Source organism: Phascolarctos cinereus, unplaced genomic scaffold (assembly GCF_003287225.1).
Source record: "Phascolarctos cinereus isolate Bilbo 61053 unplaced genomic scaffold, phaCin_HiC Scaffold_726;HRSCAF=1367, whole genome shotgun sequence".
Classification (NCBI taxonomy): domain Eukaryota; kingdom Metazoa; phylum Chordata; class Mammalia; order Diprotodontia; family Phascolarctidae; genus Phascolarctos; species Phascolarctos cinereus.
In genome coordinates, this window is record NW_027556098.1 from 387,598,330 (window position 1) to 387,886,687 (window position 288,358).

The window sequence follows — 288,358 nt, forward strand, 5'->3', positions numbered from 1 at the left end:
TTTCCTGCCTGTTGTTATTGTTTGCCCTTCATTCTCAAAGAGGACCCATGACATCATGAGGGTGATGTCTTGACTTGTGAATGAATTGAGTTTCAATGAGGCAGAGCTGGGCAAAGTCATCAGCTTCACTGGAGGGAGCCTAGGAGGGAGTGGACAGAGGGCTGGATGAGGAGGCTGACTTTGGCCTCGACTCCCTTACTAACTCACTGTGTGACTTTAGGTAGGTTGCTTTACCTTTCTCAGTTCCAGTTTTGTCCTCTATAAAGTAGAGGATTAGACTATGATAGTGGTTCCCAACCTTTCTGATTACGAAGACGCCTTTTTATTAGAAAACTTCATAGACCTCTATACAGCAGCAACTGTAGTCATGCAACTGTGTATTTTGTTGGCATAAATACCAATGGATATATCAATGATTGGTACCTAGGTGGATTCATGGATTCTTTGCAATAACTCATAGAATTATAGATTTAGAGCTGGAAGGAACCTTAAAGGCCACAGAATCCAACTCTCCCATTTAAAAGATAAGGAAACTAAGGCACAGAGAAGTTGAGTGATTGCCAGCATTCATACAACTATTAAATGTCTGTCAAAATTTGAATCCAGGTCTTCCTGACTGCAAGCCCAACGTTCTATGTATTTCACCATCCAGAGCCCTACAAAGGTCATACAAACTTATAGTAGGAAGGGACTTTAGAGGCCATCTTCTCGTACAAGATCCCCCTCAACAACCTACAAGTGGTCATCTAGACTTCACCCAAAGATCCCTAATGAGAGGAAACTCACTACTTCTCAAAGAAGCTCATTCAACTTTTGGATAGCATGAATTGATAAGTCCTGTTGACTATGAAAAAGCATGTGACTTGATAAAACAAAATGTCATCTTATAAGCTTTCTTTCAACAAGGTTCTTTTTCACATCTATACATCAAAATCATTAAAGATTCTGTAAAAGATATAACAGAAATAATCCTATTCAATGACCATGAACATCAGGCAAGGCACAACAGTGTACCGGGAGGTGTGTGCCTTCAGAAGGGGTGATCACCACTGTGATAGAGGAAATCCTTAAAAGAGTCCAATCTGAAGATAGATTTCCCATGCATGATGAGGTCTTCCAGATTCCTGTTTCTAGACGACATTGTGCTGGTTGCATCGAGCCCTGAATCATTGCAGAAACTCTTGGAAGAGAACTGTAGGTGCTCAAACGAAGGTGGCCTAACCATTCACAGCAAAGACCAAGTGGATGAAGACTGTCTGCCCAGAATATGATGTGCATTTGCATGAAGAGTCAGGACAGCTTGTCCCACAGTACGTATATCTAGGACAGATATAAAAATGGACTAGTTGAGTCCAGAATTGAAAAGGAGAATGAGAGGTTTGTTCAGGAAACTGCAAAACTCCTTTAATGACAAGCAATGCTTCTCCTGAAAGCAGTGGCCCATCTTTTTAATACCGACATTCCACCAGTGTTGCTGTATGCACCCTTCAAAGAATTAAAAATGAATATCACCACACAGAGGACAATGGAGAAGGACGTGATCAATATGAGAAAGCTACAGCGTATAACCAACAGAAAATGTGGAGAACAAGCATTTATTAAGCACCTACTGTATGACAGGCACTGTGATAATCACTGAAGATACAAATAAAGGCAAAAACAGCCCCCCGTTCTCAAGGAGCACATTAGTAAAAGATGTCATTCAGGAAATGTATGATAGGAAAAGAAGACAGAATGGACATGTAGTGGAGGCAAAATTGCCAGGTAGATAGCCCATATACTCCACTGATTCCTCATAATGTCAGATGAAATCAAAGCAGCTCCAAGCAAATTGGATGGATCTTCTGTGGCAAACTGATGAGGTGACACACAGCTAAGAGTTGCACCGGATAAGTAGGAATGGATGGATGGAGCTCTGTGCCATTGAAAGAAACTATCCAAATTAGTGAAATCATAGCTCCATTTGTATATTTGAAAGTAATAAGCCTAAATTTCCCTGTTTGCAATTTCCACTGGATGCTCCTAGCTCTTCGTTCTGAGGTCAAGCAGAAAAAATTCAACCCCTCTTCCATATGATAGCCCTTCCAATTCTTGCAAATATTTCTTTCCCCATCCAAGTCTTCTCTTCCATAAGCAAAACCTCCTCAGTTCCTTCCAATAATCTTAATAAGTCCTTGAATTTTTTTTTATAATTAACATCATTCCTAAGATGTGGTACCCACTACTGGACATGGTGCCCCAGACGTGATCCAACCAGGGCAGAGGATATCACAACAACAGTTGCATCCCATATACTGGTTGTCATGCCTCTCAATTTAGTATTAAAAAAATAGCTATTATACTCTGATGACTCCCTCTGGAAGGTCCAAGGCTAACAGGTTGAGAACCATTGGGCCAAACGGTTTCTCAAATCCATTTCATCCCTATCATTCTCTGATTTTTATGGCACTTTTGACTTTAGCCAGTGAGATAATAGATAAAGTACACTGCACTAGCTTCATAGCATTATGTGAATGCATGTGATAATTAGTATTATCAATAATAATAATACCTCGTTGTTCCCCTTTTCCCTGTTTGCACTTTCATTATTATTCTCACCACATAGTTCCAGGACAAGTCATTATCTTGATATAATTCATTCATATTTAATGTTCTGTAGAGCATTTTGCCCAAACGAATAAAATAACTGCTTTTTGTAACTGAATTCTATCTAGCATTGCTAGAGTGCTCTATGGTTTGCCAAGCACTTTACATGTGTTTTCGTTTAATCCTCACAACAACCCTGGGATGTAGATGCTATTATTATCCCCAATTTACAGATGAAGCACCAAGAGGTCAAGTGAGTTGCCTTGGGTCATACAACTAGTAAATGTCGGTGGCTAGATTTGAATTCAGGTCTCCCTGTCACCAAATTTAACACTCTATCCATCGTGCCACCCAGCTGCCCGTTGGGATATGTTTCCTTATGTAGGCTCACTGAAGGCATCTTTGGGACAATTCCAATAGCAGACGGGGATAAAAGGATGAAACATACTTTATTTTTTTCCAAAATGATTTTAATTTCTTCTTCTAGGACTCTATATTTTGAAAATTCAGAGATAATGAATATTTGCTATGATGATATCCTAGGGGCAGTTAAGTGGCACAGTGGATAGAGCACTGTCCCTGGAGTCAGGAAGACCCAACTTCTAATCCAGCCTCAAATACTTACTGGCTGTGTGGCCCCGGGCAAGTCACTTAACTTCAACTGCCTCAAAAAAAAAAGCAACCATTCTGAAGCTTTTGCAAATCACTGCTATGTCTGGGTGATTGTGGGCACTAGCTTTGTCTTTCAAAATTCTCTGATTCTAATTCTCTGATAATTTAAGATTCCAACATATAATTCTAGCCACCAGGTCATGTCTTCCTAGGTACTTAGTAGATGCTAAACTTTTGGACTCTTCAGCTATACAGTATATAGTTTCTAGTGTTTCTGTGCATAACATTTTGTACTGTTGTTCTGGGGGCAATTCATTTGCTGAAAGGTGCAGGAAAAAAGTTCATTTGTATGTTGGACACAGATAAAATCAACGTGAGAAGCAACATGACCCAGGAGATAAAAGTGCTTGAGAAGAGACTTGGACCGTTCTTAGAGGACTGGAGACAGAACGGTCTCTCTCAGAGGCAACAGCCTTGACTGAAGGTTGGAATGACTGCAGGGATCGCTGTCCTTCCATTCTTTTACTTATGGCTCTTTTCAGGGCTTTAAAGTTGTAGCTGAGAAACTACAAATCAAATAACTACTTGGTGACTATGAGGCAATAATAGAAGCACTACTGGGGGTCATAGCTAAAGGAAAGTAGATTCTTTTAAGTTTTCCCATCATAAAGCAGAATGAGTCACTAAACGAAAAGAGTCCCTGATTTCAGGCATGAGTAGCTATAAGAGAAGATTAAAGAGAGGCAATGTTATAGTAGATAGACGTTGAAAAGAAGCCAAGTACAGGAGTCAGAAAAAACTGGAGACAATAGATACAGAGAGATAATAGGAGCTTAAAGAAGACAGGATACAGAAATGATAGGTGCTGAGCACAGCTGACAGGCAGGTTTTGCATCTGATGTGGAGAACTGTGGTGTAGAGAGCGCTGTTGCTGCTGGAAACTGATTGGATAAAAGCAGAATCCTCCTCCTACTGAACAGCTCTAGGTCTACTGCCCTTTAGTACTGCTCATCGTCTGAGAGAGAGGACATTTCTCAGGGCCTCATTTATTTATCTAGTTGTCTATCTATCTATTTATTTCTTTAGGGCTTAAGAGAGAAAATAGAGGGGGGAAAGATAGGCTTTTACATGTTTTGTTTTAAGCCATACCTGTGAGAAGAGGTGTTTTGCTGAGAGCTACTGGGGCGGAGTAGGGGAGGAAATAGAATCCTCTGCTACTTGAAGAGCTGGTTAGGGAAAGGCTGCATTGCCTTCCTGTTAACTACAGCACGAGTGGGCAGAGTCTCCATGTGCTTGACTGTCTCTACAACTCTCTCTGGCTTGAGAAAAAGAAGTTCCTCAGAACCTCCAGAGCAGACCTGAAGATCTTCACAGTTTTCTGGCTTAAGACAGCTGCTCATCACAGTAATAGCTTAATATCTTCTCAGTGCCCTGCCAAAGGTGAGTGTGCACTAAAAAGGCTCGACAATGCTGCAGCTTTGCCAGGGTAGCAGATAAGTCTTTTGTTCAGCAGAAGAGCTGCGAGAACAAGAAAAGAAACAGGTACCGACTGACACAAAAATGTGTTTGGTCCTGTAAGGTATTCTTAAAATCTGGTCCTTCACATTTTAAATGGCCTCCCTAACAGGTGCCACATTTTATATCAAATGTTCCTGACATTGTGACATTGGTCACAACATAGAGACCAATTTTCTGTGTGGACACTGGACATTCTAACATTCTATTGTTACATGTATTTCTTATATTTATAATCTTTGAAGAAGTTTTAACAGAAGAACTGAGTCAGAGGCTGCACTAAGCTGTAAAGGTGTAACATAAACGTTACAGAGCCTTGGGACAGCTTGTTATGTAATTAATGATTAGTTGCTCTTTATATCTTTGGAATTTTTTGGCAAACCCTTTTTTGTTCCTTGGCCAATAGGATTTTTTCTCATCAGTATATAAGTACACACACACACACACACACACACACACACACATGTTCATATGTAGACACACACACTTAACTCTAACTCTACATGCACCAAATCTCCTCCTCATACATATGAATATATATTTACATATTTGTGCACATATGTCATATATGTACATTATTTATGTAAGTTGTGAATGCTTTGAATAAAACATAAACACATAATTGGCCTATATTTGGAAGAGTCACTGTGTTTGGCAATAAATACAAGATGTCTTCTGTTAAGAAAGGTGCATCTGTGGCTCAGGCTTGTATCTGAGAGGGAGCTGGTAAAGTGTTTTGCTACTAATTATGTACTGTGAAGTAATCGAGTCAATAATTATGGGTTTTATCCATCCTCCATTCTTTCTCGGTTTGTAGAGAATTTAGAGTTTGAGGAACTTCCCCTCAATAACATAACTTCTGTTGCTCATTATGTTAACAATCTGCAAACTCTGTTTCACATTTGTGTTTTCATTGCATTGGACTTCTTGCAACCATATAGATGACCAGAATTTTCCACATCTTCCTTCATCAGAGGTTCTCTCTTTCCTCTGATTCTTTGTTTTCACGCCTCTGTAAAAAGATTTTGGATAATGTTGAATTGTCTATTTTGGTTTTTTAAGTAGCATGTACCAGCTAGACATTGATGCAATCTTCCATCTGTTATTATCAATGTATGGCGATTCACTGAAATTCATATACAGAGGAAGCTTTTTCTATCACGAGCCATAAGTTTGTGGTAGAAAACCCTACTCATTTGGAGGCACCAAAGCCAGCTATTTTTACAATGCAGCATTACCACCTAGGGCCATAGAAGTGGAAGGACCTTTGAAGAAATATGTCACCCTGAGGGATCATCTTCTCAGAAGATGTGCACATAGCACAGAAGGTTGTATGGGAAGTGCGGTAAAGTCATTAGAAGCTAAAGGATAGAACAAGGCAAAAATAACCAGGTCTCCATTATGAGATATTATTATCCCAGCTCCCAAGAGACTGTCTACTGGACTGTGAGACCCCTAATGATCTGGAGGTTGTCTAATTTAAACTTTTACCTTCCGCAATGAGAGGCAGCATGGTGTAATGGATGGAACATCAGCCTCAGAGTCAAGAAGATCTGAGTTCAAGCTCTGCCTCTTCTGATACCAGTTGTGTGACCTTGGACAAGTCACTGAATCGCTCATTTCTCCTAGCAACTCTCTGAGAGCAAAAGTTCATTCAGTCAATTCAACAAACATTTATTAAGTATTCACTATATGCCAGGCACAAGGGATACAAAGATAAAAAACAAATAGTTCCTGACCTCAAAGAGTTTACATTCTATGGGGGAGAAGGACATAAAAGCATGTACATAAAAGAGTAAATAAAAAGGGTAGAGTGGTATGGGGACATGGAAAGGATGGGGTTGACATGGAAGTACAACTGAGCTGAAATGGGGAAAGCCATTTCCACACCAGGATTCCTCTACACAAATGAAATCACAAATTTGGACCTCTCAGAAAATTTTCCCCCATACTGAGAAAGTTTTCTATACACAGTAAGTACATTTTAAAAATGCAGTTGGGTACATTCAATTTATTCAGTTGTTACAGATGCTTTTTATGACCTTCCCCCTTAGAGCTAAGGTCATATTAATCAAACCAAACAGCCCAGGCTATAGTATCTTCTCTCCAACAGCAAAAATTCATTGGCTAAGCTCCTTAAAATTATTTGCTCCTCTCCCCTTTCCAATCCATCCTGTATATAGCTACCAGATTAATCATTCTAAAATGTCACATTTATCATCTCACTTCCTTGTTGGCTCTTGATATCAGCAACAAATTTCTTAGTCAGGCATTTATGGCATAATGCATATCCATAATGCAGTCCTCATCCTGACTATCCAAAGCCAACTACTTCCTTGGATATTAGACCTTCAGCTCTATCCAGACCATTCTACTCACGTGTCCTCAAAGTGAAGGTGCATGGAAAGAGCATAAGACCTAGAGTCAGAAGACCCAAGTATTATGACTGGGCACTGCCATCTAGGATTGGAGAGCTAGAGCCAGAAGGGACCTCAGAGGCTAACTTGTTCAGCTCCAGCATTTTACAGATGAGGAAACTGAGGCATGGAGAGGTTGTGACTTATCCAAAGTCATGTATGTAGGAGTATCAGAGATGGGGCACATACTACCCATGTGACCTTGAGCAACTCACTTAGTGATTCTAGACCTCGGCTGCAAGATGAAGGTATTGAAAAGGATGGCCTCTAAGGTCCCTTCCAGCTCTCAATCCCAAAATCCAAATGAGTGATGCTCATTGAGAAATAGAAGCTTTCTTCATCACTTCAAATTCAACTCACAGGCGACGGTTCTGCTGTCTTCTGCTATAGTCAGATAACATCTGGTGTACTATGGTTACTTCTGGACCCTATCATTTAGGAAGGTCACCTAATAAGTTGGAGGGTTATCAGGATGGTGATGGGACTTAAAATTATCCTATCCAAGAACCAGCTAAAGGAAACAGGAGTGAGTAGCCTGAAGAAGAGAACACTTAGTGGGGAGTGAGATGGGGGAGGGGGTCATGAAAGCGGTCTTCAAATATTTGCACGGTTACTGTATGGAAGAGAGATAAAATCTATCATGTGGTACATGGTACAAGATGTGACGAGGGTAGAAGCCCAAAATGGGGAAATTAAGACTTGAAGTAAGAAAAAGCACTTCCTACAAGAAGATTTATCCAGAAATGAAATGGACCATCTCTAAAAGCAGTGTTTGTCCTCTTGGAAAGTCTTCAAGTGAAAGCTGGATGGCCACTTGTTGGGTATACCAAAAAGGGGGTCCTTTTATGGATATTAATTGGATTAGACTCTGAGGTTTCAACTAGGAGGCTCTGATTCTGCAATCCTCCAGAGTCTTCCCTGCCTGAAGACAGCACTGGCTCACATACAGCCTTCTATTATGCTTTTTTGTTTTTCAGATGGTCAGTTGTGTCCAACTCTTCATGACCCCATGGACTCGGCATGCCCAGCCCTTCTATCCTGCACTATCTCCCAAAGTCAGTCCAAGCTCATGTTCATTGTCTCCTATTTGCATATCTTCTCCTCTACAAAACTATAAATTCCTGAAGAGTACAAAATGTTTGCTAGTTCTCTATCTCCCACAGCACCTAGCACAGTGCTAAGCACATAAGAGGTGATTCATAAATACTTGTTCATTGATTGAGTGAATCAGTTCCGAGAGTTTGGCAAATCAGGTAGTAAAAAGGGCTTGAAGTGCAAACAGTATAAACCATCATGGGGGGTGGGAGTGGGGAGCCTGGTAGGTATAGACGATTAGAGCAAGAATGAGATAACAGAAACGCAACAGCTAAGAAGAGGGGTAGGGTCTGAGTCTGGCTCTAAGTGGGCCAAAAGGGCTGGCTAAACTGATGTTCGTTGTTTGTTCTTCGTTCACAAAGAGGACCATGACATCAGGAAGATGATGCCATGACTTGCAAGTGAATTGAATTTAAGTGAGAGAGAGCAATACCAAGTCTCCAGGCCTGTCATCTGGGTCCAGGGGCAAGATATAGATCAGGACGACTAGAGTTGGCCCCTTTGGCCAAGCTGAGGCCTTCTTCAAAGGTCCAAAATCCAAGATGCTGTTGAGATGGAGCTGGGAAATGGTTGTAGGAGTTCGTGATACAGTGGGGTCAGAGGATCTGCATTCAAATCCTACCTGTGACACTTCATTAACCCCTGGGACCTTGGGCAATTCATGTAACTTTTTTGAGCTTCAGTTTCCTTTTCTATAAAATGAGTCGGTCTAGATAGCCTCTGAGGTCTCTTTCAGCTCTAAATCCATGACTCAGGCCAGCACCAGAAAATGAGTCAGGGTATCAATACGGTGACTGTTAGTTCTGACACAACCTGTTTTCTCACAATTTCAAATTTTCACCACAGTTTTGCGTATTCCCTATCCCTGACCTCACCTGTTGACTTGGTCACATTATGCCTGTTCCTACACGAGTCCTCCCTGGAAGTAAGTAGAGCAGTCAGCCAACTTGGACCCAAACCATATCACAAGATAAAGAGCTAGTAGTTCAGGAACTGAAAAAATAATTATTTTTTTTTTGTGGTACATACACTTCCTTTTGAAGCCAAAGAGAAAGTCTATCCTCATTCAGAGGATGACAGATTTAAAGCTTGAAGAAACCTTGGGGATCATCTATTCTAACCTCATTTTATGGAGAAGGAAATTGAGAACCAGAGAGGAAAAGTGACTCTCCAAGGTCACTCAGGTCGTAAGTGATAATTATCTAGTTTGAACTTTCTTAAATATGTATTTTTTCTTCTGACAGCCTTCTCTCTGGCTGTTTCCTACAGGCTCCACTTACTGATCTCCCTGCCTTCCTTTAAATCCCAACTAAAATCCCTTCTTTTTCTGGAAGCCATCCCCAACCCTTCTGATATCCAATGCCTTTCCTCTGTTAATTATTTCCTATTTATACTATATCTAGCTTGCTCTATATATATTTGTTTGCTTCTCGTCTCCCCCGTTAGACTGTAAGCTCTCTGAGGTCAGGGAGTGCCTTCTGCCTTTTTCCTCAGCAATTAGCACAGGACCTGGCACACAGTAGGCACTAAACAATAAATGTATGTTGAATGGTTGCTTGATTATAGGAAGCTCCCAGATTAAGACATTCCTCCAGGAAGGCAGAATCAGCTTAAAGCTGTAGGGTGTTGCTTGGGGAACCTGAGAGATGAAAAGAGACACACACAGTCAGGATGTGTTGGAGGCAGGTTTCTGCCTTCAAATTCAATTCTCTAGTTGTGAGCACATGCTGTCTCTCTGGGTGAAAAACATTTAACAGTAACACTGGGATATTATATACTTGCTTCCTGGGGAAAGGGACTTTGTCTTCTAATTCTTTTGTATCCTCTATACTGACCTGAACACAGTAGGAACTCTGTGAAAATGGGCAGAGGACTCCCATGGAAACATCCTTAGAGATCACCTAATTCAGCTCCCTAATTTTAAAGAGGAGGAGACTGAGGTTCAGAGAAGGGTAGAGACTAGCCCAAAGTCATTTAGCTAATGATTGGCAGAGCTGAGACTCAAATTAGTCTCCATACCTCCTGTCTTCCATCTCCAATCTATATACTACTACTACTGCTACTACTAATATTACTACTACTACTGATGATGATAGTGATGATAACAACAACGACGACTAGCATTTATATAATACCTGCTATGTACCAGGCACACATTTACACATAAGCTCTCCTTTGATCCTCACAAAAACCCTATTTTTCGGGTTTTTACTGTTGGGAAAACAGAGGCAGACAGAGGATGAGTGATTTGCCCAAGGGCACCCAGCTGGTCTCGGGTCTTTCTGACTCCAGATCCAGCACTCTATCCACTTCACCACCTAGCTGTTATCTTGTCTGTTTGCTTCAGTTTCCCCATCTATGATATGGGAATAATAATACCTACCTCTCAGCGTAGTTGTGGAGATCAAATGACTTAATATCTGTAAAGTGCTCCACAAACCTTAAACATAAATGCTCGCTATTATTACTACAACAGATCTGACCATGTTACACCCTTGCTTTAAAAAGTTTTCAATGGTTCCATATTGCCTGCAGAATAAAATACAAATCTCTTTAGCATTTAAAACTCTTGAATATCTGGCTATAGACTTTCCCAGTATTACTGCACGCCACCATCTTCATGCATTCTATAGTTCAGTCCAAACGACTTGTTCTTGGCTGCCCGTGTGACAGTCCATCTCCTAACTCCAGGACTTTGCATAGGCTGTATCTCCTTTTCTGGACTGCTCTCCCTCTGGTACCTTTACTTCTTGGAACCCCCAGCTCCCTTCAAGGCTCAGTAACAGCACATCCCCTATAAGAACCCTTACCTGATGGTCTCTACCATCACCACCACCACACCCCTTCACAGGTTATGCATGCATGCATGCATGTATAAGCACACATATATTTACACATATGTGTATTGTGTACATATATGTATGTGTGTGAAAAACATGTCTCGTATATTTATATAACTGTACGTGTGTATATGCACAAGTATATACATAAAGACACTCATCTCTGATTATTAGACAGTCCCTGCCCTCAAGAAGCTTACATTACATTGAGGTAGACCACTCACAAAGGGGAGGAGTGGTGAGGGAGGGAAAGGGAACAAGCATTTATTAAGTGCCTACTGTGCGCCAGGCACTGTGCTGAGTGCTTCACAAATATTAGCTCATTTAAGGGCATAAGGACATCTCATATGGGAACAATGGCAGAGTCGCTATGATCATGGTTGATGACCCCAGAACAAGGAAAGAGGATAGAGAAGAAAAGAATGTCCATGAAGTCAAGCATGGCTGGGGCTTTCGGGCAGGAAGGTGCCCAGCTAGGAGACAGAGATTCCCTCTCCCAAGCAGCATACAATAAGTTCCAGAAGCTGTTTCCTTTTTGCCTTTTTTTTATCCCCAGCACCTGCCACAGTGCCCAACACATAGTAAATATTTAATAAATGCATATTGACTGGTTAATTGAAATCCAGGATTTCTGTCCTATATATTTCCCCCTACAACACACTGTCTTCAACTCTCATGATGACCTCAGAAAAGGATACTCCCAGGACTCATTGGCTACAATGGACCAGTAGGTGAACTTCAAGTTTGGCCAAATCAGGAAGATACAGAACACGACAGAGGTATAACTAGAGTAGGGAAACTGAGATTTGTGTCCCAGGGCACCTCAGTCCTCAGCAGCATAAACAACTAAGCTTAGCAACTAATTAGCAAGAAAATAGGAAGCTAGCAGATGACACCATTTCTTCCCACCATGGCTGTATTTCTCCGGTCTGGCCCTGCCCTCATCCCAACCATCCCCAGATGAATTTGTCTTAAAAAGTTAATTTGGGGACATGTTTGTACCACTTGGCCAGGGCACAAAAGTTACTATTTTCAGCTCTGGAATAGTGTTCAGTGTTTAGCCCATGTGTCAACCCCACGCACATCTAGGGCCAGGCTCATGTGTATACCTGGTTAAAAGGGGACAGACCTCCTGAATTAGCAGCAGATCATTTCTGATCAAAAGATGACCAGATTTAGATTTTACTCCATAAGGAAATAGCCCCTCCCCTGGTGAGCACTAGGACCTTTTTCTCCAATAAATGGATGGATTATCTACCCAGCATGGACATGGCTTCGTTTGGGAAAGTCAAAGCCCAGGGGAATCTTGTTACAAAAATGTAAGTTTTTCTAAAAAATAAACAGTCACTACTCAACTAGTCTACAAATTTCAAGTTAGGGCTACCCCAAGAAGAATGCTTCTTTTTCTGCTACTCCAAAAGTATGGCAAAGACCATGAGTTTATGACATAGGATTTTACAGACAGAGCTGAAATGGACCTCAGAGGCCCCAAACCCTTCACTTTTCAAATAAGGACACTGAGACAGACAGAGGTTAATTTGCCCAAGATCTCACAAGTTGTAAGCATCAGAGACAGAATTTGAACCCGGGTCCCCAGTGCTCTTTCTACTGTAACACAACTTATGAAGACCTGCTTTTGAAAAAGCAACTGGGGTGATTAGCTTAGAGAAGCCTGGGGAAAGGTGGAGGGGAGGGATGAAATCTAGGCTTGCTGTCAGGAAACACTTCCTACTAATTTGAGAAACTGAAATAAAAGACTGCAACTGGAGATGGTTAATTGGCACTTACTATGTGCCCAGAACTGTACTAATGCAGTTATTGAAGTGGATAGAGTGCCAGACCTGGAGGCATGATGACCTGAGTTCAAATCTGTCTTCAGGGATTTACTAGCTGTGTGACCCTGGACAAGTCATTTAACCTCTGTCTGCCTCAGTTTCTTCAACCGTAAAACGTAAGTCATAATAGCACTCACTTCCCAGAGTTTTTGTGAGGATCAAATGAGATACTTTTTGTAAAGTGCTTAGCATAGTGCCTGGCACAAAGTAGACACAGGATAAATGCTTGTTTACGTCTTTCTTTCCTTCATACAAAGAGTGGAGGCCCACTCACTGGGTGTTTTTCTGGAGGTTGTTAGGTTTTGGATTTGGAGTCAGTAAGATCTGAGCTTGAATCCCGCCTCAGATACTATAGGTGTGTGACCCTGAACAAGTCACTTAATCTCTCAATCTCAGTTTCTTTATTTGTAAAATCAGGATAATAGCAGCACCTAACTCAGAGGGTCGTTGGACATAGCATAAAGTAAAACACTTGGAAACCTGAGAGTGCTGTGGAAGTATTAGCTATCAAAGATTTGTTTTCAGGTATTGATTGGACTAGATGGCTTCTGAGATTCTGCGAGAATCCTGAACTAGCTCTATTTTGTGGAGACAGCACTAGATCAAGGGTCAGAAGACCTGGGTTCAACCCCAAGCTCTAAGTACTATCTATGCAATTTTGGAGCCTCAGTCCCCTCATCAGTGAAATGGGCACAACAGCACATACACAATCTCCCTCACAACCAACTTCTCTCTCTCTCTCATATAAAATTATAGATATATAATGTATAAACATATAAAAATATATTTCTATACACACATATAGACATATATACACATACATATACAGACTATACAAACATTTATATGTCTGTGTAGAGAGACAAAGTGAGCTAGTGTCATTAATCCTTCATTGTAGCCATTGTCAAAAGGAAATCTGACCAGTTAACTTTAAGTGACAGGAGCCTGTCATGTGATTTGCTGTAATGACTGCATTTCTCACTTGCCAATTCCTCTACATGGGATCCTTTGCCCCCTTCAACTCTCCCTTCCCCTGGGGACAAGGAGTCAGAGCTGGTTTCTGGAGTTCATTAACATGGCATGGACACTGCCTGAAAACAGATGAGTGTCCTTTACTTTTTGGGGATGGAGACAGCGCATCTTTGGAGGACCTCAAGAGGCTGGCAGCCTGGAGAGGGGCACTGTTTGCCAGACCCTCTCAGACAGGCTCTCCAGCTGTCTCCTCACAAGCAGGTTTTCCCTCTCGCTTCTAACTCATGAGGCTTTGGGCTCATGAGCAGAACTGAATGTCAAGGGGAGGGAAAAGCAAAGGAAAAAAACAAACCTCTCTGGCCCAGAGTTTCTGGCTGATCTGAAGCCCTTAGCTCAGCCAGAGGAGGAGCTAAGTGGTCTCAGAATGTCTCTCAAGCCCTTCCCTGTTCTTTCCCTTCCTACCCTCTTCTCTAGTATTTCTCTAGGCAGGGCATGTCTAGAGAAAAGAACTAACCATTCTACTGCTCTGGCCTGTCCCTTTTGCCTCTGTTCCCTCTGTTCTGAAGTAAAATGTGCATATTTCTAATGAATTTTTGGGGGGAGGCAAAGTAGATGGGGATGGAAGATGACATATATTAACCCATTTAAAGTACAGAAGTGGTTAGTGGGGAAACAGAAATTTGGACTTTCATTTGTGCCATTAGCTAGCTCTCAAGGAAGTAGCAAAATCCTTTGTTATCTTCCCCTCTTCTCTTACAACCTACCATTATGCCAATTCTGGACCCCTCCCCAAGACCCACATCAATGTTCCCTTCCTAACTTTCCCCTTTACCTCCTCCATTGATAACTACCCTAACCTGCCTGTTAATGCCCCAACTTCCCACCAGTGACTCAATTTCCTGTCGACGCCCCTTTCTCAATTTCCCAATAATGCCTGCTACTCACCTCCTATCAAAAGCTTTGCCCAACCAACCTGTTAACGCCTCCTTCCTCAGCCAATGTCCTCATTTCCTATTAATGATTCCCTTAAATTTCCCTGGCAATGTCCCCTTTTCAACCTCTCATCAACGTCTACTCACCACCTTCCCCGTCAACGCCTCCATTGACTTCCTCTTCCTTCCCAACCTCCCATCAATGAATGCTTCTCCAATGCCCGTCAACAGATGTCTCTAATGTCACCTACCAATGCTTCTTTCCCAGCCTTCTCTCACAATGTCCCCCCCTTTCCATCAATGTCTCCCTCAATTTCCCATACGAATACCGCACATCCACCACTTCTGTCAGTTTCCCAACCCTACCTTACAGGTGTGGCCTTCTGCCCCAGACAGGCTTGGTGGTTCCCTGGATAGCCCTGGATAGCCCTGTAAGGCTGAGAACGTATAGAAAGATGTGACTTCTGATGGGGAAGGAGAGGAGAAAAGATACAGAGACAGTCAGAGAGGGAGAGAAAGGGGAAGAGAAAGGAAGAGAGAGGAGAAAGAGATGAGGGAAGGGAAGGGGGGGGAGAGAGAGAGAGATACGGACAGAGCACTAGTGAGCAACAGGGGAGAGGGAAATAGAGTAAGAAGAAGCAAGCTTTGGATGTTGAATAGCAAAGGGGAGATCAAGGCAATGGCTCAGCCCCAGACCTTCTCTCTTCCCCTCCTGGAGTCAGAAGCTCTCTTTCAGTGGCCAGCTAGCCCAACCTCCCACCCAAGTCCAGAATTCCTACTGTGAGAAACCAAGGCTAAGAGAAAAGGACTCTTCTTCACAAGTGCTTCCCCCACAGGTGCATTTCATTTTTGTTTGTTTTTATTGTTAATTTTCTTCACATGGCAGACAAACAACAGAGTCTTCGGCAATCTCACTCAACGTTCAGAAGACCAGCACTGACCAGGAAACACCACTTTAAAAAAAATAAATTTTTTTTTTCATTTTTTTCTTTTTCATTATTGGGACACTCAGATCAGGAATCACATGAGGAGAGTGCTCAAAGATGACCAGTAAAATTTCACATGCAAAAAATGATTTCCCCTCAGTAAGCCCTACCCCCAACAATATTCATTATTACAGGGTAGTAGGAGAGACTCATGGGCTTTCAGCCACAGAACTCTTTCCCAGGCATCAGAAATACCTTGGGAATTTGAGGAGGGAAGAGGGAAAATTTTGTGAATTTGAACAATGATTGGGACAAAATTTTACCATTAGGATAAGAAAAACCCACAATTTCCATGCTTAGAGGGTTAATTTGGGGAGGAGAGTGAGGCTTCCATTTTATTAACCACTTAGAAAACTTTTCCATTGGGTGGGAAATGTGCAAATTCTGACATTCAACTGTGATTCCAATTTTTTTTTCCTGCCCATGTGAGGATTTATCTCCATGAGACCGTTCTCATGGACCCATCTCCATCACCTTACCGCAGGTGTTGATTAATTAAATACCACGAGTTATAAAACTTTAAAAATGGAGCATTTACAGTCAGGGACATAAATACATGCTCTTAAAATCATCTTCATACATATTTACACAATTGGGAGATTCAACCGTGGCAGCCCTGAAGGAAAAAGGAAAAACAAAACAAAACAAAACAAAACCCAATGGCCCCCAATCACGTCATGTCAAGATTCTTGTACTTTGATAAATGTCCTTCAACTTTGGGTTTGATATATCAAGCCAAGAATATTTAACGGCACCAAAATGGTCCCAAGAGAGTCTTTCCACATGGCCTGCCTTCAAAGGCACAATGCCTGGGAACTTCATTGGACCGATTCAAAATCCCAGCCTTAGTTCATCTATTTTTCCTAGGTGTGGAGGGATCTCCCACTTCCACCCCTACCCCATCAGGCTGTTCCTGACTTTGAAAGTTCTCCTCTTTTTCTGTACTTCTAAATCTGTTTTTTTTTTCAAGTTAATATGGTACTTGAAACTGAGAGCCTAAGGACTCCAGATGCCCATGACAGCATCAGAGTGGGGACAGCAGCAGAGGTGAAAGCATCCCAGCCCACCTTCTCTGCCTTCCCTGGAGAGGCCAGGCCTGAAGGGAAGGACCAGCTTCCTTCCAAGATTCACCCAGGCCTGGAGGACTCCTCTACCCAGAATCAACAATACAGGCACTAATGGGAGTTTGAAATCTAGAGGGGTCTTATCCACTCAGCCAGGAGGAACTGAATGAAGACCCACCAAATCATTTTTTTTTTTTAGGCAAGAAGGCTTTCTTCCTCCTCTCCCCTCCCAGGGGGTGGGGGGAGCCTCAGGTCACCAGGAGAATTTCGCCAAGACTCCTTAAGCATCTCTGCCCTCTGTGGATTTCTGCAGAACTTGGAGAAAGAGTAGCTGGGACTGGGGAGATGGAGGGTGGGAAGCATCGAATCCAGGAACCTTCTCCTGAAGATCCCCTTGGATGGGATGGAAGTTGGCCACAAGACTGAAGCCCATCCAGGTAATAGCAATGGATGACTTTAGATGCAAAGACAGGGTCAGGGACTCTTGAAAAAAAATTGCATAGAAAGAGAGACCCAAACCTGGCCATGACCTTCTGCCATAGAACATGTCATGGGGTCACGATGTCCTTCCCCTTCAGCCCACCCTGGAAAGGAGACATTCCAACATCACCCTCGAAGGGACCCAGTGGAGTTAGTGACTATCACGTCCCTTTGGGCTCAGGTCTCCTTTCTGAAGACAGAAATTCACACACAGAGACTCGTCTTTTTCTCTCTCTCTCAGGACCAAAGGACAGGAATAGCGCGTCATGCATGGCAGCCTTGGGGCCCCGTGGGCCTTGCTCATGCAGATGTCATCTCAGGAGCTGTGGAGGAGCAAAAAGGCACAACTGGGTTAGGATTCGTTTGCCTAGACCGGGCTCTCACACCAGGGCGATTCTGCCTCTCTTCCAATCACACAAGCCCTTTTTAAGCACTCAACATCTAACACCCTTTGAAGCTTAGCTCAAACTCCACCTCCTAGAGAAGGCCCTTCCTCGTCTTCCCAGGTGTCAGTGCTCTCCACCCCAGTGAAATTACTTTACACATATTTCTTATTTACTTATTGGCTTATACGTTATTTTCCCTTATAGAATGTAAACTCCTCAAGGGCAGGGAAAGGTTTATTTTTGTTTGTGCATTCCTTGGCAGCTAGCTGGTTCAATGGATAGGGTCAAGAAGATGGGAATTCAAATCCGGCCTCAGACACTTAGAAACTGTGTGACCCTGGGCAAGTCATATAGCCTGTCTGCCTCGGTTTCCTCAACTATAAAATGGGGTTCACAACAGCAACTACCTGCCCAGATTGTTATGAGGATCAAATAAGATGATAAAGCACTTTGCAGTTCTTAAAGCACTACATAACTGCTCATCGTTATTGTAACTAGGACCTAGTTGTTGTCTGTCCTTCACTTTCAAAGAGGACCAATGGCCTCATGGGGTGACGTCTTGACTCCGGTGCGAAGTGGATTGAAGTGAGGCAGCGCTGCACAAGTCCTCAGCCTCACCCTCGCTTCCAGAGTCTTCGAGGTCCAGCGGCAGGACAAAAATCAGGACGACCGGCGATGGCCAGGCTGCAGCGGATGACACTGGCGTCTTTGATGTCCAACCAAGCTCTGAGCACTCCACAGTGCCTGCTTCAGCCTTCTTCACAGCCACTGGAACAAAACTGTTCTCATCTGTTCATTCCTTAGGGGTAAGTCTTCACAAACTTGGGGTAGACATCCCCTAACTCACCAAAAGGTTTGTGGACCACTACCCCAAACCTGGTTTGGCCCGTCTGCCATGAAGGTTTACCAGGGTATGGCCGCTGCGTATGCTACTAGGAGACACAGGTGAGAGAGGAATGCTAGGTGGACACCAAAGGTGGGTGAGTAGCCCTGAAAAGAGCTTGGCAGCCCTCACACAAGAGGTGCCAGTTCTCCCTGAGCATCCACACCCCACCAGTACCTGGTAGAGTGCCCACAAACAGTGGGCATTTAATATATGCTTGTTCAATGGATTGAATCCCTATCTCCGGCTGTACTCAAAGGTTTTCTCCGTGTCAGGCTGCTGGGTTTTTTGTTTTGGTTCCCGGGGTATTCCCAATTCTCCCTGCAGAAGTTCCTGCAAGATTCAAGGCTCAATCCCTCCCCTCCCCCTAGCAACCACCCAGAATGGATGAAGTTTAACTACTGTGCCACAGGAAATGGTGAATATGAGGAATTCAGAGACCCACGGGAAGATGTGATGAAATGACAGGGAGCCAAGTCGGCAGACTCTGAAGACCAGTATCGTCACGATGACTCCAACAAAGCTAACAGGACAATGAACTGGGACACACTGCAGGGGACTGCGGGTGAGGGTGAGGAGGCGGTGGATGCAGAACAAGGTTTGTTCTGTCAAATGGAGTCAAGGGGCTGCAAGGAAGGGTTCCACGGCAAAGACTGGGAAACCACTGGGAAAGAGGAGAGGTATAAGGATGGGACCCAGGAATTCACTGGCACAAGGAGCCCCCCAGAAAGGGAGCTGTCCCTACCAGTGCACGCCAGCACACTTTCTCCCACTCTTAGGGAGCTGCTGAGAGCACAGAGCGAGTAAAGGGATTTGCCCAGGATCACAGAGCCAATACGGGTCAGAGGCAGGATTTGAACCCAGGTCTTCCTAGTTTCAAGGTCGGCACTCCATCCATGTGCTGCCTTCTGAACTGGGAAATGACTGGAATGTAAAAACAAATGCATCAATGACACAAAATAAAATGTGATTCTGCCCCCATCGAGCCCTGTACCTGTTTCCCGGCAAAGAGACATTTATTCCTTTAGGAACGCTCCTTGAAGGTGGGCTCCTGGGGCTTGGGCTTGGGCCTGGGCCTGGGCCTTCTTACACTGCCTGGTGAGAGGCGTAGCTGAGAGAGGGCATCGAGAGGTCAAGCGGAGACTGTAACTGTATGGAGAGGGAGGGAGAAACACAACAGCTCACTTGCTTACAGAGGGGGGGTTGTGGGTATCTCACCAGCACTTGGAGTCCCAGGGCCCCACCAGCCTCCAAGAGCAGGCCTCCACCAGCACAGGAGCCAGGAAGCTCAGAACTCGGCACCGCCCTGGCACGAGCTTGTCCTTCTTCAGCCGGGCTCATCTTTGGGGGGCAAGAGACATCACTAGGATCTCGCCCACAGCCCAAAGGGGTCACGAGAGCAACATGGCAGCCCAGGATGAGTTGGACAAAAGATGCCCAGGGCAAATGATAGGAAACATCCCCTCAAAGCCATTCACTTTGTAAGACAAATGCAGTTATGAAGGGAGGGAGAGAGACGTCTGGGCACAGGATATACTAAGGGAGGCAAGAGGGAGAAGATGGACCATCTGGTGGCTTTTTATTTTATCTAACTTGTCCTGAGAAGCAGTGCAGTGGAGTAGAGAGAGCCATCCTTGGAGTCAGGACAACCTGAGTTCAAGCCTTGCCTCTAAAACATGCTGGCTAAGTGACCCTGGACAAGCCTCTTCACTTCTCAGGTGGGACAGGCAACTCTCCAAGTCTATAAATGGCAGAGAAGGTGCCAATGTGAATGGGTAGAAAGAAATAAACATTTATTAAGCACCTACTATATATCACATATGTATATGTGTATACACATACACGTGCACACAATCATATGCACACTTACATATCTACACAAATACAGATATGCATCTATTATCTATAATATATTATGTATGTGTGTGCATACACGTATATGTATATGTGTGCATGTGTACAGATACACATATATCTACATATACACACACACACACACACACACACACACACACACACACACACTGGGCACTGTGCCCTTTAACAAACATTATCTCATTTGATCCTCACAATAACCCTGGGAGGTAGGTGCTATTATCACCCCCATTTTGTAGTTAGAGAACCTGAGGGAAAGAGAAGGTAAGTAGGCCAGATTTGAACTCGGGTCTTCCTGTCTCCAGGTCTGGCACTCTGCACTATGGCGCCACCTAGCTACCTCCAATTGCTGAGCTCTCTAAACCAATGAAATCACAGGCCCCCTTTTTTCATCCCTAGTCTGACTAACCAGGTACTAAGCTCAGCTGTTTCCATGCTGCTAAATGAGTATTAGTGCTAGTGACAACCTGCTGAATTTTAATGCCCTGCAACAAAGTCCTGACAACCCCACCCTAGTTATAGCTCAGCCAGCTTATGTTCCAGTCTGACGATCCAGGATCATATTCACGTATGCCACACACACACCAAATTTGGGGCCAGCCTGGTACTCTGAGCTTCCTGACACTGATAGTTCCTACCAAATCTAAGAAATTTTCTAGACACTCTGGCCCAGATCTCTGGGGGCTTCCTGGAAAATACATTACTCTCTGAAGTAGGACAGTAGTCAGGCTGCCTTGAGTTCAAATCTGGCCTTCCTTAAGTGCTTTGTGTCTCAGTTTCCTCATCTGTAAAATGGGGATAATAACACACCTACCTCCCAGGGCTGTTTTGAGGATCAAGTGAAATAATATTTATAAAGCATTTTGCAAACCTTAAAGTGCTTTTTAAATGCTAGCTATTATTATTAATATTATGATTAACACCCTTTCCTTTGTCTAGCTTCTAGCCTAACACCAAGTGCCATTCTCTCTGTGCTCTGGGAGTTCTACACAAGAAGCTGTGGGTAGTGAAGTGCCCCGCATCAGCAAAAGAAAAAAAAGTAAAAGAATGAGTGGGGACACTGGAGGCCCTTTCAGCTTTGAGATCTGGTAATTTATGAAAGATGTGGAGCATGGGTTCCTGGGAAGGACAAGCTTGGGAGGATAGCATTGATGGGATGGGGCGGTGCCTGGGAGTCAGAAGGGGGAAGGCATCCTTGCTTTGCCATCATGCCAGGGGCAAACCCTGTGGGTGGCAGGAAGCAGAGTTTAAAATTTGCATTCCGTCCCAAATATAGGACATACATCTGTGGGCTGGTAATGGCTCAGTGTGGACCTGCTCTCCAAAGAGAACATCAATCTTAAACAGCATCCAGAACATGGTGTTCCCTGGGCTTTTTGGAACCACCTCTTTATAAGTCCGAGCAACACTCAAGATCTGCTACTAGTTAAAAGTCAAGGTCAGCCTGGGGCAAATTTCATTTTGCTTGAGTGAGACTCAAATTAGATCCCCATATGGAAGTAGAAAGCCTGATCCATGCTCTCAGCACTGAGTCTGAACCCGGCAGTGGGCATGCTGAGTTGCCTGCCATCTTGATTCCCTGGGAAGTGTGAATATTATGAAGTGAGATGGGGCTCCTCAGTACCAGCTCTTTGGGGCGCCTGGATCAACATGCCAGTGATAGCTGTCACTGTGGATGGAGCACGAGGAATGATTTAGCCGAGTGATGCTTATACAACAGTCCTTGATTCTGCACCCATGATTCCTCATCCACTCCTCAACTCTGCCTCTTCAAACCCTATCACCTCTACATAGGAACTATCACCTCTGTATAGTCCTAGCCACCATGCCTTTTTCTCCATCCCTTACCTGATGATGCCCATGCCTGGAATGCTCTCTCTTCTCACCTCTGACTCCTGGCTTCCTTGACAACTCAGCTAAAATTTCCCCTTCCTTCTGAGATGACCTTCTACATACACCACACCTATCTTATATACACGTCATTTTTTCTGTGTTCTCTCCCCCTATTAGAATCTAAACTCCTTCACAGCAGGTAACCTGTTTTTGCCCTTCTTTGTATGCCTCGCACTTAGCACCGTGCCTGGCACACAGAAAACATTTAATAAATGTTTATTGCTCCCTAACTCAGTCTAAATGGCCATTAGGGTCTGTTTTTCCCCCACTCAAGAAGGCTCTCAGATAAGCATAGGGATGGAGTTCAGGTAAGACCTAACTTTCCCCCTAGTTCTCCTAAGGCACCCAAACTGAAAAATCCATCAGAATACTGACCTATAACCCTAGCTGGATGTTTCCATTACACCACCAAAGGAATATTTTTTCAGAAGGGTCAACACAGCTGTGTCCCACAAGATGGTACCCTTGCTTCTCAGCCCTTCAAGAAAGGTATAGTCAGGAAGTTAAAGGCACCTACAGGCACAGTCCATGGGAGAAAACGACAGATGCCACAGGCAGCCTAAGTTCCTAAGATCTCTACTGTTAATATGGAGGCAATTCAGTTTCCTCTGGCCACTAACTAACCTACAAACAGAAGACTCAAAGGGAAAGAGATGAGAAGCCCTAGGAGGGAACATGATCACTGTCTTCAAGGGTTTGAAGGGCTGAGATACGGAAGAGGTGTTTACCTTGTTCTGATCATTCAGCTTAGCCTCAGAGGGTACAACTAGGGATGGGGAGAAGGAATGGATCTTGCAAAGAGGCAAGTACAGTAATTGTCAAGTAAGGAAATACTTCCTAACTGAAGTGAAGATGTCCAAGACGTAGTGGGGTCCTCTCATGACCCTATGTATTAATACAATGTGAAGTAATCATAACTGGGAAAATAACATCTGCAATGTCTCCAAAAGTGTAAATGGTGAAGGGGGGATGAAAGGAAGGAAGGAAGGAAGGAAGGAAGGAAGGAAGGAAGGAAGGAAGGAAGGAAGGAAGGAAGGAAGGAAGGAAGGAAGGAAGGAAGGAGGAAGAGAAGGAAGGAAGGAGGAGGGAGGGAGGGAAGAAAGAAAGGAAGGAAGGAAGGAAGGAAGAAAGAGAGAGAGAGAGAGAGAGAGAGAGAGAGAGAGAGAGAGAGAGAGAAGAAAGAAAGAAAGAAAGAAAGAAAGAAAGAAAGAAAGAAAGATTGAACACAATATGCACTTACAATAACCGAGTTTGGACCCAGGGAAGAAAGAAGAGAAAGCACCTCCCTCCCCCCTTTTTTTTAAGAGATGAGGGACTCTGTGTGTGAAGTGTTGTGCATGCCATCAGACAACTCGACAAGGTTGAGTTGCTTTGCTAAACTTTCTCTATTTTTAATCGTTGTAACAAGGGAGGGCTCACTGAGGGAAGTGGTTCACTGGATGGGGGAAGGGATGGGAATGGTATATTTGGAAATCAATACGATATAAAAGCAAAAATACATCAGTAAAACTGACAAGGGGGTGGGGATAAGTAGAAGGGTTCAACAGGATCATTTTAGTAGGAGCTCTTCTAGGATACAAAGATCTCAGGTGGAAGGGACCTCAGAGTTCTGACTGCATCTAAGTCAGGATACTTCTTTCCAGCATCCCCATGACATAGGCATCCGACTTTCACTCACAGATCTCCAGAGATGAGAAACTCATGACCTCTCAAGGCAGAGTGTTCCAGGTTTGAAATTGTGAACCCAATAGGAAGTTTTTCATTCTATGGAATCTGCTTGGGCCAAGGTGAACATGCCTGATTCCACTTCCACATGACAGCTCTTCAGAATTTGTTCACTTTAACTTGACAGAAAAGTCGAAGTGAAGGGATGGGGGAACAGAAAGAAGGGTAGACATATATAGAATCAATTAGATGCCACTGTTCACTGAGGATGAATCAGGGGTGGCATGGACATTGCTCTGAGGAGACAGAGTAAGTCAATCAGAAAATCAAATTTAATTTTCAAAATCTTCATCATGATGTTCAACTTTTCAGGCAGCATGGTGTGGTGGAAAGAGCGCTGGATTCAGCATCAGAAGACAGCTTCAGGTACTGGCTCTACAGCATGCTGAGTGGCCCTGGGTAAGTCATGATCTCTTTGTGCCTCAGTCTCACCACCTGCCACCCCCCTCTCTAACACCTGTTCCCACTCTTCGGCCCGTGATCTTTCCTATTACCCCAGCCTGCCTCTCACATCTGGGAAAGGACAGAGCTGGAACTCAAACTCATTTAGATGTGACTGACCTTTCCCCTTTTCCATACTTCTCTTAGAGAAGTATAAGAGAGGCCCCTGACCTTCCAGCAACGTACCTTAACCCATGACTTTATAGACATATTTCCCTACCCTGGAATGCCTATGTGTATGTATGTATGTATATATACACACGTATGTGTGTATGTGTATATATATATATGTATACATATATATATATATACATACACATCTACATCTACATCCTTCTCTCTCTCTGTATTTAATTTATTTGTTTGTTTGTATATAGTATCCTCTCAAGCATCCCAGGGATCTTCTTGAGGGCATGCACCTGCCCCAGTCCCTCATATCTCCTTTGAGCACAGCCATGCACTCCAGTCAATCTTTGATTTGAGACTTCACTGCCTCACTTCTCATTGGAGGGTTATCAGACCACTTGTAATTGAGTTAGACACGTGTGTGTGTGTGTGTGCACGCGTGTGTGTGCATGTGCGCTGCACAAAAGAGGTGGCTACCTACTTAATGAAGATTAGGAGGCTCCACAAAGTTCCCTGGACCCAAATCTGCCCCACCATCACCTCTCCACAATTTAACTTTTTTCCAGTCATGTCATTTTCTCTGCTTCCTTTATCCTATATACATACACACATATACACACATATACATTGTATACATATATACATATATAATGTGTGCATATATATACAAACACACATACATATATGTATAATTTTTTTTAAACACATAAACATCATTACCACTACTGGAAAAAAAAGAAAAAGAAAAAATTCTTATCACAAATATGTATAGTCAAGGAAAACAAATTCGCATATTGGCCACTTCAAAACTTCTCTGTCTCCTTCTGGCCTGAGAGGGAAGATGAGGAGGGAGGTGACTTACTTCATCACGGCTCCTCTGGAACCATGGTTGGTCACTGAATTAATTAGGGCTTTTAGGTCTTTTAAAGTTGTTTGTTTTTCCAGGGTTGTCACTGTTTCAATTGCTCCAGGGTTTTACATCCTAGCGGAGGAGATAACATGAATAAATAACTAAACTCCCATAAGATGCGTACAGAGTAGACATAACTCATCTCCAGGGGAAGGCACTGGCATCCGTCCTTAATGTTGATGCCAGGCTAATCTTACTGATGCATGGATCACAGATAGTGCCTCTTCTGCTTAAAATATGTTAGTGGCTCTACACTAACCCCTGGAGTAGCTAGGAGACGCCAAAGCACATAAAGCGCCAGGCCTGGAGTCAGAAAGACTCATCTTCCTGAGTTCAAATCTAACCTCAGACACTTACTGGCTGTGTGACCCTAGGCAAGTCACTTCACCCTGTTTGCCTCAGTTTTCTCATCTGTAAAATGAGCTGGAGAAGAAAATGGCAAACCACTCCAGTATCTCTGCCAAGAAAACCCCAAATGGGGTCACGAAGAGTCAGACACAAAAACAACTGAACAACAAAAACTGACCCCTAAGAAAATTCAAACTTTTCTGCCTGGCATTCAAGACCCTCCACAAATTGTAATCTATGCTCCAGTTAAATTAAACTACCTTCTTTCCCTCTGAACACCCCCTCTGCATTCCTGCCTCCATGCTTTTTCTCATACAGCTCCCTATCCTTAGTGCCCATTCTCTCCTTTTTTGACTGTTTAATTCCTACCCAATCTCAAAAACTCAACGTAAATGCCACTTCTTCCATGAAGTCCTGCTCCTTGCTGCCAGTGATGACCTTATCCCTCTGAACTGCACACCTCCTTCCCCCTAGCATTACATTCTGCAACTCTCTGATGCATTTGACCTGAAACTCTACCATATAGTTATCTATGCCCTAGCCTCCTACTAAACTTCAAACATTTATTTAAACATTTCATGGAGGAAGGGTTCATGTGTCTTATTTAAAATTTGTATTTCATTTGGGTACCTAGTACTGTGCTCAGTATAGAAAAGGCGCTATGTAAATATTTGTTGCATTAAACTCGTACCCCAAATTCCCAGCATTACAGCCATTCTTTTGGGTTTGTTTTTAGTACAAAATGTCTGTTGGGAGGCCATCAAGTCAGGAGCCATCAAGTCCAACTGATACATGAGAAGGAATCTCCTCTATGACATCCCTAACATGTCAGCCAGCCTCTGTCTGAAGACCTCCAAGGATGGGGAGCTCACTACTTTCTGGGGAAGCCCATCCCACTTTTGGATAGCTGTAGTTGTGTGGAAGTTTTCCCTTATATGGAACTCAAACCTAACTTCCTGTCACTGCTCCTAGATCTGTCTTCTAAGACCACGAAGGACAAGGCTAATCCCTCTTTCTTCCTCTAAAGAACAGTAGAAGGCTTCTCAAAATACAAATGTTGCCTGAAAAGAGTAATACATTAATCTATCACTACCTGTCCCTACAAATTTAAGTTATCAGAATATGGGTTATAGACTATCAAGGGTTAAAAGAACCTTAGAACACCAAATATCAGAGCTGGGAATAGGATAGGGATGGAAGATGAACCTGGAATTCCATTAAAATAGGGAACTGCTATAAAGAAATACACACACACACACACACACACACACACACACACAGCGCTACTTTGAGTCCTGGCTCATGCTAAGTACCAGGGGCAAAAAAGTGTGTGGGGCGGGGAATGAGTGAGAAAACTATCCCCCTCCTCTAATTCTCTGATGCCTAAGGGAAGAGGAGGAACCTGTGAGGGGACCTTTGCAGACTGTCCTGGCCTGCCAGCTGGATGAGATTTATTGCATCAGCCCGACACGCCCCTCACTGAGCAGGCAGGACGCGCTGTCCTGGGCATATACGGGAAGGGTGACAGAGAAAGTGAGAGATGGACCCAAGACAAAAGAAACACAGCAACTCCAATTACTGGCTGGGCTGGGGAGTGGAACATCGTGCTCGATCAGCTGAGAGAGATGAGTTGATTTCAGGGTACTTGGGAAATGAGAACAATTGTGAAATGCTGAAATTGGGAACGATTAATACACTGTGACGCCTCATTTAGCCAGAGGCTATGTGCCCTACCACTGTAAGAAGCACAAGGAAGCAAAGGGTAATGGGAAGAGCACGAGAGCCTGAATAAAACGATAGGGGTTTGAAAGGCTGCCCTGCTCCCTGCTGCTGTTGTGAACTCAGACGAGCCCCGCCCGGCCCCAGTGTCCTCCCCTAGAAGAAATGAGAAATCTGGACTAACTAACACAGAGAATTGCCAAACTGCAGAGAAGGGTCCTCTGAAGCCATCTCGCCCAACCAGTTCTTGAAAAAGAATTCCCTTCTACAGCACAGCCAACAAGTGGTCACCCATTCTCTGCTCAAAGACATCCAAAGAGGAGAAGATGGCCTCTGAGCTGAGTCTGGAAGGAAGCCAGGGATTCTAAGAGGCAGCACTGGGGAGCAAGCTCATCACCGGCTCGGGAGAGAGCTAACGGAAAATGGAGCAGCGCGCAGCAGCGTCAGAGAGCAGGACAGCATGGCAGAACCAGAGTGCGTGCCGGGGAATAAAGCAGAAGTCAGGAAAGGGAGGAAGAGTCAGCTGGCGAAGTGCTTCATATGCCAGAAGAGGTTGTGTTTGATCCTCGAATTAAAAGAGAGCCCATGGAATATAGCAAGTAGGGGGTGTAGGTCCGACCTGAGCTTGGGCAGATCCCTTTGGTGACTCTGGTATAAAATGGAGCACAGTGGGGACATAACTGAAGGACTAGAAGAAACCTTAGGGACCATCTAATCCAACCCATCCAAAATCATGCTGAGTGTTAGTGGAGGGATTAGTAACAGAACCTAGCTTTCTTAGCTCTCAGTCTTACACTCTTCTTGACATTATCATTTCCCAAAAATGCAAAGTTCAATTCACCAAGTGTTTATTTATTGCTAAACAGCATTTTATTTTTTTCCAGTTACACATAGTTTCCAACATTCATTTTTTATAAGATTTTGATTTTCAAATTTTTTCTCCCACCTTCCCTCCCAATTCCTCCTCCCCAAGATGGCAAGCAATCTGATATAGTTATATATGTGCAATCATGTAAACAAATCTGCACACTAGTTGTGTTGTAAACGAAGAGAACAAAAGGAAAGTCACAAAAAAGAGTGAAAATAGTATGCTTCTATCTGTATTCAGACTCCACAGTTCTTTCTCTGGATATGGATAACATTTTCCACCACAAGCCTTGGAACTGTCTTGGATCACTGTATTGCTGAGAAGAGCTAAGTCAATCATAGTTGATCATCACACAATATTGCTGTTACTGTGTACTATGTTCTCCTAGTTCTGCTCATTTCACTCAGCATCAGTTCATGTAAGTTTTTCCAGGTTTTTCCAAAACCTGCCTACTTATCACTTCTGATAGCACAATGGTATTCCATTACATTCATATACCACAATTTGTCCAGTCATTCCCCAATTGATAAGCATTCCCTCAATTTCCAATTCTTTGACACCACAAAAAGAGATGCTATAAATATTTTTGTACACAAAGGTCCTTTTCCCTTTTTTATGATCTCTTTGGGATACAGACTTAGAAGTGGTATTGCTGGGTCAAAGAAGTATGCACAGTTTTATAGCCCTTTAGGCATAGTCCCAAATGGCTCTCCAGAATGGCTGGATCAGTTCACAACTCCACCAGCAATGCATTAGTGTTCCAATGTCCCCACATCTTCTCCAACATTTATCATTTTCCTTTTCTGTCATATTAGCCAATCTGATAGCTGTGAGGTGGTATCTCAGAGTTGTTTTAATTTGCATTTCTCTAATCAATAGTGATTTAGGCCATTTTTTCATACAACTATAGATAGCTTTAATTTCTTCTGAAAACTGTCTGTTCATATCCTTTGCCCATTTAGCTTATCCCCATTACAGCTAATGCTTGCTGATGGTTTTAAATAGATACTACTTACCATTTAAAGGAAAGCTCCATTTATTCCTATACTCAGGGTTTTTAATAGGAATGGGTGCCGTATTTTGTCAAAAGCTTTTCCTGTAGCTATTGAGATAATCATATGATTTCTGTTGGTTTTGCTATTGATATGGTCAATTATGCTAATAGTTTTCCCCACTTTTGAACTAGCCCAATATTCCTGGTATAAATCCTACCTGGTCATAAATTGCTATAATTTTGCTAATACTTTATTAAAAATTTTTCCATCACTATTCATTAAGGAAATTGGTCTATAATTTTCTTTCTCTGTTTCAGTTCTTCCTGATTTAGGTATCAGCACCATATTTGTGTCATAAAAGGAACTTGGTAGAACTCCTTCACCTATTTTTCCAAATAGTTTATATAGTATTGGAATTCATCGTTCTTTAAATGTTTGGTAGAAATCACTTGCAAACCCATCTGGCCCTGGAGATTTTTCTTTCTTACGGAGTTCATTGATGGTTCTAATTTTCTTTTTCTAAAATGGGGTTATTTAACTATTTTATTTCATCTTCTGTTAACCCGGGAAATTTACATTTTTGTAAATATTCATCCATTTCACTTAGATTGTCAGATTTATTGGCATACAGTTGGGCAAAATAGCTCCTATTTATTGCTTTAATTTCTCCTTCATTAGTGGTGAATGTTACCCTTTCCATTTTTGATACTGGTAATTTGGTTTTCTTTCTTTTTTTTTTAATCAAATTAACCACAGATTTATTTGTTTTATTGATTTTTTTTTCACAAACCAGCTCTTAGTTTTATTTATTAGTTCAACAGTTTTCTTACTTTCAATTTTACTAATCTTTCCCTTTGATTTTTAGAATTTCTAATTTGGTATTTAATTAGGGATTTTTAATTTGTTCTTTTTCTAGCTTTTTAAATTGCATGCCCAATTCATTAATCTGCTCTTTCTCTATTTTATTCATGTAAGTATTTAGAGATATAAAATTTCCCCTAAGTACTGCTTTGGTTGTATCCTATAAATTTTGGTCTCACTGTCATTCTCTTTGATGAAATTATTGTTTCTATGATTTGTTGTTTGACCCACTCATTCTTTAGGATTAGATTATTTAATTTCCAATTAATTTTTAATCTAGTTTTCCATGGCCCTTTATTACATGTAATTTTTTATTGCATCATGATCTGAAAAGGATGCATTTAATATTTCTGCATTTGATTGTGAAGTTTTTATGTCCTAATACGTGGTCATTTTTTGTGTAAGTGCCATATACCACTGAAGAAAAGGTATATTCCTTTCTATCCTCATCCAATTTTCTTCAGATATCTATCACATCTAACTTTTATAAAATCCTATTCACCTCCTTAACTTCTTTCTTATTTTGTGGTTAGATTTATCTGGCTCTGAGAGGGGGAGGTTGAGGTCCCCCACTAATATAGTTTTGCTGTCTATTTCTTTCTGTAATTTAGGAATTTGGATGCTATACCACTCGGTGCATATACACTTAGTATTGATATTACATCACTGTCTATGGTACCTTTTAGTAAGCTGTAGTTTCTTTCCTTATCTCTTTTAATTAGAACTATTTTTGCTTTTGCTTTGTCCAAGATCAGGATTGCCACCCCTGTTTTTTTTTTTACTTCAGCTGAAGCATAATATATTCTGTTCCAGACTTTTACCTTTACTCTGTGTGTGTCTCTCTGCTTCAAATGTGTGTTGTTTTTTTTTAAAACAACATATTGTAGGATTCTGATTTTTAATCTACTTTGCTATTTGCTTTCATTTTATGGGAGAATTCATCCCATTCACATTCACAGTTATGATTACTGTGTATTTCACTTCATCCTATTCCCTTTTTTATACTTTTCTTTCTTCTTTCACCCTGTCCCTCCTCACCAGTGTTTTGCTTCACCACCTTTCTCTTCTGCACCACCTACCCCAATCTGCCCTCCCTGCTCTCAGTCCCCCTTCCCTTTTCTTTTCCTTTCCTACTTCCCTATAGGGTAAGATAAATCTCTCTACCCAAATGAGTGTGTATGTTATTCCCTCTTTGAGCCAAATCCAAGAAAAGCAAAGTTTAAACAATGCTCACTGCCTCCCTTCTTTCCCTCTACTATAACAGGTCTTTTATACTTCTTCATGCTCACTGCCTCCCCCTTTCCTCTTCTCCCAGTACAATACTTTTTTTCACCCCTTAATTTTTTTGATCATCACATCAAAGTCAACTTATCCTCACATCCTCTGTCTAAGTACCCTCCTTCTAACTGCCCTAATAGAGATACAGTTAAAAGTTACAAGTATCATCTTCCCATATAGGGATGTAAACAGTTTGACCTTATTGACTTCCGTGTTTTTATTTTTTTCCTGTTTACCTTTTTATGCTTGAGCCTTGTATTTTAAGATTGAATTTCTGTTCAGCTCTGATGATTTCATCAGGAAAGTTTGAAAGTCCCCTATTTCATTGAATATTCATCTTTTCTCCTGAAAGATTATGCTCAATTTTGCTGGGCAGTTGATTCTTGGTTGTAATCCAAGCACTTTTGCCTTCCAGAGTATCACATTCCAAACCTTATGATCCTTTAATGTAGAAGCTGATAAGTTCTGTGTAATCTTAACCGTGGCTCCTTGATATTTGAATTGTTTTTTCTGGGTGCTTACACTATTTTCTCCTTGACCTGATAGTTTTGAAATTTGGCTACAATATTCCTTGGAATTTTCATTTGGAGATGTCTTTCAGGAGGTGATTGGTGGATTCTTTCAATGACTATTTTACCTTCAGATTCTAAGCTATCAAGGCAGTTTTCCTTGATAATATCTTGAAAGATGCTGTCCAGGCTCTTTTTTTTTTATCATGGTTTTCAGGTAGTCCAATAATTCTTAAATTATCTCTCCTGGATCTATTTTCCAGGTCAGTTGTTTTTCCAACATTTTTCCAAAAATTTTACATTTTCTTCTATTGTTTCATTCTTTTGACTTTGTTTGCTTCTTGATGTCTCAGAGAGTCATTAGCTTCTACTTGCTCGATTCTAATTTTTAAGAAATTATTTGCTTCAGTTAGCTTTTGTTTTTTCCTTTTCCATTTGGCCAATCCCACTTTTAAAGGAGTTTTTTTTCTTCGGTGGATTTTTGGCCACTTCTATTTTTTCAGGAATTGTTTGCTTCAGTCAACTTTTGTGCTCCCTTTTCCAAGCTGTTGACTCTTTCTCCCACAATTCTCTTGTACAACCTCTCGTTTCTTTTCCCAATTTTTCTTCTACCTCTCTTACTTGATTTTTAAAATCTTTTTTGAGCTCTTCCAAGAAGATTTTTTGGGTTTGGGATCAATTCACATTCCCCTTTGAGGCTTCACACGTAGGCAGTCTGACATTGTTGTCCTCTTCTAAGTTTGTTTTGACCTTCCCTGTTGCCCTAATGGCTTTCCATGGTCACGGATATTTTTTTGGTTTTGCTCATTTTTTAAAGCTGAACTCTCTTCCTGGGATACAAGGGGGCACTGTTCCAAGCTTGCTGCACTGGGGGCCAGGGGCCTGGTCACTGGCTTTCCGTGCTGGGGCCCCCCAGAGCTGATGGCTTGCTCACTCTGCTAAAGTGGCCCAGCTTAGTCACACCTTTTGTGCCCTGGGTTCCAGGGCTGGCAGTTAGCCTGCTGCACTGGAGCTGGAGGCTTCACAGTTGGCCTGCTAAGCCAGAACCATGGGACCTCTAGTTGCTGATCCATGCTGTGGCTAAGAGCCTCCCACTTGCTTGCCTGGATACTGCCTGTGCTGTGCTGTGCCCTGCTCACCTTTTACCCAAGTGATACAGACTTTTCCTGAAGTCCTTCTAAGTTACCTTGGGTTGGAAAATTGTTTCATTCCATCTTTTTTGTGGATTCTGTCATCCCAGCATTCTTTAAGAGGCTTGATTTAATGTTTTCTCTTGTATTTTCCCCCTGAGGGAAACCTGAGCACAGCTCAAGCACATCTCCACCATCTTGGCTCAGCCCCCTCATCAAATATTTATTAAGGGCTTATTATATCCTAGGCACCAGGGATACAAAGATAAACAAAGTCCTTGCCCCCAAAGGGTTGATATTCTGCTAAATGGTAGAATGGAAAGATCAATGAATTAAACAAAAGACCTGGGTTCCTATCCTGTCTGTTCACTAGTCAAATGATCCTGGGCAAGTCACTTTGTCTTCTGGCTTCAGTTTCCCCATCTATACAATGAAGAGATGAAAATATATGGGCTTCAAGCCCTCTTTCACCTCTAATTCTTAGGATCCTATAATAATAAGTGTCTTTCTTTTTCTTATTTTTATTCCCAGCACTTACACAGTGCTAGGCACATAGCACTAATTTTTTATAATAATATCTTAAAAAACATTTTTGACTAAGTAAGACACTTATGTGTTGTACATTGAAATAGACTCAAGAAGTTGGGAAGAGGAAAGTGGGTTTTTTGGGAGGGGAGGGGAGGAAGGGAAGGACTAATCAGGTTCAAGGGAAGGAGTTAATAGGTCATTGAAAACAATTCCATAGGGAGATAAGACAACCCGAGTGAGAAGTCTTACTGGGCACAGAGCCAGACCCCAAGGATTTTGCCATGTCCCTTTAAGGATTTAATTGGGGGTTTGTTTAGTTTGCTGAAGATTTTGCCATTGGCTTTTAATTAACCTCAAGGGAGCTTTGGAGCACAACACTACAGATAGGTTATCCTGGTCACTGAAGCATAGAATGTCAGAGCTTGGAGATTCCTTAGAACAGAATGTCAGAGCTCTGACGGCCCTTAAAAGAGAGAATGTTAGAGCTAGGAGGGAGGGACCTCAGAACTCAGGTTGTCAGAGCCAGAAGGGATGGTGGGATATGGAATGTCAGGGCTGGGAGGGGCCTTAGAACACACAACATCAGAGCTGGATGGGGTTTCGAAACAGACTGTCAGAAGTGGGGGGAAGGGATCTCAGAACAAAGGCTTACAAAGTGCTTTTCTCCCTGCAGTCCTGTGAATACAGATGTAAGGCAGATAGCATAAGCATTATTATTTCTATTTTACAAAGGATAAAACCCAGCCTTCAAAGTTAAATGAATTGTCCAAGGTCAGAGTCAGTATTTAAACCTGGGTTCCCTGACTCCAAGTTTGATGGTCTTTCCAGTGCATGCTTGGAATGGGCTGCCCCCTATCCCTAGAATGCCCTCCCTCCTTGCCTCTGTTTCTTTAAAGCTCTAAATTCCTTGAAAGCTTAGTTCAAATACTACCTCCTACATGAGGCCCTTCCTATTTTTCTAGGTGCTGTCTCCTCCCTAAATTACCTCATCTTTAATTTGCATAAATCTTGGCTATATTTATACATATGCATAGGATTATAGAACCACAAAAATAGAGCTTTGAAGGAATCTCATCTAGTCCAACATTAAATAAGCACTGAGAGCTTACTAGGTGCCAGTGAAATAGGCCCTGTCCTCAAGGAGCTTACGTTCCTATGCAAGACACAGTATGTACACATAAGAACAGACAGGACGTTGACAAAATGAATACAGTACAAGGTAGTTTGGAGAGTGTTGAGGATGACAGGAAAGGCTTCCTGAAGAAGGTGGTACTTGAACTGAAGGAAACCAGGGATAGAAGTGAAAACCAGAAGAAGTAAGGAGGAAGTGCATTCTCAGAATGGGGGGCAACCAGGGCAAAAACGTGGAAGCGTGCCATGGAGAATTTCACAATGGAGAGACAAGAAGGTCAGTGTAATTGTACCATAGAGTTCATGGAAGGGAATCAAGTGTAAAAAGACTGGAAAGGTAGAAAGGGGCCAAGTTGCAAAGAGACTTAACTGAGAACTTATATTGCATCCTAGAGGCAATAGGCAGCCAGTGATGAGAAAAGGAATGCTTTAGGAAAATCACTTTGGCAGCTGTATGGAAGATGGGTTGGGGTAGAAAAAGACGAGGCAGGGCAACCAATTAGGAGACTACTACTGCAAGAGCTGATGAACTGGGATGGTGGCTGTGTGAGTGGACAAGAAAGGATGTATATGGGAGAGGGAGAAATGACAAGTTTTGGCAACTGACTGGATATGTGGGGGGAGTGACAGTGAGTTGAAGGTGGTGATGAGGTCACAAACCTGGGTGACTGAGGAAAGTGAGGCCCAGAGAAGTAAAGTCACAAAGGTACTAAGTATCAGAGGTGGGCTTCAAATCTAGGTCCTCTGAATCCACAGTCATTATACTATACTGCCTTCCAAATATATGGTCCCTTCCTACAGAATAAAAGCTCTTCAGAGCACTTCATTTTTGTCTTTGCAAAATCACTTTTCAGAGGACCTACCACAGTGCCTGGCACACAGTGGGTGTTTAATAAAGGCTGATTAATTGAGTGATTTCCATTTTTTCATATCACATAGAATGAATCCTTTCCATGGACCTGGAGGGGACCTTAATATTCACCTGATTTGACCAACTTTACTTAGGCATGTCACTTAACCTTAGGGCCTCAGTCTTACTTTCTATAAAATAATACTTGTACCGTCTGTTTTGCCTATAGTCACAGAATTGTTCTAAGACTATCAGTTGCAGAATTATTGCTGATCTGTTCCTGATATAATGAGCTGTGGGTGTGAGGGAAGGGTGCCTGGAAGAGGTTGATTCCTCTAAATACCCTATTGGGCTGTGCTTCAGACCCTCAGCTAAGCTCCTCCCAATCTCAAGCCTCCATCCTTTCCATTCTGGGAAGATCCTGCAACAATAATTCTCAGCTCTAGCTTTGCAACATCAATTTTCTCCAAAGGGATTGCACAAATCTTGGAGGGTGGGGGGTGTGATTTAATTTTAATTCTATATATGTTCTTCTGGGCTCTTTAGGGAAGGGGAAGAAGATATAAAGGCAGGGGTGGGGTATGGGCCAGTGAAAAAGAATGTGTCAAAACTCCTGAGAGTGCCAAATAAGGTAATGCATTCTCCTATCTTGCCACTAGAGGGCCTACTGATCAGTGACAAGCCATTTCTGAGCAGGGGAGGATGAACAAGGGAATGAAACTCTCAAACATAAACAAGCCTGAGCAGCCTCCCCAGGAGACTGAACAGAAAAAAGCCTTAGTGATCACTGAATCCACTCCCACCTTCTACAGAGGAGGAAAGTGGGACCCTGGGAGGGGAGGGAACTTGCCCAAGGTTGGACAGCTAACTAGTGGACACCAGAGCCAGGACCCTTTCTTTCCATCGGCTCCATCTAGTCTAAGCCATACCCCTACAGGAGTCCACTCTACCACAGCCCCCAAAGGTATTCTCCAGACTGCGTGACCACCTCCAGTGAGGGAAAACCCACTGCCTCCCAACACAGCCTGTTTTCCTCTGGGACGGCTCTAACTCTGAAGGTATTTTTCCTAATATCTAACAAAATTCTTGCTTCTCTGCTACTTACTCCTATCGCTCCTAGTTCTGACCTCTGGGGCCAGCCACAACAAAGCTAGTCTCTTCCCAAGGACTAGTTCAAGTGTTCGAAGACATCAGTTGCATTCCCCCGAGTCCTCCCTTCTCCAGGCTAACACTGATTAAACAAAGCTGAACGCTGACTTGTTACTGTCTTTGAGTATCTGTAGGGTTATCACAAAAATGCTAAACAGAAGAAGTCTAATCCCTCCTCTGATACTTAAAGATTTCATCTGGATAAATATCCTGAGTCTGATTCTTTTGGGACACAGGATAGCAATCGTTAGTGATTCAATTAATCTCCTCTAGAAGCTCTCTGGTTTGTTCAGTGCTCCTAAGTTGCCTGGCCCACAAATATCATGTTCCAGGTGAGGTCTGAGTAGGGCCGAGATCAGTGAGTCTATCACCTCCTGAATTCTGAAAAACCCTGCTGCCTATAGCTGTTATAGCTTCCACCTGACGCCATTGACTTGTAGTGAGTTGTCAGTCCACTAAGATGCCAGGATCTTCTTCTCACACCCTATTATCTAACTGTGACTTCTCAAAGCTAAACTCATTTTTAAACCCAATTGTAAGACTGTACATGGATCTCTATTCAATTTTTGGTAGAGTACAGAGAACATTCACAGTCAGGTAGGTGGCACAGTGGATAAAGTGTCAGGCCTGGAGTCAGGAAGACCTGAGTTAAAATCTGGCCTCAGAAACTTACTAGCTGTGTGACCCTGGGCAAGTCACTTCACCCTATTGGTCTCAGTTTCCTCCTCCGTAAAATGAACTGGAGAAGGAAATGGCAAACCACTCCAGTACCTTTGCCAAGAAAACCCCAAATGGCGTCACAAAGAGTCAGACATGACTGAAACACCTGAACAAAGAACACTGAATTTGAAGTCAGAGTGCCTAGGTTCAAATCCTAGATCTGTTACTGAATAGCTGCAAGGTCACTTCTCTTTGGTCCTGTGTTCTCATTTGTAAAAAGAGAGTCTTCAACCACAACAGGGTTTCTGAAACTTTTCTGTTCTTTGGGACCCCTTGGACACTCCCCATGTATGGGGAAACTTAGAGACCTCTTCTCAGAAGGGTATTTTTAAATGCATAAAATAAAACACAAAGGAGTACAAGGGAAATCAATAACGTTGAAATAAAGATGTCATTTTTCCCAGTCTAGTTTCCTACACTCTCTGAAATCTATGCAGTTTCCTCCAGTCTCTAAGATCCCTTCCGGCTCTAAGTCTCATCCACTGGTTCAGTCCATTGTTTAATGTATCGTAATCTTTTTGGGCCTTGATTGTAATATTCGACACGTTACCAACTATGCAACAAAATGTAGGGGTTTGGAGGGAGTAAAAGAATGAGGGGAAGGATCCAATAATGTAAATGAAGATCACAGCATAAAGCAGCAGTGAACAACACTGGCTCTGAAGAAATAAGGAGGGAGCGTACCTTCCCCTCTTCTCAGGAAAAAGGTGGAAGACCAAGGGTGCTGACTGCTTTTCCTTAACTATTCTGTGCTTCAACGGAGGGTACACATACGCTCATTTGCAGCAGCGGGTATTGGGAAACTATTGTGATGTTTACCCAAAAAGGGCATTTTTGGTTTTTTTGTTTGTCTTTTAAAGAATGAAGGGGAAAGACAGTATCCAGAGGCCACATACAAGAAGTCTCCGCTGGTCCCACTGTGACCATGTCCTCCTCCAAGGTATACAAACTTGGTGATCCTGCCTCCATGGCTAAAAAGCTGGTGGCTTCCATAAGCTTTTGAGTTTAAAATTTTTCTCCCCCTTCCTTCCCACCACCAAGACAGCACACGATCTGATATAAGCTATACATATACATCGCTGTTAAACATATTTTCACATTAGTGTTGTTGTAAATAGGAATTAGAACCACTAGGTGGAACCACCAGAAAGAGGAAACAAAACTCAGCAGAAGAGGAAAAAAAATAGCAAATAGTATGCTTCGATCTGCATGCAAACTCCATAGTTCTTTCTTTGGTCGTGGATAGCATTCTCCATCACGAGGCCTTTGGAGATGTCTTAGATCCTTGAATTGCTGGGAAGGGTTAAGTTTATCAGTATTAGTCATCTGCACAACGTGGTTGTTATTGTGTACAACGTTCTCTTGGTTCTGCTCACCTCACTCAGCATCAGACCATACAAGTCTTTCCAGGTTTTTCTGAAGTCAGCCTGTTCATCATTTCTTACAGCACAATAGTATTCCATTACATTCATATACCACAACTTGCTCAGCCATTCCCCAAGTGATGGGCATCCTCTCAATTTCCAATTCTTTGCCACCACAAAAAGAGCTGCTATGAATATTTTTGTACATGTGGATCCTTTTCCCATTTGTATGAGCTCTTTGGGATATAGCCCTAGAAGTGCTATTGCTGGGTCAAAGGTTATGTACATTTTTATAGCCCTTTGGGCATAGTTCCAAATTGTTCTCCAAAACGGTTGGATCATTTCACAACTCCACCAACAATGCATTAGTGTTCCAATTTTCCCACATCTTCTCCAACATTTATCATTTCCTTCTTTTGTCATCTTGGTCAATCTGATAGATGTTGTGTGTTACCTCAGAGTTGTTTTAATTTGCATTTTTCTAATCAATAGTGATTTAGAGCATTTTTTCATATTACTATAGATGGCTTTAATTTCTTCATCTGAGAACTGCCTGTTCATATCCTTTGACCATTTATCAACTGGGGAATGACTTGTATTCTTACAAATTTAACTTAATTCTCTACATATTTTCGAAATGAGGCCCTTATCAAAGACACTGGTTGTAAATTTTTTTCCCCAGTTTTCTACCTTCCTTCTAATCTTAGTTGCATTGGCTTTGTTTGTGCAAAAACTTTTCAATTTAATGTAATCAAAGTTATCCATTTTACTTTTCATAATGTTCTCTATCTCCTGAATTCTTCTGTTCTCCATAAATCTGATAGGTAAACTATTCCTTGCTCTCCCAGTTTGCTTATAGTATCAGCCTTGATATCTAAATCATGAACCCATTTTGACTTTATTTTGGTATATGGTGTGAGATTTTGATCAATGCCCACTTTCTGCCATATTCTGATTGCTGATAAATCAAAATAATTTTTTTAAAAAAATCTGGTGGTTTCTAATGCAATGTGAATCCAGCCCAATGAGTTATGTCAAGGCAGCCTCTTCTTAGGAGTGAACCCTCCAAGAGAACCAAACAATGGGCCCCTTCTCAGGTCGCCCAAGCCTGCTCCCACTCGCAGGTGAGATATGTGGCCTCCTGATGTTGCATCACCTCTCCACTGATGGACCATATTACAAGAGCCATTGTTCACCCATACCTGTTTTGCTTAATTGTAAGGTCCCAGAGCACAATAAGCTTGCAAAATGCCAGCCTTGGAGAAAGTGGAGGAGCTCGGGGAAAGGTAGGCCTGGCGTGTGGTTACCCCAGTAAACTCCATAAGGTGCAGAGGGAGACAGACAGCTCAACTAAGAACAGCTAAATAACAAAAGAAGTTCGAAGCAGGCTTGTCTCTCCCACAGGAGGCAGAACAGGGGAGAGGGATGGGACCAGTGCTTTCATCTGCATAGAGAACTCCCAGATGAAGAAAGTTCCTCTCTCAATGGTGGTCGGTGCCTTCTCTGCTTCTTGTAAGCTGAGAGAGCTGTCTAGAACACGAAGCCACACAGTCACTGTGTCAGAGGCGGCACCTGTTGTCTCTAAGGCCACAGCGATCTCCCACAGGCAGGAGAATCATATATGATTGTAGAAATATCAGCTAGAAAGGATAACTAGGGCCAGCCCAGCCTTTTACATGAGAATATACTGAGGCCCAGGGAAGGGAAGGGACTTGTTACAAAGAGAGAATGTGGCTCTGTGTGTGTGTGTGTGTGTGTGTAGGAGTTAGGGCAGTGCAGTAGACAGAGTAAGCCTTGAAGTCATGAAGACCTGGATTCAAATCCTGCCTCTGACATGTAGGATGACAGGCTTAGAGGCCACCTAGTCTAACCCCCTTGTTTTACAGTTGAGGAAACTAAGACCCAGAGAGGTTTAGTGACTCGCCTAGGGTCACATAACCAGAAAGCACACAGGCTCAAAATTCAAAGCTCCTTGTTTCAAGCTCTGCCTCTGGCTCTTCATACCTACATGAACCTGGGAAAGTCACTTAACTTTCCTTTCACTGTGCCAGGCAATTCCAGATCCCTCTATATTCCAAATAATCATATATCTCATTATAATCATAATCAGAGCTTAGAACACAGAATGTCAGAGCTGGAAGGGCCTCAGAACACAGAATGTCAGAGCTGGGAGGGCCCTTTAGAACACAGCGTGTCAGAGCTGGGAGGGCCCTTAGAACACAGGATGTCAGAGCTGGGAGAAGCCTTAGAACACAGAATGTCACAGCTGTAAGTATCTTAGGATACAGAATATCAGGGCTGGGAGAAGCTTAAGAACAGAGAGTCCCTGTATATTCCAAGCAGTCATAGGGTCATAGATTTCACTCTGGAAGGGACCTTATTGACCATCAATTCCAACTCCTCCATTTAACAGAGGAGGAAGCTGAGGCCCAGAGAAGTCAAGTTTCTTGTCCAGGGTCACCCGGCCAGTAAGTGCCTAATGCCAGATTAGAAGCTGGTTCCTGCCTCCAAGTCCAGCCCCGCCCCCTCCACTACACAACCTAGCAAAAGAAGAGCTATCGGTCCATATTAATGGAAGGAGTTTCCACACTAGAGTTCCTAGATTAAAAAACATAAAACACACAAAAAATGTCATATAGACAGTCAGGGTCCAAACCAAGTCTACTGGCTCCCAATACGGAATCCTTTTCATTTATTCCACTGCTTCTTGATATGACCCCAACCCTTCTGAACCATATGGTGCCCTCTCCAACCTTCTTTCACAAAGCTCCATTAAAGGCCTATGGCTCAATCAATGTTGTTTATCTCCCAGGCCCAAGGAAGACAACATCCTATCTTAACTCCCAATACCAAGAGGGAGACTTTAGGGAGAAGGTTACCAGGACCCTTAAACAAGGATTGCATCTTTTTAAGCAGAGAACTCTTGTACAACATTCCATGGTTTCCTAGTTGACCTGTCACATCCAGTCCATTGGCATTTTCAGATGGCCTCGTCATCTCTGAGGTATAAGCCCTGTCACAGAAAAGGCATGCTTGCTATGCATGGTTGTGTAAGACTGCAGTGTAGAAAAGAAAGGGGGGAGGGACAAACTTTATACAGGGAGCTGAGACTCCCTAAACAGAGGCCATGGATCTACTGGAACCTGGAAGGAAAGGAACTATTGTCTCCTCCTATAGAATGTAAGCCCCTGAGGGCAGGGAATGTTTCACAAGATCAGAGATCCTATAGGATCTAGCACTAGAAGGGAACTTAGAGGCCACTGAGTCCAATCCCTTTATTTTACAGATGAGGAAACTGAGGCACAAAGTCGTTAAATGATTTGCTTAGGGCCACACAGCTAGTGCCTGAATCAGGATTTGAACTCACATCTTACTGACCCCAAGCCCAGTGTTTTATCCACTTCAGCATCTAATTGACTTGTTGATTGATTAAGCTTGAGCAAGAAGTTATTGTGAATAGAATTCTGGAAAACCTGAGCTCAGATCCCTCCTCTTACACTTACTAGCAGCAGCACGAGCGAGTCACTTACCCCTCTGAGACTCAGCTGCCTCAACTGTAAAAAGAGCATGGCGAGGCTGTGGTGAGGGCTCAAGAAGATCACGTGCTTAAAAAAGTGCCTTACAAACCTCAAAGCATTGCATGTCGGCTATTACATAATCTGACCCCTGCATCCTACAAAGGAAGAAACTGAGGCATAACAAGAAGAATGATTGGCTCAAGGGCAAACTTGAACCCAGATGTCTTGATTGCTTCCTAATCTAGCATCCTTTTGTAATAAAGGCTGCTGAGAAGTAAAACAACTCTGAGGTACCACGTCACACCTATCACATTGGCTAATATGCCAGAAAAGGAAAATGACAAATGCTGGAGATGATGTGGGAAAACTGGAACACTAATGCATTGTTGGTGGAGTTGTGAAATGACCCAACCATTCTGGAGGGCAATTTGGAACTATGCCCAAAGGGCTATAAAACTGCATACCTCTTGATCCAGCAGTACCACTACTAGGTCTATATCTCAAAGAGATCATAAAAAAAGTAGGGGGAGGACCTATTTGTACAAAAATATTTACAACAGTTCCTTCAGTAGTGTTAAAAATTGGAAACTGACATGCCCATCAATTGGAGAATAGGTAAAACAAGTTGTGGTATATGATTGTAATGAAATATTACTGTGCTATAAGAAATGATGAACAGGATGGTTTCACAAAAACCTGGAAAGACTCATATGAACTGATGCGAAGCGAAGTGAATCGAGCCAAGAGAGCAGCGTACAGAGTAACAGCAACTCTGTGCAATGGTCAGCTGTGAATGACTTCGCTCTTCTCAGCAACACAATGACCCAAGACAATTCCAAAGGACTTATGACAAAAAATGCTATTCGCCTCCAGGGAAAGAACTGATGCTATTTGGATGTGTAGATGGAAGACTGCTATTTTTCACTTTCTGTATGTTTTTCATGTTTTTTCCCCTTTGAGTCTGTGTTTTTTTTTTTTAAGGCAATTGCCCAGGGTCACACAGCTAGTAAGTGTCAAGTGTTTGGTCTGAGGCCAGATTTGAACTCAGGTCCTCCTGACTTCAGGGCTGGTGCTCTAACCGCTGCGCCACCTAGCTGCGCCCCCCTTCCCCCCCGCCATGTCTTCTTTCACAACATGACTAATATGGTAATATATTTTATGTGATTGAACACGTATAACCTATATCAAATTGCTTCCTGTCTCAGGGAGGGGGGAGGTGAGAGAGGGAGAGAGAAAATTTGGAACTCAAAATTTTTTTAAATGAACGCTATGAAAAAGGGAAAAGCACCCATACGTACAAAAATATTGATAGCAGCTCTTATTGTGGTGGCCAAGAATTGGAAATTGAGGGGATGCCCATCAACTGGGGAATGACTAAACAAATTGTGGTATATGAATGTAATGGAATACTATTGTGCTATCAGACATGATAAGCAGGTGGATTTCAGAAAAACTTACATGGACTGATATTGAGTAAAGTAAGCAGAACCAGGAGAACACTGTACACAGTCACAACAATACTAGGCAATGACCAACTCTGATAGACTTTGCTCTTCTCAGCAATGCAATCATCTAAGACAATTCCAAAACACTCAAGATGGAAAATGCTATCCACATCCAGAGAAAGAACTATGGAGTCTGAATGGAGATCGAAGCATGCTATTTTCTCTATTTTTTTCTTTCTTGTGGTTTTTCCCTTCTGTTCTGATTCTTCTTTCACAACATGACTAATGGGGAAATATGTTTAATATGATTGTACATGTACAGCCTATACCAGAGAAAAAAGTTTGGAACTCAAAATCTTATAAAAGTAAATGCTGAAAACTAAAAATAAATGAATGAATAAATGCTAAAACTTATCTTTCCACATAACTGGGGGAAAATATTATCTCAAACAAACAAAAAAGAAGGTTGGGGATAGCATTAGTCATCTACCTGAGTGACAAAGGGACATCTTACATGGTATACCAAGATAAGGTCAAAATGGGCAAACAATTTAGACATAAAGGATGTTACTATAAGCAAATTAGGAAAGCAACGAATAGTTTACCTGTAAAATTTATGGAGAATGGAAGAATTTATGACCAAACAAGAGATAAGAGAATATTATGAAATACAAAATGGATAATTTTGATTACATTAAATTAAAAAGGTTTTGTACAAACAAAGCCAATGCAACCAAGATTGGAAGGGAAGCAGAAAGCTGGAAAACAATTTTTACAGCCAGTGTCTCTGATAAAGGCCTCATTTCTAAAATATATAGAGAACGGAGTCAAATTTGTAAGAATAAAAGTCATTCCCCAATTGATAAATGGTCAAAGGATATGAGCAGGCAGTTTTCAGATGAAGAAATTAAAGCTATGTATAGTCATATAAAAAAAATGCTCTAAATCACTATTGATTAGAGAAATGCAAATTAAAACAACTCTGAGGTACCACATCATCTCTATCAGATTGGCTAACATGACAAAACAGGATATGATAAATACTGGAGAAGATGTGGGAAAACTGGAATACTAATGCATTGTTGCTGGAGCTGTGAAATGATCCAACCATTTTGGAGAGCAATTTGGAACTATGCCCAAAGGGCTATAAAAATGCGCATAACCTCTGACCCAGCAACAGAACTTCTAGGTCTGTACTCCAAAGAGATCATACAAATGGGAAAAGGACCCACAGGTACAAAAATATTCATAGCAGCTCTTTTTGTGGTGGCAAAGAATTGGAAATTTAGGGGATGCTCATCAATTGGGGAATGGCTAAACAAGTTGTAATATGTGAATGTAATGGAATACTATTGTGCTATAAGAAATAATGAGCAGGCAGATTTCAGAAAAACCTGGAAAGATTTACATGAACTGATGCTGAGTGAAGTGAGAACCAGGAGAACATTGTCCATAGTAATGGAAACATCGTATGACAACAAACTTTGATAGACTTAGCTCTTCTCAGCAATGCAATCATCTAAGACAATTCCAAACACTCATGATGGAAAATGTTACCCACATCCAGAGAAAGAACTATGGAATCTGAATGCAGATAGAAGCACACTATTTTCTCTCTTTTTTTTCTTTCTTGTAGTTTTTCCCTTTTATACTGATTCTTCTTTCACAACATGACTAATGTGGAAATATGTTTAATATGATTGTACATGTATAGCCTATATCAGATTGCATGTTGTCTTGGGGAGGGGAGGGACAGGGGAAAGTTTAGAACTCAAACTCTTATAAAAGTGAATGTTGAAAACTAAGAATTAATTTATTAAATTAAATGTTAAAGTAAAATAAATTAATTTATTAAAAAAAACACAGAATATCAGAGCTGGGAGGGGCCTTGGAACATAGGATGGCTGAGTTGAAGGTTGGAGGAACTTAAAAAAAAATAACTAGAATGTGAGAAAAAAAAATAACTAGAATGTGAGAATTGGCAAGGATGTTAGAGATCAGCTAGTCCATTCTCACCATTTCAAAGCTGGGGAGATTAAGTTTGCCGGGTTAAGTGACTTTCCAAAGTTCACAAAACTAGTTGAGGATGGAGCCAGGTCTAACTGCTGACAGAAAAGATCAGTCCTCTTTTTCTTTTTCTTCTTCTTTTTTTGCTCCCTCTAATTTTGACTAACTATGGGCACTACCCAGCCTAGGATATATATCACAGTTAGAAGCCCAAGTCATCAAATGACTCTAAACCTTTAATGCTGAGCTCCTAACGAGCCCATAAATTATCACTATCTCATATGAGCTGCATATCATTTATGCAGCTCATCTGTGGAGCGGCTCAAAACCCTTTGGTGTAACAACAACAACAAGAGCTAACATTTATAAAGAGCTTTAACCTTTGCAAAGTCCTTTACAGGGGACTCACAACAAACCTGTGAGATAGATGCTATCATTATCCTCAGGAAATAGGATAAAAGAGGTTCGATGTTCAAAGTCACACAAAATAGATGTGAGGCTGCATCTGAATTCGGGTCTTCCTGCCTAAATCTGACATTCCATTCACCGGGCCACCTCTTTGTCTCTGTGAAGCAGGGAACAGACTGAGTCTATTCTACAGATGGGGAGTTTGAGGCAGCCAGAGAAAAGTGACTTCTTCCAAGGTCACACAGGTAACCCGAGAGCTCAGACGACCTACAAGGTCCTCATTTGTCCTCATTTCTCTTTTCTGCCGTTACCCCAGACAAGGCTGTGTAGAGTTTGATTGACTGATACGAAGCAGCATAGGGCGACCACAAACACCCCCACCACACTCCTGTCATCGAATGCTTCCAAGTCCTCATACTTGTCTTCACTTTGAAGTGACAAAAAAAGCACTAACAGCAACCCCTAGGGCTCAAGTTTCTGCTCCCCTCCCCCACATACTCCCAATATTAAAAGTAATCCCTTAGCGTTGCTAGAGGGCTGAAGACTGAAACACCTCTTCCGTTAGCTGGGATCTCCACAACAAGGCATTCAGGTGCCTTACCAGCTACAATCGGGGCTTCACCCAGATAAGGGAAGGAAACTCTACAGAGGCTGCTTGCTGCCCTACCTAAAAGGATCAGGTTCTCCAGGGTTAGAAAGTTAGGCAGCTAAGACGCTGCCCCACATTCAGAGCCTCTCCTGGCCCCAGCAGCCTTCCTAAGTAAAAGGGGAGGGTGAAACAAGGGCAGCCTGCAAAGGGTCTCCTGCCGCCTGTGAGCCTGCACCTGAAGCTGCAATGGAGCACACGGCTCACGCCTCTCTTTGCTTTATGGGAGTATGCCATTTTTGATCTGGAAGAGATCATCTGGCCCCACTCCCTCATTTTACAGAGGAGGAAACTGATGTCCCCCTAAAATGAAGTGAGTTGCCTATGATCACACAGGAGGTAAGCAATAGAATCAGGATTTGAACCCAAATCCTCTGAAAGAGTCCCAGTCCAGGATTATTATTATTATATTTTTAAAAGGCCTCGGAGTAGTTAGGTGGCGTAATGGATAGAGTACTGGCCCTGGAGTCAGGAGGACCTCAGCTCAAATCCAACCGCAGACGCTTCCTAGCTGTGTGACCCCGCGTAAGTCATTTAACCCAGATTGCCTTAAAAAAAAAAGCCTCTTTACTGCGGGTTTTAAAACAAGGGAGGGAAGAAGGAAGAGGGAGCGTTGATTGAATATTAAAATATTAATAAAAATTGCTTCAAGACCACAGGGAGAATGAGGTACTACTACAAGAAAGGCTATGGCCATTTGCAGTTCCTAAATCACTGCCTCTCTCTGTCTCCCTCTCTTCTCTTTGCTGACCCACCTGGGCTTCAGCAGCCCCCATGGGTATTTGTTGATCTTCACAGGGAACCTCAGGGTGCACAAGATGCCCAGTTATTCTAAATCATCAGTTTCACAGGGACGGCAACATGGTAGCTGTAAAGCTGCCCAGTATCTTAAAAGATCACTTGGTCTGACCCCTTCATTTTACAGACAAGAAAACTGAATACCAGAGGAATGACCTTGCACAAGGTCACATAAGCAGTGCCACAGGCAATCTGTAAGACCAGGTCCTTCGATTCCAGATCCAGCATCACACCAAACCAGAATCTAGTTTCTCACCAACTGGAGCAAAGCTGGAGAAAAACAAAAGACTGGTTTCAAGTCTTTTCTACTTTGTGAAAGCCAGATACTATTGTAAAAGATATTTTCTTGCTTTTGTTATTGTATTTTTCTTCTGCATTTGAGAACAGGGACAGGCAGGGCCGTAAAGTCTTACAAGTTCATGTGCGGTTTACTCCACAAATGGCTTTTCAGAAGGAAGCTACCCCACCCCACCCTATCAGCTGGAAAAATGGTTGGACAGCTATAGGTCATTACGCATGTCCCTCATTTGATGAGGCAAAAGGGCATCCTGACCCACCATGCAGAGCTAATGAAGGGTTAGACTTACACAGAAGCACATAAAAAATTCCACTTGTCAAATAAGACTGCAGGGGCCCCTGTTCTTTGGTCTCAGGACAGGCTGCCCCAGACTTCTCAATAGCTCCCATCATCCACCCACCACCAAGACATTATATTCTTAACCACAGAACATGCTTTCACATTCCTACCTCTTATCATAATCTAATCAGAAATGTAGAGTTAGAATGAGCCTTAAGGTCAAAGAGTCCAACTCCCCCATTCTACTGGAGAATTAGACCTCAGCAGGTGTCCAAGTAGTGATCTGAATCCAAGTCTTCAGACTCCAGGTGCAGCACTCTGTGCATATGGCACCAACCCACTGCTGCTCTGCCTTATGAATCCAGAGAGAAAGAGAGAGGCAGAACAGCGTGGAGGGAAGAGCACTGAACAAACAAACAGACACTTAACTATGGACATGATGTGATTAGATCATCACAGAAGTTCCTCTGAGTAGGAGCTCTCTGGTTTTAATTCTTGGCGTGGTCAGATTAATAGGACCGCAACTATTTAAAAGTTCTTTTTAGTTCTTTTTGTAGCTATCACGGCTTTTTAAAATACAACTTACGCAACTCGTTCAGGGTACCATAATTTCTAAAAGTAAATCATAATGGAGATTTCTGCAGTAGAATTATTATGATGATGATTATCAATCAGGGACAATACTGACTCTTCGTTCACCATTTTAATACTTCAATGATTCTGGAGAAATCTAAGTTTGAATCCTGCCCTGTTGATTATGAATTACATCACCCTAATCAAGCCTCAGTTTTCTCATCATAAAATAGGCACTGTGGTTCATCATAAAAGAGGCCATGTGAGTTCAGATCACATGGCCATTGTGAGAATTAAATAAAGCTTTAAGACATTCTATGAATAATCTTGAATTATGCAAGTGAGATACATATATATATACACACATTATATATATATACATATACATATATATACACATATATATATATATATATATATATATACACGTAACATAAACCAGTATGTAACTCTGCATATTAATTGGGAAGCAATAGGGTCCATCACTGGACCCACTGAGGAGGACACGCTGAAGGAGTCCTTTCTCCCTCACAGAGTAAAGAAGTAGGAGAACAATTAATAATAAGACCACAAGAATATCAAGGAGCACAACACTGAAAGACTCCAGAACTGATCAGCTGATGGTGAAGCATGTCTCCTGCCTCTCAGCTGAAGAGGTGGTAAACCACAGGTATGGAATGAGGCATATATTTCCAGACGTGGCCAATGCGTTTATTTATTTTCCTTAACATAGATGCACTTATTATTACAAGAGAAGTCTCCATGAGGATTTGGGGGAGGGATGAAGTCATTAGGAGATGATGATGTACCAAAAAAAGAGAATAAATAAAACATTGGATTTTAAGTCAAAGGTTCAGTTTTAAAACCAGGTTCTGCCATTTACTACCTATGCAATATTGGACAAATGACTTAATGCAGGGCCTGTTTTGTTTTTTTGTTTTTTAATTTATAAAAAGTGGGAATTGGACTAGATGACTGCTAAGATATCTTCCAACTTGATATCTATTATTTTTCCAAGCCAACCAAGATCTCGGACCTGATCCAATTTCCTCATTTTATAGAAAAGGAAACATGGTCCAGGGAGATAAAGAGACTACCTTTTGATCCTTGTCAGGCACACAGTCTTCTAATGAGGCAGTATGATACAGTGGGTGGAATGCTGTATGTGGAATCAGAAAGACCTAAGTTTATGCCCTGGATAAGCTCTACCACTACGGGTCACTTTGACTCTGTGGGTTTCCTCATCTGTAAGAATTTAAAAGTGAGAAAGGACCTCAGTGGCCATCTCATTGAAACCATACACAAGAGGAATCTCCGTTACAACACAATCCACCAAGGGGTCATCCAGGTCAAGACCACCTCTGAATCCTGTTACAAGTTCAGACACGTCCTACCAGCTGGAACAACTTTGAATAAGGGCACAATACTGGGTTTGGAGTCTTCCATCCAAAGACTGGCCCTGCTAAGCTTCTGAAGGAGGCTCGCCACGGAATGGAATGCCAGATGACTTTTCCCCCCCAAGCTACAGTAACTCACTAAGGCCATAAGACTGGGAAATATCCCAACTGAAGAAATCACAGATTCTTGACATATGCAAGCCACTAGGGCCTCTGAGAAGATCTCAGGAATTTACTGGTAGTTGAGGCAGGGTCTGCTGGTGTTTTTCTTTGTGGCTTGTCCATTGAACAAATATTTATGAGTACCAATTAAGCACGTCTTCATACTGACGTCCTGCTCAGAGTTAGGGGATTTTTGAGCCAATGACTCATAAACATGCTCTGTTCCAAGTACTGGAAGCACATGGAATACTGGGATGCAACTTTGTGACCAAACTAATTGGTGTAGATTTTCTGAAGAATAAATATAAGTGACAGCTATTGTTAACATGTTCACAGAAGAGAAAGCAGAGATTCAAAGAGTGACTTGAGATTAAACATCAAGGGCAAGATTTAAACCCATGTCTTCTGGATTCCATGCTAAGCTGCCTCCTCGAAGTGGAACTGTTGGAGTTACTATGTACTTAAAGAGATTCCCCACATGTAAGAAAAAGTTAAAGAATTAAATCTGTCTCTTAGAGAGTTAAAATATTCGACTTCAGCATTTTAATACCCTAAGGAACCTTTTTTCCCCTCCCAACATAGGTGCTCCCCATCCCTACCACTGCTATCGTCTCTGTGTCTTAGTAGATAGTCCTCATGAGTTTCCGTGTCCAAAATAATTCATCATCTTCTGAGTAACCTGTAATGAGGGCCTCAAAATATGGAAGTACAGCCCCAAACCTGGACTGCTACTCAGAATCTTTCTAGCCTAGCAAGGCCTGCAAAAGCTTAGGCTCTTCTGCCTAGTGTTTGAGAACAAAGGGTCACAACCATGGCGTTAGAGACCTTCCTGAACGTGGCAGACTTTACTGGGTAATAAGCTTTCATATTATTTAAGAAGGGAGACAGAAGCATAATCTTTTGCCTGGTCTTTCGTTTACTAACACTTATAAGCTATATTCAGCTTCCTGGGGAGGGGAAAGATGCTTCGATTAGTCATTAATAAGCATAATGTAGCATTACGTATAGAGAGCTGCCCTCCATTCCAAGAAGACCCGAGTTCAGGTCTGGCATATACTAGCTGTGGGACTACAGCCAAGACATCTAATCTCTCAGTGCTCTGGATAGCTTTCTAAACCTGTAAATTGCAGGGAAGGTGCCAGCCTGAATCAGTATAGGCAGTTTTCTCTCCTGGGGAGTTCCGAACACACCAAAGAAATTCCAGGTCCAGTTGCTATTAACAACTCAAAGAAAACAAAACTCACATTTTGTGCTGGGCCCTATGGTAGATCCTGGAGAGAAACAAAAATAAAAATCAAATGCTTGTAATCAGATTGAATTTGGGCAAATGATTTAGCCTCCCCGAGCCTCAGTTTCTGTATATGTAAAATGAGGTTGGGCTAGATGGTCTCTGAGTTCCCTTCCAGCTCTGGAGTTATGACATTAAGGACACCAGACCTACCCTCGTGGAGTTTACACTAATCACCCATAATACTAATGCTTCCCACATTGATTTGGTCATAGGACACCATACCAATACGGTAATAAACCAGTACACACTAATCACCTTTTGTTGAGGCTAAATTTTTGCTGGGTATCCTTGGGTTTGTAATATTTATTTTTTACTAGCACAAGGATAGCTTCCCTGGCCACTGAGAGACTGCAGAGAGCTCCTCTTCTTGCCCCATAAATGTGTCTCTTAAGGTTCATTCCAGAGCCTTCTACTATGCCCTTTCTACTATGTCCTTTGGAAAGTCTTTCCACTCCTGCCACTTTGACTAACACACCTCTATGTGAATGACCCTCAGATCTGTACCTACCTCCTCCCTTGACCTCTCCCTGGAGCTCAAGTGTGCATTTGTACTTACCAGCTGGACATTTCCATTTGGACATATTGCTGTCACCTCAAAGGTAACAGGTCTAAAACCAAAAAATCACCTTTCCTCATGAAAGCAACTCCTCCTCTTCCTCCTCTTTCTCCACTTCCTCCTTCTCCTGATTACCCATTCCTGCTAGAAGCAGCACCATTTCCCCATTCAGCCAGGTTAAAAATCCCCAGGAACAAGAACGAGGAGCACTGGGTAGAATTCACAAAGAGGGAGATTTAGTCTGGTTGTAAGAAAAACTTCCTAACATTTGGAACTCCAAGAGAGGAATGAGCTAGTTAGGATGCCTTGAGTCCCCCCACCCTTCATTGGAAATCTTTAAGCAAAGGCTAGCTAAATAATGGCTTGTTGGGTACGCTGTAGAAAGAACTCTTGTACACATGCCAGCTGGACTATAGATAGCTTCAATGGACCCTTACAACTCTGAAACTCTCTAACTGTAATTACCTCTTTGGTTCAGAAAAATGTTAGCCTGTTGTGCTATTTTACCCAAACAAAAAACTCCACAGGGCCTTGGTCTAGTACCATCTCAGTTACTTCATCCCTTATCTAGCAACCTCATCTACCCAGATGAGAAACAGGTGGCCAAAACAGATGCTATAAAATCCATGTGGTAGAAAACAGAGGATTGTGATAGACCCTCACAGTCTATTTTATACTCAGTCCCAACATGTTCAATCATCTGGTTTCTCCAATAGTAGTAGTTTAGAAGCAAAGGTGAAAGGCGTGGCTAGAGGCAGCAACAACTTAATTTGGCAAAGACACTTAACGACCACCTAGTGAGGGAGGAGGGGAAAAGACTATAAAAAGCAGATCCTAGCTGTGGCTATTTATTTAGCACAGGGAGGAAACAGCCTTAACAAGCCCCTGGAGGTCTAGATCAGAATAGAAAATTAAGGGGCAGCTAAGTGTCGCAGTAGATAGAGCACTGGCCCTAAAGTCAGGAGGACCTGAGTTCAAATCCGACCTCAGACCAAACAGGACACTTACTAGCTGTGTGACCCTGGGTAAGTCACTTAACGGCAATTGCCTAAAAAAACAAAAACAAAACAGAACAGAAAATTAGTGATGATTCCTGGCCACCACGAAAGGTTTAAAAAATACAGTCAGTCAGTGCCTCTGTCTGAGAGGCAGCTTCAGGCAACGCCTCTGGTGCTTGGCTTGGAGTCAGGAAGACTTTGATCCAAATGCTGCATCTGACACTTAAGAGCTATGTGACCCTAGACAAAGTAGGTTACCACCCTGGGCCTCAATTTCCTCATGTGTAAAATGACGGGGATTGGATTAGATGGACTCTAAAGGCCCTTCCTGCACATGGGTTGTGAACTGCCTCTGTGAAAGAAGTACAACGCACAAGGAATTCTTCACACTGACAGAAATCACAAATCTTTCAGGGTATTCCCCTACCCTCTTTGAAGAGGAAAGAAAGTGAAAAATACTTATTTAGGGTTGGGTTATATACTGAACATGGCTAAAGTAAAAAAAAAACAAAAACCAAGTTTTTTGACTTAAACAGGGAAGGTCCTGGAAAATTCAGTTAAGTGAAAGAATCCATTTCCCAATAATGAGTTAATCATCTTTGACTCATCGCTTTCCCCACACATCCAAGTACATAGCAAGTCCTGTCAATTTCAGCTCTTGCACAGCAAGCTCCTCTCTGTGTGCTTGGCTACCACTTTTGTGGAGGGCCAGGCCAAGACCACAGGAGAAGCCTCTTAATTGATCCTCCTGCTTCCCGTCTCTTCCCATCCAGTCCACCCTCCACTCAGACCCTGTCACTTCCTACTCATGCACTATCTCTGCCTCCCTATCTCCGGTGGGGTAAAAGATAGATGACTCCTCCTCAGGCACAAGAACCCTCTACAGTCTGGTCCTAACTTACCTCTCCAGTCTTATTGCAAATCAGTCCATTTCACATTCTTGGTATTCCGGGCCAAATATAAACACCATATCCCACCCCCATTCAAATGCTTGGAATGCAGTTATTCATCTCCACCTGTCAAATTCCTTCTCTTTTCTTCAAGGCTCAGCTGCCACCCCCTCCCCAGGAAGCTTCCCTTCATATCCAGCCCCTCAGCTGCCAAAATGCAAGTGTTCCCTCCCTCCTTCTTCAAATTCTGCGAGTGTCGGTGTCTTTTATTTGCCCCCATTACATCTACTCTTGTATTTAGGGTTATCTGTCTATGCTGTTCTCTCTCCTCCCAAACTGTAAGCCCTTTGAGAGCAGAGAGAGATGCATTTTTTTCACTTCTATATCCCTAATTGGCCCAGTGCTTTCCACGTCTTAAGTACCTGCTGAATTGTCTGTTGGCTAATCGGGCACACTCAGATACAATACGAGTGACAATCTATCAATCACTGATTCATTGTTCCAGATCTGGAAGGGACCTCAGAAGTCATCTACTCCAACCCTCCCATTTTGCAAAGGAGGGAACTAAGAACCAGAGTGGTTAAAGTGACTTGCCCAAAGACTCACAGGTCAGGGAATGGCAAATCTGAACCCATGTCTTCTGATTCCAGTTCCTGACGCTTCTCACTGAGCCTTCCTACCTTCCATTAAGTCCTGGTGCCCTCATTATATTCCATGTCCAAGACAAAAGAATATGCTCTGCTTACAACGTCAGGCTAGTCAGGGGTGGGGAACCTGCAGCCTCAAGGCCACAGGTGGCCTTGAGTTGGCCCTTTGAATCTAAACTTCACAGAACAAACCCCCTTAATCTAAAGGCCACACCCAAAAAAACGATAAGGCCACGTGTGACCCTCAAGGCTACAGGTTCCTCCTAGGCTAGGTTGTGCTAGTGATTAGAGAGAGGTTGGGCACTTTGAGTAGGTGCTTAGACTTGAGATCACCTGGGTACTTCTCACTTGAAGTCATTATCATCTGGGCAAATCCAGGCTGCCCTCTGTACAGCAATGCAATCTGAAGTAGTGGGTAGAATGCAGGATTTTGGCTCAGAATACCTGGATTCAAAACTTTCCTCTAACATTTGTAAGCTATGTGAGACCATGGTAAGTCACAAACTCTCTGGGCCTCAGTTTCCTCATCTTTAAAATGGGGATAATAATTTCTACAATACGTTCCTCATGAGGTTATTGTGAGGTTCCAAGAAGACATTAATAAAGTGTCTTACTAACCTGACGGCAACCGTGTAAATGTTAGCTGTTGTTATTATTACCTCCAGTCCTGATTTCAACAGGTTCAGGCAAGTCAAGGGAAGGGGAGGAGAATGAGAATTTGTGCCAGACATTCCGCTAAGCACTTTACCAAGAATATCTCATTTGAAGAGAGAAGCCCTATGGAGAATCACGAGAGAAGAAGGCACATGGATCCAGTTTAGGGCCTCCATTTTATTTCATCATTCACAACATAATGGAATCAGAATCCTTTAGTCTCACTGTCAAAATTCCTCTCAAAGTGTTATAAGAGAAATCTTTTCTTTGGATCCTACCCAGTTTCCCTTCTCTGTTCTTAACCCCCACCCCACAGCCTCTTGGCACTTTGAAATTCAATACCAGAGGAATAAAACACTATACAAGGGGAAAACAGAAAAAGATGTAATCATTATATTTCTTCATTTTCCTTCTCACCCCAGATTGAAAAACTCTGTCCTGTTTTACAAAGGGCCTATTACTTCTGAGTTCTGAATAGTTGGAAGAACAGGACATAAGAAAAAGGAGCATGTATAGTCCTTTTTATAGATAGCTCTAGCCCACGGCATAACAAAGCCCCTTTGTGCCACTGAATTCAAGGTCAATAAATGATTTACAGGCAAATGAATGAAAATTTTGCTTTCGCTTTCAGGACCGTGCAAAAGATAACCAGCGGCAGTTTTGGTTACTACAACTGAGGGAGCCACAGAGTCCTGAACAAGGCAAGCCCACCCTACCATTGATGGTAACATGCCATCCATCTTATGAGGTCCTCAAGGAGTTCCATCTCCCTCAGATGAAGCTTGGATCAACTCAATGTTCAATAGTGCATATGAGTACGGACACTGGAGCCTTACCTTCTGTGTTTCCCAACGGTTTGGTTTGGGCTTTTGTTTCCACTGAATAATAAGAAGGACAAAGGACACACATCTGAGATGTAGGCTACACAAGCACAACAAAGACACTCCGAGTGCTGACTAAGCACTGTGTGAGGCATGAAGTTACAAAGGGAAATCAAAATCAGTTCTTACTCTCAAGGAGCTCACAGTCTAATGGCAGAAACAGCATGTAAATTATGTGCAAATGAGATAAAGGAAATTGAACCGGAGACAATGAACAGAGGGAAAGCAATATAAAAAAGGCTCTTTGTAGAAGAGAGTATTTTTCTGGGACTTGAAGGAAGCCAGAGAGGCCAGGAGATAAAAATGAGGACAGAGAGAATTCCAGGCATGGGGGACAGCCAGTGAAAATGCACAGTCAGGAGATCCGAGGTGTGCTGAAGAAACACCAAGGAGGCCAGTGTCAATGGACTGCAGAATCCTGAAAAGGCACGGGGCAAGTGGTAATGTATTTGTTTAAAAACTGCCAAGTTCTCCGCAACGCTACTTCTGCCTGCGTTTTGTCTTTCTCTTGGCATGGCAAACAAGCCGAAGATGTTTGGGATAAATAAACACAAAAATCAGTAAAATCATTTTATGAAAAGTGAAGAAAGAAGTGGTTACTGATAAAAACCTATAAACCAAATAGACCAAAAAAGAAGATAATTAAAATGACCACTGAAATTAAAAAGCAATATGAGAAAATGGACAATATTCACTACATTAAAAATGTTCTCATGCGAAGAATACTACCCTACGATGGAAATCCTATCCTTGGGAAAAGAGACATTCTAATGCAGTGTTAGAAGAGCTGTAAACTAGGCTGGTTGTTCCAGGTCATTCCTCATTCTCCTCATTTCTCCCACAAGGGGATGGGATTGGCCCTGGTAGTCTCTAAGGTCCTTTCCAGCTCTAAATCTATAATCCTATGAATAGAATTTGGAATTCTAGGATAAAAGTCACTATATTCTCCATACCCTTTGTCTCAATACTACTACTACTACTACTACTAGGCATATACCCCAACCAAGGAGGCAAATGGGTAAAAGTCTCATTGAATAAAAATACTTATAATAGCACTTTTGATAGCAACAAAGAACTGGAAACAAAGTGGATGTCCTTTGATTACGGAATTGCTGAGCAACCTGTGTTGTATTTATGTAATGGAATATTATGACATCATGAGAAATAACAAACATGAAGAATTAAGAGTCATCTGGGAAGACTTGTATGGATCAACGTGGAAAGAATTAAGTAGAACCTGAAGAACAATTTACACAATTACCACCGTACGTAACAGAACCCTGAAAAACTTCAGAATTCTGATCCATTCAATGTACGATCATTTCAGAGGACTGATGAAGCATGCCTCCTCTTCTGTGCAGGAGGAGGAGAAGTACATTTTTCAGATCTGGCTACCCCGTTGATTGGTTTTCTTTATCTGTTTGTAACAAAGAAATATTCTGTGGTGGGTCAGGGTGGCTTGGGGGAAGCGTCAATGACATTTTTAAAAAGACACCAATGAAACATCAAGACGAACCAAAAAAGGAAACCTATCCTATAAGGCCCATCTCAAATATCTCCTCCAAGAAGCTTTTCAAGATGTTTCCCCACAGCCAGGCAGACACATTCTCATTCTTCTTACAACACATGAAGCACTTTTTCTTTACTTTTGATGGCACATAAGATCTTGTTCCTTTCTCATGGCATAGAGTGAAAGGGGCCATGCAGTACAATGCAGGACCGACTGAATGTTACTTTGGGAGGTCTCCCTCCACTGAAGTGCCCCAGGGAACTATGCTTGGCCCTGTGCTAACACTTAAAAATAAGGAACTCGGGATAAAGGTGTAAGTCGCTGTTTGTCAAACTTGTAATAATAACAATGATAAAAACAGCTAATATTTATATAGTGCTTACTGTGTGCTGAGAGCTTTACAATTATCTCATTTGATGACATCTCATTATAGATGACATAGATCTGTCATGAATGACACAGACCTTAATGAGGATCTTAAAAGATAATGACAGGCTAGAACACTGAGTCAAATCTAGTAAGATGAAAACTAAAAGGAATACAGTCTTCATTTAGGTTTAAAAATGAACTGCACAACTTCAAGATAAAGATGAAGATGATGATGATGACAGTAGCTAGCATTTATACATCACTTTAGTGTTTATAAAGTGGTGGGTTTTTTTAAAATTTCATTTGATTCTGCCAACAACTCCATGAAGCAGGTGCTATTATTATCTGTTTTATTGGTGAAGAATATCAGGCTAAGAGCAATTAAGTGATTTGCCCAGGATAACACAACTAGTAAGTGGCTGAGACAGATTTCTAACTCAGGTCTACCTGACTCCAAGTCTAGCATTCTTATCAACTTATGCCATCTAGGTTGAGGAATTGTGGCTGCACAGCCGGCCATGCGAAAAAGACTTAAGGAGTCTGGTAGGGTACAAGCTCAAACTCAGTCAACAGTGTGACTTGGCAACCAAAAAAAGCCAGCGTAATTTTTGCTTCATTGAGGGGCACTGTGACCAGGATTATAGAAATTGTAGTCCTATTGTACTCTGCCCTTGCACTTCTGAAGTATTGTGTTCAGCTCTGAATGCTGCAGTCCCACAAGTTCACTGGCAAACTGGTCTGTGCCCAAGGGAAGACATCCATGAAGGGGTAGGGGAAGGGCCTCAACTTCATACCTTATGAAAGAACTGGGGACATTTAGCATACAGAAGAGGGGAGGAGGGATAGATATTTTAGTATGCTTCAAAGTATCCGAAGGGACATCAAATGGAGTGAGGATTAGAATTATCATCCTTGGCTCCAGAGATCTGAACTAGGGGCAAGAATCAAAGACGTAGAGACAAATTTAGGTCTGATGAGAGAACAAGCTTCTATCCAAAAGAGGAACAAGGTTCTCACTCAGCTGAGGTCTTCAAGAAAAAGATGGACTGACCGATGTACTAAGGATTCTCATTCAGGCTAGCTGGATTCTGAGGTCCCTTCCAACTCAGACTGTGCACAAGAGTACTGGACTGGTGGTGGGAAGACCTAGGCTTAAATCCTATCTCTGGTGCTCATTACCCGAATGGCTTAGCCAAGTCACTTAGCTTGTTTTCTCATCTATCAAATGATCGGGTTCCATTATGCTAGTCTCTAAAGTAACTTCAAGTTCTAAGTTTATGATTTTATGATTCTGTGCTTTCATTGTGGGTAGGAATCACATTATTCATGCTTGGATATATCATAGCAAGTGCTCAGTAAATACTTGTTTGATAAACAAATCTAGTAAACAATCTGCATTGACAAAAAGGCCCTTGTAACCAATGTGACAGAGAGAGCCATGCTGTGTGCTGAACCAATAAATACAAAATGGCATTCATTGGTACTTATTACTTCCCCACTCCCTATACACTCCTTCAGGATCATTGAAAAATAAGACTTCTCTCACACATTCTGTAGCAACAGAACTGTTCTTCTGGGCCATGTGCTGCCATGAATAATTCAGAGGACAAGAATATGTAAACTGAAAAGCTTCGCTAAGACAAGAAACTTTTTAAAGCACTGCAGGGAACAACTGGGGGAAAAAGCTAAACTTAATTGTTACAAAGAATTAAAAAAGTCAACATTTTAAAAACTAAGTCAAGAACTACCTACAATGTAGACCTGTATATCTCTGGGCACAGAATAAAAAAATAACAATTCACTGGATCCACTTCCCTGACAACTTTACAATCAACAAACATTTACAGAACACCGACTAATGTGTCAGATGTTTTGCTAGGAGCAAGTGACATGAAGACAAAAATGGCAGCCTCTGCCCTCAAGTAGCTTAAATTTTATCAGGGTATAAAATGTACATATATAAGTATGTATGAAATAAGTACAAGACAGCTTTGAGAGGGAAAACACTTAGCACTGAGGAGACAGGAATTAGGGAAGGATTCATGTATAAGATGGAGTTTGGGCTGAGTTTTGATCGAATTAAGGGATTCTATAGGAGGGAGGAGTAGGGAGGACACTACAGACGTTGGGAACAGCCAGTGGCAACGATGGGTTTGGGAGATGGAGTGCCATAGTTGGGGAGCACCATATACATTTTGGCTAGGATAAAGAGTGCCAATATGGAATGCAATTTAAAGCTGTGCTCCAAAAGCTGCTAAACAGCACATAACTTTTGACCCAGTTCTACTACTGCTAGGCCTATAATCCAAAGACATCAAAGAAAGAGAAAAAAGACTTATATGTACAAAAATATTTATAGCACCTTTGTGGTGATGGCAAAGAACTGGAAACTAAGGGGGTGCCCATCAGCTGGAGAAATGCCTGAACAAAGTGTACTATATGAATGTGATGGAATACTACTGTGCTGCATGAAAAGATGAAATAGTTTCAGAAAAATCTGGAAAGATTTATATGAACTGATGCAGAATGAAGTCAGCAGAATACAGAAAACAATGAATATTATGATAATGTTGCAAAAAACAAACAATTTTGAAAGATTTAAGAGCTATGATTAACCATGATTCCAAGGGACTGGTGATAAAGAGCTACCTACCACCTGAAGAGAAGTGATGGACCAATAGACAGAATGATACACACATTTTTGGATATGACTAATGGGAGAATTTGTCTTTTTTAAAAAACTATGCATACTTATTTATTTACTTATTTTTTTTTCTTTTCCCTGGGGGGCAGAAAGGTAAGAGGGGAAAACAATAAATGCTTGATAATTTTTTAAATTTTCATCTGAGAAGATACATGTGTGTAATCATGTATTTTATATATGTCAAATACATGTCACATGTATATTTTCTGTGTGGCATACGACAGTTTTCATATTATATACATACATATAAATTATGTAGCTGAAAAGATAGGCTGTAAATGGTTTCAACAGATAAACTGAGAAATTTTTATTTTATTCTAGAGGCAATAAGAAGCTATTCAGGCTAAAAAAGAGGGTGTTTTACTGACAGGGTCAGATTAGCACATAAGGAAAATCACTTCCGAAGCTGTGGAGATAGAGTGGAGTGGGAAGAGCCTAGTGGCAGGGAGATTTATCCATCTGCATAGTCATGAATCTCACTCGTATCTTTGTTCTGAATCACTATAGTAAAGTGGGGCTGAATTTACATATTTTGCAATAGCTTCTATGCATGCACCATTTGTGAGAGCTGAGAGGCAGTAGCTGTTGTTACCATTATTTGGGGTTTTCTTGGCAGAGATACTGGGATGGCTTTGCAATTTCCTTCTTTAGCTCATTTTACAGATGAGGAAACAGAGGCAAATAGGCCTAAATGTCTTGCTAGTATCTGAGGGCAGATATGAACTCAAAGATGAGTCTTCCTGACTTCAAGCCTGGTGCTCTATCCACTGCTGGAAAGAACAATGAACTTGAGTGGCAGAAGGCTTAGGTTCAAATCATGGCTGTCACTTATGGCCATGTGATTGACAGAAAGTCACTGCAACGGTTTGGTTTCCTTATATATTATGGGGACAATAAGTCTTACTACCTGCTTCACAAGGATGTTGCAAAGATCAAATCAGTTAAGGCATGCACAGGTTTTGTAAGCCTGAAACATTTTAAAAATCTGTGATGTCATCCACATAAGTATTCCTACCCATGCAGAACATGTCGGAGTCTTACAGCTTGGAAGATGACAGTGTTGCTGGGGCTAAAAAATTCTCCACTACTGTAACCTTAAAGCAATATATAAATACAAGCTATTACTAACATTTGTTAAAAAAAAAAAAAAGCATCAGTGAGACATCCTTTGAGACACAGGAAGCAGCATCTGTTAGGTAGGTCAAAGCGCCTGGACTGCCACCTCCCCTCAGTCCCACAGGCCTCAAGAATGTATATGTCCCCCAGACCATAAGCCTTGTATCTGCCCCTCCTTCTCCAGCTGTCATCAAGGGGACCAGTCTTTATGGAGTCTCAGGAACAGCAGCACACTCCTCAATCCATCAGCCTGCTTCCAGCCTGGCCCCTGCAGCCATAGTCCAAGGAAGTAACTTATATGAAATACATCTTGGCAATTTCCCTAGTAGGTGCTACATTCTCTGCCGCCCTGGCAGCCACAGCTACATAAGACCTGGAAAAGAAAGTTCTCTCCACCAAAATCCTTGGTATTGTCAATTGACTCACTATAAGAAATCAATGTTTTAATAAGGAAAATAACATTAAAGGTACATCATTATCTGCCTACTGTTGTACCCTAGACCACTGGGCCTTCCCATCTGCCCTGCAAATGAAACTTCATATGTATTTGCACCCCCCCAACACACACACATTAGAATGTGGGCTCCTTTAAGCAGACTGCCTTGTTTTTCTATTTATATACCAAATGGGCAGGATGGTGCTTTGCACATGTGTTTAATAAATGCCAATGTATTATTATTACTTTTGTAATTCGTTTTTCTATAGCATATCCATCTCCACGGCATGCTGACTGCTCTCCAGCCACCACTTTCTTATAGAATTGAAGGGGCCCTGCCCCCATAACTCAAGGGTCTGATGGGTGAGCTATTTACCTTACCTTGCCCAGTTTCTGGCCCACTAGGCCCCTTCCCTGCCATCTGCAGGCCATTATGTAATGCCGTTACAGGAACCCTCTTCCTCTCCAGCTTCTAACTCTCTAGCAACACTATCGTACTTGGCAAGGACATCTCAATCCACTGCCCTGTTACTCTAATCACTGTTCTGACATATCTCCCCAAAACACTTCTTCACTGGTGGCCAATCCCCGATATGTGTTGTCTACCCCTACTGAAATTTACTCTTTTGTTTTTGTATCCTCAGCACTTAGCACATTACCTGACAGAGTAGGTGCTCAACAATTTTTTAAAAATTCATCCATTCAAAAACTTTTAAAAATTACTCTATCCCTGGGGCAGCTAGGTGGCGCAATGGATAGAGCACTGGCCCTATCAGGAGGACCTGAGTTCAAAACCAGCCTCAGATCAAACACTTGAAACTTACTAGCTGTGTGACCCTGGGCAAGTCACTTAACCCCAATTGCCCTAAAAAAAAAATTACTCTATCCCATATAAAGCACATCAATGTTTATGTTTATAACTCTTTATTTACCTAAATTCCTTCCCTACAGTACTTTTTAAAAATCATGGTAACCCATCTTATGGGGACTGACTTACCCTTACAATGCTTAAATGTAGCTAAATCAACAAAGAGGGGGCAGTTACTGATTCCTTGCTGAAGGGTAAGAAGTTAAATAGTTATTGCCCTGATGTCTTCTAGAGTATGTACCCAAGACATAACGAGAGAGCTACACAAAATGTGTCTAACTGGAACATACTGGTATGATTTCAAGTGATTCACATAGGCAAAGATAGTACTGCCCAAAGAAGCTTAGAAGTAATGCTAAGGATCCTGTAGCCTTGGACAATGAACTGAAGACCTAGTTCCATCTCTGCCGCCCTTTGAAAGCAGGAATTAGAAAAGAAAGCAAGATTCTTGGAAAAGGTGTGGAAAATGGGAGATGGATTACTGGGAGGCAAGGCAGTGTCAGATGACAGAGTAATGGCCTTGCAGTCCTTTAAGATCTGGGTTTACATCATGCTCTGGATACTTAATAACAATGTCACTGTGACAAAGTCACCCTTTGAGCCTCAGTTTCATTTCAAGGTTATTATAAGGCTCAAGTTGGTATGCATAAAGGACTTTCTTAAAGTGCTATGTAACTGTCAGTTATTCCTGAACTTAAATGACAGGAATGATGGGCTCATGATCACGAATCATGGCTCATGGCTGGAGTGCACCTAGCAATAGCTAGGAAAAAAAGATTTGCCAATAGCCTTGCAAATCTCTTCATGTGGGCTTTTAGCCAAACAAGACAGGTGAGAAAACTATGACTATGTAAGGAAAAAACAGAAGAAAATAAAACCAGGTGATATACTTGGTTCTCTGGAGATAAAATAAAAAATCTAAGGAGTCAGAAAACTTCAACGTTCCATCGATAAATGCACAGAAGGATGGTTAATAAAGAGGAACCGGTGATCATCTTGACTGACCACTCCTACTCAGTCTACTTTGCATCTTCAGCCTCCTCATCACATCTAGATTATTGTAACAGCTTCCCAATTGGCCTATCTGCCCGAAGTCTCTCCTCATCTCCGCTCTATTCTTCACAGAGCTGCAAAGGTGACTTTAAGTGCTGATCTGACCATGTCACTACCTTACTTAAACCCCAGTGGTTTCCCTTTCAGGACAAAATGCAAATTTCAATGTGTGGCTTTTAAAGCTTCTTTATCTGGCACCAACCATACAAATATTTATTTCCCACCCTTGCCAGTCTAGCCAAAGTGGGTTTCTTGTTATTCCTCACACGACCTATCACCCCAGAGCCTTAATGCAACCCCAACCGTTACCTCCACCTCAGACAATGTCCTCTTTGCTCCTGGTACTTAGCACCAAAGTTCCACGCCTGAAAAAGTGCCCATTCTAATGGGGGAGGGGGAACAATAGGTAAAAAACTGCACAGACCTGATATATGCACAGTAAGCGGACAGCATAGGGCACTAGTCTCTGAGTGGATCAGGAGCGGCTTCCTGAAGAAGGGTGGGTAAGTATAGGAACAAAACAAGCAAAGTAGTAGAGGTGAGGGAATGAATGCATTCCAGGTGTGAAGAGTTAGTGAAATGGCAGATGGAGTGTCATTTGTGAGAACTCTCAGTAGTCAAGTGTGGCTGGATTGTGGAGTATATCGAGGGGAATAAAGTGTAAGAAGACTGAAAATTAGGAAAGGGTCAGTGGATAGAGCACCGGCCCTGGAGTCAGGAGAACCTGAGTTCAAATCCGGCCTTAGACATTTGATACTGTGTGACCCTGGGCGAGTCACTTAACCCCAACTGCCTCACCAAAAATAAAAACACCACCACAAAAAAGTTAGGAAAGGATCAGGATAAAAAGAGCATTAAGTGCCAAAGTATTCTTTTTTTTTTTTTTTTGCTAGGCAATGCGGTTAAGTGGCTTGCCCAGGGTCACACAGCTATTAAGTAGCAAGTGTCTGATGCCTGATTTGAACTCAGGTCCTCCTGATTACAGGGCCAGTGCTCTATCGACTGTGCCACCTAGCTGCCCCTCAAAGTATTCTTTTAATCCAAGAAGTCAAAGAGAATCATTGGAGTTTACTGAATTGGGGCAATGACATAGTCAGACCAGCGCATAAGGGAATCACTTCAACATCTGAATGAAGGATGGATTAGAACGGGTAAGAGACTTTAGACAGGGAGAGTAATTAGAAGGCTATTTCAACAGTCCAGTCAAAAGGTAAGGAAGAGACTACACTTGATATTAGAAGTTGGAAGTCTCAAGATCTGGCAACAGACTGGATATGTAGAGTAAGAAGACGGTGGTCCCTGTGACACTTCTTGAGAAGAGGGAAGGGTGTGGGAGAAAAGAGAACGAGTTGTTCTGATAATGCATATAGCATTATACAATGTATATATACTCAGAACTCATGAGTTCTGGAAATCATCTGCATAGAGAGAACTGAATCCATGGAAGCTGAAGAGATCCAGTAAGTGTGAAAATAGAAGAGGACCATGGATAGAGCACTTGGGGGGAGTGGGGAGAGACCAGACTGCACAAGAGTTTAAAGGAGAGTGAGAGGAAACAGAGGCACTGAATAAAGATATGTTTCTCAAGTTCCACTAAGAAGGGGAGAAGAGTGGGTAGGACTACATATAGTTGGCAGGAATGGTAGGATCAAGTGAGGACTTTTTTTTTTAAAGGATGGAGAAGACATGGGCATATTTGTGGATAGCAGGGAAGGAGCTAGTAGATAGGGAAAGAGAGAAAATAAGTGAGAAAGTAGGGATAATAATGGGTACAAGATGCTGGAGAGAAAAAAAGGGAATGGGTTTAAGAGTACATGAACAGGGGTTGGCATTGGCAAGAAAGGCCACTGATCATCTGAGACCATAGGGAAGATAGTGGGTGAACATATCTGAATGTGAGATGAAGAAGGGAGAAAGGGGAACTGAATTCCTTTGAGTTCCCTCATTTTTTGACCTCATTTTTTTTTCAGGGAAGAACAAGGGGAGGTATAGTAGAGGAATGAACTGGAGCACACTATATGGGCTATGAATCACGGTCCACAGGATTTGCTCCTTGGCCAGCATCTACTCTGTGGAATGTGCACTAATCCAATTCTCCATTATACTTCTTTTACAAAATCAAGGCAAGTACCACCTTTCTATAGAATCCTTCCCTTAACTTCCTAACTATTAGACAGACGGATACAAAGACACACACCCAGAGACATGCTGATGGTCTCCCTTGAAGAAGTTCCTGGAAGGCAAAGCTATCACTTTTCTCTGTGCGTCCCCAACACCAGGAACATAACAGGTACTAAATACGTGCCTGTTGAATCTGTGTAGGCAAAGTTGGCCTCACAGGTAACAGACTGTGGCTCAGTGGAATGAAACATGACTAGGGAAGATCCTTGCTTAATACTAACAGGAAAGGCAAGGAAATCTAGCACTATATAGCATGAAGATGGATCAAAAGAGGAAGAACGGATTATAGTTTACAATATAGGGTTGACAAATTCCTGGCTAGAGGTGGAGTACATCTCACAAAGGCTGATAGTTCAGCTAAATATCTTGCAAACCTAACCAAATGGGTTTGAACTAAAAAAGCCGGGGGGAGAATAATATGTAACCTAACTACATAACTTATAATTAAACCAAAAAGAATGGGGAAGAGAGAAAGACCGTATACGTGGAAATTTAGATACTAAAGTTTTTAAGCCACAAAGAATAACAGCTAAGACACCCAAAAACCCACAGGATAAAATATGGTTTGCAAAGTATTTTACATATGGTGTCTGATATGATCCTCACAACTGTATAAGGGGCTATTATTATCCTCATTTTACAGATGAGGATACGGAAACAGAGAGGTTCCTACCTGCTATTACAGGTCACATACAGCAATTAAGTGTCTGAAGCAGTATCCAAAGTTATCTTCCTGACTCTGAGGCAGCTGGTGGTGCAGTGGATAAAGCATCGGACCTGGAGTCGGGTCAGGAAGACCTTAGTTCAAATCTGATCTCAGACATCCAGTAGCTGTGGGACCTTTAGTAAGTCACTTAACCTGTTCGCTTCAAGTTTTCTCAACTGTAAGATGAGGATGACAACACCAACTGCCTTGCAGAGTAGCTGTTATCAAATGAGGTATTTGTAAAGCACTCAGCACAATGCCTGGCACATAGTACATACTATACAAATGTTCATTCCTTTCCCTTGACTGAGTCCAGAACTCTATTTACCAAGCCACCCTGTCCTCAAATGTCTACACACAAATGTCCAGAGTTTAAGTATCAGTGAGATTTGGCTGGATGAAAACCGTTAACTGGGACTCTGAATGACAGATCACATTCAGGCAGTCAGTCAGCAAACATTTATTTATGAAGTACTCACTGTGCTCCAAGCACTGTGCTGTGTTGGGGATACAAAGAAATGCAAAAACAACCCCTGCCCTCAAGGAGCTCACGCTCAAATGGGGAAAATAACATACAACTATGTATATACAAGACACATTGTTCACTGTTTTTCTTCTTACTCAAAAGAGGATCAAAATGACATCATTATGTTGGGGTCAATGTACAAGCTCAGAAGGCTCCATCACACATCAGACCCAAACACTCCATATGAACACAGGGATGGAGATGGCTCAAATCTATGCATCTCAAGTTTCTTTTGAACTACTGCAATTCTGCTTTGCATAGGGGGAGGGATACATACATGGTAGACAGAACATAATCTTAGAGGGAAGACAATAGCATTAAGGAAAACCTCAGGAAAGTTTCCTGAAGGTAAGATTTTAGCTGGGACTTGAAGGAAGCCTGAAAAACGAAGGCCAGAGGTGAGGAGAGCATTCTAGACACGGGGGACAGTCAGTGAAAATGAAACCAGGACATGGAATATCTCGTGTGAAGAACAAGCTAAGAAACCAGTGTCATGGGATCCCAAGTAAATGGAGGAGAATGAAGTACGGGATCAGAAAGGTAGGAAGGGCTAGGTTATAAAGAGTTTTCAAATCCAGGGGATTTTATATCTGACTCTAGGTGTAATGTTCAAAGAAACAAGATGGGCAGAAGGGGGGCGGGGTAGGAAGAAGAGAAGGAGGGGAGAAGAGGAAGAGAGAAAGGGCAAAGGGAGGGTGGAGGGGGGGAGAGAGGGAGAGAGAGAGAGGAAGAGAGAGAGAGAGAGAGAGAGAGAGAGAGAGAGAGAGAGAGAGAGAGAGAGAGAGAGAGAGAGAGAGAGAGAGAGAGAGAATATCATTGTATATTAAAAATATACACTCAACTTTTGGGAATCCATAAACCAGAGACAGGAAATATTGCAGGGTAGAGGGGAAAAGACCAATGGAGAAACAGAAGCGATTTTTATCGGAGTACATTACCTATAAACAATCTGGCCAAAAAGAGGAAGCATGTGAAATTTGGAAAACAGATCACAAGCCTGGTACAGAGGCATGATATAGTGGTGATAAGGGACTTCAATTAATTAACTAGATATCCACTAGAGTTCTCTTTGCCAAAATCAGTAAAGCTAATGCAGTTATCCTTTCCACATCAAAAGGGTTAGGGGTGCGGCACCCCCATAATCTGGAAAATCTGCGGAAAATTTTTTGGCCCTCCCTTCGTACCAGAGAAGAAGTACGAATCTTTTTTTCTCTTATGGTATTTACAATGCTTTACTGTAAACTTTGAGTTATTTGGTCACAGGTTCTGTGTTGTCTGTGGTTTCTGCAAAACTCCCATTTAATTTTTTATGCTGACCTGAGATATATCAAAACCCCGAGGGGAAAAGTTATGATGTAGAAAGGAAAACTGTAATTTCTTGACTTGGTTTGACAATTCCTTCAAAAGGTGGAGGAACTAAGAAATTAAATTCTATTCTGCATCTCAATAACAGGATGATTGCTGGGATGGAAATGATGGGAACCCTGACAAAAATCACTCCATACTTGTTTGTGACAGAGGAAGTCTGAGAAATGGGTGACATTGGCCCTACATTTTAGGAAAGCAGATTTGAAAGGGTTCAGAGGAAAGACAGGTAGGATTCTTGGACTTAAAAATATTTCAGGGGAAGTCAGCCAAGAAAGCACAGGAGATACTCAAGAATGAAATTTTAAAGAGAAATACAATGAGGACTAAAAATGAGATTTGTCTGAAAGGATCAATGTGCATGCAACCATACTTAAAATACATACATACATACATACATACATATATATACACACACACATACATATATACACACACATACATATATACACACACATATATACTCATATATACATATATATACTCTATATACACATACATATATACACACATATATACTCATATATACATACATACATATATACATATATGTGTGTATATATATATACACATACATACACACACAGAGAGAAAACAGAAGTAAAGCCACGTACAGAGAATTAATTTCCAAAGTGCTGCACAGTCCTACAAACATGTCAAGAATGTTAAAGCTGAAGCTAAAGGGAACAAAAAAGTTTGTGGTTTTTTTTTTAAAGTCATATTGGGAGAAAAGGATTAAAAAAAAATAGAACCTGTTTGGGGTAGGGAGAAAAATAACTGACTAGAGGACAAGCAGAGCTGCTGCTCAATTCCCTTTTTTTTTTCTACGCAAAAGAATACACTAGGAATGATGGAACAATAACTAAGTCAATCACTAAGTATTAAACACCTATGTGCCAGTCACTCTACTAAGTGCAGATAGACAGAAGGATAAAGGTTCTCAAGGAGCGCACATTTTAATGGAGACATAAAAAGAACTATATACAAACAAGATGGGTGTGTGCATGCATGCGTCCATGCATGAGTACACTGTCTGTGTTAACAGTTTCAGAGGGAAAGAAAAGGCTTCTTGCAGAAGGTAGGATTTTTGCTGACACTTGAAGAAAACCATGAGGCAGAGATGAGAACAGAAAGACTCGCAGGCAAGGGGCACAAGCCAACGAAAATGCCCAGTCAGGAGGATGGAATGTGAAGAACAGTAAGGAGGTCAACGTCACTGGATCAAAAAGAATGTGAACGCCCTTAAGGCATAGGATGACTGGAAAGGTAGGAAGTGACCAGGTTATGAAAGGCTTTTAGAAGTCAGTGAATTTTGTTTGATCGTGAAAGTAATGAGCTGTCACTCGAGTACTGAAACTGGGGAGGGGGGGCTGTAGGGCCACAGTCAGACCTGTCCTTTAGGAAGAGCAGTCTGACAGCTGGGAGAGACTTGAGGCACAGAGACCAACCAGAAGGCTCCTTCAATAGTACAGAAGTGAAGTAATAAGGGCCTGTACCAAGCTGGAAGCAGTGTCAAAGGGAGACCACAGGAGAGATGTTATAAAGATAGAAACAACAATCCTTGACAACTGATTGAATGTTACAGAGAGGGGTGGTCAGTTGAGGATGACATTTACATTCTGAGCTTAGGTGACTGAAAGGCCAGTGGTACCCTCAATAGTAATAGCAAAGTTAGGAAAAGGTGAGCACTTGGTGGGGAGACAGAAGAGAATGCATCCCAAGGTAAGTAAAGAGACAGTGATAAAACGTAGCTGCCCTTGATGAATGAATCTTTGGCCCTGATGAACCTAGGTTCCTGAAAGAATTGGGAAAAGTGACTGCTGAGCCATCATCAGGGATACTTGAAGCATCGTGGAACATGGAAGAGGTGCCACAGATTAGGGAACACTTTTAAAACGGGGGGAAAGAGTCTGCAAATCACAGCCTACAACACTGACTTTAATTTCTTAGAAAAAAAATTCTGTAACGGATCACTGAAGAAAAGGTAAGCAAACATCTATAAAGGGAAGCCGTGATTTACAAAGAGCCAGCATGGATTCAAGAATGAGGCATGCCAAAGAATATTTTTTTAAAGACAAGACCACTCAACTAGTAGAAGGAAATATTATTGGTTTTATACCTTAATCTAACCAAAACTTTTGATAAAGGATTACATGCCTTCTGTGAAAATAGCTAACCAAACTAAATTCAGAATTGGTTGAATGACCAAACACAAGGAGCAGTTAGCTTTTAATTAAGTTCAATGTCAATATAGCAGGTCTCCAGTAGAGACACGCTTTGCCCTATGCTATTTAACCTTTTAATCAAAGACCTAATGGATAATCCAAAGCTATGATATCTAATATCAACAGGTAACAGAATCAAGACCTAAAAGGATTCTGACAAAGGGCACTGAGCTGAATCTAGGAAGATGAAATTCAATAGGGTTAAGCCCTACACTTAGGTACAAAAAGAAAAAAAAATCACCTTCACAAACATGGATAAAAAGTACTTTTATGGGCAGAAAAATCAGCTTTAGTGGCCTGCAAGCTCAATGTGAGCTAGCAATGATACATAAGGGGGGAAGGGGGAAACACTAATGCAATTTTGAACCTGCACGAAGGTTAGAATTAGCTTCTAGAAAGACAACAGACAGTTCCACTGTACTCTGCTCTGATCAGACCTTACTGGAGTACTGTTTGGTACCAGACACCATAGCTAAAGAAGGGCACTGATAACATGAAAAGGTCCTTAAGTCCATGACATAACAATCAGTTGAAGGGACTGGATATCCTTAACCGAGGAGAAGACTCAGAGGAAGACAGAACAGCTGTCTTTAAACTTTTGAAGAGCTATCAAGTAGAAGAGTAGAATTAAACTTACATTTGGCTCCAGAGGTCAGAACCAAAAGCCATGAGTGGGAGTTTTAAAAGTGAAAAATTTGGGCTTTATGTCAGGAAGAAAACAAAACAAAACAAAAAATACTTCATAACAATTAGATATTCAAAAGTGGATTACTACTTAGGTGGAGGGCTCCCCCTCCCTAACATACTCCAAGCAGAAGCTGAATGACCACTCTGTGAGGCATGTTAAAGTAGGGCTTCTTTTGACATGTGGGCTAGATTACATAGCCAATGAGGTCCCTCCCACCTCTTAAATTCTATGATATCTTTGGACAGAATTGACTAAATATTTCTTGTACTGGCTAAGGTTTAGATGTCACCTGACTGGAAGCTTTGTGGGACCTAGTTTTTTTGTTCCACTCTAGACAACCCAGAGCCAGGGCTGATCTTATTGCACAGGGGTATTTTGTGTGTGTGCTTGGGAGTTCAGGGAGGAATTTTCTTACAAATTAAGTAATTTCAAGATAAATTTTTGTATATTCAAGAAATCACTTTAAAATGCTGCAAGGTAGATGTCCCTTAATAATCAATAACTAGGAGAGGTCTGTAGACAGCCAGCACAAGGCAAGGGTGAACATGTATCTAAAAAGTGATAGTGCCAAAGAGAAAAGGGAACACAAGCAGCTGACTCTTCACAATCTGACAGGATAAATATGGCCTAAAGAGGGAAAAGGAAACTAACATCTAACAGCATCATCTTTAAATCACTCTCATGTCATCCTCTGCTTTCCTGACCATATCTGAGTTACTCCGCTTCCCTATTGTTCCTATTCTACTTTCAAGGTGGCCCGTCTTTAATAGTCTGTATTCTGATTATTTAAAAAAGTAAACTTTGTAAAAAAAAGATTCCATAAACAATGGAATAAAATTTAGATACAATGAACAAAATAGCAAAGCCATTAAGTATGCTGTTATTTTAGCAAAACAATTTAATGCATGTATGACATCTACAATTTATTATTAATAACTGGCATTTTAATAGTGCTTTAAAGTTCCCCAAACATTTTACACACATTAACTCATTTGATCCTCACAACAACCCTGTGAGGTAGGTATTATCCCTATTTTACACATCAAAGAACTGAGTCTGAGAATTAAAGTTACTTGTCCAAGGTCATACAGCTAGGAAGTATCAAGAAGTGAGATTCAAATCCCAGCCTCTCATTTCCAAGTCGAATTCTCTTTCCACTATGCTGCAAAAACCAATCTTCTGAAGGTTTGAAACCCTCACCTGTTCTTTTTTAAAGTTACAAAAACAAAACCACCAAACTTAGATTAAAAAAAAAAGTTAACCACTGGTTTGGAAAAAATAACAACCAAACATTTGATTGAATCCATAGCTCATTTTGCTTGAAAGCAAATTTTTAACATTCAAATGAGAACAGAATAAAGATGAATATCTAATGAGAAACACAAACTGACACTTTAAATTAGCAACAGGGACAAGCTCCTTCCATGAATAGTTTTTAATTCTTCTAATTTTTAAGCCTAAAGAGATTCAAACCTGCCTCCCCAGTTAATGAGCCTCACTGTCAAAAAGGCACCCCAACTTATCTCAACTCTTGGTAGGCTTTCCCTTTACAGCAAAGAATCAGTTTCAGAACCTTAAAAGAATTTCAGTGACAGATTTAACTTGGATGGAGCTAAAAACCAATGAGATGCACTGGCACAATAACTTATTCACTTTGGCTCCAGGTAAAGTACGTAATGAACATTAGAAAACCAGGTAGAGGTCCACGTGGGACACGCTTAAAATGAGTAAGGAGAAGACAATCCTGACATACACTACATTGTCATCGTCATGAATGTAAGGAGTCTGAAGATCTACATTGAATGGTATTCCAGGACAATCTCATAGTGGGCAAGGTAACTCCAAAGTTGATCAAAGTAAAAATATTTGTCCCCCAACAATTAGCCAAATCCAGAGGCATGTAATATATTAAAAGTATATCAAGGATCATAGAAGTTATTCACATGAACTGTAATGGATGTTAGCCAATTCTATGGAATGGGTAGACAAGCATATGAAAGAGTAAACTATGTCACTAGTGTATGCTAAGTAAATCATCTCCACTAGGCAGAAACCTGGCTATACAGCACAGAATGGTTAGGCCACTATTTTTTCATTTCTCTTTCTGCCTAAGTAGTGATGAGCTTTTAAAGCAGATATGAATACAGCCGTTTGAAATATTAAACATATTACAACTGTTTCTTGCTTCCTGGTATGAGATTTATATAATTTAAAATCATATCAACTTTTTTTAAAGGTAAGTTTACTTCAACAAGACAAAACACAAAGCAAAGTTTAAAACAAGTGCCATGGGTATGAAATTCACGTCACTCTTGCAGACATGTATATTTCACCGAGTCCTCAGTAGCACCAGTGCTATTATACTGCAGTGTCTCAGTTAATACAGCTTTAGCTCAATGCCACAGAGAGACAACAAAACTGTGATTTTAAAAATTATTTTTGGTTTGCTTTATTGCACTGTTCTTACTGAATGAACAACAAAGGCTTTCAAAAGTTCTCTTCCACATACCTTGATTTTTTTTTGGGGGGGGGGCAAGGTCTGGATTTCTGTACAAAATGAAAGCCTTTCACAAGTGTTGAGAAAGTTTACTTTATTGGTTACAATTATATAAAATGTATCATCATAATCCATCTAGCTGGTCATTAAGTGTTTGCAACAGCATAAAAAGATCTTTTTTTAATCAATATGACAGGTTCACAAAATTTATTTCAAACTGGGGGGTGGGAGGGATAGCAAACACCACTCTTTAGTCTTCTACCTGTACTTAAGATTTCTGTCAATGGTACACTGGTTAAAAGCAAAGGGACAACCCCATTTGTACATCAAATTGTAAATTTTAATGTTTGCATTAGAATAGTCTTTAGATCACTCTTCAACAAGAAACAGTAATGCAACTAACAGCAAACTTCAAATACAGGAACACTCTCCAGATTAACAACTCAAAATAAAACAAAAAATTGATGTAAAATGTAAATCACATATAATACAATTGAAGTGTCCAAAACAATTTAAATAATTTTAAATATTTTATTTTTTAAACTGCTACAAATGTTTTATACAATATTTCAACATAAAGTCCCCATAACAGAAATGTAACAAAATGGGAATGATAGTGAAAGAGTTAAAGTGGCACAAATTCACCAAACAAGTATTAAACTACAAATTTTAAGAGGTAGATTACTTTTAAAAGTCAAAAACAAATTGGGTATGTGAATGAAACTAGCCATTTCCACCAACTCAGTCATTGACCCTTTTTGAAAAGGGCATAGAAATGCATGGCAAAATATTTCCCAACAGTAATATCATACTTAAGGAGACCAATTTGTTACTTTTAATCTCAATAAGAGAGTGAAGTGTAAGACCTGGTACAGTAAACTCATTTAATATTTATGTGTAGAGGCATACATTTTATACAGACCTGCTTTCTTTATCCTGTGCATTAATAAAATGCTACACAGCATCCAATAATATTATAGTTATAAATTAGTGCCAGGTAATAATCTGTAGAGGATAGTTTCCATTTGGATATATAAACAGGAAATTAGAAAATGCATAAAAGAGTCCAAATCCAACCTGGTTTCCTCAAAATTATGCTGGCAATCCACACTTGATAAGAAAAGAAAGAAAGAAAGAAAGAAAGAAAGAAAGAAAGAAAGAAAGAAAGAAAGAAAGAAAGAAAGAAAGAAAGAAAGAAAGAAAGAAAGAAAGAAAGAAAGAAAGAAAGAAAGAAAGAAAGAAAGAAAAGAAATGGGGTAGGGAGAATCCTGACAATTTAAATTCCTTTCCTTCTACTAATTCATTTAAAAGAAGGCATCGAGACAATGTGACCAAAATACTTTAAAATGAGTGCATAAAAATTTGTCATCCCTGAATCTACAAGAAGCTATTGATAAAACAGGGAACTTGCTTTGCAAGAATAAATTCAAATTGTCTTTCTCTATGCCATTCACCATAAGCAGGGCAACACTAAAATCTGAGTTATCAGTCCAGTGATGACAGATTCGGTTCACCTCAGCCCATTTTTACAGTACCCTTCTCTTTGCATTTGAATCATCCTGTAGCCCAGCATGCATCACGCGCCACGGAAGAAACATATGCCTGACACTAACAACATTAGCACAAAGCCTGCAGGCAATCACGGTTGGATTTAAAATTTTTTGAGTCAGCTTCAACCGGTCTTGAAAGCTTGGTGGATTTCACATCCATTGTCGTAGTGCTTATCCTAAGTTGAGCATGCAATAGCTTTACTTTGTCAATTAAGATTTGTTTTGTTTTGTTTTTACAGGAGGTTCCTAGAAAATAAGAAAACTGAAGATAAATGACAAAATAACATAACCTGTTTATGAACTGAACATGCTTAAAAAGAAAAGGGTGAGCAGACTATAAGACAAACAGTATTAAGACAGTGATGTAAATGAGACTGAAGGAATGCTTAGGAATTAAAACTTCTGAACATAAGACAAACTAAAAGAAGTCAGCAAAGAATTGCTTGTTATATCAGCAGACTTTCAGGGAGAAATCTATTTCTCTTTGCATCAAGTTAACATTAACTGGAAACCTAACGTTTAAATTCTGTTCAAGTACAAGATCTATTAGTTAAGCAATCAACAGGATTTCTTATGTAAGTCTACGCACAAAAGAACATGGAAGTTATTCTAAACTATGCCCAGACCCATTTATTTCACAAAGACTTTATAATCTTTACTGAAATGAAGATGAAAAGAGGAGATGGAAAATGTACTTCTTTCTCTATAAGCCTTCGTTTGGCTATCCTGGATGTATCAGAAATTAATCGTGGACTGCAGGCCCAGCTATTCAGCATGCCAAAGAACGGTCCTAACACCTAGCTATGGAAATGGCATTAAAACAAAGAGCTCATTCTATTAAGCGAGAAGTGTGATAGGTAAAGGGGAAGCCAAAGATTGGTGATACATAGTTTCCTTTGCTCCTTCCTGCTATGAAATTTCCTTAGCCCATTTTTTTCTTCACACTTTGATTGATCTATTGGCTTGTGTGCGAGGTAACAATGTTAAGTAACAAGCAGATTCTGCTCAGCCACTCACTTATCATGCTGCATGGAAAAGTTATGTATGACTAATTAAAATGGTCAGCTTCAAACAAGAAGGTTGAAAAAATGGGGGGATGTCACTATAAACTGGTCTTTAAAGTGAAAAGCAAGTGTAAGAACAATGCAAAATCTCTTGTCAATATACTTTTAAAAAAAAAAGGAAAGGAATATGCTGTTTTTGTGATGGTGTTTGGAGTATGAACCTCAGATAAGCAAAATGAATATTACTAAAAAATTATGATAAAGATGACTTTATATGCCATACAATGGCTGCCTTTCATCAATTCAAAGTTTTCATTAGAAAGAACTCTGGAAGCTGAGTATTTGAAAGTAAAGAGAATTTTTCTTTGTTTCTAAAAGAGAAAATTCTTTTAGTTTCCAATTCAATTCAAACAAATATTTATCTGGGCTACAGAATCAAAAGTAGCTGCCATACTTTAAGAAACTGACTCAGGAAACCAATGTTTGGAGTTGCCACATTCAGCAGACAGAGCTTAGAAAGAGAATGGTGACCTTTGCCCAAGAAGCACTCTCTCTCTCTTTCTTGCACACTTTTAACAATCAAGTCTCCATTTCCTTGTAAACATTTTGTCTTTCTGAGAACACTTCACAACATTTATGGGCAGCTACATGGTAAGCCCCCAACACTGAAAGGGAAACTGTTTAGGAGTCACTCATTTTGCAGTCAGGCGACACAATTATATACACGACCCAGGAATAGAAAATGCTAAGCAGAAAACTATATCCAGTATTTTAATTTCACTATCTAAATTTTTAAGTCTTTCTGCATGCCAAATTTTAATCCAACAATATAATATTCCCTCAATTAATTACTGAAAATAAAGAAAAGTACCACTAAACCACAGCAAAGGAAGTAATGCTGTATTCTGATAGACCCTTTTGAACTATTCAATAAATATCCTATGAAATTATTCAAAATAGTTTTTACGTAACTTCCAATGAAGGCTGTACTTTTTAATACCGTCATTATGTGTTATTCAAACAATTATTTTTTGCTTTTTAAAATTCACTTTTTCAGATCAATTTTCCATTGAAAACTACATAAATCGGGGATTCCAGCACAAAAGAAGCAATTCCCTTTAGAAAACATTCAAAGAAGGGGCCCTCCCCAAAGAGCCATGTGAGGCTCATACTGGAGGGGTTTTAAAGAATTAATTACATGCGAGTGCTTGGACTCTTAACAAATTCATGAGCTTGTTCCCCTTCCCAACCATAAATGCATTCAGAAGAAAACACACAACAGAATCTGTGCCCAACAAACCCAAGAAAGAGGCGGCTTCCCTCAAAGTGTGGGTTGCTGACCTCGACAAAGATGCATCCTTCATGTGCCCTTTTGTAGCTACCAGTTGGATTACTGATAAAATGTGTAATTTCTGCGAATTTATAAGATTACATGTACATATATGTGCATGTGTTTTTATATTTATGTAATACACATTATGTAGGTCATGGCTCAAGAAAAATGTAGGTTTAATATTTACAATGAAGAAACAGTGCATTCATAAATGGGATTTTTAACTGTTGAAGCTAATTATTTAAATAATATCTCTCCTAATGGCTCTTCTCCTGTTAGCCATGGTATAGCATAAACCCTACCAAGGCACAAATACTTTGTTTGAACAAACTTTACAATGATACATAATAGAACTTTTTTTAAATTCCAAAATTGATTATGTCATTCAACTACAATCCCTAATTCACTTAATACTCCAAGGTAATTTTCTTCCAGACACAGTAAGAACAAATAAGCAGTTAGAATGAAATTCTGGAACCACAGGTTAGGCAGCACCATTTCAAAAGGCAAGACTTAAAAACACTCTGCAGAAGTTTGGGCATTATATATGGTACTGAGCGTATGATCAATAATCTCTCCTGGGATTGCTTCACACACAGGAATCTCAAGAATGTGTTTGTCAACTCCAGATTTTCCCCCCCTAGTTGATTAAGAACATCATAAAGCTGGGAAATCGAATGTGGGAAAATTAAGTACCACAATCATTTTGGCTTTCATCAAAACTCTTTACTATAAAACATAAAACTATGGTACTAAAATAAGTTCAAACATTCCAGTTTTAGAGACAGGGAAACAAGGATCCTGATTCATTAAGGTGACTTGTCTATTGTTTAAAAAAAAAGTTTGAAAAGTTCTCAGGGTAACTTTGTTGCTGTCCCATTTCAAGATCTGTCTATCTTATCCTCATCTTGCCTCCCTGCCCAAAAAAGGGCATTACTGATCATTCTCGTTACAGAAATGCAAGGGAAATGTATAGCATATTCAAAGGAAAATGTTGACATTTTACCAATATGGTAAATATTTTAAATGATAAGCAATAAGAATACCCTGATGAATGGCAGCAGAGAAACAAATTACTGTCACCAAAACAAGCAGCCGGTATGCTCAACACTGTCAGGAATCTTGTACAAGGAGAAATAACTCTAAGTCACAAGTTATGAAGGACATTTTCACTCAGTTTCATGTCTTCTTTTATTACACCGATAGTATTTTTCTTGATTTCCAACTCTACTCACAACCAGCTACTTTTGGTAAATGATGCTATTTCATAATTCCTCAGGGATGAAATAAAACTTGGTCATTCAAACACCCAAAGCACCAATACTCGCCTTCAAGTTTTGCAGTAATTATTGTCTCAAGTTATAGGATTTAAAAATACTGACAGAAATGGGGGCTTTTCCTCCACTACAAGAGAATGGCTTACCTGAAATCCTTGAGCTCCTGCTTTGTACTGCCTTCTTCCTTCTTGCTTTCACTGAGGTCTACAGAGGCTGCCAGCTGCAAGCTTCGAGTGATGGGCCCTCCACTCCTTTCTCTACATTTGACACTGAACCTATCTGATTTTTTCTTGCTCGATAAAGCAGGCTTGCTTTGTAAAACAGCTTTGCTTTTCTGGACCCTCACATGCAGGCTCCGGGATGCTTTGCTGGAGAGATGAGCAGAATGGTTCTTGGCTACTGCTTTTGATCTCTTCCCCTCCATATGAGACATTCTGGCCATTCTTACAGGACTGGAGTTCCTTAGAGAAGAAGGGCTTGATTTTTTGGACTTCACGGAAGGTACAAATTTCACCTTCTGTTTTGCTCTAAAGGATGGAGAGGGCGATGCATTTGCGCTGGGCCCTGAACTCCGCGCTCTTGTCTTGCCCAAGTGGGTTTGCATGCTCTGCATTTTAATCTCAGCATCAGCTGTCCGTCTTCGTAGGTTGCTACTTTTCTCACTGCTTGCAGGTGATGAGATCCCACTTTTCTTAGATGAATGAGAAGCACTTCTTTTGGTGGAAGGAGAAATTGGCTTTTTAGGACAGCTGTAAGCTGCGTGTTTATTCAGGCTTCCAATATAAGTAAACTCACGCTCACAGTAAGGGCAAATGTGTGAGTGAGAATCTGAATCATTATTTCTTAAGTCTGCTTTTTGCTTGGCAGATTTATTTTTTTGCAGGATTGCTTTATGGACTAACTGATTTTTCTTCTTCAGTGCACTCATTTTGAGCTTGTTAGAGGACATTTTGCTGAGTTCAACACTAAAATTTAGCCTTTTGGGTTGCCCCATGCGTCTAAAGGCATTTTTCCCCGAGTCATCTATGACCACCACGCCATTTTTGGGTTGCACAGTCTGTTTCAGCGGTACTGGATTCTTCTTAGGTGTGTACCTCTTTTTGTCACTAGCTGAAGCACACGCCAAGATATGCTTGTGTAATTCAGGCATGTTGTCAACGCCTTTCCCACATTTGGTGCAGCGGATAGCAGTAGTAAAAGTCTGTGGGATATTATGAGTGGTAAAATTTGTGGCTGTAACCCCAATGCCCGTAGGGTTTCGGTGATGATACTGAAACGGGGGTGGCTTAAAGCTTGGGTAATGCTGATTGAGGCCCAGTCGAACATCTGGATCTTTTGACTTTACTCCAGAAGCCATTATTTTTATGGTAGTATACAGCTCCTCTGAAGAATCATTTACCTCTTCTTCTTCCTCCTCCTCTTTAGAAGCTTCTAAAGGATGTTCTGGTAGACTATTAACATGGTCTGCCTTGGCCTTAGTGGGGTCTGTAAAATTCTGGGGCCTGAGGGTGCCACTTTCAAACTCATGGTGTGTACATTCCCTATCTGGATGGAGATCTCGTTGGTGCTGCTGTAAATTGCACAAAAAGGCAAACTCTTTTTTACAGACTGAACACACAAATATATTCCCAACTCCATGAAGCAAAAAACGATGTTCTGACAAGCCTGTTTTGTCCCTAAACAGTTGCACACAGAATTCACATTTGAAGGGCCATTCTTCGGCATGAATAGTTAAATGTTTGGTTAGATCTTTAATAGAAAGAAAAGGTGATTCACAAACATTACAAATAAAGTTTTTACTGAATGTTTCCTGAACAATAGCCTGTTCACCTGATGTCTGTGGATCATCACTTGGTTTTTGATCCTCATTCTCTGTGTCTTCTTGTTTGAAAGATGTAGGGAGAGGCGCTTCCAAGTTATCACCAGATGAAACAACAGATGAAACCACTGAGAGGGGTGGCGGTGATGGGGAAGAGGAAGAAGAGGAAGATGAGAATGATGAAGAGGAAGACGAGGAGGAGGAGGAAGAGGAGGAGGAGGAGGAGGAGGAAGAGGAAGAGGAGGAGGAGGAGGAGGAGGAGGAGGAGGAAGAGGAAAGTATAGGTGGCCCAGGTGAAGCCACAGAGTTTAGAGGCTCAACAGATGGGACAGGAGATGCAGATGGAGACACTGTAGGTGAAAGAATGGGAAGTGGTGATTGTGTAGTGGTATTAGAAAGTGGTGAGGGACACGAAGGAGGAGAAACACTGGAAGATGGAGCTGGAAGTGGCAAAGGAAGAGTAGGAAGAAGAGGTGGGGGAGGTGTAGCAACAGTTAACACAGGTGGGCAAGGTGGAGGAGAAGATGGATTTGTTGGGATCAGGAGAGGAGGCAGCTGACCAGAGGACACAGAAGTCTGTGGTAGAGGTGATGGAGAAGTGCAAGGAGAGGAATGAGCAACTGGGGCAGATAAACTAGAATCTGGGTCAAGATCAGGTTCTGGCTGGGGATCTAGTGATTTATAAGGACTTGGGCTCCTATTTTCATCTGGAGCCTTTTCCAAGGCTAAATCTATGCCATTATATTCATTGAGAAGAACCTTCTGCAACATGCAGGTCGTTGGCTTCTTCTTTTTTATGCTGCTACAGGTAGGCTGCACTGAGTTGTTCTCTTTATATTCCTTGATATCCATGTCACCACAGGGTTTCTTATTCACACTAAGATCTAACACAGATTCCCAAGGAACCTGAGACTTTCCTGTAAGCTCCGACTTCTGCTTTACACCACTGGATAAATCCAAGGGCTGTTGGTTGCACACATTACCAAAAGTGGTGCTAGTTGCCCAGTCTTTTGACATTTTGTAATCATCAAAGCATGAGGGGCTCACAGTGTCTCTCTCTTCCCTCCCAGATAAACTCCAGGCAGGTGAACTGCTGTGGCTTTCTAATTTGGGTATTTTAGAACTAATAGCTGGATCATTCCATGTTGCTTTGCCCTCACTCTGTTTTCCAAAATCTCGAAGAGCTGGACTATGCTGTGGAGAACTAGGAGGAGAGCTGGTTCTTCGCTTAAACCTACTCGATGATACAGGCAAAACAGAAGAAGATGATGATACAGATGAACCTAATTTAGGGATGTCTGTCGCAGATATAACTGCTGTTATCTTGTTACTATCTTGTGTTTGAAGAAGTTGTTTGAGCTTTGAAGACAAAAAGACACTTTTCTCTTTGTGATAAGGAACAGTCTCTGTAGCGGATACACTGAGAGGTAAGTTTAAGGAACAGGATGGTGTGATAGGTTCCGAATCAGTTTCTGCCTTTATTTTAGGCAAAAAAGGTGGACTAGTGGTTCTCCGCTTCTTTGAATCACTATTTGTGTTACTAGAGGAGTCCTTGGGAAGTTCCTCTGCTACATGCACTTGAGAAGTCTTTATACTCTGGGTAATTTCCACTGTAACAGGAGTAAGCAAACAATTTAGGCCATACAAGTCTGCAGAATTAGACTCCATTTCAATCACATCACAATTACTAGTGCTGCTATTGGACTGAATCTTCCCATCAATATAATAATTTAAATTCTCAGAGATATTGCTGGAAATATCCATAATGTAGACATCATCTGATTCTCCTTCTTCTTCTAGCTCTGTGCTTGCTATATATACATTCTGGGTCTGCTGGGTCTGCTCTGCTGGAAGCTGTGGTTCTTCAAGTAAGAATCCTTTTCTCCTTACTCCTTTGGGAATAAGATGACGTTCATGAACCCTACGCTGATGCCTCCGCATGTTTGTATGCGTTCCAAAAACCTTTTTACAGTATTTGCATGGATGCAGTTCCTTGAGGTCTCCATTCTCTTCTGCAACAGAAGAAACTGCAATTTCTTGGGAAACTCTCTCTGAATCCAAAATCATGCAATCTTGCAAAAGACTGGAAGTATTTGATTCGTCTTTAAGATTTATATCATCTCCAAACCCTGGGCCATCTACAAGATCATCAGGCTGTTGTAGTGTTAAGATTGGTTTCCTTTTTGGCCCTGCTTCGTGACGTCTCTCATGCCTTCTCCTGTTAATCTGGGTACCAAAAGCTTTTCCACAGTACCTGCATTTGAAAGCATGATTGACGGTAGATATATGGATATGCATGTGACGTTCAAGTCCTTGTTTGGTTGTAAACTTTCTTTCACAATGCTGACAAGGAAACATGAATGTTTCAAAAACATCACCATTGGAATCTCCCTTTGTTTTAGGAATTTTAACAACTGGCATCACTTCAACCGAGCCATCTAGATTTTCTTCAGTTGTATTTCGTGGTTCTTCTGATGTTCCTTGCTTTTCTTCACACTCTATTTCTGGCTCTCTCTCAGAACTTTCATTTGGCATATTAGCATCTTCGCCTTCCTCTTCTTCTTCCTCTTCTTCATCCTCCTCCTCCTCCTCCAAGTCATCTGATCCACAATGTACTACTTCAGGTGTCCCTTCTGGCAGTGTCTGAGGCTCAGAGACAGGAGGAGGGATTATTAATTTGGGAAGTGCATCCTGATTTACCATCTCCTGAATAACAGCTGTCTGTTCTAGGGAGAGCACTGCTGAAGCTGAAGGCTTCTCTTCTTCCTCTTTAGGCCCTAGAAGAATAAAGAAAAGTAGAAGTAAAAGAGAAATAAGAAGTTAGCCACTTCATAAGGTACGAAATCATTTCATATTATTCTAAATATTCTTGCTGCCACTAAGACACTTAAAAGTCATGGCCAATAATATATAACTTTATTCTACCCTATTGTTGCATACAATTACTTCACACTAATGACTCACTTAAAGTTTACAAAACGTTTTCTTCACAATAATCCATTACAAAGATGAGAAAACTTAAGTCCAGAGAAGTTCAGTGATTTTTTTCCCAGTCATACAGCTATTAGAGCCCTCAAGCTCAGAGTTTTTTCCCACTACTCTTCAGTGAATATCTATATCAAAGCTTAGTAGATAAGAGGCATACAATAGCACAACAACGGAATGTGGAAAGAAACAGTCAGACGCATAGAAGCAGTAGAAACCAGTGCCACAAACGTCAAGAGAAGAAAGACTATCTAGAAAGATGGTCACTGGTGTCAAAAGCTGCAAATAAAAATACTGTGAATAATGATGATTTGAAGGAAAAGTCATTAAATTTAACAACTGCAAAATCATTTGTGGAAATTGGTGAGAAGTAGAAGGGAGGTTACGAACTGTATATAAAAAGCACAGGGGTTTTTTTTGGTCTTTTGGTTTTGTTTTTTGGTTTTTAAGAAGAGAGAAAAATATAAGAGCTTAAGGAGATGGTAGGGTCAAGTAATGAGTGATTTTTAAAGAGGAAGGACAGCAGGGCACATTAGTAGGGCAGTGGAGGAAAAAGGCAATTGAAATAGGGAGAAGGGATAATCAAAGGGACAAGCTCACCTGGAGCACAAATAGGAGTCTGGCCTTGTCAAGAAGGAATACCTCATTTTGAGAATGGAGTAAAGAAGAACAGGACTGGGGGAGGAGGGAAGGGAAGTAATGTTAAAGTATGAATCTTAAGGTATGAAGCAAGAAAGAAAAAAGCCAAGTTACTAACAGATGGCATCGATTTATTCAATAAAGTAGGAGGAAAGGAGCTCTGCTGGAAAAGAGGGAGGAGGCAACTTGCAGAGAAAAGTTGTATTTTTCTTCCCTGTATTTCATTTTCTTTTGAGAAGAGTTGGTACGGTTTTTGTGTAAAATCTTTTGTCTAGTGTTTTCTTAGCAACACTATTATGACCAGAACTTTTGTCCTACCCTTTTAATTAAGAGAACCTGTAAATGAGCAAGATTCAAAGTATGACAAGAATCAATGCAGTTGTCTGTATCTCCTTGCTGTAAAGCAGCTACACACACCCTAAATACTGGCAGTTCATATTTTATGAATTTTTTTGGTTCTTTTGTATTTATGTAATCTCAAGTTGGCAGAAAATTATTTTTGTGATGATGGAATCTACCTTTTTCTCCAAGTGCCTCCTAAAACCCTGGTCAGGAACCAGATGGCAGAATTGCCACTGTTGGTCTGTATAATAAACTATTTTGTTCCAGGAATGTTTTTCTGGGCTTGCTTTGCAAAGGGAATCCCTGAACTCCAAATGGAAAACCCCAGGACTTCAAACAAAAATGCCAACAACATTACTCACTGAAGGAAATGTAAACTATATACAACCATTCAGGCAGCATTTTATCAGAAGTCCAGGAACAAATACTTCTGATAAATCCATTTTAAAATATCTATTTCTCCCCAAATGGTCGTTCATAACGGAGGGAAAATGCAAATTGGATTTAAATAAGCTACAGAAGAGGTTATCAAACACACAACCGAAGGACCACATGCAGCCCACAAAACTGAGGTCCAAATCAGACTAAAATATAATTGGAAATATTTAACAACAACAAAAACAAAGCAATAAAATATAGATAATACTACAATTTAAAACTAAGTCAATATGCAGGGCAATGACCCCCAACCCCATTTCTATTTGAATCTGACACCACTGAGCCACACAGCATGTTACCAACAATGACTTCTGATTAAGAATATAACATTAAAGATGTATACAAACAGAAAGACTGGTAGCCAGCTATGTTATTAAGGTGAATAATGATGGACAGCCCATCTTCACAATATAATATCCATGAAAAATAGAATTAGGATCCAATGAGAAGGTATGGATCATAAACTTAGTACTGGAAGGTTCTACTGATCTCATTCCCCAGATTAGAAAACTAACGTCCAGTTATCCAAAGTCTCACAGGGAATAAGTGGCAGAACCAGGATTCAAATATTGGATGTTTTGCAATCTATACCAAGAAAAGGGTACTCATAGGAATAAGACAAGAGATCTATTAAATTACTGCATTTGAGTATCCAGAACCAGAAGATCAGTATTTGTTACTACAGAAAAATAAGACACTATAAAATACTGAATTAGAAGTCAATTCCATGATCTATTTGGGCCCTTTGTTTTTCATAACACTTAAACCTTTACTGAACAAACTGGGAAAACTAACGTCTTCCTTGTGTAGAAATGTTATTTTGTTACTAAAATGGAAGAAATGCCACAAAATAGAAACATTTTAAATCATCTAATGGAAATCATGATTAGATAATCCAAATATGCATAGATATACAAGTATAGTAACACATAGACAGAATTCTCATAATTTTTCAATGTTTGGATATTTTTGGTTTTTATGATCTCCAAGAAAATGTAAAGGACTCCCTCAAATCTAAAACCACACAGCATGAGTATGCACAGAAAATGGAAGCGACAGGTAGTCTAAAATTAAGATTTGGGGGAAAGGCAACATGGAGTATTCAAAAAGACTGAGTTTCAAGCCCCAGTTGCCATTTAATACTTGTGTTACCTTTGGACAACTTGTCTCTGTTTCCAAATCTACGAAAAGAATAAAATATCCTTGCATCTCATCTAAGATTGTCAATATTAATCCAGTCACGTCAGGGTGATAATGTTGGGTCCTCATAGGCAATGCCAGCAGAGAACAGCAACTTTATAGGAGTTCCTTCTCAAACTAGAAAGGCTTTGCAAACAAACCTGGCAACAGACACTTTCTATCAACCAAGAACAAGTCGAACTCAACTCAGAGAAGCCAATCACCAGACAGCAGGCCACCCCAACTAGTGAAATTTTTTAGGCCCAGAAATTTGTGAAGTACCCATCACTGATGAAATGGCAAAGTATTATGATGCCACAACAGGGAATAACAGGAGCCATGGAAAATACGTGAGCCATCTGATAGAAATTCAGATAGAAAGGTACCTCTACATCAATGATTCAGGAAGAATTCAAGACAGTTCTGATTGGCAGGGTGAAGGGAGGCAGGAATGGTGGCTCAGAAAAGGTCAGAGGAGAAAGAAAAGCAAGTTGGCAAGAACTAGGCCTTTCATGAAACTCACTAAATATATTTCCAATATATTCTAAAAACTGTCATTTTGATCTAAGCAGGGAGGCCCTCTGGGGTTTATTTCAATGATTTCAAAATGAGGTTTGATTTATGTTTTTCATCCCTGTCTGAGCCCAATTTCATTAGCAAGGACTTTCCAATTACTCAAATAATCTGTAAAATACCTACAATTTCAAGTCATCCCCCCACCCTTTTTACCCACACAGGACAAGATTTGTTTTCTTTTCATATCTGGACTTTTGTTCTTCAGTCATTCCATCAGTCAAAAAGGCATGTGAAATAACTAGATTCGAATCTGTATCAGATATCTCTCAAAGTACATTGCTAAGTCTGAAACACCAACTTCTGTACTCATCCTGCTTGGTAAAGAATTGTTCTCAGCTTTTACTAGGTAAATTTGAAGAAAGGACACTCTAAACTCAATTTCTTCTTCATGTCTTCTCTAAGTTATTATTTTAACATAAGCAATGAACAAATATATGGCCGCCTTATTGAGGTATCAGCACATATTATTAGTCAAAAGACTGGCTAAAAAATAATTAATTTCTTCTATCACAGTAATTAAAAAACAGTTTAACAAAGGCAACTAGGGGTTACCATCTGTATCCATGCAGGGAGTATCCACATCAATAATAGATCCCTGAACAATTACTGAGTAGTAGTATTCCTTTATGAAGCAACAAGATGCAACAAATACAGACAAGGCTTCAAAGCCCCTAACACGTGGGTTCAGCCCCTGTCTCTGATTCATATGGCCTCTGTAACCCTGGCCAAGTTACTTAATCTCGAGGCACTAGGCAAATCGTGAAGACTACAAGCTGCAGAGAAGTCGCACTGTTTTAAGTTTTTTCACCAAAAAGTTCACTATAGCAATGAAACCACGTGTCCAACCCTTGTAACTTTCCCCATCCCTACTCATTTATGTCAATCTCTCCTTTTTCCTAGGTATATCAGCCTTGCTTTCCCTCCTGCTCTAATATATCCGTATTAAAATCTAATGCAAAGTGTACTGATGAATGAAAACTAGTTCTGTATGTCCAGAGAATACAGAGAGAGTGGGGCTGCAGGACACAGTCACCAGGAGGGAAAGGGAAGAAAGTGCTAGGCACATCAGATAATAGGAGAGCAGAGTTGTAACTGAAGAGTTTATGTAGTCAATGTACATGCTAGCAGTGTGGTTTTCACCTTTAAGTAAAAAGACAGCTTTTTTTCCTCCCCAAAGCAAGTTTCATGAATTCTATTTCCATGAATTTTCCACAAAATGAGGAAAACAATAGTCCAATGGTGCTAATTCCAAAGAGAAGTTATTTGTGACCTCTCTCAATCAAAGTTTCCACACAGGATGCTGCTAAAAAGAGACAAAAGAAAATAAAAATATCTCTCCACGTTTGGGGGTTCTATCAATAGCTCAGTTACACAACAATAACTTGGTTTTTACATGGGCAAGACAAATACATTCAGGAGGAAATAAAGTGCTGTTTAAGTAAACAATCCTAGACCTGGCACTTAAAACACTTTGAGATACAGAAGTGTACAAAGTAATAAAACTCAAAAACTGTTCAACTCTACCAACTACCAAGGAGGGAAAAAAAAAAGGCTCCATGCATTGGAAGCAGGTGCTTTAGTTTCTATTCCTAGAAAGAACACCAAGTACAAACATGCAGCAAGTAAAACAAAAATGAACAAAATGAACAAAAAGACATGGCAGAATTATTTACTCATCACACCCATCATTTGTCAAATAGAATATAGCACATCTAGGAAAGTACTAAATTCTTTACACAGTTGCAAAAATGTCCTAAATATTAACTGAATCTCTCATTTCAGACATGTAAATATTTTAGAAATCTAATGCTACATCAGAAAAACCAGTACTTTTGAATTCAATCTTTTAAAACTTAGTATTTTTCAGCTGAAAATACTGTCACAAAATTGAACAGAGTAATGTTCTCTCTCCTGTTCAGACAGTTTTCTTAGCAAAATCCATGGTTCCTACTCTGATTAGTCTCCTAATCTCCTGACATGAGGTTGCCTGTGTGCATGCATTTTGTAACTCATCATGCAGATTTACAATCCGATATAAATGTCACCACCAGTGATAATATTGAGGAAATGACTGTAAAAGGAGACTGGGCTTCCAGAGTTTTCTTTGCAAATGAATCTGAAAATCATTCAGACGACTCCATTTTAGAGCCCATATAAACAAAGGGGAGTTGAGCAAGCTACTCCTTTTGCCTTCATTTACTACATAACAAATGCAGATACCTTACAACATATTCCCACTATTTTCTAGTTCAATAAATCTAACTATAAACCAGCAGTACCACCTTCCTATGGAATTCTGCAATCATGCCTCATCTGGGAAACTAGAATTCTAGTGTACCCAGAATAGTAACCTTTAGAGTACTTTCGTAACATGACAAGAAGTACAGTGTGGGAAAGCAGAACGAGTACCAGGTACGGAGTCATAAGGGCCAGGTTCAAATCTCATGTGTGTGTGTGTGTGTGTGTGTGTGTGTGTGTGTGAGAGAGAGAGAGAGACAGAGACAGAGACAGACTGATTGCAGGCAAACTCCTTGACCTCATTTACCTCTGTCAAATATAGGGAATTAGAATCTATCAGGTCCCTTGAAAGTCTAAATCCTAGAACCTCAGATATTGGTGACCAATTAACGGAGAGCTATAGAAAAAATTTAGTTGACAAGACTACTTTCACAGTGGACAAATTACTGGATTTTCAATCAAGAGTTCAAATCTCTGCTATTTAATCTGTGAGAAAAGCAAGCACTTACTCTCCCCTGGGCCTTAGTTACTTCATTTATAAAGAAAAGGAGTGTTCTAAAAGAACACTAAGATCTCTCCATTCTAAGGTCTAACTCCTACAATCTTATGAAATGTGAAGCAAAAAACACTTCCACCACTTCTATTAGCATGTTATCTGAAAAAGCCAAAGCACTAAAAATATCTAGGGCTACAATAGCAGAGTTTTCAATAAGAAATATTCAGGTCTCAGAGTGGCTTCACAGATGGTAAAAATGAAAAAAATACATAACACTATTAATCCACTGAATAATTTCATTCCCACAGGCCTTTTATTTCTTCAAAGGTAGTTAAGTAGTCTAGTGGACAGAGAGCATTGGGCCTAGAGTCAGAAGATCTGAATTTAAATCAGGCCTCTCACACCAGCTGTGTGATCCCGGGCAAGTTACTTAACCTCTATCTGCCTTATTAAATGGGGATGATAATCATGCCTACATTCCAGGATCGTTGTGAAGACAAAATGAAATATTTCTGAAGCACTTAGCACAGTGCCTGATACATAGTAGGCACTTAATAAATGCTCATTCCCCTCCCTTCTTCCTCCACAATTGTTTGTTTTAGGGAAGAAAGACCTTCATTCTATATACATTTATAGCTAAGCTTCTAGTTGTTGTTACTATTACAACAGTGATTTCATCAGTGTGGAACTTCCCTAAATAGCAGCAACTCTTCTGTAACTAACAGTCTTAGCTATTGCCTAGTGCATTGAGAAGTTACAGGATCTACATGTGGTCAGTCACATCAATTGTATGTGTCAGAGGCAGGCCCTAAATTTGGTGGTTCTGGATTCCAAGAGTACTTTTCCATACTACCTCTTATTATCTAGGCACAATCAAAATTAGATCACCAGAAGTAATTAAAATTACTCCTTAAACATCTAAAACTAGACTTCCTCATTATTGTTCTTTGAAAATTTCCTGGAGGGGCAGCTAGATGGCACAACAGATACAGCACCAGTCCTGGACTCAGGAGGACCTGAGTTCAAATTCGGCCTCAGACCGACACTTGACACTTACTAGGTGTGTGACCCTGGCAAGTCACTTAACCCCCAATTGCCTCGAAAAAGAGGGAAGGGGAAAGGGAAGGGGAAGGGAAAAGGAAAAGGAAAAGCAAAAGGAAAGGAAAAGAGAAAAGTTCCCAGGAGTGCACAACATCAACAGTACATATAATAACAATTAACAAGTCAGACATGGTCAAGCCTTATTTTCTTTTTTTTTTTAAAGGTAAATTTTCAAGTCCAGTTTCAAAAGACTTACCTTCTTCAGAATCCCTCATGCTTGCAGAGGCTGAGTCAGGTTCACCTTTTTTTAGTTTTGCTTTGTCTCCCGTCTTGCTTGCCTTATTTTTACCCTCTTGGGATTTTTTCTTCCCTGAAAAAAAAAAGATATACATGTTCCACTGCTATTCTTGACATTAATCAGTGGCATAGAACAGGGAAAAGAAGGCAACAATCATTAATCCAATCCTAGGAAAGTGCTTATCTCCAGACAGTAACTACTTTAGTTTCTTAAAGAAAATAATAAATTGGGGCAGCTAGATGGCGCAGTGAATACAGCACTGGCCCTGGATTCAGGAGGACCCAAGTTCAAATCCAGCCTCAGACACATATAACTCTTACTAGCTGTGTGACCCTGGGCAAGTCACTTAACCCCACTGCCAAGCCAAAAAAAAAAAAACAAAACAAAACAAAGAAAATAATAAATTACTAACATAAAAGGGAAAGTGGGAAAAGTTAATGGCAACATTTTATAAAATAAATACTAATGGAAACTTCTTGTACTTGCTTTAATAATGGACACAGAGGTAATTAACTCCCTTTGTACTTATGCCCACCTTGAAAAATACATAAAAGTAATGGTGTTGATTTCAAATCACTGGAAACACAGTAACAGCAACACCTAATGCAGCACTATATAACACTGATAATTCATAAATAGCAGTCAAGCAGTGAATACTGGTAAATTTAGGGGGTTTTAATTATTTTTACTTATTTTGTTAAATATTTCCAAATTACAGGTAAAAATTTTTTTAACAATTTATTTAAAATTTTGAGTTCCAAATTCTCTCCCCCTCCCATCTTCCCCTCCCCTCTCCTTGAGAAAGCAAGCACTTTGATTTCAATTATACATTTAACAACAAGCAAAGGATATTTCCATATAAGCCATGTTGCAAAAGAAAAACAAAACTATAAAAATAAATTTTTAAAAAAGTATGCTTAATCTGCAATAACAGTTCATCAATTCTCTCTAGAGATGGACAGCATTTTTCACCATGGGTCCTTTGGAATTATGTTGGCTCACTGTCCTGACCGAAGTAGCTAAGTCACTCACAGCCCATCATCAATATAATAATGCTTTTATTGTGTACAATGTGATGGTTCTGCTCCTTTCACTTTGCATGAGATCATATAAGTTTTCCGAGGTTTTTCTGAAACTATCCTGCTTGTCATTTTTTACAGCACAATAATATTGCATCAGAACCATATACCACAATTTGTTCAGCCGTTCCAAATGATGAGCATGCCCTCAATTTCCAGTTCTTTGACACCACAAAAAGAGTTGCTATAAATATTTTTGTACAAATAGGTCCTTTTCCCTCTTTGTTCTTTGGGAAAGACCTAGTAGTGGTATTGCAGGATCAAAGGGTATGCACAGTTCCATAACCCTTCCAAATTGCTCTCCATAATGGATGGATCAGTTCACAACTCCACCAGCAGTGCCTTAGAATCTTAATTCTTCCATATCCCCACAGACATTTGGCATTTTCCTCTTCAGTCACGTTAGCCAATAGATAGGCATGAAGTGGCATCTCAGAGCTGTTTCAATGAGCACTTCTCAAATCTATAGTGATTTAGAACATTTTTTCGTATGACTATTGATAACTTTGATATCTTCTGAAAACTGTCTATTCCTATCCTTTGACCATTTATCAACTGGGAAATGGTTCTTATTTTTATAAATTTGGCTCAGCTGCCTATGTATTTATCAAAGAAACATGGTATAAATTTTTTTTCCATAGATATGACAGGGATATTTTTCCATGTTCTCTTAATTTACTTATGATTATCAGTTTTTATATCTAAATCATTTATCATTTATCCATTTTGATCTTATCTTGATATACAGTGTGAGAAGTTGGTCTATGGCTAATTTCTGCCAAACCGTTTTCCAGTTTTCCCAGCAATTTTTGTCAAATGGTGAGTTCTTGCTCCCAAAGCTTGGATATTTGGGTTTATCAAACACTAGATTACTATGGTCATTTACTACTATGTACTGTATACCTAATCTATTTTACTGTCCCACAACTCTATTTATTGAAATCTGAAACTGCTAGGCTGCCTCCCTTCACACATTATTTTTCATTGATTCCCTTGATGTTCTTTGATCTTTTTTTCTTCCAGATAAATTCCACGACTGTTTTTGTAGCTCTATAAAATAATTGTTTGGTATGGTGCTGAATAAGTAAATTAGCTCAGGTAGAATTGTCATTTTTATTATACTAGCTCAGCCTACCCAGGAGCAAGTAATATTTCTCCAATTACTTAGATCAATCTGTTTCTGTGAATTTTTTTTTTGGTAATTGCTTTTGTTTTGTAATTGTCTTAATATAATCCCTAGGTTTGTCTTGGCAGGAAGACTTAAGTATTTTATATTATCTGTTGTTATTTTTAATGGAATTTCTTTATAACTTGCTGCTGTATTTTGTTGGTAGCACATAGAAATGCTGATGATTTATGTTGATTTATTTTATATCTCACAACTTCACTAAAGTTGTTAATTGTTTCAACTAGTTTTTTAGTTGATTCTCTAGGGTTGGTTCTCGAAGCACACCATCATATCATCTGCAAAGAGCAATAGTTTTATTTCTTCATTGCCCGTTTTTTTCTTCATTTTTTTCTTGTTTTATTACTATAGCTAGCATTTCTAGTATAACATTAAATAACAGTGGTGATAATGAGTATCCCTGTTTCACTCCTGACCTTATTGAGAAGGCTTTCAAGTTCATCCCAATTATAGATAATGCTTTCTTATGATTTTTTTTATGATTCTTGTTGTTTTTGTTACAGTTATTGTCAATTATGCTGACAGTTTTCCTATCTGAATGAGCTCTGTATTCTCATATAAATCTCACCTGGTCACAGTGTATGATCTTTGCAATATATCGCTGCAATCTCTTTGCTGGTATTTTATGTAAAATTTGTGCATCTCTTCTCAGCACTACAATGATCCAAGACAATTCCAAGAGACTCATGATGGAAAATGCTATTCACCTCCAGAGAAAGAACCATGGAGTCTGAATGCAGACTGAAGCAGACTATTGTCATTTTTTTAAATTGTTTTTTGTGGTTTTTCCCTTTTGTTTTGTTTCTTCTTTCACAACATGACTAACATGGAAATATGTTTAATATGATTGCACATGTATAGCCTGTATCAGATTGTTTACCACCTTGGGGAGGAGGAACAGGAGGGAGAGAGAAAAAATTTGGAACTCAAAATCTTATAAAAAATGATTGCTGAAAATTATCTTTACATGTAACTGGAAAAAAAATTCTACTAAAAAAATAAAAATTTTGCATTGATAATCATTAAGGATATTGGTCTGTAGTTTTCTTTGTTTTTGCTCTCCCTGGTTTAGGTTTTAAAATCATATTTGTGTCCCAAAAGGTATTTGATAGGACCCCTTATTTTTTTTTCTTCAAATAGTTTATATGGTATTAGGATTGTTATCTAAATGTCTGGTAGAACTAACTTATAAATCCATCTGGTCCAGGGATTTTTTCTTACAGAATTCATTGATGGTTTGTTCAATTTCTTTTACTAAGATTGAGTTATTAAGTATTCTATTTCCTATTCTGCTAAGCTGGGCAGTTTATATTTTTGTAAATATTCATCCATTTCACTTTCGTTGTCAGTTTTACTGGCATATCATTGGTGGTACATTCACCCTTTTCATTTTTGATACTGGTAATTTGGGGTTTTTTCCTTTATTTTTTCTTAACATGCTTTTACTTCATAGGATACCAATTTAGTTACTCAGAAAATAAAGTAAATTCGAGCACCTTTTGGTTAAAGTACAGTTACTTGTAATTGTCAAAGTGAAACTACAGAAATATGGATTCAGTTAAGCTAAAAAGAGCACAGTGGGCTCCAAGATCAAATGCAGAGTAATTATGACTAATTCACTATCAAATTATTAGGCATTCAAAGGGTCCTACAGGTGGGAGTCCACTTTGAGTTCACAGCAATTCAGTATTTCATTAACAAAAATAAAGACCGTATTCTGAGATTGCTAATTGCATTTTTTAGTGTTACCATATCATTTTGGGATAGAAAGCTTCAAACACTTTAGAAAACAGAATTAAATTACAATGTTTCTGGTAAATCAAAAGAATAAACTAAAAGCATTAAGAGAAATATTCAATAAGCAAAATATAACGTGCTCACACTGGAAAGACAATATGAAATACTCCTCAACTAAGTCTAATGAACAAGACTTGATATGTTGTGGCTTTTACCCCTCTTCTATTTCATATCCTATTTATTTTTCTTTAGGGTTTTGTTTTCATCACAGGTACTACATTTAATGAAATTTACTTAATGTTGCCTTCCTAAATCTTCCCTGCCAGATTTCAAGGAATCACCTGATCTTTTCTCTTCCCAGCACTGCTTCAGTAGCAGTTTACAATTTACAAAGTGTTTTCTTCTTCATCTGGGTAAATAAAGCAGTTACACAGTTAATGAAAAGAGCTACATTAGAACCCAGATCTCCTGACTCCAAGTTCAGAGTTCTCTCCACAACATTACACTTTCTGTAACAAATGACAGAACACATAGAAGTCCACAGGCAACATGTTAGGAACTAGTGCTAGGAAACACAGGCTAGCCAGCTACAGAGCAATATAAATAGCCAAGGTATGAATTAATTATTCTATCACATAAAAAAAAAACACCACACTAGTTTACTAGTAGAATAATAAGCCTAGAAAAACATATGCTTCTGGGCCCCTAATTTTGCAGAGATACAAAGAACATGGGAAGTCAAAAAACATTTAACACTACTTAGAATTAAAACTAATCTTTAAAAGATCCACAAAAGATTATGAATATTTTGCTTCAAAGGAAAAAAAAGGGATAATATTGTAATAATAATGGGAGGATAATATTGTATAAACATATGACGATTTTTTCAGATAACTGATAAATTCTTTGGATTCTCTCAAAAATGAAGTATTATTTCTTAAAGTACTATGTGAAATGTTACATACACATTCAAAATTAAACAAGTTCAGTTTCATACACAATCTTTTCTTCTGTTCCTTATACTATATAATAAAAAGCTCATAAAAAATAAAAAATTTTTGAATAATTAAAATGAAGTGTAATACTTTTTACAATCTACTCCAGTCCTCTCTTGAAGATCTGCTGATGGATTTAACAATTTTTTCTCTTCAGGAGAACAAACTCAAGCAATTTCTAATTTATTAACAACCCATTCTTTGGTCTCCCCTCTAGCACCTTTTCTCTTTCCAAATGAACAACTATATAACCCATGACTTTCTCTCAACTCAGTTTAACTCTGACTTATTTAAACTGATACTGAGTGAAGTGAGCAGAAGCAGGAGAACACTGTTCATGGTAACAACAACACTGTGCGATGACTAACTTTGACAGGCTCAGCTCTTCTCAGCAATGCAAGCACATACGAACTCCAAAAGACTCATGATGGAAAATGCTGTCCACATCCAGAAAAAGAACCATGGAGTCTGAATGCAGATGGAAGCGTACTATGTTTTGCTGTTGTTGTTGTTTTGTTTCTTCTTTCTTGTGGTTCCTGCCATTTGTTCTAATTCTTCTTTACAACATGACTAATGTGAAAATATGTTTAACATGAATGTACAGGTAGAGCCTATTTCAGACTGCATACCGTCTTGGGGAGAGGAAAGAGGAAGGAAGGGAAGAAAATTTAAAACTCAAAAGTTTATGGAAGCAAATGTTGAGAACTAAAAACAAATTAATTTTTAAAGTTTACCTCTTTGGCTCTTCTTGGATTTGGTTATTTGGCAAGTGGGGGCAGGAGGGAGGAAGGGAGCAAGGGGAAATATGAGAAAAGGAATATTGCTTACGGGAAATAGGATTCTACATTTTATTTCAATTCTATGCATTTAATCATTCCCCTATGTCTCCATTCTGCACATAAAGTCTGTTGTTTTTCAGAGTTTTACAACATTTTTTCTGATTAAAAAGGCCCTCTCAACCATGGGCAAACCTAAACCATATATATGATTATTTTGACATTATGATCTACTATTGATCAAAATATCTCACCAAAACAAGAGAATGTGCCCACATAATTATTTTTGACAAATGACACACTTAACACCAATTGTTTCATTTTAACTAATAACTGCATAAAGCTCAAATGCTTCTTTGTCTGCTGTGAGAATCAAAATCCTGCTCCTTTGCCAAAAATCTAAAAAACTTATAGCTCATTGCCGTGTTTCCTAATATGTGAATATATATTAGTGTCCTTTACCTCCTCCACAATCTGGATTTAATTAGCTATTGTGCTCTATCATATCACCCAAGCAGAATGAAATCCAAGGACCTGGTTTTCATCTTGGCTTCTTGTCTCGGGCCACACCAGACCCTGCACAGAGTGGGCACTTGGAAGAAATGTTATGTTGAAGAATATTCTTTACAAATATCATAATAAGAAAACTGTAGACTGTTCATTTCTCAGAAGACAAGGAGAGTCAAATATCATGACCCATGATGCTTCAATGCACAGATTACCTGATTTGAACCACACTGAATCCACTCATATATCAATGCCGAGAATCACACTTTTCCATCCCCTACTGCACATACCCAGGAAACGAGTCTTGACTTAAGCACTCAGGTCTACAATGCCAAGATTCTTTAGTTGCAGCTGCAGCCAGGTCATAAACATCTATGAGAGCTTGGCATTCACCAACTATCAAAGCAACACTGGGAGTTTGCTAATCCCATTATACAAACCAGGAACAAAAGATTGTACTCTCTCTAAATGTGGGTCATTTCTGAATATGTCAAATATTTAAGATAATGAAAACACTTATTTCAAAATGAAGAAGAAAAAAATTTAGACACAAAGGCTAAGACCAGACCCACAAGTCACAACTGAACACTGATGAAAAACATGGTAAGTCATATTCAAACTTTTATTAGGTGAAAATCAGTCTCCCTCAACTCATCATAGAAGTATCAAAAGTGAGGAAAAGGAAAAGACTTTAAATTTTAAAAGACTCAGCATGATGATTTATTAACCACAAAGCATACTTCAATACTATAATCTGTATTAACCAAAAATAAAGTATACTTCAGTACTACATCTCATATTAACCCAGATCAAAGTATACCAGAAATTAAGAAATGGAAATAAAAATAATCCTTATACAAAAAGCTGAAACCATTAGTTTTAAGGAGAAAATAAATAGTCACTTCAAAAATACCACTGAGGGGAATACTCTGGGAGGAAAACATAACTATCTCAAGTACAAAATATGTTCCATACGTTGTCTCATTAAATATTTGAAAGAATTAGAAATCTAGCAGCTATGGAACTCCAAATATACACTTTTTTTTTCTACTCCAAAATAGTTAGAATAGCGTGCCATCTTCCCCCCACGAATGGCTTGCCCAGCAGTTAGCTGTACAGTGGATAGAGTGCCAGGCCTGGAGTCAGTCAGCCCTCAGTTCAAATCCAGCCATAGACACTTATAAGCTGTGGGACACTGGGCAAATCACTTAACCTCTATTCACCTCAGTTACCTTATCACCTCACCTGTTAAACGAGGATTAAGAATGGCATGTACCTACCAGGACTGTTCTGAAGACTGAATGAGATTAAAAAAACTGTGAAGTGTTTAGCATAGCAGCACCTAGTACATAGTAAACACTCTATATATGTTAGAATACACATAATATACAAAAATGTTATTATTACTTTAAAAGATAAATATTTGGAGTGTCACGCATATCACTTTGGAAGCATAAAGAGATGAAGCCTATATCTAACAGGTTTATCAAACCTTTCTTAAAATAACCAAAAGAACCAATCCACAGGCTTCACCAATTTATTTCACTGAAAAAATGTTTCTGATGTGTATGTATGTATGTATGTATGTGTATGTATGTATGTGTGTATGTATGTGTGTATGTGTGTGTATGTATGTGTATGTATGTGTGTGTATGTATGTATGTGTGTGTGTGTATGTATGTGTGTGTATGTATGTGTGTATGTATGTATGTGTGTTATGTATGTGTGTATGTGTGTATATGTATGTATGTGTGTATGTATGTATGTGTGTGCATGTATGTGTGTATGTATGTGTATGTATGTGTGTGTATGTGTATGTATGTATGTATGTGTGTGTATGTGTGTGTATATGTGTGTGTGTGTACACAATCAAACAAGACACTAATTCCAAAGTCCAGAGAAATCCCTGAATACTTAAAAAGCCAATTTCAGTAGTTACAGGATAACCTTCTCACTTCAACTCTAAGAGAACGCGACTACCACCAGAATGAACTACTAGTAGGGCCCTGATCCTAACTCTGGATATAAATGCAAATTACTCAATTAAAGAAGATCACTGATTTCACCAATACGAATATTCCTACCAGCAATGCAGAATGCAACCAATGTTCCAGGACTTATACATACCTTCCCAAGAAAATTCACTCAAACTGGAGCTTTCCTTGGTTTTTACAGATGTTAAGCGGATATTAATGGAACCTATAAAGCTGTCTTCCTTCTTACCATATTCTTCTTTAATCAACTATTTCTTTGATAACATCCTTTACTCCAATTCTCCTATAAAATTTCTTGTTTGTAACGTATGATAGTCTGCACCTGTCCCTCCATCCAACTCTCCATTTTCTTTTGGGTAGAAATAATTTCTCTTCTGAGAAACAGTAACCTTTCATGACTTGCAGCCACATAACAATGTAAAAATGTTAGTATTAATAAAATGGGCTTCAGGTCATTGAAAGAACTTCAAGCTCATTCTCCTCTTTTTCAATTCAGAGTACTCATTACCCAAATAACTGTACCTACCCCACATGCACAGACTGATAGGTGAGAAGTTCTACAGGTTGTCCATCCAACCACACACAGTCTGGACAATAAGCATATTTCATCCATTTTGCCTTTTCCCATGTGACTGTTGTTAAGTCGAATGCAACTCTTAGTGACCCCCTTTGAAGTTTTCTTGGCAAAGATACAAGAGTGGCTTGCCACTTTCTTTTCCACCTCATTTGACAGATGAGGAAACTGAGGCAAAAAGGGTGAAGTGACTTGCCCAGGGCCACACAGTCTGTACAATGTCTCAGGAGGATGAATCTTCCCGATTTCAGGCCCAGGGTTCTATCCACTGTGCCACCTTTCTGACAGGCACAATTCTTACAAGATTATGGCTCTCATATAGGAGCATCTTCAAAGTCCCATGATGTTACTCACAAAGAAGATTAGCTAAAGAACCTCACCTTATATAAGGAATCTATTTTCAACTTGGATCGTATGTTGGATCTTCTCCAAGACACTGGAAAATACTTTTGGAAAGTGTACACCTACCTCCTAATTTTATGTGATCACTGAGTTGTCAAAAAAAGGTCATCTTTGCTATTACAATTTTCAAGGAATCTTGTAGAATTTTGAACTGTATGGGAGGCATATTGGGAGGCACCTTGTTGAAGAGACAGTTTCTTTAAGTCAGTGATTTGCCCTACTAAATCAAATGCTTTCTATAATCAATAAACATACAAAGTGAAATCTTATATTTCTCAATATCCTTAAGTAAATTATGTTATAATAACAAAAGCTTTCCTTTTACCCTAACATCCTTATAACAAATATATGCATAGAATAATTTCAATAACATTTCAGTACGACAGGAAAATAGGTATATGGGTTGTCAGTTAGCATTCACTGATCACTCTTTTATTCACAGTAAGATTTGAGATTTTCTTCCAAGTCTGGTACCTTTCTCTCCTTTAGGTACTCTGCAAATTGATTCCTCAACACCCTCAAAATTATGTTCCTCTCATCAGGGATTCCCCTGTGTATAGTTGGTCTAGGTCCAGCTGCTTCTTCCACATTTGTTACATGCAGTGCAATTTCTATTTCATCTATAAGCACATTCAAATCTGCATGTTAAGAGCACAGTTGTCCTTGATGGTCAAAAGGATTCATGTTAAAAATCTTTACACAAAATATTTATAGCAGAACATTTGTAGTAGCAAAGAACTGCAAACAAAGCAGATGCCCATCAATTAGAGAACAGCTAATCAAATTGTGGTCCAGCTTGGGATAATGGAATGTTACTGCACCATTAAGAAATAGCAAATATGAAGAATTCAGAAAAAACACACAATTATATGAATGAATGCAAAATGAAATGAACAGAACCAAGAAACACTAAGCATACTGACTACAACCAACCTGAATGCTATATAGATGAATGCTAAGTAAGCTTGGCCCTGAAGAAGAGATACAAAAGCGTACCTCTCTTCCTTCTTTGCAAAGGTAGGGGACTATGAAATATGGAACACTCCTCTGTGTGTGTGCTTACATCTATATCTATATGTGTGTTTGCATATCCATTTATGTATGCATTTATATATGCATGTGTGTTTACATGCATATACACTATACATGCATATGTACCACACACATATACACATACACATATATACACACAAATAAGTGCAGGCAATATAAAGTACTTGGGAGTCTACCTGCCAAGCCAAACCCAGAGAATATATGAACATAATTACAAAATACTTCACACAAAGAAATGAACAATAAGAGAAATATTAACTGCTCATGGGTAAGCCAAACCAAAATAATAAAAATGACAATTTTATCTAAGTTAATTTATTTACTTAGTGCCATACCAATCAACCTATCAAATAATTATTAGAACTAGAAAAAATAACAAAATTCACCTGGAAGAACAAAAGGTCAAGAATATCAAGGAATCAATTTAAAAAATGTTAAGGAAGGTGGCCTAGCAGTTCAAGATTTCAAAGTGTATTACAAAAAGGTAAACATTGAAACAATTTGGTACTGGCTAATAAATAGAGTGGTTGGACAGTGGAATAGATCAGGTATATAGTACATAGTAGTAAGTTACCACAGTAATCTAGTATTTGATAAACCCAAGTATCTAAAGCTTTGGGGCAAATACTTGACATCTGACAAAAAATGCTGAGAACATCGGAAAACAGTTTGGCAGAAACTATGCACAGACCAACATCTCAAACTGTACACAAAAAATAAAGTCAAAATGGAGAAATGATTTATATATAAAGGGTGATATCATAAGTAAATTAGGGTAACGTGGAAAAATATACCTGTCAAATAGTTTATGGCCAAACAAGAGATGGAGAGGATGATGGGAAGTAAAAGAATTTTGATTACATGAAATAGGGTTTTTGAACAAAGAAAACTAATGCAAACAAAATTTGAAGAAACAGGAAACCTGGGGGGTTTCTCTTTAAAAGGCCCCATTTCTCAAATCTATAGGGACTTAAGCTAAATTTATAAAAATAAGAGCCATTTTCCAACTGATAAATGGTCAAATATGAACAGGCAGTTTTCAGAGGAAAAAAAATCAAAAGCTACCTACAGTCACATGAAAAATGCTCTAAATCACTATTGGTTAGAGAAATGCAAATAAATTCAAACAACTCTGAGATACCACCTCATGTCTATCAGATTGGCCAACATGATAGAAAAGGAAAATGACAAATGCTGGAGGACACGTGGAAACATTTAGACACTAATGGATTGTCAACAGAGTTGTGAACTGGTCCAACCATTCTGGAGAACAAATTGGAACTATGCCTAAAGGGCTATAAAACTGTGCATACCCTTTGATCCATCAATACCACTATGAGGTTTATATTCCGAAGAGATCAAAGAAAAGGGAAAAGGACCTATTTGTACAAAAATATTTATAGCAGCTCTTTTTGTGGTGGCAAAGAATGGGAAACTGAGTAGATGCCCATCAACTGGAAAATGGCTGAAATATGATTGTGATGAAGTAGTATTATGCTATAAGAAATGACAAGCAAGAAGGTTTCAAAAAAACTTGGCAAGTCTTATATGAACTGATTCAAAATGAAGTGAGCAGAACTAGGAAAATATTGTACACAGTAACAGTAATACTGTAATGATGACCAACTGTGAAAGATTTAGCTACTTTGCTCAAAACAATGATTCAAAACAATTCTACAAGACATATATATTTTCTTTTGCAACACGGCTAATATGGAAACATGTTTTGCATGTCTTCGCATATATAATCAATATATTGCTTGCCTTCTCAAGAGGTGTGTATAGGGGGTGGAGAAACGTGAGATAAAGAAAGAATCTGGAACCCAAAAACATTTTTAATGTTAATTTTTAAAAATCTAATTGGAAAATATTTAACAAAAAATATTTTTAAAATATATACACACAGAGTCAGGCTGAGCTGATGTGTTGGTTAGTTTAAACGAACTGCATTTTGGGTGTTCTTTTTTATTCTTTGTATATAAGATGGCTACCTGAGGTAAGGACAAGTAGGGATATTTGAAAATGAAGGTGATATAAGAAAAAGATAACAATAAAAAAATTTTAGGGGGTGGCTAGGTGGCACAGTGGATAGAGCACTGGCCCTGGAGTCAGGAGGACCCGACTTCAAATCTGGCCTCAGATACATAACTGTGTGACCATGGCCAAGTCACTTAACCCCAACTGCCTCACCCAAAAAAAATTTTTTTTAGAGTATTTGTAGATTTGTTTTCATCTTTTGTCCTTCCAGTTTTATCCTTAAATTCATTAACAAACACTTATTAAGTGCTTACTATGTACCAAGATGCCTTTGTTTCACTGGATCCCTTGACAAGCTTTCATCAGACTGAGTTTTCCCTTCATGGGTTTGGTCTGATGAGGTACTCCATCTTCCATCATCCTCCATAACATTTTTTAAAAAACAAGTTCATATTCTAAATCAGTGCTTCTCTTGGCTGCAACATCTCTCCTCTTGGCAAATCATGTTTGCTGGCTGAAAAAGCAGTTTTTAATCTCTTTTTTGTCTTTTTATGGCAACTGATTTATATCAGTTAAACTTTTGCATGAAATTATCATAATCAATACTAATATCCTTTCCTTTATCCATTCCCCATCTTTCACTAACATGCCTGAATAGGTCAAGTTGGAACTGTTTTAATTTCATGCAACTTTTTTTTTTCATTTTTACTTTTTCTTATAGCTATTAATTTTTATGTTTGCTCTAAAGAACTTTTGGACTGACTTTAAACAGCTTATTCAAGAATGACTCTCATATCAGTAATTTGTCAAAATTAAATCAATTTTATTTCTGAGTGATGTATTTGGTATTCACAACATCTACCACGTACACTAGATGGTATAATGGATAGAATTCCAGTCAGTGGCTGACTACAATAAGCGTCTCCTCTTTCCCTCCTCTCACTCTTAACTCCTTATACTCTGGCTTCCCGTTTTGTCCCACCAAAATGCTCTCTCCAAAGTTCAGGATGATCTCTTATTCACTAAAAAGAATGACAACTCTCTCAATCCTCACTCTCCAACCTCTGTAGGTTGCTGATCCCCCTTCTTCTCCTTGATATTCTCTTCTCTCTATTCTACAAACAAAATACTCCATGTCTCAGCTCCAGAATTTTCTCTGTCCCCCAGGCCTGTAATGTGCTCCCTTCTCATCTCTGCCTCCTGGCTTCCTGGCTTCCTTTCAGTCCCAACCAAAATTCCATCTTCTACAGGCCATTCCCAATGGCTCTTAATTTTAGGGCCTTCCCTCTCTTAATTATTTCCTACTTTTCAGATATAGAAACTACTGCCCAGAAAAGTTGTAACTCAGGTCAGGTTGCCCAACTAATTAGGAGCAAAGTCAAATTAGGATAATGGGAGTCAATTTCTTGACTTAAAATCCAATGCTACTTTCTAGCATGCCATCCTACATTCTCCATAGGAAGAAGTTCCCCACATAAACTGAGGAGTAAATAGTATTTGGCTTTATTACTATGTTTTTCACAAGTAAAGTTGGAATTTATTCTGTACTTTTGTTTAAAACTAGGTGATTTTGTAAAACAGACCAGTTAAAGTTTCAGACTTGAAGGCTATATAGGTGCCTCCAGATCAGCACAGAACCCAGTGGAAGCCTGATAAGTACACATGTGCACTTACCATCAGGTTCCTGTAGGGTCCTAGATGGTGGCTACTGCCAGCTGGATCCTCCACATGGTCTAAACAAGAAAGACAGAGGAATGAAACATAAGGAAAGTGAAATGGAAACAATAACAAAGAATATAATGAAAAACAGAACAAAGTTATGTAGATATAGAGAAAAGAGTGACACACAGAAGGGTGAAAAAGAAATCTGAATAAAAACAGCAACAAAATTGCCATGTAATCTATGACACAGTGGATAGTGCCACACCTAGAGGCAGGAAGAACTGAGTTCAAATCTAGCCTCAGATAGTTACTAGCTATGTGACCCTAGGCAAGTCGCCTGACCCTGTTTGCCTCAGTTTCCTCATCAGTAAAACGAATTGGAAAAGGAAATCGCAAACCACTCCAGTATCTCTGCCAAGAAAACCCCAAAAGGTATCAAGAAGAGTTGGACACAACTGAAAGACAAAACAATAAAATCTATACCAACAAGAGCTGACATTAGGAAAAATTGCTTAAATTTGTATTTTGGGTTATTAAGATCAATTTGGTTCTCACTATCCTTCAACTTACTTAGGCTGTCTATATCATGATACATCAAAATGGATTCATTTTCATCACCTAAAGGAAAAGAGATTAGAGATCTCCTCGTCCCATTCTCTCATTTTACAAATGAAAAAAGTGACTGAGGTCTTGAGAGGGTAAACAACTTACCTGAAGTCTGATAGCTAATAAGTGGCATGGCAGAGCTGGGTGTCAAATTCCAACTACAATTCATTCCACTCAATCTTGCTGCTTCTTGTAGAACTACACACTACAATTCCTATACTCAGAGCAGAGAGCTCCTATCTAGCCTTCTTATTTTATAGATGTGGAATCTGGGGGTCATAGCAAACCTGAAGACCAAACAACTTGCCTAATGCTACATATACTTTCCAGAGTGCTTTTATATCTACTGAATCATTTGGTTTAAAATACAGTATGAGAAAACTGAACAAAAAGGAGCACCAACAATTAATTCTTCAGATTGCAGAAAAACATTTCTAATAGTTTATGGACCGAAAACTTCCAAGCATTCCCTTTAAATCAAGGAAGAGGAAAAAACTTAAGACAAAGTCTCTAGTTCTTTGACAAATGGTCAGGTCAAAATCACCCTATCAAATGCAACTAGCAAATGCAAAGACCGACGTGGAAGATGGTGATGACTCATTTTTCAAAAAACAGTGTAGCAATATATCTCCAAACAACTGGACAAGGAGGTGCACAGCTAAAAGTAGGTAACACAACACAAATGGTTTAACCCAGGTCTAAAACATCAATTGCTAGTCTTATAGTCAAACCATAAGAAGACTTTGCTAAGAAAGTAACTTTGCCAAAAACTATAGGTAAAATGTTCCAGAAGAAACAAAATCCTGGGAGTACTCAAGTATCAACAAAAATAGCTCACAGTGTATAAGATAATTTGTATTTAGTTCAGTTTCCCTACTGGTTGGCTTCCCAAAATAAATTTCTAAATTTCTAAATTTCATTTAGTAACTCTGAAAGCTCAACTCTTTTTTAATTTGGGGTGTTTGCAACTATAAAGTATAAAATACATACTCAAGCACCAGTGCATGAGACTTACAGGAAAGATAAATCCCTTGTACTCTTAATCATATTAATTAGTTAACAAAATGTGTAAGTGAGCAGAATATGCCCAAAACAAGTTGCACTATTACTCACCAAAAAAAAAAAAAAGCTTGGCAAGGAAATCAAAGAATGGATATAAATAAAGGAGTAAAAGATGGCAGGCCAAAGATATCAATGAAAAAATGAACAAGATAGTCTTCTACAGTTTAAAAAAATCTCATTTTGACTCTTTTCAATCTCACTCCCATCCTTACCATTGTACCAGAATGGAACTTTAAGGATATCGATAACCTCTAAACTGCCAATGACTTGTCTTCAAGTCTTCATTCAACTTGAACTGTTATATACAACTCTGTTTGAGAAACCCTTCTTAAAATTGTTTCCTCCCTTTGGCCTCTGTAATATAGATTCTGAGTTGGAAAAGACCTTAGAAAACCCTTAGGTCCAATACACACATGAGAATCCAAGTGGAAAATCGTTAATCTCTACTAAACTTCATCTTACTAGACTCTGACATGTCAAAACATTTTGGGATCTTGATTCTGCCATTCAATGTTACCTACCCCTCCCAGCTTTTGTCATCTGTGAATCTGTTAATCATGACAACTATGGCTTCACACACATCATTAACAATGATCTTTCAGTATCTTCATCAAAATAACAAGTCTTAGGAGGTTATAACTATATCACCAACACTTGGTATTGGTGCACAAGGACAAGTACTAATTGAGTAAATTCATATTTATATAGATAGCACTTTGAGGCTTATAAATCATGAGACTACATAACTAGAGAAAGAATAATATACTCAAAAAATATCATGAAGCAGCTATACAATAAGGATTCTAATTCAGGTTCAGTACCCCTATCACCAAACAAGGAGTGCTTAGTAGCTCTGCAAAGACAGCATTTTTCAAGAACCTGGCAACTCCCTTTAAAGACAGAAGAACAGAAAAACCCCGAGAGAATTAGTGAATCATTTATTCTCTGTCAAAAGGAAAGTCCTTTCTCTTCATAGGTGACCTGGTAAATATCTTATGCCCAAATAACAAAAATATACACACAAACAAGGATAGATTTACTACTACTTAATTTCAAATTAATGTTTTTATAGTAAACTTATTAGGATCTTCTGATAATCTGAATTTAAGGCAAGAAATAAAGTAAATACTCAGAATAAAAGTTAAGCAGTCATCTTTTTTTATATGTTAGTCTAAAGTTTTGCCTACAAAGTCAAGGGCATAGCTAAATAATTATCTACTGAATTTGATCAATACACTACTATACTACTTCATGTAGCCTTTGAGGCACTCTCCTTGACTAATTACTGCCATGACTCTCCCATTCAATCCTTAAAATTATAGTAGTGTCAGTTTCCACTATGCAACAGAAAATGTATTGATCTAAACCTTAATTACCAACTCTGACAGACTTGGCCCAGGTCTCATCCTCCTGGATCTTTCAGTAGTGTTTTACTGTTAGACAACTCCACCATTCTGAAAACTCTCTCCCTACTTTTTTTTCCTTCCTACTTTTAATAAAGAAGCAAGGTTCCATTTGTTTTCTGCACTGTTATTTTTCTCAAACTGACACACACATAATAGGCAGCCAAACTTTGGGGAAAATGGAGAACAATCTGCAGGAATGATATACTATCATGGCTTGGATTCAAGTTTCTGATAAACAATTTCATTACTGCTCATGCCTACAATAAGGAAATACGTAGTAATAACATTTTTGATTCTGTTCCTACTTCCTCCTGGCCCTGTTTCTGACTTTCTAGACTTCAAAATCATGTCTCTACTTACATATCATCCTAGAACTTTCCTCAGTGTCTAGGGCTCTCCTCATCCTGGAAAATCCTACCAGTAGTTTGCTTACCCTGAAATATTCCTCTGCATGGCTCTATACCACCCCATTTCTCCCCCTTTGTTGAGTTTCTACTAAACCCTCCATTTTATAGAAGGGTCAAAGCCGTCCCCCTTCATTCCCCTCCCAGCTTCCTTACTTACCTTGATGGACTTCAATAACATTCCTGGACCAGATACTTCATTCCCTCTACTCTCTTCTGTGTTGTGTTGTCATCCCATTTTTAAGCTCCATGAGGGCAGGGAAAAAATTTTTTTTATGCTTATATTTGTATCCCTATCATTTAGTACTGTTCCTGACACCTAGTAAATGCTTAAACTCAGGTCTTCCTGATTCTAGGCCCACCCACTATAGCACCCACATCCTTTCTCCATCTCTTGAAGAATGAAACTATCATAAAGTTAAGTCAGATGTTCATTAGATGCTTTGATTTTGCCTAAGAGAGCATTAGCAGATATTCAAATGAAGAACCCCATCATTACAGCATCATGTATCTATAAAGCATTTAAAGTATTATATAAATGCCTGCTATTATCATGTCAAGTTTGTAACTTCTTTCTCCAACACCTCAATTAATTCTCCTTCTTACCTATGTGATTTGTAGCACATTTGCATGAAAGCATTGCTTCTGTTTTACTCTCTACTGATCTTCACCAAAAAACTATCCCCTATGCTTCCTGCCCTCCTTCCTTCCCTTTTTGGTTCCCAAACATCAGATCTGGGATGCACTGAGAAGCTCTGCGGCATGTTGCAGATACATACTCTCCAGCGTTTATTAAGCTAACAAAATGCTATATCAGTGTCTACCCAGGAACTTCGGGGAGCCAGCAGCCATTAACTCTCCTCTGTCCTTCCTTTGACCATGAGGAGATGGCTGGTACCTGTGGCTCCCTATCTAGAATCTTTGAACAGAGGAAGGTACTTCTTCTAGTAATGGTTTAGCTCCTCCCCTTGGACAGGAAAAGTATCATTCCTACTCAGAAACTTAAATGGTGCAGCAGTCTTTTCTACTTCCTTCTCTACGTCATTCTATGTTCTTCCACTCTCCAATCTCATTTCCCTCTGCCTCCTTTTTTAAAATCTGTTTCTTCAGTGGAACACTTCCAAGGAACATGTCATTCTTCATGAAAACTTGGAGCAGAAATGCATTCCCCCAGCTTATTCATTTCCTCCTCCAGTGTGGTGCCCAATGTGTACTTTTTACCTAAGGAAGAGGTGTTATACAATAGCATTATCATTATCATCTCTATGGGTATGACTTTCAAATCTAACTCCAACCTTGTTCTCTCTTCTAAGCAAAAGATCTTTATATTTATGACAATTTGCTAATGATCTCCACCTGAATAACCCCACTAGAAGTTCAAACTGAACAAATCAAAAACTATTCCAATTCTACCACTCCTCCATTACCCAAAGCCCAGTACATCTCACAGAATTATGAATTCCATCATTCAAACAGAGTTGAAAGAGACTTAATAAATCATCTAATCTCTCATTTTTATAGATGACAAAAATGAGGCCCAGGGAGCTCAAGTTTTCCCAAGGTCTCAAGGACAGTAAAGCAGGAGAGCTGGAATTCAAAGATAATCAAATAAACTTTTACTAAGTGCCTGACAACGTATGTGCATTTGAGCTAGGTGCTAGAGGTAATGGAGAAAACATTTCTGCTCAAGCAGCCTTCTCACCCCTCCCAAGAATCTCTCTTCTTGCAAACAACACTAGCCAGTCCTGTGGGAAGAAAAGCAACCTATCTGTGCTTCTACCCATTCTTTCACACAAGACGATCCGGCAGAGATTGAGTTACAGTATGCACTGAAGACCTTTGTAAATTAATATCTTACTTCCCAAACCTGACCCACTTCCAACATTCCCTTTTATTTTAGAAGATATTGCTACCTTTCTAGTCACCCCGATTTGCAACTTCACTGTCATCTATGACTCTTCCCACATTTCTAATTAGATGCCAAGTTTTGTCATTCCACTCTCCACAACATTTCTTGCACCTATCCCTCTTTCTCTACTCTCACAATCACCAAGCTAGTTCATGCCTCATCACCACTCATCTGGATTGCTGCAACAGGCTTTTAATTGATTTCCTTTCCTCAAGTGTTTCCTCACTTCAATCCATGTAAAGTATAGGTCTATTGTGCAACTCCCCTACTCAAAAAGTTCCAGGGGCTCCCAATTGACTCTAGGATCAAATATTTCATCATTATCTCATCCTTTAAATTTTCCTATTGGGTAAGTTTTATAATGTGTATAAATAGTAGTAAGGTATTGCATATATAAAATTTACAAAAAGTAAACATACACATACAAGGGGGGTAGTTGTTGAGGTTTGGTTTTGTTTTGTTTTTTACTGATGGGGTACACAATCAAAAAAGAGTTTTCAGACCATTAATTTAAGAGACTGGCTTAACCATACATATAGGAGAAGGGAAAAAAAATGCTTGAAGTATACATATTGCTTAGGTTACATAACATGCAGATGACTGTGCAACTGTGCAACTCATTATGTCAATACATACTGTCTTGGACTGACAAGGCAGATAGTCAATAAACTGAACCCAGGAGGATGTAACTAATAATAGCTAGGATTTAAATAGCATTTCAAGGTTTGCAAAGCACCTTATAAGTATTATCTCATTTTACAAGTATTATCATTTTACCATTACATTTATTTAGAAAGCTATTGAGCTATATTTTATTGGGCGAAATTGAGAAGCACCATCAGTGCTCTCAAGATGCACAAAAGCTCATCTTTTTAATACCAAGATTCACCTGTTGAGAGTCAGAGAATACAAACATCTTAGAAAAAATCAAAATCAGTGGTGAATAAAAGGGCAATGAAAAGTGGGTACAACAAGGCAGCTAGGTGGAGCAGTGGATAGAGCACCGGCCCTGGAGTCAAGAGGACCTGAGTTCAAATCTGGCCTCAGACCGAACACTTGACACTTACTAGCTGTGTGACCCTAGGCAAGTCACTTAACCCCAATTGCAAGATGACCCTAAAAAAATCATAAAATACATCATCAGGGAAATGTTGTCAGAAAAGGAAGTTGCCCATTAAGAGTGGGGGGTTATAGATGAATAGCTCAAACGTTGCAGTTATAACTACACGAAAGTCTCCAGTGAACGTAGCACACCTTTTATGGGGGAATTATGGAAGGACATGACAAGAAAAAGAAAGGATGGGAAGATATGGATTGTGACCTGCACTGGTGGAGCAAAATATCCATTCCAATAAGATAATGAATCAAATGAAAGAATAACCATGCCAATACAGTTCTAGATGACAAGAGACTGATTTAAAATAAATTTCTAAAAATGCAATATGTGGTATTATGTACTTTTTAAAAACTTCCACATTAATACAAATGGGTTCCCCCCTCCCCAATTTTCTTTAACAAATCAATGGTGTAGTATATACAGTAAATGAAATTCACTTATTGCTCCACTGACTGAACTTATTTTATCTAAACAGCAAGGCCTTTGAATCAGAAATTTTCTGTTCTTTTAACTTCAGGTGATATAGTTGTTTCTCTTGTTTGGAGTATATAGTATGAAATGTTTTCATTCTGAGAATTTTTAAATGAAATCTTCCCAAACTGGACCTCCCTGTTTTACAGAGGGAAATAGACTCTTGATTCTTACAGGGGGGCCATATTAAATGCTGAAAGAATGATTAACTGATACCTATGCTACATAAGTTAGTACAACCAATAACATTCCTTCATGGGACAAATATGATCCCAACACATAAACCAGAGAAAAATAAGTACAGATCAGTATCACTAATAAATATTAATAGAAATGTACTAAATTACCATTCTAGCAAAACCACAGAACTTTGTTTCAAAAAGTATTCACTATGACCAGACTGGATTTATACCAGTGGTGAAAGGAGAGCTCAACGTAAGACAATTATAGTTAACTATATTTAAAATAATTGACACCACATGATTATGGCTAAGAGGTATAGGAAAGGTCTCTAGAAAAACATTTACAATGCTAAAACCCCTAAGAAGTATAGGCATTAAAAGGCCATTTTTAATATTAAACAGTGTATATCTAAAACCAAAAGCTAACTTTTTTTTTTTTGCAGAGGAGGTATCCTGGAATATTTCCCAGTTTTAAAAAAACAGGGGTACAGTCCCACTATTTGACAATTCTAAAATTGCTAATGACAGCAATTAAAGAAAAGAGAAATTCATGGCATAATAAACACTGGCAGAAGAGAGACAAAATAATCCCTATTTGCAGAGGGCATAAGGGTTTAATCAGAAAACCCCAAGAGACTCAAAGAAATTAAATGAGACTTTAGAAAAGTAGCAATACAAAATAAATCTACAAAAATCAAAATTTCTATTTAGCAGTTAAAAAAAATTCAGGAGAAAATAGAAAAAGAAATCTCACTAAAAACTTCTATAAAACAAAACATCTTATCAATCTGAGTGTACCTAGGCACACTCATGACTAGTATAAATGAATTACAAAAATCTAAGATTTGGGGCACTTAGGTGGCACAGAGGATAGAACACTGGCCCTGCAGTCAGGAGGACCTGAGTTCAAGTCCCAGCCTCAGATACATAACACTCACTAGCTGTGTGACTCTGGGCAAGTCACTTAAGTCCAACTGCCCTCAACAACAACAAAAAAATATAAGACTTGAATAATTGGAGAGAGATTCACTATTCATGTTTGGGCCTGTACCAATAAGTTTAAAATAATATTACCTAAATTATAGATTTAACTACCAAACTACTAAGGTTTTACTTTGTGGAGAAAAATTACAAAATTCATTATCAAATTAGATAATACCTGTAAAACACTTTGCAAACCATAAGAAGACATATAAATACTTTGTTATCATTACTTAGAGAAACAAAAGATTATTAGAACCACCAGGGAAACAATGGGGGAAAAAATGAAGGATGGCAGCTAGGTTGCACAGTGGACAAAGCACCAGCCCTGGAGCCAGAAGGAGTTGAGTTCAAATTCAGGCTTAGACACTTGACATTCACTAGCTGTGTGACCCTGGGCAAGTCACTTACCCCCCAACTGCCTCACCAAAAAGCAAAACATGAAGGAAAAGCACTTCCTTACCTCAAGCTATTGTTATAAAGCAATAATCATAAAACTATTTTACCTTGATTAAAAAAATAGAAAGATAAGCAAAATAGTAGATAAGTAAAAATAAAAATACAAAATTTTCATAAATCCAACATAATAAACTACTCGGGGATAAGATGCCCTCTTTCACAAGAACTACTAGGAAAAGTAGAAAGCAATTGGGGTAAAAATGATTTGGAAAAAATACATATTATGATAAGTTTCAAATAGATATCAATTTTAAAATAAAAAATCATATCACAAAACAGTTAGTGGAAAATCAATATGAATATCTTTTCACAACTATGGTAAGGGAATAGAAGAGATTACAAAAAAGTAAACCGATATCAATTATATGAATAGGGAAGGTTTAGAAGTATAGAATCAATGCAGGTAAGAAAAGAAGGGAAGCTATCAGCTAGGGGAGAGAAGGGGAATCCTTGAATAAAATATCTCAAATATCCATGTTATATACGAAATTAATGTGTAAGGCCAAAAGCCATTTCCAAATAAAGTAGTGAAAGAATATGAATAGTTCTCAAAAGAATTACAAACGACAAGTATATGAAAAAATATTCTAAAAATAATAGAAATGCAAGTTGAAACAATTCAAGTTTTACCTGGAATGCAGAAAAACAATAACAATGATAAAATATGTAAAAACGATATAAATAGTCAATGATAAAGGTGCTGGGTAAGATAGACCACTTGTATACTGTTAGAGCTGTGAAATTGTCCAAAAATTCTTGAAAACAACCTAGAATTGTGTGGAGGAGAAATCACTTAATCACTTTTAACCCAGACATCCCACTGTTGGGCATACAGCCCAAGGAGGTCACAGACAGAAAGGTCCTATTCATGCAATAATATTCATTTCAGCACGTTTATGGCAGCAAATAACTAGAAATAAGATGAGTGTCCACTGAATGAGGAATGGCTGAACAAACTGTGGTATGTAAAGTTTTCAAAAAGAAGTAAAACTATTCATTGGGTATATTATGATGGGTATTCTTTTGAGGTACAAATTAGACTAGAAGTCTGCTGAGGTCCTTCAAACTGTAAAATTCTGTCATTCTGTAAATGTAATGGAATATTATTGCACTATAATAACAAACAGGAAGAATACAAAATGATGCAGTGAAAAAAGCAGAACTAGGAAAATATATATAACACAATGTAAATGAAAGAACAGTAAAGAAGCTGCACATAGTGTTGGAGCCCCCATGCTTAGCCCCAGAGAAAAGAAAATGAACCTCCTCTTTTTTTCCACTGGAGAAATGGGGGCCTGTGGATGTAATGCTATAAATCAGGGCCAGCGTCAATTGGTTTGGCTGAAATGGGTTTTTTTTTTAATCTTTGGCACAAAGTAATGTTTATTGGATACAGTAGGGGGAAAGAGATATATTCAGAAACAAATGTGATATAAAAACAAAAGGCATCAATAAAAACTTTTTTTTTTTACGGTAACCAAATGCACCTACAGATGTACCAATCCTTCAGCTACTGGGTCATCCCCATCAAGTGACACTGTACACAGCACAGAAGAAATTCACAAATTGACAACTTCACATTTTCTGAGGGCAGGAAAAACTATCAAGATATTGTATATTATAAATTCATCAAAAATTTTTTTTCTTAAACCCGGAAAGACTTACATGCACTGATGCTGAGTGAACTGAGCACAACCAAGAGAACACTGTACACAGTAACAGCAACACTGTGCACAATCAACTTAGATAGACTTAGCTCTTCTCAGCAATGCAAGGATCTAAGACAATTCCAAAAGACTCACAATGGAAAATGCTGTCCACATCCAGAGAAAGAACTATGGAGTCTGAATGCAGATCAAAGCAAACTATTTTCTCTTTTTTTTTCCCTTTCTCATGGTTTTTCCCTTTTGTTCTGATTCTTCCTTCACAAGAAGACTAATGTGGAAATATGTTTAATAGGACTGCACATCTATAGCCTCTAGGGGAGAGGAGAGGGGGAAAAAAATCCAAACTCCAAATCTCATAAAAATGATTATCTCTACTATTAAGTGGGAAATTGTTTTTCTTCCTAAGTTTTAAAGTTAAAATTTCAAAACCGTATTAAAACTATTGGTTTTAACACCATGATTTTCTTTTTAGTTAATTAAAAATAACTTGAATACCTAAAAAATACACTGAAGCTTTTATGTCATTAAGCTAACATTTAGTATTTTGGGTGCCATTTTTTATCAGTTTGGATTGAGTTCTTTTAAAAAAAGTTTCGATACTTTCTGCTCTTTACACAACTATATTCCCCACACACCACATATTCCCCAAACTCAACCAAACCATATTTTGCAATAAAGAAAAACAAAACGGACAGTTGAACCATGGAAGACCACATACGAAACGTTTTCTAGCAGAAACTCTGCCCCACTGCTTAAAAGAGAAGGGAAGTTTGTTTCATCATCTGTACTTTACAATCAAGGCTTCGGTTAATGTTTTCCTGGGTTTGTAGTGCTATTTTCATTTCTGCTATTGTAGTCACTATAAATATCCAAAGACTTATAAGATCAAAGGATGGTGGACTTTGAGCTGAAAGGACCCTTATAGGTCAACCTAAACCCAATTCCTTCATTTTACAGATGAGGAAAGACACATTAGGTGACTTGACCAGGTTATACAACTAGTAAGCAAGCAAGATTCGAAGGTCTCAGGTCTTCTGGACTCCAAGGCTAGTATTCATTTCCAGCACTATTATGTCATCTCCACCGTTCTCTTGAAGCTAGTTTGCTTTATTCTGCATCCATTCACATTCATCCTCCACGTTTCTTTAGACTCTTCATTTTCTTAACAATTAATATTTGGACAACTACTCCAATTGTTAATTTACTAGTTTTTACTTTGTTTCTATAAGTGCAGAAGTGGCAATGGCATCATGTATGCTTCAAAGGAGGTTAAAAAAAATTGTAACTTCAAGACAAATTTTGTTTACCACCAAGAGAATTTAGGATATTTAAAGATATAAGTCATAAAAGTCAGTAAGTCATAGTCATTCCTGCCCATAGTTGATCACCTGAAATGCCATCAGTAGAAATGCTTTTTCACATCCAGTTTAACTCCTCCATTCATCGCAGCTGCAAAAGCATGCTGAATTTCCCAGAACAAAAACAGCTTAAAGTTCCCAACCACAGGCACAATTCTGAACACAGAACAAATTTCTTATGCGAAGCTTCTGGGCAGAATTGCTGACGCCTTCTGCAAATACAAACAGTACTGTGGCCCACTGAAGACACCTCTTCCACACTCAGACACATGATCACTGATACAACCTCCTGAGCTGTTCATGCCTAGGGGTCCCATATATGGGCTCACCACTAACCCTTGCTGCCCAACCCCCCCCCCCAGCCGAAGCCCAATCAGGTAATACACACCAGACGATGTTCTGGCAAAAAGTAAACTGTTCACAAAGACAACCCGCTCCCCCTTCAGAAATAGAGAGCAATCAACTCAACCGGTGGTGACAGTGGGGGTGGGGGCACGGGTCTTTTACCTTGGAAACATTCCTCACTAAGGGCTGACGCCTCCTGTGACTTTAGTGTCTACCTACGAGGCCATACAAAGAGGTAGGTGGGAAAAAAGATGTATGAAACGTGTCTTTTATTTAGCAAGCAAAGTTCCAATACAATTCATATGATATCTCTGTTCCAAATTTCCAAACATTTCCTGTGGCTTGAGAATTAAGAGTGCTGAATGAAACATATTCTTGCTATAGAATCCTTATTATCTCTAAAAATCAATAATTAAGCTTAAATTTAATTCTACAATTTTACTAAATAAAATGGTAAACTACGCATATCTTGATTAACCTCTTCATAAACCACTTCTACTAGAATAATAATAATCACATCTATGCATTAGTACAAAGTGTATTTCTCACAAACCTGTGAAGTCATGTAACTATTACTATACTTGTTTTCCAAATCAAGAAACTGAAACTTGAAGTTATATGACTTGCCCACAGTCACCCAAACAATAATGTTAGAGTCAGAACAAGGACACTGGTTTGCCAGGATACGGTAACAAAGTCATATCTTATTCATCAGCATACTAATAAGTGGAGCTGTGAACCTCCATAACCAAAGTCTCTTTGACCCAAAGATTATACTGCTTATAAGCACATACCCCAAGTAGGTCACTGGCAAAAAGAAAAGTTACAAATATACTAAAATATTTACAGTAGTACTTTCTATAGAAGCAAAGAACTGGAAACCAAGTAGATGCCCACCGATTAGGAAACGGCCAATTAATTGTTAATGTAATAGAATATTACTGGGCTGTAAAGAATGATAAAAAGAAAGACATGGAAAGACATATGAACTGACGTAAAGCAAAGTAATCAGAACAAAAAAAAAACCACGCATAACTAAAATAACATAAATTGAAAGAACTACCACAAAACAAAACTGATTACTGTAAAAATCATAAAAACCAAGTTTGATCCAAAAGATTAAATATGAGAAGACACTTTCCCACATTCCTTTGGAAAGATGGGAGGATGCATGAGTGTGGAACACTGAAGATCATATCAGATTATTTTAACGTGTTGGTTGCTTTTGCTTAATGTATTTCTCTTATTACTTTTTTTAAAAACTTTGTTAAAAGGACTGCTCTCTAGGAACAAAATGGGAGGGAAATACAAGGAGAAATGTAGTCAATGTAAAGCAAAAAGATGTCTATAAAATCAATTTTTAAAAAGATAGTGTCAGATTATGGTCCAGGTTCAGCCAGGATAACTTTGCTAGCACTTTTTTTAAAAACCCAGACTAAACTCAATCTGTAGAGTTTCTATAATGGGGCCATACCAAAAAAGCACTTTTGTGGTTGATGATACGCACCTAGAACAATGTCTTTTGAACTTTTTCTGCAGTGGCATTTAAAATAAAAAAGTCCTTGATATTTTAGAATCAATTTCAGTAGGAAAAAAAATGTATTAAGCATTTACTATGTATGAGGTACTATACCAAAAATTAGGAGAAATACAAACTGATACAGAACAACATTTGGGCTATCAGGGAACAAGTAATAAAGAAACAATAACTCAAAAAATGGCAAGAAATATATGGTTACATGCCTGCAAAATTCTCCTAATGAGATTATAGACAGATCGGCTGAAGATACCCTTAAACAGCACAATTACATACAATCAACTATTTACTCTAGTGACAAGTTGTCACTCATTCATTCAATAGTCAAGGAATATTTGAGAAAGACCATGAACTGTGCAGTGATTCTAAAGGGAATAAGCATTACTATATATGCCCTAACAAAGTTTATAGTCTAATAATAATGGTAGAGAGGACAGTTATTACACCATGGGAAGGAGTATATAAAAGCAGCTAAGAAGTGCATTTGGTAGATGGCTGGATTTAGAGTCAGGAAGACCTGAATTCAAAATCTGCTGAAGATACTTAATACTTGTGTGACTCTGGGCAAATCACTTAATCTCTCCTAACTACAGTTTGCTTCTCTACAAAATGAAGGGACTGGATTGATGGTATCCAAGACTCCTTCCACTTCAAAATCTATGATCCTACAATAATAACAGCAGAGAGTCTAAGATAGAACCACAAATAAAAGTACAGTTAAAGTATGCAATAGAATGGTTAGTCAGCAAAGGTTCCATACTCCGTATCCTCAAATCTCCTCAGGCTGACTTACTGTTTCTCAATTTGAGAAGCAAGTCACTGCACTGCAGGAAACAGATGATATTTTGCTTGAAACTGCAATAGAATTAGGACATGTAACACTACAGCATTTTAAGATACGTTTTCAGGGCAGCCAGGTGGCGCAATGGATAGAGCACCAGCCCTGGAGTCAGGAGGACCTGAGTTCAAATACACCTCAGACACATGATACTCACTAGCTGTGTAACCCTGGGCAAGTCATTTAACCCCCACTGCCTCGCAAATGAGTGAATAAAAATTAGATGCTTTTTCTAGCATTGCTACAATTGATTTAGGTACACTAAAAACTACTGGTGGACAAAATAGATGCCCATTGATTGGGGAATGGCTAAATAAATAAAGGCACGTGAATGCAATGGAACCTGACTGTGCTGTGAGAACGCACGTGACGAACAGACGCAGGGAAAGATTTATATGAATTAATGAAGGCTGAAGTAAGCAGAGCCAAGAAAACAATATACGTGATAACAACAACACTGCAAACGGAAAGAAGAATGACACCAACAAATCATGACCGTAATGAAGAGATATGAAAGGACACCCCAACCAAACACTTTGGGTAGGCAGGAGGTGTTACACAATGCATGTGCTTTCAAGTATTTTCAGTGTATCCTTCAGTTGCGCTAATATATTTTTTTCTTCTCTAAAAAATGCTATTTATTATATGAGAGGGTTGTCTTGGAGGGAGAGGGATATTTAGGATAACTATGATGATATTAGAAACAGAAGACAATTAAAAGCTCATTTAATTTAAAAAAAAAACTACTGGTAGAACTATAAACTGGTCTAACCACTCCAGAAAGAAAGTATGAGTTATACGTTTATTCAAGAGTGACTAAAGAATCCAAAGCCTTTAAAAAGACTCCCACCTCCAGGAATACACACACTGAAATATTCTAATTTTATTGTTTTTTCAAGTACCATGCTTTTCCCCCCTCACGCTGCCACCATTAAAAAAAAAATAATAAGTACAGTTAATCAAAAATTCCCACAGTGACCACGTCCAAAAACGCATGTCTCATTTTGCATACTGAGTCGATTCCCTTTCTGACAGGAATTGGGTAACATTCTTTACCACTGGTATTCTGACATCATGGTTGATCACTATACTGATCAAAGTTCTAAAGTCTTTCAAAACTTCATTTCTACAATGTTGGTGTTAACGGTATAAATTTTTCTCCTGGCTCCTGCTCACTTCACTATGTAACAGAAGTCTTCTCAGGTTTCTCCATACAGTCTCCTCTCTTCATTTCTTACAGCACCATGGTGCACCACTACATGCACACAGCATAATTTGTTCAGTCATTCCCCAACTGATAGGCAGCCTTCTTAGTTTCCAGTTCCTTGCCACTGCAGGATGAGCTCCTATAGATATTTTTTCTCCATATACAACATTTTCCTCTCTTTAATCTTTTCCAAGTATAAGCCTAGTAGTGGAATCTCTGGGTCAAAAGGTCTGCACAGTTTAGGTACTTTTTGGGCCATAGTTCCATACTGTTGTTCATAATGGCTAACCCAATTTCCAGTTACAGTACTTCCAAAAGTACATTAATGTTTCTGTTTTCTCACAGCTTTAATTTGCCCCTCTCTAATTATTAATTTGGCCTTTTTTTTTCACATGTCTATAGACAGTTTGGATTTCTTCCCTTGAGAATTGCCAGTTCATACCTCTGCCCACTTATTAACTGCCAGATGTCTTTCATAAATTTCTATCAATTCCTTATATATCTTGAAAATGAGACCTTTTTCAGAGAAGTTTGATGCAAATATTTTTCCCCACCTGTTTACCTTCAAATCTTAGCTGCAATGGATTTGTTTACATAAAAACTTCTTAATTTTATGTAATCAGAATTGTGCTTTTTATTTTACCAAGATCTTCCATCTCTGTTTGGGATATGAACTCTTCTTGTCCTAGTCATAGATCTGAAATTTCTTATTGTTTTTCTAATTTCTTTATGATGTGATCTTTTATATCTAGGTTATGTACCCATTTGGAACTTTTATATGGCATGAGGTGTTAGTATAAATCTACTTTCTACCAGACTGTCTAGTTTTCTAAGCAGTTTGTTATTTTGGGTTTTTTTTAAATAGTGACTCCTTTCCACAGGAGGTAGGGTGTTTGAGTTTATCAAACACTAGGTTACAAGGTCCGTTTCCTTCAGTACCAAACTATTTTGATGACCGCTGCTTTTTTAATACAGTTTGAGATCTGGTATTGTTGGGCCTTCCTCCTTCCCACATTTTTTTCCCTATACCAAAATATTCCCAACACTTTTTGAGGTAGAAAATGAGTAGAAAACAAAATATATGCTCATTATATTGGGAAGGATGAAACTAACAATGGTACATGAATGTAATGGAACATTACTGGCCATAAGAAATAACAAAGCACTAAGGGAAATACAGAGAAAAAAAATCACATAAACTGATACAAAGCTAAATAAATAGAACCAGAAAAACAATACACATAATGACTACAATGTAAACAGAAACACAAATACCACCAAATACTTGAAACTGCAAATCGTATGATTATAATAACCAAGGTTAGGCAGTCCACAAACATTTACTGAGCACCTACGATGTGGCAGGCACTGTGCTAAGAACTGAGGATACAAAGTAAAAGACAATCCATGCCCTTGAGGAGCTCACAGTCTAATGGGAAGACAACATACAAATGTTTAGTTCCAAGGAAGCACTTCCTCTTCTTTGCAGAGGTAAGAGACTACAAACGTGGAACACAACATATATTGAGGGACATTACTGATATGTTGGTTGATGCAGCTGAACATTTCCCCCCCTTTTAAAATTTGTTGTGAGAGATGGATCACTGGACAGTGGAAAGGTAAAAAGAGTATTACTCAGAAATGAAGGTGGTTAAGAAGCATAGTGCATATGGAGTGGTCTTGGAATCATGAAGACCTAAGTTCAACTCCTAACCTGGCCCTTGGCTATGTAACTCTGGGGCAGTCCCTTAACTTCTTAGTGCCCCAGACAATTCTCTAATACTATAAGTTGCAAGGTACCTACTATTCTGCATTAATACAAGAAGCTCCTCTTCTCACCAATTAAATCATAGGAAGGAAAGGAGGGAGGAAAGAAAAGGTGATGTCAGAACAAAAGGTATTAACAAAAATAATATTCTTAAAAACTTAAAGACTGTAGAAAAGTTGTTGGAAGAGTCCAGCAACATTTAACATGTTTCATAAATCTCAATGCAGTCATAGAAAAGTTCTAACAACTTCCGGGGCTGTATATTACCTTTCTTACACAGCCATGTCAATTGCTTCCAAGGAGAAGAGCAGAAGAACTAGGCTGAAGGGGTTCCTCCCAAACCATAGAAGGCAGGAGGCGAATTCTTAATCAGGCAGGACTATAGAAACAATTTAGTTTAGTTAGTTCAAATCCTAAAACTTGATTAGCATTCATTTCTAGCACCTCTTCTTCAGAGAGCCCTTTCTTAAACAATGCTGTATTTATACTGCTGAAATGAGTGGCTCAGTGAAAAACAACACTCAACAAGGCAGAAAAGTCCAATGGTTATAACAATCAGAACAATGAATATAATAAAACAATTAGATTACAAAGGCTGATTGTTCTAAAGGTGTATCTGTGGTTTTACCTCATTTATTAACTAGGCTTTGTTACTGCCAAGAGTCACAGAACAGTCTGTAGTGGAAGGGATTTTGGAGTTCAATCTAGTCAAAACCTCTCTGTTTAATGATGAGACAAGCAAGGCTCCAAAGGGTGAAATAACTGGCTTATGGCCACACAGGAATTAAATGGCAAGGCTAGGACTTTATATCTCCTTGACTCAAAGGCCAGTCTTCTTTCCACTCCTTCTCAGCCTGCTTTAATAACAATTAATCTCTTCTGCTTAGCCATTTACTTTAACTATAAAACTCAATTCACAGAATCAGAGACTTAGAAGACAGCTCTGAGGCCATCTAGTCCAAACTGTACCTAAAAAAGAATTCCTTCTACAATAAAGCCAATAGGAAGTTATTCAGTCATCGCTTGAAGAGTTCTAGTAGGAGAGAATCCAATACCTAAGGTAACCATCCCATTTTCGGATCACTTCTAATAATTAGGAAGTTTTCTTTACATAAACCTAAACTTATTTCTTTGTCAGTTCTGCCTTTTGGGACCAAGTACACGTTTAATCTTTCATTTGTATAAAAACCTTTCAAATATCAAAACATATTTCCCCTAAGTTTTTTCTTCTTCACATTAAGAAATCTCATTACTTTTAACCAGGGATACAGAGATTAAAAAACAGTCCCTATTCTCGAGGAACTTATAATCTAATATAGAAGATGATGTGTATATAAAATAGAATGTCATTAAGTAAAAAGAGAGGTATGCTATATTACATTTAGTGGGGTAGAAATCACTTTTTGATGGAAAATACGAAAGGGAAGAGATCACTTACTAGGTAGTACATGAGCCATGCCTTGAAGGGATGGCTTTGGACAAAAGGACTGAGGTAAAAAAGAGTAGGATGAGGTCAGGGAACAGCTGGGAAGTCTATCTTGTTTGTAGTAAGAGTGTTAGTGAAGTATAGTGAAATGAGGCTGGAGCTTTGGTCCAGTCAAGTATAAGCTCTTTGAAAAAAAGGACTGTTTCATTTTTTTACTTTATCTCCCCAGCATATAGTAAACAAGTGATAAATGCTTGTTAAATTTTAATATTGTGGAAGGCCTTACAATATTCCAATTAAAAATTTGTATTTTACCCTTTAAGTGATGAGAATTAACTACAGGGACTTTAAGTTTTTTAAAACAAGGGAGTGATATAGTCAGATCTGTATATCCAATCAATCAATAACCATAAAGGCTTAAGGAAGCAGCAGGCAGAACAATTTCGCTGAAGGCATAAATGACAGTATGCATGAAAGACAGTAATATGCAAGCAACCTGGAAAAACAGCAGGAATTTGAAGTCAGATGGTGAAGACTTTTAAATGCCAATGAGGAAGAGTTTATATTTTTTAATCCTAGAGGCAACAAGGAGACAACAAAGTTTCGGAGCACAGAGGAATAAAAATGCGGCAGCTGTATGGAAGATGGATTGGGGAGGGAAGAGAGTGGAGAAAAAAAGACAAATCAGCAGGCCGCTCAACCTCTGTCTGCCTCAGTTTCCTCAATGTTAAGCTGGAAGACATAATAGTGCCTACCTCCCAGGGCTGCTATAAGAATCAAAGGAGATAATACTTATAAAGTGCTTAGCAAAGGGCTTGGCAGATGGTAGGTGCTTAATAAATGCTTATTTTCTTCCTTCTTTTCCTTCTACAGTTAAGGAACATAATAACCATTACATTTTGAAAACAAAGTTCACTTTCTCTTCAGTACTCTTTGACAATGGCCTATGGAATTTAGTGTATACATTTCTCTCTCTCTCTCTCTCTCTCTCTCTCTCTCTCTCTCTCTCATCAAAAACTGGAGACAAAACAGTTACAGAGTAACAGAGGTGGAAGCGCAGAAATCATCTAGTTCAATCTATAATGGTTAGTTAGGCATAACCTGTTCTTGGTTTAATATCCAACTCCCCTATTGTAACTATTTTCATACTGTCATTTATTTACATTTTTTAATTATGAACACAGAACTTATTAAAAAAAACTTTAATCTCTGAATTTTTAAAAATTAACATTTATAAATGTCAATGTGCTAACACTAAAGCTTTGCAACAATACCTTACCCACTCCCTCCCCTAAGGGAGAAATGCTTGGTAGGAGTAAGCAATAAAAGGAAATGACGACCTGTGATAAACTTTAGAAGGGGCAAGCTGTATGTACCAATGCTTTTGAAAGCCCTAGTTTAATTCCAACAAAGGCTTAGTGATGACTGTAAGTAATTACTACCTGTTTGATGGCCTATGTGAAGCTGTAGTCTCAATTTCAGGCATTAATAGGATAACTACAAATAACTCAAAACCACATCACAAATGACTGTTTTGTGTCAAGTCTTTGACTAAATAGACATAGATAATGTAAAGTTAATGGATCACAATTGCAAAGTATGAGTATCTGAGAAGTTTCACGGGACTATCTGTAGTTCAAGACAGACATGGATTAATAGAAAACTTTACCCTTTGATGATTAAAAGGCCCCATTTAAATCTTTATAATAATGCTAAGCTACAAAGTGGGAGATAAGAACAGGTGTATTAACCCCAAATGCCTCAGCAGGGGCTTGAATATATCTCCAGGAGCAGCTGTTAAAATATTTCAAAGAAAATGTTACAAAAACACAAAAATTAAAAGTATAATCAACACAAGACCACAAACAAATGTTCCTAAATTCAAAGAATAAAGCTAACAAAGGCCTAAAATGTTAAAATGTGAAAGAACCAGAAAAAAAAAAAGCCAAGGAATTAGAGTTCTGCATACCCTGTTTAAACAAATATTCACTGTCAAACATTAAGCATACAAAAGCTACTATTCAGTTTAGGGGTTCTAGGCATCAGTGAACAAACCAGTTTGCCTTCATTTTTTGTGGCATGCAGTGGCTCATGAAATCTTCAGTACAAGACAACTCTGTTAGGGTTATAAGTACAAAAGAAAAAGTTATCAGTATATCTATCTTTAGTAAAAAACACTTAGTATCAGTCTAAACAACAAAACAATGCCTTTGATTTGAATCATTGTAAAGTCAATCCTTTACAATTAATATGAATTTTTTAAAAACTTACTTGATATAAATTCATTTTTTGCTAAATCATAAATAAAACCTATTATCTAACTAAAATATTACAATGTAATTGAAATGCTTTGGAAAGTGATGCAACAAAAGGTATTTTTTATTTTAAAAATATCTGAAATAAAATGAATGTCATTTGTTGGTATTATGATAAACAGCAAGCTCTTAGAACTATTTATCTTGTCTTCTGTTGAACTTAAAATAACTGGGAAACATTTACCATTCTACTGCTAAAATACTTCTTGAAAAACATGTTTTAAGAAGTCAACAAATGATAAGAACTAATATGGGAAACATGACATCAAACTCTTTAGAATGCAAAGAATTTGTCAACACAAGGCTTTTTCTTAAATTTTTCTAATCAATTTTACTTTTACAATGCAGCTTTTCACCATCACTCAGGATTTGTTCTGCTTAACATGTCTGCTTCCCATTCAGAATCAAATCTTTTTAAAATAAAAGCTACCCTCTTCTGAGCTTGGGGGAGGAAAGGTTAAAAGGAGAAAAAATACTGCTTAGAATATTTTTTTAAAGGAAAGGGCACACAACTGAAAAGCAGGTTGGTCTTGCCTATATATTAAAAAGCAGCTGTTAAAAAAAATTTCATTGGACACAATGAACAGCTGAGTTGGAAGGTAACCCTACTAAAACACTTTGAAAATGAAAAGTCCTTATTCTCCATTTTAGCAATTAAAGGTTGTAAACATACTGTTCAAAACGTACACACACATCCATACATGAATCCCCTTTTTTCTATACCAAAAGTTAGATAAATAAAAACATCTATTAAATAAAATTTTACATCTCATTAGGAAATTCCAAAGATCTGACAAGACAGGTTAGGACAGGTCCCTTCTTCATGTTCCGTCTAATTCTTCTCTGTACAGATAAAATAGCTTTCCAGGGAGGAAAAAAAAAGTTGTTATCCTAAAGAGATGCTGCTACACTAACAAATTCAAAATTATTTATTTCGTTGGGAAAATTAAATAGTAAAAAAGATAATGGCTCTGCCTCTTCTTACTCCTAACAAAACCAAAATCTATTTTATGGGGAAGAATAGTCCTTACTGACACAAGGTAACAATGAAGTTTATGTAGGTAAGACTAGAAGCACTGGATCTGAAGTTTACAAAGATACGTTGGGCTAGAATTCACTTGCCTACTCTGGGCCTCAGATTCCTTATGTGTATAATGGTATTGGGGGGACAGGGTGCTGTTTAGATTACAGAGCTAGCTGAAAAGAACCTCAGATGCCATCTAGTTCAGCCTTCTCACTTCACAAATGACAAAGGTGAGGGCTAGAGAGATTAAGTTATTTTTCCAAGGTCACACAAATAATAACTGATCTTTAAGGTCCTTTCTAGCTCTAAATCCAATGATCTTATGAATTTAATAAAATTACAACCACTAGCCAACTTCCCTCTCCCCAACCAAGATCTGGCTGAACAACTGTTTTCATTTTTAGCCTGGGAAGATCTTCAAAATAATTTCTGAAATCTGACTTTAAGTGTCTGTTGTTGTTTAACATATTTTACATTAAAATATGTCTGGGATGCACAGTGTTCAACTAACATAAAAGAACTTGATTCTTCCACTCACTGCCATTCTGCCCCACAAGGGGAGTAGCAATCTTCTGCAGATAAAACTGAGCATAACAATGATTTACCACTAGTTGGAGAAACTAAGTGAAACAAGGACTGCACAATTTCCAATTTTTCTCTGCAACCTGCATTGCAGCGGGGTATACACACATCCATGCAAAGGCATAAAGGGCAAATTTTTCATGAGCCTCCAGAACAAGAAAGTACTAAATCAAGTAAAATGTTTACAAAAGCCAATAGCAGTAGGACACTACTAGACTACTTTAGAAAGACAAGAAGCTGCAAAGAAACGAAACTATGTATCAGTTTACCTTTGAATGTAAGTAGGGCCAAAGTATTAGCTACACTGTCATCTTCAAAGCACCAGTCAGAAGAGATTTCTCTACTGTCAGTTAAGAGAACATCTACTTTTAAATCCAAAAAACCCATGACTAATTGAAGCCCTGAGATTTGTGAAGGTATTTTTTAGAGTGTGTTAAGTTTTTCTGTTTCTTCAGCACTTCAGAAGGGACAGGTAGAGAAAGCAATGAGAACTTAATGTGGGCAACAGGGATCAAATAATAAGATTTAAAGTACTATCATTTCTAACATGAGGTATTACCACATAGTATAAAATACAGACCAACCACGGAAAATTTGAGAATTTACTTTGAGCATGCACACACACATACACGCACATACACACGTTTCACGTAAAGGCAGAAAACATAGTTTCACATTCACCAAGCGAAGGAGGGTAGGTGGGTAGGCAGGTAGGAGTTGGTGAGGAAAGCCTTTTTTTTTCTCCGCACACGCTGTCCTCAAACTGTAAAAAGAGGGTTTCAATTCAATAGAATATCTGATCAGAACCTATGTAACCTTGTCAACATCGAGGCCATGACTGTAGACTAGCCCTCTGTAACAGCTGTCTCTGTTACTTCCTACCTGTGGGACCCTGGGTCAGTTACTTCCTCTTTCTGGGTATTTCCTCCTCTCTAAAAGAGGCCAAGGCAGAAACTTCTATAAGCTTTCTTCTAGCTCTGAGCACAAATGAAATGTGTAAACTGAAAAGGCTGGCTGGTCCAAAAGAAAAGCCTATAAACCACCTCTCAAAAGCAAACTGAGATACAAGACTTGAATGACATTCAAAGGCATCAGTTCAGCCAAGATTATGTCAATGAAGTGTTGGGTAGGAAGGAACCTGCTCACTAAGAATGACACTTAATGTGATTCCAACTAGAGGAATTGCAAGGATGAGGTGGGGGTAGAGAATTGAGAATATAGACATGATGGAGATATTCCACATAAGCAGTTATTAATTAAACTATGAGATATACTAATTGTGGCTAAGATTATAAAGATTATATAACAGTAATTAGTCCTCCCACATGGGTTGATAAAGAAATTACACTATACTCTAAATATGATCACAGGATTTAGAATTGGAAACGACTTTAATGATCATCTAATCCAACCACTCCCTCCCCACCTTAAAAACTGAAGACCAGAGAGAAATGCCTGAACAGCTAAGGCAAAATTAAAACCCAGAGAATCTGAATCCAAATAAAGATTTCTTTCTACTACATTTATGCTTGCATGTCTCAGAATCTTTGGGAAACTAACTGCTACAAGATGTATTGGGATACAGTCAAATAGAACAACAAACCCAGGCCAAGAGACCATACAGTTGGCTAATTTGATGAAGCTAATAAAACATAGGAAATTTATTGTTTCAGCTAGTTCACTCTAACCTATGAAAGGTTAGAGAATATAACTTCATCACAAAATTGAAGCAAATAGATAGTAGAAAATAATTAATGTAAACACCACTATTTTCAGCAGGATGGTTTTACATATGTTATTAGGGCACCTTGAGGAATCAGAGCATCTTATGGGAATAGAAAATTCATTTTCACACTTTGATTTAAAAGGGCTGAACTAGTAATGTATCATACATCACCAGAAGATCACTATATCTCAATAATTTAGATATTTGGCTAAGCAGCCCTGAATTATTATAAAGCATTAAAAATGCTAATTTGCACAACAGAAAAATCATATTTTCTGTATTATTAACATTTGACCATGGGATAACCACAGTATCATATATTTTCTTTACATTGTATAGAAACTCCTTAACTGATATATATAAAGCTCAAACTACAGAACATTTGAAAAAAACAAAAGCTATTCTGGACCCCAAAACCAAGATTCCAAAGCATTCTATTTGAAATTCCAAATCCTAAGTATATATGTGAATGCAAATAGAAACAAAAACGAGGGACCCACACGTATTTAAATGAATGTAAATTCCCCAGGTATCCAAACTTGAACCTAAAGATGCAGAAAAAATGGTGCATTTGTGATTTTCATTAATTTTAACAATAAAATTATAGTGGCTTTCATCCGTAAAATTACAGAATTTCAGAGTTGGAATGATTCATCCTACAGATGGCCCAAAGAGCCCAAAGCCCTCAAGTGACTCTCATGAAGTGGCACAGTTAGCAGGCAGGGCCAAGGAGTGAAACAAGATCTCCTGACTCTGATGCCAGGGGTTTCTGGGATCTCTCCATATCTCAACACCTATCTTTCTCACAATAACTTAAAACTTTAAAACTGTATGCAAACTGCCAAGTGGAACCTCACTCACCTAGAGACCAGGAAGGCCTGATTGACAGCTTTAAAAAAAAAAACACATACATGAAATCATATTAGAAAAAGAACCTTTTGAATTAAAAAGCAATTAAGTTAATTTCTAAAAGCTACTAAAAACAGTCCATTTCATGGATCGATGCAGATTGCTGAAGTAGTTTTAAAAAAACTTAAATGAAGCACACTATCCACCTGCTGAGAGAGAGTTGACAGATTCAAAATGCAGAATATACACATACATTTGTGGACATGGACACTGTGGGAATTGTTTTACATGACTATGCATAATTGTTGAGGGTTTTCTTTTTTGCTGTCATTTAATGGAGAACAGGTAGAGAAAAATGCTTTGCTAAATGGAAAAAATAAAACTAATCATTTAAAAAAAATTAACTTCAGAGATCCTAGGGCATGTGAAGAAAACAAGTAAATCATGAATGACAAAAGATGAGATGAATGGCTATGTTGGTACCCACAAAACAGTAAAAGAACCCCACAACCGTGGTGAATCCTTTAAAGACCCAGCACCTAACCAGGAAGAGAAAAGAATCACTAAGGATGAGAAGGTAGGGATTCACTATGGTCAATATTAATAAAGGTGAGTGGAAACACCCATTCTAATGAAATGACAGACTTATAAATAGTCAAAAGTAATTATCAAGAGCAGCTTGGTGGTACAGTGGATAAGAGTACCCAGCCTAAGGTAAGGAAAACTCATCTTCGTGAGCTCAAATCCAGTCTCGGACACTCAGTAGCTATGTAATCCTGGGCAAATCACTTAACCCTGTTTGCTTTAGTTTTCTTATATGTGAAATGAACTGGAGAAGGAAATGGCAAACCACTCCAGTATCTTTACCAAGAAAATCCCAAATGAAAGTGAATGAATGATCCAAATGAAAATGACCCAAAAGAGTCAGATATGACTGAAAATGACTCAACAATAGTTATCATGAGTTAAACATTTTAAAACTCTTGTTAAATTTAAGACTTTTTATTAACTAAGACATACTGACTTCACTGCAGTTGTGAATGGTGGCAAGTCTTTATTTACTTTCTAAAAACTCAATTTCCCCTTTTTGGAAAGAAAGCCCTGAAATAAGTTGCTCTCCATACTTGGGCACATCTTACTGTTAGTTTGGAGGGATTTGGTAAATCTTCATTGTAGACTTTAATTTATAAGCACACAGTTCTTCAATGCTACATAACAAAATAATCAGGTCAACCACTACATGTTAAAATGTTTCAAGTGACAGCAAAACCCAGGGTTTTCATTAAACAATTTCAATCACTGAAAGATAATGTAAGTATCTGCAAATCACCTTACTATTTTAAATTAATTCAAACAGCACTTCTGTGAAGCAGGATACCAAGCACTGTTTTGACTTAAAGAGTCCACTAAGATGAGATGCAAAGACATTAAGTATTTTGTCCTTGCAGAGCAGAACAAGTTAGTAACGGAGCTAGAATTAAAGATCAATAATAGTCCTTGATTCATACTGCTGAGAATGAGCAAAAAGGGATTATTTTAATAAAAATTATATTGAGTTCTAAAATCCAGACTCCCACAACAGGAGCAAATAGATAAACCAGGCATGACAGACAATGTGCTGAATTTTTACTAAAGATGTCACAGAGACAGTGGTCCAGGAGGCAAAAATGAAGATAGAGATTGGAAGAATGAACAAGCCAGAATAAATTCTACTCATACCTAACTTGTAAAGGATTTCAGGCCAGTCATACTCTGGCAGTGATAGCCCTAGCTAGCATGTTCACATAAAGATATATGAACATATATTATCTACATTAATTTTACACTTATAACAACTATAATATATCTGCATTGGTTGCTAGAGTCAATACCAAGCAGGTTTGGGGGACTGTGGCTTCCAAGGGTGGGGTTTCTTATGGTGCCAGAGTGGCTAGTCTGGTCACTACATAGAACTCCTTCTAGCCCCATCTCCTGGCATTTGGCCAATCTGCCATTCTGCATGGGCCATGTGGCCTGAAATAGTCAGGAAAGGTCAGCAGGAGCCAGCTCCACTACAGCTCAGCTGTTCTCTCCATCTATTAAATGTGTTATTTAACTTTAAATAGAACTACGCTTGCCACCTTCATCACTGCTGTTTGTAGCAGAGGGAAACTGCCTTCTTTACTTTGAATAGATAGGTAAGGTAAATGGGGGGGGGGGTTGGTTGCAAATATAGTAGGAAAGAGGATGGTAAAATGATGAGAAGACATAACAAGTCATGAAGGGAAAGAAATTTAAATGACAGGCAATTAAAATCTTCAATGGGTGACAAGATTCTCATATGAAATTATTTCTAATCCAGTATAACAGGAAAATCTAGCTTAACAATTTAAATTATCTCAATCAAGATCAAAAGATTTAAAAATGAAAGGGACCTAGGAATAATCTAATCCAACTCCCAAATTTTACAGATAAAGAAATCAAGGTGAATTGACTTGCCAACCATCACACAACTAGTGAGGAACAGAAAATTAGAATACAGAATCACAAATTGTTAATCATAGCACAATTTCAAATTAATACAAGAAACTTTTCTGGGTGAAAGATGACAAGTCTCCCCTCAAGGTTCTAAATCTAAAACTTCATTATCAAAAGAGAATTAATACAACTAAGAGTTCTTCCAACATATTTTCTGTAGGGTACAATCAGTCCAATGCATATTAAGTTACAACTTACAGTTACATAGTACTTTAAGGTTTGCAAAGTGCTTCTCTCAAAAAAAATCCTGGAAGGTAGATTATGTAAGTATCACTATCCCCATTTTACAAGTGAGAAAACTGAGGCTCTGAGAGATTAAGTGACATAGCTGGCTGATGAGAAACTGGCTTTGAACACTGGCATTCTAACTCCAAATTCATTACTCTTTCCCCATACAAAATGCTAAAACGCCTCCCTAGGGGCAGCTAGGTGGCACAGGGAATAGAGCACTGGCCCTGGAGTCAGAAGGACCTGAGTTCAGACAAGACCTCAGACACTTGATACTTACTAGTTGTGTGACCTTGGGCAAGTCACTTAACCCCAACTGCCTAGCCAAAAACTATAAAATGCCTCCCTAGGAAGAAAAACAATTTAAAAAAACAAAGTCATTTTTATAGTCACATGTAGGTTTTTGCCCAGTGCTAAGCACTAAGACACTAAAAATAGCAAGAAATAGATTTCATTCTATATGGCATCAGGCTCCAACCTACAGAGCAAATGATAGCTTCCAAGGAGGTGCTAGATACTGGCTCTAGTTACTACCTTTTTAGAACTCAAGTACTAGTTCTCAAATAAATATTTCTTTTTCTTAAAAACAATGAAACATACAAGTGGCCTTATGAAGATATTTTAAAGATCAAAAAGCTAGACATAAAAGCCAATAGTCTGTTAAGGTCAAAAGAACATTAAACTGACTTCTCGATAGATACACATGTGTGTACATATATATGTATATATGTACACATACACACATGTGTGTATATACCTACACATATATACGTGTGTTATACGAATTAATTGCACTCAATCAAAAATTCCTTAATTATGTAAATGACTTAACATAAGGGTGACCTATCTGACCTATCTATGGGCAAGAATCTGAACAGAGTCAAATGTTACTCCAAACACAGTTGCAGGTATGAAAGAAATGTCTTGGTTTTCTGACTTTAAAAGTGGTTAACCATTCACCCCTCAGTGCAGTGCAATGTTCTGCTTCAGATCTTTACTAAAGGTCCTTACACTTGCTAAATTCTTACCAATCCTTCTAAGCCCAATTCCAATACCACTTCCAAAAAGAATGCCCTGGTCTGCCCTGTCAATAAAGACTGTGTTCCACATAGGAAATGTAGCACTTTGCAAATTTCTAGTGAACTTTAGCACTATTTTCTGTACAAATAATTAAGTACAAGTCATTTCCTCCACTCTAGTATACAAAATATACTTATACTTATAGTAGACTCTAAGTTCCAAGAGGTCAAGACTGTGGGACAAATCCCTTTATTAAGAGGATTTGTTCTGTGAAGTTTGGATTCAGTCAAAGGGCCACACTTGAGGACTGAGAGAGCCACGCTTGCTATAGGTTATCCAAATTTAATCTCCCCAAATGCCCAGAATAGTACTAAGCACACAAAACTTGTGTGTTTATTAAAATTACTGCATTCAACAGACATTTATTAAGTGTCTATTTTATAGATAAAGTAAATACAAATACTTTGTAAATAAAAGGGGGGCAGGGGTGCTGGGAGAGGAAAGGAAACGAGTGTCTTAATAACTGTTGTTGAATTGTTCCCTATACTTAGAATAACCTCTCCTCTACTTAATAAAATCCTACACACCCTTCAAAAATCAAAATCAAAATCCATCTCCTACATGAAGCTTTCCCTGAACACTCAGGCCCAAAGTAATCTCTCCCTCCCTCCTCTTTAAGTCGATAAATGTCATGTTCATACCACATTTATCCACTTACTTCCAGGTATTGTTAATTATTTTTCACACTAATTCTTAACTCCCTAATTAAAGGGCAAGAACCATGTTTTCTACATTTTTTTTTTACTGTTAACATCACATTCTGACAGCTTGGAGAATCAGGTGTTTCCCTGAAGTTTTCTACTTATGTGACGAAGCTTTTTTCAAAAAATGTTAATGGATTTTTTCTACAATATATTACATACTCTCTTTCCTCTTTAGACTGTGAACAGTATTTAATTTTTTCCTAGAGGGCCCCGGGTCATCATTCTGAAGGAAATCACTGATGAGAAGACCTCCTCAGGACATCTATGGAGGGAATGATGATTGATGATGGTAACTACTCACATCTCCTGAGTTCTTTAAACTTGATTCAGTACTCTCTTCACAATTCTGGAATCAGTGCTACAAGTCTTATTGGTCCATCTGTCAGCTGAGGTCCAGTTCAGAGGGACTGAGAAGACTTGCCCATGTCCTAGAGCTAGCAAGTGGCATTCATTCACCTCTAGGTCAGCTTTAAGTCCCTGGCTCTTTGCATTCCTCCATGCTATTGTTATTCAATTGTGTCCAGCTCTTTGTGACTCTGTGGACCATACTGTCCATGAGGTTTTCTAGGCAAAGATACTGGAGTGGTTTGCCATTTCCTGCTCCAATGGATCAAGGCTAACAGAGGTTAACTGACTGGCCCAGGGTTACAGAGCTAATAAGTGTCTGAGGCCGAATTTGAAATCAAGTCCTCCTGATTCCAGGCACAGAGCTCAATCCTCTGAGTCACCTAGCTGTCTCCTCCATGCTAACATTCACCAAAGAAAGCAAGCTATTTTCCTATGTATTATAATATTCCAGACAACTACACTTTTAGAATTCTAGATTTGGAGGTATGTATGCATATCTCTTCCCTGTCAGCTGCCACTTAATACTAGAGTGATGTCACTGTAATAATATCTGATTATTCTGGAATACCCTCCTTTGGCAAGCCATGCCCATTATATATATATTATATATGTATTATATATGTATGTATGTATGTATGTATGTATGTATGTATGTATATATTCCTAATGACATGATTCATCACTCAAATTACCAAAGACCTAATAGATTTAGAGCACAAGCCTGAGATTCCCCTGTGAGTAAAGTACAAAAATTTTAGGACGAAGACTTTGTAACATCATTTTTGATTGTTATGAAGTCTTTTTTTTTTGCTTATTTCCTGCTTCTCAGGCCATGTTCTAGCTAAGTAAGGTTAGTAGCTAACTGAATGAAATGTTACTGTATGCAATATTTTGTAACCCCTATATAACTGAATGGGTTCCAGAGTGAAAATATTAGGATAACTTCATTCTGTATTTACTGCCCTGCTAGATTTCAACTCCACAGAACAAGATGCCCCTCCCAGAATTAGCTCACCCCTTCTCAACTCCCACCACTCTGCTAACTCAAGCTGTATTTGACACCACCCTCCCTTAGCCTCCTCTCCTCTCTGACTGGAGGGCACAATATCAAGCTCCTCCCAAAACCTTCCTTTATAGAGGGCAGAAACTGGACTCTAGGCTCACTCCACTTTGCACCTGCTGCTCTGCTTGCTTTCAGCTCCACAGAACAAGATGCCCCCGTGCTGGGTGCCTCTTGGTGTCTCTTTTGAATTTTAAGCTTTTTGAGGGCAGGGATTGTCTATTCATTGTATCCCCAGAGCTTGGAACAGTGCCTGGCACACAGTAGGTGCTAAACAAATGTTGACTGGACTGGATCACTTGATCATAGATCCAGAGCTAGAAGGAATCTCAAAGGCAATCTAGGTGCCTCCCTTGTTTCAATGATGAAGAAAATGAGACCCGGGGGAGTTTAACTTGCTCAAGGTCACACAGGGAGGTGTTCTAAGGAGGATACCAGACATTTCTTTAGAGGTTTGCATTGCTGTTTTGTTCCTGGACAACCAAGCTAAGATGAACATCACCATAAACCATTCAATAGACCATAGTCCTCCTGCATTTCAAACCAAAGTTAATGGTCTATGTCACCAAACACTAAGGAATCAATTTGTGAATTGAGGGGATGAAACCTCTACCACTCAATAAATCCATCATAATCAGTCCAATTTAAGGGACTCCTTTACACTTAATTATATTTTAAATACCATCATCCAAAAGATAAGATTCAAAGTTAAGATTCTAAAGAACATCTGATATATACTTATACCATCTCTTTGGACCAAAGCAAAATTGTACTCTTCACAATCACTGGTCAGAAGAATGAAGTATGAATTGTCCACTTTGGATCTGCATCACTCAGAATATCCATTCTAGCCTAGCCTACAAGGCTGATGAATTCTTAAAGGTATCATATTCAGTGCACAGCTGTGCATACAGTAGCTGCCACAAAAAGAAACCTTAACAAGTGACATGTGTGAATATATGTATTATATATGTACATATTGTCACATGTCACACACAAATGTCATGTGTGTACATGTACACACACACCTATTTAAGGTTTACATTACCCTATTTGAGCCTTGCAATAACCCTAAGAGGTAAGCAGTACAAGTGTTAACTTCAGTTTACAGCTGGAGTGAGACCCAGGGAAGTTTCAACACTGGACTATAGACACAGATCTACTAAGTGTCAAAGGTAGGATTTACACTCAGGTCTTCTTGACTCCTACTCCAGCACTACACTCACTACACCATGCTGTCTCAAAGATTAAGAGTTAGATTAATTTTCACTATCCACCAGGATACTGGGGCTTAACCAACATGGCAATCTGCCAGATGCCTTGCTACAGCATGCATACTACTTCTCTCCCTCTTGTCACCTTTTTCTCTGGGAACAATAATCAATACTACCTCTGTTACTGGAAAGAGCACGACAATTCACTGCTCTATGGGATCTACACAGAAAGCCCCTAACTGCCTAGACTAAAATTCCTTTGCCATATTGCCCTAGTAGAATGTAGGTTCCTGAATGGAAGGGCTGTTTCACTTCTGTACTTTTATTTTCAGGGCCCAACACAGTGCCAGGTATACAGCAAGTGCTCAATAGAGGACTGCTAACTGACTACCCAGGAGTGAAATTTAAGCTGCTTCATTTAGCTGGCATCACTGTGGGACAGGTTTTACCTAGACAGCAACTTACTTAGAAAAACTAGTAACAGTGCTATCTAGGTAATGGCCATTTCACATATGAATAAGGTAAACTTAAATCATTATGAATTTATAAAAAAGTAAGCATTATTTCAGGAAATGCAAAGCAAACCCCAATACTTTTAAAAGAACAAGAATTTGGGTAATATTTTAGTCCTTGATTAACAAGTCCTTCCAATTAAAAAACAAAATATGCAAAATTACTCCCAGAGATCATATCCCTGGTTTTAATGAATGACATGAACATCGAATTTTATTGGGCAAAAAATGATACTTAGAAATAGGCTGGCCTTTTCATTTTCTTTTGGATAAAACATCTGTACCTTCTTTATCCTATGGGGGAAAATGGCAAAAATTATGCAATTAAAAATTAAGATGGATTCGTAGTCGAAAATATTTAATGTGCACTCAATATGACATCCCCCAAAAATTCATATTTAGGGATCTGATGCCTGAGATGTTATTATTAAAGGCTGTAATTACCGCCTAATAGCTGAAGCTGGCCAACAGATAAGAAAATTTATTTTTACATAAAATGGTCAAGCTTATATGACACAGGAATCATGTAGGTACGTGTGTATGTATATTCAACCTCTGTGAAGGTTCTCCAAATTCACATTAATACTCCAAATAAACGCTTCAGCAATATCTCAAGTGGGTCATCATATGAAACATCCAATGGAAAAATTGTCCTAAGCAGAAATGAAACGGCACCCCCCCCCAAGGTGGAACAGAGAGGGGTAAAGAGGGCGTGCCCCATAACCTTAAACTCCTATTTCAAAATGTCATGTCCAATAATTCTATTCTGTGACATTTTTTAAAAAACCATGAGGGAAATTTCCACCGTCAGTGATATTAAGTGACATTGTTTTTGTTTTCCAAGAATATTACTGCTGCAGTGAGGTCCTCAAAGCCTACCTTAGAGCTTGTTACTAATTTTATGTGTATTTTTCTCTCTACCCCCCTGAAAGGAAATAAATAAACAAATACAGGCTCAACCATATGTGCACTGGAAAAGCACTGCTACACCTACCAAGTTCATTTTTTAAAACTACAACTAATGGAACTCTTTTAAAAGGTTCAATTATTCATAGTTTTAACACTATTTACGAAAAAATTAAATCATAAGTTGTGTTTTACCAACAGTAGAATTATGTCTGACACTCTCAGCTGGCTTGTCGTCTTTCACCTTAGGACCAAAAAGAAACTCCTTGAGAATCTTGCACTGAAGTAATACTTCTAAAACCATTAAAATCTGCAAAACTGAAAATGTCGCTCTTTACCACATTTTATTTCGTGTGTGCTGATGATAGGAATTCTAAAAATACACTTTAAAAACATTCTTTTCCCTTCCAAGTTCAAACTGTCTTTTTAAATGGGATGGTACCACAATCAACCCACGGCCTGTTTTCTTCTCACCTAGCAGCAGCTGATTTCTCCACCACCTATTTTCGGAGTAACAAGTTAGAAAAGCCACAGAATGAGTGCAGAACCCCAGCCGACTCGGAGAGGCAGGCGGGCGTCCGGGCGGCGCTGGCTCGGCCGCCTATGATTCAGCACAGGCGCCGCGGTCCCTTTAAGTCAGAAGTGCTGAGCCCGCCGGGCGAGCAGGCGGACCGACGAGCCCGGAAAGGTCACCCGGCCTGGGGAGGGCGGCCGGGCCGCGGGGGCCCCGCCGGCGCCGGGGAAAAGTTTCTAAGTCGGGCGACCCCCCTCCCGCCCAGTGCGGGCCGGCCCGCAGGGTGCGCGGCCGTTCCCCGGGGCCGGGGCCGGCGGGACAAGGCTCGGGACTTGGATCGGGACGAGGCCCCGGGGGGTGAGGGGAGGAGGCCCCGAGAGGAGGAGAAGGAGGGAGGAGGCGGCGGCGGCGGCGGCGGACGGCCCCTACCTTTCTTGGCTTTCGGCGAGCTCCGCTTGCTCCGGGTATTGGCTCTCTCTTCCTCTATAGCAGCTGCTATCTCCGGGTTGTCTTCCCCATTGTACCACACTAGCAGCTCCTCGCCCGGCTCAATTGGCTGCAGGGAGAACAGAGAGCCAGGCCACACCAATCAGGACGAGGGTTGTTAGCGAGGGGGGGCCAGCCCGGGCTCCGGGCCAGAGGGCGTGGAGCTGGCGCTGGCGATTACAAACAGCTGGACGCGGGTCTCGCCACAGACTTCCCAACTCACTCACTCACTCACTCACTCACTCACTCACTCACTCACTGACTAACCAAACAGGAAGAACCCTTTAACCCGCGGCGGTGGCGGCAGTGGCGGCAGTGGCGGCGGCGCGGCAGCCGAGCCCGGGAGGCTAGAGCGGCCGTGCCTCCGCCCCTGTAGCTCAGAGCAGCGCGCCCCTCTGCGGGAAGGAGGACCGACGCCTGGGCTCTGCTCCAAGAGAGAGGCCCGCCCCTCGGAGAGCCGGACGAGATCCACGGGCCTTGCCTACCTGGGCTGGCCCAGGGAGCTGGGAGATCCAGCACTTTAGAAAAAGCACAGGAACTCATGGCTCCAAGTCCATGGCAAAACAGACACCGGACAACGTATAGCAGGAGACTATCTGCCATTGAGAGAGATTACACAGCTCAACCGAGAGGGGGTCCGGGATATCACTCAAAAAGAAACCAGGCCCATCTTTTTTTTTTTTAATTTTTGTTATTTATGGTAGGTATTGGGAGCTGTTTGGAGCTGGGCAGCTGTTAATTCCTGAAGGGCTGTCAGATTTCAAAAAGGCTCAACATTTCTTCCCATATTTTATTGTAAAGTCCCATTGATTAAAAATGGGGTTCAACCTGACAGACCACAAAGGAGACTGAAAATTAAATAAACTTAAAAGGCAACAACATATTGCTTATTTTATATACACACAAATGGACACATATAACTTAAAAGCAATAATACACATGCTTAAAAATCAAAATTATCATATTACAAAATCATGTTTACTATTCCAAAAAGTTCAAAAAGCAAACTTGGGAAATTCAGCTTAATAATACTGCATATTTTTAAAAAGATTAAAAGGAAGAGAGCACAGATGAAAGCACAGAAGCATGTTTAAGAGAAATGCCAATTAATAATAATGACAAAAGTATATGTGCCATTCCATTTATAAATGCACTACTATTTATAACACACAGCCATACTAAAAAGAGACAGAGACATCACAAGTACATAAGTTGTAGTTTTATTAATATGACATTTTAATACTGCTAGTGAAACACTCAATAACAGGACAATTATTTTAATGTTTTGTTCCTATGTACCATATCAAAATTATAACTTAATTCAAGGTGGAAAGTGTAAATAGCTAGCATGTACCTATTAAAATAGTAATTACACATAGACATTTTAATACTTAAATGTCAGTATAAAAAGTATGAGAGAAAAATTTTGAACTTTGAAAAAATATCACATACAAACTCATTACATGGAGAATCTGATCCTTTTAAGACGGAAAAAAAAATACCAGTTTTGACTGAAATTCCTTTATTCTCTACTGCATCCCCCTCACAAAAAAAAAAATGCCACCCAACCCCAAAAGATAGGTAAAACCAAAAAGATTTTATTTCGAAGTCTTTGGACCAATGTAAAATTTCTCCTGTGTGGTAATATATTGATCTGTTTTTTCTTGTTTGGAACCAATTAAATTTAGACCAAGAAACTCAAATGAATCTTTAGACTTCATCAATAGTTAAAGTTGGTATTTAAAAAGTTACTTTTTAACATTCCCATAACTAATACATTCCAGACACAAGCACTTCTTACCCATAAACTAAGCTGTTCCATGGCAATGTAACTTCAAAATATTTGTCTTCTTGTTTGTTGGCATGTTTAACGAATACGGTACACTAATAGGGGATATGGGGGAAAAAAACTAAAAAATATATACAAGGTTAAATAAACATCTGCAAGGCCTAGGTGAAAAATGGGAAGTAAAGAAGGTTAAGGAAGTTATTTTCCTTTCTCAAAACTCAAAAACAATCTCTAACTTATCAGAGGTGGCACAAATGGCAAGCAATTTCTACACCCCTAGGATTCTATTCCAAAAGAAGATAAACTACTTGAGGGTTGAGATTATCTGCTTTTGTCTTTAGATTCCCAGCACCTAGCATTTAGGGAGCACCTAAGAAATGCTTATGGGCTGAATACTGAATAGAGTGATAATAGGATGAACACATTTGGAATCAATCAGAAGACTTGGAGGCAGCCTGGTATAAAGAAAGAAGTCTGAATTTGGGAGCCAAGAAACTTCGGTTTAAATCCCTGGTAGTCACTAGCTGGTGGCCATAAGTAACTGCCTGAATTCTTTAGGACTTTAACTTTCTTGCCAATAGATTACTAGGTCACAGAATCTGAGCTGAAGGGAATCTAAAAGGTCATCACTTCCAATCTGTGCCAAAGCAAGAATTCATTCAAAAACGTAAGTGACATACCCAGCCTTGGTGCTTGAAGACCTTTAGTAAGGGAAGCCCACTTCAGGCCAACTTAGTCCATTCCACTCTGACCCAAGTCTAAGTGTTAGATATGTTTTTTTCATTCTGCCAAGCCTAGGTCTGGCTCTCTGAAGCTTTTGGAACAAATGTAAATCCCTCTTCTACATTACAGCACCTCAAAAACTGAGGCAGCCAACTATCCCCTACCCTCCCAACCTTGCCATTTTCCTCTTCTCCACATTCAACATTTCCACTTCCTTCCCCTGATTCTGCTATGGCATTATATTAAGGCCCTTCACCAACAGAAATGCCCTCCTCTGGAAATTATTCATTTTATCATCATCCTTCCTGAAATGTAATACCCAGAAATGAATGAAATACTTCAGAAGTGGTCTGACTTCAGAATTATCATTTCCCTCATTCTAGACACAACGCATCTCTTAATGTAGTCTGGTATCACACTGGTGTTATTGCTTAGGCTATCATATCACACTTTTGACTCATACTGACATTGTAGGTGAATAAAACTCCCATATTTTGCATATGAACTATGGCCCTTCAGTGTCATGCAGTAGTAAGAGCAACAGATTTCTACTTAGAGGACCTTAGCTGGACCTGGGTTCAAATTTCACTTCTTTCACTTACTGCCTCTGAGAACTCGGGCAAATCACTTAATTTCTTTGGGCCTGTTTCCTCACCTATAAAATGAAGGAACTGGGCCAGAAGCCTCCATGATCTCTTTTAATACATATAGCATTTATATAGTTTGCAAAGTGCTCTATCAATTTTATCTCATTTAATCTTCAATAACCCTAGATGGAAGGTGCTATCCTCATCCCCATCTTACAGATGAGGAAACTGAGGTAGATGGGTTAACTGAGTTGCCCAAGCTTACTGACAGCTATTAAGTATCTGAGACTTCATGGAACATCTTCTTGACTCAAGGTCCTGTGCTCTATCCTGAGGTATCAAACTCAATGCCTACAGAACTCCCCACTGAGGCCTAATCAGACTAAAATGTAATTGGGAAATGTTTAACAAAATAACGAAAAATAGAACATGGTTAATTTGTACTTTTCCAAGTCAATATACGCCCAAAGAGATGTTTCTATTTGTGTCTGACACCACTGCTTGAATCCACCATGATACCTAGCGGCTTCCAGTCTCTAAGGTTATGAAAATCAAATGAAATAACTTGTATAAAGTGTTCTGAAAACTTTAAGATGCTAGCTATTATTAGCATTTTTATTCCCCCAAGACCCTGTATCCTGTGCCATCCTCTTCTCTAATCCAGCCTCCACTCATCGGTCAAACTGATCTTCCTAAGGTGCAGATCTGATCATGTCACACACGTTCAATAAACTCCAGTGGCTCCCTATTACCTCCAGGATCAAACAGAAAATCCTGTGTTTGGCTTTTAAAGCCCTTCATGACCTCCCCCCACCCCTGCCTACGTTTCTAGTCTACATTCTTAGTGTTCCAGCAGTGACTCTGGTCTCCTTACTGTTCCTTACAAAAACCACTCCATCTCTAGACTCTGGGAATTTTCACTGGCTGTCCCCCATGCCTGGCTCTTTCTCCCTTCCTCCTCATCAATTCCTGGTTTCCCTGACTTAAAGTTAACTTTGTCTAAGCAGCCTCTCCAGATCCTCCTTAATTGTATTTTCCCTCTGTTGATCATTTTCAGCTTATCAAGTCTATCCTGTGTGTACACGGTTCTTTGCATGTTCTCTTCCCCCTGAGAGCAAGGGCTGGTTTTTGCCTTTTCTCTGTATGTTCAGTGTCTGGCATGCAGCAGGTGTTATTAATTTTGCTAACATGAAATTTCCCCTAACTATTGCATGTAAGACTAGATTTCTGAACCCGAGTAAGACTGCCTTTATCCCTATTCAATTTCACCTTAGTAGACTCAACCCAAATTAAGACTTTTAGATCCTGTCATTCATTGTGTTAGCTACCCACCCCACCCCCCAATTCTATGTTATCTGCAAATATGATGAATAATAAAATCTATGTCTTCATACAAATCACTGATAAACAGGTTAAAGAGCAATAAACCAGGCACAGATCCCTGAGGCACTCCAATACAGATCTTCTTTATATCTGCTCATACCACTAGTTCTAAATCCATGGCTGTGCCGGTTTAAGGACTACTTCCCCATCCTATCCACAAGCATATGATGTGACTTTGTCAATGGCTTTGTTAAAAATCTAAAGAAAGTTCGTATTCAACAGCCTCCTTACCCCTAAAAAAAGGGTCCAAAAAGTAAGGCTAGCCTGGCAAAATCTGTCCCTGAGGAAGACAACCTGGCCTTTGTGATCATTCCTTCCTTTTCTAGGTATCCATCAATCCCTTTTATAATACATTTTACAGTTTTGCCAAGATTAAGCTCAAGCTCATTATCCTATCATTGGCAGGATCCACTCTTCTTTCTACCTACTTCAGTTCTACCCCCTGCCTCATTTTTGGAAAAGGGGCATCTTCCCCTTCTCCCATCCTGTGGCATGTCTTCAATTTCCAAAAATTTTCAGAAATAAAAGCAACTTGCCAATTACATGTAATAGTCCTGCACTTTGAATATCCTAGGATGAAGCTTATCTGAACCAAATGACTTATCAAGGACAGCTAGAAACTACCTGTGTCATTTGTGTTCTGTCCAAATTAGTATAAAGATAGATCATTCATTCTCTATGATAAAGAACACAAAAGCAAAACAACAGTTGAGTAGTTCTGCTTCTCAAAACCAGTCATCAACCTTGTTCCAGCAACCCAAGTCCTCTACTTTCTTTGATCTCTCACTTAACAGATAAGGAAGGAACCTAAAAGGGTAATTGACTTGTCCAAGATCACAAAGGTAACAAACACATTTTCAGGGTTCATATCCATATCCATAAGCTACAAATCCATTAGTTTTTCCAAGGTTCTTTTCAGCTCTAATGTTTATTGACTGTAGGTTCAACACCTACAAGCCATACATGGGTAAGTCATTTAAGCCGAGTTTCTTCATCTGTAAAATGAAGACAATACTGCTTATATTATTTCTTTCAAAGAGTTATTTCAATACAAGTACTTTGTAAATTAAAATATTACTTATTAGTGTACTCACAGAACAAATAGTTTATTTTAGGGCTCTATTCTGCTATAAACTTCTAGAAAGTGCTACACTGTGATTACAGTTTTGGTAACACAGAATAATATAGTTTCTATACTTTAGATTGAGAGCTCTTATTTTCCAAAATACCACCCTCATACTAAAACTTTATGTAAAAAAGTACAAGAGTTGTTTTTTATCTGAAAGCACCTAATGTAAAATTTCAAGATGTATAAGGTAAAGATGTACAATGGCCAACCTGATTAATTCAGAACACTGTACAACTTCTTCCTATATAATGGACAGCTACTCTAGAATGAAGTGTGGATGGCCTATCTAACCAGTAGAGGGGTGGAAGCACACACACACACACACACACACACACACACACACACTTTAAGGCAGACTGGAAAATAATAATAATATATGTGAAAGCAATATTACTGTGTCTTCTATTCCTAAATCCAAGGGGTTATCTGTATCTCCTTAGCATTTAAGCAAATAATTCCTATAACAAATCTGAAAAATAGGAAAGCAGAACCATTTCTGGTCTTATTTGAGAACAAATAATAAAAAAAAACCCCAGCAAATACAATGCACACACAAAGCCAAAGTTTTTAAAAGGCAAAGGACCACAAAAACACCTAATGATGGCTCACGCTATTTATATTAGCTGATGTTTTCCTACAGCAACACAGTTTCACAAATATAAGCAATACTTCTTCCATTTATCACAACTCTTTCACTCCTTTTTTTTATCCTACCTAAACGAAAGGCAACATTATTTGCTCTCTGAAGTTCAGAGCTGTACATAACATAGCCTTCTAATAGTCTCCTGGGGGATATAATACTTCCAATTTTGTAAATACTAAGATATTTCTGATTAAAAAAAAAACTAGGCTAATACATTCTTTTTCTCTAATAAAAGTAAAGGTTAGATACCTATACTATTACTAGTATGGCCTCCCTCAGTTCAAACAACTACTATATTGCATCAAATAGCAACACCAAGAAAAAAAGCTCATCTGAGTCAACCTATTTACTATATCATCTAAACCAGAGGTGTCAAACACAGGGCCAGCAGACTGTAGGTGGCCCATAGCACTCCAGAGTACAGCTGGAACCAGATTCAAATGTAATTTGGGAAATATTTAATAAAGGAAATGAAAATCTAATGAAACATTAAACAATGTCACATTTTAAAACTAAGTCAATAAATATGCAGCTTTAGAGATCCTTATGTACAGATTAGTTGCCCCTTTCTGTTTGATACCAAAGATCTAAATGGGTAGATGGGAGTAGATGGGGGTTCATGGGAGAGAGAACTGAGCATAAAGCCAGTCTCCTTCTTTCAAAGTCAGAAACTTGGCTTATACCATGAAAAATATATCTAGAAGAAAAATATGAGATAAAAAAGGCATGCTATATATTATATATTGAGAGGGAAGAAGGAAGACAGGGAGAGAGAATGTGACTTATCACATTTAGCTAACAGCAGCTAGGTGTATCTTACAACATTCTCGAACCTTAAAATCTTTATGATATACTACTGTTAACTTGTAAAGTGGTTCACACAATTGGGATTACAGTTTGGAATTATGCAAGAAAAATGAATGAGCTCTTTGACCCATAATCCCACTATGGGGCATAAACCCCAAGGAAGACAAATGAAAACAAAGGCTTTATAGAAATAATGATAGAGACAGAGAAAAATATACAGAAACACAGGTGTATGTAAATATCTTGTATGTTTACATATACATGTCTTGCTATATAATTTTCCATTATATCCATTATGCCTTAATTTTTTTAAGCTATTGCTTATTTTTATACCTACTGATATAGTATGACAAGAACATACTATTTTTTGAGTTCTTGGCTGTAACAACAAGCCAAAATTCTATGAATGGGGTTGGAGGGCAAGGAGAAGTCTTCGGAGGGGAGGTGTATACAACAATGTAAATGGAAAAATACCTAAAATGAAACTGAACTCTAACTGAAAAACCAATAAAGTCCTGGAGAAGAGATAAAACATATTTAGACCTTCCATGACAAGAAATGAAAAACTTCCAAGAGAAAATGTTATATACTGAGGCAGAGACAGTAACTATATTGGATGCTTTTGTTTTTCTGAAAAAGAGAGAGACAGATCTAGAAGGCACTGGAGGTGTGAAATGACCAATATGACAACAAAAGGCATCAATAAGACAGAATTTTAAAAATAAAATTAAAAACAAGAGAAAACAAAATAAAACAGGCTAAAAATAGGTTAGGGGACGCCAAAAAATAAAATAAAATCAAGAATCAATATTAACAGGGAAGCAGGGAAATAAGCAGTCATAATATTTGGCACAGATTAGTGATACCTTCTTACAGAATAATCTGACAATATAGTGTAAGAGTGAAAAATGGATCATACCCTTTGACACAATGATCTCATCACAGCGACTCTAGCTTAAATATAACATGAAAAGGGGGCATTTTTTGTCTATTTATAAATGGTTACTTTGTGTGAGCAAAAAACTAGTAGCAACCAAAACAGTCAATACTTGAAAATGTCTGAAGAAAATAACCTGTTTGTGGATATTATGGGATGTTAAAAGCTCCAGGCGCTGAGATCACGAACACCCAGTCAGTGAGGCACAGCTTTGGTAGCTTCTACCAGGCTGGAAATTCAACTTTTACGCATGCTTCCTCCTAAGGATTGGCACAGCCACAAAATATTTGTAGAAGCACTTTTCAGGTGGCAAAAAAAGGGGGGAAACAAGTGGTAGCAGATCAAATGAAAAAATGATTAATAAGCATGTGGCTTTTGACTTTAACGGAATATGATTACACCATCGGAAGCTACAAACATCAGGAGTTCATACCCATGCAATGATTTCTATGAACTGACACAGCACCAACGAAGCAGAACCAGAACATACACAAACACAACAATAACAAAAACAACACTGAAAGGCAGTGCCACATTGAAGAACCCTAATAAACAACTGGCCTAGAGAGCTGATGATGAAACACACTTCCTCCTTTCAGTAGAGAGGTGGGACACAATGGATGTGGAATGTGGCCCAGTCAGAGAAGGCTACCCTTGGCTGATCTTCCTGTAATGTTTTGTGTTATAAAGAAAGGTTTCCACGGGGCAATCAAAAAGGGACTAGAGGAATGAAATAAGAGGAAAGGGGGATGGGTCAAGGAAGAAAGGACTCATTTAAAGGAAAATACTGGTGTGAAAACAAAAGGGAATAAAAAGGTTTTTTTTATTTTAATTATATACCTTTTAAAGTGTATGGATCTTTATATACTTTTGTTTATATCCTCTGCGAAGATGTACTGCATCATTTTTTTTCAGATATTTCATTTAAAAAAACCCATAATTCCAGAAGGTAGAGACTTTGTCTTTTGCTTTGTTCAGCATTCTTTTGAAAATGTCCTATAGTCAACATTTAATACTGAGGATGAAAAATGTAAATGACAGTGATATATAAGATAAGAATTATCACTAAACCAACCAGAAGGATGAAATGAAACAAATACATGGTGTGTTATTATGCTTTTGTTCTCTCCTTAGCAAGATAAACATGACATAAATTTTGGGGTTCAGGCCCAAGATTACTCTCACATGTGATTCTCTTGGAAATGGTGGTTCTTTTTAGTGTTGTAAATATCATGTTTATAACTTTAAAATATTTTAAAGTGGCACAAATACTTATCAGCACACACAGATAACACGGCTTATAACTTATTTATAAAACATGCATGTGGCAAGGACATAATGGCATGAAGAGGTAGTGAAATGTTCTAAGCATTCTGTAACAAGCATCTACAATCCTATGATCCTTTTCCAATGAAAAGGCTTGCTTCTGTTGTTGTTGTTTTTAATGCATGAAATAAATGTGCTTTCTGGTTATAAGCAAAGATCAAAACCCCTAAGAAACTTGTAGACAGGCAAAGAGAAGATGCCCTGTCACAAGGCACATCCCTGTGTACGGCAGCTTCTAACACTTCCCTACAGCTCCCCCTGGTGTTACTCCTTAGACCTTCTACTTTCATCACCTCTTCTTCCAAAGGCACATCAAACAGCAGATGCTACTCTTAATAATCGAGGAAGCCCATCCCGCCAAAGAAAAACGAACCCCCTTGGGACGTAAACCACCAGACTGAAGCTAGTTCTCATCCAACATTTTCAACTGATGTGACCGGGTAACTTTCACATGGAGCATAGCTATGACTTTGTAAGGCAATGTAAGTAAATGAATGATATTCTCTTTATGACTAATACTGCTAAATAAAGAAATGTCTATATTTAATGGCCCCAGAAGGTGAAGAGGCTTAAAGAAGTATTGAAAACTATTATGCTACTTGGGCTTTTTTGGCAGGCGTTTTGATACTGCTTTAAAAATGTTCTATAACTTCCTCTCTCCAGGTAAGAAAAGGTTAGTTTCATCATGAGGCCTCACGGACCTGGATTCTGATGAAATCCTGTAGTGATGCTCTCTTGGTTTAAGTTACACAGTACTGCAGCAATTCACAGAGGCTTCAGTAGCATCTCTGAATGTATTCCTCATTTCTTAAGTCATAATAACATTCTATTACATTCAGATGCCACAATTTGTTCAGCCATACCCCAGATGAGGGACATTTGCTTTACTTCAAGTTTTTGCTACCCCAGAGTGCTGCTAAGAATGTTCTGTTATATACTAATCAATCAACAAGCATTTACTAAGCATGTAGTACATTCCTGGCACTAGGGATTCAAAGATAAAAAATGAAATCATCCCTATTCTCTAGAAGCTTATACTGTCAAGGGAAATAGCACATATCTATATAATTTTATATAGGGATAGGATCTATGATTTCATTGGCATGTGGGTTAGGAAGCTACCTCTCCCAAAGCAGGTAGGTCATCACTTCTACAACTTATATTCTTGAACCCTAAGAATTTAAGTGCCTTGCCCAGAGTCACACAGTCAATATATGTTAGAGAATGGAACTTGAACCCAGCCACGTCTTGCTGGTTTCAAAACCAGCTCCCTATTATGTCATATTGTCTTCTCAGCATATACAAAATATTCAGAATGTAATATATGTTTATAATAAAGAAAATAAATGCAAAATTGTTATTATTATTATTATTATTATTAATACAGTAGTTAGGGAGGGCACTAGCACTTGTAGGAATAAAAAAAAACTTTCAGGTAAAAGGAGTTACTTAAGCTGAGTCTTGAAGAAAGTGAGTTCTATGAAGCAGAGTTGAAATGGGAGTGTTTCCAGGTGTGAAATACAGAGGCATTGGGGGGAAGAGGGGAGAGAGAACGGAGTTCATAGTTTGTCCTATCAAGTCCTATCAAATTCACCAATTTGAGATCTTGCAATAATCTAGGTCATGAGAGTGTGTGAACTAAAGGTGTAGCTATGTGAGTAAAGAGAGGGGGGGGGTTTAAAATGAGAAAGTTTGTAGAAACAACACCATTTAGCAACTGACTGAATATGTGAAATGAGGGAGTCATTTCAAACCAAAGAAACTGAGAAGAATGGTCAGTGCCTTTGACAGAAATGGGGAAGTTCAGAAGAGGCATGAATTGGTGGACAGAAAGATACTAAGTCATGCTACGTGGAACTTCTCTCTGTCACTGACCTCTTTGGGTACATGTCTGTTACTTTGCTTTTTGATCCAGTCCAGTTAAGAATCTGAGACAAAAAAAAATAACCTGTCTTTTCCCATCACAAAGAGAATAATGCTTAATGTGAGACCTGTAGAATTGTCCTGAACAAGTATGACACTGAGCAAGTTACTTAGCTTCCTGGTCCTTCAGTTTCCTCGGGTTTATTAGGGGTTAGGGGTTGGGGGATGGGAGGATAGGAGGTGTGTGAACTAGATTGGTCTATGAGGTCTCTATGATCCTTTCATTACAATGGCTTGTGGATTGAACACAATATTAAGTGTCACTATCACAAAATGTTTATTAAGCTTCCGTAAAAATTTCTATATACTATTCTTTCCTTGACTAATGATAATTCTTATATCTAATCAACAAAAAATCAGAGTTGTATATTCACAAGTTAATAATATAGAGAAAAAGTAAAACTGAAGTTAAGACCTGAGTTCCCATCTCCCTTCTGACATATTCTAGCTGTGTAAGCTTGACCAAGTCAATTACTAGCTCCTCAATACCCCCAGACAACCCTCTATGATTAGATGAGTTACAGGACAGTTGCCTATTTGCACTGGTAAATAAAACTTTCTCACCAAAAGTTCCCCTCTCTCATGAAATCACATAGGTTCAGACCAATAATTTTTTTCTTTCCTCCTGAAAAATCCTTTATTTGAGGCAAAAAGAGTGAGAAAGGCAAAGGCAGCTTTGGAAACTGCATTGAATGTGGGCCAGAAGGACTGAGAACTTAGCCCAGCTCTGCTATTCTACCATGCTGGTGACCTTGGAGCAAGTCATCACCCCACTGTGAGACCTTAGTTTTCTCATTTGTGAGAGGAAGTAATTGGATTTAAGTGATAACAATGGTCCCTTCTAGATGCAAACTGATTATCCTACAGAAAAATTCAGAAAACCATTTTGTCATTTGTTTGTCACATGAATAAATGAGGGTAAAGACAATGGCAGCAGACCAACATTAGAAGGCTATTTTAATACTCCAGCAAAGGGCATTAAAGGCCTGAACTAAAGTAGTAGCCATTTGAATAGGAAGGTGACAAATGAAAAAGACATTATATAGATAGGGTCAGCAAGATTTGGCAATATAGAAGTAAGAAACACTAAAAGCTGGTTATTTGAAAAGGCCAAAAAACAAAAAAAAAAAAAAGAAAAGGCCAACAAAATGTATAAATCTTTAGCCAACCCGATTAAGAGGAAGAAAATCAAATTAAACAAAATGAACAATTAAATGAAAATGAACAAGGCTAAATTGTAACAGAGAGGAAATAAAAATTATCACAATCAACCTTGCAATTAGTTGTATGCCAAAAAAATAGAGAGTTCAAAAGAAAGAATACTGTCTACAAAAATATAAAATACCCAAATTAACAGATCAAATAGAAAATAAAACTGAACTAATTTCAAATGAACCACTAAAGGGAAAAAAAAAACCTGATAGAGTTACAGAAGAATACTATAAACTTTAATACCTATACTACAGATATTCTTTTTTTTATTTTATTTTTTAGTTCCAGATTCTCTCCCTGCCCACACCCACTGAGAAGGCAAGAAATACAAAACTCATTACAATTATGAAGTCATGCAAAAGAAAACATTATTCTCAAAAACTGAGAAAGAAGGCAATCTACAAAACTCACAAAGGAAATTATACTTCTAATACCTAAACTAAGGAGGGATAAAACAAAGATGGAAAATGTAGAATATGCGAATGAATATTGATTCAAAAACTTTTTAAAGATCTTATCCAAAAATGATTATAAAAATTTATTCCAAAAAATCATTCATTATGATCAGGGTAGATTTATACCAGGGAATCAAGAGTTTACAAAAACAATTATAATAATAGCAGAAACAATGAAAACTGCATGATTATATCAGTAACTCATTTATAGGTAAAAAAAAACCCTACAGAATATAGGTGCAAGAGGATTTTTTTTTTACATGTGAAAAGGGATCTAAGACCAAAGGCAATGAAAAAAAAAATGCTAGAATCTTTCCCAAAGAAATCAGAATTAAAAGATGTCTTCTTTCATGCTGTTATCTGACCTATTTCTAAAACCACAAGCAACTGTAATAAGACAAGAGAAGTAAATTAAATGCATAAAGACAGGCAAAGAGGAGATAATTCTTATTTGATGAGAATATGAAGATTTACTTGGAAAAGTTCAAAGAAATCAGCAAAGAAACTAATTAAGATAATTAACAGATTCAGCAAAATTACAGGCTACAAAATCCTCAAAACACAACAGAAATTCTATATAGTAGCTAGGTGGCTCCGTGGATAGAGCATCGAACTTGGAATAAGGAAGTCTTGGGCTCAAATCCTGCCTTACACACATTCTAACTGTGACCCAGAGCAAGCCACAGAACTTTCTGTGCCTCTCAATGCTCTCCTCTGTAAAATGAGGATAAGAAAAGCACCTACTTCCCAGGGTTGCTGTGAAGACAAAAAGGAGATCATTTTTGTAAAGCACTTTGCAAACCTTAAAGCAATCGATATAAATGGTAGCCATATAGCAATAACAAAATCCAAGAGACCATAAAAGAGGCTGTATTCAAAATAAGTATAAAATATTGGAGTCAATTAATCAAAGCTCACTCAACACCTGTGCAAAGAACAGTTTAACTAACTGAAAGGATAGTCAATATTCATGGCTGGGCCGTTCTAAAAGAACAAAAAGTTATGACAATAATGCCTAAATTTATTTACAGAATGAGTGCTATAACAATCAAAATACCAAGAGGATATACTTTTCAAAGCTAGACATATAAATAACAAAACATATTTGGAAGAAAGAATGGTATACAGCATCAACGTAAATGATGAAAACCAAAAGAGATGATTACAAAAGAAAAAGTAGATAATTTTAATTATATGAAATTGAAAAGGTTTTGTATGAATAAATGCAACTATGGCACCAAGAAAGTCATTGATTGGGGGGAAAAAAACTATGTATAAAATATCTCTGACAAGGATCTAATAAGCAAGAAATATAGACAACTAACAGAAACATATACAACTAAAAACTATACCCTAATAGTAAATGGGCAAAAGATATGAACAAACAGTTCTCAAAAGAATTGCAAACCACCACATGAAAGAATACCTTAATACACTACTAGGAGAAATGTAAATCAAAACAACCCTGAAGTTTCATCTCACACCCAGAAAACTGGCAAAGATGGAATATTAAATGCTGGAGGAGCTGTGAAAAGACAAATATACTAATGCAGTGCTTGTAGAGAAATGACTTGGTCTTACAATTCTGCAAATCAATTTGGAATTATGCAAAAAAAAAAAGCGACTAAAATGTTTGCATTATGTGAACCTGAATTTCTACTGCCCAAGCACATATCCCAAAAGAGGTCAGTGACAAAAAGAAAGAGCCCATATACACCAAAATACTTCATAAGTATTATAATACTTTTCCCAGTAGCAACAAACTAAAAGCAAAGTAGATATGCAGTGGCTAAATAATGGCTGAACAAAATGTGGTGTACACATGTAAATGGAATATTACTGTGATATAAGAAACGATGACTATGATGAATGTGGAGAGACATAAAAAGGCTTACATGAATTAAGGCAAAGCTAGGTAAAGAAAATCAGGAAAACATACATAATGGCTACAGCAATGGAAAAAAAATCAAAACCGAATATAGTGAAATTACAATCACCAAGCTTGAACACAGGGAAGAGACAAGAAAAAGTACTTCTACCTCTTTGCAAAGATGGGGAACTACAGTTGTGGAAAATTGTGTATAATATCAGACTTTTCAGTATGCTCATTGGTTTTGCATAACTATTTTTGGCCTTTCAAAGAAATTCTTATAAATGGTGGCCTTTGGGGGGTGGGGGGAGAAGAGGGAGGAAAGTAAGTAACGTAAAAACAGAAAACAGGGACCTGTGGTTTCACTGGTATAGGGAGGTAGAGAAGGAAGAAAAGAGAAGGAAGTTCTACCAATGCAGACAGCAATACAGTTGCAAGTTGTCAATTTCTCTGCAATTTTATGGTCTTAGAGAGCTGCCTATAGTACTGCCAGCTTAAGTGACTTCCCCACAGGAACACAGCCAGTGTGTTAGAGGTAAAACAAAGGGTATCCATCTTTTGCTTATCAAAAACAAAAGATAGTTAATAAATATTTTATACACACACATACGCATATATACACACAGAATTTTCATTATAAAAATGGCAAACTCAAATGATACCTTCAAAGTTTTATAGTAAATGGTCCTGTTGATTTCCAGTGGAAAAAGATTTTGTTCCTTTCCTGATCGGGCCCAGTTCACATACCGAAGCCAATTCCCCTTCTCTGGATCAGTGGCATCAACACACATCCATCCCAAGTTTGGATAATATACCTTAAAAAAAATTATTATTATTATTGTTAGTGCTGTTGTTATTGTTATTGTATATGTAGCACTTCACAACTTACACACATAATTCTTTATGGTACACAGAGCACTTCCCTCACAGTTCTGTGAGGCAGGTAATATAAACCACCACCCAAGTCAACAGGAATTGCTTCTGTCATCTAGAACAGTGGTTCCTAATGTGAGGACCAACACAGTTACTTCAAAGTAGGTCTAAATCCAGGTGCACAATAAGCCCTGTTATTTTGAGTTTTACTCACCTCCAACAAAATGAGCTATATATTTATATATTTATATATATATATACACACACACACACACACACACATACATATACATATATACATACATATATGTATATATATACAAATAAAAACAAGTTTATTACTGTTTCTCAAAAGTTTATTACTATTTCTCAAAAGGACCTAAACTCCATGACTGATACAGATTACATGATTTAAAGTCATATTTCTCAATTAATAGATGCTGAGAATACAAATACTATCACATATGGGTTTCTGAAATATCAAAACTTCACTGAAGGACCAAAAAATACAGAATCAAAGAAAATAATGGGAAAATAAAGGAAAAGGGAACAACACTTCTAGAATGCAAACAATAGTATAAAGAAGCAGTCATCAAAATAATTTAATATTAAAAAAAATGCATCAATAAAATGGCCCTGACAAAGGGAGAATCAGAAATAATGGCACTCAATACCCCAGTGTTTGATAAACCTGAAAACATAAATTACTTGGGGAAAAATTCTCTATTTGATGAGAACTGCTGGAAAAACTGGAAAGCAGCCTAGCAGAAATCAGGTTTAGAAGTCTACTCTACAAATTTTAAATAATAAATTCAAACTGATAAGCAACCTGAACCTCATACCATTAAAAATCACAAGAGAAGCAAATCATATACCTTTCATAACTTTACAAAAATGTACCCCTAAACAATAAGAGAAGCAATTTCAAATGATAACAGATAATTTTATAACATGAAATAAAAATACTTCAACAAATGCTAACGCATCTAATTAAGAAGCGGTAAAATGGGCAAGAATAGCAGCCATATTTAATACTACAAGTCATTCTTCAACAGATAAGTGAGCAGAGGATATAAACAAATTTCTTCAAAAAAAAAAAGAATTGTAAACTATTAATAACTATATGAAAGAATGATCCAAATCACAAATACTAAGAAAAATGCAAACCAAAAGAATTCAGAGGTTTCAGCTCATCTAGCAAATAGACAAAGATTACAACAGATGAAAAAGTCAGTGTTGGGAGAAGGACAGAAAAAGGGTTGTGGAGATAAGACTAATGCATTGTTGACAGATATGAATTAGTACAATAATTTTGGAAAGCAATTTGGAATTATATCAATGTGACTAAAATGCCCGAAGATTCCACTTCTAGGCATATATCACATGGAGGCCATTGAAAAAGTTCCCATATATACCAAAATTTTCACAGCAGCATATGTGGGTACAAAGAACTGGCAAAGTAAATGCCCACTGATTGGGTAACAGCTAGATATATTGTGCACTGGAATATACTGGAATATCACTGTGCTATACGAAACAATGAAAATTATGAATTATGAATATGAACACAGAGAAGCATGAAAAGACTTATGTAATTTGCTACAGTAAAGTAGATAAACCAAAGAAGAGCTTGAGAAGACACATTCCCCATTTCCTCTGCAGAGCTGGGTATTTCCATGGATGTGAAACCTTTTGAATATAATCAGATTTTTTCTATGTATTGATCAGCGATTATTTTTCCTCTCTTCTTCCCCTTTTACTTTAAAACAATTCTTGGTTATATTATGGATATCTATTCAATAGGGGTAACAGAGAGGGATAGGGGGAAATTTTGGCAATGTAAAAACAATTGAAATTTTTAAAGGAGTTTCTTATATTCAAAAATGTTGGGGATCACTAGTCTTAGACCCATTTTTTTTAGTTACGTTATCTTACAGGTGTCTATCTTCTCAACTAAGCTGTAAAATCCTTGAGGACAAAATATTCTTTATAGAGTGCTCATAAAAGTCCTTTTTTTTTTTTTGCTTCTTGGTGAGGCAATAGAGGTTAAGGACTTGCCCAGGGTCACACAGCTAGTGAGTGTCAAGATGTTTGAGGCCAAATTTGAACTCATGTCCTCTGGACTCCAAGGCCAGAGCTCTATTCACTGCGCCATCTTAAGTGCTTACTTTTGCCTGACACTATTCTAGGCACTGGCAATACAAACAAAGGGAAAAACAATTCCTGCTCTCAACATGTAAATAATTAGGTATATAAAAGATACATACAGAGCAGATGGAAGGTAAACTCAAAAGGAGAAGGCACTAGAAGCTGGGGGATCAGCAAACAAATATCTATTAACTGATTCATTGATAAATCTAACAACAGGACATTAGAAATGGCGATTTAGCTTCCTGTTCTCAATTACAGGAAGCAATACAGACAATTTCAGAGCATCCTCTTTTTGCCTTACTAATTAAGAAAATCCAAAGATACCAAAAGCTAATACACAGACTAAACATGCAGGGGTTTTTTCTCCTTCATTTCTCAGCCTACTTAATTCTTAAATTTTGGTGGTAAGCACAAACAAATGTATCTTTGACTCGTGATTTTCATTATCTAAGAAAAACTCCAATTCATATTGTGTTGACAGATCTGAGTGGGAGATTTCTCCCTAATTGAGAGAGAATAATGTGTTTCGTACAGCACCGTGACCTACAATGATTCTTTAAAAAAAAATTGGGGGGGGGAGAAAATGAAGAGCTTTTTCTGTCAGCTGAAGAGATTACACTTTTCAGTTTGAACAGCAAAAGAGAAGCAGATACAGGTATATCAATATCAATATGGCAGAGATAATCCTAAAAAAATCTTGTGCGTAGATATTTTATAAATTAAATATTTTTAATGACTTGGGTTACTTTGTGATTTACAGGAATCCTTCTGCACAGCTGTATTTTTAATGATGTCATGAGTTACCACGTCCAAGGAATTCATTCAAATAAGCCAGCATGCTAAACAAGCCTGAGATCTGAATATAAAAAATCCAGTAAAGAAAAAAAAATTACACCACTGAGTATCAAAATATAATTCTAATTGCTCTTATAACGAGTTTGTTAAAAGCAAGGTACAGCTTTAATTGCAGAATTTGCCTAGTTTCCCTTTTTTCCACATCTCTAAATATGCCACCTGTATATAAGAAGGAAACAACACAAGTAAAATATCTATTTTTACATAAAAAAAGAAATCCCAAACTCAGAGATTGAACTGAATTGAGGCAGTGGAGTATTATGAAACAGTACTGGGGGCAGCTAGGTGGCACAGTGCATAGAGCACTGACCCTGCAGTCAGGAAGACCTCAGTTCAAATCCAGCCTCAGACACATGATACTCACTAGCTATGTGACCCTGGGCAAGTCACTTAACCCTAATTGCAAAAGTACTGCACTAAGAGACAAGAGAGACCTAGATTTGAATTCTACTTCTTATTTACAAGCGTTAGGACCATGAACAAGTCCCTTAATATTTCTCAGTATTAGTTACCTACAAATGTTGTTTCTGTGGGAGACAGCAATGGAGTCAGGGACGCATGATGCTCAATACCACTGTGACCCTGGGCAATTCACTTCATCTTTTCCAGTCTGGATTCTCCTCAACTGCAGAATGAGATTAGATGACCTCTGACATCTTTCTTTTCCCCTCAACTTAAACATGAAATCTTTTATATCCCACATTCTCTCACATGACACTCCCCAATGCCATCATTACTTCACAGGATCGGCCACCAATCATCAACAAGCATTTATGCCTATGACAAGCACAATTCAAGATGACAGAACTCACTACAGATAATGAAGTATCCCAGTAGTTACCTTCAAGAAGCTTCCAACACACTGGCAAGATAGAACGTGTACACAGCTAAATGCAAGATACAGACAAAATGAATACAAATTACTGGGGAAGAGGGAAAGCAGGGAGTATGGAAGAATTATTAGAGCAATCAGGAAAAGCTCCTTGAAGGTGGTGACAATAAAGCTGAGTCTTGAAATGAACTAGAAGTTGCAAAAGGCCAAGGTGTGCAGGAAGAGTATTACAGCAGATGGGATGCGACGCACACGGAACAGCAAGTTGACCCATTGGCCAGAGCACAGACTGTGTGAGAGCAAATGACATATAATCAACAAAAAAAGGCAGGAGAGAGCCAGATTATAAAGAGTGACAAAAGCCAGATAGACACACGATTTGTTGCTCAAAAAAAATTTATTTTGCTAAAATCTTTAATATTTGGGTCACATATCCATTTGGAATTTATTATGGAATATGGTATAGAATGTTGGCCTAAACCTAATTTCTGCCAAACTTTTCCAACTTTCCCAGGTGTGCTCATCAAATAGGTCATTTATGTTTTCAGGTTTAATGAACACTGGATTATTGACAGGCAGGAAGTAGGAAACGCATTTTGTTTTTAAAACCTAACAGGGTTGTTTGTATATTATCCTAGCAAAAATAAGGAGCCAGGGCAGCTAGATGGCACAGCGGATAGAGCACCGGCCCCAGATTCAGGAGGACCTGAGTTCAAATCCGGCCTCAGATACATAATACTTCCTAGCTGTGTGACTATGGGCAGGTCACTTACCCCCAACTGCCTCACTTAAAAAAAAAAAATAAGGAGCCAGTGACACTTCTTGAACAGGGAAGCAACACAGACAAACCGGCGCTTTGAGAAAATCCATTTAGCAGCTAGGTAGAGAACAGAATGAAGAGAGAGACTGAAAACAGGAAGCTTCAATCCCAAACTTTGAATTTAACTATTTTGTACATATTTGCATTTGTATTTATTCACTTAATATTTCTATCTCCCTCATTAGAATGCAAGTTCCTAGTACGTACATAAGGATTGTTTCATTCTTTATACACGTATCTCCAGTGCCTGCAGGGCACATCATGAGCACTTAAACAGTTATTAAAGCATGTAGATTTGGGAGTCTTCTACATATATATGATAGGTGAATCCCACATAGAATCAGAGTGTAGACTAAAAGTCCGGGCAGCTAGGTTATGGAGTAGATAAAGCACTGGACTTAGCATTAGGAAGATCTGAGTCCAAATCTTGCCTCAGATATTTAGTATGTAACCCTGAGCAAGTCACTTAACTTCTCTTTGCCTCAATTTCTTCATCTGTAATACCAAAGGGTTGGACTTGATGTCCTCTAAGGTCTCTTCCTGTTTTAAGTCTACGATCCAGTGTTTCCCATTTGGGGTTCACAACAACAGTCCAAGTGGTTTGAGCTAAAAATTCTACAAAGATCCCTTGAACAGTAAATGACTGCCTAATTATTTTACAAATATATTTTTACCATGACAAGTATGTACATGTTTGAAACATTATAGCAGCTAAATAAAACCATGATGATCACTTGTAAAACAATTCTGGTGTTCATGCAATGATTCCATTAAACTCAGACCACTTCTGACTAAGCACAACGTATTTCTGCAGTTTCTCAACCTGTCATCAAATTGTTTCCAAACCATCCTAAGGGTTCCACATTCTAGTGGCAATCCCAGAAGACGGCCAGACACATGAATATGCCCTCATTTTCATTCTGTATGCTACACCAGAGTAATTCCCTCATTCCCATTACCCCATAATCATATCTCATCCCGCGTGTAATCACATAATCAAGATGTTTGCAAACATCTGCATTTTTGCAGCCCAAATACCAGGCTGTTTGAAAACCATGATCACTGGGTATTCATATGATAAGCCATCTAGAAATCATCACAGAGCCTCACAAGTGTTCTGCAAAAACAAACCTTCTTCTTGAAGTATTAAGGTTGTTTTCCAATTTAAACTTATCCTCAATTTATGTTACTATTCGTCCATCTGTCAGATTTTGAAACTGATTGGCCAATTTTCAAATGATTGGCAAAACTTTCAAATGATTGGCAAAACTTGTCAGTCATTCAGTAGAGTCTCTGTCAGAGTGTTACAGGGTATGCCACTGGTAGAAAAGAACAAAGTCTGAAGAGATTCTTTCCCTACACAGGTTAGTCCATATGTAAACACTGTTAAAGGAAGCAGTTTATGAAATTGAACTTCAAGCATATTTATCATTTAATACAGTGTTTGTCACTAGCAAATAGAAAAATAAATATTTTATATCATGAACAGTTGTTCTTTTTCATGAATGTGTTAGATGGCTAAAAAATAAATCAATTTCCATTGCCCAGCAAAAGACATTGTAAAATTCTAACATTTCCCAATATATATTTCTGTGAACAAGCATTTTTACTTTGTTCTTGTTTCAAATCAAAATGTAGAAACATATTTTACATGGAACTAAATTTCAGTCTGTATTTATCTGGTGTTGAGCCAAATATTGCAAACTTTTGACCAAAAAAAAGCCCCAATACTGAATTAAGTTTATAGGTGGTTACAGTCCGTTAAACATGTTCCAAATTACAACTTATTTATTCAAAAACTCCCAAAATGAGTGATACCACCTCCCAGTGGGCACTGGAACAATCCTGGGGATGGTAGTAGCCTCAGGTACAATTTGGGAGGAGTGCACTAAATAAAAATAAGGGGGCAGCGAAAGCATAAGGAAAGAAAAGAAAATTTTAAAAAACTGTTTGTACATGTCTCATCTGTTGTGTAACAGAGTTAAAGTTGTAGTGATTACATTATTTCCCAAATGAACACACAAAATGCAAGTTACAACTAATCGGTAGTCAAGACCACTGACAGGTCTTAACAAGCAAGTGTTGGTAGGTGAGCAAGCTGCACATTGTCAGAAAGTCCAACATGCATCAGCAGGAATATGTGCATGTAATGATTTGTTTACAATATACTACACAGTTACATGACGCAATATTGCATCATCAAAATTTCAATGCACAAAAAACCAAATTTATATTTAAGATGCATCATTTTTTAAAAAATTATATTTTTTGCCACGATGCAAATTTTATAAAAGAGTTAAAGATTTTCAGGGGGACACTGAGTAATTATTTTTTTAAAAGGGGACAGTAGGCCAAATAAGTTTGGGAATGTCTGATTTAAAATGTTATTTCTAGTTAACAATGGATTTTGAGATTATCTTGGATGTAGGAAACACTGCAAAATGTTGTTGAATTTAATTGAAGGTATTTTTTTTCTGAATTATCTCCCCATCCCTCACCAGAATTTTCAATAATTTGGTTGTCCATTGGTATGTAGTTTTAACATTATAAAATTTCTTTGCTAATAAAACTGCCATTTCTACTTTTAAGTTCTCTCACATGATTACCCTTTTAAAAGCAATAATAGGGGCAGCTAGGTGGTGCAGAAGATAGAGCTCTGGCCTTGAAGTCAGGAGGATATGAGTTCAAATCCAGTCTGAGACACATGACACTAGCTCTGTGACCCTGGGCAAGTCACTTAACCCCAATTGCCTCACCAAAAAACAAAAACATAAAAGTAATAATACCTCACTTTAACCCCAATTGCCTAAAAAAAATTAAAATAAGATAAAAGTAATAATTCCCATTACTAAGGACACAGATATGAACACAGGAAAAAATAATTAAACTGTTGCTACAAAATGAATAAAAGGTTTCCAACATATCAAGTAGATTCCATATAGAAAATGTATGGAAAACCTGAGCCAGAGTCACACAGGATATGAAAAGGGCAATGGAAGTGTGTATGGGGGGAGATTTATGCTCACATTCTGCACCTGTACAAAGAATAGGTACCCAAATGGAAAATGACTACTAATTATATAACATTTTAAGGTTTGTAAACTGAATTACAAATATCTCATTTGATCAGTGAAATCACAGATCCTTCAAAGTATTAAAGTGTTCAGCATGTTATCATATCTTAAACACTTAAAACCTTAACCTCAGAATAATCGAGAATGAAGAATATAACCACCACATTCACTGGGAAAGGAAGTGAAACAATACGCCTTCACAATATAAAAATATTTTACAGGTACAAAATATTTCAAAAATTTTTAAACCAATTCTTTTTAATTCAACACTGGCACAATGCACTGATTTACATTTTGAAATTACAAAAAAAAAAAAACCAGAAAACTGCACATTTCAGATTTATGTAAGTTACAACACTCAAATCCTGAAGCTTGGATCCATAAATTGAGCTCTGAGTTAAAAATTTTAAATTAATAAGCTGCTACACAGTAATTTCCTTTGTCCTGTTCCCACCCTGGCTCCTGCAGTGAGGGAAGATGGAGTAGAACTGGATAACACCTGTGATGTTGTAATTGTCTGGAAATCCTAGTGAGTAATCTATTCTGATTGTTTTCTATACCTAGATCTCTCTTTCCTTGTCAATGTCTGCTGGCTTCCCTCAAATTACAGCTAAAATCCCATTTTCTACATTGGGAAAGACATCATTTCCTATCCCCTTTAATGCTAGTGCCTTCTCTCTGAGTTTATCCTATTTAGAGAGGCAGCTAGGTGACACAGTGGATAGAGTGTTGAACTTGGGAGTGGGGAATCCTGAGTTCAAATCTCTCCTCAGATCCCTACCAGTTGGATGACCCCAGTCAAGTCACTTAACCTCTCTCAGCCTCAGTTTCCTCATCTGCAAAATGGAGATAACAGCACCTACCTCCCAGAGTTGCTGTGAAGATAATAAGGAGGTAATATTTATAAAGCATTTTGCAAATCTTAAAGTGCTAAATAAATCCTAGCTATTATCATCAACATCATCTTAGGACATAGTCGTTCATATCTTATCTCCTCCACTGACCTGTGAGTTCCTTGAAAACAGGGACTAGTTTTTTGTTTGTCATTCCATCTTAAGTACTTAGGACAGTGCCAGGCGCAGAGTAGGCAATTAGTAGATGCTTAACTAACAATACCAATGTGGACCAGGGCATGCTTTACAACTTGAGTCAAAGAGAGAGGCCTGAGGCAGTAGCAGGTTGAGTGACATCCTCAGGGAAACAAAGCCAGTACATGTCAAAGAGACAAGACTTGAGCCTTGGTATTCTGACCAAAGCACCATGTCATGCTGCAACACAGTAAAGTTTTAATTTTTTCCATAATACAATATGATATTTAAAATTCATTCAATGTTAATCATAATTGTTTTCTATATAATATTTTAAATACAAAATAAAATTTTTAACCATTACTGTGGAATCTACAATAAAATTACAGAGTATTTCGTTACAAATACTTAATCAAGTGTACTGACCTTTATACAAATTATATCTACATGATTGTTGTGAACTATTAAACAAGTGTTAATTCTAACCAAATTATAAAAAAGATTTCCAAGAATTTCAAAAGCCCTTATTTGAAGCATAAAAGAGACATTTTCCCCAAACTACCATTTAATGTGTCTTAGGAAATGATAACGATGATGCAAATGTTATTCATTTAAAGGATGAATGCAAAATATTTGAAATTAGCATAAAGTATAATTATAACCTGGGTGAGTCTGATAAGATTTTTAAAGTTATTCAAAAAATCATTTTTTAATGCCTAATGGAGATATTCCTCAATTATTAAGTGAAACAGGGAATATACTTTTATCCCCAAGTGTAAAGCTAATAAAGAATAAACCTAGAAAGCTTTCTAAATTACATCAGTCTGAAGTCTACTGATATACAGAAAACAAACTGGAAGAGTTAATGAAATCACCATCAATACAGAGATGGAGACATGAAAGCTCACTCAACAAAACACCTATAGGGGCACTGAGAGCTTCACACTGAGGCTCAGAGTGAGTGCAGTCCTTGTGAGCTGCTGCCATTGAAGAAATTCAACATTCTGCAATCAATCTGGCAATGAGCTTCTTCCTGTTTTAATAAGGCTGCTTCTTGAAATGCAGACACAAAATCCACCACCAGCCCCATAGACAAAACTTCTCCAACCTGGTAAAATGTGCTGAAAAAAGAGTGAGTGCATTCCACTGCAAGAACCTTCTGGAGAATTTAGGGAAGCCAGGGATGTTGAGTCTAAGAAAACACTGACCCTACCACACCTTCAAAACCCCTGTCTCCTCCACACTGGGAGGAAACCTAATAGGAGAATTTAATGTTGGACTGACATTGACAACTAAGACAAGGTAAATGTGGCAAACACTACAGGACAACAGAGGGGAAAGAAAACATCACACTTCAGATTTCTATAGCACCTAATACCTTATAGAGTTCTTTCCCCACAAAAACTTTTTTTTCTTTTCTTTTTTTCCTTTTTTATTTTTTTCACAAAAACTCTTGAATGGAAGAGTACTAATAGTATTGTGTATGTCATAATAGGAGTTCCTTTTCATGTGTAGATTGGACAAGACAGTCTCTTCCAACTCTCAAATTCTATGATACCATGATAAAATATAATAAATTCCTAGTCTCCAACCAGTTGAAAAAAGCAGTCTCTTCCCAATGTACAAAACTGTGCATAACTTGCTATTTCATTTTCACTGATTCATCTGAACAAGTCACATAAACCTCTCTAAAGGCCAGATTCCTCAAAGTAAGAGGTTGGGAGAGGTAATAGCTAACATTTCTAGAGCATTTTAAGGTTTGGAAGCATTTAACATATATGGTCAATCCTCAACATTCAAACTTTTAGTTTTTGCAACTTCAAGCATTTGTGTTATTTTATTACTAACCTCATTTTCACTTTCGCACTGGTAATCCCGCACATTTGCAGCTAGGCACAATAGAGAAAAAAATGAGGTGTCATGTGTACAAGGTTGTGCAGTAGCTGGTATCCTAGTAGGCTCTGCTGTGTTCCCATACTCTGAGACCCTTAAGGAGCTGAAATAGCGCACAAAGCAGACATCACTGACAGATTTATTTCTATCCAGTGTATCCTTCACTGTCTCCGACACCAAACACCAGCCGTGAAGGAGAGAGTATCAGAGGTGATGTCTCATCAGTCTCAGCATGTTTCAACAGCAATAGTTTAAATCCCAGGACCCTCTCTTTCTTGGTTTTCAGAGGGCAGCCAAGGTAGAGAGGTTTATAGCAGTACAATACCCTTACAGAGGTTTACAGCAGTACAATGCCCTTATAGGCATTTGACACCGTGGGAGGTAAAATTCAGGCTAAAAATGTTTTTGTTTTAAGAATCTTATCTGCTGTGGAGTATTTTTGATACTGTAGATACGTTATAAAAAACGAATATTGTCTAAAATCCATGTTTTTATGTTTATTTTTTTAGTTGAGATGCTAGCACAAAAGGTCACGGAATTACTAGCAAAAAAAAAATAGCACCAATTTTATTTTGTGTATTTATTTCATGGGTTATTTCGTGGTTATTGTGGTAGAAAAAGCATATGTTATCAGAATTAATGCTTTATTATAAAGAATTGCATGCAGAAAAGTGCATTTTTAGCAATCTCTAGCAAAAGATTACAGTTTATGGTGGTCACAGAAACCTAGCCCCCTATTTCTCATAGGTTCAACGTATCAACATTTACATTTTTTTCTTTTGTGCCATTTTCTAGGAACATTGAGAACTGACTGTATTATTGGATCTGATTCTCATATCACTCCTGAGAGGTAGGTGTTGTTATTATTCCAATTTTATAGATGAAGAAACTAAGGCAAACAGAGGTTAAGTAACTTGCCCAGGTTCACACAGCTAGGAAGTATCAGAAGCAGGATCTTTCTGACTCCAAAGTCAGCACTCTCTCCTATTATAGCATGGAACTGTTTTAACATTCTCCCATTCCCCTCTCCCCCGCCCAAGCTGAGCTTTACAACCACTATATGAGGTACCACACGTATTTCATCCCCCTTTTACAGATTTTTTAAAAACAGCTTCAAAGAGGATGATCTCTAAGGTCTATTCCAAAATTTTAAAATTCAAATTTTATTTTCCAGGTGAAAACTGAAGGCTGAGAAGGAAGAAAAGAGAACTAAGCTATTCCATTTCCTTTTATCATCCTAGCCCTCTCCTCCTCTTGAAGGCTCCAAGCTACTAATCAAGAGAAAGCACACATACATGAGCATCCAGGCGCCCACATATGCAAAGAGAAGAGAGCAGGGAAAATAAGCTTCCTTCACTGCAGCACTGACAAGGTAGGGAAAAAAAAATGTTTTTTTTCTTTTCTCAGTATTCTAACTACTTCCACTTACTTCATTTTCTCCCTTATCAATGTGCACAGAGCAAACAGACAGCAACTCTTTTGGATCACTGTCTAGCAAATGCACCAGACATTTATTACCACCAACTTCCAATTAATTGAAATATTTTAGATGGAGTAATTCTGAATTTGTTGTAATGGAATTTTAGCTGTACATAACTGAGATAAAATCCTCATTCAATAAAAACAAACTTCACTGCTATTTATATTTCTACTACCCATTAAAAACCCTATCCTAAAGGTCTGAGTTCTCACAACTTTCAGGAATAATCTTATCTTGCAAAAGAACAAGAGAGAAAAAGGAAGATGACAATACAATTTGGAGCTGAAAGGAACCTGAAGATTACTTAAACCAAATCGCTTATTTTACAAGTTCCTCTATCAATCAATAAGTCCTTGTTAAGTGTCTATTATGTGCCAGGTACTGTGAAGCACTGGAGATATAAGTACAAAGAAGGAAGCAATTCCTGCCATCAGTGAACTTACATTCTAACAGTGATACAAGTACACATAAAAATATACGCCACATAAATAAAAGTTAGTACATACATATATATGTACATACATTTACACATACACACAAAACAGTAAAACATAACGGCAGAGAGGGACTGGTAACTGAGAGATCAGGAAAGGCTTCTCTATGTACACTTCCAAGGGAGAGAGGATAGGTAAAACAAGTGGCCTGAGGATCTGTGACCCAGGAAAAGTAAAAAAATTTATATGGAAAAAAACAGAGTCAAACAGACAGAGACAGTAAGAGGGAAAGAGAGACAGTCACAACAGATCAGAATTCAGGTTTTCTAATACCACATTTACTGCTCTTTCAGTCACATTGCAGCCAACCCTCGCAGGTATGATTTCTCTACTATTTTAGCTGTTCTCTAATTCAGAGAATTCTTCGGCTAAATCTGAGGGGCTAGCATATGGATTTATTACTACTGAACATGTTCTCGGTTTCTCTTATGTGCCCTCTCCACTCCACATCTCAACTTAACAAACAGCAAAGAACCTAGAAACCTTAGTCATTATACGTATGGGAAGATATTATCCATAAATTTCCACATGATTAGGATTTTAAGCATCTTTTCTATTTAGGAACCTATGTCTCAGGTTTCTTTGCTGTTTTTATTCTGCCTCAACTATTAAAACAGACTGCTAACTGGTTTTCCTACTCCCATTCTCTCCCACCAAATCCTTCCTCCATACCAGAACCAGTTTAATGTTTCTTCTACAAAGATCTGATATAACCCCCTGCTTAAAAATATTCAATGGCTCACTACTATCTACACATTCCTTGGCCAGCATTTAAGGCCCTATATTTAACTCACAATTTTCTTTCCATGTGTGCTAAGCTTCATGAAACCATGTTTTCTCCATCACTTGTAATTAAAAAACAAACAAACAAACAAACAAATAAATAAATAAATAAAGAGACTGGCAATTCCCTGACTCTGTCCTTTTCCTTCTTTTTTTGGAAGGGAAGGGGGAGAAATAAATAATAGAGGGTATTTCTCCCAAAATTAAATATTTAATATCCAATACAAATCAATAAACCCAAAATGAGGACATTATTTTAAATTGCTAGGTCAAAATATTACCTAACTACTATGACAAATTAGTTCCAAAATATTGTTTAATCATTCATCCTTAACCTCACAATGACATATGACATAGATACTTCTTGCTGTTCTTTCCTCTCCTGGTTACGTGGCCTGCACTGGCCTGTTGTTCCCTCCTTCTTCCCACCTTTCTCACAGCTCCCTTTCTACCTCTTTCACCCACTCATCTTTGTTCCACTCCTAGCCCCTAAAAGTGGGTCTTCTCTCCAGTTCAGTCTCCAGTCCTCTTTTCTCATAATTTCTCTAAACTCTCCCCTGGAGAGCTCATCCACTCCCAACATCTTCTGTGAAAAGATGCTGCCTCAGCACATTGTAAAAGACAGAGCATTTCACATGGGAGCCAGAAGGATCACCCTCCTTGCATATCTGTTTCCTCATCATAACAAGGGGGTAAGAATACTTGTACCACCTATCCCAAAGTGGTGGTGCAAAGAAGGTACTCTGTAATCTTCAAAGTACTATATAAGTGCAGGTCACTATTTTTGATATTATAGTCAGTCAGTCAATCTATCGACAAGCAAGCATTTATTTAGTACTTACTATATGCCGGTATTGTGTTAAGGGCTGGGAATACAACCTACTAGACTCACTATAACAATAATAATATTTTTATGTATATATATATATATATATATATATATGTGTGTGTGTGTGTGTGTGTGTGTGTGTGTATGTATGTGTACATACTTACATACACAAATGCACTTTGAAAAAGTACAGTGAGTATATAATTTTGGTTTTGTTCAGCTGTTTCAGTCGGGTCCAACTCTGTGACCCAATTTGGGGTTTTCTGGGCAAAGATCCTGGAGAGGTTTGCCATTTCCTTTTCCACCTCATTTGACATATGAGGAAATTGAGGAAACAAGGTTAAGTGACTTGCCCAGGGTCACACAGCTAGCTAGTAATTATCTAAGGCCAGATTTGAACTCAGGAATCTCCCCAGTTCCATGTCTGGCACTCTGTATTGTTGGCGCAGGGGATAAAGTATATAAATCCAAACAACTAACCAAATATTTTGTGCAATCTAAGTCAATCAATATTTTAAATTAAATCAATTTCCCTGTAAAAACAAATTTATAAAGGGAGTGGGAAAAGGAGAACAAGAGCGAATACTCTTTTTGAAAAGTATCTGTACTTTTTTTTAAAAGTCTGTAGTGCAAATGAAAAGAAAAATACCAAAACATCCTTTCCTTTGAAATTAAGGAAAGTGTTACATCTTAATTTCTCATAATTTTAGAAATCCTAAAAACTTTTAAATTTGTATCAAATGTTTTTCACAGCACATACATATAGCCCTACAAAGTGACAGAGCATTTCACAGGAGGTCAAGATCTTATTGCAAAGCCTAACACTATGATTAGGGCTAAGCATAAAACCACAGTTGACACTTAATGCAGAATATAGCTAAGTTTCAGCCTCATGAAGCAAAATAATTGTACCATCTCTTATTTGTGCTCCAAGGAAGAACATCTGACTTAATGTAAGCATTCCTAAGTAGATTAGGAAATATCAAATCTTCAGGGAAAAAAATCAAATGTTAAAAAAGAATCTCCAGAACCCTTGTCCACAGTTTGGCTCAGAACCATGTGTATACTCACCTCCCACATGTACACATTGTTCTTCACTTGAGATCTTTTCTTCTTGTCACCAATAAATGGGCCAAACTTTTTCCCTTTTAAAATTGATTTTGCAGCCCAGACACCTATTAGGTAAAATCAGCAACAACATGGTTGAGTTACTGAGTTTTTTAAAGAGTAAAAACAAAAGCAAGTTTCATAAAGTAAACAAGGGTAGAGCACAAAAGGCTAGCTTAGCATAAAAGTAATATTTCATTAACAAAATGGCTCAACAAAAAAATGTGTAACAATAAAGAAAAAAGTACAAATATCTTAACACATCAAAAGAACACAAAACTATATATATCACAAAACTAAATATTATATTTTAGATGAATTTGTATTATATTTAAGGGCAAATGTTTAGACAAAATTATTTACTTTAAAATTATTTTAATCCATTACGGATATATAAAAGATCCAAATTATTGTTAATTTAAAAGAAATATTTTATAGGACAACTTAGTATACACAAATCACCACATCAACTGGAAGCTTTTCACTACAATAAATTAATCACATTTCATCTTAATGGTCATGATTATATCATATCTTTAATTAGGAATGAGTCACATATAAAAGCTAACCAAACTGGAACCAGCCACATAAGGGAGCTTTTCATAGCTGTGTAACTCACTGGCCAATGCTGACCCATTCATAAGTTTAGTTTGATCAAAAACTGTGAAAACAAAATTAAAATCACAAGACAGTATTTTCATAACACAAAGTAACACTTTACTTATCCAGTCCCATCTATCCAAAGCAAAGCAGGAAGGAAGCTTCCCCAAAAGAGCCTCCCACGGGAATGTCAAAGTCCACATTGCCCTAGAGAACATGTATTTTCCTCCTCTGGGAGGGCCCTTAAGTCCTCCATCTTCCATGTTGTAATTTCATACAAAGTCCTAACTAGCAAATAGAGTTCATTTCAAACCTCCAGCACACTAAGAGAAGTTTTATTAGTTTTTATTAAATTTACTAGAGATTGGGAGATAACCATAGGAATATACGCTAACAGATGCCAGCCTGACTACATAGGAAAGGAAGCAATGGAAATACCAGAGACAGAACTCAAAATGCATAGCCATATAGAGCCATTTTGTATAGAGGCAAATAGCCTTATATACCTCAATAAGCCCTGCGAACATCACTAGACTCCAGTACAGTAGTGAAAGTAAGTGATGGGGACCCTGAATCATTAAGAGAAAACTAAATTATTTTCAGAATATTCTATGTAAGGATCTAGCACAAAAACACATTTTGCAAGATTTCCATGAAAAACAGTTTAGATATAAAAAGTCTTAGTATTTAAGGAATAAACCCTCAATCAAAATTTGAAGTCAAATGAGTCAAATTCAGGCTCCAGTTCTGCTGCTACTATGTGAACTCGGTTTACTTCTACTCTTTGGATCTATATTTTCTCCATAACACAAGAGCATTACAGTAGATAAGGTCCCTTCACAACTTTAAAGCCTATACAATGATAATGAAAAATCTTCTATCCAGGATGCTTTATTACTTGGCTGACTGAGTACAATTCAAAATTTTCCTATAATCTCATGGTTTTATTTGCTAAGTATTAATTATAAACAAAATTTAAGGTGAGTGGACTCATTCTGCCACAAATTTGCTATATTTTACAGCTAAAACTTCATTATTAAACTATAAATTAACTCTTTGCCTTTTCTTAGAAATCAGATAATGCCAGACTTAAAAAGAATCTTATACACCACTCAGGACAACTGGTATCAAAATCAAACCACCACGATATCCAGCCAACCTTTTCTTAAAGACCTTCAATAAAAGAGGACCCAAGATACTTTGCGATAGTTGTGTTAGTAAAGTTTTGTCTTATCTCAAGCTTAAATTTGCCTCTTTGTAGTATCAACCCATGGTTCCTAGCTCTGCTGTCTCAAGTCAAGCAGAATAAATCTGATATCTCTAGCATACTAATTTCTTTCACATATTTTATCAATTAATGAAAAACTGATCTAACATCTACAAAATGTTAGGCACTCTAGACAGATAGCTATGCCCTCCCTCCAAGACTTACCTCCTCTAGATCAAACACTTTGATTCTTTCAAAGAATCTTCAGACCTCATAAACTGTAGGTCCTACACCTTCCTGATTCCAGCATTTCCTAGGATATGCTCCAACTTAATATCCTTAATATCAATATCCTTCTTAAAATTTAACATCTCCCCCCCAAAAAAATACTCTCAATGTGGTCTGACTAGGGTAGACTATACCAGGTCTATAATCTTTTTTGGTTTCCATACCACACTGTTGACTCACATTAAGCTTTCAGTCTACTGAAGATCTCCTAAATAGCCATGAGAAGTTTCTTTGGCTTAGTTTGGTTTTTGACCCAAGAGGTAAGACTTTACATTTATCACCCGAGTTTATGAGTTTATCTCCTCGGATCAAGGCCTTTTGAGACCTCTTTGGTTCCTGTCTGTATTCATTCAAAAAGCATTAAGTGTCCACTGACTTTATCCTAAGCAATGGAAATACGTCGATATAAACAAAACAGAAAAAGACTACGCTCTATTGGGGGAAACAAGAAGCACACACATATAAATTTAAAACATATACAAAGGCATTCAGGGGAAGGAAACCGCAACTGGAGGAAAAGTTCTATGTAGGAGGTGGTACCTCAGTTGAGCTCTGAAAGGAGCCAGAAATGTATTCTCAGTGTCAGAGGTGAGGCAAGAGAGCACTTCAGTCATGGCGGACAGCCTGTGCAAAAGCCTAGAGACAAGTGATGAGATGTGCTTTAGGTAGGGGCTTCAGAAAAAATGCTCTGAACTCTCTTCTCTCTCTATTGTTTGAGGGTTCTTTGACTTGGCCAAGGTCATAGGGCAAAGCCAGGATAGAGAGGGAGGGTCTAGGACCCTGTCTTGGTTCATGCTATGTAAGCTGTACACAGAAACTTCCCAATTTGTGTGCATAATAACGGATTTATGTATGCATAATGATCTGTTATATTACACTCAGATAAAAAGTGAAAGAGAACACATTTTCAATATCATTTGTGGCAAGTTGGAATACATCCTCTTCTTAAGGTCCCTCCTTCCCATTCTGCTTTCTGATGTTTGTCTAAATTTTATATGTCAACTCCATAGTCCCAACTCAAACATATTTCAATGTGATCTGCTCTTGCTAATATTTAGTGACACCTAGGCTAAATGTAAATTTCAAAGAATATAGATAAAGGATTATTGGGATTTTGTAGGCTATCTTTATAGAAAGTCAGATCTGGGGGGATAGGAAGTTCTCAAGAACGAAATTCTGAAGTCACAAAGAGGAATAACTACAATGGCAAGGAAAGAGGATGTTGCCTGAAGAGTCAGAAATGGATGTGAAGGAAGCTCACCAACCAACTCGGATTTTAAAAAGAAGATGGAAACAGCAAGTAATTGAGTAGAGATAGCAAACTGTGATGTTGTGTGAGACAAGACTAGTGTCAGGAGTGTGTAAGCTCAAGGCATGCTGAGACTAGTGAGGAAGGCAAAGGAAAATAAGAGCGGTGTCGTTTTTTAGCTTTGTTGGGGATAAGGATCAAAGAAGAGATGAAAGTGGGGTCCACGGAAGGTGGCCCGCTGGGCCCTTATGAATTACTTTCTTGAGTGTTTCAAGAAACAGAAGACACACTTGCTGAGCTACTTGCACTCTGATTTTAGAAAGACTACAGATAACATGAGAAGTACTGCAGATCTGAGAAGGGCAGGTCTCCCATTTTGAGAAAGGGGAAGCAAAAGGAACCTATAAAACAGTGGCCAAGAGATCTGACTTTGGTTTCTGGGAAACTTCTAGAACACATTATACAAATTTTACAGTTTTATAGATATCTTTTTTATATAACCAATTTCCTTCTTCACCCTATCTCACACAAAAAGAGCCTTACTCCTGGTTACCAGGGCCAACCCCTCGACATGCATAAGTGATCTCATTCTATACCATCTCCTCCAGCAGACTGCCCCCCTCTCATCTCCACTTACCTTCAATGTCTCCCTGTCTGCTGGCCCATCCCCTACTGCCTACAAACATGTCTATGTCTCCCCCATCTTTAAAAAACCCTCACTTGATCTGTCCATCCCCACAGCTCTAGGACAGAACAGAACTCAGACAGAACCCTTGGAGACAACACTAGAAACTACTTCTAACACCAACCAAGACCACTAACTCTTTTTGCTAGCTGAAGTCATCTAATTGTAATACCAACCCACTTTCCTCCCTTTCTTATCAGGAGATTCAGTTCAGGAATTCTGGATCTGCTGAATTCCTAATAAGCTTCTAATTAAACCAGTTTTCTTATCTGTTCAGAAATACCTGCCCTTGGGGCAGCTAGGTGGCACAGTGGATAGAGCACCAGCCCTGAAGTCAGAAGGACCTGAGTTCAAATCCAGCCTCAGACCAAACACTTGACACTTACTAACTGTGTGACCCTGGGCAAGTCACTTAACCCCAACTGCCTAAAAGCAAAAAAATAAAATAAAATAAAATAAAATAAAATAAAATAAAATAAAAAAATAAGAAATACCTGCCCTGCCTAAATTACAAGAATATTATAAGGATAGTTTTGATATTTATGAGTAATATTTGGTAATACTGTGAAAACTGTAAAGGGCTATAAAGGAAATGGGCTATCATTACTATTTTATATTCAAACAAACTTTTTTTCTTTCCTTTCTTTAAGGCAATTAGGGTTAAGTGACTTGCCCAGGGTCACACTGCTAGTAAGTAGAAAGTGTTTGGTCTGAGGCTGCATTTGAACTCAGATCCTCCTGACTTCAGGGCTGGTGCTCTATCCACTGCGCCACCTGGCTGCCCCTCAAAGAAACTTTTGAAGTACTTTGACATAATCTTATTTGGACAACAAGAAGTCCCTGCCCAAGCACCACTTAATGATTACTTTTTGGGTCTGCCTGGCTCAGAGTGAATGTAAATAGTAACTGTTTCTCTTTTGGTCAGCAACCCTGAGAATCTTTCCTCCCCCCCCTCCCGTTTGATTTTTTTTTTTTTTAATTAAAGAAGCCAAGCCATCCCTTGACTCACTTCTTAAAGAAGCCTACTCCATTAATGGGCGTTGCCTCACTTGAGTGAGAACTTGAAAAGACCTTAACTTAAAAGGGCCAGGGTCTCCTACTGCATCCTGAGCCACCTCCAGTCCTCCTGACCGATATCTGGCCACTGGACCCAGATGGCTCGGGAGGAGAAAGTGAGGCTGGTGACCTTGCACACAGCCCTCCCTCACTCAAACCAAAGTCAACTGCAAGTCGGGTCGTCATCTCCCTGATGTCATGGTCCTCTTTGAGAACGAAGGACAAACCACAACCACACAATTTTTAGGCAGCAACTACTCTTGTTTATTTTCTTTTTACATAACTTTTTAAAGTCCCTTGCCTGATTTTAATTCATTTTTAACCTGAGATATAGGTTGCAAAACTCATAACTACTGTTCCACCTATTCAAGTCAAAGAATAAACATGTAGATAGCTCCCTTACCTTAAAATCTGAAAAATTACATAGCTTTCCAAGGTTACTTTTTTTTTCCGCTAAACTCTTTGTCTAATGTTTCTTCCTAACTGTGGCACTCACCAATCCGTGTCTTGTCAACGGCAGATGGAAAAAGCCTCACTTCCTCAGGAAGCCCTCGAAACACATGTTCAGGTACATCAGCCAGGGTTTCCGGGGCTTCCAAAGACGCAAGAGTGCTCTACAAATCAAAAAAACAGAAAGATCATATCAGAAGAAAAAAACCAAACACTTTAACCTATTCTTCGAGTCTAATTAAGTAGAAAGTCAAAAAAATAAGAGAAATCTGAAGCAGGCCCCCCAAGTAAAAAATACTGTAAGGCACTCCAATAATAGTTTTGCCGTTTACTGCTATCTGTTTATGAGTCTCCAAATAGTCAACAAAAGAGTTTTAATAGTTCAATCATGGCTTTTTACAACTCTATTTCATTCTGTAGCATAGTGCTTAATAAATGCTAGTTGTTTAAATAAATAGACTACTTCATCAAACTGCCTTTAATGTACACTTAACCAGATGTCAAATATTAGAAAAGTTCACTTTCAATCACATTACACAGTAGCAGATGTCACACTTTAAAAAAGGAAAGAAAAAAAAATTTTAGTCTAACATATACCTCAAATACATTATGATATAAGTAACTAAAGGCTTATGATTTAGCCACTACAATACCCAATCACATTAAATTTTTCCATAATATAGAGAGGTAACCCTGGCATCAAGGAAAGAAACCAATCCTCTAAACCAGGAAGACCTGGATTATGTCTCATCTCTGACTTCTACTGGCTGTCACCACAGGCAAGTGACTACTTCTCAGTGCCCCCCCCCGTCAAAAAAGCATTTATTAAGTACTTACTATGTACCAGATACTACGCTCATCACTATGTGGCAGACACTAAGAAAGGCGGTCATTCTTGTCTTCAAGCTCACCTTCTAGTGGTGAAGAAAACCAAAAGTCACAAGATCCACATAAAATATATACAGAAGAGATGGAAAGGAATCTCAGAGGGGGAGACAACAGCTGCCAAGGGGAAAGGAGAGGGCAAGGCTTCCTGAAGAAGGTAGGATTTGGTTTTTTTGGTTGGTTTTTTTTTTCCCTTTTGGCTAGGCAATGGGATTAAGTGACTTGCCCAGGGTCACACAGCTAGTCTGTGTTATGTGTCTGAGTCCAGATTTGAACTCAGGTCCTCTTGAATCCAGGGTCAGTGCCCTATCCACTGCGCCACCTAGCTGCCCTAAGAAGGTAGGATTTGGGCCAAGTCTTAAAGGAAGCCAAGGGAAGTGAAGAGAGAGAGATGAGAGGCCTTGTATTCCAGACACTGGAGCCAGTCAATGCACAGGCATACAAACGTGATGCAGATCATGTGTGTGTGGTAAAGCAAAGGGCACGGCAGCTGGATCAGAGTATGTGGATGCGAGTAAAGAACAGAGGTAAAGTATAAAGGAGGAGACGACTAGTTTACGACAAGCATGAAAGCCAAACCAAGCACTTTCTATCTGATCTTGGAGGTAACAGGGAATCCCCAAGTGAGTAAGAGAGTATGACATGGGCAGACCTGTACTTTGGGAAAATCACTTTGGCAACTGAGTGCAAGACAGATTAGTGTTGGGAGAAATGAGACCAGAAGACCATGGCAATGGTCCAGCTAAGAAGCAGTAAGGGCCTGAATTAAGCTGGTAGCTATGTGAGCAGAGAAAGGGAAGCACACAAGGGATGGTGTTGAAAGTTGAAATGAAATATTTAGAAAACGGATTGTGCATGTGGGATGGATGAGAAGACAAGGATGACTCCGACCCTGCAAGCCTAGGTGACTGGGAGGATGATGACACCTCAACAGTAACAGGGAAGTTCAAAAGGGAGTAGGGTGGAGATAATAAAGAACACTATTTTAGACACGCTGCATTTGAAATGTCTACAAGTCATTCCAGTTAAAGATGAACAGGACAGTTGGTGATTGAGGACTGGAACTTAGGAGAATAACTAGGCATTGATATTATATATATATATATCTGGGAACCATTTGAATAGCTATGACAAAGTTGCTGATCTGCATTAATGGAGGAATTAATGAGGAATACAAAAATGAAATAATGGATTGAGTCAAAATAAAGTAAAAGGCACACTAAAATACATCCACAACTACACTCCCCACTGTCCCTGTCCACCACCACTACGGCCCCCAACACACACACATATACAGATCACAGATTTACATCTAAAAAGGTAACCTGGTGTAACACCCTTATTTTACAAATAAGGAAACTAAGGCCTACAGGGCTTCATTGACAAGATTACAAAAGTAGAAGATCAAGATTCAAACCTAGGTCTTCTGACCACAAATCTATAAATTTCTACTGTACAACAATGTTCCCTCAAGTATAAGATTGGATACATTTAAGTTAATAGTAATTTACTGCCTTGTATAAAATCATTTGTATGTAAAGTCACCACAAATGAGAAATTACTATTATAAAACTACCAACCAAATTGTGGGAGGCATTAAATTCAGAGTATTAAAAACAAGGATGGCACAAAAGCTAAAGAAGAATAATTTCAATTCACTACCAGAAAATTATAAGGAGGAAAAAGCATTACTCTAGCTCCTCCTGTAAGTTGGGAAACAATGTGATGCTTTTTCATTTGGTCATTTCATAACAAAATAACTTTTTATTTAAAGGAAAAAATCAAACACTGCAGATATCTCAACACTACTAAGAAGACATTTTGTATGTCTGCCGCCATAGCACTGAAAAGGAAAACCATCAGTCAAGGATTTCCAAAGAAACCACTTGAGACAAGGTGTAAATTTAGTACTAATTAGACAAATTGGCTCCCATGTCACAATAAACCACCGAGTATCCCACTTGAATGTTTCTTCTTGGCCTGGAGGGGATATTGTCTAAGCTAAGGCTAGCCATGTCTAGCTAGAAAGCTAAGAAGTGGCCCAGCAAGAAACTATCATAAAGTGTCACCCAAAGATCATCCCATCTCAGCTTGGAGATACTTAACACCACAAACTTGGCAACCAGGTAATTAACTTTTTGAACCACAGCAACTCAAAAACTGAGGTATGGAGAAGTTGAAATCATTATTAATGGAAGAAATAACCTCACTTTATTAAATCACTGGTACTTGAAATAAACATATGTCAAGAATAGGAAATTCTCTCAATCTGGAAAATCTGACCAATCAAATTTCTATCTACCAAGGGGTCATTTCAAAGGAAAAAAAACTCAAAATAAAAGCCAAATCCTTAGACAAATGTCTCATCAGCAGCATCCTACCTAGCTGGAGAAACATGAGATGGTTTCTAGGTAGGGATCAAATAATGGTACTTCACACTGGAATGCAATTCTTTCACTACCTATATCAGCCACACAAACTCAGCTAGGTAGAAATCTATTAATAGTAGCTACATGGCACAGTGGATAGAGTACCAGGCCTGGAGTCAGGAAGACTCATCTTTGTGAGTTCAAATTTGGTCTCAGACACTTACTAGCTGTGTGACCCTCGGCAAGTCACTTAACCCTATTTGCCTCAGTCTCCTCATCTATGAAAAAAGCGCTGAAGGAGGAAATGGCAAACCATTCCAATATCTTTACCAAGAAAACCCCAAATGAGGTCACAAAGAGTCAAGATGTAACTGAAACACCTCAACAACAATAAAAATCTGTTAAGTCATGGAATTTTTGAGCTGGAAGTGATTTCAGAAATTGCCTGGTTCACCCCATACCCCTTCCTTTTACAGATGAGAAGAAAACTAAGTTCCACAGATTAAATGATCACTTACCCTATGCACAGAAAGGTAAACTGAGCAGAACCCAGCTCCCCTAACTTGCCTTATATCATGTTAAACTCCCTTCTCTATTGAGAAGGGCATGTTCAATGCTTAAACTAGGAGTTATCCACCTTTGTCCCAATTTCAGAGAACTGAAGTTATACACTCTCCAGAATGAGAGCAATAAGATAAAAAAGGAAGAGATCCCTGGCTAGTTCCCATGACTGGAAACGAGAATTAGGGGAGCAGCTCACATTTTATGTAGCACTTTCGAGTTTGCAAAGTGCTTTATACAAATTATTTCATCTGAGAAGCTCAATATTAAAATAACCAGGAGAAGGGCAAGTTCAAACAACTAAAGTTACTCTCCCACACCCACTAAGTTGGCCAAGCTGACCCAAAAAGAAAACAGTCACTACTGAAGAGTCTATGTGAGGACACGTGCACCTATACACTGCTGGTAGATCTGCGAACTGTATCAGTCTTTCTGGGAAATACCCAATTATGCAAGAAGAATGATTCAGTTGTTCTTGCTCTTCCACACAGCAATCTCATTACTAGATATATAGCCCAAGGAGATCAAATGCCTAAAGAAAAGGTCAATACATAACCCAAAATATTCATAGCAGCACTTTTTGCAGGAAAAAAGTGGGTACCTACCAATTAGGGAAGGCTGCATGTATTTCAGTATATAAGCCACCATAAATTAAAAATATGTGGAATTCTTCAAAACACAGAAGACTTGTATTAAATAATGCAAAGCGAAAATAAAACAGAACCAAGAAAACAAACATACACCAAAATAACCTAAGTGAATAAAATAAGATATAAAGAAATCAAATTGTGAGTACCTTTTTTTCTTTAATTATGACCTTAACACCAAAAAACAAAAACAAAAAACCCTGACATTTCTGTATAACTGTGCATGGTGTGTCTTTCCTTCCAAATACATAACAAATTCAACATGTAACTTTCAAAGCTATCTTGCCTGTATATAATTCCTTCTGACTTTCCCTCATTGTCTTCTGTGCATTTTCCGAAATAAACCATTTCAGTGACCCTCCTCTCTTCCTCTTCTTTCCTTTTTTACGGAGAAGTTTGGGAGGGATAGGGGACACTACTATATACTAACCTTCTCTTCCCACCTTCAAACTTGGGGGAGAGCGGACAGCATTTATTTTTAATTCCTCTTTCACACACCCCCAATTCAAAAAAAAAAAAAGAAAAAAAATCCTTGTAACATAAATAGGCAGTGTCAAGCAAAACAAATTTCTATATTGGCCATGTCAGAAAATACGTGCCTTGATCTATACGATGAATCCATTACTTGTGTCAGGAGCTGGGCAGCATTTTTCATCACTATTTCTCTGGAATCATGTGTTGGTTACTGTGTGGAAATGAGTTCTGAAGTCTTTCAAATTTGTTTTTTTAAAAATGCTGTTATATAAATTGTTCTGCTAACTTCATTCTATATCAGCTTATACAAATCTTCCCAGGTTTCTCTGAAACCTTCCATTCCCCCTCTCTCCCAAACTTACTCTTCCCAGCTTCCCTATTACTATCAAGACTACCACTATCCTCCCGGGAACCCAGACCACATGCGGCCTCATGGCCAAAGACGCCTCACCCCTGACCCAGGTGCTAAACCTCCATTCCGTAAGAAGCCTTTCCCAGGCATCCTAGCACCTTCCCTAAGAGACTACCTCCAAATCATCCTATATATATTTTTTTGTTTCTGCTCTGGACAGAAACTCTGAGGGTTCCACACTCATACTGGAGATCTGACCCTCATCAGAGGCATGTTATTAACAAAGTTGTGTTTCTTCCTCCAATCACCATCTTAAAGAAAATATTTTTAAAGAAAAAAATGAGGGAGAATGTAAGAAGAGGAGGAGAAATAAATACAGCATACTGCTTGAACTTGTAAAGTTCTGGGGCAACTCATAGGCTGGAGGCGCCTATCTACAACCAAGTAAGTCACCAACAATAACCATAATTATCCAGTATATAAGATGACTTTGGCATCTTATTGGGCAATGGATGTGACTTGTATAGCAAAAAACCTATTAAGTATTAAATAGCCACACCTTCTCCAACAGCTCATTAACCCTTCCATATACAAAGTAGTTCTATTTTGAAAACTAACCAAAAACCACTTCTCATCAAATATTTTGACAAGCTAATTGTGCTGCTCATCCCAAACTCAGTAGGCCTGAGTAAGCAGTGAGCAAGAACTAGTCATGAGATTTCATTTAAAAGTCAAAATTTGGGGGGCAGTTAGGTGGCGCAGTGGACAGAGCACTGGCCCTGGATTCAGGAGGACCTGAGTTCAAATCCGGCCTCAGACACATAACACTTACTAGCTTGTGACCCTGGGAAAGTCACTTAACTCCCACTGCCCAACCAAAAAATAAATAAATGTCAAAATTTGGGCTAATGACACTTCAAGGTACATAGGAGCTCAAGTCTAGAGTTAACATTAGCCCTATCCTCCATAATTCAAAATGTAAAAAAAAAAAAAACCACCAATAAGTAACAACTCCACTGAAAATACTAACAGACTGACCTCTCAGTCTGTTGTTTCCACATATCAAATTAAACCATTTGGAACCATACCCCAAAAGTTACTAACCTTTGATCCAGCATACCCTTTGATCCAGCTACACAAGTACTAAGCCAATATCCACAAAGAGATTAAAAAAAAAAACAAAGGAAAAGGACCTCTATGTTCAAAAATGTTTACAGTAGCCCCTTCTGTGGTGGCAAAAAATTGGAAACTAAGGGGTTTCCCATTAACTGGGGAATAGCTACAGATATTGTGGCAGATGAATATTATTGAAACATAAGAAAGGAAAAGGTGGATTCGGAGAAACCTGGGAAGATCAGTATGAACTGACGCAGAATGAAGTGAACAGAACCAGGAAAATATATACGACTACAATATTTTAAAGAAAAACTTACAGAACTCTGTGCATCTCCCGACAAAGAGGCGGATACAGGAATCAGAGGTGCAGAATAAGACACTTTCACACACGGTCAATCTGTGGATTTGTTTTGCCTTATGATTCTTGATACGAGGGAAGAGGTTTTATTTTGTTTTAATACTGTTTGTTGACTAGTGAAAGTGATGTGCAAAAAAAGGGAAAGTGACCTTAAAACAATTTTTAAATGCACAGAAAAGGACAGAAAGATATTCAAAAAGGAAACAAAGACAAGGATAATTTTGAAATATATTAGTGAATTTATACTTTTTTTAAAAAGTATGTAAGCAATTTGCAGTTCCATATACCAGCCTCTTTTTCTGTTCTTTATATACAGAAATGTTTATATTTTTGTTGTTTGTCAAGTTCAGAATAATAAAAAATATATAAATGCAAAAAAAACCTCTGCCTTAAAATCATTCTCCAGTTGCTTACTTTATGTGTATCTGTATCTTTAACAAAACTGGAAACTCAAGTACAGATACTGAGGCTTCTAATTATTTTATCCTCTACCACATAAACAAACACACAGAAGCCCTAAATAAAGGTTTGTAAAATGTAAATGTAAAATGCTTGTAAAAATTAATTTTGAATTGAATATATTTTATGTTCACTGTTCGACATTCTTCTAGTGATGGTTTCTAAAACATTACTAGAATATTCACCATTCTAAGAAATAAAATTTTTCTACACAGAAAAGTCAAAGTCAGAAAAGCCCCTACAAACATCAAAAAAAATTCAAGAAATTTTACCATAAACAGCTATCAAAAATGTTTAAACTTTACTTGGTATTATTTTGCTTAAGGACAGTCTAAATATAATCACGAAAGGTAGTGAGACAGTTTAGTGGACAGAGAACTAGACACGGAGTTAGGAAACCTCCAAATCATGCCCCCGATTCATACATATTTAGCTGTGCAATCCTGGGCAAATCACTTATCCTCTGTTTGCCTCAGTTTCCTCATCTGTAAAATAGGGATTCTAATAGAACCTGCTGTCAGGTTGTGAGGATCAAATGAGGTAGCATATTTATCTAATGACTACCTCCTCTTTCTTCCTTTAGCTGGATCAAAGAGTATGCACAATTCAGTAGCTTTGGGGACATAGTTCTAAATGGTTTAATTTGGTATGTGGTAATTACAAGTCAGTGCATTTCAAATCTCAAAGCACTACAGAAATGCCAGCTGCTAGCAATACCACTCTAATTCATAGTCTTGTTCCAGTGCCTTGAAAATCAGGGGGTGGAAAGGACTTTGAATGTTCAAAGGCTCAGCAGTACTAGCAAGTCCTATAAAGTGGAAGGGAGTTCCCATACAGACCCCATGATAGCTAAGACGTTTTGTTTCGTTTTGTTTTGTTTTGTTTTATCACAAAAATTTACTAAGGGACTATGAAATACAGGAAGTAGCCACATGGATACAGAATCACATGTCTAAGAAATACTGAAATAAATAAGTAATAAAGGTAGGAATAGCCTTACTTGATTCCTTTAAGTGTTTTATATAACCTGATTGACCTTTATAAAAAAAATGTCAACTGGAAAATCAGATTCTTCAAGCAGTAAGCTAGCCTCAAGCCAAGTTTATCACTAAACATTGTGTTCAAACTTTTATTTTTAAAAATTGTATACATGTGTCTATACACACATAGATGCATGTGGATATATAGACAATATTCTGGGTTTGGGCTCATGTTCTGCATTCTATGTTCTGTGCAATATATATATACATATATATTCCTAAGTACAGTAAACTGAGAATGGCTTACCTACTTTAAAAAAAAAGCCAGTACAACTAAATCAAATATTTTTTAAAAATTATTATCATAAATAAGGTTGCTTCAGTATAATTTAACTTAGATACAATGCAAAGAACTGGATGGCCTAACACTAAGCAATGTAAGTATAAAATGTGAGAGGGCATGAGGAAATTTGGTTTTAAAAAGAAATCCCATGACCCTTTCTCTCTGCGGTGGGTTTGTTTTTTCTGTTTGTTTGTTTCTTGGTTTTGGGGTGTTTTGGGGGAAGGGGTTAAGCCTCTAGCTTCATTAAATGATAAGCTGACACTTCCTGTAGTGTCAATTATTCACAGTCATAAGTAGTTCATATTTCTTCAATTATTTAGGTCTATATTTCTCTAACATGGATATTTTATAGTTCCATTTATATAGTAGTTTCCATGTGTCTTGCTTGGTAGGTAGATTCCCAAGTACTTTATACATTCTATAACTATTTTGACTGGAATTTCAAAGGAGGAGTGGAAAAAAGAGAGTGGAAAAAAAGAGTTGGGAAGAATTATATTATCTACTACTTAACCTAGGAAAAATGTAGACCTTGCTATAAAAACTAGTGCAAGAAAACCAAAATTGGACTATACTGGGTGTCCCAAAAGTCAGTGCTTTTTAAAGCCATTAAAGCTGCATCAGAGACAGCTAGCTGGTACAAACAGATAGAGTACTGGAGCTGGAATCTAGAAGACCTAAGCACAAATCTCACTTCAGACCCTGAGCTAGTCACATAACATGTTTGCCTCAGTTTCCTCAAATGTAAAATGGTGATAATAATAATACCTATATCCCACGGTTTTTATGAGGATCAAATGTGCTAATATTTGTAAAGTGCTTAACACAGTGCCTGACACATAGTAGGTACTATATAAATGCTTATTCCCTTCCCTTTTCCTTTACCATAAATACATATCAGCATTATTTTGAGTCAATTTCAAGAGAAAAAGATGGAAAATTTTAGAATAAACTGATTTTGATCAGCCAAAATACACACATTCATAAGCACCAGCTATGTGCTGGGTGACTCAACTTGTTGAGTCAGAAACACTCAAGTTTGAAACCTGCCTCAGACACTCATCAGCTGCTGGTGACACTGACCAAGTCACTTAATCTCTCTCAGTAGCAGTTTACTCATCAGTAAAATGGGGATAATAATAGCTCCTCTCTGTCGTTAGGACCAAACAGGGTGACACCTGTAAAATGCTTTGCAAACATTCAAGCGCTAAATAAATGCTAGCTGCGACGAGGAAGAGAAAGAAGAGCATGTACCAGGCCCTATGTTCCATGCTGCATAAAAAGAAATGCAACAGTGCCTGCCTATCTTTTAGGGGAGTAAATGCACATATCTTCAAGTATATATAAAAGAAACACAAGGCATGCTAGGGCATTAGAAGCTGGAAGCATTGGACAAGGTGTATGATGAAGAATGAGATCGGTCTTAAAGAAGTCAGGACCTCAGTACAGCAGAAGAGAGAAGAGAACGCGTTCCAGGGTCAGCCAAGGCACAGTCACAGAGACTGGAATGAACTTTACGAGTCACAACAAGGCCAGTCACTGGAGTTTACTGAGCAGAGGAACCAGGCTTTAGGAATGTCACTTGGGCAGCTGAACTGAAGACAAGCTGGAGAAGAGAAAGACCTAAGGAACAAGAAACCAATTAGGAGGCTTTTGCAACAGTCCAGGTGAGAAGGGATGAGGACTGAGCTCAGTGACGGTTGTGTCAGAGGAAAGAAGGTGCATACAAGAGATACTGCAGAAAAGAATCAAGACTTGCCAACTGATGGGATAAGTGGTTTGTGAGAGAGGGAATTCAGTGTGCTACCAAAGTTGTGAAGTTAGGTGGCCAGAAAGACGACAATAACAGGGAAGTAACGAACAACTTGTTCTGAACATGCTGAATCTGAGGTCTGTGAGAAGGAGACGGTTTTTATATAAGCAGTCTATGATTCAAAGGGCAAGAAGTGGGAGTTAGCCAACCAGAGAGGATGCAGTACCTTTTAACCAGGGCTCACCCTAGCAAGAATCTTATGGAGGGCAAAGGCTAAATCATTTCTCCAAAGGAGACGGACTCAGAGGCTCTTCCTGTACATAAGGTCCTAGCAGCAGGAGTGTCATTGGCCCTGATCTGATTCACTGGTTCACTCTGGTCTTGCGGGTAAACATAAGCATATACTCCAATATTCCAAGGGGTTTGTGATCTCATTAATGAGGGTCTCCCTGAAATGTGGCAAACCACAACCAATCCATAACTACTTATTCCTATCCATGCCTGCCCATAAATTCACCATGGGGGAAGAGGCAGAGGTGGGGTCTTCTCTTGATATAAAGAGCTGCCCAAGCCCTCACTCTCACCCTGTGGTGAGGCTGTCTTTTTGGATAATGTTTTTCATACCAACCTTCATATCAATTCTACTTCAGAAATCCTCGTTTATAATATGTTGTCCCCTGTTCATATATACCATGCACTTCTTTTCTGTCCCAGGAGTGACACTCGACCTCTAGTATTCTACAACTTGCAGCTATGAATCTCCAGAAAAATAGTGGTATTAAAAATGGATCTTTTGGGGCAGCTAGGTGGTGCAGTAGATAGAGCTCTGGCCTTGCAGTCAGGAGGACCTGAGTTCAAATCCAGTCTCAGACACATGATACTAACTAGCTGTGTGACTCTGGGCAAGCCAGTTAACCCCAACTGCCTCACGAAAAAGCAAAAAAAAAAAAAAGGACCTTTGATTCTGGAAGAAGCCTGGGGTCACTAAAAGAACTGCAGTTTCCCCAAATGCAGCATAACCTACTCCTTTCCTGTTCCATTATGGGTCCAACCCTCTGTGCTACTTTTTATTGGCCATAAAAACAAAAATGAGTAGATAAAAATGGCTTCTTTGCAGGCTCTCCTCCAACAAAAGGTCTCCCACACAAATGTCAAATTCTACAAGACTTTCCAGAAGAAACAACAAATGATGTTCAATACCCTCTGACTATTAATGCAAAGGCATAAAACAAGGAGACAGAAATCTGCCAGTCCTCCACCCCTGAAGAGTGGTTCTAGGCCCAAGGGTGCCACCAGATGCTCGTTAGTGCATGACACTGTCTTGATTGCTATAAGCCCTAAAATACTGTAGCCCCTCCTGATGAAACCTGTAATTACTCAAAAAATTTGGCCTAACTCTCCATCCAGGAAAAACCAAGTAGACTTAGGATGCCAATTGTCTAGCCTACAACAACCAGAGTCAGTCCGTTAGTATATATGGACAGATAGTAAAATGGACAATGAATTAAGATGATTTTTTTAAATCTAGATCTGTAACTTTATCATTATAAAGAACATCCAGGGAAGAAACCCCTTCAAACAATGCAGATCAGCACCTGATGTGAAACTTAAAGCACTAATTAGTTAAGGGACTTATTCAGGACACAGAGCCAACATCAGGGACATGATACCAGGTCTTTCTGACCGCACAGCAGGCTCTCTATCCCCACTACGCTTCTCAATTAAACAGAAAACTAGTTTTAATACAAAATAAAATAAAAGTCACATGATACATGGAAAATATGCTCCAATTTTAAGAGAAACAGTATGAAATTGGACTTTCCTTCTTACAGGTTCTGATATATACGTACAAACATATAAACTCTCTTTAACTATGAGAAAATTTTTGCCAAATTTTTGACATTATAATGCATTTTACATTTTGTCCACTAAATTCATAATTTTATGAATGGCTTTTGCCAAGCCAGAGGAGCTGCTCAGCAATAGAGAGACACACGCAAACTTTGACCTAGCATCTCTCTTCCTCATACAACCCACCTACAGTATTACTTGATTTCCCTCCCGTAACTGGTCTAGCCATGACATTACTGATGCTACAAGATTAGATCATTCCTCACTGCTGTGAGGAACTAGTATGTTTGAGAGGTAGCCTTGTAGGGTACACAGAGGACTGCACATGGAATCAAGAAAAACTGAATTTGAATTCTGCCTCAGATTTACTAACTGGGCAAATTACTTAAACTCTCTTAGTCTCACTTTCCTCATCCACAAAATAGAGATAATAAGAGCATCTACTTTGCAGAGAAGTGAGGATTATGTAACGTAATATATATGAAAATGATGTTAAAAAAACTTAAAACACTACAGATGTTAGCTATTATAATTATCTGTGCAGAATTGTTCGGCACATTATATTTAAAAATCCTCAAACTGCCCCAACCTAGGGTCCAGGCCATGGGTCCATCTATTCTAGGCAATACCCAGTTGGTGGAAACCAATACCTATACATACACCAGAATTCAGTAGTTCTGGTATCCAGAAGTGACTTTTGCCTAATATACAACACACCACCTGGGTATGTCAGTTAAATCAATAAAAACACATTATGAGCCTTCTACGTGCCACACGCTGTGCCAAGTGCTAGGGATACAAATAAGAGACACCATCCTGGCCCTCCAGGGGCTTTCAATCTAAGGAGGAAAGGCAATATGCAAAAGAAAGCTAAAAGGGGTGGGTACCTGGGGGTACCTGGAGTAGACACAGGATATTCCGGTGGGGTCGATCTGAGCCCTCTAAAAAGCAAGGCTTTGGGGAGGAGTGTAGCAGCATTTGTCTCAACCCAATACCTGAAAAAGCCAATCAGCACGGCTACCACAGTTGACATCCAAAAGGAATCAGACTACTACATTGTGGGATGAAAGTGATCCTGAGTTCTCAAAAACTTGAAGCATGTCTGGTGGCTTGGGTCTTTTCACTTCCACACTCTCCTAGCCCTCTCCCCCAGCTCCACAACCCCTGACTCCTGCCATAAAAATCTTTCTTCCATATACATCTGATGTCATTGTTCTGCTCTAAAGTCAGTGGTCCCCGATTCCTTAAGAAGTAAAGTTCAAGGTTCACCACAATGCTAAGGCATGCTTACCCTGCTATTTGTTAGACTACAATAATCTTGATAGAAGAGAATCTTTCCATCTGCCTCAGCTGAACTTAATATCTACCCCAGTGCACAACACGGCAGCCTAATCTCCACAAATACATAAAAATGTGTGCTCAAAATGATGACGAACTGTCCATCTGTCATTCAAGGACCAGCCCAGGAGACTGAGTCAGGTTCATCATCAGAAGGCTGGACACAGGATGGTGGGATTGTTTTGGGCCCTATTAACTCATAATTTGTATGGCGGATTATGATACTCATAAGAAGTAGTATTTGCTATCACTTGAAGTATTAAAGATGTTTGTTAGAATTATTGCTGTCTACCAAAAGGTAGTATAAAAAGAATGACACAATAGTCCAGTTGTCCACTGAACAAAATGGTGGGCTTATTTTTTAGTACAGAGGAAAGATCTGCCATCTGTAATTAACACTCGTTATGTGCCAAAACCAAGCTTAATTGCATATCCTGAAGAGAACTGTTATCATGACACCCTAAAAGAAATTAGAGAGCTCCTTACTCTAACCCCTGTGGATTATACTGCCCTGTTCCCACAAGAATTCCATAACTACCTTGTTCCATCCACTTTCCAAGCCAGCGATCATAAAAGTGGGCTCAATATTTATCATATGACTGAGTTATGAAAATAAGTGAAAAGGATTCTTCCCTTTTACTTGAAGAATTTCACTACCAGAGGCTCTTATCTTATTATGCTCCTCTTTCGGAGATAATCATTTAGCTATTGAACAAGGCTGCAGATCCAGAATGCAATAATTACTAACTCCAAAGACAAATTTTAGGTTATTTTATTAATGAATTTGAAGAAAAGATTAAGTTGTACTGCTACTTCAGTTTAAATTTACAAATTTCTAAGAATTAGCCTGCCACAGATAAGCTGCCATTTCCACTTTTCACCAAGTTTATACATGTCTCAATCTCCTTACTTAGTACATCACCTAATTCTTTAAATATTAATTTGCTGTGCATACCCTTTGACCCAGCAATAGAACTTCTAGGGCTGTATCCCAAAGAGATCATAAAAATGGGAAAAGGACCCACATGTACAAAAATATTTATAGCAGCTCCTTTTGTGGTGGCAAAGAATTGGAAACTGAGAGGATGCCCATCGATGGCTGAAAAAGTTGTGGTATATGGATGTAATGAAATACTATTGTGCTATAAGAAATGATGAGCAGGCAGACTTCAGAAAAACCTGGAAAGACTTGTATGGTCTGATGCTGAGTGAAGTGAGCAGAACCAGGAGAACGTTGCACATAGTAACAGTCACATTGTGCTATGACTAACATTGATAAGACTTAGCCCTTCTCAGCAATGCGAGGATCTAAGACATCTCCAAAGGTCTAATGATGGAAAATGTTATCAATATCCAAAGAAAGAACTATGGAGTTTGAGTGCAGATCAAAGCATACTATTTGCTATTTTTTTCTTCTGTTTTGTTTTGTTTCCTCTTTCTGATGGCCCCTCCTACTGGTTCTAATTCTTCCTTACAACATCACTAATGTGAAAATATGTTTAATTGGAATGTATATGTATTGCCTGTATCAGACTGCGAGCTGTCTTGGAGAGGGAGGTGGGGGGGGGCGGGGAATTTAAAACTCCAAAGCTTATGGAAGTGATTATTGATAAATCAAAATAAATTAATAAATCAGAAAAAATAGTACCCTCATAAGAATGAGTTATAAAGTAAAATATCACTATAAAAAATAAATATTTATTTGATTAAAATGAAAGGGAACAAGCATTTGTTAAGTGTCTACTATGTAACAAGCACTGTGCTAAGCTCTTTACAAATATCTCATTTGATTAGGACTAAACCTCTAGATAGGCTATTTGAGACAGGAATGGGTGAAAAGAGAAGGCTAAATTTAATACTATTCATCATGAAATGTGTATTTCATGTTTCATGGCACTCCTGTAATAAACTTAGGACAATCATCATAATCAGACTTACCGGGAGCAGGTAGACAAAAAAAATCATTAAAATAATCTTAAATTATATGAGCAACACTGTATTTGCCAAGGTTTGGCAAAAGTCTTTTAGCTGCTATTCTGAGGCCAAAATTTTAATATATTATGAATTAAACAAAGATCTTATAATGAACAAAGCATTAATTCTAAATAATTAATTCTAGACAAGATCTACAACTACGGATAACTTTATATAAAGAGTTCAAGGGAACAGGAAAAATTACATAGCATATCTGTGTACACCTCTCCTCCAAAAGTAAGAGATACAATTTATATACTCTCAAAGCTTAACAGGTCTATTAATTTGCCAGTGTGAAGAAGGATCCCTCAAATACTGTGCTACTAAATTCTGAATAATTAGGGATTTTTGTTGTTGTTGAGTTGTTTTTAAGTCATGTCTGACTCTTTGTGACCCCATTTGGGGTTTTCTAGGCAGAGATATTGGAGTGGTTTGCCATTTCCTCCTCTAGCTTATTTTACAGATGAGGAAACGAGGCAAACAGGGTAAAGTGACTTGCCCAGGGTCACACAAGCTAGTAAATGTCTGAGGCCAGATTTGAACTCAGGAAGATGAGTCTTCCTGACTCCAAGCCCAGTGCTCTATCCCCTGTGTGCCACCTAGATGCCCCAAATTAGGGACAGCTAAGATGAAACAATGATCATTAACTCCTCAACACAAGGTCTCAGATTCAAACGCAACCCAGATTTAAAGCATCAAGTGAACGAGAGATGCCTTCTATCAAAGACCTAAGAAAACACAAAATTAGCCTGTGGCTTCTTTTTAGATCTTATTGGATATATTGGACAACATGATAGGGCAAGCACCAGAAAACTGGTCAGGATAAGAGGATTCTCTTCACCCACTAGGACTTGTTTCCCCAAAGAAAGGAGAAGCATTTTAATTGAAATTTTAAGTTGTCAACAAGCATGATTAAGTGCCTGCTATGTGCCAGGCACTGTGCTAAGTCCTGGGGATACAAAGAAAGTCAAAAGACAGTTCCTGCCCTCAAGGAGGTCACAATCAAATGGGGGAGACCACAAGCAAACAGCTAAGTACAAAAAAAAAAGACAGGATAAAATGGGGGGGAGGTAGTCTCAAAGGGAAGCAATAAAGATGAAACGCTTTTTGCAGAAGGTGAGACATTAGCTGAGACTTGAAGGAAGCTAGGAGGCAGAGAGGAGGAAGTAGAGTATTCTAAGCATGAGGGACAGCCAACGGATGCCTAGAGTCAGGAGATGGGGAGTCCTGTGTGACAAAAAAGGAGACTCTAGAGGGTGGAATAAATGTAAAGAAATAAGGTGCAAGAATACTAGAAAGAGGGGCAGCTAGGTGGCACAGTGGATAGAGCACCAGCCCTGGAGTCAGGAGGACCTGAGTTCAAATCCAGTCTCAGACACATAACACTCGCTAGCTGTGTGATTCTGGTCTGGGACAAGTCACTTTAACCCCAACTGCCTCACTGAAAAAAAAAAACACTAGAAAAGCAGAAAGGGGCCAGGTTAGGGAGGGCTTTAAAAGCCAAACAGATGATTATATATCTGATATTGGAGTCTGTAAAAGGGAGGCACTGGAGCTTACTGGGGGAAAGGATAGGTAATATGGTCAGACCTGCCCTTTACGAAGATCACTTTAACAGCTCAATAGAGGACAGACTACAGCAGGGAGAAAAGAGGAAGGAAGATCAACCAACAGCAGGCTATTGCAATAGTCCAGGCATGATGTGATGAGGGCCTAGACCTAGAGGATGGCAGTGTCAGAGGAGTAAGACATTGAGAGATGCCAATCAAGGTAACAGTGACAAGACTTTGCAAAAGACTATATGGGAGTTAAGAGTGGTGAATGAGTTGAGGATGATACCTAGGTTGTAATTCTTGGTGACTGGGAAGATGGTGGTACCCCGAACAGTCATAGGGACATTAGAAAGAGGAAAGGTTTGTGAGGGATTGGGAGGCTGGGGAATAATTAATTCAGTTTTGGACATGTTGAATTTAAGATGTCTGTGTGACATCCAATTTGAGATAGATCAAGCCCCTTAATAAAGAGATCCCAATGGAGCTACAGGTCAGGGTAGGAACTCAGCTCAAGATCAAGGAGGAATCCTTCGGGCATCATCTTACTCAAAAGTGCAGCATGGGGCAGAGCCTTGCCCTGGCACAAAGTCCCAAATCAGAAACACAATGGAGATATGAGTAAAAAGAAGACATCAACTACTATTTTTTTTAGATTATAAATCTAGAGATAACCAAAATTCCAACCCACAGAAAAAGATTAATTCCACAAGTACAAAGCAGAACACAAAGGGAAAAAATATGAATTCTCCTCAAGAATGAAATGAATGCCACCAAGAGATTAAGCAAGAGACTTTTTAAAATTAAATAAAAGCTCTGGAGGAAAGAACTGGAAGAATAAACAGCTTAGAATGGAAAGTGGTAAACCTTACCCAAGTAACAGAATCCCTAAAAACTAAAATAGCTTAGAAAGGAACCAATGACTCCATGAAACAAAAAATATTAAAACAAAATTAAAACAAAATCAAAGATTGAAAAAGAGAAAATATATTGCCTATCATGAAACAACTGACCAGAAAGACCCTAAATACATCAAAATAATTATAGTAGCACTTTTGTATGGTAGCAAAGCCTATCAACTGGGAGATGGCTTAAAAATATGACGAATATTAATGTTGAAAAAATGGCAAATAACACGAATAGAGAGGCATGCAAAGACTTACACGAACTCATGAAATGAGAAGTAAGGTTAGCCAGGAAACCAATATACACAATGAATGTCACAATATAAATGGAAAGAACTACAAAACAATCAAAGATGCATGTTTCAAAAACACAAGAATGGCCCCAAAGAAGAAACATAAAAAGATACACAATACATAAAACACACACACACACACACACACACACACACACACACACACACACACACACTCCTTTGCCAAGGCAGGACGTTCTAATGCACATGGAACAATGTATATATTGCCAGACTTTTTCCAACATACTAACTGATTTTGCTGGGGTTGTTTTCTCTCTTTCTTCCTTTTAGTTTTTTTTCTTTTAAAAAGTTCTTTATTATATGGGATGAGTCTCAAGGAGAGGGAAAAAGAAAGGAGAAGGATACAGAAGAAAATTTAAGAAATGTGAAATCAAAGGATGATAAAAGTTTATTTTAAAAATCAGCCTGGAAATCAGGTCAAGGAGAGCTAATTTTAGAACTATCTGACTCTCTGAAAACCATGATCCAAAAAAAAAAAAAAGAGCTCACAGTCTAACCATAAATGAAAACTGCCAAGATTTTTTATATTCATTTATAATTTGTGACTCCCAATGCTCAACAACAACAAAAAAAAGCCCAACTCCAAGACAAGGAAAAATATAACCCTCATCATAAATGTGCATAGTCCAACGAAACAAATTCCCACACTGTCAATGCCTGGAAAATTATGTCTCTCTGCATTTTAGGTTCATCACTTCTCTGGCAGGTGAATCAAACTATTAGAACCAGAGGGCAAAGTGAAAACCTCCTGAAAGAAAGCCAAAAAGCAAAAGTACCAAGAATACCGACCAAAAACCAGAGCTTCCAGATCAATTAAAAAATACTCCAAGTAGCCAAAAAGAAAGGGCTCAAATACCAAAAAACCACCAACAGGATCACAGGACACCTGGAAGCTGCTGCTAAAAACAAAAGAGATCTCAGAATACAGTATTCCCAAATATCTAGGCTCAACTCCTGGAGAAAACCTTCTACTAAGGGGTGCCTGCAATTCCTCTCCTCCAATTATAAATTCTCTTCAATCTGGCTTCTCACCTCATCATTCAGCTGGAAAAAAAAAAACAGCTCTCTCCAAAGTCACCAATTCACCGTTTCATTGCAAACTCTAATAGACCCTTTCTCAATCTTCATTCTTCGATACTAATGTTCACCACATACTCCTTTATACTTTCTCTTCTTTAGGTTTCCATTAGACTGTTCTCTCCTGGTTTTTTACCTGTCTTATCACCACCTTCAAAGTCTCCTTTACTGGATCTTCATAGAAGTCATCACCACTGACCAAGGATTCCTGTCCTTGACCTTCTCTTCTTTTCTCCCTCTATAGCATCTCACCATATCATAATCAACTCACATGTGTGCACTACCATCTCTATGCAAATGATTCCCACATCTAAATATCCAGCTGTAATCTCTTTACTGAGCTCCAGATCATATCACCTTTGAATATCTCATACTTTATGTCCTTTTGACATTTCAAAGTCAACACTCCAAAGCAGAACTCATTTTCTTTCCCCAAAAAAGCCTCCTTTCCTTCAAACTTTCCAATTAATGCCCAGGGCACCATGATCCTCCAGAAGTCACCCAAACTTGCAGTTACCATGGCTTGCAAACTGAGTGTCATCCTGAACTCCTCCCTCTACTCAATGCACACGCACAGTCTGTAGTCAAATCCTGTCATTTCTGCCTTCACATTATCTCATATGTACTCCTCTCTTTCCACTCACACAGCCACCATTCTTGGATAGAATTCAGTACTTCTCTTAAACAAATGAAATAGCCTTCTGACTGGTCTTCCTGTCTCAAGTCTCTCCCCATTCCAATTCATCCCCCTTGATTTCCCTAGAGCACAGGTCTGACCCCCTCTCTTAATCTACTCGGTAAATTCCAATAGCTGTCTCTTTCCTAAAGGATTAAATAAAAAGTCTTCAGACTGTAATTTAAAATCCTTCACAATGTGGCACCTTCCTAACTTTTCAGTTGTCTTCTACTTTGCCTCACTCCCCTCTACATACTCGATGATCCAGCTAGACTGGCTACAGCTATTTTTCACACACATTTTTTTTAAAAGGTCACAATGTATATTCATTCCCCATGCTTGCCTTCTTCACCACAGTTAAAACTGAAGTTAAAAACATAGATTATAGGTGATCACTTTGTTTCCTGCTAGTCATCTAGAACACTCAAAGCTTACTTTATCTCCCCAGGAGGCTTCCTGAAAGCAACAGGGAGAGCTGCCCTTTCTAACTACAGAGCCTTCATTATGTGATACAAGATTGAGACACTGTCAACTTGCCCCGATCATAAATTTCATGACTCGCATAGCTAGCTCTCCTTTCTGTCTTCTCTTCTCCCCCTTCACACCTTTACCAAACTATCTGATCATGATGAGTGGTTTTCAATGAGATATCCAAACCACTGCAAGCATGGTAGCTAATTCCATTGCTACATGGGCAACTGCAGCCTCATCTCCCTGCAAGTTCCCATAAAGTGCTGCTGTTTGCCACCTTCATGAGTCCAGCAGCTGACCAATGAAGGCTGCTGGCTCTGTTGTCCCTCATCGGTCTCGGCCTCCTTGCACAATAAAGGAGACATGGTGCAGACATTCCTCTCCAGTAGAAACCTAGGTGCCCATGGTCACCTACGTGCAAAGGGACAGTGATATAGGTAATGGATGGGTGATAAGGCTGATGCATGAAGTTCAAGTCTCTCCATTTGGTGAATGAGAAACAAGAGTCACACACAACATTCTTTTTTATTTATCTTTAGCCTCTTTGCTTTTGTACTGCCCCCCATTCCTGGAATGCCCTGGAGGGGAAAGAGGAAATAAGTATTTATACAGTACCTATTATGTATACCAAATACTGAGCTAAGCACTTTATAAATATTATCTCATTTGATCCTCACAACAACCCTAGGAGATGGATGCTGTTATTATCCTCATTTTACAGCTGAAGAAACTGAGGCAAACACAGGTAAAGTGACTTGCCCACGGTCACAAAGCTGGGAAGCGTCTGATGCCAAATTTGAAGTCAGGTCTTCCTGACTCTGTATCCACTGCACAACCTAGCTACCTCCACTACACCCTTCACCTCCATCTCTTAGATTCCAGACTCAGTTTCTGTAGGATTTTCCAGGTGGGAGGAGGTAAAGCTTACTATTTCTTATAACTGGCTTGCAGTTGCCAGTTTTAAAAACTGCAGGCCCAATTTCTTCTCTCTCTGTTGATCAAAATGATGTTTTGAATGCATTAGCTGCATCCCTTAAATTTTGATATGCTGTCCCATTATCATTTTCAGTGGTGAAATTTTCTATTGCTTCTATAATTTGTTCTTTGAACCAGCAAGTCTTTAAAATTATGTTATTTAGTCTCCAAATACTTTTTAATTCTTTCTTTAAAGGTCCTTACCGAATATGTTTTTTATTGCATTATACAATCAGTATATGATGTTGCATTAAGTATTTCTTCTTTTTTTTTTACATTTTTGGTAAGGTCTTTATGCCCCAATACATGGTCAGTTTTTCTTAAGTTTCCATGTTCAGCTGAAATTCTTTTCTATTACCATTCAGTAATCATCAGAGATCTATAATCATCTCTAGTTTTTCTAAAGTTCTATTCAAGTCCTTAACTTCTTTCTTGTTTATCTTCTAGCTAGATTTATCTAGATCTGAAAGGGGTACATTAAAGTTGCACACTATTAATTTCCCATTTTATCTCTTTATCTTATCTAGATTTATCATAACCTTATTTGAATTCATGACTGCTACTTCTACTTTTTCCAAGTTCAGATGAAGCATAATACATTTTGCTCTAGACCATTTTAACTCTATGCAAATCTTTGTGTTTCAAGTGGATTTCTTGTAAACATATTGTCAGACTCTAAGCTTTCTTATATATTCTGCCACCTCCCTCTGTTTAATGAGGGAGCACATCATATTTATATTCACAGTTACGATTTGTTAATTGTGGATTTCCCTCCATCCTGTCCACCTGTAATTTTTCTTCTCTTTGTACAAATAAGATGGTGATGAAAGAAAGAGCGCTTGCCCGACACTTGTGTTTCCCCTGTTACAGCTGCTTCTTCTTAACCTGCCCCTGATCCAGGTTTTTTACTCTTTCTTTCTTTTTAATCTTCCCTTCACATTCCTCCCTCCAACATTTAAGTTTGTTTTGCTTACAACTATTCCCTTATCAATCCTGCCCTCCTTCTTAGACTCTTCTCTAACTCCTCTTTTGTCCCTGTACCCTCTTGATTCCCTTTTGAATTTAATATATTTTCTAAAGTGATATCTCTATGTGGGTAGGGGTGTGGGAATGGGAAGGGGAGAAGGAAGAGGAGGAGAGGGAGCAATGGTGTTCAACCTATCTTTATCTGATTCAGACAAAAGTAAAAGGGGACACTGAAAAGGAAATGGCAGAAAAAGAATGACTGATCTTAGCTAACAAGCAGGCAGCTCAGTTATAACCTAAAAACGTATCCACACCCAAGTCAAGCAAAATTCTCATTTAGGAAGATCAAGGGTTAAGTATTGCTGGTGAGGTGCCAGAGCTAAATATCTACAGAGGAAATCTGCCTAGCTACCAAAAGGTAACACTGATGACACATCTAAGCAAACTGATAAATAAAGATAGTTTAGAGGTTCTATTGTTTCCTTTGAGGGAATCATTATAGGAACAAAATGATAATACTTCCTTTCTTTTCTAGCTCCTTAAAAATGAACTATAAGAATTAACATACTATTTCATCAAGTACTACACTTGCCATAACCAACCTAGAAGAACGATCTTTTAAATAGCTTTTTAGGTCCTTTGAAATCACAACATCTGGAAATTGAAGTTCCTCAAAGCATGCTTTATTAAGTATGAAAGAATATAATACAAAAAATAATTCAACCCCAAAGTCATAACTCAGTTGTTACCTGTACTCACAACCAATCCCAATTTAATTCGTTTTCTTAAATATCCAAATTATTTCATATAGTTATCTGTAAAATCTTTAAGCATTGACCTCGAATTTTTAATGTATGAAAATTAGTAAGAAGCAAACAAATATATAATTTATCCAAAAATAAAATGGTGAAAACCCTTTGAAAAGGAAAAAAAAACTTTTCTCCTCATCAAATCAAACAGGTTTGGTATGACAGCCAAGACCAAATATGCAACTAACGCTCTTCAAATAATGGGAATATAAGTAAAGTTGGTATAAATTCAATGAAAGAAAAGTGAACCACTTCATTTTATCCAAACAAATGTTTATTTCATCACATAAAATGGACATTTAAATTATACCCAATTCAGAAATGTGCTAACCATTAGTCAAGTAAGATAACACTTTTCAGTTATATTACCATGTGACATCAAAGGCTGTTCTCCTGCAGTTCTGATGTTAAAACTTGTCAGAAGCAAAATAAAATTGCAAAAGCAATAGAGAAAAAAAGATCCATCCAAAAGCACTTTCGAACGTTGTAAAAACTATATAAAGCAAATCTAACATAATTAAAATGCCAAACTGAAAATGGGAAAGTGTCACAAAAGTTTTCCTATTAGAAATAAGGTATTATTCTTGCCTAATATTACAAGCAGCCTGATGCTGAAACTGCACCTACATCTGGAAATAAATCATGACTTAACAGCCGTGCAGCACTATAGCACCCCCAAGATCTGGTCTCTTCTAAAGCATTCAGAGTCAGTCTGAATCCAAGACTAAAAGACTGACCTGAGTGCCCAGGCTAGGAGAAAAGTAAGCTCCCTTGGGCTAATACTCAGTGCACATGAAAAAAAAAACCTAACAAAAATAAATAAAAATCTATGACTTATGAATATAATTTTAATGGGATAATATTCCAGAATTCATCAAAATCTCTTTCCCCTCCCTACTCCCATTTGCAAAAAAAAAAAAACTGCCTTCAAAGAATGTCAATAAATCTGCTAGTCTCAAAATAATAAAAACCACCTGCTCCATGTGTTGGCCAGAACCCTTTCTTTAGATGTATGGTATTCTGAATTACCATAAACAAACATTTTGATTTTTAAGACATAATTAAAAGGAAAAAAGATTCTATTTCCAAAAATTAAAAAAATAAGAGCTAACTATATCAAATTTGCTTCACTAATTAAATTATGATGATCAGAACTGTGTGAAAATATGAAAAACAAAAAGTTATCCCAAAATGGCAGAAGACTGGGGAGAAGGAAGAAGGCCAAAAGAGATATGCTTGCGAGGTGCATGATATCACACTAATTTGTGAAAATGATATGCTTCATTCTTCACAACAAAATGTTTTTGATTTTGTTCTGCATAAAATGGCATTTGATTTGAAAACATGATTCCTAATATTCTAAACACTTTCCATTACGCATGATAGGCACTTCCTATAATAACACCTTCCATGCTACTGACATGTTTGTGCCACGATGGCTTTAACCTCCAAATAATCCCATACCCTCGTTAAGGAAAAGCAGATTACATTTAAATATCTGTCCCTTGGTTTTTATTGCAATAGTAGGACCTTCAGGACTTTGAACACTGAAATTCTCTCACTGGACCACTTCTGACCCTACAACAACTTTCAAGTCCCCATTTTAAAACAATTAAGAGTGACCAAAAATGAAGGTGTTAAAATAGAAGTCGACAGCTTGTGTAGTGTAAGAAAACCATCACCGGGGAGGGGAGGTCTGAATTGGGTTCTCAGAAAGCAATGTGGAGCCAGTATTTTATAGGTGGTACCATGGCTCTTCTGGATAAGAGCACTAGCTAAATGTCAACACAGTCAACTAAAGACAACAACAAGAACAACAAAAGAGAGACACTAAACTTCACAAACAATGCACACTGTGAAAGACAATGGATTGATTAAAGATATTAAGAAACACAACCACACAGTCTCACAGTCTATGGGGAGGGGTGTTGTGTTATTATGTCTGTTAAGAAGTAACTGGACTAACATCTAGGTAACGCACTTTTATGAATTCTTATTGTCAAACTCACCTGATTCATTTTGAATTCCTGTTGTGTTCTGTAAAGATACACACAACAAAGAAACTCCTTTGATTACATGAGTCCTAAAAAGAAAAACAGACAATTGTAATATGGACCTACCTACAAATTTACAGTGATTCAAACCCACACACAGAACACTGCAGAGCTGCTCAAAGAAATATTCATAAAGCAACTCCACACCGAACCAACTTCAATCTAAAACGAGCTCTCCCCATCAGTCAACCTTGCTGTCACCAGCCATAAATACGGATCTCACTAATCCTTCCTCTTTCTACATCACATTCTAAAGCTAAAAGTGGACTTATTAGAAAGGATGCCATCAAGCTTCTGATTGGGGATTTGCATCATTCTTAATAACAATGAGAGAGCAATAACAGCTTTTTTAATATCTAGAAACAAAATTTTAAAACGCTCCTCTTTTTTTTCAATTAACATTAAATTTAATGGAAAGTACTCTGACATTATTTTTGTTTTTCAAGTTCCTAGAGTAAAGCAAGAGGGCATTAGGGCTTTATGGCACCTTATAAGTTTATAAAGCATTTTCACATATGTAGGACCATTGGTTTCAGAGTTGGAAGAGGTCTATAAGATCATCTGGTCCAATATTCATTTTCTAGATGAGGAAACTAAGGCCATGAAAAGCTAAGACTTGTCCACAGTCATGCAGTAGAATGGGCTAGGAAGCAGGCAACCACAAGCCAAGTCTTTCGCCCACTTGTCTAGCATTTTTCATTAGTTTCCCAAAGCAATACTAGATGTTTAGAAACAAGTCAATCTTGCAGTAAATGCAGATGTTTTGATGGAATATACTCTCTAAATTCAACCTCTGATGCAATATTATTTTCTTTTAATTAAATGAAGCTAAATTATCCGCAATAAAAGCATAATTATGTTGATAGTATAATTAATCACAAGCCACAGAATAACATTGCTCACAAAATACATATGGTATATTTCACAATACAAATTAAAATGGCCTATTTTACCACGAGGATTCTTTTCTTCATTTAGTTTGGAAACAATGTTTTCATTTGAAAAATACGACATTTCAAATACAACTTTCATTCTAATATATTAAAAGTTTTGGGCTCATTTGTGTATATGTGTTTACACACACACACATACACACACACATAAAGTATACATACTTATATACACACACAGTGTCTCTGAAGTTTTAGGCAGGGTACATATTTTACTGATACTAATTATTCTATCTCTAAGAAATTGATTGAGAGGGCCTAAAAGAACACCTAAACCAACTTCTTCCTTTTACAAAGGGAAGAACTCAGACCCACAGACAAAATGGCCTGTTAAGTAGCAGTCAGGAATCTAGACCAAATCCTAACTCCAAATCCAGTTTCTTTCACACATTTTCTTTTCTACCCAAGTATGCTTGGGCAAGTCATGCAACCTCTCTGACTTTCAGTTTCCTCACCTATAAAATGAGATGTTTGGCCTAATGTCCTTTAAAGTCCTTTCCAGCTCTAAATCTTCCCTTAACTTAAAGTAGACGGCTGCATAACTTTTGTTTATTTCCCCTACTCGATGTTTCAAATTAAATTAAAATTTAATTATACTATCCTTTGAGAAAGATATTGCGTAGCACACGTCTTCCCAATCCTTTGAGGATAATGGATTTGAACTGATCTACCAACCTGACTTCCCTGGTAACCAACAAACGGCAAGATGGTTGTTGGTCATTTGAACTACAGCCTCCAGTTGTGATAAAGAACAAGGCTAACTGTCACAAAGACTGGAAACTGCGGCCTTGGTCTCATTCATTAGCACTGCGCTCTTAACTAATATGGATATAAAAATGAAGCATGATTTAGATTTTATTTTATAAGTTCGTAGAGTTTATATTTTACTAACACAGAGTTCAAGAATCCCACAGTCATCTCCATGCCACCACAATGCATGTAAAGAAAACGTTAGTGAAGGAAGACAGCATGTAATTTAACAAAAATGAACGTAACCTCTTCAAGACTCAAGTCATTATCATGAACATCAATTAGAATAACATACAGTAACATAGTTACGGTATTCTATGCTACTACAATATATTCAGTTCCTTGCCTTTACATTGAATCCTCTCCCCTACCCCCACACAGGTGCGTAGTTGGGGAGAGTGACCCCCAGCCTACACTCCACACAGGACTCTCCTGTCCCTGCAGAATGCTGAGCGTACATCCTTTCCCCTGTCTCCTGGACATGTCTATTCTTCTGTTATTCTCATCAATCTGCTCTAGGCTCTCTTTATTCCTCTGTTTCTGTCTACTTCACCTCCGCTGCAAAAAGCCAAACAATTGTGTCTTTTTCTTGCCAATGCTGAAGTACTTCTTGGCTTTGGCACTGGCAGAGCTTGGCTTGGGAAACCATCATCATTCTCTGAGAATGTCCGTTTCCTCAGGTTGGCAAACCAGCCAAAAATGACCACCTTCCAGATTCTTTAAGCTCTGCATCATCCTCAGATCTTCTAGAGCAGGGGGTTGGTCATTAAACTTTATGTCACAGACCCCTCTGACTTTCATATATTTATGTACATGTAAGTCGCATCCTAGCCAAAAGTTCTAGATGTGTGATTCTCACTAACAAGGCTACTAACAAGTAGCCTTGACTTCCATTACCCTCCCTCTCTTCAAAATGTTTTCGATACGCAGTTTGCTAAAGGTCTGACACTGCATAAGGTATCATAACACTAGCACTAAAGCGTCTAATGTTCAATTCCTGACAAGCAATATGGAAGACGGACCAGGAGACTGACCTCCTACACATATTGATTATGTGACTCGAGGCAAGTTACTTAATTCTAAGTTGCAAAATAGCTATGCTCTGCACTGGCAGAGAGAGTTTTCCCACTGGGAGTTCCATTTACATAAAGGAAATCACTGGTACAGGTCCCATCCTCAAAGTCAACTTGAAATAACTCGCTGTCAAAATAAATTAAAACCAAGAAAAAGAGGTGGGGTGAGGGAGGATTGTCTAATTAAGACGGGTAGATATATCAGTTGTTTCAGGACAGCTACACAATCAGATTATATCCTTAATCTTGACAAAAGGTAAAGTACAAGTTACAATGCCATACACTTTTCAGGTGGAGCACTTAGATCTTAGATCTATATTCTCATTACTATACACGTGCTTTAAGAGATGCTATTTTAGCAAACACGAGAATTTCACCTATAAATCTTAGGATGTGAGAAACTTTTCATACATACTGAAATCCTAGTAATAGGTATCAAATTTTAATTTTAAAAATGGTAATAAACAAAATTGTAAAGAACCAAGTAGTTTCTACTCTTAATATGGTAGGATGTTGAAAAGCTGTGCTCTCTAGAACCAAGCAGATTAATATTACATTTTTTGTTAAACCAAATTCTGGGCTAAAAACTGTGGATTACACAACATTGTGTCCATGCAGCTCTGGGACATCCAAGTCCACACATCTCTTCAGAAAGGTCTTAGGCCTTTCTCTGATTTACTCCCTCATCAGTCTTTTCAGATACCATTTTTAATTAAGGACAGGCTCTCAAAGAATGACTCTTAATATAACAAAATCCTTGGTTTGCATGTATCACTGACAGACTTTTTTAACACTTTCAGAATTTAAAATTAAATTCAAAATTAAATTTATTAAAAACCTACAAGTACAAGGCAAGAAGCCACTCATGTCACAGTGGAAGAAGTTGGAGTCAGTCAGTAAGCATGTATTAAATGTCTACTATGTGCCAGGCACTGTGCTATGGGTTGGGAATATAAAGTAAGGTAAAAAAGACAGTCCCTGCTGTCAAGGGGCTCCCAGTTTTCCTCTATCTTACTTCCCTTCAACCCCGACCAAGCACTCTTTGATCCAGTGACGCTGGCCTCCCTGCTGTTCCTCCCTCAAGATACTCCGTCACAGACTAATGTGAATTTTCACTGGCTCTCCCCCATGGTTCCAAAGTTCTCCCTCATCTCTTCACTCTGGCTCCCTGGCTTCCTTCAAGTCCCAGCTTAGATCTCATCTTCTAGGAGATGTCCCACCTAATTCCCCATATGCTAGTGCCTTCCCTCTACAAATTATCTCCAATTTATCGCGCATATATTGTTTGTACATAGTTTTTTGTATAATGTGTCCTCCATTTGACTATGAGCTCACGAGAGCCAGGGACAGTCTTTTGCCTTTTTTGTATCCCCAACATCTGGCACAGTGCCTAGAACGCTACAGGCATCTAATAAATGCTTACTGACTGTCTGACTGACTAATGAGGATATCAAGAAAGGCCTGGCAGTGCAGCTATGCTTTGAAGGAAGCCAGATGCACGGAATTCTATTTTTCCCATGAGAACAGCATGAGATACTTTTGTCAAATGTTTTCCAAAGTCTAGGGACTAGACACTGCCACCATTAGTCCCCATATAGTTATCAGGGCATCTTCAGAAATACTACTGCCTGCTTCAACACTAACTGTAATGACCAATTTTGGCCCAGAGAAAGGCTGATGACGTATCATTCTCTCCTCTCTACAGAAAGGTAAAGGACTACAGATGGTGAATGATACGTGCACGCGTGCGTGTGTGTGCGTGTGTGTGTGTGTGTGTGTGTGTGTGTAAATGAATGTGTATATATACATATATATCTGTGTGTTATCAAATGTAGTCACTTGTGTTGGTCAGTTTTGATTATTTTTTTCCTCCAATTTGCAAGGAAGGTTCATTTAACAGAAAGCTGGGAAAGGATTTAAGTAAAAACAAAAAGAAGGCATTAATAAAACTTGTCTTTAAAAAATTACTAGCTAATAGCATGACAGTTGATGATGAAGGCAGAGAACAGAGAACTACCTATACGCTCCAGGTAAATATTCCAATGTCTGAGTCAGCCAAGTGTCAGAGAGCCATCATAAATAACAAACTAGATGGAATAACCTCTGGTGGTCATTCACTGATGGCCAACAGATGAGCAATTGTTTCTACTGTACAGATGCAGAAACTGAAATACATATAAATTATGTGGAAATTCCAGCAGTCTGCAGAGATATGGGGCGAATTACAACCTGAGTTTCAGTTTCCTCTTCTGTAAAGTGAGGCTGTTTTGCTAAAGTCTTCTAGGTCCTAGTTCTAGGTAAACCAGGGATTTGCTAGGTAAAATAGAAAACTTAAGATTTCTAGCCATTTCTGCAGCATAAAAACCCAATTTACCTATGTATCTGTATTTGAAATTACTGTTGTTATCACAAGGGAAATGAAAGAAATTAAAGAAATTAGAGAAATAAATTTCTTAAGCCACTCTAAATTGAGTGTTTTGTAGTTCTATTTCCATCTATTTTCCTTTCTGAAGTGTTTCAGTGATTTTCATTAAAAATTACAATGGTTTGAAAAACGTCCATAGGTACCGACTCACATCTTTTGTAAAATACTTAGCAATCTTTCTTAACCCCTAGTGTTTCTTCACACCTACAATGAAAAAAAGATCACTGCTCCACTTGGAATATTTTCAGATTTCTTACTACATGGCAATGTTCAAATAGAAAGAGAATTCCTAAGTTCCACAAAGATCCATCCCACTTTTTGAGATATCTGTGCCTTCTCAGAGGAGTGAAAACATAGTAACATCTGGCGCTTCTCATAACCTCCATTCTCATTCACCTGACAACTACCTATTCTGACACAACAAACCATTAACAGTCATGTCAAGTGAAATCAACAAGCATTTACTAACTATGTATCAGGCACTGAAGTATTAGAGATACATTACAGTCCCTGCTTTCAATAAGCTCATATTCCAATGGAGGAGACAACATGCAAATAAATAGCTAGGTATCAACAGGTACTATTCAGAATAGATGGAAGTTATCTCAGAAGGCTAGCAGCTAGGGGGCTCAGGAAAGGCCTCCTGCAGAAGGTGGGATCTGAACCGCTGTAAATCAAGAAACCAACAAGCACTTAATCGTTTACTATACACCAGGTGCTGTGCTAAGTGCTAGGATTACAAAGGCAAAAATGAAAACAATCCCTGTCCTCAAAGAGTTTGCTTTCTAAAATGGGAAACAACACGAACACACAAACAAGCAGGTACATGGTGTCTACAAAATGAATACAAGATAGGAAGGATCAGGAAAGGTTTCATGGAGAAGGTGAATCTGGAAGGAAACTAGGGATGATGGGGAAAAGGGTATATTCCAAGCTTGGGGGACACAAAGCCCAGTGACAGAAGATGGATGTTAAAGGATGAGAGTTATGTGTAAGAAGACTGGAATGGCATGATGAGCCTAAGGTGCGATGAGATTTCAAGTGTTTATTCCATTCAACATAAAAACCCTTCACAAACAAAAGTCTAGACCTCCAATAACATCATTTCAAATGTACATAATTTAAATGTTAGGAAAAAGGTAAAATCCAGTCACATGATGAGAATGAATGCTCTCTCAATCTAAACTTTTTAAGAGCTAATATTTAAATATATAGTCCTTACTTTCCTACTTTATCAATATTCCAATGGCTACACAGATTTCCTCCATATGGGTATTCCCCCCACCACTAAAGATCACAACCGCTCCAGTCGTCATAGAGAGTCTTGGCCATGGTTTGGCACAACACTTCGAGAAGATCTACTCAATGAACTAGAGACCATCATCTACTTCTTTCAATATCAGCGAAGGGAAGTACCAGCACAGCAGCTCAGCTGTCTACTTGTTATCCCTCAAACTCAGAAAATTCCAGGCCTCCCTCCTTTCTGTCGTACATGTCTTTAATGATGACTGTAAAGCCATTTATGACACAGAAATTACTGTTGGGAATATGCTGCAGTTTGCGTACTCGAACCATCCCATCCCATCCAATCCAAACTAATGAGCCTTCATTTATAAGTTCCTACTATGTGCAAGCTATTGTCCTAAACACAGAAGATATAAATTCAAAACTGTCCTTGCCCAAAAGGAATTTTCATCCGAAGGGAGGAGGAAAGATACAATAGTTGAGCAAGTACATAGATTTCTCAGGAAGGAATCTAAAGTAATAGTGAAAGGCTTCCTGAAGTTGGTTGTTTCACTTCACTGTCCCCTGGGTCACTTGAAATTCTGATCCTTCTGAGTTTAAGAAGCTCGATGATTCAAACATCTGAAAGAACGCTGGGCAGCTTGGTATCATTCAAAGTTTTGTACAACTTCTCAAAAGAGATCTTGACCAATCTCCTATTCAACTGGGTCCAAACCACTTTCCATCTGTAATGCATGTCCAAGCTACACATAGATATTCAACTAATTCAAGGGTCTGCCCATTCAACGCTGCATCATAATCTGGGCAATCTGCTTTTCCTCCACTTTCTGTTTCCACTGTGAAGAGCTCAGCCACTTTCACGTGGCAATCACTTAACTTCTTCTAGGTTTTGTCAGATTCCAACTCACAAAGCAATTAGCAGAATGTTATCTGAATAGGAGAATTGAGACAACTTCACTATTGATATAGAATCTCTTTTCTATTTACATTGCCAGTATCCCTAAGAATTCCCTGCACAAACTGAGAAGTTTATTCTTAATGTCTTGCTTGACCATGAAAGTCAGTGGACAGCTGAACCAAGTTGCTTCTGGAAGTTTTATCTTCCAAAAAACCTTGTCTTTATTAACAACTACAAAGACATCTTATTCACTGAGAGCCTTTAACATCACATTTTGTTCTGCTCCTTCACAGAACATTAGAACTGTAAGGGTCCTCTTAGAGACCAATCCACTGATTTTTTTCAGACAAGGAAATTGAGAACAAGAGGGGAAGAGGTTTGTTCCAGGTCACCCACCATGTCCCATGTCCAGGCTGCCTTCCTAATGTCAGCCTTAACTTTTCAGAGCTACAAAAAGTGGAGATATCAGCTAATGTGGCAAGATTTAAATCTGATTGAAACAGCCTAATTTTCAAACCCCAAACAGAGCACAGTGGCACAAGCCCACATGAAGCCGCCCTTAGCAAGTTCACACTGGGAAGAATTTTATAATATCCCTATCATACCCAACAGAAAACGAAAAGCTCTTCTAGAAAACCTAGCAAAGAGAGTAAACTATTTTAACTTTGCAGAACTAGAAGGGAAAATGAGGCTGATTAGAACTTTTCTTTTGTTAAAAATGTGAAGGCCATAAACCTATGAAGGCAACAGTCTTCCGATCATATTTATCCTTGCAAATTTTTACAATATATAATTAAAAGACCCAGTCAATTAATATCTAAAGACAATGACCCTTCACCCCCAAAACAAATTAATAAATCAGCATTCAGACTCATCTACTTTATGTTAAAAAAATAAATATAACCTTTTCTTAAATCAAACAGATAGGAAAATTCCATGTGGCTCAAAGCAATTCTAAAAATTATGCTATAAAGAACCAGCTTCAAAATAAAAATAATATAAATTGCTTTGTATCTGTATGTAATATTTCAAATGGCTGCTATTGGAGAACTCCCCTTTAGAAATTTAACCATATTGCCTTTGTGCTTATTTAAAAAAAAAAAGACAGGATGTTATTCACAATTTTGTTATAAACAAAGAACTCACCACTGGCTTTTCCCAGGTGGTCCAACCAAAACACTTGTATTCAAAATTCATTTAAGTAACTGTCATAAAGCAATAAATATAGAATTACTTTGCAAATACTCACTTAACCGAGTGGAACTAGGAACTAACAGAAGTATTGAGCAAAGCTAATATTCTAAAAATGAAGACTATTGAAAAAGTTAAATATCAGCTTCAAAGCATTTTTCATGATTGAAAAATCCAAGGTATCTTTCCTGCCAAAAGCTCAAACTACTTTCAGACAACCTTCAATATCCTAGTAAAACTGAAAGGAGGTATGTATAATCTCTTCAATTTGGGGAGATCAAGGCAGAGGGAAAGAACAGGTTCACAAGTCCTTCATTCTGCTAGTTCTCAGTCAGTGCCTGGGTCACTTGAATTACTGTCATTCTGCAGACTGTAGCACAAAACCACTTTAAAATGCAAGGGTTCACAGTCTGGCTAGTGCATAGAGGGCCAGCCCTAGAGTCAAAGTTCCCAGTCCTGTCTCTGTCCCTACTGGCGGCTGGTAAGCAAGTCTCTCGCCCTCTCAGCATTCAAGAAAAGAGATAATCTCTAAGGAAGATCAGAACTTAGAGAAGCCACTGCTAGGCTTTGGTAAGGGAGCTTCCACACTGAGAGTTCCCTACATATTTAATAAAATTATGGGTGCAGAAAATTTAAAAAAACACTTTAAATTTGCCAAACTATGGGAACTGAGCAAAAGGCAGGTTAATGTCCTCCAACAAGAGATGAATAAGTGTATCTAGTCTAGAGTGTGACCAGCTAAGCAACTTCACTGTCACAAAAGACCTCTCTATACACCATGCAAAAGGTATTCACTATATTTGAAACAAGAACCTATACAACTAACTATAGTCAAATCTCAGCAAACTTAAACATAATTTCCCCGTATTTCACATTACAATTAAGCATACAGACATCATCGGTTGCAATATATATAATTTCATACGTTAAAGCAAATTTTGTCATGATTTTTTTGTAGACTAGCTTTTAGCTACTTAATGTTTATGAAAATATCGGGGACTGTCACCATCAAAAAAGCTTAAGGCAGTCTTATCATAGAGAAGTTCACGCAAACTGTATTTTACTGACTTTCAAACAAGAATCTCACTGAGAACACCGCATATTTCAAGTACGCAGTGCTGAGAAGTGTGTGTATATGTAGATACACACACAAACACACTGCTAAAATGAAAACAAAAACAAAACCCTCAAAGCAACCACACTGAGCATGTGCTGAGATGCTTAGGTATTTGGAATTTTCCACATAAGGGTAATCAGAAATACACTGCTAGAGACACATACACACACAATACTTTCTTTGCTGGAGATACACATGTATCTCCAGCAAAGTATTTTAGTTTCTAAGGAAAGGAACATTTGTTTTTCTGCTGCCTTGTATAAGGACCACAAGTATATTATTCACTAAGCATCTTTTTCAATCAAATCAATTTATTAAACACCTATTATGTGCCAGGCACAGCGCTGAAGAGTGGGAGTTGGGGCAATACAAAGAAAAAGAAATGAAATACTACTTGTCCTCAGGAAGATTACATTCTAATGGGAGGTGGTAGGGGGTGTCCACATATAAGTAAGTGGAAAGTATGGACAACATAAATAAGGTAATTTTTGCTGAGAGTTGTCAGGAAATACCTTACATAGGAAGTGGAGCTTGTGCTGTGCTTTGAAGAAAGAACAAAGATTCTACAAGACAGAAGTGCATATCCTAGGCATGAGGGACAGACTGCATGAAGTCACAGAAGCTGAAGATGGAAATGGCTGGATCAAAGACTACTAAGAGGGGTCATGTGTAATTAAGCCTGGAAAGATAATCAAATTTGATGGTCATGTGGTAATAAGTCAATCAACACTGAGGATACTGATAGGCAAACTTACTTTCCTAAAAATTCTCTGGCTCCAAAATGAAAAAGGGTGGCTCCCAGGGCAAAAATGCCCCCAAAAAGAACAATTTACAAAGTCATAAAATCAAAGAGCATAAAGAGACTTCAAGGGAACATGTAGTTCATGCCCCATCTTCAGAAAGGACTGCATAAACCATAAGTCAGGTAAGAAAATCCTAAAAGGTCTTCAGAAAAAGAACCCTATACAGCTCCCTCACCAATCCAGCCTTAGAGTCAAAACTTCAATCTAACACAAGCAAAATCATAGTGTCATTTTAAAGCTGGAAAAATTCTTGGAGATCCATCCAATCCCCTCTCTTGACAGATGAGGAAACCGAGGACGATAAAAACTTTTTTAAAGAATGTATTCCACAGCTATCAGACTCAGACATAAATATTTTGGGTAATACATGGCATTTGACCATACAATTCTAATTTCTACAAGAGAATGACAGAATGTTACCTCAGATCTTTATATCAAAGCTATAAAAAATGCTTAAGTGGAAAATTCCAAATAGCTAAGCACCTCAGCTCATGCTCAGTTACTTGGAAGGCTCTGTTTTGTTTCCACTTTAGCAGCGTGATGCGCTGTAACAACTGGGTTGAATGTGAAGTCCAGCACCTCAGTCCCAATCTTAGCTGTGCTAATGACTATCTGACCTTGGGCAAGTCACTTCATCCCCACATGCCTGATTTACAAGAGCTCTCCAAGGCCTCCTGTAACTCTAAACTTTCTGATCTTATGGATGCAAAAAAATGACAGCATGCAATTTTCTTTGATAAGAATTAAAAATAGTTTGAATGCAACCCTTACAAACATACACAAACAAGAAGGCAGCAAGTCACAACCTAAATGAGTCAATAACTATAAAGGCTTAAAATAGACTAATATTAGAAAAAAAAACTAACTCAGGAATAAGGCACTTCACCCAACAAAACCATTACTAATCACTGCTATCTGTGTGGTTCTTGTACATGCCTAAAGAAGAATGGTTAACAGCACAACTTGAAACTGAAGGCTATTTATTCCAACTACAATGGCAGAAAATATATGCTTAAATTCTAGAAAACCATCTAAATCTTGTGTATATTAAGGTGTAAAGGAATGCTTTATTTTAAAATTCATAAAGAAACCTGTTTAATCAAACCTTTCATCCCGAGGATCTCTCTCCGCAAGAAGTTCTGAAAAAGCCCTGAAACAGTGGCACATGGTTTAAAAAAACCAAAAAACTAAGCATCTTAGTAAAGCCAACATCAAGTAAAAGCTATACACCAAGAAAAACTGAAACATGGAAGGAAAGAATTTTATGGATCATAATCCAAAATCTTAATTTCCTGAATGTGAAGTTTTAAGAGAAAAAAAGAACTTTACCAAATAAAATATATCAACATATACACAGGCAATTTTCTCAAAAAGAAAACTTTTTCAAAACCTAAGATTTACTTGTAACAGGACTGAGCAAAAAGAGGGATACAAGTACTTCCCCAAAAACTTTGAGGAACTACAGACTTTTTTCAAAACTCAAGGCTTTAGTTAACATGGCTCTCAATTCCTCTTCCTTAACTTCTGAACACTTTCACAAAGAGAATAGATATTTCCCTGTGACTAGAACTCAAATACAACAGCTCAAGTTAAAATTAATTACAAACTCTAAGGAAAATAGAAATTAACAACTAATTGCTTAACTTTTTTTATTTGTCTTTTAAACAAGTAATCTGCAGAAAAGGCATTTCAAAGGAAGTGGCTCATCAACCTCCCTTTCTCCCATAAAATCACCTTAGAGTTTAGGCTGTTTCTGAGTACAACCGGTATGCATGGTGCAGACACTTATGTCCTAAAGTCTCAAAGATCCAAAACAACAGGTGGAAATGGAGAAACCAACAACATCCATCTTATGCCTTGGAAAAAGATCCTGAGTAATCTGCAGAAACTATTACTAATTTATCTTTTAATATTAATAACGATCACTAGCACTTATAAATGCTGGCAAAGCTCTTTACAAATGCTCCAAACTAGGCCAGAAGGTAGGTCCTATTATAAGCCCCATTTTCTAAATGAGAAAACTGAAGCCAGTGCCTTGCCCAGGGTCCCCTTGCTCTGAGTGTCTAAGGCAAGAATCTGATTTCCTGACTACACGTCGCTCGCCACATCCCTTACCCGCCCGTTCTCCATTGGATATGTCATCCATCACCACCATCCTGAGGCTGGGAGCCACAAGAAGGTAGAGTGTGTCTTACCTCTAGACGTTTCTAACCAGGGCTCTGCACACACTAGATACGTTCTAACAAACGTCTGTCAAGTTTAATTACTGTGGAACTGCTTAATCTAAAGCAGCCTACTTTCACAAAGCTGTTTATATGAAGCTGTATGGGAAGCAAAATGATCTTATTCAACTGTCATGAACTAGTTTATTTAACAACAATGTATTTAGGCATAATAACGAGCTGTTGCAATGTTACCGTATGTTAGGGGACCATCAAAATTACTGTCTTGGAAACACTGAATGTGCAGGACACCAACTTCCAGGAACAGGATAACAGACTTTAGAACTTGAAGGAGGACCACAGAGAGATCCACCTCCTCATTTTACAGGTGAGGAAAACTGAGGCCCAGAAAGGTTATACGGTTTGTGCACGATCACAGAAGCGTAGCATCAGAGCAAGAATTCCAAACTAGGTCCTCTGACCCAAAATCCAAAATTCTTTCCACTACATCGTGCTGCCTCTCGTATCAAACTTGGACAATAAAAAACTGCAACACAGAACAGTAAATGCAAACTCAAAATAAAAATTTAAAAACAAGGAGGGGGAACCCTAATGGTATTAAAACAAACAAAAATCCCTATTCAACACGAACCTGCAAGAAAGGAAATCCGTGATTGTAAGAGCGTGTACCTGAGTTTGGGTCCATGGGTCTGTGCTCGTGTGCGTGCCCGCCCGCGCGCAGGGCCGGGGAGGGGGGCGGGGGTCTTATTTAGGGCGCTCAGGGAGCCCGGGGCTGGGAGCGCGCTCAGCGCTTGCGGCTGCGGCGGCCGGGCAGGTGCACGCGGGGGCCCGGCAGGCGGGCAGGCTGGCGCTCGCGCTAAGTTGGCTGGCGAGAGAGAGGTCCCCGAGCGGGCGCGCGCCCCCGCCCCCGGCGCTCCCCCTCCCCTCCTTCTCCCCGCCTCACCGCCCCCCCCCCCGGCCGCAGTCACCTGCCTCCCTCCCCGCTCCGTCCTCACGCGGCCCCTCCCCCGCGCCCTCCGCTCCCCACCCAGACGAGCTGACGGATAAACGGACGGACGGCCGGAGGGGGCGGCGGCGCCGTCGTCGTCGCTCCCCGGCCCGGCTTCCCCTCGCACGCACGCCCCATCCCTCCGCCAGTCCCAGCCGCCGCTGCCCTCGGCAGGCCCGGGCCGAGCCGCTTACCTGTGCCAGCCGCCTTCGCCGCCACCCGCGGCTCTAAGGATCCCAGAGCAGGCGCAGCCGCCCCTGCCGCTCCACACGCCTCAGGGCCCGGGACTCTCGGGACGCCATTTTGTCTCCCCGCCGGAAGTGACGTCGAGGGCCGAGCCGGCGGGAGGGGCCGGGCGGGGAGAGACCCGGAGTTTAGGGACCGTTGGCTGTTTCTCGATTTCGGGCTCCGCGATGGAGCTAGCCAGCATTTACGAGGCGCTTTCCCGATTGCAGCTGGGAGGCGGAAAGGAAACAGGTCCTGACACTTACGGTCCTCAGTTTCCTCATCTGTAAAGTGATGGCGTTGAATTCCACGGCCTCAATACTATGGTGCTACAAAGATTCACAAAATAGTGAATGCAAGCTCAAAATAAAAATTAAAGCAAGGCGGGACGGGAGGTTAATGTTAGGCTCGAAATCTGTGATCCTATGAAGTGACTTTCTCAAGTCGGGATTCGAACCCGTCTTCTGGCTTCAAATCTTAACCTCCATCCTTTCTCTACTTTTCCAACCTTCTTCACTCCTGAAGCACTGTCTTATCTTCATTACCCCGTCCTTGAAGTCACAAGAGTTAGGGACCTTAGAAGTCATCTGGTCCAACCCTCTCTTTACTGAGGGAGAAACTGAGACTCAAAGGGGTTAAAGCGAGCTCTTACCCAAGGTCAGGATTAGTAAGCAGCACCTCTGATTCGAACCCGAGTCATAGAATTATAGCTGGCCAAATCTAGAGCATCCCCGAAGTCCTCTCCCACTCCTAAGCTATGTTTTGAACGTCCCTTAGACATCTTAAACTCAACATCTCCAAAATAATTCATTATCTTCCCCAAAAAAACCTCACCCCTCTTTCTAACATCTCTTCATCTGTAGAAGGAACGACCATCCTTCCCACTGATCTTTGTAGAAACTCTCTATCTGTAGTGGTATCCCTTTAAACCTCCATCTCCTGCAATTCCTAATTACACTCAAAAGTCCAACTCAAGAGCCATGGATGACATCTTTCCTGATTCTCTTCCTCCTCCTTTGTTGTTCCTTCATCAAATACCAAAATTCTTTGTTTTGTATAAATTTTTGTATTAACTTATCTATGTACAAATTGTTTGCTCCCAAGAGAACATGAGCTGTTAAGGGCAAAGCTTGTTTTTATTTTTGTCTTCTTCCTAGCACCTAGCACTGTGCCTTGCACAGTGAGTGCTTATTCAGTTGAATTGGAGAGGACCTCAGTGAATTTTACTGGTTAGGAAACTGAGGCACAGAGCCCTGAGGTGATCTATTAGTTCAAATTCACAAGGATAGTCAGTAAGGAAAGAGACTGAAACTCAGATCCTCTGCTCCCAAACACAATACTCTTTCCTGTTGACCATGCTGCCTTTGTTTTCACCTCTCCCGTCTTCATTCCTTCCAAAACAATAGTTTCCTAAAGTCTCCCAAGCTTTAAAGTTTACAGTTGAGAGTCCCTCAAGCAGGATGCATGTGGGACACAAAGGAAAGATTTAGCAGAAGCAGACTTTTTCCATGAACAAACTATGCCTATTATTATCCCACCGCATCTCAGAAAGGACATTGATAAGTTGAAGAAAGGCCAGAGGAGGGCAACCAGAGGGTAAATGGTCTCAAGGCTGTGCAATAGGAGGATAGGCTGAAGGAACTAGTGATGGTTAGACTAGAGAAGATAGCTGCCTTCAAGCCTCTGAAAGGCTGTTATGTTGAAGAGGCTTGCCTGTTTGGTCCCAGAGGCAGAAGCCTACCTTTCTGTAGGGTTAGCTTGCCCAGTGGTTAGAGCACTGGACGGGAAGTCAAGACAACCTCCTTAGATACTTATTAGCTGTGTGACCCTGGATAAGTCGTTTCATCTCTGCCTCCATTTCCTCATCTGTAAAATAATTGTTAGGAAGATCAGTGACACAGTATTTGTAAAGTATGTTACAAACCTTAAAACACTATATAAATGCTAACTGTTACTATTAGGGTAGAAGTTACAAATGGGGTAAATTTGGACTTAGTGTGCTATCAATGAGAACTATCCAGAAATGGAATGGAGTGCCTGGGGAAGGAATAGGTCTCCAAGCGAAGGTTCAGTGACCACTTGTCAGGTGTGGGGTAATGGGGACTCTTGTTCAGCCAAGAGCTGGACTGAATGGCCACTGAGGTGCTCCCAATTCTGAAATTCTGTGAAAATAGCATCATTCACTACTGGAAGGGCTCTGGATTTTAAGTCATAGGACGTGTTCAAATCCCAACTCTGCCACTTACTGTGTGACTTACTGATACTGCCATTAGCCTGGTACAGGCCCTCACCACCTCTCACCTGGACAGAAAGCCATAGTTTCTGGTGGTCTTCCTGCCTCAAGTCCCTTCCCACTTCAGGCCATCTAGCCTCCACTCAGTTGTCTGATTGTTCTCCCTAAAGTTCACATCTGGCCCTGTCACCACCACCTTTGTTTAATAAACTCCAGTGCCAGGATCAAATATGAACTCCTTATTTGGTTTCAAAAGTCCTTTATAACCCAGCCCTTAATCTGCAATCCAATGACACTGGCCTCCTTGGGTCCCTCCCATAAGGCATTCCGTTTCCATAGTCCAGGCATTTTCATTAAACGTCCCCACGCTCTGGACTTCTCTCCCTCCTCATCTCTTTCTCTGGACTTTCCTGACTTCCCTTTCGAATCTCAGCCAAAGTCCCAACTTCTGCAAGGAGACTTTTCTCATTCCCCTTCACGCTAATGGCTTCCCTCTGAACTCGGATCCAACTTATCCTGCACAGATCTTGTTGGTAACAAATTCTTTGCATGTTGGCTCCCCGGTTAGAATGTGAGGTCCTTGAGGGCAGAGACTATTTTTGCCTTTCTTTGTATCTCCATTGTTTACTATCACTTAGTAGGTGCTTTATAAATGTCCATCAACGCGTACGCCATCTCCTCCTCTGGGCCTCAGTTTCCTCATCTGTAAAATGAAGGAATTCAACAACATGATCTCCAAGATCCCTTCTAGGGCCAAATCTTCCATCTATAGTATGAAGAACTTAAAATACCAAGGAGAGACTAAATCAACACAAACCAGATGCAAATCACAACGGACTAGTACTTCTCCGCCCCCCCCAACACACTGAGAAGGAAAGACTTCAGATGCTTTGGGCATAGACACAGTACAGGAAGGTTTCGGTGCTCATAAGGGGATTTCAAACAGTCCACTATACCTGGGACAGGAGCTGGCCTCTGTGCTTTTTATTTTGGTCAATGTAACATTCACACTGGATTTTAGTTTGTTTTTTAATCACAATTTCAGCACAATTTCAGCAAGATAAACACATGCCATTGAGAGGCAGCTGAGTGGTGCAATGGAGAGAACATAGCACCTGTAGTCACTTCACCTCTCAGCCTCAGTTTCCTTATCTGTAACTGAGATAATAATGTGTGGAACCTACCTCATAGTGTTGTCATGAGAACCAGATGAGGTAATTGATGCAAATCATACATTCACCTATTATTGTTGTTCACAGTGATACTTGTTTATATCTTTCTATATAAGACATAGAATATATCATATACATAATACATATTATATACATAATATCTTTCTAAATAGAGACAACAAGGTATAGTGAAAAGAACCTTAGACGTGAACTCGGAGGATCTGGATTTGAATCCAAATTCTGCTCCTTACTGGCAATAATCTTGGGCTGTTGTTTCATCTCTTTGGGACTCAGCTTCAGAGCCATGACTGGGAGAGGGAGGCAAGGCTTCTACCCCAGGATACTGACACTTACATGTGCCAATGACTCAGGACAGGGAGTGGTACCATAGTGAACAGAGAGCCAGCCTCTAAGCTAAGAGAATCTGGGTTCAACAATTGCCTTTGACAAGACTGCCACAAACACTGTAAGTTGGAGAGAAGGTGCTGACCAGCACTGGTAGGAGTTGGCTCACTCTGGTAGTTCCTTAAACTTAGATCTGCTCCAGGGGTGGGAGACCTGCAGCCTCCAGGTTAATTAAGGGGATTTGTTCTGTGAAGTTTGGATTCAATCAAAGGACGGAACTTGAGGACCTAGCCGGCCATATGTGGCCTCGAGGCCACAGGTTCCCCACCCCTGTTGGTCCTTACCTCCTATCTTAGCGTATGAATGAAAAAAATATAAAGTATTTATTATGTGCCAGGCACTGTGCTAAGTGCTGAAGAGAAAATACCAAATACAGTTCCTGCCCTCAAAGAGATTATAGTTTAATTGGATAATAGTGTGGGCCAGGAAGAACATTTTGGTCTGGGAAGTTTCACCAAGTGACACATACTATAAACATGTTAGTACTCTTTCCAAGAGACACCTAATTAGCAATAATAGTTAAACCAGAAAGGTTCTAGAAGATGTACTTCCTCTCCCTTTAACTTCTATCTCCTCAGATCCATTGTCCCCAGCGTTCAAGAGTCTCTGGCACCTTAGGACCTTGTGTCCTCATAGGAGGCTTTTCTCTTTCTTCCCCACCCCCTACTCCCAATCTGCTGAATTTTACTTCAAAAGCTGATTGAAGGTACCTTTCGTACTACTTGCCCCAGGTACCCTTTTTGCTATTTTCTTTTGGCATCAGAATTACTGTTTACAATGCTGATCAGTTCCCCTATCTGTAGACTGGGGGTGTTGGATTAGACGGGCCCAGGCCCAGCTGGACGAAGCAAAGCCAGATTCTATGATCCTAAAATCTTCCAAAGCCCCTAACTAGCCATGAGAAAGGGAAGAATCAGGGATAACAAAGTAGAGGAAAAAGCAATGTCATAAAGGGTCTCCTGAGGTGGGGATAAGAAGTCAGCTCTCTAATCAGCAGCTGCCTTTCCCCAGAGCCCAGAGCACTGGACCTTCACCACCTTGGAGCTCCATGGGGTAGTAGGAGGGGAATTCTATCAAAGTTCTAACTTAAAAACACATGATGGCTTCCATGTATATAATTTATTTATGACCCTTCTCCTTTGAAACCATAGGAGGTGTGGCTAGGTCTTACAGAATAAAATTATGAAAGTCTTCATGACCTTAAAAAAAAATAACTACTTAGAATCATAGTGTGAGAACTAGAAGGGTCCTTAGAGATTGTGTGTGGTTGTGGTTTGTCCTTCGTTCTTGAAGAGGACCATGACATCAGGGATATGATGACTTGTCTTGAAATTGACTTTGATTTGAGGGAGGGAGGGCTGTGCAAAGTCACCAGCCTCACTTTCTCCTCCACAGCCATCTGGGTCCAGTGGCCAGATATCGATCAGGACGACTGGAGATGACCCAGGATGCAGTGGATGAACGTGACCCTTTTAAGGTAAGGTCTTTTCAGGTTCTCACTTTGAGTGAGACAACAACCATTCTTTGAATAGGCCTCTTTAAGAAGTGAGTCTAGGGATGGCCCCTTTAATGTAAAAAAAAAAAATCACACTGGGAAGGAAAGACCCTTCAGGTTGCTGGCCAAAAGAGAAATAGTTACTATTTACATTCACTCTGAGCCAGGAGGGCCCAAAAAATAACCATTAAGTGGTGCTTGGGCAAGGACCCATTATTGTCCAATGCATGAGATCCAGAGTGAATTGGGTTGAAGACTTGGTCTTTGAGAAAGAAATCTAGCCAGTAAACCCTAAGTTAACCAGGTAGCTTTCAGCCATCAAAATGTACCTTCCTTTGGGCAGAACACTACCACTTAGAGACAGAAGGTTGATGAAGTGAGAGGTAGGCAAATGCAGAGAGATAAAATTGTAAATCAGGAAACTTCTGTCACAAATCAGTAAAGAATCTATTAATGGACAGCTATGTGGTACAATATAAAGCACAGGGCCTGAGTTCAAATCTGGCCTCATACACTTACTAGCTGTTTGACCCTGAGCAAGTCACTTAATCCAATTGCCTCCAAAAAGAAACGAAAAGAAAGAAAAAAAAAGAACTTATGGAATGGATGGTGAATAGAACAAGGGATAGGGAACCACTGGAGTTTATTGAGTAGAGCAGGTAACGATCAAATCCGCACTTTAGGGAGATCACTGACTGCTTAATGGGAGGATAGACTGAAGTGGGAAGAGAGGCAGGGAGACCAACTAATCAATGCATAGAAAATTTCTGCCATCAAATCCAGTGCTCCACGCCCACAGCCCTTACCTCTGCAGAGGAGTAGGGGAACTGCCTTCTCTTGTCTCTCCTGCTCTCCTGCCTCGTCTCTGCCTCCTGACTGCGTTCAAGTCCCTGTTAAAATCCCAGCTTCTAGAAGAAGGCTTTCCTGATCCCCCTTAATCCTAACGCCTTTCCTTCACTGATTATCTCCAATTTATCCCGTACATATTATTGGTACAGAGCCATTTTCATGTTGTCTCCCTGAATTAAACTGTGAGCTCCTAGAGAGCAAGAACTGGGCTTTGTCCTTTCTTTGTTTTGCCAGTGCTTAGCCCAGAATCTGGCACACAGTGGACTGGACTTAACTGGCCTTACAGAACATACTGTTCTCCTGCTTCTCCTTACTGCATTTTGCATACATTTCCTATGTCTTCCCATGTGTCTCTGTATTTATCATTACATAATTTTTAAAAATTTATTTTAACATTCTTTTTTTACATTTTGAGTTCCAAATTCTCTCCTCCCTTTCCCATCCACTGAGAAGGCAAACTGTTGTTTTATTATTATTATTATCATCATCATCATCAATTATATGTGTGAAATTATACAAAACGTATTTCTGTATTGGCCATGTTGCAAAAAAAAAGTCAAGAAAAATTAAATGAGAAAATTATACTTCTGTCTGCACTCAGAATTCATCAGTTCTGTCTCTGGAAGTGGATGGCATTTTTCATCATAAGTCATTTGGAATTGTCTCAGATCCTTGTATTGATCAGAGTAGTTAAGTATTTCACCGTTGATCATCTTTACAATACTGATTGTTGTTCCTATGTACAATGATCTCTGGTTCTGCTCACTTCACTATGCATCAGTTCATGTCTTTCCAAGTTTTTTCTGAAACCATCCTGCTTGTCACTTCTTATACCACGATAGCATTTGTCTCAATCACATACCACAACTTGTTTAGCCATTCCCCAACTGATAGGCGTCCCCTCAATTCTTTACCACCACAAAAAGAGCAGCTATAAATATGTTTGTACATATAGGTCCTTTTCCCTTTTCTTTTATCTCTTGTGGATATAGACCTAGTACTGGTATTTTGGGGTCAAAAAGTATGCAGTTTTATAACCCTTTGGGCATGGTTCCAAATTGTTCTCCAGAGTGCTTGGACCAGTTGATAGCTCCACCAAGAGTATAGCATCATTTCTGGCAACATAGCAATGTTCCATTATATTCATACATATACATTTTTTTATTTGATGCCACTAATAACCCTGTGAGGAAAGTAATGCAAGTATTAATATCCTCATTTTTCAGCTGAAGGAACTTAGTTTCTTGGAAAAGTGAAATGACTTTCCCAAAGTCACAAACCAAGTATTTAGAGTGGTCAGGACTTGAACCCAAACCTCCTAACTCCAAGACCAGAATTCTCTCTCTTATTCTTCACTTCCTCTAAAAAGTGGTGAAATCTAAGGTGCTATTAGTTTTAACTAATTTGTCATCTTCACATACTGAGTTTATGCTTCATGATTATAATTTTCCCCCAAATACTTTTATTTCATATTACCATAAAACAAAGAAAGCATTGTCAAATGAATGCTGCATTTAAAGATTTGTCCTAGTCTCTTTTTTATGTCACAAACATAGAACTGAACAAGTTTATGTGATAGAAAAGCCCCAAAACTTTTTCTACTATATTCCTCTAAGGGGCATGATCATATTTCAGAAATGTGAGCGCTCTAGGTTCAAAGATTGTTGAAATCTTTTTCCAAGTCATATAAAAGGAAGTTTATGTCTTCATGATTAGGTAAAGAAATGATTAATTCACTAATATGCCACTGTAAGAACCTGAAAAAATATTTAAATTGAGAGCCAAGTAGCAAAGCTAAGATATTTTATTGCAGGACAACAAGTAACATATGGAAAAAGAGAAAAAAGTCAGATACTTGGATGAGGCAAAATCGCATTAAGGGGATAAGAAAACCAGATTGAAAACCTGGAAATTTTGATAGTTCCCTATTGTCTGTTGAAGCAAGATTGGCAGGATAATGGCAGCAGAAAGAGCATTGCCCTTAAAGAGAGTACTCTAATACCAGCTCTGCTGTTGACAAGATGTTGGACTGCAGGCAGTTCACAGTCTCAAACCTGTAATTTGCTTATCCTCACGCTGGGCCTCATGGGCTTTAGAGCAGAAGTGACTTCAAGAGCTTCCATCTAGTCCAAACCCATTATTTTACAGAGGAGGACACTGAGGTTCACAGAGGTGTAGTAAGGCAGATGAAAACATTTTGTCTGTATATCTGGCTTTGAAGCATGGCTCTTCTGCTTACTACCTGTGTGCCTTTGAGTGCCATGTAATCTCTCTGGGACTTAGATTCCTTACTATAAAATAAAACTGGTTTTTGCTTTTTTGTGTCCCCAGCTCTTCGCGCAGTACCTGGCACATCATAGGTACCTAATAAATACTTAACGGCTAATTGACTGATTGACTAGATAACATCTGAGTTAGCTTCCAGATCTAAATCTATGATTTCTGTCATCCATACTTATAAATGATAAGAGAGGCAGTGTGTTACAATAAGTGAGAGCCAAATCTGGAATCAGAGAACCTGTGCTTTATCAGTTATTACTTATGTGACCATGGGCATGTTACTTCCATATCTGTAAAATGAAGGGATTGGTTGAATTCCTTGACAGCTAAGCTCCCTTCTAGCTTGAAATCTATGATTCAAATAGCAGAATCCGGATTTGAACCCAGAGCCTCTGACTCCAAATCCAACCCCCCTGCACTGCTGTACTCAAAGCATTGTTCTGATGATCAAATATTGACATATTTGTGAATGTGATCTGAAACTGTAAAGTAAGGAAAATATAAGAGAATAGGATGAAATACACAATTAATAGTCATAGCTGTGAATATAAAAGGATCGAATTCACCAATGAAACAGAAGAGGTCATATTAAAAAAAAAAACCCTATGAAATGGTATAGAGTTGTAAATAAGGTGTTAACCACTTTGATGCTAACTAGCCCTGAGGTTACAGAGAAGTACTAGCTAGTGACCCTGAATGTGACTTCCCCTACTCTCACTATCCGTCAAGTATGGAACCTACCATACCTCTTCTGAAACCTCACCCCCCCAATCAACTACATTTGTCTTTAAAAGCTGATTGAGTTGAGCTATCAATAAAACAGCCTGAGTATTCTTAGCTATGTCTGTATTGAACAGGGACAAGGCTATTCCATAGCAATGGCAAACTTGGCATCATTAGAGACATTTGGAGGCAATATTTTTTCAATCAGTGCTTCTTCTATTGGCTGCTATGCATGGGAGCCAATGAGGTATTTCATTGATCTTCACATTATTAGGGGGAAAATCGTAGTGGGTGCCTGCTGTTGAGACTCTGGCATATGGTTTTCACTTGGTTATTTTCCTGTGCATTTGCACTTCTGAGAAAAAAATCATTTTGACCAAAAAAAAAAAAGAAAGAAAAAATAGCAAGGAGTATCAAAGCTCAGAAGAGGCAAGCTGACTCACGTTTCTGAGTTGTTTGGAATTTCCATGTGTTTCTCTGAAGCTCATATTGTGGCAGTCAAGCAGCAAGTCTTGACATGTGGGCTGAAAGGATGTCTCTATGCTCCAGACCTTGTTTTAGAATAGAAAAGTTTGTTTATTTTAATATCTGTGTTTATATATGTTATATGGAGGTCTTTAAAATATTAACAACCAATTGATACCCTTCTAAATGTTTCCTTTGAAGCCATTTGAAATCCCTGGAGGGAAATACATAGTTCTTTCAGCATTAAAGAGTCATTTCTGGAGAGGACTTACTTTGAAGGCAAAATAAAGATCACAAACTTAAAAACTCCCTGCTATAAAAATCACCTAGCCCTTCCCCCTCCAGCTCCCCTACTAATGTATCTCTCTTGGGCTCCTAGTTTACAATGAATTTCCTTGGCTTTTATATCAACATTACTCACCTAGTAAGAATGGTTAAAATTTATCTAATGAATATTTACATGACATTTTAGAGGCATTATTTCATTTGATTCTCACAACAAACCTATGATATAGTTGTCATTCTCATTTACTGTTAAGGAAACTGAGGCCAGAGAGGGAAGGTACTTTGTTCATTTTTACCCAGATATTAAGAGTAAGGGGTAGGATTCAAGACCTAAATCTTTATTTTCCCCTAGTCCAGTTTGCTTTTTCTAAAAAACAAAACAAAACCTTAATTTTATTTGTTAAGTTTTATTGATACATTTGTTTTTAAATCTTTTTTAGTCACATCCTTCCTGCCCAATGAATCTTTGCTTATAACAAAGAAAAACAGTTCAACTAAACCAACCTACCCAAAGAACTTGTCTGACAGCATATTCAACATTCTATACCTATAGCCTCCTTCCTCTGTAATAAAGGAAGAGTAGTGCTTTTTCTTCTTCTCTGGGGGTAATAATGATAATAATAGAAAAGAAAGCTATTATTTGGGGGGGGGGCTAGGCAAAGGGGTTAAGTGACTTGACCAAGGTCACATAGTTAAGTGTCAAGTGTCTGAGGCCAGATTTGAACTCAGGTCCTCCTGACTGCAGGGCCAGTACTCCATCCACTGTGCCACCTAGCTGCCCCCAAAAATAAAACTAAAGCTAACTTATAGCCCTTTAAGGTTTGCGAGATGTTTTTCATGCATTATGTCATTTGTTCCTCACAATGACCTTGTGAAGTAGGTGTTATTATGTCCCCCATTTTCTAGATGAGGAAACTGAATCTGAGAGAGGTAAGTGACTTGCCTAGGGTCATACAGCTAGTGAATGTCTGAAGGCAATTTGAACTCAGGTCTTCCTGACCCCAAGTCCAGTGCTCTGCCCACTGCACCACTTAGGCGCCTAGATGTATATAATTGTCTTTATAATTACAAAGCATTCTACTTCATATTGTCATTCCTTTAGTTTACAGTATTGCAATTACATGTTGTTTTCCTAGTTTTGCTTACTTCATTCTGTGTCAGTTCGTTCAGTCTTTCCACGTTCCTCTGAATTCCTCATGTTTGACATTTCTTGTGCCACAGCTGTCTTCCATTACAGCATTGATATTACATGATCTTTTTCAGGTGTTCTCCTCAAGTGTGCTTTCCTGACATAACTCCTGCCTTAAACTCCAGGCTTCTATCACCAGTTGGCTGCTGGACAGCTCCACCTATATGTCCCAGTGGTCATCTCAAGCTCAACACATCCAAAATGGAACTCAATGCAGGTGTGTGCTGAAAGCAGATTGTTAAATTTTTCATGTGACGATTTGCACTTCAGAAATGAGCAAATGCTACAAATTAGGGCATTAGGCCTTGATTTATTATTTTAATTGATTGCCTAGACTTAAGAAATCCATGTAGAATATGTTAACAATCTAGTTTCAACATAAAAGTGTGTCACGTATATTTTTTTTTCAGAGAGGCAGTTGTTAAACATGTATAAGCAGACTGCTATAACTCATTTCATTTTCTCCAAAACCATTCTTCCTCTGAAGTCCCTGTTTCTGTTGGGGCAACACCATCCTCCTAGACACAAAGTTTTGCAACCTTGGGGTCATTCTTCTCCCAACTGCTAGTGTTCCTCCCCAACCTCACAAAAAAATAGCCTTGTATGTGTTTTGTATATACTCATTTATGTACCTGTTGTCTCCTGAGATAGAATGTAAACTGTCTGAGGGCAGGGACTATCTCATTTTTGTCCTTGTATTTCCAGCACCTAGTACCCACCTAATAAATGCTGATTGCTTGATTATTCCTTTACTCGTCCTTCTAACTCACTCACTATTCCTTCTCAGTTGCTGAGTCTTGTGAATTCTATCACCTCACCTTTTCTCACATCCATCCCCTTCTTTCCTTGAAAATAGACTCTATCCTGAGTAAGGCCCTTATCACCCCTCACCAGGACTATTACAATAGCCTCCCAATTGATTTCTCTCTCTCTCTCTCTCTCTCTCTCTCTCTCTCTCTCTCTCTCTCTCTCTCTCTCTCCCCATCCTATCGTATCCTTCACACTGCTGCCAAGATGACGGCATTAAAAGACAGATATGACCATGTCACTCTGCCTCTCTGAAACATGTTCATTGGTACATGAAAGTGAAAACCTTTTGCAAAAACAAAATCAATATATTTATGATGAGAAGGGAAGTGATGGGGGGAAATCTGTGTGTCAAATTTCTCAGATAAGAGTTTTGTATCCAAGATATATGAACAATTTACAAACATGTATATATATATATATATATATATATATATATATATGCAATATATATATACATGCATGTGGATTTTGTCCTACATGTATATGTAAATTTATGACCACAGACATATGTATGTATATATTTTATATGTAATATATGTAGATAAATAGAAAGATGGGTAATGATGGATAAATCAGCTGCACATAGACATGTAATATATTGAGACACATATGAAACCAAAATGCATTCTCCAGTAGATAGTGGTCTCCTTCATTAGAATGTGAGCTCCTTGAGGGCAGAGGCTGTTTTTGACCTTTCTGTTTATCTCCAGCCTGTAGTACAGGGTATGACAAATAGTGAGTGCTTAATAAATGCTTCTTCTTTGTCAAAAAGATATGAACAAATAGTTTTCTTTTTTTTTTGTCTAGGCAATGGGGTTAAGTGACTTGTTCAGGGTCTCATAGCTGGTAAGTGTTATGTGTCTGAGACTGGATTTGAACTCAGGTCCTCCTGAATCCAGGGCTGGTGCTCTATCCACTGCACCACCTAGCTGCCCTGAACAAATAGTTTTCAAAAGAAAAATTGAAAACTATTAACCATATGAAAGAATGCTCCAAATCACTAATATAAGAGAAATGCATGTCAAAACAACCCTGAGATTTCACTTCATAACCAGCAAATTAGCAAAAGTGATGGGATGGGAGTAGTCAGTATTGGAGGGTTGTGGGAAGACAAGTAAACTAGAGCATTGTTGCCAGGACTGTGAATCAGAATAATTTTGGAAAACAATTTGGAATTATGCAAATAAAATGATTAAAATATCCCTATGTTTCGACCCAAATTGTATTCTTAGGCATATACCTCACAAAGCTTATTGATCAGAAGGAAATACCTGTATAATGCCACAGTATTTATAGCAGCACTTTTTTGTGATAGCAAAGATTTGGAAACAAAGTAAATGTCTAATAAAAAGGGAATGGATAAACAAATTGTCTACATGAATGTAACAGAATGTGACTGTGCTATATAAGAAAAGATGAATGTGTCAAACACAGAGAAAGATGGAAAGATCTTCATGAATTTAGGCAGAATGAAGTAAGCAGAACCAAGAACACAATGAACACAATGACTAAAATGTCAATAGAAATAGCAATAGACACAAAATAATTAAGAGTGTTGCAGAATTACAAAGGACAAGCATGACCTCAAAGAAGAGATATGAGCAGACATCCAGACTTCTTTGCAGAGGTGGGAGGTCTGTGGGTGTGGAACATCATATATACTTTCTGACCTTTGCAAGGTATTAATCAGCTTTGCTGATATAGTCTCTTTTTCCTCTTTTTCTTGAGAAAATATTTGTTATGTGAGATGGCTCTCTGGTAGGCAGAGGGGAGGGATACTGGGAGAAATTTGTGTGATATAAAAACAAATGATTACAAAAAATCATCAATGGTTCCCAATTTTCTCTAGAACAAAAAGTAAAAGTCTTAGTTTGACATTAGAAGCTCTACGTAGCATGGCTCCCAACTACCTACCTTTCCAGCTTACTTTAATGTTACTCCATGTTATTCTCACTCACCATTCTAATCAAACTGACTGGCCAGGTGTTATGGCATTTAATCTTGCCACTCTGTACCTTTGCATCCCCAACATCTGCAATGCATTCCCTCCTTACCTCAGTCTTGTAGGACCCCATCTTCCTTCAAAGCACAGCACAGGCACCTTCTCCAGCTCAAAGTCTTTGCTGTTCCAGTTGGAGAACTGTTAACTTTTTGAAATTATTTTGTATAATTTTGTATAAACTTCACATTTATTTGTCTGTGTACAATCTCTGTGAGTAGAAAAGGAGCTGTCAATTGGACAACATGGCTTTCTTTCTTTCTTTCTTTCTTTCTTTCTTTCTTTCTTTCTTTCTTTCTTTCTTTCTTTTTTTCTTTCTTTCTCTATCTATCTATCTATCTATCTATCTATCTATCTATCTATCTATCTTTCCCAACAATAGGTCCCAGGCCAAGTCCAACTTGGTCATTGTTTGGGCCCTGATTGGCTCAGAGTGAATGTAAACACTGAGGGTCTTCCTCTTCAGGTGATTTATTTTACTTTATTTTTGACTAGGTTAAGAGGCCATTTTCTGCCTCACTTCTTATTAAGCCTCAACACTGAATGGCCATTGCCTCAGTCAAACTGAGACCTGTCAAAGACCTTAGCTTAAAAAGGCTGAGGTCTCCCACTGCATCCTGGGCTATCTTTAGTTGTCCTGATCTATATTTGGCCACTGGACCCAGATGGTTCTGGAGGAGAAAGTGGGGCTGGTGACTTTGCACAACTCTCCCTCACTTAAATCCAATTCACTTGCAAGTCATGGCATCACTTCCCTAATGTCCCAGTCTTCTTCAAGAAGAAAGAACAAACAACATGTTGTATATCCCCAGTAGGAGGTTAGCTCCTTGAGGGTAATGTTGTTTCATTTTCTTTGTAGCCCTGGTGCCCAGCATGCTGCTTTGCCCATAATAACATTCGTTGAATTTAATTAAATAATGGTCTTACAGGATTGGGTAAAGAGACAACAAAATGTTAAAAATTGTGAAAGTGGGGGCGGCAAGGTGGCGCAGTAGATAGAGCTCTGGCCTTGGAGTCAGGAGGACCTGAGTTCAAATCTGGCCTCAGACACCTGACACGAACTAGTTGTGTGACCCTGGGCAAGTTACTTAACCTCAAATGCCTCACTAAAAAAAAAAAACCCAAAAACAAACAAAAAAAACAAAAAAAAACCCTAACAAACCAGAAAACATACAAATAAATGAGTCTTTCCTTAGGGACAGCTAGATGGCGCAGTGGATAGAGCACCGGCTCTGGAGTCAGAAGGTCCTGAGTGCAAATCTGGCCTCAGACACATAACACTTGCTAGCTGTATGTCTCTGGGCACGTCACTTAACCCCAACCACCTCACCACAAAAAAAAAAAAATATTGTCAAAGTGTCTAATCAATACAAGTCAATCAATCAATTAACATTTATTAAGTACCTACTCTATGCCAGGCCTCATGCTAAACACTGAGATACAGAAAGAGGCAAAAGATATTACCTGCTTTCAAGGAGCTTACAATCTCATGGGGGAGGCAACATGTAAACAAATATATACAAAGCAAGTTGACTCCACACATGAAATATTTTGAAAATTCTTTCTTCTTGTATGCAGAAATCTAACCCTTCCAATTTCTCTTCATTGAAAAAAAAATTTTATGCTTACTTTTATTTTTGCTTCAGGCATTTCTAGATATAGCCTCCTTCCAACTCCCCCACTTGAAGATGAACCTTCTCTTATATCAAAGATAAACAATCAATACAAGAACTACATCTAAAAATGTATGCAATATTCTTCCCTAGTAGTCTCCCACCTCTCTGCTGAGAAGTAGGGGATATGTTTTATTAACTGACTGTGTACCCTGAGACTGTTACTGGTTTTTCAATTATGCAAGAGTTCAATTTCCTTTTAGTGATCTTTTAATTTATATTGATAGTCACTGAGTATATTGTTCTCTTAGTTTAGATTATTTCATTCTTCACCAGTTCATACAAATATGGCCAGGTTTCTCTGAATTCTTCCTATTTGTAGTGTTTTACAGTGCCATAAGTTTCCTTTATAATCATATACCACAGTTTTCAGTCATTTACCTATTGCTAGGTACCCACTTTATTTCTAGTCTTTTGTTGCCAGAGTGTAAAAAAAAAATTGGCATGCTTAGGAACTTTTTTTCTGCTTTCCTACTCCCTGGGGTATATCTGAGAAGTAAAACTGCTGGGCTGCAGGCTGTGAACGACTTAGTGACTTTTCTTATTTATTTCCAAATTATTTTCCAAAATGCTTCCAATATAGGGCGGGAAAGTCACATAGTCAATGCTGTATTTTAGAAAGGTCATTTGGGCAACTATGTGAGGGATACATAAAAGAGAGGAAATATGGAAAATGGGGATAAGAAATTATACTGATAGCTAACATTTATATAGCCCTTACTGTGTGCTAGACACTATGCTGAGTACTTTACAATTATTACCTCATTTGATCCTTACCACAACCATAGAGGGTAGATACTGTTATTATCTCCATGTTACAATTGCAGAAACTGAGGGAAGCAAAGGTAAAGTGACTTGCCCAAGGACACACAGCTAATAAATGTCTAAAGTGGCATTTGAACTTACAAGTTCCTGACTCCAGATCCAGTGATCTATCCACTACTGTACCATCTAGCTGCCCCTAATATAGTATAGTGTAGTATAGTATAATGCAATGTGGTATAATATGATGATTCATCATATGATGATATGATATGACATAATATAATATGACATACTATGTATTATGTAATACATTATATTATTTTGTGTTCTATTTATTATAATATTATCATTTATAATATAATATACCCCTAATAGTCTATTGCCAAAGGCAAGAGGTAAATGAGAGCCTGAATTACTGTGACAGCTGTGTAAGTATATTTATAAATGACTATAACATAGAAGTAGGAGGCATGAATAGAAACTTTAATAAATATAGCACCAACTCCAGGCTTATTCCCCAACTTACATTGGTACTGGCTGGTTGTGTCCTCAGAGGGGCAGCTGCTATTTTGGATTCTAGGGGAAAACCTGCTGGCAGTTATGTTCCTAACACTGTAGTTCATGAACCCCAATTGATGTGCATCCCCTTAACAATCAGCCAGTAGAGTGAATTCAATTTTTAGAGAAACCATTTCCTTGAGTGACTAAGTAAGATTGGTTGCTATTTTTCATCCTCAACGAGGACCAAAATGACATCACCACATTAGAGTCGATTTACGGTGAGTCTGACTGTGGCTGCTCAGACCAATACAAACTCAGAATGCTCTACCACAGATTGGACACAAATAGTCCATGTGAACATTTGGGCTGGATAATCTAAATTTGTACATCTTGTATTTCTTTTGAGCTACTTCAATTCTGCTTTGCTCATAGAGAACAGCACCTTCTTTGGTGAGGTCCCACCATGCTGGGCAGTCCTGGGCCAATGTCTCCCATGTCACACAATCAGTTCCAAAGTTCTTCAAAGAGACCTTCAGAGTGTTCTTGTATAACTTCTTCTGACCACCATGGTGAGCTCTTGCCTTGTGTGAGTTCTCTGTAAAATAGTCTTTTAGGCAAGTGTATGTTTGGCATTCAAACAATATGGCCAGCCCATCAGAGTTGAGCTCTCTGCAGTAGAGTTTGAATGCTTGGCAGTTTAGTATGAGAAAAGACCTCAGTGTCTTAGTGTCTTATCCTGCCAGGTGATCTTGAGAATCCTCCTAAAACAATTCAGATAGAAGCAATTCAGTTTCACAGGCATATGACAATGAGGTCAGCACAACAGCTCAGTATACCTTCGGTTTGGCAGTTATTCTAATACCTCTTTTCTCCCACACTTACCTTTGGAACCTCCCAAACACTGAACTAGCTCTGGCAATGTGTGCATCAATCTCATTATCAATATGTCCATCCCTGGAATGTATACTGCCAAGGCAAGCGAACTTATCCATAGTATTCAGAACTTCATTTGCTGTAACCAATGATTCCACATATGGTTGATGGGTGCTGGCTGGTGGAGCACCAGGGTTTTCTTGGTGTTAATTGTTAGGCCAAAATTAGCACAAGCAATAGAGAATCAATCCATACTTTGATCATGACTAAGGGGAAATATGCTTAATATGAATGTATAAGTAGAACTTATATTAAATTGCATTCTATCTTGGGGAGGGGGGAGTAGAGGAAGGGGGAGAAAATTTAAAACTCAAAATCTTATGGAAGTGAATGTTGAAAACTAAAAATAAACAAATTAATTATTTTTTAAAAATCCATACTTTGTTGCATCTCAGCTTCAGAGGCTGCAATGAGTGCACAATCATCTGCAAACAAAAAATCATGCACCATCTCTCCCTCCACTTTGGTCTTGGCTGGTAGCCTTTTCAAGTTGAACAATTTACCATCAGTACAGTAGCTGACCTTAATGCTGTGTTTTCGTTCTCATTGAAGGCATTTGACAACATGGCTGAAAACATCATGCTAAAAAGCATGAGAGCAAGCACAGAGCCTTGTTTCACTCCATTGGTGACTGTCAGTTGTGAGGGCTTGTGTAAAATTATGTCAAAATTTGGTTGCCTGGAGAAGTTCATCAGTATTGTACGTCAGTTTCGTGATGGCATGCTTGCCCAGATTCTGGACAATGGATGATGTGCTTGGCATGGCAAGAACTGTGGTTGCAAAGCATCACCCTCCCCACCCTGTCCCTAAAATGCATACGCACTCTATGGAGGGAAGAGCAGGCATGAACTTATACAATGGAAGTGTAGGGAATGGGGAACACATGTGGCCAAGATAACTCACAATTCTGAAACAGCAGAAGTTGAAGTTTTTTCTTTTTCTGAAGTGTCCACATGAAGCTCACTGTGAGATGGGGCATCTGAGTCAGTGATGGACAAGTCTCTCTGCCGCTAGGCTGGACTTGTTCCAACAAGGCTTGGTGACTCTACCAGATGGACAGCTCAGCTGGACTTGCTCTTCTTAGGGCAGGCTGACTTGGCCAGACAGGTAAGCCAGCTTCTGAGCTGGCCTGGAGAAATTGCTCAGCTGACAGGGCTGCCGCCAGACTGATCTCAGCAGACGTTGACTGTTGGGCTCTTCAAAGTGTACCATGTCCCTGCTGGGTGACTCAATCTACTGGCCTCCCTGGACTTGTTCTCCAGTGGACAGTCTTCATCAGCTCCAACTTCTGAATCAGGTGGGGGTGTTCTAGTACTCTTCTCAGCATGGGGAATGACTCCCCTAGGCCAGGACTGGCAAAAGTCTCTTTTTTTTAAAACTTTTTTTCAAGTAGAGATCAGGCTTTTTTTGGTCACCATTCCTTCTAGTGATGACCAGGGCACTCTCTCTCCCTGCTTTTTGTTTGTGATGACCAACCCATTTATGCTTACTAGATTCTCTTTGGGCCTTATGGATAAATTCATTATCATTTCAGAGCGGTTCCAGTCTCAGGCCCTTTCTAAGTTACAGAGTGCTTTTCTTTATTACTCAAATAACTTTCCCTTTACATTTTTTCATTTTGTTTTTTAATTTTTTTTTATTCTGCACTCAAACATCAAAAAGAGCATTTCTATACACACAGTAGAGTATAAAAAGAGAATTCTTTATGAAACTGTGAATCTCCATTTCAAACTGCTTACTTTTTGAAAAGTATATAACACATTCAGTTACTTTCAAAACTACCTTGCTTATCTGCCCTTCCTTCCGAACTGCCTTCTGTTTTCTTCTATGCCTTTTTTAAAAAGTTTTAATGGAACCCTTTTTTGGGGGGGGAGGGAGGACCACTGTTGCTAATGCCTTTACTCTTATCCCTCCCCCAATTAATGGAGATAAAGGGGGGGGGGAAATACTTGTAACAAATTAACATAGTTAAGCAAAATTAATTCACTCAAAGGCTATGTCCAAAAATCATTTCTGGGGATCAAGTCTGGTGGGCATTGTTCCTGGTAGGGAGAAACAGCAGGGCAGATGGTAAGATGACCCTGCTGGACACTTGGATGAAACAGGAAACATGTTCTAGTGTGGGCCTGGCTCAATATATTGGATTACATGTATTTGTGCTCACTTATTCGGTAATCAAGTCTGCTCAGCCCAAGGGCAGGAGTTCTGAAGGAACCATTAGCTAATTTGATTTTAAAGACAGAGATAGTAAAAACCAAATTAACAAATTAAAAAAAGGAAAAGGAAATTTACAACAAATGGAGAAGAAAAAAAAGTTAAGCAGAAACTACTATATTAAATTATGTGACAACAAAAATAAAAACCAAAACAAAATGGATGAATAACCACAAAAATAAATACCAAAATGAATGAAAGTGGAAATAGAAAACTCCAATAACCCAATCTCAGAGAAAGAAATTGAGTAAGCCATAAATGCACCCACCAGGGGAAAAATTAATCTCTAAATACAGACAGATTTATAAGTTAATTCAATCAAACACTTAAAGAAGAGAAAACACTCCCTATGATACACAAGTAATTTTTCAAAAATAGAGAAAGGAGGTACTTTACCAAATTCTTTCTATGAGACAAAGATTGCCTCTTATAGTCTTTGTTCTGAAAGAAAAGCAGAATAAACCAGAGAAAAGAAACTGTGGTCAATAGTAATGATTATGCAAAAAAATATTAAGTAAAATACTGGTGAAGAGAATAGAATAAAATGTAGAAAAAAATTTACAAAGTTGGTTTTATATGAGGAATGCAAAAGTGGTTCAACCTTGAAAAAACATCATTACAAATCATAAAAAATGTAATTATATCAGTAGATACAGAAACATATTTGAAACAATACAGCATTCACTTATGTTAAACACTAAAGCAAAATAAATTGGAATGAAAAGGCATTTCCTCAATAAGATTAAAAGCATTTCTCTAAAACCACAAGCCAGCATTAGTTATAATGTTATTGTTTGTCCTTTGCTCTCGAAGAGGACCATGACATCAGGGAGGGGATGCCGCAACATGCAAGTAAATTGGATTTGAGGGAGAGAGGTGCAAAGTTACCAGATTCGCTTTCTCCTCTGGGGCCATCTGGGGCCAGATATAGATCAGGATGACTGGAGATAGCCCTGGATGCAGTGGGAAACCTTGGCCTTTTTTAGTTATAATGGAGAAAAACTGAAGCTTTCTTAATAAGATCAAGATAGAAAAAAAAAGAGGTCTACTATTATCACTGTTGTTCAACAATGCTAAAAGTGTTGGCTACAGTAATAAGTCAAGAAACAAAATTAAGGAGATTAAGTCTGGTAATGAAGAAGTAAAAATCTTCTATATTTGTGGATAATTTGATAGTTTACTTAGAAAACCAGAAGTATTATTTAAAATGACTACAAAAAGCATGAACTGTCTGGGAGTTAATAGATGAAGCCATCTATGTTCTACAAGACATTACACAGATTTGAACCTGTAGAATGGAAGCTCCTGGCACATGAGAAGTTTTGCATTTTTGCCTTTATATCCCAAGCAGTCATGTGGTTTCTTACATATAGATGGTGTAAAATAAATGTTGGTTCAATCAAATAAAATTATAAATACAACCACAGAATCATTTTCACTGAAATAATGTGTCATTATGTAGCAAAACTTAGCTGGAACTCCTTTTACACTCTCTCTCTATTCCAAAGAGGAGGAGACGATTGTTTCCAAATTATACCTTTGTCCTTCCATTGGGTAACCACGGTGCGTGACCTTTCCTTTGGTTCACCCTGCCTCTCCATCAAAAGTGTGGGATTTGTCCCAGTCTCCAGTTATTACTATAAATGACCAGGTTTAGCTTTAAGCTGGGATGGTCTCTACCCACCTGGGTCATCTCTCTACTATTTTAGGAGTTTATAAAATTAATAAAAATCATCACTGTAAGATCAACTCACACACAAGCCTGTGGAGGCTCTAGTTATGGGAAAATCCTGATATTTGGCCACACAATTGCTTCTCTTACCTGGTTAAATTCTATGTATTTCCAGAGAGCATTCTCCATTTGCTGTCCTTGGCACAGCATTAAAATACAAGCATGCACTGCAAAGCAACTATAATCAGTCATAGATATTTTTATACAGAACAAAATCAAGAGCTAGAAATGGCTTAAAGGAACAGTGAGAAAAAGATTATAGATGTGCCTGCCAGACACAGGCACCAGGTAGAGAGCTGGGTGGGAGATGGGGGAGAAGACTCAATCAAACCATTTCACAGCTTTCCTTCAATTCTTAAAGGGACAGTCCCAAATGGCTGAGTTCTTTGTAAGCAGAAGTGGAGGCTTGACTGCTGAATCCAGCCTGTTATACTTGAAACCTAAATCTGGAGCACACAGTGCAAGACACCTGCAAGCAATGGATCTCTGGTTACCACTACTGCTCTTCCACAATATGCTACATATCCTCTTGGCTATCTTCCCTTTGCTCTTCCACAGAACTCCAAAAGATTCCACTGTGGCAGAAGTCTACCTCCCTCTGTCCCTCCCAGCCCTGAGTTTTTCATAGTTCCTAGTTTCTCCCAGAGCAGAAGGACTAGAAATTGAAGATTAGTCTAACCATGTCTCGGGCAGCTAGGTAGCACAATGGATACAGCATCCAGCCTGAGGTCAGAAGGACTCAGCTTCATGAGTTCAAATTCAGCCTCAGACACTAGTTGTGTGACTCTGGGCAAGTCATTTAACTGTTTCCCTCAGTTTCCTCATCTGGAAAATGTACTGGAGGAGGAAATGGCAAACTATTCCAGTATCTTTGCCTAGAAAACTCCAGATGGAGTCACGAAGACTCAAACAAGTCAACAACAGTAACAGCTAAACGCATCTCAATAGCCACTAACAAATGAAAGAACTAAATAAAGATGTTCAACATTCCAGTGAGGCAGCTTCAATTTAGTAAAACTGAAAATACTGTCCGAGCTTACTTATAAACCAGGGAGTCCCAAACCTAGGGTATGCATACCTGTCAGTGGATAGAAGAAGGTCGATGTGGGGACTGCTTGATAAATAACTATATTGTCCTACTGAAATGAAGCAATCTGTTTTATTTCTCATGTCCATATACACGATCAAATTTCAAATTTATATCCTTTCATACTGAATAGGGGTTTACAGGAAGATTTACTGAAAGTCAAGAGGCATGGGGACTGAGAAAGAATGGGAATTCCTACTATGTATTTAAAGTTAGGCCAATTATAATTACTAAGGAGATACTTCATAAAATTAGACAAAAACTACAACAAATATATCAATGTAAACTCTATATGAATAACAAAATTCATATATGAGAAGAAAAAGCCAATAATATGCCGTGAAATAATGAAAAAAGCAACAAAAGGGGTTTAGCATGACCAAATATTACACAAAACAGTAACTATCAAAAGTAGCTGGTGCTGGAATAAGAAAAAAAAGGAAACAGTAATCAGTGGAATAGATTCAATGAGCAAAGAAGCATAGGAGAAACTTAGTATTGCAGTCTAGTGTTCAATAAATGCAAGAGCACAGAATGCTGGGGAAAGAGCTCTGTTCAATAACAATTATTGGGAAAATTGGATAAAAGCATGGAAGGACATATTTAATTGAACAAGCATTTGGCAAGTGGCTAATAGGTGATAGGTACTGTTCTAGACCCTGAGCAAATCAAAATCCAAACCAAACAGTCCCTGCCCTCAAGAGGCTTACATTCTAAAATGTACAGACAAATACATATAAAATAAATCTGCAGTCATTTCAGAAGGCAGGAGAACACTAACAACTAGGGAACTCCAGCAAGCTCTGGTGCAGGCAGTAGTGCTAAGGCTGAGCCCTGATGGGAACTAGTGATGCCAGGAGAAGGAGGTGAACAGAGAGGACTTTCTAGGTGTGGTGGAGCAGCCTGTGTCAAGACATAACAGCAGGATGCTGTGTGGGCGCAGCAGGGGGAGGGGCAGAATAGCAATTAGACGAGTTTGGCTAGAATGTGGCATGTATGAGAAGTCAAACTGGTTTGGACCAGCATCTTATATCATGTGATCACAGTAAATTCCAAATTTTTTAATGAGGTAAGTATGAACATAAACAAATATAAACATAAATAAGGTTATGCCCCTTTAAAAATTAGAGAACAGAGAGTAGTAATATTCCCTATTTTACTTTTTATTGGCTAAGCAATGGGGTTAAGTGACTTGCCCAGGGTCACACAGCTAGTATTATGTGTCTGAGGTCAGATTTGAACTCACATCCTCCTGACTCCAGGGCTCTATCCACTGCACCACCTAGCTGCCCCAATATTCTCTATTTTAGAGAGGGGAATAAGTAATTAGCCCTAACAACAAGATGTACTGGACAAAATAAATCACTTCAATTTTATAAAAATAAAAGGTTTCGTACAAGTAGGATGTTAACTTTAGGTCAGGGGGTGGTTCCAGAAAAGAAGCCATGGCTCTGGCCTCACATGGACTGGGTTCAGTTCTATGGAAACCAGACCCCAAGGAGAGGGAATCAATTTTTTCTCACATTGTCTGGTTCATTATTGCTCCATTCTAGAGTTCTGGGGGAAATCTTTTGAACAAAGCTTAGGTACAACTTTAGGCTCGTATCTAGGGTATTATCATAATTGAAATTAAAGTAAACTGAGAGACAAAGTTCTGAGCGTGATCAATTTATTAGTTAGGCTAGCAGTAACCAATAAATTGGGTCTATGGTCTGTCAATAAGCAAAGACATTGAGTGAGGACTGACAGAGTCTTTTCTAATAATTAGCAAGATTACAGAGCAAAATCTCAAGCAACATAGGCGTGGCTATGGAGGACATGGTCAGAATTGAGATTACATCATTTGTACCTCCCGGTAATTGAGTCACTAGACAAAGGTTCCCAGGCAATTATAATAGTTTTAAACTGAAGAGATTTGACCTTTTAGATTAATCAGGTTTCTCTAGAAAATGGGTGAAGGGTGGGATTACAAAGGTGGAGGTAATTACAAGACAAAAGCTTGACCTTTAGGCAAATTTCTCCAGGATGTGGGTGGTGGGTGAAGTTTACAAGGGGAAGAAACCTCGAAAGGAAGATTAAATCTAGCTTGTTTAAGTCTTAGCAAAATAAAATTAAAATCAATTTTCAATTTTATAATTTGCCCTTTGGTTCTTGGGAGGCCATACTTCCCATGAACGACTTAGCTTCATTAAAGTTACAAATCAGAGCATATTAAAAATCATTTATATCTATCAGCCTATAATGTTTAGTAAAGCTGCAACAATGATTACAGCAAAAAATGCTGTGAAAAGGGAGCTAGTATGTCTTCTTGTTCTAATGCTATAACCCCAAAATGTAGGAATAAGGATGAAAGAAATTTTATCCCAGATATTTTATTTTAATAGGACTAACTTGAGAGGGGATGGCCCCCAAAATATGAGTGTTAGTCTTGTAACAATTCACCCCCTGATCTTTGAGACCATCTGTGATAGATGCATTGACAAACTTCATCAGGGGTAGTCCCTTTCTGTAAGTAGTCCTTACAGAGACATCAGCACATGGGGAAGGAATGAGAGGGAAGGGTGAACATTTAATCTCTTTCCTAGTAATCCATTTCCAATGTCCATTTCATACCTTAGGGCTCAGATGTCTCATGCAATTGTCTGGTTTCTGAAAACATTTCATCTCCTCTTGGCCATTCTGGAATGGGCCTCTTCTCAGGCAGCTTTGCAGGGAGGGGCTTCTAGAAGATCTGCTTCTCTGGTTCAGGTTACTTGTAGAGATTGTTAGATGTTTCTGCTATGATCTTTTGCAAAACAGGCCTCAATATAATTTAGTACACCCTCCTAAATTTGGTTTTCTAATAACCAGCTGAAGAATCAGGAACCCATAATTCACCCAAAACTTCAGAGCATTTAAGCTTTTGTATCTCACCTGCTGTTACCTAAACCTTGTACCTGATATGGATACTGCCGTGGTTGTTGTCTGTCCTTTATTCTCCAAGAGGACCATGACATCAGGAAAGTGATGCCATGACTTGCATAGTGAATTGAATTGAAGTGAGGGAGGGCTGTGCAAAGTCACCAGCCTCACTTTCTCCTCCAGAGTTTAGTACTAGGAAAGTAAGGCTCTACCTGATTAAATTCACAACTCTTATTGTTAGTCAGCTCAAAGTATGCTGGGTAGTCATGAAAAACAAGTCAACAGCTTGCTAAAGGAGATCTCAAAAAATACTGAAGAAAATAACACCTTAGAAAATAGCCTAACCCAAATGGCAAAACAGGTCCAAAAAGCCAGTGAGGAGAAGAATGCCCTAAAAAGCAAAACTGGCCAAATGGAAAAGGAAGTCCAAAAGATTACTGAAGAAAATATTTCCTTAAAAATTAGAATGGAGCAATTAGAAGCTTGTGGCTTTATAAGAAATCAGGACACTGTAAAATAAATTCAAAAGAATGAAAAATACAAAGTATGCTGGGTTTATAATGGCTTGTAAACCATTGTTGTTAAAGTTTCTTACTCTACTATTTGAGGTAGAGAGCTGATGGGGTATTGTGATTTTTGGCCCAGGCAAAAGGTTCTAAGAAATTTGTCTCACTCTGACAGGGTGTGCCCCCACTTCCTCAAATTGCAGTCCTTGAGAATGTTAACAGGGGTTATGATTATGCTGAGGCATAGAGCCCAGAGAATGTAAAGAGATCTAATACAGTGATTCCCAATTTGCACAATGTAAGAAAACCCTTAAGGTATTATATGGTAGTCACATCTAAACCCTAGTATATAATTATCTAGAATGGAGCACTGAGAATGAAGTAATCACAATAGCCAGCACTAACATACTGATATTGATATGTGTGGTAATGGGCAGAGTGCAGTACCAAGCAACTATTCTCCACAAGCAGCCCTGAAAGGTGAGTGGACTTGCCTAAAAGGTGCTTATTTGGCTTCAGTTGTAATAGACAACAAAAGACTAAAATGTGTTTAGTTCCCCTTGTCTGAGATAACTGGATGGCACTGTGTATAAAGCACCAAGCCTAGAACCACAAAGACTCATCTTCCTGAATTTAAATCTGGCTTCAGACACTCACTAGCTGTGAGACCCTGGGCAAGTCATTTAACCCAATTTGCCTCAGTTTCCTCATCTGTAAAAATGAGCTGGAGAAGGAAATGGCAAACCACTCCAGTATCTTTGCCAAGAAAACCCCAAAATGGGGTCATGGAGAGTCAGACACAGCTGAAAAAAATTCAACAGTAACAAGAAAATAACTAATTTCACTGAAATCTTTTTCTTTTTTTTTATGAGGCAATGGGGTGAAGTGACTTGCCCAAGGTCACACAGCTAGTAAGCGTCAAGGGTCTGAGGCCAGATTTGAACTCAGGTCTTCCTAAATCTAGGACTGGTGCTCTATCCACTGCATGTCTAGCTGCCCCCTGAAATCTTTTTCTTTAAAAACACAAAAAGATTTCTGATTTCAACTTTTATTGAGTTATATGTTTGTCCTTTAGGCTTTTTTTTTAATCATTGTCTAATTATTCCCATATTATTCTGAAATACTTGAAGGATGCTTTATGATTTTTTTTTAATATACACAAGTATATTTACTTGCAAATGGAAGACAAGTTTAGTAACCTGTATCTCATTCTTTTAACTCAGATGATTAAATATTAATTTCAACAACAAATACTTTACCGGTAACTTGTCCTAATTACAGAAATTTGCTATGAAAGGAAAAAGGAGCGATAAAGTTATACAAGGGGAAAATACTTCCCTAGCTCAGTCTGAGTCCAGGTGAGAGTCACATCCATCAGCCGGTCATGGCGTTTAATAGAGTAACATAGCCAGGCTCAGGATTAGGCAGGTGAGAAAATTTCCTTTTCAAAGAAGGAAATGGCACAATAAGGAAACTATGTCAAGAGAATCCTACTTTAGCCATGCTACAATAGTCCCCCCAACTTTTCTGTGGCACAAACATCCACCTGCAGTAGTTCTGAGGCTGGACTCCCTTGGGCAACTAGTGGCATTTCCCTCAAATGCTTGATTACTGACTTAATGGTCATTCAGACAATAATATCTGAATTTAAAACTTAAAGCAATATTGAAGTCCCATGAGATTCAAATTTCCATGTTCACAGTGTGGGGCGACAATGGTTGCCTTTTTTTTTCATAATCAAAAATCATCATAAAGGCACTTTTATATTCTAAGCAAACTTGTGAGCTCTCCTCTAGCTTCCCAGAAAACCAATGTAATATTGTGGGGCTATTTAATAACCATCTATTATTATTTATCTCATGTTACCATATCACTTTAAATCACACTATGATGTTTCTGATATACAAAATCCTAATTTTATATAAATATATATGTACATATATATGTATGTATATGTATAAATAATACATGTACAAAATCCTAATTAGGTTAAAAGTACTTCTCAGAAAGGAGCTAGAAGCAGAAAGGCTACTAACTGCTTTCCATACATTCTTTCATCAGAATTTCTGCCACTTTTACTAATGAGATCAGTATGTTTAAATGTCAAATGCTCTAAACAACTTCTTTTACAAAATGGCAAGTTTTATTTATTCTGTAGTTTTTAATCTGAGAACACTTACCTATATTGTAAGAAGTTAGAGATATGAATTGAATCTCTCCTCTTTGTAATTTCTAGATATGATTTCGTGGGTGTGGGGAACCTTAAAATATATTGTTATTATTCCCACCTGTAATTAAATTGTCACACTCCAGCCTGGGCATGGGGCTAGTTCTTAAGAGCCAGATAAATTTAAGCCGCCAACTGTTCCTGAAAATTCATTGATACTCAAGAGCCATTTGCAGTTTCAGTCCATCTTTTTACTGACACTTGGGGTTCAATTCCCCTTTTTTCCCCCTTAACTCTTTAAAACAATAAACTTGTCACTCTTGGGGATAAAAGTGATTAAAAGTTGATCCACTTTTCACTTTTCAGAATGTAAATTGAGGTTTCTCTTTATATTCAATATACCCTCCTTTTTTTTGTACTTTATAATTAATTTATTTTTAGTTAACAACATTCACTTCCATAAGATTTTGAGTTTTAAATTTTCTTGCCCTCCCTCTCCCCCTCCCTCAAATCTGATATAGGCTCGACTTATACATTCATATTAAGCACATTTTCCCATTAATCATGATGTAAAGGACAATTAGAACTAATGGGAGGAACCACAAAAATGAAGCAATAAAACAAAACAACAAAGGAAAAGGAGAATAAATAGTATGCTTCCATCTGCATTCAGACTCCATATTTGTGTCTCTGGATGTGGGTAGCATTTTCCATCGTGAGTCTTTTGAAGTTGTCTAAGATCCTTGCATTGCTGAGAAGAGCTAAGTCTATCCAAGTCAGTCACTGCACAGCGTGGCTATTACTGTGTACAATGTTCTCCTGGTTCTGCTTATTTCACTCAGCATCAGTTCATATAAATCTTTCCAGGTTTTTCTGAAGTTTGCCTGCTCATCATTTCTTATAGCACAATAGTATTCCATTACATTCATATACCACAACTTGTTCAGTCATTCCCCAATTGATGGGCATCCCCTCATTTTCCAATTCTTTGCCACCACAGAAAGAGCTGCTAGAAATATTTTTGTACATGTGAGTCCTTTTCTCATTTTAATGATTTCTTTGGGATACAGATGTAGAAGTGCTGTTGCGGGTCAGAAGGTATGCACAGGTTTATAGCCCTTTGCTCATAGTTCCAAATTGCTTTCCACAATGGTTGGATCAGTTCACAACTCCACCAACAATGCATTAGTGTTCCAATTTTCCCACATCTCCAACATTTATCATTGTCCTGTTTTGTCATATTAGCCAATCTGATAGGTGTAATGTGGTACCTCAGAGTCATTTTGATTTGCATTTCTTTAATCAATGGTGATTTAGAACATTTTTTCATATGATTATAGATAGCTTTAATTTCTTCCTCTGAAAACTCGCTGTTCATATCCTTTGACCATTTACCAATTGGAAAATGACTTGTATTCTTACAGATTTGACTCAGTTCTCTATATATTTTAGAAATGAGGCCTTTATCAGAGACACTGGTTTTAAAAATTCTTTCCCGGAAAGGCAGCTAGTGGTTCAGTGAATAAAGCTCTGGCCTTAGAGTCAGGAAGTCTCAAGCTCAAATCCAGCCTCAGGCACTTAGCACTTACTAGCTGTGTGACCCTGGGCAAGTCACTTAACCCCTATCGTCTCACCAAAACGCAAAAAAAAAATTCTTTCCCAGTTTTCTGCTTCCCTCCTAATCTTGGATGCATTGGCTTTGTGTAAAAACTTTCCAAAATTATCCATTTTGTATTTCATAATGTTCTCTATCTCTTGTTTGGTCATAAATTCTTCTCTTCTCCATAGATCTGAAAAGTAAACTATTCCTTACCCTTCTAGTTTACTTATAGTATCAGTCTTTATATTTTATTCCTGTACTCAGTTGACTTCATATAAGCTATAAGATGTTGGTTTACACCCAGTTTCTGCCATACTATTTTCTTTTTTTTTTTTACTTCTTTTTTTTTTATATGCAATGGGGTTAAGTGACTTGCTCAAGGTCACACAGATAGTAAGTGTCAAGTGTCTAAGTCAGGTCCTGCTGACTCCAGGGCCAGTGCTCTATCCACTGCGCCACCCACCTGCCCCTTCTGCCATACTATTTTCCAATTTTCCCAGGAGTTTTTTGTTAATTAGTGATTTCCTTTTTTTTTTTTTTTTAAGTGAGGCAATTGGAGTTAAGTGACTTGCCCAGAGTCACACAGCTAGGAAGTATTATGTGTCTGAGGCTGGATTTGATCTCAGGTCCTCCTGACTCCAGGGCTGCTGCTCTATCCATTATACCATCTAGCTGCCCCCTCAATAGTGATTTCTTATCCCAGAAGCTGGAGTCTTTGGATTTATCAAATAGTAGATTATTATAGTCATTGACTGTTTTGTCTTACATACCTAACCTATTCTGCTGATCCACCACTATTTCTTAGCCAGTACCATGTAGTTTTGATGATTGCTGCTTTATAATAAAATTTAAGATCTGGTATACCTAGGTCACTTTCCCTTGCATTTCTTTTCATTGGTTCCTTTGATATTCTATACCTTTTGTTCTTCTAGATGAATTTTGTTATTATTTTTTCTAGCTCTATAAAATAATTTTTTGGTAGTTTGATTGGTATGGTGCCAAATAAGTAAATTAATTTAGGCAGAATTGTTGCTTTTATTATATATGCTCAGCCTACCCATGAGCACATGATTTTTTTTCCAATTATTAAGATCTGACCTTATTTGCGTGAAAAGTGTTTTGTAATTGTGTTCATATAATTTTTGGTTTTGCTTTGGCAGGTAGACTCTCAAATATTTTGTAATGTCTACAATAATTTAAATGGAATTTATCTCTTGCTGTTGTGCTTTGTTAGTAATATATAGAAATGCCAGTGATTTGTATAGGTTTATTTTATATCTTGCAACTCTGCTGAATTTGTTTATTATTTCAAGTAATTTTTTATTTGATTCTCTAGGATTCTCTAAGTATACCATCATATCATCTGCAAAGAGTGATAGCTTTGTTTCTTCTTTGCCTATTCTAATTCCTTCAATTTCTTTTTTTTCCTCTGATTGCTACAGCTAACATTTCTAGCACAATATTGAATAACAGTGGTGACAATGGATATCCTTACTTTATCCCTGATCTTATTGGAAATGCTTCTAGTTTATCCCCATTACATATAACGCTTGCTGATGATTTTTGATAGATGCTATCTATCATTTTAAGGAAGACTCCACTTATTCCTAAGTAGCATACATTTAAAAATATTAATTTTTAACATTCTAAATTGATTATATTCAAGACCAATATAGAGAAATCTTGATCAAACTATACTTTAAGGGCAAAAATTTACTTTTGCGATTTTTAAACACATTGCCCTAATGTCAAATATTGGGCGGCAACATGAAAAACAAGCTCAGTAGTAATAACCTATATTTAATATTCCCCAGGGCTAGTTTTAGCTTTTTTAAAAATTTTATTTATTTATTTTCAGTTTTCAACATTAACTTCCATAAGCTTTTGAGATTTAAATTTTCTCCCCCTCCTTTTCCTCCCTCCTTCCTGAGGTAGCATGCAATCTGATATAGGCTCCACATACATATTCATGTTACACATATTTTCACATTAGTCATGTTATAAAGAAGAATTAAGACCAATGAGAGGAATCATGAGGAAGAAGAAACAAAACAACAACAAAGAAGAGAACCAATGCTATGCTTCGATCTGCATTCAGACTCCATAGTTCTTTCTCTGTGGACAACACTTTCCATCATGAGTCTTTTGGAGTTGTCTTAGATCGTTGTATTGCTGAGAAGAGGCAAGTTTATGAAAGTTAGTCATTGCACAATGTGGCTGTTACTGTGTACAATGTTCTCCTGGTTCTGCTCACTTCACTGTGCATCAATTCATATGTCTTTCCAAGTTTTTTCTGAAACTATCTTGCTCGTCACTTCTTACAGCACAATAGTATTTTATCATAATCATATATCACAACTTGTTCAGCCATTCCCCAATTGATAGGCATCTTCTCAATTTCCAATTCTTGGCCACCACAAAAAGAGCTGCTATAAATATTTTTATACATGTGGTTCCTTTTTCCATTTTTATGATCTCTTTGGGACACAGACAAAGAAGTGCTATTGCTGGGTCAAAGTGTATGCACAGTTTTATAGCTGCTTGGGCATAGTTCCAAATTGTTCTCCAGAGTATTTGGATCAGTTCACAACTCCACCAACAATGTATTAATAGTCCATTTTCCCCACATCTTCTCCAGCTAGTTTTGTCTTTTTTTCTTCCTAATATCACTTCCTTTATTTTTTTTTATTAATTTATTTTGATTTATCAACACTTAGTTCCATATGCTTTTGAGTTTAAAATTTTTCTCCCCCTTCCTCCCTACCACCCTGCCCAAGATGGTACACAATCTGATATAGGCTATACATATACATCAGCTAGTTTTATCTTAAAAGCTATCGTTATTACTCAAATCTTTCTTCTTTTTATAATACCTGTTCCACTAGTATGCCTACATCTTCTACAATTTTTAACAAAATGACCTTCTTTCACATAGTAGAAACATTTAGCCTGGGCCCTAGACTTAGATTTTTCTTTTTCCTTATCTTTTCCCTCATAGACATGCTGGACTGTATCTTTTATTTATTTATTTATTTATTTATTTGTATTTATTTATTTATTTTTGGCTAGGCAATGTGGTTAAGTGACTTGCCCAGAGTCACACAGCTAATGAGTATTATTGTCTGAGGTTGGATTAGAACTCAGGTCCTCCTGACTCCAAGGCCAGTGCTCTATCTACTGCACCACCTAGCTGCTCCTGGACTATATCTCTTAACTTTTTAACTGACTATTTCCTTTCCTGGAAAATTCTTCCCCCCCCCCCCTTAGGCAATTGAGGTTAAGTGACTTGCCCAGGGTCACACATGTAGTAAGTGTCAAGTGTTAGGTCTGAGGCTGGATTTGAACTCAGGTCCTCCTGATTTCAGGGCTAGTGCTCTGTCCACTGCGCCACCTAGCTGCCCCTGGACTATATCTTTTAACTGACCATTTCCTTTCCTGGGCAATTCTTTTTTTAAAAAAAAAACAAAACAAACTTCCTAATTCCTGGTTGAGACCAGTTGACAAAGCTAAATTAATACTTGGAGTATCACATGGATCACTTAAATTTAGACCTTCTTAATAGTGTGTCTTTGCACAATCTATTTTTTTTAAAGTAGTTCAGAATTTCTTCTGAAAATTGAAAAATCCTGCAAATTCTGGGATGGACAACACAAATAGCCATAATCTACAAAATGTAGTTTCAGAAGTCAATTAAATATGGATTTATAATTTCTAATATTTAAAATCAATTTTACTTAAGCTACTTAAAAGTAAGGATTAAGTTTTACTCTTGAGTGACTTGATTTAAACAAACTTCTCTCCTTTTCTTGTCAAGAGAAAGTTAAAATTGTAAAATTGAAATCTTACTGAAGCTGACTTCCAGTGGTCTGACCTTCTTAAGACTACAGCGGAAAAAAAAAAGACCTCCCTTCCTAAAACAATAAAGGCAGTTTGCATATCATCTTTTCTTCTCTTAAAACACACTCTACAATTTCCAGCTACCACAGAGACATAACACCCCAAACACACTCAGTTCATGGCCAGTTTACATTTAAGGCTGATTATTTTTATGCTCATGTCTGTGCTTGCTTTTCATGGCCCACAAGAAAAGTTGGTTTACTCTGGCCCAACCCAGAAACACAAAAAGATACTGACACAGAGACACAAAAGCACAAATAAACAGGGCATTCCCAGTGAGTGTTAGTCAAGACAAAGAACGCAAATGTTAACGTTTGAGACTTCAGTTGAAATGTCTGCTTTTTCTTTACGAATTTTGCCTCTCATTTTCAGGTGAGATACCTTTTCAGTTTGGAGAAGTTAAAAAGATCTTTTACTGATGCAATTTCCAAGTAAGATATTTGGGTGGCTAATAGATACAGGATCTCAGAGAATGACCTTAGAAAGGCAATCATTTTTTAGGAGTCCCTCCCCTAGGGGCCTTGTGGTTCAGGTGAGTAGCCTAATCCCAGATCTGGTACTCAAGTTCGTAGATCTGATAAAAGTTCGGGAGTCCCTAACAGGAATCTGTCTGACAGTTCACAGCATTCAAACTGGTAGCTAGTTTTACTGCCAGAACAGGTAGTCTGTTGAAGGTTAAGGGAAAAACTCATGGGTTGCCCAGAGATGCTGGTGCTTTTAGCACAAGTGAATTCCTCCTACAGAGGAGGGGAGGATGTCAGTTTCCCCTATTGACCTTTGCTTTCTATGACTTCTTCCACAGTGCCTTACTCCAGCATGGGAAGGGCTTTCTCAGTGTGGTTGAGTTCTTTGTATGGGAATACAGTTTAGGAGCTATGGAAGAGAGTATTTAGGGCAAAACCTGGATACCTTTTTCTTATCAGTAATTTAAATATAATAATGTGGGACTGACAAGACAGATACCCAGACATTAAACATCAGTGATGAGGCTTCAAAAAGAAATTAGTGTGCACACACAAAAGTCCCCTTTTTAGGCAAAATTATATGGAACTTCTTAACATAAATCTTCCACAGTTTTAGTTACCCCTTATTTGACTGGGGGCTGTTTCCAGACTTATTGAGGGCTTCCCCAACCTTTTGGGAAGCATCTGTTTCCAGATTTACTAGGAGCTCCCCAAAATGCACCGCTTGTGGTATGCCTCTTTATCACTTCTCACCTAAGCCAGGGCTTGTACCTTAGGGGGAGTTCCCAGGTTTTCTATTGCCAATTATTGCCAGTCAGTCACACTAAAACACAGACAGGACATCAAAACAAACACACACAACTGCACTTTCTCCACCAGCTTGGGGGCTTCTTTGGCTCAGAAACACTGGGACTGAGAGGGTGGGGTAAGGTCTCTGGTGCAATCTTCAGTGGAGGATCCCCTCCCTCCATGAAAATGTCTAGGCCCCACCCCTCCAGTTTACTTTGAGACCAGCCTTCCACCCCCACTCCCTTTGTGGTTGCCAGTCTATTGTGATTTAAATTAAGGTAAACTGAGAGACAAAGTTCTGGTCATGATCAATTTATTAACTAGGCTAGCAGTAACCTATAAACTGGGTCTATGGCCTTTCCATAACCAAAGACATTGAGTGAGGACTGACAGGATCTTTTGTAACTAGTAGCCAGATTAACAAAATCTCTTTTCGTTTTCTTTTTTTTTAGGACAGGCAATGGGGTTAAGTGACTTGCCCAGGGTCACACAGCTAGTAAGTGTTACGTGTCTGAGGCTGGATTTGAACTCAGGTCCTCCTGAATCCAAGGCCAGTGCTTTATCCACTGCACCACCTAGCTGCCCCCAGATTAACAAAATCTCAAACAATATAGGTGTGTCTTCTTCTGCTTAGGCTATTGATGACATAGTCAGAATTGAGATTACATTATTTGGACCTCCTCTTCTAAAGCCCCCTTCACCACAACCAAGACTTTATTGACTCACAAGACAAAGGCTCTCTGGCAATGGGAGTTGCTACAACAGTTTAAACTGAAGAGATTTGACATTTTAGATTAATCTGGTTTCTCCAGAAAAAGAGTGATGGGTGGGAATACAAAGGTGGCGATAGTTACAAGACAAAAGCTTGACCTTCAGGCAAATTTCTCCAGGATGTGGGTAGTGAATTAAGTTTACAAGGGGAAGGAAACTCAAAAGGGAATATTAAATCTAGCTTGATTAAATCTTAGCAAAATAAAATTAAATCAATTTTCAATTTTACAGTATCCTTTAAAAGGGATTAACAGAGTACCTTCTAGAAAAAGCTACCAAGTGTACAAAGCAGTTATTTATTTCCTCTACAACAGAAAAAATGCTTAAAATACAAAAATCTCATAAGTGTACATTAACAAATATGTGGAAATGAAACAATAACCTATCATCTATTATTTTCCCCTGGAGATTAAAGATAACTTTGTAGGACTACTAAAAAAAATAGTTCACATTCATTTCCTATATGTACTGTCCAAACAACTCACAAAGTCCAGCTCTTCTGACTGGCTAGTGATGGCTGTCTAGTCCTTTCATTTATAGAATTCTCTAGATGCAGGTGCCCATCTCCTTTGAGAGGCTATTGTGAAACACATCGGACAGGACAACTTGCATCTGACATCAGAACTCTAGAATTCACAGTGTGTTGCTACCAAGTCTCAAGACTGCTGTTTGGTCACCTATGCTTTGGTACACAAAGCAGAAAAAGCAGCCAGGGACTTGAAGTCCAGTCTCAGGCTCCTGGAAAACATACAGCTTCCCAGAAGAGGGAAAAATCCCTTCCCTTTCAGCTAGAAGTGCAAGGGAGAGCTGTCATTAGCTACATCTCACCAAAGAGGGGAGAGCTTTTCTCCTTATTCCTTTATATAGCTTACTGAGTTAGCTCTTCCTGGTTTCATCACGAACCATCTGTCACACAGCTCCAGGGTGTGGGGACACACTGGAGTTAACCTGACATTACTGGTCATTCCTGTTCTTCAGCAAAGAAACCCAGTCGTACAGTCTACTGCAATAGCCGAGCACATGCTCAGCCTCATCACTATGGTCACAAACATGTAGCAAGAATAAAAGGAAAAGCTGTGAACTGGGAAAATCCTTGCATAAAACATTTTTTGATGAAAGTCTGACATCCAAAATCTGTAAGGGAAATGTCATAGTTCCAAGAAAAGAAAAAGAACTGTGTGCCACAGAGAAAGGGAATAAGCGTTTATATAGCACCTACTACGTGCTAAACGCTGTGCTTAGCACTTTCTATAAATGTTATTTCATCTGATTCACAACAACTACCCTGCCAGGAGAGTGCTATGACCATCTCCATGTTACAGACGAGGAAACTGAGACAGAGAACTGGTAAGTGACTTACCCAGGGTCACACAGCTGACAAATGGCTGAGGTCAGATTTGAACCTAAGCCTTCCTGACTCGAGGCCCAGAGCAGCATTACCTGGCTGCCACACAAAATGGCAACCACTATAAACAAATAACTCCTGAACCCAATGTTTCTGAGAGAAGTGGAGGAGCTTCACTCAATTTCCCCTTAAAGAAAAGAGGAGCAAACACATGTCCCCAGGAATGGGAGGAGAAACAAGGAAAAGGGCCATAATGGGCAAGACCGACTTGTACCTTTTCCTCCACTGGTACTGTGAGCTCTTCGGCCTGATGAGAAGGGAATTGATGCTCTAATTACCTCAAGTGGAACGTTATCTTTTGGGAAAGCCCAAAACCTTATGGCAACAATCTAAGTCTGGGGTGAGTACATTGACAGAGGGTGAAGTATTATTACCTCTCTGCCCAACTCAAGTGAATTTCTCTTTAGGGGAAGTCTTTTTTTCCCTTCTTTTTGGTGAGGCAATCGGTGTTCAGTGACTTGCCCAGGGTCACACAGCTAGTAAGTGTCAAGTGTCTGATACTGGATTTGAACTAAGGTCCTCCTGACTCCAAGGCCAGAGCTCTATCCACTGCACTACCTAGCTGCCCCTTAGGGGAAGTCTTAACCATAGGGTGGGACTCACCAAAGGGAAGGTGATATGTATGTATGTATATGTATATGTATATACACACATACATGCATACATATATGTTTATGAGCTTTTGTGCTATTTATCTTCTTTCTCTGAAATGAAATAAAGAATGCCTTATATCCAGTATATTGTCACCTTGAGTGATTGCATGGGAGTTGAGGACTCATTTTAACCCACATGTATAGAAAACTGAATGCAAGCAATAGGGCAAAAACTTGAGCACTTGAGTCACGAGCAAAACTGAAACAGCACGACTTCATTAAGAAAAAGTCATGACAGACTCTTCTGTTTCTTTTCTTTTGGGGGCACGGTTACTAAACTCTTGTATGTGGGGGATGCTATAGACCAATGGTTCTCATGTCTTTTGGTCTCAGAATCCTTTAACATCAAAATATATATATATATTTTGAGAATTCCCTAAAGAGCTATTGTTGATGAGGGTTATAGTTATCAATATTTACCATATTAAAAATTTAAACATTCTAGTATTATTATGAAAACAGATTTGACCTTAAGAACCCCCTGAAAGGATGTCAGATACTCCCAATGGCCCCCAAGACCACACTTTGAGAATCATTGCTATAGACACTGTATGCCTAAAATTCAGTAAAATGTTGACCAAAAGGCAGTCATCTTATAGGACTGCAATGGGCTACCATAGCAAAAAAAACAAAACCAAAAACATCTAAAAACACATACAATCTTAGGCTGCACCAATCAATCAATAATTCAATCAACAAACACATATTAAGCATCTAGTATATGCCCCGCAGTGTGCTAGGTGCTGATGCACAAATTCAAAAACAAAACCATTGCTATCTTTAAGGAGCTCATATTCTATTAGAGGAGATAGCCCACACTAGCTAAGTATATAGAAGGCATAGGAGGTAGGAACTAAACCTGTGATCTTAGTGTTTTAGGGATTTTTCTGTGAGAAAATTCCCTCTACTAACATGTCCTTTTGTGAGCCGAGGTGTTAAATACAGCTATAACCCTCCCTAGTTCCTGCTAGAACTTTATTAAAATGTAAATGGGAATACTTAACAAAATGAATAAGAATACAATAAAACATAGAAAATATGACATTTTAAAATCGTCAATATGCCACAGAGGTGATTCTTATATTAGTGGATTAGGGGCCCCGCTTTTTAAACGAGCTTGACTAACACTGATCTGGAGAAATTAAACGACCTGCCTAGGGTCACGCGGCCAGCATCAGGGCTTGGAGCTAGAGTTTCCTGACTTTCAGGCCAGCTCTCTATCCATTTTGGAGCACTGTCTCTTGTATAAGATAAATACAAAGTGATCTTTTGGGGGAATAGAGTGGAAAGGGGGGAAAGCACCAGCAGGTGGGTGATTCTGGAAAGCCGTCATCTAGAAGATGATACTTCAGCCAAGGCGTGAAGGAAAATAGGAGTCTAGGAGTTAGAGATGAGGAGGAAGGGCATTCTTGGCATGAGGAGTGGCCAATGCAAAGGCACGAAGATGAGAGGAAGTGTGGTGTATGAAAAAGGAGTCTAGGTCATCAGACAAAGGCTTGGATAGCTTTTTGCCAGGGATGATGTAGAAGGGTTATTCAGGTATTAGACCAAATGGCCTCTCAGCTCCCTTTAAAAAGCTGATTCTGTGAGTATTTTCCCCTAATATTTTCTACTCACTCACCTCACATGCCAAATATAGGTGAAAATATGCCATCTAGTGGCCACCTAGAAGATAAGGGTGTGTGTGTGTGTGTGTGTGTGTGTGTGTGTGTGTGTGTGTGTGTGTGTTTGGTTTTTTGTTTTGTTACCATTTTCCTCACTTGAATATATTTAAAGAAATCAACTCTCTTCCATAGGCATTTGCTGTCAAGGACAAAACTCTTTCATTGTGTCTCTTTCTTGTCACTCTCTGCTTAAGATGCTTTGATGTCTCCCAGGTGCCTCTAGAACAAAATACAAATTCCCATTTAAAGGCATTTAAAGCCCTTTACAATGTGGTTCTAAACAAACTGTGTTCCCATTGATCCTGTCTACGAACTTTACATTCTAACCAAACTGTCAGACTTCCTATTCTTCATAAATGACATTCCAGACCCCCACCCATCTCTGTCCCTTTGTACAAGTCCTAACATTCCCCCACCTCCCCCCATGCCTGCCATATTGGACCTGCTCACCTCTGCCTCACGGAATCTCAAGCTCACTTCAAGCCTCAACTCACAAGAAATTTTTCCTGAGTTCTTCCAATTATTAGCACTTCCTCCTGGAAATCAGGTTTTGTGTGTGTGTGTGTGTGTGTGTGTGTGTGTGTGTGTGTGTATGTGTGTGTGTAATACATCTATGTTATATATGTGTATACATGCTACATACTAATGGTGTGTATATATAAAACATGTATATGTAAAAATATGTATATACATATATATGTGATATATGCATGCAAACATACTATTTATACACATGTATATGTGATTTACTTAAATGTATTCATGCACACCCAGTATAATGTAAGCTCCTTGAGGACAGGATCTGATTCATTTTTGGTTTTGTATCTCCATTGCCTAGCACAGACTCCGGCACATGTCTGGCACTTGGTAATGCTTATAGAATTAGATGTAATTTTAGGTGACAGAATCATATAAGTGGCATCATGTGAGGGATGCAGCTTCTAGAAATAAGGAAATAAGAATCCTGCTGTACTCTTCCCTGTGGTCACATCATATCTGGAATGTTACATTCGGTTCTGGTCAATGAAGTTTAGGAAGGATGTACCTAAAATGGAGACCGTCACGAGAAGGGCAACCAGGATGATGACAAAGCTCAGGATCCTTCTATATAATGATCCATTGAAAGAACTGGGGAGATTTAAGCTGGGGAAGAGAAGATAGGTAGAGATGAGGACTACAATCATTGGTTTCAAATGTGTGAAGTGACATGTCATGGTAGCAGGATTAGACTTGTTCTGTTCAGGCTGAGAGCAGTAGGTGGGAAAAGCTGCTATCAACACAAGACACACCAACAGAGAATGGGAAACCTCAAGAGGTTATAAAGGCCACCAAACCAGAAGTCTTTGAACAAAGGTGGGCTGACTGTAGATTTGTGAGAGAGCTTTCAGAGTGGATTCTTGTTCAGGTGTGGGTTGGACCAGAGGTCTTCTTCCAGCTTTGAAGTCTGTGACTTTGTGATTACACACACACACACACACACACACACACACACACACACACACACACACACTACTTTTCACTACTCACATGGCCCTCTTATCTTATCCATGTAGATACTCCCTCCAATGATCATGACTCATCCATGTCTGCCCATCTGGTCTATGTCCTCCCATATGCTCACCAAAAGGAGTCCACCCAACATAGTGGGGGGATCTTCCTCACTTTTTCTTGACATTATGAGGCTATCATGGGAGCACCACGGCTATCCACTTCGCTTTGGCCACATTACCAGACCATCCTTTTCTTTGATTATGCATTTCTTTGATGATGTCCTTACTTCAGTTCTTTGAAATTCTTCAATGGTTCCACAGTTCAGCCTGCTCATACCTACATGCTCATCTTCATTGTGTTTTACTGATTCCTAAATCTTCAACATCTGCAGTGTTCTGTTGCTCATATCCATACAACAACACTGCTTGGTATTAAAAAGATGGGCCTTCATTTCATTAAGAGGTTTGGAATCATTAAAAAAAACTCCACAATTTCCTGTAGATAGTCTAACCATTCCCCTCCTTGTGGTTAATTCTAGGCCCAAATCATTGTCCATTTGCCAAGTATATACACAGTTTGCATATTGATAAATGAACTCTATACATTTTGCTATCTCTGCTGTTAGATCTTTCGAGAAATGTTGAGTCAATAAACATGCATTAAGCACCTACGAGCTGCCTGGCATTGTGCTAAGCGCTAAGGATACAGAGAAAGGCAAGAGATGATCCCTGCCTTCAAGGAGTCCACAGATAACATGAAAACAGCTATGTATAGACAAGCTATGTGTAAGATAAATTAGAGATAATCAACAGAGGGAAGGCACTGGATTGAAGAGGGATCTGGAAAGGCTTTCTGTATAACGTGAGATTCTAAAGTGAATTACTCATCATTTTTAGTTGAATAATTGTTATTTATGAATGGGAAACACCTTTTGAACCTTAAAGACAATATTTTGCTCTACTAAATAAAAAACTTTAAAAAAATAGTCAACAAATGATGAATTTTGTCATGTCTTGTATTTGCTATATCTTTCAGTCAGTTGTGCAATGGTAAAGATGTAGTAGACTCTGGAACATCACTTGTTGAAACACCTCTTCCCTCCTAACACCTTCATCAAAGATTCCCTTGATGTGTATGTGTATACACACACACACACACACACACACACACATATTTGATGACTCTGCATAGCCCTCCCTCATTTAAATCCAATTCACTTGCATGTCATGGCATCACCTCCTTGATGTCATAGTCCTCTTCAAGAATGAAGAGGCCTGCCACTTGATTTATTGCTATAGATTTAGTTTATCCTTCTGAGCTCTAAAGTGATTTAGGGATATGTTATGCTAATTTATTTCTCATTAATAAGGTGGCAGAAAGAACAGGGCCAAGATGGTGCAGCACAGGCAGCAACCCAACCAAACTCTTCCAACATTCCCCTCCAAACAACTTAAAAATAATAGTTCAAATCAAATTTTGGAGTAGCAGAAACAACAAAAGGTCAAGGCGAGACATTTTTCAGCCTACAACAACTTAGAAGGTCAACAGGAGATGTCTGTGAGACTGGAGTGACGCTGGCCTGGAGCTCATGTGGCAGCAGCATCAGAGATGGACCTTGGAGGTGGCCGTGATAGGAGCAGCAGCTTTGGGAACTCTCAACCCAGAGGTAACGGTGTCAGACAGTTGGTCAGAAAGAGACTATAGGGGACCCTTGGCTGGCACTGGGTGCAGCTGGTACTGGTTGGCAAATCTACTTCCCATATATAATTCTGAGTTTCAGTTCTAGGGTAGAGTGGAGTGCTTGTGGTCAGTCACAACGGAGCAGGGGCCTTGGTCACAGTCCCAAGGCAGAAAGGAGCACTCACACTTGTGGCTGCAGGAGAGGAGGACCTGGTCAAATTCCAGAGCCAAGAAGAGAGTACTTGCAACTACAGGAGAACAGGTGGCATTTTTGGGTAAAGACCAAAGTGCAGACCAGAAGAGCAGGGACCACACCTCTCCCTGGATCATGCCACCTTGGAAGCACTGAAAACTTGAAGACCTGTAGAACTAGCTCTGAAAATGACAGCACAAAAAAGCCTGAAGTTTAGGACAGTGAATTCCCATTCCCAGGTGAGCAGAGCCCAACTTTAACATAAAGTTCAAAGTAAAAAAAGAAAAAGAAAAAAGGGTGAAACAATGAGTGAACTACAGTAAAAGAACTTGACCATAAAAAACTACTACAGTGGTAGGGAAGACCAAGACGCAAACTCAGAAGAAGGCACCAATGTGAAAACAGCTACAACCAAAATCTCAAAGCAAAAAAAAAGGCTAACTGGGGACAAACCCAACAAGAATTCCTGGAAGACCTAAAGAAAGAAATGAATGGTAGAGGGAAAATTGGTAAAAGAAATGAGAGTGATGCAAGACAATTATGAAAAGAGAATTAATAGCTTGGTAAAAGAGGCACAAAAAAACCTGAAGAAAATAACACCCTAAAAAAAAAAAAGAATTGACCTAGTAGTTAAAGAGGTATAAAAATTCACTGAAGAAAAGAACCCCTTAAGAAGCAGAATTAGATAAATAGAAAATAAATCCTTACAAATTAGAATTGAAGAAGTGAAAGCTAATAACTCCACAAGATACCAAGAAACAATAAAACAAATCCGAAGAATGAAAAAAAAGGAATAGAAGATGTGAAATATCTCACTGGATAAAACAACTGCTCTGGAAAATAGATTGAAGGGAGGTAATTTTAAAATTACTGGACTTCTTGAAAATATTTCAAGAAATTAGAAAGGAAAACTGCCCCAATATCTTAGATCCAGAGGGTAGAATAGAAATTGAAAGAATCAACTGATTACCTCCTAAAAGAGATTAACAGAGCAGCTAGGTGGAGAAGGGAAAAGAGTTCTGGGTCTGGAGTCAGAAAGACTCATCTTCATGAGTTCAAATTTGGCCTCTGATGCTTACTAGCTGTATGACCCTGGGCAAGTCATTTTGCTCTGTTTGCCTCACTTTCCTCAATTGTAAAATTCCATCTGGAGATGGAAATGGCAAACCACTCTAGTATCTTTGCCAAGAAAACCTCAAATGGGTTCATGAAGAATTGGACACAACTGAAAAATAATTGAACAATAGCAATACCAATCACCTTCTGAAAGAAATACCAAAATGAAAACTCCCATGAATGTTATAGCCAGAACCCAGAGCTTGCAGGTCAAGGAGAAAAGAGTATAAGAATGCAGAAAGAAACAATTCAATTATCATAGGGTTACAGTCAGGATCACACAAGATTTAGCAGCTTCCATGTTAAAGGAGTTGAAAGCTTGGATTATAATATTCTGGAAGGCAAAGGAGCTAGAATTACAACCAAGAATAAACTACCAAATAAAACTGAGTATAATCCTTTAGAAGAAAATGGATATTTAATGAAGCAGAGGACTTTCAACCACTCCTGATGAAAAGACTAGCACTTAATAGAAATTTTAACAAACACAAAACTCAAGAGAAGCATAAAAAGGTAAATATGAAAAAGAAAACATAAGAGAGTTAATAAAGTTGAACTGTTTACATTCCTAAATGGTAAGATAATACATGTAACTTCTAAAAACTTTGTCATTATTAGGGCAGTTAGGAGTTTAGATGGAGGGTATGAGTGTGAGTTGATTATGTTGAGATGACCTAAAAAATAAAATGAAGGGGTGAGAAAGAGGGATATACTAGGAGAAGGGAGAGGTAGAATGGAGAAAATTGTCCTACATAAAAGAGGCATGCAAGAAAGTGGAGGGAAAAATGGGAGAGGGTGGTAGGCAATGCTTGTACCTCACTCTCATCAGAACTGGTTAAAAAACAGAAGAATATATATATATATATATATATATATATATATATATATAAAAATATAAATATATATATATATATATATATAAACATATATATGATGTGTATACACACATACACACACTGAGTTGGGTATAGATTTCTATTTTGCACAACAGGGAAATAGGAGGAGAAAGGAATAAGAGAAAGGGGAGAGATGATAAAACAGAAGGTGGATTAAGGGAGGCAGTGGTTAGAGGCAAAATAGACTTTTGAGGAGGGTCGAGAGAGAGACAGAGACAGATAGAGACAGAGACAGAAGGGTAAAGAGAAGAAAATAGAATGGAGGGAAATACACAGTTACCAATCATAACTGTGAATGTGAAAGGAATGAGCTCACCCATAAAACAAGCAGATAGCAGAATAGATTAGAAACCAAAATCCAACAATACGTTTACAAGAGATACACTTGAAGCAGAGAAACACACACAGAGTTAAAATAAGGGTCTGGAGCAGAATCTATTAATTTTTAGCTGAAGCAAAAAAGGCAGGGGTAGCAATCATGATCTCAGACAAAGCAAAAGCAAAAATAGACCTAATTAAAAGAGATAATCAGAGAAACTACATTTTGCTAAAAATTATCATAAACAATGAAGTAATATAAAAAAATTACAAGTTTCTCTGATAAAGGTTTCATTTCTCAAATATATAGGGAACTGAGTTAAATTTAGAAAAATAAGAGCCATTCTCTGATAAATGGTCAAAGGATATGAATAGGCAGTTTTCAGAAGAAGAAATCAAAACTATCTACAGTCATATTTTAAAAAGCTCTAAATCATTATTGATTAGAGAAATGCAAATTAAAACAACTCTGAGATACCACCTCACATCTATCAGAAATAACAAGTGCTGGATGGGATAAGGGAAAATAGGTACACTTATGAAGTGTTGGTGGAGTTGTGAACTGGTCCAACCATTCTGGAGAACAATTAAGAACCATGCCCAAAGGGCTATAAAACTTTGCATACCCTTTGATCCAGCAATATCACTATTAGGTCTGTACTTCAAAGAGATCAAAAGAAAATAAATAGGACCTATATGCACAAAAATATTTATAGCAGCTCTATCTGTGGTGGCTAAGAATTGGAAATTGAGGGGATGCCCATCAACTGGGGAATGGCTGAATGAGTTGTGTCATATGATTATAATAGAATACCATTGTGCTATAAGAAATGATGAAGGGGATGTTTTTAGAAAAACCTGGGAAGGCTTATATGAACTGATGCAAAGTGAAGTCAGCAGAAACAGGAGAACATTGTACACAATAACAGCCATACTTTATGTACTGTGAAAGACCTAGCTGCTCTGATCAATACAATGATCCAAGACAATTCCAAAGGACTCATGATAAAAAAAAAGGTATCTACCTCCAAAGAGAACTGATAAACTCTGAATGCAAATTGAAGTATAGTTTTCTCACTTTCTTAAATTTTCTTGCCTTTTTGTGATATGGTAATATGGAAATATATTTTGCATGATTTCATGTGTATAATTGATGTCATATTGCTTGCCTTTTCAGTGGGTAGGAGAGGGGTAGGAGAGAAGAAGAGAATTTAGAACTCAAAATTTATTTTAAAAGAATGTTTAAATAAATAAATAAATAATAATTTGAAAAAAATTACTAAACTGGCAACCTTTTTTTTTATTAATTAGCATGAGTCTTTACCTCCAGTTCATTATATAATCATTATTTAAAGAACTAGAAAAGCCTTCTTTGCAAGTAGTAATTATCCTTATCTATAATTAAAAATATTACTAAATTGATACAATTTGTTAACAAATAAAAGCAAAGACCAACATAGAGCTTGTAATTAAAAATATTAAAGGTACTGAATTGAAATAATTTATTAATAATTTATAAATTGTATTAATACAATTTCTTAAAAGCAAGGACAAATGTAGATATTAATTATTTGCAGTACTTTGACCATAATCAATGTTATTGCTTAAATCATCTCAGATACTTAAGAGAACTATCAATAGTTGGTTCCTCTTCACTAATTTAGAAACTCAGTCTTAGGTCATTCTGATCACTACTGGTACTTATTGAACCTTTTTTTTTTAAAAAGAATCTTCTTAGTATTCTTATCACAATTTTGTCTTCTTTCCAGTGATAACAAGAAAGTCTTTCAACATCTCTCAGACTCTTCATAGAATTCTTTTTATAAACTTATCTTTATGGGATTTCCACATAAAACAACACGGAAGAGAATTTTAACAAAAAGAAGTTCCCCTCATCATCTCTCTCTTCTCTCTTCTCTTCTCTTCTCTTCTGTTCTCTTCTCTTCTCTTCTCTTCTCTTTTCTCTTCTCTTCTCTTCTCTTCTCTTCTCTTCTCTTCTCTTCTCTTCTCTTCTCTTCTCTTCTCTTCTCTTCTCTTCTCTTCTCTTCTCTCTCTTTCTTCCTCCCTCCATGTCCTCCCCCTATAAATTCTTCATAGATCCTCATAAAACATGACAAAACACACACACACACACACACACACACACACACACACACACACCCCTACTCTTTCACTCCATAAGGAGAAGTCAATTTCTCTGACTCTGTAATAACACATTTCTTGACCATCTTTTCAAACTACACGAATGAGACTACTTTTCTCCCAAATGTCTATTTGTCTCTCAAAGCTACAATAATAATATTTGTAGACCCAATGACAAATGTATTTGAAACAAGAGTTATAGAGATTAATTTAAAGTTCTATACTTCGGCTCAAAAAACCAACTTGTCAAAAACAAGATGAGAGAAGTATAGCTGTGCAGTTGTTCTGGTCTTAGTGGACTGCTAGCTCCACATAAATTAACAAAATGTTATCACAGTATAACCCAACCCTCCCCTTGCCAAATATAATGCTTTCTTAAGTTGAAATAAGGGTGGCACAGTGTCCAAACAAATAGAGGTAATAATCTGGCTCTATTCTGCTCTGGTTAGACCATATCTGCAGTACTGTGGCTTGGTTTTACTGCCAGAATGGTCAACAGATATTTTCCTCCCTTTGAAGATTTCTCTCTCCTGGGTCTTAAGTTTGTAAAGTGTCTTAAACTCTGTTCTCAGCCCTCTTCTATTATTTGTCTATGATGTTCTATTTCTTTTTTTATTTTTAAATTAATTTATTTATAGTTTTCAACATTCACTTCCATAATCTTTTTAGTTTTAAATTTTCTCCCCCTTCCTCTCCTCCCCTCTCCCCAAGATGGCATGCAATCTGACATAGGCCCCCCAGCTCCCTCATTGTGGTGGGGGAGCTGGAATAATCTTTCCAGGCTCCGTTGCCACTTCCTGACGCTCTTTCTACCGCCATCACTCAGTAACCTCTCCTTTGATGTTCATTCGGTTAATATTTATCACTCGATAGAGATTCTGGTGGTTGTTATTCACTAACCTCCAGGACATTTTCTTTATTTCCTCAATTAGTTCAGTACTAGACTCACAATATTTCTCTCCTTCCAACTTCTGACCTCCTATAAGGGGATTTCAATGTAAATGTCGATATTCTATCAAACACCTTAATCTCCCAATTCCTCAGTCCCATGATCTACTTTTCCACCCTATTTTAGCTACACAGAGAGATGGCCATAACCCTTGATCTTGGCGTCACTCAAAGATGTTCCACTTCCATGTTCATGAATGCTGAAATTCCTTTATATTCCATAATCTCTTGTCATTTTACCTCTCCCTCTTCCTTGCATCCTCTAACCCTATTCTTCATTCACATTGTGACCTCCAATTATTCTACTACTCAATTCTTTCCCAGGCCATCACTTCTGCACTACCTACACTCTCTCCTTTCTCCATCTTGATCCCTTGGTAAATCAGTTCAACTTTACACTGTCCTCTTCTCTTAAGTCTCTTGCACCCTTATCCTATCACCAATCTTGCCCTGCCAACCTTCAGTCTCAGATTTCTTCCACCATCCATTGCCTTTGCACCTACTCACAGGGGGAGAAAATAATGAAACCATGTTGACGAGGTCCACTACAAATTTATTACATAATCTCAACCGGGCCGTCACTGCTGCAAGGCAATCTTTTTATACCTTCCTAACTAATTCACTATTCCACTTAACACAGTGGCTTTTCCAAATATTTTCATCACTCCTCAAACCTCCCATGGTTCCCCTTGCATCCATCTTCTCAGCTTGAGAACCTTGCCTCATATTTTACTGAAAAAATTGAGGCCATTCACCAAGAGCTCCCTTTTTTCAACTTTCTGATTAATTCACATCACTAAGATGCCCTCTGTCACTTTTTCTTTGCCAAGGCAAACTCCTTTACATGCACATGTGACTCCATTTCATCCTGTTTTCTTCAACAGATGACCCACTCTACCATCTCTACTCTCTCTCCAAGTCCCAGACACCCATACCCTCTAAAAATCCTCCCTTGATCTGTCCATTCCCACTGGTTACTGTCTTCTTCCATTTAATAGCTGACCTCCTTGATAAGGTTATCTACAATCAATGCCTTCACTTCCTTTCCTCTCACTCCCTTCTAAACTCTCTGTATTTTGGCTTCTGACCATATCACACAACTGAAACTGCTCTTTCCAAAGTTATCAGTGATCTCTTAATCACCAAATCTCATATTATTATGTTAATTCTCGTCCTTGTTGACCTCTCTGCCTTTCACACTGTTGATCAGCCTCTTCTACTTCATACACTCTTCACTCTAGGTTTTCACGACATTGATCTCTCACGACTGTCCTCTGACCTGTTTGATTATCTCTTCTCAGTTTCCTTTTTCTGGATCTTTTTTTTTTTTTTGCTTTTTGGTGAGGCAGTCGGGGTTAAGTGACTTGTCGAAGGTCACACAGCTAGTGAATGTAATTCTTTTCCTGGATCTTCATCTAGCTCATGGCTTCTAACTGTAGGTATCACCTAAGGTCTTCTCCTGGACCCTCTTCTCTTATTCCTCTATACTGTGTCACTTACTGATCTCATCAGATGCACTCTATAAAATTATCATCTCTATGTAGATGATTCTCAGATTTATTTGCCCAGCCCTAAGCTCTGTCCTGACTTCTAGTCTCTCATCTCTAAATGCCTGCTGATCATATGAAATTGGATGTCCCATAGATATCTTAGACTCAACATATCCAGAACTGAGCTCATTATCTTTTCCCCAAATTGATCCCCCTTATGACCTTTTTTATTACTGTTGAGGGTAATAGCATCCTTCCACTCACCTAGTTTGGCAACCTAGGTGACATTCTAGATTCCTCACCCTCTTTGGCACCCACTATATCAAGTTTGCTGCCAATTCCCCTTAACATTACTTTCAGTAAAATCTCTCTCAGACAGACACACACATACACACATATGTTTGTACACACATATACACACATATGCCCCATTGTCTCTTCTGACACTGCCCCTACCTAGTGCTTTTCTGGACTATTGCAATAGTCTTTTTAAGTGTCAAGTGTTTGATCTGAGGCCGGATTTGAACTCAGGTCCTCCTGACTTCAGGGCTGGTGCTCTATCCACTGTGCCATCTAGGTGCCCCTTGCAATAGTCTTCTGATTGGTCTCTCTGCTCTAGACTCTCTGGTTGGTCTCCCACTCCAGTCCATCCTCCACCCAGCTGTTAAGTTGATCTGAACATGTCACCATCCTATTCAATAAGATCCAGTCGTCCTCTGTTACCTCCAGTGTCAAATATAAAATTCCGTTTGGCTTTTAAAGTTCTCCATAACTTGGCCCCTTTCTACCTTTACAGTCTTCTTATACCATACTCCCTGCCATGTCCTCTGTAACCCCTGACTCTGGCATCCTTGCAGTTTTTCAAACTCCAAATTTCAATACCATGAATTTTCCCTGGGTGTCCCCTATGCCTGGAACACTTTCTCTTCTCATTTCTACCTCCTGGCTTCCCTGGATTCCTTTGAGTCTCAGCTAAAGTCTTTCCTTCTTCAGGAAGGCTCTCCTGGTCCTCCTTAATCTCCAATTTGTCCCGTTTGGATCTTGTTTGTACAGAGTTGTTTGCCTGTTGTTGCTTCCGTCAGAGTGCGAGTTCCTTGAGATCAGAGACTGGGTCATTTTGTCTTTCTTTGTTTCCCCAGTGGCTTAACACAGTGCCTGACACATAGTAGACATTTAATAAATGGTTATTGACTTGACTTGAGTTATGGAATGAACTTGAAATCTTCTCAAATCCCTCCTAGCTCTTAGATTCTATGAGTCTATCAAGTGAGATTCTGGAGCTCTGGGCTTAGAGAGGTACAGATTCTGGATTCCTAATACATAGGTAAGAGCCAATCTGTTGTAGTGGATATTAGTGGACCTGCTACACTGATGTGCCACCCCAAACCCTCCCCTGTGCTATACTTCCCTATTTCTGCTGAGGGTACCACCATCCATGCAGTCACCCAGGCTTAAATGCCCTGTGTGATTCTTGACTCCCTCACCCTCTCTCACCTCAAGTATCCAGTAATTGCGAAATCCTGTTTCTATTCACAAAACATATTTCACATTCTTTTCCTCTTCACTCATACAGATACCACCCTAGTTCATGCCCTCTTCACCTCTTACCTGTATTGCTTCAACAGCCTCCTGCTTGGTGTCCCTGCCTCAGGCCTCTCTCCACTCCAATCAACCCAGCAGAGAAGAGTCACCCATGTAGTCGAGGGAAAATTAGCCTTGGCCAGGGGTGGGGAACTTGTGGCCTCGAGGCCACATGTGAACCTCTAAGTACTCAAGTGCAGCCCTGTGACTTAAGTTTGGATTCCGCCAAAGAGCTGCACTTGAGGACCTAGAGGGCCACAGGTTCTCCACTCCTGGCCTTGACTGTTGGAAGTTGAGCTGTGGAGAAAAGCAGGGAGTTCAGCTGATCGATCAGCCAAGCACAAGTGCTGCATATGCCCAGAGGTGAGCAGAGAAGGGTACCCCAAGAAGAAAAAGGATCCCAGAGAAGCCCTGTGGTGCTGCAGGGATGAGTTGCCTTGGCCACATAATTTAGGGCCCACTCTTGCCATTGACTTCATGTGTACTTGTGGGAGAGGGTGCCCTGGGTTTATGAAAGGATGTTTCACAGAGCATTTTGTCTGCATCTCTCTCATATCACTTCTTTCCTTGCATGACACTTATCTGTGCTCATGACATTCTCCTCCTTCCAGAAGAATATAAACACACTGAGGGCAGCAAATGTACCATGTTCATATTTGTATTTATAGTGCTTTGTATATTCTCTAATTCACCAGGGTCTGTGATTTTATCCCACTAGAGAACTCTGGGTGTGGGAACTCCTTCCGTCCACACATCACAGCCCAGCTATGACAGTACCAAAGTTCTAAGGAGTTTGCTTGTCTATTGAATGTCAGAGGTAGGGTCTGAACTCAGTCTTCCTGAGTTCAAGTCCCACACTCATTACATCATTCCATATTGCCTCAACATGTAACAGGTATTTAATGAGGTATCACGGCAGAGTGGGTAGAGCCCTGAACTTGGAGCCAGGCAGACTTGGGTCCAGTCCATCCTCTGATTCATTCTGGCTGTGGGAGCATGCTCAAATTCTCATAAACTTTCTGAGTTTCAGGTTGCTTATTTGTCAATTGGGGAAAATAAAACCTTAAGTACTCACAGGGTTATTGTGGGGCTCAAAGGAAGTAATCTAGGTGAGGTGCTTGGCAAACCTCAAAGCCTTTTGTCAGTGTCAGCTGTCATCATTAATGACAATAACATAATGTTTATTGAGTGGCATGGTTTATGCAGAGCTGAAATGGGTTTATTACACTTTTCATCCCAACATACTTTACAGATTTAAATGTCATACATAAACCTGATATTAATATCATTTCACATTTTAGGAGGCTAAGGAAACAGCTATTACTCAGTCAAGCAGTTAAGGCTAGGAAGGGAAAAATAATTCTGGCTAAGAGAGAGTAAGGCCAGGAACCTACCATGCCCTGGACTGAAGTGTGACCAAGATTACATGGGGAACTTTCATTACTTTTCAAAATTTTTTAACAGAGGAAGCCCATGTCCCCATATCTGGTTTTTTGTTTTAAGAGTCTCTAGAAAGACTGAGCCTGGCCCCAGTGCTTCCTGATTGCAACACTATTTCCCAGTGATAATACGTATGCCATCCCAATGCTCTTCAGAGCAGACACTTCTAAGCCCAGTTCTGCTAACTGAGTCGGTCCTGAAGGGATTCCATGGGAAATGGTAGCAGGCATTTCTGGGCCCTGACCTTTCATTTTGCTTATGTATTCTCCCTCTCCTTTCTGTAACCCCATGGTGCTATGGAAGTTTCCTGATTTATCTACAGATAATGATAATCAAGCAACAACTATTTATTAAGTGCCTACTATGTGCTAAGGATTGTGCTTGGCATTAGAGACACAGAGACCAAAGTCCTTATTCTCAGAGAGCTTCTGTTCTATTGAGAGACATGTGAACATGTAGGTGGTTAGAGTTGTTGGCCTCCTTTCTCCCACATCTGGCTCCCACTTGCAGCTGGGTCCTCCAGGTTCAAAGTCATCTGAGGCTAAACTCCCACAACTATGACTCAAACCCCTCACTGGGGTGTTGACCTTTACTCTAGTTAGCTAGATGACACAGTTGGCTTAAGACAGAGGCATTTAATTAAATGAATGGTATGGCATGAACAGTAGCAGCAAGAGCCCACCCCCCAACCCCCATAAACCTGAGCTGGCTTGTACCAGAGAGGACTGGCCGCTGAGCAGAAAGAACTCCCTCCACAGAGAGAATCAATGTCCACTATTGCTCTCTCTTCTTCTCAGGTGAATGCGTCCCTCAGAACTCTGTGAGTCCCTCCCCTCCCATGAATGGAGAAGGGCCTTACTTTGCTCTACCCCAGCTGGCAGTCATGGCAGCTGCTTGCATGTAGCAGCAAGATCCTATGTGAGCCTGAGACTGGTACCGAAAGCCTTGGCTGTCCTTTCATTTGTGTGTTTGTTTCCCTGGGCACGGGCAAACAAATAGTAATCATGAGAAAGGTCCTGTTCAAAGCTGATAGCTACCTTGGGAGTTCAGAAGCTCCTATGTTCTTAAGTCAGTGCTGACTAACAGCATGGGGAGTTTTTTTGCCATGGCGCCCCTTCTTAGGAAAGATGAGGGTGGCTAGGATTAGCCCAAGCCATGCCCTGACTCGTTAGAGAGACCTGGAGAGAATTGTGCATACAGTTCAGACCTTGCCACAACCTCATTTGACTCATAACAGCCACCTGGGGTGGTGATGAGAGAGCGGATGTCAGGTGAGTTCCTATTCCTGTCTTTGCAAACATGTGGCGAGAACAGCTCGAAATCAAGAGCAACCTGGCTCATGCTCTGACTTGGAGATTCAGGTTTTAACAGCTCTCCTTGCTTCACTAAAAATGCTATTGACACCTTCCCGAAAGTGCGGTTCAGAAACAGAACGCAATGCAAAATGAGCATGATGGGAAGAGACAGTGAAAATTGTAGAAACCTATTTGGAATGGCTGAAAGAACTGAGGCTTAGGCTAAGGAATAAGAGGAGAGGCAGGAATAGAAAGCAAATTTTAAAAACCTGTGGTTGTTGTTCAGTTGTTTTCAGTCATGTCCAACTCTTCAGGCCCCATTTGGGGTTTTCTTGGCAGAGATACTGGAGTGGTTTGCCATTTTTTTCTCCAGCTCATTTTACAGATGGGGAAACTGAGGCAAACAGGGTTAGGTGAATTGGGCAGTCACATGATGATGATGTGATGATGATGATGATGATGGTGATGGTGATGGTGATGATGATAATGATGACCAATAACTCTAGCATCAGAAGACTTGAATTCTAAATCTACCTCTGACATCTACTTGGTCAAATCATCTAACTTCCTGGACCTTGGTTTTGTCACCTATAAAATGAAGGGATTAGCCTATATGGCCTTCAAGATCCCTTCCAGTTCTAGTTCATGTGAACTCAAATTTGCATAGTACTTCAATGTCTAAAAAACATTTCCCTCACAGAAACCTTGAGAGGCAGGCAGTGCCAAAATTATTGTGTCCATTTTCCAGATGAGGAGACTGACTTAATCAAGGTCCACAGTCAATCACTACTTGAGGCAGAATTTATCCTGATGACAAGCCTGCCACTCTTATCTCTGGCATAATGCTGTTCCACTTTTGCATTGTGCCTGTGTTACCACAACCACGAAGGAGGCGATAAACGGGAAATTGTCTTCAGTCCTGGAGTATTGTGTTTATCTTGGAGCACCAAAAAGAAGTTTTATGGATACCAATGGTTTTTATATTATTTATACTTATATCTGTTTCCCTTTTTTTTGGGGGGGGGTTGGCAATGGGGTTAAGTGACTTGCCCAGCTGGTCACACAGCTAGTAAGTGTCAAGTGTCTGAGGCTGGATTTGAACTCAGGTCCTTTTGACTCCAAGGCTGGAGCTCTCTCTGCTTTTAGTTATATCTGGATATACCAATCACAGCCCTCATCCTTTTCAATGAATCTTCCCTCATAACAAAACAAAACCAATTGGCAGTGACCGTGTGACAATGTACACAACCTTCTGCTCCTCTAGCTCCCTGTCTCTCCCTCGAAAGGAGGAAGATACATTTTGTCATTTGTTTTTTGGAGGCAATTAGGGCAAAGTGACTTGCCCAGAGTCACACAGCTAATAAGCGTTATATGTCTGAGGTCGGATTTGAACTCAGGTCCTCCTGACTCCAGGGCTGGTGCTCTATCCACTGGGCTACCTAGCCACCCAAGGAGATACATTTTGCCATTTATTCTTCAAACTGGTCATTGTCATTACTTGGTGTTCAGCTCTCTCTTAGATGTTGTTCCATGATTACAGTCATTATACTTACTGATCATTCCCCTAGTTTCTTCACTGTATGTCAGCTCAAACAAGTCTTCATGATGAGATATATATATATACACACACACACACACACACACACACACACACACACACACACACACACACACACACACACGCACTCACTCACACATATATATTTGGAATGCCCTTGGTAAGCTGAAGAGCTTCCAGAGGAGGGCCACTAGGATGGGGAAGACCCTCCAGACTGTACCATATGAAGATCTGGTGTAGGAATTATGGGTGTTTAGGCCAGAGAAAAGACTTAGGGAGGGCAAGAGCATTTTCTTCAAGTATTCCAAGCATTAGCATGCTGGCTGTCCCTTGTGGGTGGAATGCCTTCTCTCCTCCCCTCTGGCTCTCAGCTTCCCTGGCTTTGTTTAGGATTCAGCTCAAACCCATCTTCTGTTGCAGGAAGTCTTTGCCGATCCCATTCTTCCTCACTAGATGTATTTGCAGGAGTCTTGGCAGGGACTGAGAAATCAAGACAGAAGTCTTTCCTGTGACAAATGAATGTTCCCTCTCTTCTACTGGTAAATAACGTCTCCATTAAATCTTGCCACTAGCTGGTGCTAGGATACAATTTGTTGAACATGCAGTCAGCTGCAGTTATCCATCCTGAGTAGCCTGTAGGTGGCACAGTGGATAGAGCCTCAGGTATGGAGTCAGGAAGACTCTTCTTCCTGTGTTCAAATCTGGCATCAGATACTTACTAGCTGTGCCACCATGGTCAAGTCACTTAACCCTATGTGCCTCTGTTTTCTCATCTGTAAAATGATCTGGAGAAGGAAATGACAAACCATTCCAGAATCTTTGCCAAGAAAACCCCAAATGGGGTCACAGAGAATGGTTTGACAGAATGATGCCTGTTTGTCATTTCTACTGCCTGGTTTATCACCGCCAGGGAAGGAATGCATTTTGGCATTCTATTCCATATCTAGCTCTGTTGTAAGCTAGGTTAGCATCTCATAGTTTTCCTTGACCATCATTTTAAAAAAAAAGACTCTTTCTCTGGACTATCAGAATTATAGCTGTAGTTAGTGCCCTTGAGGAAACCTACCCTGCTAGTACAAGGGAATAAGAGAGTGAGCCTGGTAGGCGGAGATGGGGAGAGGAGGTCAAAAGTAGGATTAGGTGACATAGCAGATATAGTGATGGATTTAGGGGTTAGGAATACCTGAGTTCAAATCTTGCCTCAGAGTGATCCTGTGCAAATCACTTAATCTCTGTCTGCCTCAGTTTCTTCATCTATAAAATGAAGATAATAATAGTACCTGCCTCCCAGTATTGTTGTAATGATTAAATGACTTAATATATGTAGAGTAATTCATAATCCTTAAAGTGTTATAATGGTAGCTATTATTATGTATGAAGATATTTTAAAAAGAAGTGTATGTGCACATATTTTTAGAAAGTTTTAAAGTGAGATTTCAGGATTGTAATAGGAATCAGATATTTGCAGGCTTTCAAATTTGCAAATAAGTTTTTTTTTTTAAAAAAAACCAACCATAAAGTATGTGTAACTTTATATTGTTCACTACAGGTATAGCATCAAATTTCCCGAGATGGTGAGGAGGCAGTGTGGTATTTGGAAGGAAGGTTGGACTTGCAGTGAGGAGGTATGGGTTAGAATACAGCCTTGGATACTTATTAGTTGTGTGAGCCTGGACAGGTCACTAACTTTCTAAGCCTCAGTCTTCCCATTTGTGTCACACAGGTTTCAAAGTCCTGAGAGTCATACCTGGGTTCCCTGCCTCATAGAACCGTTGCGGAAAAAAGACAAAAAGGAAAGCTGGTATTTGTGATCCTTTCTGGATGAATGCCATTTCTTTCACAAGCTCATTTTCCAGATGAGGAAACTGAGGAAAACAGGGTCAAGTGACTTGCCCAGGGTCACACAGTTAGTAAGTGTCTGAGACCATATTTAAACTCAGGAAGATGAGTCTTCCTGACACCAGGCCTGGCACTCTGTGCACTGTGCCCCCTAGCTGCCTGGCTCTGACCTAGTTACATCTGTTATCAAAATTGGGATTCCAATCTAGCTCTCTTGATTGGCAGTATAACATTCTTTCTAGTACTTCAAACTGCCTCTTAGCAGTTATATCCTTCAACAGCAGAAGTGAGTTTTTCCTTTCCTCATTTAAATCTGGCATAAGGCATCATGTAGGGGAACTGACAGTCTTGTTAGGTGTCGATAATGAAAGAAATCGATAGGATATTCTTTCTGGCTTCCTGCATGCCATCCTACATCAGGCTCATGTTGAGCCAGGGCTGTGAGTAACCTGGCTAAGGAACTCTGAAAACAGCAGTATTGGAAAAAAGGAAATTCAGCTATTTCCTGACATATATTGATTCATAAAGTTCAGAGGATTCTTGACTTTCACACCATTCAATTACCAGGCATGACAACTTTGAAACGGGAATGACTTCATCATGTCAAAGCTGTATCAACATGACATCCAAACGCTTGGGCAGTTCAGTAAATAATTCAGTCAATTATCCAGAAGTTTTGTCCACAAAATGTCAAGCCAGATTGATGGCTGTTTAAACCTTTGTTTAAATCATCCACTGAAGAACCTTCCTCAGTTACCTATGCCTCATTAAAAATCCACAGCTGCCAGGAAGCTATACTGGACTGGGGATCACACAGCATCACAGACTCTCAGCTGGAGATCTCAGAGGTCATTCTATCCAGTCCCCTCATTCTTTAGAATGATTGACCAATGGCCTTGTGAAGTGAATATGGGATGAGGTTAGGGGTGGTGTGAATGAGGTAAGAGAGGGCATGAGACCTGGAGAGGCCTGTAAATTCTCAGACCTTCAACTAGTTCAGACTTTTCATTTCATGTAGGAGAAATCTGGAGCACAGAGAGTTACAGAGTCACATAAGTAGTGAGTGTCAGAAATGTTATTTGAACTCATCTTCTCATTTCAAACCCAATGCCCTTTTCACTGTAACAAACTTGATTCATGTGCTTTATGGTGACCGAGAGAACTTGTACAAAGATGGGATGAGGGCTGCTACCCCAAACAACCTAACCCATCTGTGTTTTTATAAATGCTGCTGCTGATGCTACTACTACTGCTACTACTACTACTACTGCTACTACCACCACCACCACCACCACCACTACTAAAACTACTAGGTATTATTATCACTTTTAGCTAACACTTATATAGCACTTTCAGGTTTACAGCATTCTTTACAAATGTTAATTCACTGGATCCTCACAACAACCCTGGGAGGTAGGTATTATTATTATCCCATTTTATAGATGAGGCAACTGAGGCAGAGAGTGAGCTACTTGCCCAGGGTCACAGAGCTAATAAGTGTCTAAGGCAGGATTTGAACTTGGATTTCCTGACACCAGGTCCATCTATCTCTATATTTACTGTATCTCTGGCACCACCTACCTGCCTCCTTCTACCATTGCCGCCGTAATACTGCTACTTATGACAACTAGTGTGCTACTTATTATACTACTGTGCACTGCTACTTATTATGACTGGTGTGTATCTTGAGTTTTTAGGTTTGCGGCATAACACAACAAAGAGCTGCTTCACCAGAAACCTTTTGGGTGATAGAGTAGACCGGTTCAGGAATTATGCTGATTTTTGTGGCTAAAAAGTTAGGATACAAAGTTCAACGATCACATCTGACTCCCTTCCCAGCCTCCTCACCCCCTGCCAAAACAGAGTATTCTTATGATGAAAAGACAAAATTTTAGTGAACTGAACTCAGTAGACCAATTTAACCTATTTAAATGTTTATCATAGAGTCAAAGCCTTGATCCCAAATTAATCCCAGGATCCCAAGTATAGGTTCCAACACAAAAAATTTATAATTTCCAAACTAAACCATCTTCTGGAGAGACAGTATAATACAGTGAAGAGAACCTGTGATTTAGAGTTAGAATACCTAGGTGTGTACTCTATTGTGATGCTCACTCCTTGTGTAACCTTGGACAAGTCACTTCATTGCTGGGGCCTCAGTTTCTCCATTTGTAAAATGAGGGGGTTGTACTAAATGAGTTGTAGGGTTCTTCTAGTTTGCAATCTATGATCCAATGAACTTTGAGCAATGCATGAACATTGAAAAAGACAGAATTTAAACTTGATATGAAGAAAATCTTCCCAATGATCAAGGGAGAGAGAAGGGGGGAAAGAGAGAGAGAGACAGAAGAGAGACAGAGACATAGACAGAGAAAAAGAGACAGTAGAAAGAGAGAGAGAGAGAGACAGAGAGAGAAGAGACAAAGAGAAAGAGAAGAGAGAGACAAAGAGAAAGAAAAAAGAGAGAAAGAGAGAGGAAAGAGAGAGAGAGAAGAAAGAGACAAAGAGAAAAGAGAAAGAGAAGAGAAGAGAGACAGAGACAAAGAGAAAGAGAAGAGAGACAGAGAGAAAAGACAGAAGAGAGAGAAAAGAGAGAAAGAGGGGAGAGAGAGAGAGAAAGAGAGAGAGAGAGAGAGAGAGAAACAACTAAAGCAGTCAGGGAAGGCTTCTGGAAGAGATGGTCCACAAAGTGAGCCTTGAAGAACCAACCACAAGAGGCAGAGGAGAGGACAGAGTGCATAGATAGTCTAAGCATTGATACCGAGGAGGAGACAGAATGCCAAGTTCAGGGAAACAGAAATAGGCCCGCTTGGCTCTAAGAAACCTGCTTTTGCCTGATTGGACCACAGGATTTAGAGCCGGAAGGGACCCTAGGCTGGCATCCAGCATTCAGTTGTTACTAATTGTAAGCTCCTGAAGTTCACTTAACAGAATTCTCAGTTTTCTAAATGACATTCTCTTGGCATGGCTAACCATCTCTGTTCCCAAGCATGGTACGTGAGATTGAAATTTTCCAGGGCTGCCACTCAGATCAAGCCCCCTCCTCCCCATCTCCCTTCAACATATTCTGGGTTGAGGAAATGGGATTTTCCCTGAAGAACAATTAGCATGAATGAACTGTTTTTCTTTCAAATTCTCCACCTGCCATCTCAGAGAAGGTTGGCACTTGCAAACATTTCTGTGAGTTCTGAGGCATGAGTCCAAAGTGGAAAAGATGTTTGTGCTCCATCCTAAAGACCCTTCTTTGGAACAGGGAGGGATAGGCTAAACCCGAGCCAAAGCTGCAAACCAGGGCTGCCTCGCCAGGCTGCTAATTGCGCCTGCTGGCTCCTTCTCTTGTCAGGGTTTCTTCCTGGAGGAGCAGCTTGGGAAGTTGATACCTCGAAGGATACACAGGGAGGAAATCTAGCAAGGAAAGTAAACAGGAAGTCTTGTGGGCACCCACTTCTACCCAAGCTGAGCTCATATAGCATTTGTGACATGACTTGGCTACCACTTTTTTAGACTTGACTCTTTTAGGACACATAGGATCTATGTGGCTTCCTTCCCCTGGTGACTACTCCTCAATTTATGCTGTCTCATCTTATTATAGAATATATTATATAACTATATTTCGTGTGCATATATATATAGCACAGGGAGAATATGAGAGTACCACATGTAACTATATATACTGTTATTATTTAATATTTACATTATTAAATATTAATAAGGGGAAACAGCATGAATTGAGGAGTGATCACCAGGGGAAGGATTACTATCAATAATAATATAAACATTCATTCAATTTTATATTTATAGTAATAATTATAGTATTAATTAATATTTATTAATATTTAAAATATAAATAATATAATGATATAATATATAATTAAGAATATTAGCCGACAATTATAAAGCTTTTTAAGGTTTGCAAAGACTTTACATATTTTAGCCCATTTGAGCCTCACACTGACTCGGGGTTATTATTATCCTCATCTCTCAGTTGAGGAAACTGAGGCAGGCAGAAGTTAAATGACTTGCCCAGGGTCACACAGCTAGTAAGTATCTGAGGCAGGATTTCAACCCAGATCTTCCTGACTCCACACCTAATGCTCTCCTATCCCCTGCACCACCTAGCCACCTGCTAGAATGGTAGCCTTTAGAAGGTGGGAATTGTCTCACTTTTGTATTTGTAGCCCCAATGCCTTATATTTGTTGTTCAGTCATTTTTCAGTTGCGTCCAACTCTTGATGACCCCATTTGGGGTTTTCTTGATGCTGATGCTGGAGTGGTTTGCTATTTTCTTCTCCAGCTCATTTTACAGATGAGGAAACTGAGGCAAACAGAGCGAAGTGACTTACTCAGAGTCACACAGTTAATAAGTGTCTGAGGCCAGATTTGAACCCAGGAGGATGAGTCTTCCTGACTTTAGTCCTGGCACTCCATCCACTGGGTCACCCAGCTGCCCAGTCCCTTACATAGGGCTTGGCAAATAGTAGGAGCCTAATTAATTCATGATTTTTTAAATTTATTCATTCTTTCTTTAACAATGAATTACACGGAGGACTCAATAAGAAAAGTATCAGATTGACATCCCAACCCTTCTTAATTCTAATGCCTTTCTTTTCCTTTGCTGATTATTTCTTATTTATCATATATATATATATAGTTTGTTTGTTTGTTTGTTTGTTTGTTTGTACATATTTGTTTACATGTTATCTTCCTCATTTGATTGTGAGCTCCTTGAGGGCAGGGACTGTCTTTTCTGTCTTTTGCCTTTCTTTGTATCCCCAGCTCTTAGCACAGTGCCTGGCATTCAGTAGACACTTAATAAATGCTTATTGACAGACTGACATTAGTAAAGGGTTCCAACATGGCACTTCTGATCACTCCACCCCATCTAGGGCATAGGCAGGGGAATGGGAGAGTCCCGGCTAGCCTATATTCGGCCTGCGTCAGTTCTGAATGTTCTGGCATGAGTTATTTCACAGAATCACAGATGTGTGTGAGAAGACATCTTGGAGATTACTTAGTCCAACTCCCTTATTTTATAAATGAGGAAACTGAGGCATCAGGAAACTCAGTGACTTCCTGAGTTATGGTTTAGTTTTATGAATTTAGGGGTTTTTTCCCTAAGCAGTACCAGAAAACTTGAATTTGGTGCTCACTTAGATTTCCCCTAGGAGAATGAGCTGCTCCAGGGTACTGTTGAGGGCACTGGTCCTAGAAGCGAAACTGCCCCCTCTTATCTGAAGGGGGAGGGGAATTAGGGGAGGAATAGACCTCCTTGGACTCCCTAGCAAGTCCTGGATAGAGATAGCATGTCTCCCTAGAGATTCCACTACTCCTACGATTATAAAATTTAGAGCTGGAAGGAGCATAATCCATTATTCATTTTAATCTCTCTCTCTCTATCCCTTTTTCCTCCCTCCCTCCCCCTCCTTCTCCTCTCTGTGTCTCTCTCTCTGTCTTTCTGTGTGTATGTCTCTGTTTCTTTCTGTCTTTCTCTCTGTTTGTCTCTGTTTCTCTCTCCATCTCTCTATGTCTCTGTCTCACTAGCTCTCTCTTTTCTCTTCTCTTCTCTCTCTCTCTCTCTCTTTCTCTCTCTCTCTCTCTCTCTCTCTCTCTCTCTCTCTCTCTCTCTCTCTCTCTCTCTCTCTCTCTCTCTCTCTCTCTCTCTCTCTCTTTCTGTCTCTCAGACTGGATCTCCCTACCTTACTTTCTTAGCACTGCCCTTCCATCTTGCTTCATCAGCACAGAAGCTCTGACCATCTTTGTCTCTATCTTAGGTTGGCTATCCCCACCCCCAGAAGCCTGATGTCCCTTCCCACATTGGTGCCAGATGTAGTGTGGGACATCTGACAAGCTTCAGCCCTGTTGCAGCTCAGAACTATGGAGCTCAATCAATCCTCCAGCCTCAGCTTCCCCAGTAACTTAGACTACTGTATACAGATGTGTGCTGCTGCATCCGGATCAACACCCTCATCTTAAAAATAAAGGACAGAAAAATTACTCAGCCCCCCAATTTACTTTCTTTAACCCTTTAACTTTTTAAAAAATTTGCATCATTTCAGAAATTTTTTTTAAAATGACGCATCTTAAATTTAATAATTTAATGTAAATTTGTGGTTTTTTCTGCATTAAAATTTTGTGTAACCATGTAGTGTTATATTGTAAACAAGTCATTACATGCACATATTACTGCTGATGCATGCTGGACTTCATGACAATGTGTGACACCCTCACCTGCCAGCACTTGCTTATTAAGACCTGTAAGGCGGAGTTGACCACTGATTGGTCATAACTTGCATTTTGTATGTTTATTTGTAAAATAATGTAATCACTACGACTTTAACTCTGTTACACAACAGCTGAAACATGTATGAATGGTTTTTCAAAATTTCCTTCTCTTCTCTTCTTTCCTTATGCTTCCCTTTCTTTTATTCAGTTGCTCCCTTTCTTTTATTCAGTGCCCCCCCCCAATTGCACCCAAGACTACTACCTCCCCTCCCCCGACCGATTGTTCCGGCATCCCTGGGGGGAGGGCAGTATTGCCTACTTTGGGAACCTATAGCTAAGGTCACACATGCAGTTAACAGCAGAATTAGAATCTGAACTCTGGTCATCTGCATCCAAACCTGGTACTCTGTCTGCATGATACACTGTCCCTCATAGGCATTGTTACTGCTGGTGACTGAGAAACAAATGTATCTCCAAGGACAGCTGAGCAGAGGACGCTCAATCCCTTTCTATTTTAATATTTAAAAAAAACCCAACAAAACCCTTCTCCTGTATCCTAAACACGCAGTATTTTTAGATTGTCTTGGTTAGAAAGAGCCTAACCCAGTCCACCAAGCTGTTTGAATTTTAGTGGCAACTGATCACCTGAGAGACTGCACTGGATCAACCCCTCCCTCAAGAGGCTTCCCAAATCCCGAATTATCGTGCTAAGTATAGCCCATTTAGACGTGCCTTAGATGGTTTTGGATACATCAGGTTATTGTTATGGAAAAAAAAATCATGTATTGTAAAAGCATCATAACAGCTCTACATGCCACATGATCCGCACAGGACACCCGAGACTGTAAGCCTTCTCTGACAGATGGTGCCCCCCACTTGTTGCTGAATGTTCCAGACAAGCACGTCTTCTGGCTGCTGCCTGAATGTGCCTTGGTTATTCTGATTTCTCCATCTTTGCACCAATCAGCCAGTCCCCAGTCAAGATGCACACTCTTTCCTCAGACTTGAGGTAGACCTCCACTGTCCCTATCTCTCTTTTCTTTAAGATCTGACTACAAATTAACCTGGAACCACAGAAGGCTGGAGTTGGAAGAGCCCTCAGAATCCAACTAGTCCATTCCATACCTGAACAAGACTCCCTTCTATGCTCTAACAAAAAAGCCTGGCTAACATTTAGATAACACTTCAAGATTTTCCAAGTGCTCTACACACCTCATCTCTTTCGATCCTCACAACAATCCTGTGGGGTAAGTGCTGTTGTTATTCCTATTTTACAGATGAGGAAACTGAGGCAAACAGAGGTTAAGTGACACGGCCAGGGTCACACGTGTGACCGCTCAGGTCTTTCTGACTCTAGGTCCAGCACTAACCACTATACCATCTGGAAGCTTTTGCTTGAAGACCTTGAGGGATGGGGAACTCATGACCTTTCCAAGGTAGCTTATTTTGCTTTAAGGTAGCTCTAATTGTTAGAAATTTTTTTCATGATCTCAATCTGAAATCTGCCTCTGAAAATTTGCATTTCTCCTCCACCTCTCCTAGTTCTTTCTGCCTTCTGGGGCAGCCTAATCCATCTTCTGTATGACAGCTATGCAAATATGGGAAGACAGCCATTGTGTCCTGCCTTCACCTCAAGTAAATCTCTGCTTTTTTCAGGCTAAATATGCCCAGTTACTTCAAATGGTTCACACATGGCATATTCTTGTTGCTTTTTAACCCGATCTTCCTTTGGTCTCCTGGAGACAAAACCCATCCTAAAGCATATTGCGCCGATTGAACGTAATACTCTAGATGTGGCCTGACCAAAGCAGAATACAGAGGCGCTGTTACCTCTTTATTCCTCCTTTATTGCATTCTAAGACTTCTTTCTTGGCTTCTCCATTAGATTGTTGATTCATTGGGAGCTTGAGGTCCACTAAAAACCCCAGATCTTTAAGCTATCCTGGTTAGCCCCAACCCATACTATTTACTGTTTCTCTGTGCATCCTTATTAGGTACTCAGTTTGCACTGTATTAATTTGTACTCATTTTCATGTTATCTTCTGTTTATTTTTCCATTTTCATTTATAATCTATCACTATACATATACGAGCCTGTCGTCATGCTTTATGACCACTAGGTGGCGCAGTGGATATAGCACTGGGCTTGGAGTGGAGAAGACAGAGTTGGAATCCGGCCTCAGACACTCGCTGATTGTGTGACCCTATGAACACCACTTAACTTCAGTTTGTCTCAGTTTCCTCTTCTATAAAATGGGGATTATAACTGCACCTACCTCCCAGGGTTGTTGTAAGGATCAAACGAGATAATATTTGTGAAGTGCTTAGCACAGTGCCCGGCACACAGTAGGTGCTTAATAAATGTTCTTTCCTTCCTTCCTTGTCCAAAGGCCAGTCTAGCTGAGTTGGGAGAGGCTCATCACCAGGCTGTCTACAGGACGATGCTTTTTGCCCACAGTGCCTCTCCAAATGACATCTCCTGCTTCATATCTGTGGATCCTTTCCTGATGATTTGCTAATGCCCTGCTCCCGAATTTGCCTTGTACGTGTCTGTGTCGTATATGTAATACAGGCTGTGCTGTTCTGGGTAGGCCCCTGGGCTGCCGGGCGGCCGCTGCCGAGTTGGGCCAGGCAGGTTGCCTGTCTGGTGGGCTCTTCTTAGGGTACAGTGTGTCTGGGCAGGACAAGCTGCTGTCTTCCCTGAGCTTGCGGACGATAACACAACAACGACAGCAACCTCTTCAGTGCGCAGCTGAAGCGTTCTCGCCCTTCAGTTACTAGCCTGGCTGGGAGGTACTGTGCTCTTCAGCAGGAGGACTCAGCAGCGCTCTTTCCCCAAGGTCAATGACCCATGACTTAGGATGTGCAGAAGCCTCTTTCCTTCCTTTGACTCCTTCAGAGTCTCGGCTGAGAGGCTGTTTGTCACCTCCAGGGAGGAGGTGAGGGAGGTCATACGTCTCCTGTTCACCTACCCTTCCAAGGATAGAAAGCCCCTTCCGTTACACATACTTATTTCTATACATTCTACTTTCTTGATAGAACATAAGCTTCTTGAGGGCAAAGACTGTTTTTGGATCCTCAGTGCCTAGCACAGTGCCTGCTGCATAGTAAGTGCTTTATCAATTAATAAGCTTTCATTAAGCACCTACTATGTTCCAGGCATTATGCTAAGCACCCTGGATGCAAATAAAAAGCTAGAATAGGCCTTGTCCTCAAGGAGCTTATATTCGTTTTAAAATTTTAAAAAATGAGCAAGTATTTATTTTTCTTCTTCTTCCCCACTAGAAAACAAAGAAACACATGAAACAAATATGCATAGCCAAACAAAATAAATTCCCGTACTGGCCATATCTAAAAATATGGGCCTAATTCTGCCTGTTTAGCCCATTAGCACAGGAGGTAGATATGTCCTTATAGATGTATCTGATGGAGGAGATGGTATATATAAATCAGGATGTATATAATCAATACAGAGTAGCTTAGAAGATAAGCATTAGCAGCCAGGTGGGTGGGGAGAGGCCTTTCGGAGGAGGCGGGTCCTGAGCTGAGCCTTAAGGAGGCCAAGGATTCTCAGACTGAGAGATTGAGAGGGAAGGCATAGCAGGCAGAGAGAATATGCCGTGCAAAGACGCGGCGGTGTCTGGATCACAGAGTGCATAGAAGGGAGTAGAATGTAAGAATGTAAGCAGAATGCAAGGAAATTGGAAAGAGAGGAACAGACCAGGTTGTAAAGAGCTTTAAATGACAAAAAAGGTGAATCACTTCAACAAGCATTTATTAAGCTCCTACTACATGCTAGGCACTGTGTTAAGCACTAGGGATACAAAGAAAAGCCAGGAAAAAAAAATCCCTGATGAATAGCTCATAGTTTAATAGGGAAGACCACACGTGAACAACTGTGTACAAACAAGATAGAGACGAGAGAAATCAGAGACAATCACAGAAGGAAGGCACTGGCGTTAAGTTATATCTTTTAAAAGGTAGGATTTTGGCTGGCACCTGAAGGAAACCGGGGAAGCTGTGAGACAAAAGACTTTAATGTTTGATCCTGAAGGTGATTAATAAATGCTCACTGATTGATAAAATTCATAGAGCAGCTACAATCTACATCATTCCCACAAAATACACAACTCCTTGAGCACTGACATACTTACTCCCGCCTAAGCAATAAGCCTGCTGAGGGCAGGGTTCATGTTTCCTATTTCTTTCGTGTATCTTTATAATATCTGATTATTTTTTTCAATCAATGAATGTTACCCATCCTAGTTTCAAAGCTCAGACCCAAGCCTGGCCTTTTGCTGTCAGATACAGTGTCACCTTGAGAGTAAAGCATTAGAACCGGGGGAACAGAGAAGGAATTTCAAGTTCTGTCTCTGCCCCCTGGGCTGCCTGGTTCTGACTCTGACCTGGATCTTAGGATGCCACTGGGTGCTTCAGCTCCCTGGCTGCCTGGTGCAGAATGGCCCCTCCCTAAATTGTGGGGATGCTGGTAGAATCAATAAAGAACATTGCCAGCTGGCTGGAGAGGTATGGCTGAAATTCTAGTGAGACTTAGATGAAGCAGAGTCTCTGGCTTTGACTAGAGTTGCTCCAGAGGGCATCTGGTCATTATCCTAGTCACTAGCAGGAAAACCTGGGCTTTCCCTAGGTGTGGATGGTGGTATGGATAGAGGGTTGGCAGAGGGTAGACTCCTGGTCATAGTGATGGTGGTAGTGGCAGCAATGAAGGGTTGGAGAAAATGTGATGTCAGTAGGAGGTCAATGGCATGGGAGTTAGGATGATGGTGGCCAGCTGCTAAGTAACATTCCTGTCCTACTCTTGGACTCATATCCAAGTGCCATCCCACAGGGCCTGGCAGAATCCTTGCATAAAAGTCTTACCAATAATAGTTATACCCAGTAACAGGCCATCATAATAGTTCTTAGAGCTTCTTGGCAGGGGCAATGTTCGAATCACAGTCTCAGAGTTGTAAAGGACCTGAGAGGCATGCTGATGCCACTGAGAATCCCCCCTCGAACATGCTCCCCAAATGGTCATCCAGTCTTTGTTTTAAGCGCAAGGAATATTCAGACAAAAGTGAAACAATCTCTTGCCTTTGAGGAGCTTACAGTGTGAGGAGGAAAACAGACACATATGTTGTTGTCTTTCAGTCATTTCAGTCGTATTTGACTCTTCCTGACTCCATTTGGGGTTTTTTTTTGGCAAAGATACTGGAGTGGTTTGCTACTGCTTTCTCTAATTCATTTTTATAGATGAGGAAACTGAAGCGAACAGGGAGAAGTGACTTGCCCAGGGTCCCATAGACAGTGTCTGAGGCCAGATTTGAACTCAGGAAGACAAGTCTCCATGATTCAAGGGGCAATGCTCTGTGGCGCCACCTAGCCACTTTTAGACACATATGTAGGCTTTTAACAAAAGATAGGCAAGACCCTGACCTGATTAATATAGGGAACTCCCAGGTAGGGAAACTCCCTCTACCAATGTAGGTTGACCTTTCTGCAGTTTAGTCTTAGAGAGTGGTTTAGGGCACAAAGAAGTGCCTTGCCAGGCTCTCCCAGCTAGGATGCATCAGAGGTGAGACCTGAACCCAGGCCTTTGGGGTTTCCAGGCTGGCTCTGTATTCACTAGACCGTACTGTCTCTCAAGCATATACAGAATAGAAACCAGGTGACTGGTGAGGTAGAGGGAGAGACATTAGCTGCTGAGAGATTAAGAAAGGCTTTAAGGAGTAAATGAGATAATACTTACAAAGCCCTTAGCATAGTGCCTGGCAAATAGTGGGCATTTAACAAATAAATGCTTGTTTTCCTTTCCCCTTTTATGTAAGCTGAGCCTCATAGTTATTCCACACTTCAGCCAGCTAATAAGTAGGCCCCGACTTTGTGGCTGGGATTATTTTTGCCATACAGGAGTCCTTGCTTTCCATCACTGACTTCATCGAGGTATAATAGTGAAACCAAAGGGTAAAAATGTAATGACTGATTTGGCGTTGTCTCTCCCATAATGACAAATTGTTTTCCAGAATTGTTTGGATCAATTTGCATGTCTGCCACGAATGCATCTGTATGCCTGTTTTCCTACAGCTCCTCCAACTCCATTCCATCCTTATCATTGTTAATTTTCTGAGTATGACATGAAATCTCAGAATTATTTGAACTTTAATTTCTATTAATCCCAGTGATTTGAAGCATTTTATCCATATGAAATCCTGTAACTTATTTTCCTGGCCCATCTACTGGAAATACATACTTATGTATATGCATGTGTGTGTAAAGACTGTAAGGTCTTTGAGGGCAGGGTCTGTTTCATGTCTAGGTCTCAAAAAAAAACCCCAACCAACCCAGGATCTGGCACATAGTAGGGGCTTAAAAAATACTTTTCAGTTGCTCAATTGAAAATAGTCTTCCTAAGTTAGTATTTAAAGCTGAATTCCATTGTGTGGGCAAGTTCAGGAATGTTTATTTAAGGGTTTGAGAAGCTACTGACAAGTCCACCTTCTAAGCCATCATCTTCAGGTTAGGAGAGTCATTTCCCTGCATAAGCTACCAGGTGGGTGGTGTGCCAGTTCAGAGCCTGTCTTTGACATGAAGTAGGCATTGATGAAGCTTTTTATCTGAAGATCACAAAGCCTGGAACAGACCCTGCCTTTGTCCTGTGGCAGCAACTGCTGCTTCTCCTTTGAGGGGCTGACTGACCGGGCTTCTACCTGGCATTTTCCTAACCTTGGGATGGGTCAAGAAACCAGAGAGAACATCTCTTCTAGAGCAATGCTTACTCTCTAGCTCAGACTTCCAGGGCAGGTCGTCAGGGTACCTTCCTCATTAAACTGGACTCATCGCTGCTTTTGAAATGGAAACTGAGATATCTGACACATGGCTTTAAAGAGACAGGCAGACATCAGGATGAAGAGAGACAGAGACAGATAAAGAAGCAGAGCTAGAATGGCTATCAAGAACTAGAGACGCATAGACAGGAAAAATGACAGAGATGATAAAGCAAGAGAGATGGGCAGAGACAAAGACAGAGATGAACAGAGAGACAGAGACAGAAAGTGAGAAGAGGCAGAGAGACAGAGATAAGGAGATAGAGAAACAGAGAGAAAGACAACGAGAGACTAAGAGGACCAGAGACAGATTGAGCAAGTGACAGAGAGAGAGATGGGCAGAGACAAAGACAGAGATAAACAGAGAGATAGAGACAGGCAGAGGTACGGAGACAGGGAAACAGAAAGACAAAGAGAAGCAGAGCTAAGTAGAAATGAGACAGAGAAGAAACCAAGACTGTATGAGAGACAAAATGAATGAATGAAAAAGCATTTATCAAGTGCTTTCTATGCGCAAAGGACTGTGTTAAGCACTAGGGATACAAATAGAAAAGGTGGGGGAGGAGGGAAACCCTTGCTCTTGAGGAGCTCACCTTCTAATGGGAGAGACGGAACATCTAAGAGGTTTCAGCAGCAAGTCATAGGGAAATGCCCCATGGTCTTTGGGATATAGGATAGTCTTCAGCAGCTATGGCTGCTGAGGAGGTGGGGGCAGCAGCACCCACAGAAGCAATTATCAGGTCTCACCTCCACAAGGAACTCTTCCTTGGATGATGGCTGTGGAGGTTGCTCTGGAAGTTGGACCTAGGGTCTGGGGGCAGGAGAAGGAGGAGTGCTGCTATTTCCAGGGCTCTTGGGTTTTTGTCCCCTCCTGTTCCCTAGACAACTAGATGGCACAGTGGCTAGACCCCTGGGCCTAGAGTCAAGGAAGACCTTCATTCAACTGTGGCCTCAGACACTTACTAGCTGGGTGACTCTGTCTGCCTCAAATTTCCTCAAATGAAAAATAAAGGGTAAAAATAGCACCCACCTGCCAGGATTGTTGTGAGGATCAAATAGATGTGTTTGTGAAGCTCAGTACTGGCCCATAGCATGTGCTATGCTTAATAAACTCTTCTTTCCTTCTCTATCTGTGGTAATTGGTCAACACTTGGCAATGATAGGGGTTCCCTTCTCTTCAGAGGCTGCTTCCTTCGATGGAAGATGGAGAGAAGGCAGACATAGGGGCAAAAAAAGAGAAGCAGAGAAAGTCAGAGAGAGAGCGAGAGAGAGACAGAGACAGAGAGAGACAGAGACAGAGAAACAGAGAAACTACTTGGAAACTTTTGAGAAAATTGGAGCCTAGGAAAAAAATACCTATGTGGATGAATTCTGTATCC

General features: G+C 39.1%; 1 protein-coding gene across 3 annotated transcripts; it reads right to left on the reverse strand.

Annotated features, from left to right (window-relative positions):
- Positions 1-15,641: 15,641 nt before the first annotated feature.
- PRDM2 (PR/SET domain 2) lies at positions 15,642-216,407 on the reverse strand. Of its 3 annotated transcripts, XM_020973451.2 has the most exons (10): positions 216,290-216,407; positions 202,428-202,501; positions 177,265-177,382; positions 171,648-171,751; positions 156,127-156,279; positions 140,624-140,750; positions 91,889-92,002; positions 80,026-84,475; positions 19,598-19,752; positions 15,642-17,657 (listed from the first exon to the last, which is right to left on the reverse strand). In XM_020973451.2, exons 2-9 carry the CDS (start codon positions 202,434-202,436, stop codon positions 19,620-19,622), a joined length of 5,208 nt encoding a protein of 1,735 aa, XP_020829110.1. In that variant the 5' UTR covers positions 202,437-202,501; positions 216,290-216,407; the 3' UTR covers positions 15,642-17,657; positions 19,598-19,619. The 3 variants fall into 3 exon arrangements, with proteins under 3 accessions (XP_020829110.1, XP_020829141.1, XP_020829132.1); XM_020973482.2 differs by lacking the exon at positions 19,598-19,752; XM_020973473.2 differs by lacking the exons at positions 15,642-17,657; positions 19,598-19,752 and adding an exon at positions 73,099-76,511.
- Positions 216,408-288,358: the final 71,951 nt, after the last annotated feature.

Coding starts and splice junctions, on each gene's coding strand:
- PRDM2 (XM_020973451.2), bottom strand. Junction 84,476..91,888: donor CATGAGGGATTCTGAAGAAG/GTAAGTCTTTTG, acceptor TTATTCTTCTAG/GGCCTAAAGAGGAAGAAGAG. Junction 19,753..80,025: donor CAGGAGCTCAAGGATTTCAG/GTAAGCCATTCT, acceptor CTCTCCATACAG/TTACAGTCTCCGCTTGACCT.